General features: G+C 40.4%; 6 protein-coding genes across 8 annotated transcripts; 4 read left to right on the top strand and 2 right to left on the bottom strand.

Moving 5' to 3' along the window:
* Positions 1–1,170: 1,170 nt before the first annotated feature.
* cgnl1 (cingulin-like 1) lies at positions 1,171–56,317 on the top strand. Of its 3 annotated transcripts, none has more exons than XM_042344066.1 (19): positions 1,171–1,270; positions 11,048–12,776; positions 13,555–13,634; positions 16,644–16,752; positions 20,525–20,647; positions 21,267–21,415; positions 23,914–24,055; positions 24,785–24,997; positions 37,487–37,693; positions 39,851–39,955; positions 40,470–40,622; positions 41,232–41,402; positions 45,481–45,642; positions 46,347–46,436; positions 50,885–50,968; positions 52,119–52,243; positions 54,174–54,282; positions 54,457–54,620; positions 55,067–56,317. In XM_042344066.1, the coding sequence occupies exons 2-19, from the start codon at positions 11,118–11,120 to the stop codon at positions 55,188–55,190; spliced, it is 3,969 nt and encodes a 1,322-aa protein (XP_042200000.1). In that variant the 5' UTR covers positions 1,171–1,270; positions 11,048–11,117; the 3' UTR covers positions 55,191–56,317. The 3 variants fall into 3 exon arrangements, with proteins under 3 accessions (XP_042200000.1, XP_007904674.2, XP_007904681.2); XM_007906483.2 differs by lacking the exon at positions 1,171–1,270 and adding an exon at positions 3,967–4,049; XM_007906490.2 differs by lacking the exons at positions 1,171–1,270; positions 45,481–45,642 and adding an exon at positions 3,991–4,049.
* A 6,714-nt stretch (positions 56,318–63,031) lies between these two features.
* On the top strand, positions 63,032–92,643 carry LOC103189380 (myocardial zonula adherens protein). Its single transcript, XM_042344022.1, has 18 exons — positions 63,032–63,399; positions 63,631–63,717; positions 71,237–71,356; positions 72,331–72,471; positions 73,107–73,199; positions 74,912–75,025; positions 75,928–76,080; positions 76,704–76,829; positions 78,335–78,463; positions 79,568–79,668; positions 80,569–80,674; positions 81,599–81,682; positions 81,840–81,940; positions 82,707–82,777; positions 86,605–86,749; positions 87,775–88,551; positions 89,284–89,491; positions 90,909–92,643. Exons 1-18 carry the CDS (start codon positions 63,337–63,339, stop codon positions 91,050–91,052), a joined length of 2,763 nt encoding a protein of 920 aa, XP_042199956.1. The 5' UTR covers positions 63,032–63,336; the 3' UTR covers positions 91,053–92,643.
* A 26,159-nt stretch (positions 92,644–118,802) lies between these two features.
* On the bottom strand, positions 118,803–156,839 carry LOC103187113 (retinal dehydrogenase 2). The gene is made up of 13 exons (XM_007906469.2): positions 156,466–156,839; positions 136,302–136,406; positions 135,666–135,806; positions 134,542–134,671; positions 130,698–130,759; positions 130,172–130,300; positions 129,930–130,043; positions 124,074–124,176; positions 122,648–122,832; positions 121,839–122,003; positions 121,559–121,716; positions 120,898–120,972; positions 118,803–120,463 (listed from the first exon to the last, which is right to left on the bottom strand). The coding sequence occupies exons 1-13, from the start codon at positions 156,745–156,747 to the stop codon at positions 120,391–120,393; spliced, it is 1,722 nt and encodes a 573-aa protein (XP_007904660.1). The 5' UTR covers positions 156,748–156,839; the 3' UTR covers positions 118,803–120,390.
* Positions 156,840–162,913: 6,074 nt separating this feature from the next.
* Positions 162,914–174,192, top strand: LOC103187108 (aquaporin-9). Its single transcript, XM_007906461.2, has 6 exons — positions 162,914–163,561; positions 164,994–165,120; positions 168,975–169,112; positions 169,201–169,319; positions 171,102–171,319; positions 172,660–174,192. Exons 1-6 carry the CDS (start codon positions 163,463–163,465, stop codon positions 172,844–172,846), a joined length of 888 nt encoding a protein of 295 aa, XP_007904652.1. The 5' UTR covers positions 162,914–163,462; the 3' UTR covers positions 172,847–174,192.
* A 7,768-nt stretch (positions 174,193–181,960) lies between these two features.
* lipca (lipase, hepatic a) lies at positions 181,961–196,658 on the top strand. The gene is made up of 9 exons (XM_007906457.2): positions 181,961–182,175; positions 187,369–187,553; positions 188,115–188,294; positions 189,082–189,199; positions 189,331–189,564; positions 190,225–190,467; positions 191,317–191,437; positions 194,713–194,931; positions 195,726–196,658. Exons 1-9 carry the CDS (start codon positions 181,989–181,991, stop codon positions 195,853–195,855), a joined length of 1,617 nt encoding a protein of 538 aa, XP_007904648.1. The 5' UTR covers positions 181,961–181,988; the 3' UTR covers positions 195,856–196,658.
* Positions 196,659–197,574: 916 nt separating this feature from the next.
* Positions 197,575–249,109, bottom strand: adam10a (ADAM metallopeptidase domain 10a). The gene is made up of 16 exons (XM_042344129.1): positions 248,778–249,109; positions 237,404–237,554; positions 221,099–221,217; positions 216,687–216,845; positions 211,294–211,397; positions 210,090–210,245; positions 208,521–208,613; positions 207,966–208,149; positions 205,732–205,895; positions 205,005–205,188; positions 204,459–204,609; positions 204,123–204,306; positions 203,486–203,588; positions 202,545–202,765; positions 201,738–201,864; positions 197,575–199,595 (listed from the first exon to the last, which is right to left on the bottom strand). Exons 1-16 carry the CDS (start codon positions 248,881–248,883, stop codon positions 199,498–199,500), a joined length of 2,304 nt encoding a protein of 767 aa, XP_042200063.1. The 5' UTR covers positions 248,884–249,109; the 3' UTR covers positions 197,575–199,497.
* Positions 249,110–249,568: the final 459 nt, after the last annotated feature.

The raw sequence follows: 249,568 nt of genomic DNA, 5'->3' as shown, positions 1-249,568 counted from the left end.
ACCGGGCCGACCCCAAAATATTCATTCGCTTCGCATAGGAACATAAGAATTTGCTGGACGACAGGAGATCAAAGTCCATCCAGTTCACCTTCCACCATCCTGGCAGTCGCACACACACGTTACAACCCAAAACTTTTTATACTGTATCCCGAGATATTAGCTCTTTCCCTTTCTGTCTCTGTGTGCATGTGTGTGTCGGTGTGTGTTGTAGTGTGTATGTGTTACAGTGTGTGTGTGCGTTACTGCGTGTGTGTTACTGTGTGTGCGTTGGTGTGTGTGTGCGTTACTGTATGTGTTACAGTGTGTGTGTGTGCATTACTGTGTGTGAGTCGCTGTGTGTGTGTGTGTTACTGTGTGTGTGTGTTGGTGTGTGTTACAGTGTGTGTTGGTGTGTGTTACAGTGTGTGTTGTTGTGTGTTACAGTGTGTGTTAGTGTGTGTTGGTGTGCGTTACAGTGTGTGTTGGTGTGTTACAGTGTGTGTTGGTGTGTGTTGGTGTGTGTTACAGTGTGTGTTGGTGTGTTACAGTGTGTGTTGGTGTGTGTTACAGTGTGTGTTGGTGTGTTACAGTGTGTGTTGGTGTGTTACAGTGTGTGTTGGTGTGTGTTACAGTGTGTGTTGGTGTGTGTTGGTGTGTTACAGTGTGTGTTGGTGTGTGTTACAGTGCGTGTTGGTGTGTGTTGGTGTGTTACAGTGTGTGTTGGTGTGTTACAGTGTGTGTTGGTGTGTGTTACAGTGTGTGTTGGTGTGTGTTACACTGTGTGTTGGTGTGTTACAGTGTGTGTTGGTGTGTGTTACAGTGTGTGTTGGTGTGTTACAGTGTGTGTTGGTGTGTGTTACAGTGTGTGTTGGTGTGTGTTGGTGTGTTACAGTGTGTGTTGGTGTGTGTTACAGTGCGTGTTGGTGTGTGTTGGTGTGTTACAGTGTGTGTGTGTGGTAGTGTGTGTTGGTGTGTGTTACAGTGTGTGTTGGTGTGTGTTGGTCCACTCACACTCTCTCTCACTCTGTGTGTGTGTGTGTGTGTGTGTGTGCGCTCCCTGTTGGCCACACAGCCCGTCAGGGGGGGGACGAAAACCCCCACAGCGTATAACTTGCACAACCCCCACACCCCCCCACCCCACACACACACCCCCCCACATATACCCCTCCCCCCACCCCCCCCTACACACACACACACTCACGGAGCGCCTCCGCTCTGCGCGGCTCCGACTCTTCGGCGTCCGGAACAGTATGGAAACAGCCGCAGGACCGTGAGAACGGCCAAGAGCTCAGTAAGTCACCCCCACACCCCCTCCCTCACCCCCTCCCTCACCCTCACCCCCCCCCCCCCCTCCCTCACCCCACCCCCTCCCTCACCCCCACACCCCTCCCCTCCACCCACACCCCCTCCCCTCCACCCCACACCCCCTCCCCTCCACCCCACACCCCTCCCTCCACCTCCACACCCTCACCCCCACCCCCCCACCCTCCCTCCCTCACCCCCCACACCCCCTCCCCTCCACCTCCACACCCCCACATCCCCTCCCCCTCCATCCTCACCCCTCACCCCCTCACCCCCCCACCCCGGACTCTCCGGTGGGCTTCTCAGCGGGTTTTTGGAAGGGTAGATAGGGGGGTGGGGGGGGAGAGAGGGGGGAAAGAGAGAGAGAGAGGGGGGGGGGGGGAAAGGGAGAGGGGGGAAAGAGAGAGAGAGAGAGAGGGGGGAGGGAGAGGGGGGAAAGGGAGAGAGGGGGAAAGAGAGAGAGGGGGGAAAGAGAGAGAGGGGGGGAAAGAGAGAGAGAGAGAGAGGGGGAAAGAGAGAGGGAGAAGAGGGGCAGAGACTGTAACCTACTCCTGTGCTTCCCATTGACCGTAACTTTCCCGACACAATCTGCAATACATTAGAGCGCAAGTCTCCAGCCTTCAGGTTAGGAGCAGCTATGTACCCCCCAACCCCCCTCCCCACTGCCCCCCCTCCCCCCACTGTCCCCCTCCCCACTGCCCCCCCTCCCCCCCCCACTGCCCCCCCCCCCACTGTCCCCCCTCCCCCTCCCCACTGCCCCCCCCACTGTCCCCCTGCCCTCCCCACTGTCCCCCCCTCCCCCCCACTGTCCCCCCTCCCCCCACTGTCCCCTCCCACTGCCCCCCTCCCCACTGTCCCCCCTCCCCCCCCACTGCCCCCCTCCCCACTGCCCCCCCCCACTGCCCCCTCCCCACTGCCCCCCCCCCCCACTGTCCCCCCCCACTGTCCCCCCTCCCCCCCCACTGCCCCCCTCCCCACTGCCCCCCTCCCCCCCACTGTCCCACTCCCCACTGTCCCCCCCGTCCCCCCCCTCCCCCCCCCCACTGTCCCCCTCCCCACTGTCCCCCCTCTCCCCACTGTCACCCCCCCCTCCACTGTCGCTTATTTATCTATTGGTTTTCTCTCCCTTTACCCTATTTTTTTTGGGGGGGGGGTTATAAACAGGGGATAAAATAGCAAAAGAGTTAAGGCGAATTAATTTGTTCTGCTGAGTGGGAGTTGGTCACACATGTACTTTACTTACTTACTGCTTTGCAATGTTTCTCCAGTTTAACGTGCGTTTGGTTCGAAACTTTTTGACTCTTATGTGCCACAAAAAAATCAGGTGATTTTTCTCCTTTTCTTAAGAGGGAGTTGTTAATAATATTCATAATAATAATGATAATAATAGTCCTTGCATTTGCTCGGTCAGCGGATCAATCAAGTTGGTGTAAATCTCGTCCTCTTTTTTTTGGCACCTTCTTCCCCTGCCTTAAATACCGCAGCTCTGAATGGCGGAGACTTGCTTTCGGTTTTTTTCCATTAAAAAAAAAGATAACTGGAAGGAATTCCACCAAGGTCAAGGTTTACCCCGGCATTTGAGATTGTCCAGGGTTTGGCAAACTGTTGATACGTGGCATTAAGTTTTGCGGCTGTGTCCCTCTGCGAGTTCTTTGAAGAAACTTCGGAAAGCCGACTTCAAAGTTGAGACCGGGTTTGCCGATTTGCCAAATTCTGGACGCTCGAACGTTCGGCGTAAATAGAATAAACCTAGATCTGGGTGGAATTTCACCCCCTATGTACTGAACTGAATGCATCTAATAACCGTGGACTGAGAGATTCGACAGTGGTTCATTCCATTTGACAATTCAACAGTTTTGTCTTTTGACTGCATTCACTCACTGTGTAATTCTCCCCAAGAAGGAGAAAATGATTTTAAAAATATTGGCTTCCGCCGTCAAATGTTTTGTTCGGACGTGTTAAACGGTAGGTACGTTTAAAAATAATGCGTTTTGAGGAAGAAAAATAGTGCGCAAGTGGTTTAATTGTAACACAGTCTGGTTGCGAGCACTCCCAACAAGCGGTGCTGATGATCGCGGGCGTGGAATGGGAAGGGGTGGGGGGTTGAACAAAAAAAAAACTTCACATTCTTGACGCTTAGTGTCTCAACAAAAAAAGTTTCTGCAGAGCGCCAAAATAACGAGAGCTGTCAGCTTTAGAGACGAGTTAGTTACTTGTTTAATCCTGGAATTAGGTGAAACAGTAGAGAATTTTGCAAGCTTTGATGTTAAGTGAAATTGGAAGGAGAATTGGTTCTCTTGTTTCAGTGACTAGTGAAGAAACGTCAAACAAAAGCAGTGTCTTACTAACCTGCTACCTTGACCTTGGGATTTAAGCATTTTAATGCTTAGTATTTAAAATAGAGTGTTACAAGGTTGTAACACTATGTGCCACACAGTGTTCCTGTACGCAACAGGGAAGTTTATAAACGTCATCAGAATGTCCCAAGTGTTTTTTTTTATATTCAGTAAAACTCACATAAGTCTTATCTTTATAAATAGTACAAACGCCAAAGCTGTACATGCATCCGAGTCCCATTCAGTTTCCTATCAAAACCACTTAAATTCTTTGAACTAGTAACATTTATCATCTCCTCTAACGCGTTACACCGCACTCCTATCCTCCCCTTACTCCCGCACTTACCAGGTACGTTGAATCGGGGGAAATGACGTCCTGACCCATCGAGACGTGCGCAGAAGAACTTCATTTCACCAATCCAATCGTGGCTGGTAAGTAAGTGCGCGAGTGCGGCGAAGGGTTGAAGATGCATTGAATCGCAAAGAAACGTGGTCTTGACCTGTCCCCGCCTGCACACTTACCTGCTGCGGTGACAAAGTACCTACCGCGTGTGCATATGCCGGCGGCATTGAATTACGCAGGCGAAGCATAGTTTATTGATCGCATCGGATTTTCTATGACTTATACAGGGTTTGCCTTCAACTTATGGTCTTGACTGATATGACTTATGTGGGTCTTACAGTATATCGGGTCCCCTTTCACCCAGGGTCAGACATGCCCTGGGGTTGACCTGTATCCAATCTGGTGCTGGAGTGAGACATTTGATGACCCCCCCCCCCCCCATAGGGCAGGATGGGGCCTGGGGGGGGAAGGGGTGTAACGATTACATCCGATAGAAACATTATACTCCTGTTGCAGTCGGGTGTGCTCCTCCCGGGTTGGGGTTTGAAGAGGTTATCAGGTCAGTGTAAGAAGGAATAAGGAATTTTACCTGGGGCGATACCTGACCCACACCTGACAGGGAATGATTGTGATGCTGAGTGGCTGAAATGGGGAAGTGTTGCATTCCCAAGCACTGACATCAATTTAACACAAAAAAACCCCTATGTGGATAAATCATCTTAAAACATCACCATCCAGCGAAGGTTTGTACGGAAAAAATTACGACAAAAATGACATGCGCCCTCCAGCTACTAGCGAATAATGTGTTGCTTTAGCTGCAACTGAATAAACCTCTTTACACTGTTTGTTTCTTTTAAGAATTTTGTTTTAGAAATCTAGCAAGGAATCAGCAGCAACATTGCCCAAAGGGTTGTACCTCCTTCGGGTGGTCTCGACTCATTCCCCTGCTGAAATTTGAATCAGCTTCGGATCAGCTATGTCAAAGCCAGAGTTGTAAAGCAGTTTCTGCGTTGCTGTGATCCGGAAACCACAGTACAACGCAGCACTATTAGTCTATTCAGAGTTTTGAGCTGTTTTGTGCCAGCCACTTGCACTGGAAGAGCAGACATTGTGATGTGGAATTGTGCCCAACAGAAATTGGTTTGAGGTTACCCAAGTTCATTGGATTTTTGAGCCACTTTCAAAGAATATTTTATGAAACACTTTTTGAGTGTTACGAAACATTTTCTTTGATTATTATGTTAAACATGTTGGTTTTGGTGCAGCTATTTCTATTTTGTTTTCAATTGCATATATTAAACCTAATTATGTTTTCATAAACGTATTCTAGTTGCAATTTATTAAATGCATGCTTTTACACATTTATATCTAATAAACCCTGATAGACCATTCATTCAGCTCATTTATCTCATCAATCACTGGGTCCTGGTTATAGCAGATTGACTTTAGGAGTTGGAACCACTGTTTAGTAACTATGATGAAAGACTGTAATTTCAGAAAAGATATATATATTTTAAAAATCAAACAAATCTGAGAATAAACATTTTTACATTACAATCTGTTTAATTTAAAATGAAAATGATTAAATAGATTGGATATAGAAGACCTTATCACCAAATATCAAATGCAAATGTCAAGGCAAGAGGGAGTCTGCATGGGTTAGAGGACATTAAAGGGCATTAGTCCAGTTAAGTGATTGATTTGATGTGATAAATCCAAATCACAAAGGTGTAGCTTGAGCAGTTTTTCAATTGAAACCTCAGGACCAAATTGCTGGCTGCAATCCCCTGTGACACTCGCCTATTTATAGAGGATTGTAAGCTTGGCTGTTGCTTTGACCCAGCACTCGTTGGGTAATGAGGCAGAACAGTGTAGAATTTTGAGTTTGTGATAAAAATGTCCACAGATGTCAGACCGTCCAGTGGCTTTCAGACAGGGACTTGCAAAGAAATTGACTGTCCACTGCAGTAGGTGAAAGCAAAATGTATTTTTCCAATTAATATATATATATCAATTACTTAACTTGTGTGATTATATAAAAATATATATAAGGAAATTGTAAACTAACAACTAGTACATTGCACCCAACATGATAACGCCTACGAGTGTTAATTTCCTCAGATAGTCTTGAAACAGACTTTTCTTCATCTTTGTTAAGATACCCCTGTAACATGAAATTTGTTTTCTGGGAGATGGTGGTAAAAATTGTACATTATTTGGGTTAAAATAGATAAAAGCATTCAATAAAAGAAAATGAAGTGTAATTGTAACCCCTAAATTTTACAGGGGCTCAAAGCCAAACACATTTGGATTGAAAATGGCTATTGTATCTCAGTGAGCATTGTTTTTGCGAAAGATTGTTCATTACTCATTTATATTGTTCAAGTTTCCCTTTACAAGCCTAAGGAAATGACTTGCCTTTTTCAAGCATTTGGCAGGAAACCTTATTTTAGCTACCATTTCTCTTCAACCTTGTTTGAACGCACTAATTAGCTGAGACAAAATCACCTTATTGCATCTTTGGTAAATTATCTGTATTGCTTGATAATTAATTGTTGGGTAGGGAGCAAATTCGCTCAATGTGATCATCAACTGAGGAAGAAATTGGGCTTTACATTGATGGAATTTTTCTTGAGAGCGATGTGAATGGTTAACCCAATTACCACGTCTGGGTATCAGCTTTAGCATTTGTCTAGGCTGGCACTCCAGTACACTATAGACTAAAGTGCTGCTTTGTCAGGGATACTGTCCTTCGAATAAGATGTTAAAACTAAAGTCCTGTTTGCCTGTTCAGACAGACGTTAAAGACGTTAAGGATCCCAAGGCACTTTATGAAAAGAAGAGGGAGTTTCTATTAGTGTCCTGGCCAAAAATCCTCCAGCTAAATCCAGTCTGTTTGTGGGACCTTGCTATGTGCAAATTGGTTGCTGTGTTTGCCTACAAATACATAGATACTACAGCCGAAAGTAATTCCGTCAAGTGCATTGTGACATTCCGACATTATAATCTTTGCTTTTCATATACCGTTGTCAAGATAGCTCAAAGCACTTCACAGGAAAGACTGTTTTGTGGTGTGACTGTGTGCATGTGTGGGCAAACATATTATACCAAAAGAATGTATTATTATACTGAAATAACTATCCTAGTTTATACAGGCATCCAGAATCCCCAAACTATGGTATTTTTGCAAGATTTAGCCGATCACAAGATTCACTTACCTTTAACTCATCTGCCATAACTCTATGTGTTATTCGATTTTAGATTCTTTGCCTAACCTCTCAGGATTTATTTTATTTGTAGCACGAGAGAGAATGTTGAAGTTGTTGGCAATTGTTGGCCACCGCGCTGAGCGGATGAACGGAGTAGATTTGGCAAACAGTATGTGAGGAATGGCGACCTGAATAATGAGGTGCAATGCGGTTTGAGGAAATAAAAAGATTTACGAATGGTTCATTTCAACAATAACCAATAAGTTTCTCCTTCCGATGTACGTGACTGTTTAGGAGGCTCACTTTTTAAGGTGATTTTGGAGGCTAATTGGTTTGGGAATGAATTGAACGGATTAGACCAGTTTCCTTTCAGCAACCTAGCTGTTGAGGGCAGTGTTCATGGTGGTAGATGTGGGGCAACTCAATTATAACGTAATGTGTCGCTTACAAACCAATCTGACGCTGCGTTATAATGGATCTGCGGGAAAAAAAGTACTGTCAGAGCCATAGGGTCAGAATATCTCTGATGGCACTTTTTGCATGCTGTCCCCTGACTTTACTTGCTTTGTCAAGTGACAGCAGCAAGACTTTCTGTGCACAGTGTAACATAGCAATCCCTCACGATTGTAACGGAGTCACGTCAGCCAAGTTGTGAACTCAAATGTACAGTACTTTGATATAGCTTATGCTGCACCTGCCTTGGGAATTAAAAAACTCATAGGCATCTTTTGAAAAGTATTTTATGGCATGTTCCTTTTTGGGTTTTTTTGTGTAGGGTATTATTCCGTCCAAATAAATATCAGCTGTCGTATTTTTGATGTATTGATTAAGTGTGCTCCTAATGTTTGGGTATGATTAGACCTGTAAATATTACGCAGTGTTTCTCAACCGCAAGCAGTGTTTGACGGGGACCTAAGTAAACTAACAAGGCAGAGTTTACAGTTTAGTGCATGCAAATTATGAACTATAGCTTGTTCCCCATTTGGAAACAAAATCAACATGAGGAACATTGAATTGAGGGTTGAATTTCTTTCGCGATCGTTGCGCATATTGGCTGCTGCATTTCTCCTACAAAATAAACAGTCAATTCGCTTTACAGTATAATCTGCAAAACGCTTTGAATACGTCTCAACGATATGATAAGAAGCTATATCAAATGCAAGGATTATTATTATATTTCCCTTTACATGACAGCCTTGAGTTAGTTCATGGCTAGATGTTACTGTTGTGAAAATTGAAACTGAAGAGCAGTGTACAGTTTTTAAGAGGCAAGGCATGGAATATTTTTTAATTTACACACCCGAGTGTCAGATATGCCAAAGAAACCAGCTTTGGTCTCTGGAACATGATCTAACATCAGTCAGAAAATGGCTATCCTGGGATTGCTCAATTCTCATTTTCCCTGCAGTGGTGCACCACAAGACAAACTAACTCTTCAAGCCAAGACGTACATACATCTGTCCCCAGCATGATAGATATCCCTCCCTTTCTCTCACAGCAAGTCCCTCGTGCCCGGCTTGCCAATACAGCTCTAACGTTTTCATTAAACTCTAAACTGACAATACTGGCGCGTAAGACTGTGTTCAAAATTTGCAATTCAGAAAGTCTAATTTAAACGTCACTGCTTAATATTCCAAGAAGATGTTAATCGTCAACAATGTCTGGTGTTTCATAAGCAATTGGACAACAGGAAAATGGGACCCAGCCTGGGGTAGGCTTTCATTCCATTGCACGTATGTCTGTGGCCGTCCCAAATATTAGGAAGCAAATTCTGATCGCTGTGGTTTATGTTCATAGAGGTAGTTTGTAACCCCTTAGTTTGAAATGGTTTCAGCTGATCGAAAACAAACATCTTTCTCCTCCCTTCTCAGACTCTATGTGCTTTTGTGACACCCGCGAACCATGAGCAATGTGTTTGTAAACATTCAGTACCATGTTTGTCATTTCAACAACTTAACTAGTCTTGACAGGTTGTTATTAACCTTGGTAAAGGATTTTCTAAAGAAAACCTGTTGATCATCAGTGATTGTTTCCGCCTGTATACGCAAGCCAACCTTCACGTTGATTTTCTCAGCTACCTCAGGTAAATTCCTAACATTTAATGAGGAAGGTGTTTTTGCAAGTGTGCTGGTTTTACCTCAGTTCCTATCACCTCTAGGAGCTAGGTTTTAATGTGACGTAGACTGTCTTTCCACTCCTTACCAATTGTAATAACAATAATCTAGTTATCCTTCGGTGGGGATGGGGGCTTGGGGAGGAGGTAAAATGTGTCTCCTTGGAGCTGACGTGACCCCAAGGTGGCATGCTTGGCAGTGGAATGTCAGAATTAAATGAACCCTTTGTGGTCGTCTCTGTAATTTGCTTGAGGAGTCGGGCTTTTTACAAAAAGTACTCCCCTCATTGTTTTTCTCCTATTAAGGGTTGAATGTGCAAATGTTAGCTTTTGAGAGGTGGGTGGGATCAATCTGTGAATACTTTGGGATAAACAGCTTTACCAAAGTCGGAACAATTACCCCATATCTAAAGCGTTTGAACCCTCTCAATAAAGGCACTAAAAAAGACGTTAATTGCATCTTTTTTGCCGCCCCCCCCCCACCACCACCCATTCCTATAGGATCACAGTTAGTTTGGTTCAGAATAATTCTTAAATGTGATTCCTTCGGGATTTATAGAGAGCTGAGCAAGTGCAGAACTCACCACATTTAGGTCTGTCAGTGGTCTGCAGTGAGGTGTGTGTCCCTGTCCTGCCCCACACTGACCTCAGGTCTCTCTCTGACCTTCTCAACCTCATAACAGGTTGGGTCATCATCCCCTAAAGGAGCAAGGAAATATAATAATGATGTGCAATGGGTTAGAAGCCCTGAGCCATCCTCAGCAGGTTCCCAATGATAGTACAAGTTTGTCTGAGAGATGTGCTTTGCTTGTTTGATCTGATGATAGTTTTAACTCGTCGGAGATTTGCATTGTATAGTATATTTTATTTAGTTCTGAATTGAGGGCGGTTGTTGTGTGATTGAAACAAATCGCATTAGCTGTACATTCGCAACCAATAAAGTTTATAGTGCTGAAGTGGTCTTCATTGTGAGTGTTGATGGCTTAACAATGTCTCTCTGGGTTGGAATTTAAATCGTTACATCTGCACGTCACCTTCAAAAGGTTCGCCTGCAAAATATGGCCCCTGTTCTTTACGGATCCTGTGAAGCACTTTGAAAGCGCTCAGGGTCAGACTCCGCCACTGATAAGCGCTCCAGGACGCTACCCGTTGTGAAGGGAGCTATATAAATGCGAGTTGGTGTTGTTATTATTTGAGATGTCCTCCTCACATTCAAGGTGCTATATCAAATGCAAGGATTATTGTTATTAGACGCAAAGAAGCATTGTTCTGCCTTCCACAACATGGCATGTAGACCTGAAAAAGCAACCTATTTTCATTATTGAATGGTAGAACTTGCTAACTTGCAGATATTGAGTTATAAAAAATATTTTGACACAAAGAGGCTCTTCAGCTTTTGGATTAGGAATCTGGATGCTAGTACCCTTCCTCCACTCCCTCAACTCCAGTTATTTTGATTTCAGGGTCAAGAAACATCAGAGCTCATCTCTGTTCTCTCTTCACCCAAATAAAATGCCTCAGTGGCCAAGAATAATTATAATGTGGAGTATCTGTTTTGCGGCATGAGCCACCGTATTGTTTCTTTGAAAGAAATACTCTGCAATGATCCATTGGTTCCATTGAAAACACTGTCAATGTGAATTGTGCAATACAATAACAGGCGACTTGAATTATTTTGGTAACCACTTGGTTTGAGACCCACAAAACTACCCGAGTGATCCAATAATTTCTCTAACTGCTAATGACATTGTACTCTTCATTGCAGGTCAGGCGTGGATACAGAGTGACTGATTTTTTCCTTGGAGACTAATGTTGAAGCTCTCCAAGACAGGAAAATGCAGCAAAATTACGGAATTCAGATCAGGTTCATTCAAGATGCACAAGAAGAAGACACACCTAAGCCACGGAAATCTCTCTCTGCCAGCAAATCGGGGTCTTACGGGGTTAGTATTAGGGTCCAGGGAATCGATGGGCAGCCTTACGTAGTGCTGAACAGCAACAAGGAGGGGCAACTGCAGGTGTATGAGCCCCCAACTGGAAACGGCAGCGTTGATCGAACTTTAGTTCAAGATAGTTTCAAGGCGTATCCTGGTCCCTTCGGCGACTATGCAAGAGAACTGAGAACCGAGAAACTGTCTAAGGGTGGTGATTTTCCCGCTCACGAAATTCAGTGCCCCAGTCGTCATCGACCGTCTCTTCCGCCAAAGCTGCCTGCGCCACCTCCAGAGGACCCCAGAGAGGAGATCAACAAGGAGCGGATAAGAACCTCTAACTTACTGAATTTTCAGAAGCATCCTGAAATTCTAAAGCCTTATGACCCAGAGAAGAGCCTGTTTAAGCCCAATGGTCAGCCAAGTGGGACTGGTATTGGTAGCAAGATAGCGACTTCTATCCCTCCTTTTGCACAGAGGAAAGAAAGCAAGCCTTTTCACTCTTTAGCCAGGTCTGAATCCTCAACCAGGTCAGATATCGATGCAGCCAGCTCAGCAAGACCCAGTGACGATAAGAGCAATGTTGGTAAGTTTGCAATGCTCGGCAATCTCGCCAAGAAAGTTCCCGCTCCTCCCGGCAGCAAAGCCGACGTGTTCGATCCCAGTAGAAGATGCCAAAGCAACACCGGTACAGACACGGAAGACTCCAGGAGAACACGACCAGATTTGCTCCCGTTACGCCGGCAAGACTCGGCAGGAAGAGCTCTCGAGATCTCCCGGTCACGCCGATCGTCATCCTCCACCCCGACGTCTGTCTGCTCGGAGAAGCTCCTGTACAAACAGCGATCGGAGGATGCCGACGAGGAGCTCTACGCCGAGAACGTAAACCGTCACGAAAACCGAAGGTACATCCCGTTCAAAGCGGGCACCGGCCGCGATATTGACACGGGCTCCATTCCCGCGGTGGACGAGTTGATCGGGAAATTCGATGAAAAAGACGGGCAGCAGCAGCGGCGAGGGCGGTCGGTGGGCAGGAGGAACCGCATCAAACCGGAAGATCGGAAGCGTTCCCGCAGCGTAGACAGCGCTCTTCCCTTCCCGCTGCGGTGCAATTCAGCTTACCTGGACGAGCACAGCAAAAGTCGCGGGAAGTCAACCGAGCGCTTGCTCAGACCATCCCAGTTACTCCGTCAAAATGCAACATCTCAAGATCCCTCGTCACCTTCTCCTAGTGAGGAGCAGCCTGTAAGTTCTATCGGTGGTAGCCTTGATTGGCCTGATACAGGCCCTGGAGAAAAACAGTCCAACCACAGTTACGGTTGTATGAAGAATCTATCTCAGGCTGAAATGACTGGAGCAGCTAACGTGCAAAACACTGTGAAATCATCGACCCTGCCTGTGGGCACCATCAGCAAGCCTGATCCTGAAAAGAAGGAAGTGGCTTCTATCACACAGATAAAGACCAGTACAGCGACACTCTCCTTCTCTGGGAGCAGTCGGAATTCTGGTACTCACCAAAGTCCAGCAAGTACAAACCAAACCGCCTGTGATCGTGACGTGCAGGTAAGCTTCCAAGCTGTGAGTGTTGAACGTTAATTTGTCACTTCAGTAACTTTTTAATTTCTTTCCAAACGTTGAACCGGTTATTATCGCAGGAATGGTTTTGTGGCACCAGGATCCCTTCAAATGCGGAACTGATGGAGACGGCCCATTCGTTTCTCTGATGCAGGGACTGCAAATCGCATTGTTAACTCATTGCTATTCTGCACGGTCCAGAGGGGATTGAGGCAAGGCAGTGGGACCTATTTGGGGGATAATCAATACTAATATCTTAAGAGTTTAAGCAAGCTTCACCTACTGATTGGAGTGTCAGAATAGTTAACCTCTTGTTTCGCCTACAAAATACATGATACCGACACTTTACAGTATATCCTGTGAAGCGCTTTAAAATGTCCTCCAGATGTGAGATTCTTTGATTGTCAGTGAGAGTACAGGCCTTGGCACTGGTATGTTTATGATGGGGATAAACCCACAAAACCAAGTCCTGTTCACGTAGAAAACAGCAGGCAGGAACCTGATCTCGCCACAGAGATCTAAATTTATGACCCATCCCCACCTCCTAAAACAGAACAGAAAGGTTTTCAGGTTCTGTCTGGCTTCTTTCTATCGGTTAGTTGAGCTTATCCAAGGAAATGACAGAAAATCTTTGCACAGTAAATATCTTTTCATTGATTTATTATTCAGGCAGATGATGTTCATCTTAAGCTTTTCCTTCAACTTTGTAAGGATGTTTAAACTGCATGCTTGCTTATCTAATTTCTTTTATTCAATGGTTTTCTAGGTAACTCCCGACCTTTTGAAAGACCAGCAAACAAATGAAGAGACCGCAAAGCAAATCCTTTACAACTATCTTAAAGAAGGGTTGGTATCTGAAACAAAGTTATGAAAGTTGAGCGTGTTATCTCGGCAGTGATGTTGAAAAAGATTTTTGAAAAAAAATCTTAATTTGGTCACTCAATTCGCGACTGTTTGTGGGACATGGCTGTGCGCAACTGGCTGCTGCGTTTCACCCACAAGATACACAGACAATCCACTTCACAATATAGTTTATGAAGCGCTTTGAGACGTCTTAATGATGTGATAAGGCGCTCTATCAAATGCAAGGATTATTATTAATAAAATGTTACTTCACTTGTTTCTTGCAATAATTAAAATTGAGATTAAATTGCATTTAGTCATGTCAATGTAAAAGCACTTCAATTGTCTTTTCACTAAACTTAAAAGAGATATTATCAATTGTTTAAATTCCTTTTAGTATTTAGTAATCTGAAAATCATACTTGTTTATAGATTATATATCAGTAAATACAAATTTATATCAAGTCGATAACAAGCAGATTCAATACACAGGACATTTTACCTCTGTCTAGTTCCCATTATAGGTTTGCTTTGTTTATTTTTTCACTTGGGTAATATTAATGAGTTTTAAGGCAAATATTTGCACATAGCTGGCAAGTAAATGGTTTGAAGAAATCATTTGCAGGATATGGGCTACAGAAAAATGTCATTATTTTCTGTTTCTAGTTGTAATTTCTTTGACATCCAAAAGTTCTGTTCATTTCCTTTTGTCTCCCGTCAGCACCGCGCACAAAGACAGCTAACAAACGGAAGTCTCTTCTATTTAGTCGCTCACAACAAATCTTTTAATGAGATTTTTTAATAAAAAAAATGAATACTGCTTGTCTGAGACTAAAGGCCACGGTACATTCCTAATTCATGGACTGGGGTTATGATACTGCTCCACACATTCCCTTTCCCTTGAATAAGCACAGTCGAGGGTTTGAAAACAATATATTTTAATTATTTGCCCAGTTGACTTCCATTTCTAGCTCCATGACACATTGCTGCTGCAAAATGTTAAAACCAGCAACTCACGCATGATGTGTCCAGGTTATAGGCACTCAGTAGTAACATTGCATACCTTAAAGCTCATGTGCAATCGACTTAATTTTACAGTGCCAGTGAAGTGTGAGGTAAAATTTTAACATGACAAGTATTAAACTTTATGGCAGTTGGACTTCGGTCTTTGCTAACAGAACTTTCAAGGCGGCAGACTGAATAGGAGGAGAGCTTGAAACGACTTCAATTTGCATATGCTTTTTTTAAAAAAAACAGGAAGCATTGGAGTTCTTTCTCAATTACAGTCCCAATTAAGATATATAATTGATATCTTTAATCAGAGCCTCTTTATTTACCATAGCACGTGTTTCATCACCACTGTAGTGTAATTTTCCTCCTTCCACTTTTTCTGATTTTTCTTTCTCTACTTGCCTCCGTACCTAAAAAGTGCCACGAGTCGAGTTTTAATGGTTTTATTGACCTGGACCGTCACCAATGTCTGGCTATACAGTTGTAATCCTGGACAGAACATCGGTAGGTTATTTGACCTGTTGACGTGTCCTCACAGCTGAGCTGATGAAATCCTTGCACAATAACTAAATTGAGGCTTTTTTTAAAAAAAACTCAAGGGCATAGAGTGTCAGTGTTAATAAAACCATAGAAATTGATCCCACAGAAGGCAATTTTGACCCATCGGAGCAGTGCTGGCTCTTTTAGGACTTTCTCCCTCCTTCCTCCTGGTTTACTTCATGGCACAGGATATCACCAACAGAAAGTGAATAAGCATTAACATGACACGCATTGATATCTGAAATCTTGCGATGTAGTTTAAAAAGAAATCCAGGGCATTCTAGTTGGTATTGCGATTTAATTGGCTTTGTTGTTTATGTACACGAGTAGCAATTTGAAGATAAATCATCCAGACGATTTATTCGTTTCAGCCCCTTTTGTTACCACCCACCGATGGTAGGGCGGGTCGGGCGGGAAACATGGAGCAGGCCAGAGCCCGCTGAACGGAGGGAGCGGGCAGGCTGGTAGGGAGTCAGCAGGTCAGAGAGGTAGGAGGGGGCAAGGCCATGGAAGATCTTGAAAATGAGGACGAGGATCTTGAATTCGATCCTCTGAGGGATGGGGAGCCAGTGGAGTCGGGCGAAGGTGGGAGTGATGGGGTCACGGAGCCTGGTGTTTTGGATGATCTGCAGCTTGTGAAGGGAAGAGTTGGGAAAGCCAATGAGGGGGGGAGTTTCCATAATCGAGCCTTGATGTGACGAATGCGTGGGTGAGTGTGAAGATTAGGTTAAGGTATTAATTTAATAAACATCGTAAACTGCCTAAAGCTTTCGAGGATTGTAAGATAGTGTTGCCTTAAATACAGATTAGAAAACAAAGACCATTTGAAAATACTGGAGTTTTCTTTAAATGCAAATTTTTAATATCTTGACTCTACGGGGAAAGCTGTGCACAGTAGATAAGAGCATATTTACACTGTTCACAGTGTTAATCCTTCATTGTTCAGGATATGAATCATTTTATGATTCTTTGCTTTGATCAGTGTTAAAAATAACACACAATGCAGTGGGATTCCGCAGTTGGTTTGCAACAATAACATAACTGATATTTTGCTGAAGATGGTAATTTTTATGACTTGATTTTGACTGTAAGCTCTCATGGGCCAGATGTTCACAACAATGTTAAAATAAAAAATGCCACAGTCTTTTTAATATCTTTAATGGGATTGTATTGTTCTGCTGAGTGAATTTCAAGTCATGCAAAGCAATTATTTTCATCTCCATTCTATGTCACTGGAGGCAAATTTAGCTCCAACTATTTGAGTGCACCAAATGGAGCTTTCTAGATCTATTCTTACTTTATTGATGTGCGGAACTAGTACAAGAAACTTAAAGTTATTTCAAACCAAGACCGATAGAGGCACATAATCTTTCACTAGATTAGATGTCGTTGGTGTTAAAAACGACTCTGACACTGGGATGGGATTGGATTGTTAAATGTCCTTTTTTTGTGTTCTTTCCAGGAGCAATGATGATGATGCCACAAAGAAGAAAGTCAATCTGGTGTTTGAAAAAATCCAGACATTAAAATCACGGAGTGCAGTTGCTGGTGGAGAGCCAAAGGACAAAAAAGTGAGTTACTGTGATTGATGAAGTGATTTAATTTGTCGAGGTTGATTTAACAACAATTTACATTTACACAGTACCTTTCACATTGGGAGGGTGTCTCAAAATGATTCACGCAACTGACTGGAAGCCTGAGGTTTTTTTTGGCTGGGGCTGCGGGGGGGGAGAAAACAGGTGACTTTTGGGGGAAAGGAACGATAATAACAAAAATAATTTGCATTTATTTAAGCCCCTCATGCAGGGTAGCGTCCCAAAGCGCTTGACAGTGGCGGAGCACAATGACGAGCCGGGGGGGGGGGGAGGGGGAGGGGGCGGTGGCTGTAAGCATGGTCAAAGAGGAAAACGGTCAACATTGCCGAAAGCATGGTTGGAGAGACAGATCATAAAGTAAGAGAGCGAGCTGGCAAGGTAGAGCATCTCTAGGATGGAGTTCCATTCCAGAATGGCTGAAAGCTCACCCATTGATAGAAACATAGGAATCGGAGTAGGCCTTTCAGCCTCTCAAGCCTGTTCCACCATTATATTAGATCATGGCTGATCTGTACCTCAACTCCAATTATGATGGTGGAGTAAATTGGCAGGGGAGAGCAGTAAGACTGTTTTCTTGCAAAAAGCATGTATTCCTTTGCTGTCCTTTAAGCTTCTGCGTGAGGAAAGGCTAATTGGCCGAGGGACTGGGTGGTTACTGGCAACCATGCCTGAGTTTGAATCAAAGCCTTCGGGAGAAGGTGAGGAAATTGGCAATTCTCCAAAAACATTCTTGGCTATTGTTTTTAAGGACACAGAAAGAAAGTTCTGCCTGTCATCAGTGCCTTGGGATGTCTTCCCGACCTGAAAGGAGCTACACAAATGTGATTTGTTGTTGTTGCTGTTGTTGTTGTTGTCAACTCAACAACCTAAGCTGTGAATGTTAGCAGACATAAAGATAGACATGCAGCTTTCTCGTGGCCTTATATAACACTGATACTTTGCAGGAGTCATTTGAATTCTGTAGATTTGAATAGATTTCTGATGGAGTGATTGGACAACACTGTATTGTTTTGTTGCAGTTGTTTCTATGTCATGCCATAGTGTGCTTAGTAAACATTTAGTACAGTGGTTTAAAAAGATCCCATGTGTTTTGGATTGTATATTAATTATTTTGTCAGCTTTTCCCAGTTATGTACTGACTGGTCGATTCAGGTGAAATCTGGTTTTATTCCGGAGGAAGCAAGGTGGAGGAAAGACTTTGAATTCTGATTTCCCATGAGGTTACTATTCCAGTTGGCAAATCTTAATTTATTTACCTTTCTTCTGCTACTGCTCCTGTTCTGTGGAGCCAAGACAACTGATGCAGTTACCGCACTAAATTGAGACCGCTGAAATCGTGTATGGAGTCCAACAGATGTTACCGGAATAATGGACTTGAGCGCGGAGGCTCATTCGCTTCCTCTTAACTCTTGTGGTTGTTTATGTGTGTGACAGCCTGGCTAATTTGGTAGCACTCTCACCTCTGAATTCAATGGTTGTGGGTTCAAGCCTCACTGCGGAACTTGGAACTCACAAAGTCTATGCTGACACTCCGGTGCAGTATTGGGTGCACTTCATTATCATATAAGACGTTAAGCCAGGTGGTAGCCCTTCTAGTGGAATTTATTACTCATATCCCAGTTCCCTTTTCCCTTCCGTCATTCCCTTTTATACCCTTCAAATATTTGTCAAATTCCCTTTTAAATATGGTGATTGTCACCAGCACAAAAGGCACTATGGAAAAGCATTGCATATTCTGATAGCCCTGTGTGTGAAAGATTCTTCTTAGCTCCCCCTTAACCCTTCCAGTAATAATCCTCACCTTAGGCCCCTTGTTACCACGGTTTCTGAGCAGCAGGATCATCCAATGGTATTCTCAAGCATGCATTTGATTGCGTGCTTTTTGAAGGAATTGATCAATGGAGCATCACCTTGTTTATCAGTTTCACATGTATAGTATTTGTGTGTGTGTGTGTGTGTGCGTAGAGGGAAGGGGGTCTTATCTCCAGTTTTGCTTGAACTTACTCCCACGTCGAACCACACTGTTTTGCCTACAGGAAAATATTTCCACTTTGGGGAAATGTTTTCATTTGTGGAAACTATTAGACTTATCTGTTACATAACGATGATTTTACACCAACTTTACTCTGTTAGGGTTTACAGTATCCCTGCGAAAATATTCTTGGAGCTGCTTATCTGAGACCAGCAGACATATGTTACTCATTGTGTTCATTCAGTTGAGTTTGGATGCACTCATCTATAGCAGCAAATCTGTTAGCTGTGAAATGTGCCGAAAGGGTACATTAAGTTCTATTATCATATGAATACGCATGAGTGTTCATTATGTAATTATGTCTTGAGTCGTAAAGCCCAGTAGTACAGTTTTAATAATTCTATAGGACAATAATTTAGGTTTGCAATGTGAAGACCTAACCAAATGCTCTTGATATAACAAAGATATTGGTAGGATAGCATTCTCTTTCTTCCCCTCAAATGTACCTTATGTGAACAGATCCTTATGAGTGAAGAATGTCAAATTCATGCTAATTTTTCTAATAATAATAATCCTTGCATTTACCTTATCACGTTGTTGAGACATCTCAAAATGTTTCACAGAATATATTGTACAATGGATTGACTGTGTATTTTGTGGGCAAACATTATCTGTTGGTCAATAGTGAAAACCAAAAGAGTATCATATAGCAAAGTAAATTTATTGGGAGAAAAATATTTCTACAGTTGCAGATTATAATGAGACTGCTTATTGCCTCATCTGCAGTTTCTTTTCAATGTGTTTCATTAAGGAAAATCAATGATGTGCATTTAAATTACTGCTTACTGTGAAGCGAAGAGACCACATCAAAGTAACGAGGAAGTGGGAATATGAGCCTTGAGGAAGGAAAAACGAACAGAAACACTAATAAGGAGCAATTCATCCTTTAAATTGGCTGAGATGAGTTTGTTATGGTATACATAAATTTGGCTTGTGATCAAATCTTTTTGAAATATACTCAGCTTATTAGCAATGCCATATATTTGTTGACTTTATTGTTATATTGTACAAAGTATTCTCAAAAGTGATTAAATCCATTGGAATATTTGATATTCTCAGTAATACTGGTTTGCTGCACATCGTCTGCCTGAACATCAGTGGGGGATGCTTTCAGCTATTCTGCCCTCACTCTCCAGAACTCCATCCCTATACCTTGTTCTCTTCCTCTCTGCCATCAAAGCCTCATTAAGACATAGCTCTTCAATACTTCTTCCCCCCCCAACCAAGCTTGGGCTTCCAGTCAGTTTGTGAAGTTTTGTAAGATGTCCTTCCTTCGTGAAAGATATTATATAAATTGTTGTTGTTAAGGTGGGTTCATGATATCCAGTTGGTATATCTTAATCTGGGTGGATAAGTGATGTAAATGCATTGACGTACAAATTTGTGCGCTAGTTTGATTTCTATTGATAAATAAGATCTAGTTAGGGGCTGACTTGTGGGTGTCCTCAACCATTTATTATCATGGACTTTCCCCGATCTTTCAGTCAGTTCATCCTTGAATAACTAAATCGGAAAGGCTTGTCTGTGCTGAGTTATCTTGTCTAGAAGTACGGGGGCAATTAAATTTGGTGTTCCTCTTGGTTAAACAAGGGAATTCCACCCAGGGTTCCCTTACCTGATTGCTATCAACCTAGAATGAGGCCACGATTGGGGCATTTGTCAGAGATTTGTTTTGTGAAATGTACCTCATTTTAATTGTTGTGCTTTGCCTTCTAGGTTGACGAGTCTTCTACTGAATTCAAAGCGCTGCTAGAGCAGAAGAATGAGCTTGAAAAGAAAGTAGTTGAAGTGGAAAAGAAAGTAAACGAACTGAAAAAAGCCCTGGAGAAAGAAATTCTGGTACGATAATTGTTCCCATGCCTCCTTCAAGGCCCGTCTCAAGACCTTCCTCTTTGACCGGGCCTTCAGTCACCCTCCTAACCCCATCCTCCCTGGCCCCCAACCCCAGCTTGGGTGTACATTTTTGACTGTCCAGCGCTTTGAGACATTCTCCTGACATGAAAGACGCTATATAGGTGTAATTTGTTGTTGTCATTGATAATAACTTATGGAGTCCTGTAGCTCAGTGGTTAGAGCACTCGCCTTACAAGCGAGACACCTGGCTTCAATTCCAGGCAGGGCGAAACCTTGGGCAAGTTTCCTTACTCCACATGCCTAATAATAATCCCTCCAAAACAAAACAATAATAGATTGGTCATTTTCAATCCACGACTGTTTGTGGGACACTGCTGTGCGCAATTGGCTGCCGCGTTTCGTCCACAAATATACAGTCAATTCATTTTACAGTCTATTCTGTGAAGCGCTCTGAGACGTTGAGAAGACGTGAAGAGCGCTATATCAAATGCAAGGATTATATTATTATCATTTACGCGATTTTCAGCTCATTGTTTCTGAGACATATTAAATATGTATCTTTCACCAGCACAATTGGGGGATGGGGTTTGTGTTTTTTTTGTAGAATCAGCAGAGCACTAAAGAGCAGAAAGATAGGACAAAGGCCAATCTTAAAAACCTGGAGCAGGAGATGGAGGAAAGTTTAGAAGAAAACAATCGCTTGAGAGAACTGCTAGCAAAAACTGATAAAGAACTTCGAAGTCAGCTGGAGGAGTAAGTAGCAGGATTTGACTGATCGACTTTGTTCACACAGTTAACGTTGTTGTTTTAACTAAGTTTAATTAGTCAGTCATTTACAAAAGAGAGACTGGGAGTCCTGTCCCCTAGTGCCGGAGAAAATAAAGGCTAAATGATGCGCTCATTACTGAGTCCTGAGCCACTAGACCAGGGAGATCTCCTTCGATCCCTGACCTGTGTCGAGTTTGCTGACCTGAGCTGGGGCAGTGGTAAGGGATGCTATGATTAGTTAGGTGGTCTCAGTACCCCTGACTTAAGGGTGTGCAACACACAGTGGGCAATACTGTGCCAGGGTTAATGATCACCTTCCATTAATGATTGCATTAGAGTGGATGGGAGGGCAGAAAGGGAGACATTCAATGAAACAAAAACATTTCACAGTGAGACTCAACTGAAAATACATGGTTAAAAGAATTCTGTGTGTTTTATCCCAATCCCCAGTCCATCTGACTCCTTTTTCAGTCTATTGGAGTACGTTTCAGCTGCTTGCTAGTTGCCCTCCAATACACCAGCCAATTGCTCATTGTCTGAGCATGAGTCTGGAACAGTGAGTGTTGTCAGGATGATCGATTGTGGAAGATATCACACTGAGCCCGACTGTGTCCTCATCCGATGTTTGTCCACAAATGGGCACTTTACAACAGGACCTCGAGATAGCGATCAGGAGTTGAACCCCTGGCTGATCAGTTTATTGTCCACCCTCTGTCCTCTCCTTAGTCCAGGACGCACCAAGGCTAATTCTAGCAGCTCCGGCTGAGATCAAACAGGCAACCTTTTGTTCTGCGTGGCTTACTGCACCGGGCTGAGTCGTTACCCGCTAAGCCATTAGGGGAGCTCGAAATTCTTCTTAAAAAAAAGTTGCACTATTAGTTGGCATCGAATCAAAATGTGACAATGCCTGTCATAGAACACAAGAACACAGGAAGAATAGCAATGAGAACAAGCTGTTCAGCGCATTCAGGTCTATTTTTCTGGATTGCGATTGAGACAGACTCTTGTATCTGCTTCCTGTGCCAGTGCCAAGCCATCTACTCCTCGTCCACAGCTCATTCTTTCGCCTGAGCGCATAGTGTTTCATTTTACAAGTTTTAAATCGCACTTAGCTTGTGATTTCCTAAGCTTCTCGTGATCCATGCTTCTTTGCTTCTGTACAAATAAGTTATCAGCAGCCAAGTCCTATCTCTTCCTTTCTTCATCTTCCTTTTTCTGATGAGAGCAAATTCAGTTCTTTCATCATCTTTTGAAAGCTTAATGATCTAAGCCTTGGATACCAACCTAGTTATTCTTCATTGTACTATTCCCGGTGCTTCTCTGCTTCATGTTTTCAATATGGTGGCTGGAACTGAATGCAGAATCTCTCTAATATGACCACCAGTTCTCGACAAACTCTCAGTGTTACCCTGAAATTATTCTCAATGGGACGTTATCCAAAAATCTGGTGGATGTTTTTAATATCCTCTAAATAGGGCTTAGTAAGATGAAAGTAACTAATCAGCTAAATCATTTTTTTCATTTAAATGTGACTTATCACCGTTTCCAAGTATTTTTAGCGATATATCTATTGCACACTATAAAGCACTTTAGTCTCTGTTAAATAAGACAAATTGAAGTGATGCACCGATCTTTTTTTTACAATAGTTTACCTATCGAGCAAATGTATTTACTTACTTCACTTTCACTTCATTTTTCTGCAGCTCTTAAAAGAAACTTACTGCCTAACGGCTTCCTAATTAAGACTGCATTTAAGAATTTACTAAATTCTAGTCACTGTTGAATGCTACATAAGTCGAGTAAATCTTTATCCAGACAGAGTATCTACCCCAATGTATCTCACTGAATGCAGCATTTAAAGCATTTAGTCATATAGAGGCTCTGAGATTAATGTGAATGGATTACAAGACTCTAATCCAATTGAGAGGCTGTGATGACATCATTTTAACCTTGCAATTGGATTATTAACTGTAATCCTCTCCCAATGCTCCAGTATTATGGTATCTTCTCTCTCTCTCTTTCTCTATATATTTAGTTTGACATTTGGTTAAGTAACTATTGGGTAATCAAGATCAGTATTTTCCAGTTAATTATTTGTCAGGAACTTCCACAACATTTGTTTCCTTCAAAGTACATAGAAAACTATTGAAATACAGTTAAAAATAACTATTTAAAAATAGTTTTTCTTCCTTCGTCTCCCTCCTCTCCCCCCCCCCCCACCTCAGGCGTCAATGGCTGTGTCTTCGTAGGCAAACAGGGAAGCTAATATGTCCAAAGCAATGTCCAATTGTGCACGCGAATAGAATTGGGCGCTCATTTTATGGCTTTTCGTGGGACATTGCTGTGCACAAATTAGCTGCTGCATTTGCCTATTAATACACACTACAGCTGACGGCCGGGTTGGTGGGGGGAGATGAAAGGGGAAAATCTATTTTTAAGGTGGAATATTTTTTTTTAAGCTGATGGATTTATTCTCCTCTCAGGTTGATGCAAGTTAAGATGGAGAAAGAGCAGTACCAGAGCGAAATCAGAGACATGCAAGATCAACTCTCTGAGATGCATGATGAGCTGGATCATGCGAAGATTACTGTTGCCAGCGAAGAGGAAAAGGAAATATTGATCATGGTAATTGGGTGAAAATTAATCAACGCACAGCATTATTTCTGAGTTAACTGCCTCTTGTTACCTCATCCCCCTGTTTGGTTGGTAACATTGGCTGTTTTGAGGTTGATGTTAAGCCACAACACCATCAATTAGAAGTACATCATCTTGGAGAGGGAATTGAGAATTGACTGAATCTTTTGATTAGAAAATGCTGGTCTCCTCCAACAATTCCCACGCTCAAAGTAGCTGCTACATTCGCCTATTGATTCATACACACTGACTCCACTTCACAGCAAAATACTGTGTTGTGCTTTGAGACGTCTCGATGTTGTGATATAGGTGCTATATCAAATGCAAGTATTATTATCATTAAAGTAGCTTAGCTTTCAAAGCCACTGCCTGACGCTGCACTGAGCCATGACCTAGGAGGTCTCACGATTTGATTCCTGGTGTGTGCTGAATTAGCTGATCTCAGCTAGGGTTGCAGTGGTTCACGTAGAATAAAGGAGGGGGAAGGATATTTTTAAAGGGGAAAAAATGGTTATACGAGGCCCTTCATTTTAATTCAAACATTATTAACTAAGCTTCAAATTAATAAATTCTAATAATAAGTTGTAAATAATCTAAATGCAATTATTACAATAGTTTCACTGCAGATACCGTACACTTAAACTGTGAAATGCCAAACTGTGCATGTTTGATGGTGTTTCCGGCTGAGCCTTTACCCATTGAGCTGTGCTTCTGTTGCAGGATTTGATTCAGGCAAAGCAGGAGTTGAAGGATGTGCTGGCCGCCAAAGAAGATCAGGAAGAGGCGCTGAAACGGAGAGAACGTGAGCTCACAGCACTCCGAGGAGTCCTCAAGGAGGAGGTGTCGAACCACGACCAGGAGATTGAAAATCTTAAAGATAAATACGAGAAGGAGATGCAGAAACAGAAGAAGCGCCTTGAAGATGAAGTACAGGTGAGTTAATTCCGGCATTAACGGATTGCCTTTCTTGGGACGGTTTGGGTATGTTTCAGTCGTGAATTGGCAATTCATCGCTCTGTCTTGCACCCTGATGAAGAACGGATGTGAAGAAAAATACTATTGCGACACTCCCGACTTCAGGGTGACCTCGTCATAACCCGGGTATTTGAGCCTGGCCGCTCAGAGGTCGCGTTGTTATAAGAAAAGCGTGAAAGAAAAATGGATGACATCCGGGTTACTGTGTCCGCACTGACATCACTTCTTGCACGTAGGAGTCTGACTCGTCAAAGCTGGAACCCAGGTGCACTGCTGTAAACAAGCCAGCGCGATCCCAGGGGATGTTATAAATGGGGTTATCATTCTCTCCAGGAAATCAAAGATGCCATATCTTGGAATACCTTGTGCCAGAACATCCCTTGATATTTATTTGCCAACATGTTGTCAATGAGTTGCGTGAGTAACACGAGCACAGAGAGTGTCACGTGCTTCTTGGTCTACTTTGGTAACATCCATTCGTTCATTCTCTGTCACACTCAAATGAAAGCGTTTGATGTGGTGTAAAGCATATGATCGTGGAAGTGAGTAAATCCTTTCCCCTCCTTCCAACTGTGCTGATAGGCCATGCCCTTAATGAGCGATGTTCTAGGGCACTTCACTGTAACTGTAATTGTAAATGATTAGATGAAAGATATGTTTGTTATGTGCTACAATAGATAGTCAAAGAAGTGCCCTATAAGTAGGTCAACGTGGCTGAAGGATGAGGCTATTAATAGTGATTCTTTTCTCGCAGTTGACACTTTAATGCTCCTGTCTTGGCACACTACGTTTCAAGATATAATTAGTTCAAGTTATTTTACAAGCGAAGACTCACATTTTCTTTTATCCTTAGCAGACTACATTTCAAGTTTAAAACCATTTCCCTCCTGCTGTGTCATTTGAATGGGGTTTACTAATTTACTTCAGTTTGGTGTTATAATAGGAAAGAGGTCGTACCTCTGTACCATTGCTTAAATTCTGAGATTAATTGCAATTAATTGTTCCATACAATCTCAAATTTACCAGTAACCAGTAAGATGAACTAAAGTGGTTCTGTGACTCGTGTGTTCATAACAGTTTCTATTTTTTATTCTAAAACGTGTAGAATCAATCCACTTTACAGTATACTCTTTGCACTTTGAGATGTCTCGAAGACATGATAAGGCGCTATATCAAATGCAAGGATTATTATTATCAATAATGGCAATATTTTGGTGGGAGAGAAAATAAATGATTTAATTACCCCATTGGAAGTGGTGTAAGTATATGATGTCTAAACAAATCTGGGGGAAAATGTTATGCTCCATTTATACTGTTTGAAGTAGTGAGGAACAATAAAGAGCCTTTGTATTTACCATTGCAAAATCCCCAGTGTGTGCAGAGGTCAGCTGGTCTCTGACACAGAGCAATACACCACGCAAATATGTTTTGGCAGTAATTTTTAGGGAGAGGGGAAATACTGCAGCCTGTACCTACTTAAATTGATCTTGCCTTTTATCCACAAACCTGACCTTTAATGAAGACGACACTTTACAATTGGAAGTGAAGGAGCATTTGAATTTGTAAAGATTAAAAAAAAATTCAGTTCAAAAGTAAGAAATCTCTTTGAGGTGGTTAGCTTGTCTGTATATTTACCCTTCAATGTTGAAGCCTTATTTGTCTTGTAAACATGTAAATATTTGGAGTCTTCAAACATTTACTAGTTAAACTACACCCTTGTGTTGGACTGAAATTGGGTCAAACTATTGTAGATTTTATTATTGCTTCATCCTTTCTATGTTTGCTGTTGTACATGTTTAGGGCTGCACCAATCATCACTGTGGTAACTGAGTAATCTATTGATTGTAAATCACTAATGTAAAAGCTTTTACTGGCGACACTTGACTGTGAAGTTCACGTGGTGTCGTGAACAAAAATGATGGGGACAAGTATGGCAGGACAGTGTCATTTGATCAGATGTTTGTTTAAATTTGTCTTCAGTCTTCTTGTAGCAAACGTGCTAACTTTGGTTTGCTATTGCAATATAGTGGCCTGTGGAATTTACTCTGTGACGTCAAAGCAAGTTTCAGCAAGGCTGCTCCAATCAAGCAGTCTGTAAATTGGTTGTTCACTGAAAATTGAAGGGATTAATAAATTAACCAAAGACGTAGCCAGTAGGGTGTGGATTTGGCACATCTCGTTAGGAACTGCTGGTTGTGCATTGCTTGTTCACAAGGTCACACAAGAGATTCACATTGAATTCAGAAAGTTTCTTGAAAATTCACCCAGGTAGAGATTTACTCTAATTACATAGCACTTTAGAGGGTCTAGATTGTAGAATTCAGCCTCAACTTTGAAGGCTTTTTATTCTCTCGGTTCTTACAAGCACTCGAAGAAAACTGGCCACTAAACTAAGGCTCTATTTGAGAATTTGCCAAATTCTGGAGGCTGTAAAATAGAGTAAATCTAGATCCAGGTGGAATTTCTCCCAAGTTATGTTGAACAATGCCATATGGGTCAGAGTGTGTTTCAAGTCTGTGAAAGATTGTGTGTGTCCTGGTGACTATTTGTTTTAAGTTGCATAGTTATGAGCGTCCCAAAAGCTTTTGCAGTGTATAAAACATTCCTACCTTACGGTTATTGTATTTACTATAAACAACATAAAATGTTCCTGCTCTAATAATTTGTCGCTCATGGCTGCTTTTTGGTTAGTTCGGGAGTCTTATCTAGGCAAACGTTTCTTTCTTCACTAACTTACTGCTCTTTCCTGATCCGTTGCCAATAATAAGTGCACTTTTGGCAGCTATTTCTGCAAAAGTCGCTTTTTATACAAAAAATAATGTCAGACAGCTATCAAACCTTTTGAAGATCCTGCATCACATCACATGACTGAGAGGGCGATGAGGAGTTGTAGAGAGATAAGAGTGAAAGTGGGCAGGAGTATAGCACTGGGTATCAGCAAAGGCATTAACACATATTATGGAACACTTTGTGTACTGTATTGCATGACTGAATGTCCCAACTTCTTCCATTTGTTTGGGCATCTAGTTTTTATAATTGGGTCGAGTTGGTTTTCTATTCAAAATTGCAGTTCAGAAGTGTTATCTGAAGACGGTTATTAGCAGAAGAACAGCTAGGTAAATCTGCACGTTCTCTTAAAACTGCAGTGGTAATGAATAACCCGCCCTGGATTCTGCGCTCTGTCGACGATGGGGTCGAACAGCCTCACAGATTAACACTGGCATCTGTCCAGTGCTATTCAGCCATCACTTTTTAATCGGCCTGTAACTCAGTTTATCTTTTCTTTTTGAATTGCGTTCTCTACTTGCAAAATTTCTACATCCAAACAGCAGGGTGCTTGCAACGGTCACCGTTTGTACCAATTAATTCCTTTGCCGAGCAATATTGTGCTCGCGTTCCTTTCATGCCAAAGATAGTGTACAATATTTGATAATGATGAAGTTGTCATTTGTTTAAAATGTACTCTGGACAGTATTTGCCTGGGCGCTGGGAGGGATTTTGTTTTTAGTGAGTTGGGGTAATGTGGGTTGAGGGTAAAAAGCCAGGTTAGGCTGCTGACATTCCATGTAACATTCCCTTCCTGAGATAACATCCACGATTGTTGTTAAGATGCATTGCCCGGTTGAAAGTTCGTTCTGCTACATGTCTGTGGCCCTTTCAGTTGTGAAGCACCATCTTACTACTGAAGCACTGCAGAACATTCAAGATATTTGCCCTTAAAATGTTCACCCTAACGCACCTTACCTTTTGTAGTTCATTCTCAACAGGGGTGAAGTGCTGGGAAGTGGCACTTTTTTTTCCCACCCCAGAATGTAAAGCAACAAACACCTTCTGATGTCGAGAATAACATGGGTCAGACGTAACATACTGTAGTGTGTGTGTTGTGTGGGTAAGTTACCAGGGCCACAAATTCCAAACACAATGACATCCTCCGAAAGCTGGGGCATCATGTACATGCCTGTGCGTGCACCTTATTGATTTGAATCTGTGAGTGAACCAGATGAGCCCCATTGTGTGTGGCCCATATAACCCGAGCAGGGCAGTGGAGGCAGAGTTGTTTAACGTACCTCACTCATGTTGGTATGATTAGTAAAGCAGGGATATAAAACAAGCTCCATTAGGTTCAAACTGGGTGGCAGAACTGCAGAGACCGTCAGAAAGCTAATATACAAGTGACGACATTCCAGTGACCTTGGGTCAGCATCCTTTGTTGCCTCGAGGGAAACAGCGGAAGATCAAAGGTTTTCTCCAGAGGCAGCTTACCCAGGTCAGCTTGTTTGCAACATTGCTCTTACGCCAATATGCAACTGGCATTGGAAAGGGAAGAGAAAGAGGACGACTGCATAGAGATTGTTTGAGAGAACAACCCAAAGATATTTCAAATTGACTGGATCCTAATTAAAGGTAGAAACTGAATGCAACCATGTCCCTGTGGAGCCGATGACTGGGATGGCTTTTTGGTGCTCCTGATGGTTTTGCATTTTTCATTGTTCTCTCCTGATTCCTTTTGCATGAGAACCAGAAGCTTCAGCGAGTTACACCCACGTGCTTGTACACATTTTTGGTGAGAGCATAATGCCTGGTCGGGTATGAGCGATCCCTGTGGAATTGCTGTAACGTGTAAAAGGGGAAAGAACCTGTAAAACAGGCTATTTAAACAAAGGCTGCCTGCGTTAATGATTAGCTCCACAACTGGCGATGATAAACAGAACTGTTGACCTTGACAGGACAAAAGAACACATTTTATGACGGACCATTTTTTGCAACTTGAATTTATAACCAATGTTGGATTTTAAGAAATTCTTGGACGATTGCGTAACGTCTCTGGAATTCTCCATTCATGTTCATTCGCTTCTTTCTCCTGGTTGAACTTGGCGTTGGTAGGTCCTTAGGGGATCTAAGGCAAAGGGGATGCGAGACACTATCCTGCATGAAGGGCACTATAATAAATGCAAGTTGATTGTGTTGTAGTTCTGCCTACCAGTGTGGACCTCCTGTTTACTCAGCAGTTGAAAGTTTTCTCGATTCATTCATTTATTTAGAAACTAAAATATAGGTTTAAGTTGTCTGTACTTGACCACCAGCTCCCTTAATTGCATTTGTAGTTGGCACTTCATTCCATGCAGTCTCCTTTCTGTACGTTTGTACTTGACTCTGGCTTTATCTGTTTCATTCCGTCAACATCTTCCTTTTCCCACACGGAATAAATAATATGCCCCCATTACCTGAAACTATTGCTTGTTTAAGTCATTATTACTTTCTACATAAGAGGCAGTCTGTCCTCTCCCTCCCTTAACTGCTACCTCAGATCCTGCTGTAATATAGATGGTTAGTATTTATGGTACTTGTCTGAACTGTTGCTTTAGGCCACTTGACTAGACAAACATTCTGGTGCATTTCCAGGTGTAATATTTACTTGAGAACTGAAGAACTGTGGTTCTAATATCAGTAAAGCTAGTGAAAGTGCTTAGTTATCAGTGAAAGGAAGTGCTTGTGGCCTACAAAAGTTACAAATTCAAGGTCGCCCACCCTAATAAATAATCCTCATGGTGGCAGGCCTTTGAAGGCTTGGTCGTTCTGTCGGTCAATCTTTCCATCTGTCTGACATCCTCTCTATTGTTTTCTCCCCCTTTTTTAATGTCAAAGTTTGTAACTTGTGCTGAGGTAGGGTTCCGAGGATAACTTGCCAGAGTGACATTCTTCATGTGTGAGTTGGACAGTGAGTGCGGAGGATGTTGCATTTAAGATTAATTCTGTCCTCGCTGAACAACCATAAATGAGCAGTTTCAGCAGGCGGATATGCGACGCTGGGAAGCAATAATGTGCATGAACCTGGGAGATTTGGTCTCTCCTTCCAGCTGACATTGTGTAACTTGTAACAGACCAGGGATCAAAGGGCTTTAGTTTTTTTAAAAAGTGTTCACTTCTGATCCAAGTGTAACAAATCCATCATAGCCAGTGTATAACTATTGGTGACAAGCAGGTTATTGAAAGTCAATAATTCTTGCATGTTGCAGATGTACAGAAAGGAAAAGGTTACATTGATTATACAGGAAGCTTTGATTGACTTAAACATTTAGGAAGTTGATCATTTGTTTAGCAAAGACAAAAGTTCCTGACTCAATCAATCTTAAATGCCATCATAGCTATATATGGCTCAACTATATATTCAGCGCTTGGAACAAAGCCACTGCTTTAAACGGTAACAGTTTTTCTACCCCAGAATGTTGTTAATGTGCTTGCTCCTAAGGCTGATTAATCAACAGCATTGCACCTTTGTAACATGGCATTTTCCAAAGAGATGTTTCTCTCTGGAGAACCGGTGTAACCAGGCTCTCGCGATGTACACACAGTGGCTTGGTTTCGTTCTAGTAAACTCATCAGCATGTATGTCATTGTGCTGTTCTACTTGTTTTTCAATCATACAATTACTTCCTCTTGTGGATTTTATATACGAGATGTATAAGCACACTTTTTCTTACCACCGCTCCCTGCCCATTCCCTTTGCCAATTCCCCCACCCACCCACCCCCAACAATCTCCCATTATTCCCCTCTCCTAAAGGAATTTTGACTGCTTTTTCCTTCAAAAAGCTGTTTGTTCGGTGTGCAAGCCTTGTTTTCCAAATTGCCATTATTCATGCGCAAGCCTTGTTGGTGAGCCTCGGCAGGCTTGCTGACTGCAGAGGGCATGGCAGCCGAGCTTGATCCTGTCCTCGCCCGCCAAACACAGACGAGTGAGTGCTTTCCAAGAGAGATCTCTCACTACATGCTGATCAGGAAGTGAAAAGCTGGCCGAGTTTCGCTTTCCCAGCCCAGGGACGTCAACAAACTTCATTTGGATGAGTTAACTCCGGCACCGGCAATACTGTGATCCATTGGTCTGCGTGGCTTAGGCTTTTTCTTTTTAATTCCGTTTGTAGTTTTCAGGAAACTCCGCATCAAACTTTGTAAAAATAGAAAGCTTGGCTCTACGGAAAAAGAAGAAAATAATCAGCTTGCACAGCCCATACGACAACTAATTACCTGTGATCTTTCACGAGCATTAAACGATTCTACTTTGGCAACTTTGAGAGTTCATCTTCTTCCTTGTGTATAGCAAGGGTTGTAAATGGAAGCATAGCTGCTGCATAAATTGCAGTGACTGGTGAAGCTGAGCTGTGATCAGTCTGTGTGAAGGACAAACCGAGGATAGGAACTCGGATTAGGGTGCACCCATTTCACCTATTTATTTTAAAAACAAGTGAAACTTCATGACACATTAAAGATACAAAACACGTACGTAAAGCCTATCGCTAAACTACAAGAATATAGCATTCTACCCAACTGACGCTGGGGTAGCCTCAATGTTTGGTGATTTGCCCAAGGTCTGTCGGGATAGTAAGGCGAACAAAACCATGCTTTCTCCTCATTTCTAAAGCTCCTTGAACTTGTCAAACTTGTATCGACAATTTATTTTGGATTCTCGAGGGGTGTGTCCCTTTTTTCCAATTGTCAGTCAGAACATTCTAATATGCTTTTGAGTTTCAACCTTTTCAGCCACTGGGTTTATTTTCTGTGGCAAGGAGGCTGTTTAGATAGAAATTTATCTTTATTTCTACATGCCGGAACGGTACAGAATGTTCCCGTCTCCGTTGTATCCTAGAGCGATCCGATAAGAATTTTCAGGATTTCTTGTGGAGTTATTCGTCTCCGCGATCAACAGATTGACTCCCAGCTGTGTGTGTGCACAGCTAAACATCAAAGTCTCTACAGGGAGGGGAAAATAACAAAACAGAAATCAAAATACAATCTTTCTTAGCTGATGAGATTTATTTTCTCTTATTTACGCTGTATTACCAAGCTTATGTTGAAAAATCCCATAAATTTGCAAGGAAGTTCCTTCCAATGTCCTGGCCAATAATCCCCCCATTTTAAAAAAGACGGTCACTCACTCACTTCATAATTCTCTGTGGGACGTGTGTGTGCGCAAATTGGACTGCCACATTCACCTACAACATACTTCATAGTAAGATCCTGTGAAGCGCATTGAGACGTCGCAACGATGTGATACATCAAATGCAAGGATTATTATTATAGATTATTAAAATGTTCCTTATAAATAGTTGCAACACTAGTATTTATTACTTGATGCTTAACCATTTCAGATCAGTTGTTTAAATGAACAACACTTAGACATACAGTATTTGAAAACACATTTTAGATGAATAAAAAAAAGCCCTATTGATTTTCTCAGGAATATTCACTGAACTGATATACATGAGGTGGGGGGAGTGGAGGGAAATTTTTAGCAAACTACGATGACCTTTGCTTGAAACCTGATGCAAGCTGGAGTATGAGTCGTTTAAAAAATATTCACAGGCCAGGATTTTGACTGTTGAAACCGAAAACGGTTCACATGTGAACCTGACACTTGGTAGTAAGGAGAAACTCACCCTGCCTCAGAATTAAAAGACACTACTTGAGCGTCTGCCAGCTACGTGCCCGTAGAGTAAACCAAATATCTTGCTGATGAAGGGGCGTTCCAGGCATTCTTTCACATGTACAAAAGATCATTGTAACTCACTTGGACAGTTCTTGCACTCTCTTCAAAAGAACGCATCCTAGCTCGCTGTCACGGGCCAGATACAGTCTCCAGTATTTGATTGGAATATCAAAGCGTTGTCTTTGCCAGTTGCTTCTTCGGGGAGGCCTGCGTTATACAGAATTCCAGAACGTAGATGGGGGAGTAAAGCTAGCAGGAGATAGTGTGTGGGCTATGGGCAGTGGGAATGTAACATGCACTTCTGCATTCCTCAATAGGAAGTCATCCCTGTGAAATGTGTTTATTATACTGAAGCTGTAAACCTCGGTTCTTGATGTAGGGCAGTGCTGAATTTTAACAGGTTGGAATTAATCGTGCAAAGATATTACTTCAGTCTTGAGTATGGAGTAAAATTGTCAGACCTCTGGATCTAGGCTTTAAACATACTCCCACTCTTCTCCCCCCTCTCCCTCCCCCCAATAAAAAGAATCTCAATCCATCTGTTGGAAATAGTTTATGCAGATTAGAGCTCTTCCTTTAACTATTTTGTTTGCCACTGTACATGCATCATTAATTTAATACCATCTGACAAATTAGCTGCTTTAGGGAAGAAGTGTATTATAAAGGGAATAAACTAAATTGCAGTGCAGATTAGTAACGCCTGAATTATATTGGATCCCTTGTGTAAGCACACATCGAGAATACGTTTCCAAAGAACTAAAATTCTCCTTTTGCGCTACATTTAAAAAAAAAGGTCTTAAACAAAATGTTGTGTTAAAAATGTAAAATGTTTTTTTTTAAATCACTTGCAATGGTTACCTTCACTGGCTGTGTGTGACAGCCAATCCCGTATTGCACATTATTGTGAAGCCGGAAATGTTTTGTCTTGAAATCTTTGCCTTCTTCCAAACCAGAGCTGTTGGAAAAAGTGCTGTGTTGTCAGGCAGCTGAAAAGGAATGTGCACAAGGCAGATTTGAGATCTTCAAGATATTCTAAATAAACAGATGAGCACAATCTCTAAACACCATCTAACTCCCAAAGACTAGAGCTTCTTTCAAAGTACAGAAGGCATCTTGGAAGCTCTCAATGCTGCTCCCTCCGTGGTTACCTTCCCTTTATTGCTGTGAACGGTAGCGTTTTCATTGTGTGCCAGTCAGCATTGTGTCGGGAGCTACATTCTTGTGTTCAGTTGCAAAAATATTGATCTTAAGTGAAGCTTAAACACATCGAAGTTTGAGAAGAGATGGTCTTTTATAAGCCACGCCTTTTGAATTGTAACTTAAGCACGGTGTGAACGTTAACTACAACAACTTGTATTTATATATCGCCCTTCACACGGGGTAGAATCCTGGAGGATTTACTATCCTCCTGTATTATTTTATCTTCTGTACATATCATTTCCTCACATTTTACTGAGTTTAATGTAGATCTCAATTGGGAACCAGTAGGTGTTGTACAATTGGTTGCAGCATTATTGCATTGGGGAGAAGGTGGGTGGGAGAAGGGAAGGAAAAGAACCAGTTTCTCCCCACCACCCCCACTCCCCCCCTCATGCTGATACAAACAGTACACCTGTGAGTTGGCATATTCACACAGTCAGAAACCACCAAAGTGCACACTGTTGGAAACCAAAATTTTAATAATCAACCGCTCAGCTGCCTCAAGTTTTCAAACACTCTCCAGCGCGCTTTAAACATGAACCAGGTCATTTCTTTTTAAAACGGCTTTGCTGACTCTAGTGTTCTGAGCAGATGTCAACCAAGTATTTTGCCCTGTTGCAATTGGGAGCAGTACTAACATCGCATCTGCTTTTACAGATTTTAAATAGTGCATAAAATAATGGTGCAAATCATCTATTTAAAATGTATATAATTACATATTTCAACATTAAAGAGTAGTTGAATTCTCAAATGTCAAGGTGCCCAGTTTTAGTGCTTTGAGACATCCTCCTGATGTGAAAAGCGCGATGTAAATATAAGTTGCATTCTTTTTTAAAAAAACTCCACTTTCGACGACAACAACTGGTATTTATGTAACGCCCCTCCTGCAGAATAGCCTTGTTTAAAATGAGTCAAAGGCAGCTTTTTCTTAACTCTCCCACTTTGACTTTATTTACACCGAGAATCAATCTAATCGAATGATCGGGGGGTTCTAATCCCACCTATTAAATAACACCTACCACCTAATACATGTGAGGATTATTTTTTATTAAGTCTCGGAACATCACATGATAGAGAAGACAAATTGTCTCATTGGGTGTACATTATAAGATCTTCATCAAAACAGTCCTAAGAAAAGCCTGTGGATATCCTGGAAGTGATCAAACTGTTCCTCTGGCTTTATCAGTTTTCCCCTTGTTTCCTGCAGTTTCCAGGTTGCCCTTTTGGTTATGCAGAAGTACTTTGTTTTTTACAAAGAAAATCCTAAAGCCTTCTGGTTGTCCACTTCCTGCTGTTTCTGATGAGGGTCAGTACACCAGAGACGTATGTTGTTGATGAATAGCAAGCCATCATAAAGGATTTCTTGTTGTGGAAAAATGGGCATACAGGAGATTATTCCCCTTCCTTTCAGAAAGCTGAAATATGAGATGGGACCATATGCCATTTGATAACGTCTGGAGAGTGCTAATTATGGAATCAGAAGCGAGAATGGTGCATGGTAACATCTAGCAGATATTTTTCAGTTGAATTGAATTCTCTGAGATATCAGAGAATTGTAATAGAAATTCAAATGCAAGGATTATTATTATAATTGACCCTTTGGTTCACAATCCCTGTATTCTTGTGTAAACCAAAAGTTTACAGACCTCTTTATTCACAAATAAATAGCAACACAAAGCATATAATAAAAGCATGGCGGATGTATGTGTTTTATATACAATTATGAGATGTATACATATATATATGAAGTGCATAATTAATCTGTTTGCCCCTAGTAAGAACTCCTTCTGGTTAAGTTTATGAGTAACAGTGCATTGATGGAAAAGATTCTTTTTACTATGTGACAACAACCTTTCTTCTCATTTCACTCGAATCTTTGCCTTCAAGTAGGGACTGCTCATTAGAACTCTTGAGCTGTTCAGGCAGCAGCTTCTGAAAGAAACCTTTCGCCATACCAAAGCCTTTGCATTTGACCCCTTCTTTGCCAAATCCACCGCCTTGGAAACTCCTGGATCTCGCGATTCCCAGACTCACCAATAAATGCTTCCTGCGTATTATCAGCTTAACCAGGAGATGGGTGCCATCATTACCAGACAAAATCAACAATATGTGCAACATGCGTCCAATTAAAGACCGGAGACTGATAGCGCAAAATACATAAGTCAACACATTTGTTAATCTACTGATATAAGAATGATTCACACTTGGCTGTAGAATTCACAAATAGTAATCGGGTTGTTTTTAATTTAATTTTGTGTAATTTGCAATCTTTCCCTCCTTATGTACCTTTCCCATTCGGACGTTTTTCACCTTTGAGTTTAGACAGTCAGTGTTGGATGGTAGATGGAGTGAGCAGTGTCATTAATAGCTGGGTCCAATTCTGATCTTCACATAAATACACCTCCTGGAGAGCACTCACCTTGGCATCCCAGGGCTGAGGTTTAGTTTGCTGTTTACCCATCTTCCCCCACTAAACCCCCCTCTCTTACTCAGATATACTAAAGCCTCAACTTGTGTTCTGCCCTATCTGAGATCAGTTAATTCAGCACAGGCCAAGGATCGAACCTGTGACCCTTTGGTGGGTATGGATTAATTCTTCACTGAGGGAGGTCCTGTCATCTCCTGGACGATTGGTGGAGGTCAGCAGTGACCTTTCTTTAATGCACAGTTCATGACTAATGTGTTTCATCCTTCTTGTATTTGCCTGAAGTCACATGCGAATATTAAAGGCTGATGGGCTTTTTGACTCAACTTTTTCCAATAGAACCAAAGTGCACTAAAGCAGGGAAAAGATGCAGCCGAGCAAGCAAAGAGCACTGCTGAGGGTCACGCAAAGCACCTCGCGGACGAAAATGAGACCTTGAAGAGAAAAGTCGCTCAACTGCAGGCAGAAATTGCCAAACTCAATCAAATCATTTCTGACATGAGGAAAGAAGAGAGCAAGCTGAAGGATAAAGTTACACGTCTGGAGGTAACTCTACAAGAAAAACAGTGTTTGTGTTGTGTACACTCCGTCCTTTGTTTTTCTCCACCTCTGTCTCTTCCCAACTTCCCCCACCCCCAAGTCCTTATCTGCGGTTTGTGTATATTACATTTATGTAATATAAGAATTAACTAGCGTCTCGCATTGAGAAAATAACAGGGATGGGTTCATGGTACATTGGCTACAGTAATTATTCCTTGGCCTGTATCAAATCACTTTCCGTCTGAAATTTGAATAGGAATTGGAAGCTTCCCAAGGCCTCACCATTAGGTCATTTGTAGTGGTGTTCAGCCATGTGGGCCAGCCAGGCTGCAGTTGAAACTGTACTGATCTCATAGTGAGTGGTGTTAGAGCACAAGGATATCTCCAGGCTAAGGGAGGGGGAAAGTTGGCCAGGTTTTCAGTCACTGATTCCTATTCAATGACTCTTTGCTGGAAAATGTATGTTTACATTGGACAAGGCCAGTACTGAGCTCTTTTGGGATCTTAGGCCCAACCCAAACACATGCACACACCCCACTCCAAAAATCTGTTAACAATCACTATCTCAGGCTGATAAGGACAGTGGAACATATTCCAGAATGAGTCACTTTTCACTCTTGTTCTTTTTTTGGAAAAAAAAGAAAGGGCAGGAGAAACCAGTCAAACATTGCACAAAGCACTGATTTAGAAAGATGTATGAAACAAGCCAGTTTTACATCGTGTGGGAGGAGAGATTACACTAGAGCAATTTGTTTTAACACTTATTAAAGTTGCCTCCAGCGGGATGAGCCATCACAACGTTAAAAACTCACTACCGATGGTTAGTACAAGGTCCGGGAGGAATTTCCTTCTTAGCGAGTGGAGCGTGATCAGGAAGTCTGCAGGCCACCTTGAGAGCAATAGCGTGAATCTAATTAGAGGCTTGTGCTCCCAAGGCACTCTGTGTGTGACTGACTCCCTTATCTGGTGTGTGTGTGTGTGTGATGTTGCTCACTGCCCATTGAGGCGAGCTGCAAAATTGTATTCAATTTAAATGTGTTTTATTTGCTCAGTTTCATCTGTTACTGTGAAATAGTGTGACTAAGTACATAATGGATGCTATGCCACATACAGTAGTATAGCCATAAAATGCCCCGATAAATCTTAGAAGTGGGCAATGTATGTAAATGAGATGTCTGCAATGATAAACTGTGCAGTGTCTGTTTTCTGCTATGAAGTCTGTGATTTTTTTCCTCTCCAGTGATCTTATTCTTAGTTGTTCTCGCGGTGTACCCCAGGGTGGTATTCAGGTTCATCAATAGATTTATTGTCATTTTAATCTGTCTTTCACGTGAATTCTCGGCACGGGTATCGATCTAGTCTGCACATGTGGATTTTTTGTGGCTGGTTATTCCCAAATGTACAAGGGAGGTAGCCCTGCAATACAAATACAAATAAAGCAGCCAAGGTCATCGCGATTAAAGTTTAGAGGAGAAAAGTGAGCCGAGGTCAGCATTCACTTTAGGAGAACTCGTAATTGATCCATCAAGAAACCAAGCTCTGGGCCTCCCAGAGTCTCATTGCAGGACTACATTTTAGAAAAGTTTCTGCAATATAATAGCACCTATGATCAAGGACTTTAGAAGAGAAACACTTTGAAACATTAAACCTGAGTGACACAAATAGAGTGACTGAAATTATTCTGGTGTGTAACTGTTTCTTCATGAGGATATCTTGCGTGTTTTTCTTTGGAATTCCATCCCACCTTCCCTTCGCCTTGCTCCTTCCCTTATCTCCTTCAAGACTCGTATCAAGACCCCCCCCTCTTCGACCAAGCCATAGGTCACCCTCCTACCCCTACCCTCCCTACTATTCACCCCTCTTGAAAGAGCAGTTCTGTCCTGTTCAGTCCCATTTGGTTTCTTTGCATGCACTGATCTCTCTCCTTGGTTACCCGGGTTATGCAGGTTACCCACTTATTGCTCAGATTCCTTCCCTTCATGAGGTGACCCAACTAACACTGCCAATGTACTTCAAGAGAGGACGAGTGATATTCAAGAACAATTCTAACTGGTGTCACCCAGTTTAAAGCCATCACAACTGCAATGTAGCTACTGGGGACCCCTTCAATTAAGGAACTGGGTCATTAAACTCAATGCCCTAAAAACTATAACTACTTTGCAGACTGAGAAGAAGCAGTTGGAAGCTGCCTTGAGAGAAATTGGAGACCAAAAGGAAGATATGTCAATGGCCAAGCGAGTGCTGGAGAATCGTTTGGAAGATGTCCAGGTATTCAACTGAACTCAGACGCTTTATGATTTTGCATTGTTACCATTATTATGCGCACAGTTTTAAAAATGGAATATCTTAAATGTGGGTTTGCATAATTAAGAAATCCGGGAGAACAAGCAATTTACACTTATATACCATCTTTCATATCAGAAGGACGTCTCAAGATCTTTCAGTTGAAGCTGGCTAGGATCCCAAGTTGAGGAGGGTGGGGTTGGGGGAACGTGACTGAAAGTAAGGTCGAAAAGAACTTTAAAGGTGGAGAAGGAGAGGTGGGCCAGAGATACTCCAAGGTGTAGTTCCAGAGTCGGGGACAGAATGGTTGAATGCTCGCCCATTGAGGGTGGGATGGATCGAGTGGAGGGTCATGAAACAGACTGGTGTTAGCCAAATAGAGGAAGCTGTTGAGAAAATCCAGTTCCTCATCTCAAAGGAGTGGGAAATCCGCAAATATTAAAAAAAAAGCCCAAATAACTGGTTCAAAAGCATAACCTCCCTCTGATTTTCACCGCAGAGAAGCCTGAACAAGCGATCGCAGGAATATCATGACTTAATTGAAAGAATGAAGGCAGAGGCGGGTCAGAAGGATCTCTTAAAGAAAACGAAGAATGAGATGGAAGACGAGAGAAGACAATTGGAAAAGACAATCGAGAAGCTTCAGAAAGAGGTTGGGCCCCTATTATGTCAGCGCTTCACGGTTCAATGCAGGCCATTTGGCTAACATTGATGAATGTCACTCTAATGGCTCGTTGAGCTTCGGACTCTGGAATTAGCCGACCAAGGTATAAATGGTGGTTCCTCCTCTCCGTCGCTGGGTGTATGTTGGGAGTTGTGCAGGTCGTGTGCGTGAATGCGCAAGTTAGAATAGAGAAATGTGCGTAGAGCGAGCCAGTGACGTCATCACTGAGCACATTTGGTGATGTTTCGTCCTTCAAGTGTACACTTGTCCCCAGTTTGTTTGGTGGACAGAAGCTGAACCACTATGGGGATGTGGTTGATGTGGTCTACCACCACCACCACCAACTTTAGCTAAGGAATCAAACAGGCACCAACATTACATCAATGTAAGGGATTTAAATATTCGAATGAGAAACAGTAAACCGTGCATACCCAATGAAGAGATATCCATTAGCAGAGGTGGTTCTGGAAAAAAGATTTGAGTGCGCAATGAGGCATCATGGTTACTTTTCCTCCTTGATTTTACTAGCCCATTTTAAAGAAATGTCTTTTTATAATCCCCTTGCTCTTGCCCCTACGCCCACACCAATTTCCTCAGGGCTCTGAGATGACCAGAGATTTTCAGAGGTCGACCCTTGAACTGCAAAAAGAGCTCGACGACTGGAAGGAAAGGAATCGCAGGGAAGTGGTTGATCTGCAGCGGCAAATGAAAGATAAGACCCTGGAGGCAGAGAAATCTCGACAGGCAACCAAGAAACTGCAGGATGAGGTAATTCTAGATAACTCCATTTACTTAACCTTTGACCGTGGGACTTTCAAAAGAAATTTCAGTGCAGTAGAAAGTTGGGACAAACTCTCGACGTGTGTGTGTTTAACTTCCTTTTGCCAAACGCAAGACAGGCGAATGGTAATCAGCTGATAAGGATTAGGGTTAGAAATATTTGTTGCGCCTGGAAGTTGGAACCATGGCTGTTCACCGTCCGTCAAACGCATTCCTCAAACGTTCCTGTGATGTTGCTGTAAAATAATCAAAATGTCGTTTTTTTTACAGCGTGCACATATCATTTATATACGTACACGATTCCACCCTTTTGAGATAAGATTTTGAATTAGCTAGTCATAGAAAATAATAAAACAAGCATTTTGGATAGTTAATTCTCCTCCCCCACCCCATACTTCAAATACCCTCCCTCTTCCTGCTATGTAACGATTTAATATGCAAAAATGTTCTCCAAAATATGTTCGCATTGAGCTGTCATTTCCAAACCAGTGCCCTAGCTATTTGCAGTATCGAGTGGGCATTACGATATACAGTAGTTTTGTTGGGGGATAAAACAACACCCAAGATGAATGCATTAACCTTTTGAACGATAACTGAACCGCAGAGACTTCTACCTCTGGTGCCAACTGGACTTGCACGTTTTAGCTTGCATCTTGCACACAAGGAAAACTACTAACACTTCAGTACCAAAACTACTCCAAGCATCAGGAGTAGGTGTTGTACTATAATATTAACTCTAACAATCATTTTTTTTATTAACAGTACAACAGTATGACACATTTACCTGTAGTGACCCATCTTCCCGTTTTCATTCTATGTTCCCTTTCTTGTCCCATCGTTCTTCTTTCGAGTTTTACGCCTAGTTTCTAACCTTTGTTCTTTTTACAACTCTCACTGTCTGTTTTCGAGAGAATTAAAGGCAGAAGAAAAAGGGCTCATTTTTATTGCCTCAAAACCAATTTTGACAGGTTCGATTTGGAGCTCATCGATCGCTAGAAGCCTGACAATTGACATGGTCACATCAGAAAAGTTAGCCCAATTAATCCCCCAACTGGTGTTGTGAATGGTGGGGGGGGTTGGGAGGGGGGAAGGAAGCGAGACTAAAAAGCCAGGAGTTGTAGTTAAATGCTTGATCTGCGTCCACTGCACCCTAGGAAGCTGGTAACTGTACGTCGACAGAGTTGTCAGAGTTAAAGAAAAAATAAACCTCTGTACAGTCGAGAGTTAATCAGGCACAGTTAAAAACATGATTGAGTTTCGGCTCAAAGCCCACAGGCTAAACTCGTTCAAACAGCATGGGTCTTTGGCAGAGTGCCTCATTTTCCACGGTCAGTATGACTGTGCTTGTGAAACTAGTTTTCAGTGAAAGGCTTACCAGCATTCCATTTGGGAGAAACATTAGTTCCGCTTCTATATGTTGGGCCACTCTATGTGAAACGGCAAATGTTTCGGGCCACTACTTTTTTTAACGTTTTAAAAAATATTGGGTTGCAATGAAAGTTTTCTTCTCTGAAAGAAGAAACCCGTTTGCTTCCATTGGGTTGAAATGGGAAGTGCCTTCTAAGGCGTGGACGCACACATTTAAACGTTTAGCATAAGATTCAATCCGCAAAGCTGCCCAGCCGTTTACCATCGAAAACAGTATTGATTGCTGAGAGGAACTGTTAAAGGAAATGCAAAGCATTGCTTTCCAGAGCATTGCCCTTGAGTCTTGACAGATTTAAGCGCTAACATTAATTTTGCAATGTACTCATAAACAATAATGATTGCTGCGTTTGATGTGGCACATTTCATATCAGGAAGACCTAAAGTGTAGCGACTGTGTAATTTGTACGAGAACTTAGGGTTCCTAGTTTCAGTTTTTTAGCATATACACAGAATTCCCCTGGATATCTTTGGCCTTTGTGCACTTCTTTTGGGTAAAGGGACAAGGATAAAGCACTCCCGAGGTTCTATCCCATATGAAGGGCGCTATATAAATGCAAGTTGTTGTTATTTGTTTGTTTGTTTATTTGTTTGTTGAACATGACAAGAGATGATGATGCACTGAGTTCAGCAGCCATTTTCAGTGTCAGGCTCTATAGCAAGCGCTGGCCGAAGGGAAAACCCTTTTGTTTCCTTCTGTTTTTCTCGCTTCCTCTCCAGAAGCCGATGACTCGTGCAGGTCAGTGGGTGTGGGCTGCCCTCCAGTCCCTCACCCAAGCAGTCATTCTTCCTGTGTGACCCAGTTCATGGAAAGCTCGCCAGACAGTGCTCTCAATGGCAACTTACAAAGTTTTAGCTGATTAGACTCCAGCAGTTGCCCCAAATCACAGTCTGCAATCCTCAAGCCTCGGCTCTTGCCGACCTGTGCCTAATAATTTTCTGGAACTAGGGACAACAAATTACATTTACATAGAGCCTTTCACGTCAGGAGGACATCCCAAGGCATTGGAATGTGTCCCTCCCGGGAGAGAGTGCGCATTCCATTCCGACAATCTTATCTCTGGGATTGCCATGTGTAGGTGGGATGCATGGAATTCTCAGATTGGTTTGGATACTCTTAAGCGCGGAGATGGATTTCTGCATGTGACAGACACCCGACTGCCCCCAAAAAAGTGTACCAGGCTATTCAGCCGAGGTGTTCATGGTTCTAATCAACGAGATAGGAAACCATACTTTCTGATTAGGGCAAAGGGTTGTGGAGCAATGGGAGTTACTGAGCTCTAAAGAGGTCATCAGATAGTGATGTTTTGATTAGACTTTCATGTGGTCTTGCCTCTTTCTGGCCCACCAGCTGCATTGCTTGTGAGGATTTTTTAAAAAAACAGTTTGTTGCTGTGATGGGAGAACGGCAGAGTGGATGTTTCGGAGGTGGTGGTGGGGTGGGGAGAGAGAGAGAGAGAGAGCGCGATGGGATTGTGTGTGGCTAAGGGGCCTTCTTCATCCGAGCCAAGTTTATGAATTCGTCCCTTTTAATCTGGATGTTGGCTCTGATTACTCCTGCTGCCCTATCCCCTCCACCCTGCCGTGCACTGCACAGAAACGAGTGACTGTTCAGTAAACCTTCAGTGCTTAACGGCTCAAGACTTAAGGCGCACTTTGATATTTCGGTGAATGCCATTAATTTAATCAGAGAGAATTTCTGGAGGTCATGGTGCTTTTGTGCTGGGTATAGGAGTTGATCGGTATCGATGGGAATCCTAGTGTAAGTGCTTGTCGTACTGTCACCATCTATTGGTTAAAAGTGGGAACTACGTGCCGGACTGATAATGATCACCTTCGGATTCCTGTTCATTGATAACAACGCAGTAATAATCGTTGCATTTGATATAGCACCTCATCACATCATTGAAACGTCTCAGGCAACTTCATGGGTTATATGCATATTAAGAGTAAGCTATAGGGGCGTTGTGGGAAAAGCCAGGTAAATGGGAAGAAGGAAAGGATTGCTTTTCAAAAGAACCAGCACAGACACAATGGGCTAAAGGGCCACCTTCTGTGTTGTAAATCTCTATGGTTCTATTATAACGTATAGTGACTGTGTATTTTTAGGTGCAATGAGGAATATCCCACAAATAGCCATGAAGTGAATGATGAATTTTATCAATTTGGATTTTTTTTAAATTGGCTGGACCCCAAGATAGTAAATCAATGTGTTTTTCTCCCCACCCTGTAATGTCTCAGTAAATAGAGCAGAAAGATGACTTCCACACCTGTGACACAGTTTTCTTTTGGATGAGAGCACTTGTGGGTCTGTCACCTGACTGTTCTCCTTGTCATGGCAAAATACCCAGTATTCATTCCATTTTCACCTCTCAGGAATACTTAGGATATGAGGAATTTTGGATGCAAATTCGCTCCCGTTCCACTCAATGTATAGTTTGTGTGTATTCATGTTAAATATTTATATACAAAGCCCTATATATATATATCTATAATATATATGTGCAGAAATTGTTATTTTTAATTCTATTCGTGAAAAGACAGTCAAAATCTTTGAATCAGTTTCAATGAGCAAATAAGTGTACTGTGTGACTGAGCGCTCTGATACTGATGGGGTGGGAATATTGTTTTTCTGGATCAGATGCACCAGTTGGAGAATGAGTTGATGGACGTTCGCTGTGAGCGAGATGAAGTAGTTGAGAAGAGCTTAAACTTGCAACAGACAGTGAATGAACTAGAGCTTGACCTTGAAAGTAAAAAGCTTTTCAAAGAAGATCGATCACGGCAGGTCAAACAGATGGAGGTAACATTTGCAACGGCAATTAAAATTAGCTACTCTCTCTTCATCGAATTTCACTAGGCTTTCCACATCTGGAAACTAACTTTGAATGCGACATTTGGTGCTAAACTAGATTGAATCTCTGTGTACTTCACTAATCAACACAGTCCAGTTGGTCTGCATGTGTGGGCAATGACTTCTAGTATCACATGCACCATTTCTTTCATGTTAAAAATAAATCTTCTAACGTTGGTTAAATATTGGTGTTTATTGTATTTGCTAATGGCAGTTTACAAACACTGAGCATGTATTGATGTTGAAATCCTGTTGCGAAAATGTTTTTAATCATACTTCTGAGACCATTTTAACAGTTCGACTGAAGAGCACCAACAAACAGAATATAATGAAAAGCAGCAAATCTAGTCGGATGCTGCCCATGTATCTTATAGAAATTGGTGAATAAGAGAAGCTTCTATTGCCTGTTCAACACATGCTTTAATTGCTGATTTTGTTGATAAGTTAGGAATAAGCTTCTCTAATACAGTAGTTCTTCAGTTCTCCAATAGATTTATAGCGATAAAACTTTTATCTTTGCCTGTTCGTATGCTGTGAAGCGTTATTGATGAGTGAGGCGTTGTACCTGTACCTCAGCAAGGAGCGGGTTTAAGATGTTCTGGGAAGTTATTCAGAGACGTTTTCTCTCAACTCAACCTGATTAACGTTTTCAGGATAAATTGGCGGAGATGGAGATGGAGCTCGATGAGGAGAGAAGCAACTCAGACCTTCTCATTGACCGCATCAGTAAAGGCAGAGAACAGGTAACTGACCAACTACCCACCACACAATGGAATGGACACTTTGTTGAAACTGCTACTCAATGTTTGATAATTATAAGTAGTTATTGTACTGTGGTATCTTCTTCACTCCAGCGTGGTGTTGTAGCTCAGCATTTTTTGCCTTGCTCAGTTTTGCGAGTCATTGCAAGTGGAAAATCATATGAACAATTTGCTCAGGATTTAGAATTATTTGGTGGTTTATTTTTTTAATTACCATCATCTCGCTTTCATACTATACTCAAGCTCCCTTTTGCTGTTATTTGTTAACTCCCCACCCCACTAATGACTGGTTACACGTGCTTGAATAGAGACGGTCTAAAGTAATGTGAAATGATAAAGAAAGTGGTTGTCATTGCTGTCGTATCGATTTCAGCTTGCACAGTGGCCCAGCAGTTAACGGAACTTTAAGCTGAAAATTTAAGGTTATTGCATTTCACCAGCGTTCCTCACTTTCACTGGTTGCGTCGAGAGAGGCGTAAATCTGAAAATAATAATAGTGATAAATAATAATCCTTGGTTCGGTACAGTGCGTTTCACATGGCGTGTGGGTGGGGTCTGAAGCTCTTCACAGGATTTATTGTAAAGTGGAATGACTGTGCATTTTGTAGGCAACATATTGGCTCATCAATGCTACCTATAATAAAGTCGTGCTCAACCTGATGTATTAGAAATCTTTTGTGTTATGCTGAAGTCCGACAGATCGCTTTCATTCTCGTGGAATGGTCAAATTGCGACTTGTTGTTTTTAACCAAAAGTACAATTTGTATTTAATACACAGTCAGCCCCCGTTCCAGCTGATTTCACTCATCATTACAAAAAAATGTTGCATTTGGTCAGCTGCCAAACATTGGAAGGAAAACACGCTTGAGCTGCAAAATCTCACATCATGTTTCTGTCATTTGATCTTTCTGGCAAGCGATTAAGAGTCCTTTTCACCTCCAAACAACCAGAAGGTTTTAAATCTGGAGATTATCATGAGGATTTTTTTTCATAATTCGCATTTTTGGATAATTTTAATGTTTAATTTGCTCCCCTCCTGCCAAAATCTGGCATTTAAAATATCCTTTCTAATTTAATTTGTTCACAATGCACTTGTCCTGATGGGCATGCAAGTTCGTTTGTGGAGCAGTGTAGGGGTAAAGAGGCGAGTTACACTGCCCATTCTCATGGCGAGTGTGGAGGAGGGATGTTGTTGACAGGATCCTCAAAATCAGCAGAAAATAAAATGACATTACAGGAAACTACATAAGTTTTTTTTTAAATTATCTTTTGCACTGCAAGCTTATCTCTTAAGAAGTGGGTTTCATTGTGGATCATAAAATAAAGGTGAGACTGGCAACCATCCCAAAAGTCCAGTCCATAGAGTGTAAACAATCAGCCTAATTTCACCCACTGTCACAGTTGCAGTCCATCGCATAAGTGTCTGACGTGTTCTTCTATCAGTTTATTGCAAACGCATTCACGATGAAAAGGCTATTGTATTGGACTGAACAATTTGTTATTGCTTTGTGCAAAACTGAAAGTGAATTCTACCGGAACTCCACTGCATTCTTCTTTCAAAAATGTCTTGGACCTTCTGATAGCGTAATAAATGAATAGCAAGGTGAGCTCTTTCATTATCTTTCAGAGAGCTCAAATGACAAGCCAAGAACCTCGTACATTGGTAGGAAAAACTTTTTTTTTAATGATAAATAGCTTGATCAATACTGATAACATTTTGGAAAACCCTTCTTGGTTTGATCACAGCTCTGTGTTGCATTTATCGCTCTTCGTTAAAACAGTGGTACCTACGGCCTTAGCATCCCAGGACTAGGGAGGAGGGGAAGGAAAGATCAATTGGGATTCCTGCTACTGATATACAGTAATCCCTGAGCGCGCGAATGTGTGCGCTCACGCATATCAAGCTCATCCATGATGCTCCACAGTTGAATAAGCAGCTAACCCTTACTGTCCAGGCTTGCATGTGAAGCATAGTCCTTGGTTCACCTGCTTGATGCTCTTGGACATGAGCGTGATTGTCTACAGAAAGGAGAGAAGGAAAGGATTATCTCGGTCATTTTGAAGTGTTTTCTTCTATCAGCTAAATTCCATTGAAGTGTAGTTGGCTAGTGCCTGTGGTGGTTATTTTTTTAAAAAAAGATTTCTTTGAAAAAACTTTGATGAACAGAATTAACTATTTTGGGGTGATGCGACAGCCCAGCAGCGCTCCCCGAAGGAAATTAGTGGCATTGCAGAGAGTTGTGAGCACACCTTTTGCTTAAATTAGATTTACTAACATTTGAAAGCTTGTAGGTGTAATTGTAGGTGTCAGTCTGGCTCAGTTGGTAGCCCTCTTGCCCCAGTCTCTTGTGGATTCAACCTGCAAGTCGGGACTTTGAGTTCTCCGTCTCTAGACTGTCGCTCCAAGAGAATGTTGGGGGAGTGCTGCATTGGCGGAGGTGCTTTCCTTCAGGAGAACAATTTTACTTGAGGTCCCATTCAGATGGACATTAAAGATCCATGGCACTATTCAACAACAACTTGCATTTATATAGCACCCTTTACTGGGTAATGTTTTTTACCCTACGTAAATTTAACTAAAGAGCGCTTATTCAGGGAGACTAAATCTCCGTAACTGCAACAAAGTTCGAACCTTCAGATGCCCTTAACCTCTGGTACTCACCATCTGACGCTCTCTTTATCTGTCTTTAAGTTCCGCTTTGAAACATAGCTTCTTGACGGTTCCCTCTCCCCTCACTTGGCGTCCGACCTTGTTACTAAAAAGCCCTCTGAAGAGTTTATCCTGCTTGAAGTGTGCCATATAAACACAAGGTCTTGTTCTGTTGTTGGGCCTAAATCATCTCATTTGCTTTCGCCCTCACTCATGTACAGGACTGCGCCACTTGCACACACTCTCATACTCTGGTCTGCATGCTTTTCTCTAACCCCTGCACATATTCATACTCACTCCCTTGCAGTTTAGAGGAATGGAAGAAACCTTATATTCATCCTCTTCCTCCCCCTTCCCCCACCCACCTCCCGTACCCCAGTTCTAACCCTTTCATGGCACCACTGGCTCATCCCCATCTTTCGTTAACCGATGTGAGAAAAATGAAGCTACACTTTACGCTGCATTCTCAATGCTACGGGATACAAGGACGTTACCAGGGCAGTGAAGTAAATAGGAGGATGAGATTGTTTTGCAGTTGACGGTCGCTGTCCCTGGTGATCACTGTGCACCTGCTCCACTACCAGCTCCAGGTGCTCCAGGCGGCTAAATTAGAGTGTGGAAATGAGCTCCCACTTGCCCGAGCACAAGAAAAATGTCATTAGCTTTGCCTGGTTTAAGCTTGTTCCATTGTGCTGAGTCAGATCCCTGTAGCATTTACCAGCACAGTGGTTGTACAGTGGTGGAGCAGAAATAAATAAGCTCAAGAGGAGAACTAATCAGTTTATGCAAGGAAGGAAGTAATTGCGAACATTCAAATCCTAACAACTGACGTGACCTTCAGATCGTGGAACGTGTTCCATTCTTGTGGGATGAAATGGCTCAGGTGTGCACGGCTGAAAACTAGAGCGTTGGACTTTGCTTTCTTTATATTGTAATAAAGAGATAATTACAATAGCAGTTCATCTGGTGTTTGATTATTATGACAGTTTTGACACTCAATTATTTTAATTTATGATGCCCATTGACCTGTGGGTCCAATATTGCTTTGGATCGCTTTAAGGGAGTTCTCTGTGATTGATGATTTCGGTGTTGTATGTTTTTCAATGTGTTTTGTCTCAGTTAACGGCTCACGGAGGGCTTCCTGCTCAGCTTTAAAATAATAACAATAACATTCAGTGATAGATAATCCTTGCATTTGACATAGTGCCTTTCATGTTGGGTTTAGCATCTCAAAGAGTTTAGCGGGATATACTGTGTTGTGTTGTGACTGAGTTTCATACAATACAGTACAAAATTACATTTGTGAGAGGACGTCCCAAGGCACATGAACTTGGAGTATGCCTTGGGTGAGGGTTGATCTCATCAGTGCAGAGTGACAACATTACAAGGGTGTGTTATTGCATCAAGTGGAGCAGAAGGCTGTTTCTCACAGTAACATTAAAAAATGTTACTTTGCTGAACAAGCGTGAAGGCCCAAGTCAGTTCTCCACACATTGTTCACATAGGTCAGGTTTCCAGCCCAGGAAAGATTAATCATTCAACACTACCCATGTGCCTAGGTGGCCGGTCAAAGAAGAAAAGGGATGATTTCCACCACGTGTCCAGGACAGATAAAATTGGCATCTGCTTTGCACCAAACGCTCCAAGCATCATCAGAGAAACACTTTTCTTTATCCAGTTCCTCCTCGATCTTCTATATCATTGTTTCGGAATTACTTTCAGTTCCAGGACCTTAGGTAATGAGAGCGATATGTAATGATCTGACTCTTTTCAACCACAGATTGAGCAGATGCGAAATGAACTTCTCCAGGAAAGAGCTGCGAGACAAGATCTGGAGTGTGACAAGATTTCATTAGAGAGACAGGTACTGTTACAGTTCTGCCCATTGATGATTAAATTCTATGGTAGATTTTGCTCAGTGATTTAGGGTAACCTCGTTCAAATCATGCAGTTAGATGTTGCCTCTGGTTGCTTACACATGCTGTTGTCTGGCAGCAGAAACCTCATTGTTGTAACTCATTGTAATACCAAATTAATAGCTTAAGTCTCACTAAATTCATCCAGGTTCCTAAAGTAACTTTTATTTTCTCTGCTCGTGTTTGTCGCTGATTAATTGTCTCTTTCTCTCCACCCCCCTCTTAAAATCGATGATTTGTTTTGGGTCAGCTGGGTGTTTGGCACATGTGGACTCCCAACTCAGGATGCAAACCAGACTGAGTTCCACAATCGCACCAACCAACTACGCATGGAAATTTCCCAATATTTCAACCTGGAAAGTCTTTGTCAGCAGGCAGTTTAAATAAACTGGCCATCACAGCCAAGCCTGACCCAGCCCTTTCCTGGCATGCACTAATGCACATATGTGCATTCTCATCAAAGGGCAGCTAAATAGTGAACAGGCACCGATGTTAACCTTTTTAAATGAAGGCCGCTCTAATGATAACCATATTCAAAATGGGTTATTGCTCAAATGTGTGCTTAGAATGTCGATGACTGCAAGTCGTAACAATTCCCCGAAGCAAAAAGAGTACTTAAAATTATTCTTGAATGCAATAATTTCGAATAGACATTTTAAACTCGCCGGCAAAATTTATTGAAATGTTGGTTGTTAAACTTGTTTATAAACTGAGAACTGTTGTTGTAATTGCTGGCTTTTAGCAAAAATATATACAAAGCTCTGACATAGTGGTGCAGAATTATGCTCAAGTTATCAGAAAGTTTCTGATATTCTTTGGAAAACAATCTGTGAGATTGTGCATGTGTTGAAGCTTGTGAAAATTGCTGAGACATGATGAGGCGCGGTTTTCATTGAGTGTATAAGATTCAAGAGTTTGCGCTAAATGTGGCTCTTCGCAGTTGAAGAGCAATTTTTAATTCAAACGCAGAGTGAAATTTAAGGACTGTCTGGAGCTCAGGCAGATTACAATCTTTAGCTTCGGCATGAGAATTTGTCAGCGGTGGGTGTATGGCTTTTGAAATGACAATGTGGAAAAAAAAATTCTCGCACTCTTTAGAACAAGGACATAAAGAGTAGGATTTTCTATCTGGAAGGATCTCAGAAACAGAGCAAGGAGGGAATTGTAACTCAGCTGGAGGGTAGAATCCAGGAGCTGGAAGAACGTCTTGAAGATGAAGACAGGTGAGATTTTATTTTTCTTAAATATCAGGTTAGTCCAAGATCGTGTGCTGTTTCAATTAAATATACAATATTTTCAAAGTGTGCTCCCAAATCATTTTGATAAATGCAGGTGAGGTTACTTTGAGAGAACAAGATAATAAAACAATGTGCATGAAAACAAAACTCAACAGTTAGCTGGAATGCACGATTTAATTCATGAGAAGGTTGTAAAAGCTTTCTCAAGTATAATAAATTGTAGATCGTTCACTTACTCTGCTAATATAATACATTATCTATCTAGTAATGCATAAAATGTAATGGAGAATAGATTATGCAAACGTTTGTTTTGCTGTTCATTGTATGCTAAATTATGAAAATATATTTTGGACTGATCGTTCCTCAGTATTCAGTACTTCTCAATAAACTTGCAGGAGTAACAAGGCTATTTTCCAGAACAAAAAAAACTCCTGAACAACCCCCCCCCCCCACCCAAATAAAGCTGTATTTGTGTATGTCAGCGCAGGCTGTGCCCATCAGTATTAAACCCTCTAATCTATTCTCCAGTTTCAGATGACCAGTTATTAAGGCTTCAAGCCTTAATATTGTGAATCATCGTTTGAACCCCTCAATTAGATAAATTCCTTTTCTATGAAAGGAATCCATTGTTCTACATCACACATGCGTGATAACAAAAAAAAGGAATTAATTCTCAACTTGTTCTACAATGGAGAATTAGTGAATCAGATGAAGTGAAATATTGGTGAGAGAGAGAGAAAAAAAAATGTAAGCACTGGGGTCTCTTTTCCAGCTGAGTACTCAAGGGTAAAGCCGTTATAGATGCTTAATGTAGAATATTCCTTGCATGGTGTAGAATTAACGTGATGTGTAGTGTAGATTTATTCTAAACAAAACTGCTTCCGAGTACTTAAGAGGTAATTATATTTGCATAACCTATGCAGTTCTGGGAATAGTTTAAAGATTTTCAAGTTTAGTTAAATCTTCCAGAAAACCTAGCAAGACGGGTTAATACCCTTGTCCAAAGCCCATGAAGTCATTTTGAAAGAGAAAAGGGAAACCAAAGGTAACCTATTACAGAGAATTTTGAGGCTAAAATCTAGCTATCCCTTGCCGTATAATAACACCAATTCATGTGTATTAAATTGGTGTCATAATAATAGAGACCCAATTTAATGGGTAATTGAGACACAATGCATTATAACCAGTAATTTAAATATAATAACATAAATAAAGACTGATACGGTATGGATGGCTAAAGATACAAATTCTTACTGTGTGCCCAGGTGACAGTACTGACTAATTATACCATGCCTCGTGCAGCCGTTGTTTTCTTCCAGTAATAAATTGTTGATTAGGTTCAACTGTTTGCAGATTTAACTCTTTGCATGCCACGGACAAATGCATGTACGTACATGAGCGAGTGCAGCCTCCCGTGGGTCCTGAAAGAAGTCTGCTCCGGCTCGTGTACTGACAACAGCTGATGCATTTTGATTTTGGTTTTGATGCATTTGTCCATTTTGCAGCTAGACCTTGTCATGTGTTTGGCATGCCATGACCTTGCCAATCATCAGTGTATTGGTTTTCAATTGGATGTAAAGTTTGGAGTGGGTTTTCAGCCAGTTAATGCTTTTAATGGAAGGTAATCCCACCTTCAAAACGTAGGTTTAAAAAAAAAGAGAAGAGATGCGTGAGGTAGAAGTAAAGTAAAATTAATCTTAGAAACCTAAATATCGGACAGAGAGAAAGGGGGTGGTGGGAGGGGGCGGGGTGAGTGCAAGCAGGTCAGGGTTTAATTTTTAAATTGAATTTGTGTTTAGTTGTACAATATTAATAGAGTAATAAATCCTGCCACTCCTAGCATTTACTGGCTTTGTTACCGTACAATCATTTTCGCGATATCTTTCTGCAATCATCCCTCCTCCTCCCCAACCAGGGAAAGGGCAAGTCTACAATTGGCCAATCGCAAGCTTGAAAGAAAGGTCAAGGACCTAATGATGCAAATAGATGACGAACATCTTCATCTGACGGACCAAAAAGATCAGGTACTTTGGGTGGGTGGGTGAGTGGGGGGCGGGTGGTTGGGTACCGAATGCTGGAGGGGTTGTGTTACGTATCATTTTGTAATGATAGATAAAAGCCCTCACTCCGGCAGATACAGCGACTTCGTAGATTGGCAAGAAGTTGTGGCATTTTCTAATCTCTCGCTAACTTTCTAGTTGAGTCTGCGATTGAAGGCGCTGAAAAGGCAAGTGGATGAAGCAGAGGAAGAAATAGACCGCATGGAAAACACAAAGAAAAAGCTGCAGAGAGAGCTAGAGGAACAAAGAGAAGCCAACGAAGAACTTCAAGGACAAATGAATACTTTAAAGAAAGAGCTCAGGTACGGATGAGTTAAGACTATTTCAGAGCACCAGAAGCCCACCGGGTGTGGATTAACGGGAATAATTGTATTTTCTATAATAAAGAATAAGTCCCGAAAAAGGTGGTGTCTTAACCATTGGGTCATCGGGGAAGCTCACATAATTGCATTTTATTGGATTTCATGCAACCGTTTAGTTTACTCAGCAAACTAAATGTCATCGCGTTAATACTGGCAAATATTCAGACTTGTGCCAAGAGCGCAGCATTTCCAAGAGGTCCAACCCCCCAGCAAAAAGGTCATGTAGTTTGCATTAGCCCAACCAGTCTGGACCTGTGCTTGCAGTGCACGCAAGCCCACACGACTCTTGTTCCCTTCTCCCTCCCTCAGGTATATTTGCTATTTTGTCCATGCTGAAATGTTATCCATACAAAAATCATTTCTCATTCCACCCGTTTTCTCAACAGACGTAAGAATTTACCAGCAAAGGCTCAAACCTCCCTTCTAAACGATTTGGAAAATGACTACAGTACCGATGAAGAGAGTATGTTTGACAGTGGGTTGAATCAGTCAAAGGAAAGCCACCTGTAGGCTGAAACAGCTAACGGTTCTAAGATAAAGGGAAGAAGCAATGTGATGGGAGGGGTGGGGGGCGGAAACAACTAGGTGCTTTCTGAAAGAAGTCACCATTGTGTCTTTTAATGTTTTAATACCTTAATGCTGTTTCACTGCTGCCCAGAGGATATCATTCCGGGCTTTATGTATTTGGAATCCTCAAGATAATTAAACAAAGGTGATGCTTTACTACTCACTCGATTGAAGGGGGTTCCTAAGTACTTTTGCTTTTCAAAAACTAAACACGGCGAATAACAAAGCAGCTGGAAGTTAACCATGTAAAGGTTGTAAATAAATTTAAACGACAAAGACTGTTTATTATTTAAACTGCCAACAATAAATTGGCCCAGTGAGTTCAATGTCCTTTTTATATACCCGCATCCTTTTAATACAAACAATCTGGTATGGTTGAGATGTTTAACAGAAATGATTTTTCTTACACTTTTTATGCAAGTAAAATTTTGATACTTTTTACAAATCAGAACATAGTTATGAACATTTGGGCAGTTAACTTTCCTTAAAACATATCTATATTGTTCTCACTTATAGCTGTTGAATATATCTTGCTTTGATGTATAACTTGCACATTGATTGTTTCCTGCCTGGAATACTAGTCTAATCTTTTCTGACGATGTGACCTAAGGATAACTCTTGCCTTAGTGCGTTCACTAGTTACACAAAACAAATTCTACTTTCAATATTTGATTTAAATATAGAAGTTATCCAGTATTATTCTGATGCTCTTAATCTGGATGGCATAATGACTTTTATCATGTACAAAAAATATTTACTAAGATTATTTTTTATTGTTCAATAGCAATATCTAATGATGCTCAGATTAAGTGCACACAATTGAGTGACAATCAAACCTGTAATCTTGTATATCTCTGCAAATGTCTGAATGTGATTCCTTGTACCATGAAGATACAGATCTGAATAATTGTACATAGATGTCTGTACTACACCTCACTACATTTGTTTCTTTCTGTCTTGCAAAACATTGGGATGGGTGAAGATTTAATGTTTTATAAACACTGAAGCTACCTCCAGGTATACTAAGCTGTAAGATGCCATTTGCTACAAATAAAATGTTACCATCCGCATTTGCTTGTATTTGTAGTGATTATGTACCTTGTTTATGGTCGCTGGTTTGTATAAAGCATTAATATTGGTTACAAGATAAACATCAAAGCCAATAAAAAACAGATCTGTGGCTTTCCTCACAATGACTTTATTGATGTCTTAAGAGTCGAAACTCACAAAAGGTTTTGATCAAGTTACTGAGTTTGACATAAATAAAACTATTTTAACTATTTCAAAACCTTTTGTGGGTAAAGTGATACTTTTAATGTCCTGGGTCGATGTCTGATTTCTGTGTTTGGAAAACCTGCTAATCAAGAATGGGTTTCATTTGCACCTTGAAATCTGGAGCTTTTGACTTTCTATAGCAACAGGGGACCTTAAACCTTCAGTTTTCAGTCAGTTTTTAAACTACCAAGATGAAGTGTTGGCAGATACATAAAACTGTCGAAAAGTCACTCAACACTGCCAGAGGATGCCAGTATTGTGTCTTTGGCCTGGAAAGTTTTGCATAGTTGGCGTGACAATAGTTTTCCAATTATTCTTTGCTTAGCTCCATTTTCCATTGCAGAAAAGTTTAAATAAACCACCCTGAAGGCCTTCTGTCTGGAATTAACTTAGTGAATTAATCCACTCCTAATGTTACCAATTTTTTTAACTTACTTTAGAAGCAATAAATATTGGGCCTGAAAATTATTTTGCACCTCTTTGCATTTTCCAAATTCAACATAGAAACATCGGAAAACAACACTCAATATAATATATAAAATCCATACTAATATTTCCAACAGAGGCAATAGTTTTTACATATATTTAGAGGCTTTATTCAAAAAGAGATATCAAGGAAAGGAAAGACAAGAAACCAAACCAGTGGTTGAAACCAAAATATCCAGCACCAGACAGTTTCACTGTTCCAATTTTGCAAAGCAAAGCACTTTACGCTGCCTTGAAGTTCTTTGGGAGCAGAACATGACAAATTGAGACTGGCCTCATATTGGCTGATTACTCTAATGGTTTCACACACCAGAGGGCAGCAGAAGCAAAACTTTGGTGCAATAGCAAATCGTGTTTCCTTGCCGATCAGCATTACCAGTGACCTCTATTTGTGTTAACTCGATGGATCATTGAACACTCAATAAGGCACATTCTGGAGGGTCTATGTATAAGTAGCTAATTCTAAAACTCCATTAATATGGTCACACTTTTAAGTACATTTCAATGAATCACAGAATGTGAACTCACTTTCCAAACTAGAGGTATAAGTGGTTGGTAATTTGGTTAAAATGCTCATGTCATCAATGTGCTCTTTCAACTACCCGCTGTGTAACTAAAGTAAGTGCATTGTTGGTCAATGAATAAAATGTGATTGCATTTATTTATTGCTACTAAATGTTAGTTAATACTTAAGATTGACTTTGCCGTTACGCAATTAAACGTGAGACCATATTCTCTAGGAAGGTTTCTGCCGCCCGAATTTCACTTCTATTCAATCCCTATATAGAACATACGAGGCATTGTTACAACAGTTTAAAAAGACCCACATCAGGGTCCTGTCCCTGATGGCCCACCCTGTCCTGGCCAACAATCCCCAGATAAAATTGGTCATCTGTTTCATCTGCTGTTTGTGTGACATGGCTGTGCAATTGGCTGATGGGTTCACTTACTAATGCACAGTCACTATACTTCAAAGAAAAACATTTTCTGTAAAGTGCTTTTAATGCTTCGGTGCTCTATCAAATGCAAGGATGAAAACTCAACCCAGTGCAAAGATTGAACCTGGGTCCTTGGATGACTCAACAGCTCATCAGGCAGTGCATACATAGCTTGCCAAACCTTTCTATGTTGCGATTGCTTAATTAATTGCGTGATGGAAAACATTATTACGTTGTAACTTCTAGTAATTAGACAGAATGGGTAAGATAAACCAGCCTGTTTGCTTTATCAAATATTTATTTGGATAGTATCTGTGATAATTCTGTATCTACACTGCTTGGAATTTGAGTGCCTCCTCTTTCATAACTGGGATTGACTCCGTGTTGGAATGTAAACTCGCCCTGTTCATAATTGTTACAAGTTTTCTATCTCTGTAGAAAAACACACCCTTATAACTGCAGATTGGATTCAAACGCAATGCCACTAAATGTGATATTGAACTCTGTGTCCTGGCCAACAATTTCCCCAGATAAAATTTGTCAATCACTTGATTGCTGTACGCAAGTTGGCTGCCATGTTTGCCTACAAATACACAGTGTTTTGAGACATCTCGATGTCGTGATAAGGTGCCATATCAAATGCAAGGATTATTATAACAATAGTAGGTTTAATCAGAAATCTGTTTAAACAACAACAACTTGCATTTACGTAGCATGGAGATAAACAGTTTATTTGTGGTGCTTTGATAAGGAAAGATTGTCAGGCTTTTACAGACTAGTTTTTCTACCCATTTCTCTAGTCACACAAAGCAGGCGAAAGATACCATTGCTACAGTTTTCATATCACACAGAAAGTTGCAGAATTAAAAAAAAAATGGGTTGGCATTCCAGGCCAGAAAGAAAAGTGTTTTTGATGAGTGTTACCCTGTCCTGTCAATAAGGCATGTCAGAATGCGTTTGAGACATTCTTCAGTATAAGGTCGGAGAGGTTGTTAGATGTGTTCAGAGGAACCCCAGTCCTGAAAACCCAGTTCCTCATTCACTCCAAGAGGTGTCACCACACCTTACAGTTGTCAGTAGCCAACGTGCTTCGGCAAAAACATTCAAATGTGATAACAAAGAAGCGTTTCGATTAAAGATGTGCTGGGTGGAGTATCAGTCAAGGTTTAACAAAGATGAATGGAGAGTGCGGGCGGTTTGTTCCTGCACCTGCAAGTATAGAGAAACTGGTGCTGATTGAGGTGTATCAGTGCCAGCAGCAAGGCGGGTGTCATTGGAAATCATGACGAAAGGTTGTGTGTTCCAGGTCACTCAGACCGATAACAGCTCAGAACAGGACGATCACACTTAGAGTTATAATGCATAACAATAATCCTTGCATTTGATAAAGCGCCTTAACACGTCTTTGAGACAAAGTGAATTGACTGTATATTTTGTGGGCGAAACGCGGCAGCCAATTGCGCACAGGAGTGTCCGACCAACAGTCGCGGATTGAGTGAGCAATTTATTATTTATGTTATTTTATTTATTTAATTTAAGTTTCATTATTGCTGTACTACCTCTCCCCTTGGGCAGCCAAGACCCTCATCCACATCCGCTCTGCTTGCTGGATTCCCCAACTCGGGTGCAGACCGCGAGGAAAGAAAATTGTACAAGAAAGAACAAAATAATGAAACATTATACTGTATGCCTTTCAACATATAATAATTAAGCCTTGCATTTGACAACACGCCTTTCACGCCGGGATATGCTTCACCGGATATAGTGTAGAGTGTAGTGACTGTACTTTGCATGTCATTGACTCACTGTTGTTTCTCTGGGAGACTATTGCAGCAATAAACTTGTGCGCTTCAAATTTCCTTGCCTTTTGCTCTGCTGGAATTTTCAACAAAAAGAGAGTAGATTTTTGCTATGGAATCCACGGCTATCATTGACTGCTCTTTGAATCACACTCCCTGGAAGGAAAGTGACACTTCATTTAAACACTTTAAATCTGCTGAACAAAGACAAAGCAAAGACATACAGAGTAAGGCATTGGAAGCCGTGCAGAACAGTGGTGCTTTAAGTCAGTGTTACGGTTCAGTTTATTATTCACTGCTAATGGAATTAAGCTTTTATTCTATACAGCATTAGAGTGCAGTGGATTTCCAAGGTTTGACCGAATCGAATGCCACTGAGAACTTCAATGTGCCTCAGCATAAACTGTATTGGAATCATTCTCCCATTTCTTCAGTGTGTTGTGGATAACATAGTTATAATAGCAAAAAAAATGTTCTGTGAAGCTCTTTGAGATGTCTCAACAACGTGTGATAAGACGCTATATCAATTGCAAGAATTATTATCATTGTCCTCATTGCGGATTTTGTGTGTGGTTTTGGTTGGAAAATGAGACTTGTTGATGCCTAGTGTGATAGTACAAGATGAAGAGTATCTGTGTCTTCTGTATGGTTTTTATGGGATATTTTAATCACATTTCTTAAAAAAGGTTCTCGTGATGAAATATGTGTTTATCGCAGAACCTTCTTGACAATGTTCCCCTACTGTCCCACAAATTTGTTTTTCCTTCCTGGGAGCATTAAGGCCATTTGTATCGTTCCTAACTATGGCTTTGAGGGAAAACAAGAAGAACCACAACAGCTTGCATTTATATAAAAGCCTTTCACATGGGGTAGAGTCCCAGAGCGCTTCACCGTGGTGGAGAATAGAATAGAGGGCTATGAGCGAGGGGCTTCAGAGAGGTGGAAGGCTCAAGTGGAGTATACAACAACAACAATAAATTATACTTGTATAGCGCCCTTCACGTCGGAAACACGTCCCAAGGTGCTGGACAATCGGGGATTTCGGACCAGAGCTGGTAGTTGGAGTCAGAAGGGGAGGAGGACAATAAACACTGACACGGACAAATTGGACACAATGGCCAGTTTCCAGGCTATACAGTTCTATGTAACTTTATGCAACTTCTGCCTGTCTGAAAGTTGCTTACAGCAAAGATTGGCAATCAAACCTGAACCCGTCTGCTCTGTTTCTGAAGTTGCCTACAAAATGACCAGTCAGCACACTTTGCAGTAAATAGTATGAAGCGCTTTGAAGCACCCATAAAATGCAACTTTTTATTATTATTATAAAACAGACAAAATGCGTTCTTCCACCCAATTTGTTCACCTGACGGTGAAGCAGGCAATCCAGTAAAATCTGGCAAAGGTGAACATGCGGAATGCTTGCATGAGAGAAGTGCAAACTCCAATAACGTTTACCACTCAATATTATTGCTTGTGCGTCAGAGATGAAGCATTGAGCAATTGAGTTACAGAGAGAGTGAGGTTTGGACATTGAATTGCAGAAACTGGGAACGCATTAATTCAGGACAGTCTTCCTTTCCCTACCTGGCTGAATGAGATTTGTCACTTTGCTGTAGATGTTAGCAAGACATTCCAGTGGAGGGGCGGGGGAGGAAGGAGAGATGGGAGATGGAAAGGGAATCTGACCTGCCCATCACATTCTATCACCTTTGAACCCTTCAGAAAATGGCAGCGAAGGTATTTAAGGGAGGCTGATTTACAAGAGTCTTGAGTGCAGATCACTCTTAGTGGTTTGGAGGAAGGAGATGAAATAACTCGCAAGAGTTTCTGTCAATAGTAAACTTGTGTTGAACTGCTTTCTTAAAAAAAAACTAGTTAAACTGTGAACAACGTTTATTGAAACTATTTGAAGAATTCCTTGCTTTTTTTTGTGGAGGTGGAATTCCATATCCTTTACTTTGGGAAGAGCCTTATATCGTGATGCGATCTGGCAACAATGGAATAATCTTTCCACAACAGGAATGTGGAATAATGGTTGCATCTAGGAACATAGGAATTGCTAGGTGAAAAAAAAACCAAGAACCATCTAGTTCCCCTTCTACAAGACTGGTTGTCACATGCAATAAGCATGAACATGTAGCCATCGATCTGAGGGAGAAACAACTAATGTGGTCAGAGTTTGTTACCCAGGCCTGTGCCAAAAGCAGAACAAGGCTGGCGAGGTTCTATATAAGTTGTCTGGTGAGATGCTGCAGAATATGCAAATTCTCATGTTGTTTCATGACGTGAAAGGCGCGATACAAATGCAATCTTGTTGTTGTTTTCTAGGGGCCTCCCTCTGCCTGTTGGAAAATGATGGTGAATAAAGAACATCAGCATCTAAATGAGTGAAAGGCCTTTGCTCATTTATTTACAATAGTTCTATTCAAAAAGAGAAGGGAGTTTCGCCCCGTGACCAGGCCAAAAAATCCCCCAGACAATATTGGCCACTTGCTTCATAGCCGTTTTGGGGACATTGGCTGCCACGTTTGCCTACAAATACAGTCACGTTGCAGTGATTCCTTTGAAGGGCTTTGGGATGGTCTCCATGACGTGATTAGGCGCTGTACAAAATACAAGGATTATCATTAATAATTAATAGTAGGGTGTGGAGGGATGAGATTGGAGAGCCTTCTTCATCCAGACCAATCTTGTGACTACCTGATTGTATCTACATCATCTTCCTCCGCACCCTTTCCCTGTCATCCTTCCTCGTCTCTGCAGCACAAGACCTGTTTGTTTCCCACAGAACTATCACTTTATTTTACTCTATCTGTTTCAAAGTTCTCGAAGAGTTAACAGACATTCGAGGAGAGATACAGACTTTTGCACTACCAAGCGATTGGTATCGCTGCACACTTTGGACCTCAAGTAAAAAGCAACATCTCTTCAAAGGTTTTAATCTAGTTTTTATATGGCGTATGTGTTTTTTTTAAAAAAAGGAAAACATTGGGAGAGGAGGGGATGAGAGGTTGTGGAAAAGAAATGTGCTCGATTTCCGGCAGAGCGTTAGATATGGTCAAAGTTGGACACAAATGGTTTGCGTTCTTTCTGTTGAAGGAAAGCACCCAAAGCAATATTGAGTGATAATAAGTGTGGAATGAGCCAACGCCCATGCAAAGCATTGTAAAGAGGAAGTCTGTAACAGGTGAAATGCTGTTTGACAGGTTGTTTAAGTCCGTAACCCCAGATGTGTCATAATAGGCGTGTTGCTAAGAAGCGAATAATTCGCCATCGTTCTGGGCTGGCATGAAAACAGATGAAGTGTTCGGAGATGACATCTTGCCTTGCCTCACCCTGGAACTAACTTAACTGAGCGCTGACCGAGTGGCTTTATAACTTGCTGCCAACTCTGGTCCTGTCGCAACTCACAGCCTCTAATTTTTACCAAAGTTCAAACTACCAGAAGCAAGAGAAGCTCGGCAGGAGTCACGAGTGTAAAAATCTGGGACTGACCGGCAAGTCGGGAGAAGGAACGGGTGCTGTGTAGTTGCTGTGGCTGTGGCAGGACAACACACAGACAAGCGGAATTGCGCATCAAACTACATCACGATGCTCCATTCTAACTCGAACACGACATACACTACCACTGAGTCACCAGAGAGCTCAACGAGGGTACGTAACTGGAACAATCGTACACAAACTGTTTCCTAACTGTAAACATTTAATGCCGATCAGCCCGCTGCGTTGTTTTCTACTCTGTATAAAAGCCGCCTGGTAAAAGCGCAGGAAACGTTTCTGTTTGTGGTGGCGGGGCTGCGTGCTAGCCCTGCCGTTAATCCTGCTCCTTTCGTAAATACTTGTGCCCCAGGAATTGATCAAACGCACGGTTTTCCTTCGCTTTAGGTCAGGAGACTCCGGTTGACTCTCCGCCCTGAAGGGAGCTCAGCTTCTGCACCGCACGAACCCAAAAGGAACGGGACAACTGAAACGGTCAGTAATGTCACATCTTCTGTCACTGTTCAACCATAACCGCATGTTACTAACCCAGGAGAGAGGGAGAGAGAGTTTCGAATCTTCGCTTTAAGACCAACGTTCGGTTTAAAGGCCACACGTAAAAAAAGGCTGTACGTTTGCTTTTGAAGGTTGAACCCTAGAACTGTTTGACTCACAAAATAATTATGTTCGGTGTTAAAGGCAACAAATGCATAGCTCATGATTGGCAGGTAGGGAGTTAAAAGAGTGTCTTCCTTTCTTTGGGTAAGATATTTTTTCACCAGTTTTTCTCCTTCAGTCCTTTCCCTTGCCTGTCTCTCTCCGAGACAATCCGCTCGACACACTTTACAGCAGGGATCTTCACAATAGTTGGTTGTTTTGTGTTATCACTATCCAGTGTTTGCTCTGCGCACTGACTCTGTGATTATCAGGGAGAAAGAGCAGAAGTCAGTGGCTCAAGGACGCATAAAAACTTGAATCGAGGGAGTTAAACAACTGAATCATTTCCAAACAGGTCGTGTGAGGGATACCTGATTTAATTCCTTGACAAACCAAAAGTGTGCATGAAATTGAACAAAATGCAATCGGGTGGTTGTCTTACAATACACAATACAAATTTACATTCATATCCGACTTTCATGTCAGGAGGACGTCCCAAGATTCTTGTCCATTAACGTAGAATAGGAGAGATTGTGGCATTTGCCGGGGTTACATTACATTGATAATTGCAGGGGTGAAGATCATTCTTTTAATATATCCACAGATAGTACCCACCTGCCATAGCAAAACTGCTGCTAGTGACTTAGCAGGTCGGTGAATGGGTTCATATTAGTTTTAAAAGGTTTACTGTGCTGTTGTCTTTACTTAACTTTGAACCTTTGACCCGTAATGAAAGAATTCAGTGAAAATGCTCTAAAACTAACATGTTCTGCAGCAACTACTTGTGACCTCGGCATTTTTTTCAGCTGTGCTTAGATATTTTGATGAGGTTTGCACTGTACATTAGTGACAACGCTTACTATAAACAGTGTCTTGTTAGAGGTGCTTTACTGAGGCAGGTCTGTACCTACTGCTTATTCCTTCAAAACAGCCATGCAAATATGAAGCTTAGGGATTCACCGACTTGGCCTTTAGGCACTCGGTGACAGTGGGTGGTGATGTGTTACTGGTAACTGTCTGTACAGAAGATAATACCAGTTGTACGTCTTTCTCAAAGGTCAGACAAATGTTTACTAGCTCGCCTCTGAACAAAAGAGAGCACACATCGCAAAAAACAACCCCTCCTTCTCAGTGGAGGTTATACAGCAGGTATAGAGGCATTTTAATACAATAGTTAGCAAGTTTATAGCCTGTGTGTACAGGAGATACACATACCACACACACAGAACACAGGCTTCCAGGAGTGGTTAAAGTGCCAACTGATAACAACAGCAACGTGCATTCGAACTACAGATAAACGGCAACTGGACTGTGGATTTCAGTAACTAAATAATATAAATTGTATTGTGTTTTGGAGTCATCACAATGAAGGCAGCAAAGGTGAAAAGGAAGTTAAATTGGGCATGATTATTGATAAAAATTTCCCGTCAATATTGCGCAGAATTATATTGACCGTACAACAATAACAACTTACATTTATAACGCTCCTCTCAAGTAGGGTAGAGTCCCAGAGCACCCTGTACAGTACAGTTGCATTGGAAGGAAAAAAAATTCCATTACAGATTGCTGGATAATGTCTTCGAGACGTTCCTAGCGCTTCACAGAATAGACTGTGAAGTGAATTGACAGTTTATTTTGTGGGCGAAATCTCAGATAGACTCCCAAAAAGAACTACGGAAAACTGGTTTCTAGATTGAGACTGATTTTAAGAATTCTTTCCCAAGTTCTTACATTTGAAAACATTGGCCTTAAAGGTTAAGAGCATGCGAAATGTCAGGCTTGTGAAGTGGTTGAATATGTCCCTCTTGTCTAGTGATCGTGCTTATATCTATATATATATAAAGCACTTGCTTGCTACAGTTTTGCTTATTTGTAAGCGAGCCATTCGGATGCAAAAATCTCATTGTTTCCCATCTCAGTGCGTTACCTGGAAAATTAAATACACATCAGCTTGATTGCATGCTTGTTCATTTCTTTACAACTGCATGGTATTTTACATCCTACGTACATCCTTTCTACATTTTAAGTTTGCTTTCTCAGCACATAAAAGCTGAAGGAAGAAAGATAATGCCTGATTATTGACAAATTTTCTGCATGTTAGTCTCTATAAGTTTCGCCCACAAAAATGCAGTCCATTCACTTTACAGTCTATTCTGTGAAGCGCTTTGAGACGTCGAGAAGACGTGAAAAGCGCTATATCAAATGCAAGGATTATTATTTTTTATTATTATAAGGCTGACAGTGACATAAGGCATTATTTACTCAGTGTGGAATTAGGTCACAGGAACTTGCTATCTTGTTGTGTGGGTGTGTGAGAGGCAGAGAAACAAACAAACAAAATAAAACTAGCTCCTGTAAACCTCACCTTTGTATATCCTGTACATTAAGCAGAGGTTGGGTGTGTTTCAAAAATTACAAAATCTCAGGAATGAGATGCTACAGATAATAATGTTCTCGGGTTTCATTCTACTGGTTTCAACCACAGTTTCTTTTACCTCTTTGGACTATAGTGTGTCCTCTCTCATATTTACTGTGCATTATGGAATCATGGAAGATCTACAGCACAGAAAGAGGCCATTTGGCCCATTGCATTGATGCTGGCTCCTCCATTGGAACTACTTACTCTAATCCCAAACCAGCCAGAACAGAACTGTTCAAAAATGATGGCCGGCCAGACATCATTTGGAATATTGTATTTGTTTTTGAGGAGCCCGACTTAGTAATGATCTGTAGCTCCATGGAGTATATACACAACGATTTACCACATTAACACCTTCAATAAAGAGGTTTAACTGCAATGAGGAGCAGAGGAAGTTAAGAGTTAATCTGATTGAGGTGTTTAAAGTAATGATGGGAGCTGACAACTAGTCAGAGGATAATTCTTCCCTCTTGTTGAACGATCCAAAACAAGAGGACAAATCTTACAATTAGAGAAGAAATGAATTGGTAAAACATTGTGACAATGTGGAAAGCACTGCCCCTGAAGGTGATGGATTCAAAATTAAACAGGATTAAAAGATCTAGCACAGTCTCACAAAACAGCAGAAGAGTTTAGAAAAAAAATAAAACAAGAGTATAGGTGTTCAACACAATAACTGCAAATCTGGTAACATTGACCTAGCAGCTTGCTGGCATTTCCTATATATTGATCAAAACTAGTGGTTACATATAAATTGATGGATTGATGTTGTTTAGCCAAATGTAGGGCTCTCCATTTTAATACACCTACTCCATCAATCAGAATATCAGGAAAGCTTAAAATTCTTGCCCGGGCAAACATTTCCTTTCACCACTAATGAGGTCTGGCCTTTGCAGGAAGCTTTAATGAGAGGAGAAGGAATTGCAAATGGGTGAATGAGAACACTGAGGCACTGAGAGGACTTTGGAGCATATAAAACTCACGTGAAGGAAGTTGAGACCTGTTTTTGAGATAACAGCGTAATTGTTGGCATTTAGAAAGGTTTATATGATTGTTGAGTTAAGGTTGATAGTTTTTTTTGACATAACGGTGCCTGCTTGTTTGTGATTGGAAATGGGTTTCATTATCACACAACATGGAATCAATGACTCCCAAGTGGTTTCCGTTCTGGAATTCTATGATAATACCTGGTTTTAGGGTTTGGGAAATTTTAGGATGAGGAATGTGGGTTACGTTGTAAGAGACATTCCAATCAGTCATATCAGATGTACCGGCGCTGACCGTAGTTAGTCTGGATAGCGACGATTTAATCAATTGTTTTATTCCTGTTATATGATTCAATAAATGTCTCTCTGGACTATATTTCTGAAGACAGCATCTTGTACTTTATATTGTGCCCTCTCTTCCTGTTTGTTGAGTATTATAGAGCATCATGTTTATTTGTAAAATTAAACTGCTATCATTCATCCTGTTGGGTTAGACTGCAAACCTGCAGCAAACCAAATCTACATCACAGTTTATTGATAGAATTCATTTAAAAATCATTGACAGAGGTGCCATCCTTTGGATGAGATGTTAAACTGGCATCCCATCTGTCTGTCCGGGTTGACATTAAAGATCTCATGTTACTATTCAAAGAAAGTTTCTCCCTGGCCAATGATCTCAAAAATGAAATTGGTCATTCAAATACAAAGCCATTACACTTGTCAAAACGTCTTAAAGTGCTTCACAGGTGATTGCTGTCAAATGTAGTGAATGTATTTCGCAGCCAATTTAAATGTTTTAGGACCAACACAATGCATTTCACCTGATTTCTTTCTCCAGACTCCGCTCAGTCAGATCCTAGAATAAAACTAATAGCAATCCTTATGTTTGATACAGCTCCTTATCAGTCATTGAGATGTCTTCACGGAATATATTGTAAAGAGGATTGGCTGTGTGTTTGTGGGCGAAATAAATTAAATAATAATTAAAGGCTCAGTACAATGCAGAGGTGGTGGGAAAACTTAATCCTCCGGCAGGCAACATGAGATAGAGGGTGATGTGCTTATTAAGATTTAATCAAGTCTTTGTATCATCCTTGGTGCAACACTGTCAGATGATCATTAATTAAACACTAGCGTGCCTGTGCTGCAGCAAAACATTCTTGGATAGGGAAAGGAAGTATTGTTTGCTGTTGCAAGGTACTATGTATTGTGTGTGGAAGCTGCTGTGTGTGTGCACACATTGCAACAGCCTGCTATAGGCTGTATTGTTTATTAGATTGCTCTTGGGACAATAGCCACTCTATCACAGTCCTGTAAACTCCCCAGCACACACACATACATACACACAAACACATATAATGCTCCTTTCAAGCACTCCATTCAAATTCCAGTCTTTCCCTCTGGGCATCCTCTCCGGCAGCTGTTCATCCAATATTTGTATAGATTTCCTGTTTAAAAGCAAATAATAACACGGCTGATTCTCAGAAGCACGATACAGAGTTTAGCAGTTTGACTTTACCATAGAAGATCCCCTCACATGCTCACACCTCAGAGATCCACCAGTTTGCCTACTTTGTGGAATCGGTACTTATATGTTTTCCCAGGTAAACAATTACGGTGATGTGATTTGCTAGAATAATGAATGTCCGGGGATGGGTATATGGGGAGGATAGAGGGTGGAATATTATATTTTCTGTGTTTTGGGCATAAATTTAAAGTTGTTTTCCCCCTCCCCTCCCTTTCCCTCGTCCATTTTTCTTTCCTTCTTTCCTTTGCTGACACACTGGTTTCACTTGCCTGGTTTCTGCTATCTTGCCCAGGTGCCCATTCTTCAAGTGTAAACCTTGACAGTAAATAATAATAATAATCCTTGCATTTGATATAGCGCCTTATCATGTCTTCGAGATGTCTCAAAGCGCTTCACAGAATATACTGTAAAGTGAATTGACTGTATATTTTGTGGGTGAAACGTGGCAGCCAATTTCGCACAGCAGTATCCCACAGACAATTGTGGATTGAGTGACCAATTTATTATTCTTTTTTGAAACAATTATTACCTCTGGAAAAGCGATCCACCAATTGACTAACAAACAGGTTCCTACTTACTGCTAGGTAAACAGAGGCGTGTGGAGTAAGAAAGCTTGCCCAACGTTTTGCTCTGCCGGGAATGGAACCCAGGTTTCTCGTTTGCGAGGCGAGTGCTCTATTCACTGGACATGCTACATGCCTAGCAGGACAAATTACGGCTGGCTTCAATCCCGATCCCATCTGATACCCAACTACCCACCTACACACACACACACACATAGCTCCCAACAAAGGGTCACTGAACAGCGACCAGGAGCCAATATCCTGATTGTCTCCTCCCTAGTTCAGGAATATTAAAGACAATTGTAGCAAACCTACTGCCTCCCAAGCTCAGAACAGACCGGGAATCAAACCTGGGACCTTCCTGGTCCTTATGGCTCAATTCCACAATGACAGCAATAACAACAACAAATGACATTTGTCTATCGCCTTTCACGTCGGGAAGACGTCCCAAGGCGCTGATAACAAAGTGTTGATAATAATTTAGAAAACGTGGAATTGCTATTGATTTATTTAAGAGTTCTTTTATTATTAATGATTCCATTTTATACAAACGCTTGATATGCTGAGAAACTCTTGGGCGGGTGTTCTGAAAGCACGCAATCATATCGGCCGAAGGATCCTTTTTCATCTCAACATCTCCTGTGAATTTTTTCTCATTACTGTTCCAGCCTATGTTTTCGGGTCCAATATTCAGTCTTTCCCTCTTCCATTTGTGGGTGCAAATTAATTTATTTTCACATTATTTCATTCATCGTTGCAATTCCAACACTGCCAACCCCAAAGTTAATTGAAGTACCTGTATTTGTAAGTTAGATGTTAGGGTTATTAGTAATAAGTCCTTGAACTCAGCATTAAATCACAATTTTTATCACTACTGCAGGGCTCTCTTGCTGTAATAAATGTCCTGGTTTGGAGAATGGATTCAATTTAGCAATTAATTCCATAGAGTTCGGAGATGATTCAGACAATTCAATTGACTCTTGGAAGCTCTTGACTAAGATTAATGCACTTGGTGTACATTCACAACCTGTCATGCTGAGTTTGTGTTTTTAAGTTAAACTGCTGATGACCTTCAAGTGTCACTCATATGATTCCCATCTGTTCCATTAATTTTTTTTCCACTTGTGCTCCTTGTCATATTCTGTTGTTTCTCTGACAGCATGGATTTTAACTCCCCCATCCAAATCCACTGGCCACAACTCTTTTAAATTGTATCTAATGCAAGTCTCTTTTGAGAATCAGAGAAAACCCATATCAAACTTAAGACTGAATTTAATTCAACACTTTGCCAAATTCTGGATGCTCTAAAATGGTACGGGAATCTGGAATCCCGGTGGAATTTCTCTCCAGATGGGATATGGGCTCATAAAAGAGGCCTGTCATCTTGACAATGTGTTTGTCAAATCTCTCTTCATTTGTTGCTTTCCCAGGTACATTATAATGGATGACTCGGAACCCTGTGTGTCACTTGTGTGTTGGTTTACTTTGTTAGTAAACTTTAGCAAATCCTTGACAGTCCAGAGCTTTGGGATGTCTTCTCGACTTGAAAGGCGCTATACAAATGTAATTTGTTGTTGTTATATTTGGTATCTAATTTGCGGTATTCCTTAATGTGATTGAGTAATACAATACAAAAGTACATTTATGTAGTGCCTTTCACATCAGGAGGATGTCCCAAAGTGCTTAATCCTGCCATTCAGACCGATTCATTTCTGGGAAAGCAACGCACAGCGTTCTAACAGACGCGACTTGGTTTGAAAGGCGCAAAAGAGCAATTGGTGTCTAAAGAGTTAATTTGCCTGTTTTCAGTCCAAAGTGCATGCTTGCCAATGGATGTCTTTTTTTTTCTTCTTCTGTGCAGGGAGAGTGCAGAATTGCGGGAAATGAAAGAAGACATAATGTATATTTCAGTTCGGAACAAAACAGTGCAGAACGTGCAGAACAACCCCGACTACTGGTATGGTGCCTGCAACATACGAGGGTCACAACACACACTTCTGTTCAAAAGCAACACCAGTGTTAAGCATGCACTCTGATAAACCGTATATATTGCAGGAGTGCTGAAGCTGCCTGTCTCTCAGCTCTTCCTTTCACTCACATGGCTTAGAATCCTAGGTACTCTATCCATACAGGCCTCTACATATGCTTCTATCGCAGAAAATGCAAATGATGTCAGATAATTATATCGCACTATGTTATTTTACCTGGTCAGTATTCTCAGAACTATAACACCTTTTTTGCATTCTTTCTCCACTCAAAGAAAAACCTTTGGAAGGCATTCAGTGCCATGAGTAGATATCTTAACTATGATCTACAGCATCCACCAAGTCTCCCTGCTTGAGAGGAGATCTTCTCTTGCTCCCTGTGCTATTTGTTTGATCTCTGCCTTCATTACTGCTGTGGGTTAAACCCAACCAATGTTTAATATCTCTGATGAGCTTCATGGCTTGGAGAATAATTTGCCCGTTGTCAGTTCCTCAGACAGATTGTTAGGAAGTCATGCTTAAGTAGCTGTCTCAGGGGACATCAGTAAAGGAGGCATACAGTTGTGGAGGAGTGTGGGAGAAGGGGAATTTAAATTTGATATCACTGCCCAGATTAGATTAGCTAACTCAGCACAGATTAGGAACTTTCTCATCTGTGCCTTATTTGCAGACTTGGACTTGGGACAAGGGGAAGCCTTCAAATGACTTCCTATTGTGATGAAAGAATCCCTTGACACGTTCACTGTTAGCTGAGGGTTGCACCAGTACATTTTAACTATAGATACGTCCAGGAGACTGGATATACAATTCTGATCTACCAGACTGGGGCACTTTATCTCTCTCAGTCAGGAAAAGATAACAACATCTTGCTTTTATATAGTACCCTTCACTCCGAATAGTGTCTCAGAGAGCTTGAGATGTTCAGTAACAACACTGTACATTGAAATACTGATATGGTTCTTTCTCACAGCACCTTTCCAATGGTTTGGCTGCATCACCTCGCGGTAAGGTGTATGGGCTGGTAAAGCGGACTGACCCCAATAACTCGGAAGTGCTTGTTTATGAGTGGTCGGTCAATCAGCTGAAAGAGGAAATGAAGTACATTAAGGAGGTAAGGCAATGTTTCCTTGTGGCACTCATTTTTCCTAAGCATTTTTATTTCAACTTATTAAAAACTAACATTTAAGGAGGCATTGAGTGAGGAGGCATTTCTAACCATGAGTTAGATAGTCAGTAACATTGATCTGCTCTAACTGAATCAGTTCAAGGCCAGGCCAATTATCTAGTACCCTTCTATATAGAGTAACGCTTTGGAGCGCTATGTACAGAGCCACATGACAGAAGAACTCTTGATCTCAATGGTACGGTTCTTGTTGGCTCATCACAAGGTGACATTGCTGGCAGAAGACATGGAGACATCTGTAGCCTTGATTTTCCCACTTTACCCTCCTCCACAATTCTGACACAGGATTCACATCAGTGGAAATGGAGCGTAGCTCCTGAAGAAGTAGGATCTTACATAATGTAATATTTGTGTTGTGGTGTGGAGAGCGTTATTGCTGATGTCCACATGGGGAATATTATAGTCCTGTGTTTAAAAGTGACTCTTTATGTTTACTCAAAATTATCGAGTGGAGCAATGTAATTGACTATCGGAATCCCAGAGACACGAAAAAAGAGAGAATGGAAATTTAAAGCTAGTTTTGTCTGCCCTGTTTGACGTGTTGTTTGCTTGCTCAACCTCAGGTGAGAACTTCACTGGAGACCGTCCGACAGAAAATCTTCAGTGACTCTAATGAAATGAACCATAGAATAAAATACCTCACAAAAGAAATGAAGGTAAGTCGTTATGCTTCCTTCAAGCCACATGAATTCTGTGATCATTGCAAGTGTGCTAGCATCTCAGTGAGACCTTAATAGCGTTACTGGGCTATGAAGGGAAAAATAAGCCAGAGATTCTGATCCCGATAAAAATGCAGTGACCAACTGCTGCTGAAAGTGTGTGTGTGTGTTTCTGTATGGATGTTGGGTGAGAACAAGATTAAGCTTTGGCTTTGATGCACGGCCCCCCCCACACTCCCAATTCAATAGGCTGCCAATGCTCACTCTTCATGAAAATCAGGCAAGTATCAGAGACTGGGGGTGTCTACAGAACCATATTCCCAGTGAGAAGCAGCATCAACGGGAGAGGAGGAAGGCAGAAAATTGGCACAAAAATGCAAACAGATTGATTCGATGTACAATCAAGAAACATAATCATGAGGAAAATGCACATGAAGAGGGGCGGGAGGTGAATTAGCTGATTTTTTTGACATTTCCATTTAATTGACCTTCACGGAGAAATAGGTCACATTACAAAAATGGTGATTGTTGAGACTCAGACGTACAAAGCATTTAGATTTGGGAATCTCATTATTTTTCGGATATGATGTGGTATGAAATTGTTTTTTTTGTAAATTGGATTCCTGTCACATTACATTTCCTATCAGTAGGGTAAACATTAATGGTTTGGCAGATGAAAGGGATGCCAGCCTGGTGGGTGGGTAAAGTGGGTTACACACAAAAGTGTGTTTGCCCCAAGTGAAATATCCCATCACGCTAGAGTACTTGCTGAGTATTGTTGAGGCAAGCTGAGTTCCATTGCTGCCAATTTGGATCCAAGCCTGCAAACAAAGAGGTGTGAGATGAGCAATAAATGTCTGAGCTCTGGAGCACCTTCTATAACCTTATTACTGACTGTATAATGGTGATTGCAACTAATTGACCGACTGATTAGGCTTCAACGAGGGATAACAGAGTACGGCTTTATAAAAAACAAATGGCAGCTGCTCAATTTGTATTGGCATTTTAAGTTTTTTGGGAGAATGATTCACTTCCTATTCTCTAATCTAGTTTCCTCCCTCTGTTCTGTCTACCCTAGTCTCAGAGGTCCCGCCCCCCTCATCCCCCTTTTCTGATTCGTATCATAATATAATCATGTTAATAATAATCCTTGCATTTGGACATCATTGAGACATCTCAAAGCACTTCAAGCTAATATAACTTGTCCTGTGCTAAGGGAAACTTGTACCCATTGGGTAACTTGGTTGAGACTGATCAAAACCGACCCTTAGAATCCCTATAGCAAACAAGGTAATTGAGACTTACCACATCAGTCTGCACAGCAATCGGAGGTTGAAAGAGTGATGTATTTATGCACGACATCATCTAACTATTTCCTTTCTTTTTTTTCACAAAAAAATAAAGTTAATCTCTCTGACATATTGCATTAAGCCAACTTTTTTTAATCACCGAACTGAGTGCATTTGACATGCGTTTCGTAACCAAATAAATGTTAATTTGCATGGAGCCAAAACATGGTTGTATTTCCATGGCGCAGTTGATCTCAGTTACCAAGTATTGTAGAAAAATGAAAATTATTTTGTAGAAAATTGCCTTTTTAAACCAAAACAATTACAGACATATCACATGGCTGTAAAACCATTTAAAATGTTCCTGCCAGAATAAAGTTTGATTGGAGTATAATTACAGTCGAGTCTGAACTGCTTTAGGTTTCAAAGGCACACAAGCAGGCTCTGGAGGGTGAACTACGGAACCAATCTGCAGTACTCGACCAGTACACCCAGGTGAACAGCACTCTGGCAACCAAGACACTTGATTTACAGGTAGACAATTAATCATTGCTCCATTCACCACAGGGAACCACAGAGCAACTTGTGCTGGACAGAATAATAAATGCTTTGTAATGCTTGAAATGTCTTGTGGAGGGGGTAGGTGGGTGAATGGTGAGGAAGGATGTCCAGAAACTGTGATGATGAAACCAGACCCTTTATCTTTGTTCCCCAAATCCCGAGATGCACTATTACAATAAAACCCAATCCTGGATGCTTTCAATTGTTTTCAATACTTTCAAAATACTTTCTCAGGACGAGATTTGGGATGGCGGTAATGATACGCAACTAAATTGGTGCAGTGGACTGCAAACCTAACTAAAAAGTTGTGATGTTTGTGTGTTTAACTCTTCAAAGTAGAAAGTAACTGGATTGAACAGATGTCTTGTTTGGAGTCGCATCACAACTAAGAAATGTATATTAAGAAAAAAAGCATCTACACTGGTTCCGGCGACTCAGGTTGCACTCAACAGTTGTCACCTTCTTTGGAAGGAGGAAGGAAATAGCAGAAGGTGCACAGATGGAGGTTTCATCTCTTTCCACATGCACTGTCACCAGAACCTAGACCAACAATGAACACCCTTTTGGGGGGATCACAGCTGAGCCAGTGAGAAATCTGCCAATCATACAGCTAGAAGTAAAGCATTACAGGGAATGTGAAGAAGTATGGAGAACACTGAGTTTTCCTGCATTTATCACATTGAAAAGAGCAATAAAACCAACATTTATACCATCGGAATTTAGGTAATGTAGCGGTAAGGGGAACTATTTCCTAATGATCAATATTCAATGTTAGCCATCAATTAGATTACTGTATTATAGCCTTGGCGAGTGCTTTGTGTCCACAGCAGTCATACCACAGGAGAAGAAGTGACTGCATGCTTTGTTTTGGTTAGAAATCCCTGTTGAGTGCAACCCTCGAAGGCAACAAGAGCAGAGAGGAAATAGAAAATCTCAGAGCATCGTACCGCCAGTCACTGGACCAAATCAAAGAGAAGGACCAGTACTTACAAGAAGCCCAAGCTGAAAATCAGATCCTGCAACTCAAGGTAAACAATGGTTTGAACGTGGCCTTTTGAACGCCCTGTGTGTTAGCTGATCTCAGCCAAAATAGCAGCCGGAGATGCTAAAATTAGCCTCACCCCTCCCATGCAAAAGATGGGGAGAAACCTGCACGGAATTCAACTCCTGATTGCTTTCCAGCTGAAATTGGATGGGTGTGACCGTTGGGTGTGATCATTGAGCTCAGCTGTGATGCCTTCACCCACATTCAAAAATGTCAAAAATGCACTCATTTTTGTCACTCGTATAGCATAGTAGTGGCATTCATTGGCCATTATTTTGCTAATGTTTAGGTTTATCGAGGTGCTAAATGTTTAACGTGATGCCGTAAAAATATTTGCCATTCACACAATTTTGTGCCGAATTCCTGATGTGTACAATGTTACAGTGCTTTAGAAACACTCCCCAACGTGGGGGGAAAAGCAGTTCAGCGGATTATTAGACGTGCACATGAAATTCTCAGTTTGATTTGGATACTCTTAAGCATGGCGATGGGTTTCCGCGTGCGTCAGACACCTGGCTGGCGGTAAAAAAAAGTGTAAACGTAGCAGTAATTTACATTAAGCTAGAGATTGTATTTTCACGTTCGTTTGTTGTTTACAATTCGTAGGTAGAATCTTCCCAGGAAGCCAATGCCAGCGTGATGAGAGACATGACGAGGAAGCTTTACGACCAGTATGAAGCTAAGATGAAGGAAGTTGAGCAGAAACACCAGGCTGAAAAGGAAACTATCCAAGTATGAATTTTTGGTTCTGTTCTTGTTTTCTAATACACGCAACTCACTGTCAATCTGAAGAGATGGTCTCAGATTTACATCCAAGTTCTTTTTTTTTTGCTTGTTCTCAATTTTGGCTCTCCCTGTTTTAAAGTCATGGTCACTTCTTGGCTCGGAATCATCGTGTGCTCTAAGGTGGAGTAGGAGATACAATGTTGATGGTGGTAACTCTATGAGAGTAAAAAGCATCAAGGTATTCAAGGGAAAACATGCATACATGAAGAAGAGAATAGAGGGGTATGGGTAAGGGGAGTATGAGGGACAGAGTATAAACACTGGCACGGACTAGCTAGGCTGACTGTCCCATGTTCCTTTGTTTGAGGCAGAAAGGTTACGGTGGCTGCCCAAGGCTGCATTGCCCCACTTGTTGGAGGAGAACAGTATGGCTCATGCAATCTGGCCTTGAACCTTTGCCATTGAGTGTTTCAGACTGTCCTGCCCTCTCTGGATCGAGATGGACATACGCTGAAAACTGATCCCAATTCCCCTGGTTGCAGAAGGTCTCCCTTTGTGCTGCACCTGTCTGTCTACCTTTTATTGTTGAACATTTGTATATACAGTAGAATATTTATATATAATTTCTATCTCTCTCGGCTGGAGCCGGACGAGACAGTGAATAATGTTTCACTTACTGATTTATTGCAATATGCTAGAGACGTGCTCTTTACTTGGCAACCGATGCCTATTTTCCTTTTATTTTCTCACTTATTTTCCTGACGGCACTGGCAACTGTTGTTCTCCAGGCCTTGGCTTCCCTCCAGTGCCTCACCCAAAGTGTGAGCTTGTGACAGTGAGTGTTTGCAGGCCAGGCAACTGCAGGAAGCATCACAGCTGAGCTGATTCCTTCCACACATGTGTGCTTTACAATAGGGGCCAATGGATAGTGATCAGGAGACGGAACCCTGACTGATTTATCCCTTCCCTGGTCCACGGACCATTGAGACTAATTCCATCACTCCTATCACAGATCGTTAAACTAAAGCCCAAACTGGTAATTGAACCTGGGATCTTCCCGGTGATTAAGGCTCTGTTTATAACCGAGATGTGCTTTTACCATCTGAGTCATGGAGCGAAACAGTAATGCCTATTTACTCAATGTTAGTTTTTAAGCTGTCAGATGCCTGGCATATGAAATATGTCATCTTTTATTCCTTTCGGGATGTTAAAGTTTCGGCTATTAATGCACGAGCCAGATTTTAATTTCCTGACTAAGCTAGGTTGGCATTAATGTTGGAGCTAATAGCGATTCTAAGCAACGTCGAATGCTTCACCGAGCAGCAGCCCTGCAAATTGCAATGAGCAAGAATTTGCTTTGGTCTGTCATATCCTTGGTGCTGCCCCCTGCTGACCACTTTCAAGGGGTGTCCCAGCAAATGGAGGCATCAACTGTTTTAACCCTTTGAGCCCTGTATTGATGTTGATGGATCAAACTGAATGTGCATTCATTCTTTGCTTGGTCAAACAAGGCCAGGATAAACCAAACTTTGCAAAAACTGGAAGATGTCACCAAGAGGGCTGAGGAAGCAGAGATGATGCTCAAAGAGAGGGACCAGAAGATTGAGGAAATGGACCAGTTTATTGTCCGAATGGAGAAGGTAGAGTGAATTTTGTTTCATGCTTTTTGATGAATTTTATACTAATAATAGTAACAATGATCCTTCCAATTGAAATAGTGTCTTATCACATAGTTGAAACTCTCAAAACGCTTCACAGAATATACTGTAAAGTGAATTTTGATGTGCGATATTGGTGGTTGCTGCTGTGTGTGGCTACTTCTAATATATTAAGTATATTAAAAAGACTATTGTAGAACCTGCAGTAAAATCCCAGGTAATGCAAGTTTGGCTAGTTAGTTTTTACTTATTACTATTAATAACAATATAACGCCTATCATGTTGTTGAGTTGTCTCAAAGCACTACTTTCGAATTTGGTCTTATTAAAACAAATAGAGTAAAAGGAATTGCCAGACCACTGCTGTGACCAACAGATTATCTTTAGATAGAAACCCTAGTGCCTTGTACAGGCCATTGTAAATAAGCAACAAAAAGATTGCTTGTTTTAGCAATTAACGTATGAGGGATCCCAATAACACCAGTGAGGAAACTATCTATAGCGTTTATTGTGACTTGTGTAAAGTTTTTATTGAAGCGATCATGGAAAATAACAACACAGTATTAAATTACTTTGGATTCTTTCTCTGGAGCAGGAAATGGTGCCTTTTTGGCTCATTTGGCTCATTAAATAAGTTCATTAGGGCTGGGTTTTAGACCAGCTCATGTTTCTTGATTATTTTTTGTTAACGTTGGTTAAATATACCACAGCTACCGAGATGCCTGCTCGCTTCGGCCGAAGGGCTGACATGACAGGTGGTCTCGGTGAAACTAGCTTCACGTCACCCTCGCTCCCTTTCGCTTCTCCTCTCCATTTTTAACCTCTGCTCACGGTCTCCTCCTCCCTCCATTGAAATTGGGAAAACACTAGATGAAGGACCACTGACTCCAATCCGTGTCTCGTCTCAGCCGCCCCACCCACACCATTACAATCAGTCAAGTGCCTATAGAAGTAATCAAAATTAAATTGACTTCCGCTAACAATTTGCTACGTATTGTATTGTGTGGCTCTAACTCTATTGATTGTGTTCACTGTGGAAACTGATATAATGCACCAAAGTGACCGACTGTAATGTGTTTGTTTTCAGGAGCGGCACTTCTTACGGCAGAGGTTGCAGGAACAAGAACAGCAACTTCATGACCAGCAACTTCAACAAAGAGATGAACTCGATTCTAAGCTCAGTGAAAGGTGCACTTCTATAAAGCCTGCAAATCGCCTACAAAATACACCGACACCGTATTTCACAGTAAAACCGTGCCAAGCTCTTTGAGACGTCCTCCCCATGTTCAACACACTATAATCAAATACAATAATTATTGTTATTGCTTTATATCTCAATGAGTTCCCCGTGCAACACTATTAATACTAACTGGCAGTGAACCTACTCACTGCGCCAAGGAGGATCTTTTTTATAAAAGGTCTTAAAGGACCGTTAATAAGTGGGCATGTGATGGAGCGGAGGCTGCATTGGAGCAAGGAGTTTTCCTTGCTCCAATGCATACTCCATACTATTATAAGAAGTTTTCCTTGTAAGCAAATAGAGTAACAAAACCAAGGCTATTTATTTTCAGCAATGGGTGTAGGATAACCCCAGTATTTGAACTACTTGAAATGTATTGGGCCACATAGAGGAGGATATGGCTTTAGAGATCTCTGCAAGGCACGGGGTATTTCCACAACTAATGATTGGGACATGGTTTATGGATATCCAAGGGCAACCCCCCACACACATACACACACAAAATAAATGTGGAAAATGCTTGGCATTTCACACAAAGTAAATCGTTTTTTCTTTAAATGGGTGAAGCGATGTAGGGATGGACAGCAGGAATGTAGGGAAGGCAGGCCCTGCAGGATCCTTGCATGTTGTTCCAATTATTTAATAGGAATCCTGTCCATCAGGTTTGCCCATTAGTGATCACTCATATTCCACTTGGTGGTGGTGCTGCTTCAGTGACTGCCAGGAATGTGGAGGAGGAGTGAGTGGGGAGGGGATACGTCCATCTGTGAGGCCAGATTGATGGGCTTCTTGAAAATCCTCTGCTCCAGTTTACACAAAGCCGTGTTAACTGCTGCCTGTGTCATCAGGTCTCAGAGATTGGAGGAGGAAACTGCCAGTCTGCGGGAAAGAATTCGACACCTGGACAATATGGTGCATTGTCAGCAGAAGAAAGTCAAGCACATGATTGAAGAGGTGAGCTAAAGTCAACGGCGGGTGGGTGCGGAGGACCGATTGGTTTGAACAACTACTTCATTGCTTCTGTTTTTCTTTAATCAAAAAAAATCTCCTGTCAATAGATTCATCTTTAAACCAAAAACTAATTCTATTGAACAAAAAGTTTTGGCATCAACCGTAATGTTTGCCGCACTTTACGCCAGTATTAAGGGAGTATCAGGAGGAGACTGTAACCGTGGTAGTGGGACTGATGGGAGCTGAGCTTTGGGGAGATTGTGAGGCTCATTTTTATCATAAGTAGCTGAGGGGGAGCTCAATTAGTTGGTACAATGCAACTTTAGGTCACTGGTAGATATAGTTGTTATGCCTGATGTCTGCGATACTTAAAACCATAATATTTTCTTTTGAGACCGCACCTCAATTAGATGAGATAATTGTGAAAATCAGAGTATGATTTAACTCTGTTGCGTGTCTTCCTGTAACATAGGCTTTAGATTTCCATTTGGCCACATTTCTGCAATGGAACCTTTCTCCTTAATGGACTCGGATTGTGGGGATTTGTTTTTTTTCACTTATTGCATTTCTCTTATCCTTAAAGATTCGGGCTCAGGTCCAAGCCAATTGCTTGTGTTTACTCTGTGACTAACCATAATGGTTTGGGTGGATAAAGTATTCAGTCTTTATAAACAGTACTGACTGCTTTTGGCATGAATTGGTGGATGAGTTTGAACTCTCGTTTCCCTCTTATATTCATTGATGATGCCGAGAGTATGTTCCACACTACAGCAATTGACCACCTTCTTTGCAAATAGCGCGAGTAACACTTCAGTGCATATCCGTTTAAACATCCCAAATAATCCTATTTGTTTAACGGTAATGTGGCAAATGTTTTAAATTCCATTGTTCTCAGACTCTCATTTTTATACTATTTAATTTTTACAGTCTCAATCTCTGAAGAAACAAATTCGAGAGAAAGATGTGTTGATTGATGAATTAATGGACAGGATTTCATTGTTGGAGGCTGAGGTAAGATTGATTTGTTTAGGTAAATAAGTAAAAAAAAATCTACAATTTACAATTGCACTGGGAAGTGTTATCATACTGCTTTTTTTTAATAAAACATCTGAATGCATAATTTCCTGAGATATTACTTGTGATAATGCATTTGCCATTTCATGTCTAGAATAATGAACTGCAGGACAACTTGGCCTATCTGAAGTCACTCAGTCAACAGCAAGCAGAGAAAATCAGGGAACAAGCAGTGTCCTATGATTTCCCAACCAGGTACCTGATGGACATTTTCTCATTGCATTCTCTAATCATTTAAAATCCACCTTTGTTCTGCAGGTTAGGCTTAAAGTAGATGAATGTATCTCAACGTGTCTCTGATAAGCAAGGAATGGAAGAAACTGCGGATTCAGTAAACTTGACATGAATTTCTGAAAGATAATAGTGTTTCTGCCATTGTTTAAAAAAAAGGCACTCTGCAAATATGCAAAATATAAAAAAGTACATTATTGTGTAGAGTGTCAGTATCATTTTCTTTACACTTTTCTCCTTTATAAGTCTCTTTGGGAGCCCCATGATGCCTGGTCCCAACTTCTTTTCTTCAGGGACAAGGCCTCGATAATCTGTGCGAAGACCTTCTGCAAAACTACAGAAGATTGAAAATATCTTTAAGAAATAATTTTTTGTACTGATATTGGGACTCACAATGAAACGATAATTAGATTGCTGGGATTTCCATTTATAAATTTACTATTTGAGATATGCTTTGTGTTGATTGCAACTTGCAGTTTTGCGAAATTCACTGTTGAAGCGCAAATTAGCAAAGACTGTATAAAGGCCAGTGAGCAAGATGACTCTTACTATTGATACTCTCAATACTATCTCATCGCATGTCAGTGAGGTGAGTAGGTAACTGCTCTTGCTGTGTTTATCTTTTCTATGCCCATTCTTGTGAGTATATTTTGATCCTTCTGATTTTGATCCTTTTGTTTGTGCTTTTCAAGGCCAACAAACCTCTTCTTTGCTCTTTGTTGTTATACAGCCAGACTTCAGAAACAAGACGGATAAAGATAACCAGCCCCTACCTGAAACTGATGGAACTATCCATGCACAGATGAATATTCTCAGTGACCTGCCTCTTACAAACATTAATTTGCAGCTGAGTGGATGATAACAACAGATTCCCGATGCTTACAATAAAGCCTTTGCTGCACACAGCTGGTTTGGTGCAAAGTGCAGAAATAGGTTCTTTATTGTACAAGTGCAATAACTAAACAGGAAGGAGCAAACTGCCCTGATGGCCGAGCAGGTAAAAGCAATAGGTTATGTAGATAAGAAAGCGAATTGCCTGGGCCAACAGTTGAGATGTTACAATTGCTCCTAGATCAACAACAACTTGCATTTATATAGCGCCCTTCATGTGGGGTAGCGTCCCAGAGCGCTTCACAGTGGTGGAGTCTGACAACAAGCCAAGGGGAGAGGGAGTGGGGAGGTGACCTTAAGCACAATCAAAAGGGGAGAAGAAACCACACGGGAAAATACATTTTCTGGTTCCTATCCAGAGACTCCACCTTCCCCTTCAAGAACGTGTGAGGAGGATTGGATCATACTGGCCTGTGATGCCGTTTGCAGTCTAATACCCACCAATACTGATCATTAGAGATACTTGCCATCGAGGGGAGGGGGTGTGTGGGAAAGTGGGGGGAGAAAACAAGATGAAAAATTGGTGGGAAAAGAACTGATGAAGAAGAAAATCCACTTTGCATTAACAAGCTTATGTTTCTATTAACAATGTTTGGTCTAAAATCTAAGTTAAAAGACAATATAGTATTTATTATTATTGCTACTCTGTACATTAAATTGTTGTATGAACATAACTCTTGTCTAGCATTAATCAGAATGATTTAAAAATGACTGATTCTTTACCTTTTTTTAACTGTCTTGCATTTATAATTTGCTGGGATTGTAGGGGACAATTCTACTCGTTGTGATTGATGTAAAGTATTCAAGGAAAGGTATTTGTGCCTGTGCATTTTTTTAATGTTTTCTACAATACTAATTGTATATGTTAACAACAATATAGAAAATATAAGGACAAAATGTCATCTGACTAATAAAGTGCTGCCAGAATTTAAATTATTTCATTTATAGTTATTTGTACTTCGGACCTTATCACACAATGCATCTGCCTTCACTGCCTTTCAACACTAAAAAAGACTTAACATCTGGGCCACCATCAATGTCACTGCCGGTATGAGCGCAGGAGGGACCTACTGGTGGGATTCCCCTGACACTGGGCAGCTCTGTGGTTTTGCAGCATTTCCAATGGTCCTGGCACTGTGTTTGGAGATTTCACATCTGAAGGACTGCACCTCTGAAAATACAATACTCTGCCAACACTGCACTGGACTGTAAAGCCTGGACCACATGCTCAAAGACCCTGAAATAGGATTTGAACCCAAAGCCATCTGGCCCAGAGGCAATAGCCCTACTAACTAAGTCAGGCAAACACCATGGTATCACAATTGAAATTTAACGTTTACATCTGCCAAACAGCGAGAAACAATTAGAAATATATGAGTGAAGATATAAAATACATTGAAGAAATAAAACAATCACTCTAATAGCTCTGCTACACATGACAAAGATGACAAAGACCAGAAACCTTCATAGTAATGCAGAACAGTCCTATGATGTACCAAAGAGCCACAATGACTGTATATTAATTGGAAAGTAATATTAGGGACTTGAAACTGTTTACTTGAAATCTTTCACTGCAATAAATAGAAGGATTTTTACAACTCTTATTTTGAGAAACAAAAAGGGTGAGAGAACTCGAACAGTGAACAATGGGAACAGAAATTCCTGCATGAAGGGCGTTGATAGAGGAGCCTGTGGACAACATTACATAAGCCATGAAACTGTCATGATAAGAAAATACATGTGGATGTGATTAGAAACCAAAGGGGCTGATTTCCAAGTATTTTGTAACAGTGAAAATGTGTTTCATTACTTTTGGCACACAAAGTATGTATGTGCAATTTTAACATCTGCACACATTTTGCGCTGGTGTTATGGGATCGGGCATTTTTGGAATGGTGCAAATTTAGTGAGGCGTTTAGGGGGCTTATGGAGCTGAACATCGTTTAGTTCATGGACACATGTAACCAGCTCATACCAGTCTTGTCCAGACTGTGGGCATGAGGATAGTGACAATGTTCACACACATTTCATGCTGAGGTGTGCTGATCATCGAGTGGCTCACAAGTTGTTCCTGCTACCTGTTAGTCAACATGCACCTAATACTTTCTGGAATTAGGTAAACAGAGTGCAGCCATCTGGGGAGAAAATCCACACTACTCCAAACAAAGGGAAATCTCCATGCGTTGGTTGCATTCATATGGGGAAATTTCAGTCTGTTTTGGATACTCTTAAGCATAATGATGGGTTTCCGCATTTGTCAGACACGCCAGCTGACCAAAAAAAACATTCAGCTTGCTTCAAAAGCAAGACTAACTTATTGCATATGCATGTGCTACCAATTGTGAAAACATGTGTTAAGCATGAGATTCTCAGCAGGCAGCAATCAGCAGAAGGCTATCACGTTGTAACGCTGCATCTATTCCTTCAGAATAGAACTGTTTTAAAGTTCAATCAATTCCAATGTCAAGAAATCTTCGACACTGTCAGGATCAACTGTGGAAGGTGTAGGAGACAGAGTGAGCTGCTCTCTGAAGTCTGCAAGTCTTGATTGAAATACATCAATCGCAGACTTCACCCCTTTTGCGTCTCTCTTGCACATTTCAGGTGTGGCAGACTCTGACTTATTGTAAGCTATGAAAACACACACTGTTTTACATTCATTGGCTTCCCAGGGAGTTCTTGCTTTGACATCAAAAGCTGTGACCAAGTCAAGCAAATGAGCGACAGTCTTGCCTTTTCCCAAAGCTTGATATTTGAGTTTACTGTTCAGTTGTGTTCGGTGCATTGTGGTGAAACATAGCCAGGCACACAAGCCTGATGTTGATCAAATATGAATAATGTTTTCAACAAGGGAACAAATACTCGATTTATAGCACCAAGTAGGGGCTGAATAACTCTATTAATTCCCGGGTTTTCCAGTTTGTAAGACGGTGGCGCGCGCAAACCGGCTGCTGCTGTCCGTCTATTGAAATACGCGGGCACTAACATCCCGCAGGGGAGAAGGTAACCGTAAGGATGGTCGAAGAGGAAGCTCGTCGGTTGTGACTTAAGAGGGGAAGGAGGGAGCAAGGCGGAGGAATTCGGGGAAGCGAGTTCCAAAGCTCCGGGGCCTAGCGGCTGAAAGCGCGGCTGCCAATGCCCGAGCAGGTGGGACCGGGGACGAGCAAGAAGCCAGGGCCGGCCGAACGAGCGAAGGGAAGCGGGAAGCGGAGCGCACAGACAGAGAGAGAGAGAGAGAGAGAGAGGAGGGCAGAAAGGTTCGGGGGTCGCCAGCGGCCTGAGGGGGGGTTTGTAGACGAGTGAGAGGATCTCGAAACGGATAGAAATCATTATAATTATGATACATATATCTATATATAATAATAATAATATATATATTATATATATTATATTATATATATAACCATGTTGATTTATATATATATATGTGTATAAATCATGATATATCTTAATTAACCGTGTTGAGATGTACACATATATATATATAGAAATAAATAAGCCATGTTATATATGTTGATATATATATATATAAACATAAATAACATAGTGAAAGCTAAGGATGAAAGGTGGTACTGATGGAGCTGTGACTGACAGCCTGAGGGGGGGGGAGGGGCTGGTCTGGGGCTGGAGGAGTGCGCCTGCGCGGAGCCGCAGTGACGCAACAGTACAGTGGCGGATGTTTCAACACGCAGCTTCCGGTGTCATGGCGGCGCCCAGCTCCCCGCTCGGCCCGCGCTGACCGTCCCGTCGGCGGCTTCGTGCGGCTCTCACCCGGGAGACCATGTCCTCGGAGCGGCAGGGCTTCCTCGGAGACCTGCACAGGAAAGACAAGGCCGAGCTGCTGGAGCTTCTGCGGCGCCAGAACAAACTTCTGGAGAATAAGTAGGTCGGCGAAGGCCGGGGCCGGGCTCCTCTGCTCGTTCCCGCCTTCACAACTCCCCCCCCCCCCCACCTGTGTCTGACGTTACACTATACGCTCACTCCAGAAGTCGCGGCAGGTCAGGCAGCATCGATGGGGAGAGGAAAGCGAGTTAACGTTTCAGGACTGTGATCTTTCAGCCACTGCGTCCCGAAGCTTTCGAACTCTCTCTTTCCCACCCCCCCATCCCTCCGCCTTTACCCCCCCATCCCTCCGCCTTTACCCCCCATCCCTCCGCCTTTACCCCCCCATCCCTCCGCCTTTACCCCCCCATCCCTCCGCCTTTACCCCCCATCCCTCCGCCTTTACCCCCCATCCCTCCGCCTTTACCCCCCCCCCCCCCCCCATCCCTCCGCCTTTACCCCCCCATCCCTCCGCCTTTACCCCCCCATCCCTCCGCCTTTACCCCCCATCCCTCCGCCTTTACCCCCCCATCCCTCCGCCTTTACCCCCCCATCCCTCCGCCTTTACCCCCCATCCCTCCGCCTTTACCCCCCATCCCTCCGCCTTGCCCCCCCATCCCTCCGCCTTGCCCCTCTTTTTCCCCTCTCTTCAACCATAACTGAAAAGCTTCCTCTTCGACCACGCTTATGGTTACCTCCTGACGAAAGGTCATAGCCCTGAAAAGTTAATTCGTTTCCCTCTCTCTATAGATGCTGCCTGACCTGCTGAGTGTTCCCAACGACTTCTGTTTCTATTTCGGATTTCCAGCGTCTGTAGTATTTCGCCTTTTGCTCACTGTATAAGTAGTATATACAGCGGACTTTGAGAGGACTTTTAAAGTGTTTAAACCTTTGAGAGGTATTGAAAGAAATTATTGTTCTGGATTCTAACCTTGAGTCCAAGTGAACTGAAGAAGAGTCAAGGAATTCAAATATTAGAATGTCCAAATTAAATTGTTGATTCTTTATAATCCTTTAGAATCTAATTTGATTAGGAGTAACTCTCCGTAACATGACACTATTGCGTTTTACTTTTGTTTGTTCAGGTCATTAATCCAGACTCTTCCAGACAAGGGTAAACGAATCATTGAATCGGCAGAAAAATTGGAGTCCTTAATTGCTCGTCATGAAGAACTAGAGAGAAAACGAGAGCTGCTTTCAGCAGTTAAAGTGGAGTTCCAGAAGAGAAGTGAGGAGAGAAGCTCTGACAGGGAAGATGTTCTCAGTAATAAGAATGTTATTTTTGAGTTTCAAAACAATGCAGCTTCAATTCCAACAAAAGGAAAAGACATTGGAAAACAATGTGAGGTTTCTGATGAACCCATAGAGGATCAGCCGGTTTTGTCAATGATTTATTGTGATGAAGGAGAAAGCTCACAATGCAGCTTCCAGGATAGAGAACTGAGCTCTGAAACAAAAGAAGAACAAGCAAATTGTTCAGGGATCTCTGTACCAAAGAGTACTTCAAAAGCTGAGAACTCCATCCATCCTGTGGTGGATAATCAACATGCAGGTACAAAGCAGGATCAAACCTATGAGACCTTGCAGAACAGTAAAGCGGATGATCCAGAAGTGATTCTGACCAGCAAGTCTGATGACTTGCTTAGTGATAAACTTGGCAGGGTCACTCTCTCAGATACTGAGCTAGAGAGCTTTGATTCAAAAATACACAAGGAACCAGCTGTAAGCGGTGATTCAATGTTAGAAGACAATCCCTTCAAAACTCTGCATAACCAATCAAAAATAAATCCTCACTATATCAATGTACTGGAGGAAAGAGCCAAGAACCCAGTGGCTAAACGATCACCCTTTAAACCTAATCGGTAAGTATCAGACAGTAGTTCAAAGTCACTATTACATGTGATTGAATATAGTTATGTGCTAGCTGAATTTTCGGCCTTTTGAGCCCTGTTTACATTCATAAGACTCAGTTAGTATCTTTTTATTGCCAACTAAGATGAAGAACCATATTCAATAAAGTGAGAGAAGTCGAGAGGAAATTTAAGATTTATAGTCTATGTTGTAGGATAGAGCGAGGTAATGAGTTCCACAGGCTTGTGGAAGAATCAGTTACAGTGGATTTTGATGGATCAAATGTGGTGAAGGAGGAAGACTGTGTAGGATATATTTAGAAAGTTTAAAAAAAATACGATGATAAGGGAGAAAAAAGGATAAAGCCGAGAGTGAAGGAACAGTCATATTTTCTAGTAATCTAGGAGTGCAAGGCACAGAGCTTCCTCAAGTGTGCAACTATATTTGTTTTAACCAAACTTGGGTTTCATTATCTTATTCAGAAGGCAAATATTTTAGTTCTCTTAGAAATGAATTACCTATGCAGGAAGTGATAAGAAACCTATTTGAATAGACATAGAGATAAATTATGGATAGATGAGGAAGGATTGAGTGGAGCCACAGTAAGAAGTTTATTAGATTTGCAAAAGACAAAGAAATTGACTTTAGTGAACTGGAGCATACCCATTATACTGTGAGAGAAGTGAAGATTGTGCTAATGGGCCTTCAATATTCTACATGTGTGTCTACTACTTTTACCTCAGGCTATCTGAATCACCTGGCTCATCTCCAAGCCAGTCACCTGGAAGACCCGAGTCAAATCTCTCTCCATCCGAGCGAAGGCTAAGAGATCAGAAACACCTTGATTATATCACAGCTGCTCGGCTGCCTCCACTTCACTATTCTTCAGCTCAGTTGTTGTCCTTGGAGGAATCGAGAGAACTGCAAATATCACAACAAAAAATCTATGAGGTATGAGTGATCAAACGACAATGTTTTTTCACCCATCTTAAGGGTATGGATGATAGTTGTAGCATCTGTACTCCTGTCACCGCTGATATCTGCTAACTTGGAATTTGAACTTGCAAAACTTTCTTTTCTGCCTTTCTGCATGGTTCAACCACTCGTTGGATAAATCTACCACTGGCTTTACACTTTGTTTTATCTCCAAAAAAAATTACAGATCTATAGGAACCAGTGCCAGGAATAATGAATCATTTAAGCTTCCTGTGCATGAACTGAATCTGTTAGCATTTTGGAATAAATTGATTCCAGTTCAGGGGTCTGTGATGAATGCATGGTTTCATATCATATCCCTGCGCTGATATTAACAGCTAATTCAGTGCATGACACCATGACCCTGAGACTGTTAAAATTGGGCTGAGCGGCTTGGTAAAACAAGGTATTGTTCTGGTTATACATTGTTCGGTCCCTAAGGTTCCATGTTTGAAACTTACTCAAGTGATCAAATAGACAGAGACGCCACCGAGGATTAAGCAATACAGACTTAATAAATTTTGCACGTTCGATTCCCAGTCTTTGCTGTTAGTTTATCTTAGCCAGGGTAATAGATGAGCAACATAATTGACCTCAGTGCATTTGGGCTGGGGAGGAGGGAAACCCATAATTGAAAGTTCTGCACCTGTAATCTCTGTTGCAATGTGCGGCCATATTGATAATAATAATAATAATCCTTGCATTTAATATAGCGCTTTTCACGTCGGAAGGACATCCCAAAGCGCTTCACAGAACACACTGTAAAGTGAATTGACTGTATATTTGTGGACGGACGCGGCAGCCAATTGCGCACAGCAATGTCCCACAAACAGTCGTGGATTGAAAATGACCAATTTATTATTGTTTTTGGTTTTGGAGGGATTATTATTAGACTCTGTGTGGAGTACGGAAACTTGCCCAAGGTTTCGCCCTGCCTGGAATTGAACTCAGGTCTCTCACTTGCAAAGCGAGTGCTCTAACCACTGAGCTACAGGACTCCACCTTCACAGGCTTCACTGTGGTTTACCTGCCAATTTGTGGCCATTTGTGTGAGGCATTCATTCCACATCCTTCTGTACAAAAACAAATTTCCTAATCTCTTTTGCTCCTTTGGGAATTATCTTACCACTGACTAGTGGAAATAATTTCTCCCCATCCACTGTCATAAACACCCCTCTTAATTTTAAACCCCTCTCTTGGATTTCCCTCGACTTTTCTGTATTCTAGATAGATCAAAACACTCATCTTTGGTATCATCCCAGTAAATCTTCTCTGTGCCCCGACAACCTTCCTAAAGTGGGATGACCAAAACTGAACACAATACTCTAAATTGTCCAATAACTATTTATAAAATCATTATAAAATCAACCTAAACACAACTTCTCTTTTGCAGGCATTACAAGCCAAACTGGCAGCAGAGAAACTGGCAGAAAAAGTAGGAGTCAAAGCAGTGAGCTTTAACCTAGAAGGCAAATCTGCTGTAACATTTCGAGAATACAGAGATCAGGGAGACAGCAGTTCTTCAGAGGAAGATTGATTTGAGATTTGTCCATCCACTTGGGGAGAAATTGACAACTTATTTGCCATAATAAGACATCAACTTGGAAAACATGTTTACCTTTGTACCAGATGAACCTATCTATGCAATAGCTGTTTTAGCAGCAGTTATTCCAATTGATTTGATCAAGGTTTTCATATTGCACCACTTTAGAGCAGCTGTTGTTCATTTTTCTTTTTTTTATTGTTTTCATTGAATTGTGTGTTAAATGCATTTCTTTTTGTAAGAGGTGACTGATCATGTAACTCAAATGGATTCATCAGCATGAACTACTATTCAAAACATGTGGTAAAAGGTATTAAGTATGTTTTCATGCAAATGGAAGATGGTCTCAGCTAGCTCCTTTTTGCTGCTGCTGCACATTTTGTTGAAAGGTTTTTTTTCCCTCTGAATGTTCCAACAGGGTAAGGTTTAAAAATACAGTTGTTGAAACCAGGGATCAGTTTTATACAGCTTATGTCTGGAACTCGAGATTTTTTAACTTAAATTATATGAGAGATCTGTGTTTGAATATTAAACAATGAAGTAACAAAAGCTAAGGCAATTATTATTAATGACTGAATGGTGAAACCACCCAAAACCTGTGCTATCTTGTCCTTCTGCTTTGATGAAACAAGTTTTTTTTCCCCTGGGTTTACTTCATTCACTCTATTTAGAATCTAGTGTACATCTAATATCGCTTCTTCAAGGATGAAGAGTTCGGTCTTATCCAGCTATTGCTTGTAGTTTATATCTCTAACATATACCCTACATTCATCTTAATCGCTCTACACTGGTTTTAGAACTGGAGTAGCCTTTTTATATGTTGTGGCAACCAAGCTGCACATACAGCCTGATCAGAGTTTGATCATGACTTCTGGAATTTGAACTCAGTTGATTTGGCAATTTAGCCCAGCACCTCGGTAACTTGGAGCACAGCCTGAAAGATTAATCATTCAATTATTTGCCGCTATGACCCGATTTATCAGAGTAATGACAAAGCAACTCTGATTATGAGGTATCTAGGAGAATACATCTTGTGACATTCAGTTATAAATACAACTCCGTTACACAGAGACATTTCCTAAGTTGTTGAATACGGCACGGCAGGGATGCAGGAGGAATCCAAACCCCAGTATGTATCCTACGTTTTTGTTTTAATTAAATACACCCTTAATAGTAATAACCTTTCAAATGTAATAATTCAAAATATATATATTTAACTCAACTTATAATATATGCGTTGAGCATTTTTGCTGGAACTCAATCTCTGGATAACTCGAGTGCCAGAAAGGAACAAATAGTGAACACATCTGTTTTCCATGTGCGCAGCAATATTTATGAACCCTTTAAATATCTTTGTAGGTACAGTTCATTAAATGAAAAGATTATCAATCCACTGTGACAGTTATGTGGTTCTGTTTTTTCAGAGCTGTTCCCTGCCCCATGATTAGCATATTTCAATACTCTCACCCTTATTCACTGACTTCCTTTCAGCTTTCATTTCGACATTGGTTAGGAAAAATGTCATTCAAACTAGTTGTTGCAGTTGAATCCCCATAAACTGATAACCAACTTGCCAAAGAATTTTAAACTTGGATCGGCACTTCTAGCAACTGGTTCTGTAAGTCACAATATTATTACTCAACCATGTGTTCTCCATTGCGGGCATCGTGGCTGAGTTGTGTGAGAAGCTAGAAAGGGAGTGTCTCGCAGTGACTGCTATCGGAACGATGTAGCCATTACCACCCAATTGTAATTTAAATGGTGGCTAGTGAGCCTTTGTAGAAAACTACACTTCTGAGTGATCTCAGGAAATAATGAAAAGCTTATGACTTGCCATCCTCGTTTTATGTTTAAAGATCATAACAACAACAAATTGCATTTATATGGCGCCTTTCACGTCGGGATGACGTCCCAGGGTGCTTGAATATGCATTGGGACCTTGCAATATTTTTCATTTATAACACACGTTCTAGTCTGCTGTGTCTGAATGTGTTTTTTGTAAAGGAATATTTGGGACTTCCCGGGTGTGTTTGTGTTGTATACAGGCCATTTACTTCGCTCCTGTTGTAAATGAGTACATATTGTATTCTGTAATTGATAAATACCTGCAAACATTCTGAAACCTGTACACAAATGTGGTAAATAAGGTATAGCTAATCTTTTAGGGAGCATTAGAATTAGGCTGAAAAGACCCTGCCTCCCAACAAGAATCCCATCCCACCACCTCCCCCCTCCAGAATGTCATCGTTGGGAAGGACATACGAGTTCAAAGCTTTTGAGTTATAAACTGCCATGAATATTTGTTGTGACTGCTTGAGAGGGTCTCTCTGGATTTTGTCAGTGAAGATGCCTAAGCATGATGTCCAGATGTCGATGTAGGCAGCTCCCACATAGCTTCAAGGTAATTTATTAGCAGGTTATCAAAGACCATCGCTGTCTATCTTCACCAAGGAATACCCGGAGCCTTTGAACCTTTGATTTTTTTTTCTTTGTTAAAATTCCAGATCATACTCCATTATCGCCGCGCTACATTTCAAAACATTTTAAATCTGGTATTCATTCTTCAGCATGGCATCTCTCTGCAAACGTAGCATTTTTTCTCAACAGCAATTTCAAAAAGAATTATGAATCAATGGGTACCTTAAGAAGAAGTCAATTTTGATGGTTGCACAGATTATAAAAGAAATGCACATTTTCCTTATGATAATCCTTGCATTTGATATAGCAATATATATATTACATAAAATATATATATACATAAAAGTTCAGTGCAATTGGTTATGAGTTACTTGCTGCGTTTATCTTCAAGTTCTTTTTTATTGCTAGAATCCAGCATTTATTTATGTTTGGTGAAGGTGGGATGTTTGCTTATGAATGGTCTCTTGCCAAACACACAATTTACTGTATTTTTTACATTCTTTAATGTTTAAACATCCGTCTGGAAATTCTTCCCCACTTCCTTCTGTGAAGAGTGAAAATTAATGTGTCCACAATGAAAACCTCCATTACTCAATTGTTATGAATTAAGAAGTCTTTTAGGTTCTGCAAATGTGTAGTTCATCTTTGTAATATTTCTCATTGGAAACTTGCAGGGAAATGATAATTTTGCAGACAGATGGCAATGCTCAAGGGGAATTAATTACATGTAAGTTAAAACATTAGTTTAAATACAATCGTCATGAGAGTAAATTCCTCCATTATTTAAACCAGTTTAGATCTATAGGGAAAATACATTCCAGTACACATTGCAATAATCTCCGTTTTCAGATTCTTTTTCATTAAGGTCTAATCCAGATCAGGCTTAACTCTCAAAAAAAATCAATGCGCATCCTTAAGTGAACTTTGTTGCAATGTTTTTTTTTACATTCACTTAAGACAAAGGATAACTCAGGAGCCCGCCAGTGGCTCATGTTTCATTGAGGGTTGAGGATTGTGGAATCCCCCCTACCCCAGACAAATTTACTGGGCTTTTGAACTTGCATGTTAACAATATATATTTTTATTGCAACAGGTACAACATCAATTGCAGCAATTTACATTTATATAGTGCCTTTCACCTTAGGAAGATGTTTTAAAGTGCTTTCACATAGCTGGTAGTATACAAGCAATGAAAATACGTAAGCAATCAATAGCAGAACACGGGCACGCAGCTATTCGTTAGTCAACTAATGCCGTGTGCCACCTCTTTCCAATGTTAAGACTGAGGAGGATTTTATTTGCTGTCATAAATAAGCAAATGGAAATTCAATCTGCACTTGGGAGCAGTCTTTAATGCCACTGCAAAGTCTCTGGAATCTATTATATTTTCAGATAATCTGCCAATTTAAAAGCTCAGCTGCAATGATAGCTCAACAACAACAACAGATTACACTTGTATAGCTCTTTTCACTCTAGGAAGACGTTCCAAGGCTCAAGTGTGAACTAAACAGCTCTCAAAGGTGGGCGGTAAATACATCTCCCAACAGTCCATTTGAGCAATGGTAATGAAAACAATATGGGTATGCGGGTCTATTTCTGCAGACGTTTTGGAAGAGTCTCCCTTGATAACAAATTGTGGCATTCAAAGTAATGAAGCCCAAATAGAGATTCAGGGGAAGTAAATGTTAATGATCTTCAATACATGAAGGAAGCAGCTTGAAGACTTTTTAAAGTGCATGTGCCAGGAGGGATGTGCCAGGAATACATGGTCTCTCCTAAACAGCGAAAATACACTTCTCACTGGAGGGATCTGTCTGCAGAGATTTGGGAAGACAATGAGCGAGAGCAAGGCAAAGAGATTTTGGAAGAGGGCCTTAAAAGCAATGAAAGCCTTTGACTGCCAATGAAATCTTTCAAAATAATTCCTTCCAAAAATAATAATAGTAAATTGATCACTTCAATCCACGATTCTGGGTCACTGCTGTGTGCAATTGGCTTATTGGATTATTATTATGATAGAGACCGCTTGATGGGGTCATGATTTCGAAACTATAAAGGCAGCATAAGAGGACACCTGAAGCTTTTTAAACTTAACATTAGCCTCGTACCTGCAATCAGTTACTTACAATGACACAAGGTCACCTTTGCTCAAGTCTAGCTGTCAATACCACAGGTTTGCTCTGCTTTGGCTCATGTGTATTTCAAAATGTTGCTCCAGAGCGGCCTTGAGATCAGCTGATCACATAAAAAGGTGGCTTCTGAGGTCAGCTAAATATCTCTTAACACGAGCAAACTTTTATGTTTAACCTGAACTCACTCCAAACAGAAGTATGTCTGTATCAGTTGCCAGTTTACCAAAACACAAGAATTTAAGGGCAAAATTAAATGTCGCACTATTGTGATTTGCGGTTTGTCAAGTTTGACTCCCAAGTTTCGGTGACTGATCCTCAGCTAAAGTGGTTGTTCTTTCCAGGAGGTGGCAGCAAACCTCAACAGAATTTGAAATCGAGTTGGAGAAGTTTTTACATGAGGTGTGTTTTTTTAAAACAAATAGAAGGACGATTTTAATCAAACTACTTCATAGCGATTAAAACGGCCTGAGTGAAGAATTTGTGTTCTAACTGTGTAGCGGTTTCGCTGGGCTTTTCAAGGAGATTTTGTGCTGCATTTTATCAGCGCCTCCAACTTACTGGGATGTAATGCAGAAGCAACTTGTCTCTGGATTTCATGTTGTGGTTCAGTAACAGGAAAGATAATTTTGACAGAAAGGTAACTTCCTGATGGCACGATAAAGCTTGGTTCTCTAGTTTCCTCTAGAATGTAAATGTTTACGTACACCTTCATTACAGCACTATTTAAGTGCAAATCAGCTTAATCTGTGACACATTGTATACGTTGCTTACGAGTACAACATGTTGCATTGAGTTTATCTGTGTCGCACCTCACACTAATCAATTTCAGATACACTGAGAAGAACAATTAAAGATTTACATGGTCTATGAATCCAAAAGCAGCCTTTTTTATACATGACCCCATAATGTGTAATTTGATGAGTCAGAAATCAGCATTGTTGCACTGTAGACCATTATTTCTGGTTACAATTAATAAAACATTGGAAAGAGTGTTGTTACCACAGGCATGTCCCCATATGCTAAACTGACCAATAAAAATGTGCCCTGGAAGTGTCTCTCAGCTGTCAAAATACACAGTCACTCCACTTTGCGGTGTATCCTGTTGAGAGTTTTAAGATGCCTCGGCAATGTGAGGTGCTTTATCAAATGCAAGGATTATTATTATTAAGAAGTTATTCACTGGAACGTGCTTTACTGGAGAAGAAGTTTAACCCCAGAAGAAATTAAACTCCTTAGCAGAGCTCGAATAAGTCAGCCGGACTTTGAAGCAGCAAATTCCACTGGCTTCTCACTTGCTGCCTCAACCATTTCCCCGATCCATTTACCACATTCCACTGAGTGCCCTGTGAAACATTCTTCCTTGATTTTCATGCGAGCGAAAATTAAAATCTACCTCGGGCTTTGGGCAGGGATAGGGGCAGCTGGGGGAGGGAGAGGGGGAGGGGGGAAATTACCTCTATTTTGTTTACAAATTGACTAAACAGGTTTACATTTAATTGGTTTAAAATGAGGCATCGAATCCCCAGAGCGTTCATTTCCCACCTTAGCTGCTACATTTGGCTTTCTGAGGTCCACCTTTTCAGAGTTAAAGCCCCCGAAGGGGCTGTTGGGTGACTTGCTTGTCCGTGTGAATAAGAGACAGGAAAGGCAACGCTGTGGGGCTTTATCGCTGGACTATTTTGAGGATAATAAAATTGGAAAGGCAAGACTGTAAATTCTACACATATGGTGTATCAGTTTCAGATATTTAACACATCAGCTCAGCCCATTGTTTCGATTTACTTTCGAGTGCCTCAGAGACTGTTTTCATCTCCCCTCCTGGTATCCTGCCAAGTCCATGTTACATCGAATTTTCAGAACCACAACAGGCATTTCAGCCCAACTAGTTCTCATTGCTGTTCACACTACAACAAGAACAACTTGCAGTTATATAGCGCCCTTCATGTGTGGTAGCGTCCCGGAGCGCTAAAACTACACATGAGCCTCTCCCAATCCTGCCTTCCTTAGACCTCCAACCCTCGAATTCCTGCTCCCTCAAGTTTCTTGATGTATACATTTCTTCCTAAATGCATTGAGTTCGATATTCTCACCACCCTCTGTATGAAGTTCGTTCTAAACTCTTTTTTTAGATCTGCTGGTAGCTCACCAATCACATGAACTCCTTGTTGAAACCAGATCTCTCTATTTTATGAACGTTTCAACTAGGTGGCAGTCTACTCCCTAGATAAACAGCTGCCGGTGTGAAGGAGTTACTTTGGTGGGTCCTTTGATTAGAATCAAGTGCTCTGGCTCTGTTCGCCTGGAATACACTTTCCCTCATGTTCAGATAATCTTTGTTCCGATGCTCTATAACATAAGTGAAATAATTTAACCTGTCTTAGAAGCTCACTGATTGCAAAAGACTCTAATTCTGACTCCCAACTGTTTTTACTATGCATCATTCCACCTGTATAACTCGACGCTGCTATTCCAGTCTCCTTGTTAAATCAGCAGACTTCTCTGATCTCTTGGATCAATTTATCTGCCGGTGTCTTGTTACAGGATTTTTTTGTTAACGTTTAGTGGAAGAGACTCGCCAAATCTTTAATGATTCCTACCTTTTTAAGTATATGCCTCCCATGTATTTGTTTCTCTTTAGTTTTACCGCCATGCATTTTTTGGGGTTTCTCAAAGTTAAGGGGATAGCTAAGCAACTGTAAATCCCTTTGAACACAAGGATTCACAGCGAGATATCACGCAACTTAATGCCCTCTGAAAACTTAAATCTATAAAGGTGCTTTGCTTACAATCACATTGCCTATGTCTTGGGCAATGGCAGAGTGACTAGGTTTGAACTGTAAAAATATTCCCATTAGCAGCTTTACTACTTCCTACATTTTAGTCCATCACCAATTTAATGAACAACTCATCTCGATCCCAACAAATCCAAGCGAAGGAATGTTTTCTGAAAGTTAAAATATCAACAATATTTGCTGCCTTCTGCACTCGCTGCATTTCCTCCTCAAAAGAACTCTATAAGAGCATGTTTGCCCTGATCTGCTTTTAAGATTCACGTTCCCTTTATAACATTTTTTCAGTATATTCCGCAGTGTAAAGGTTACGCTGCCAGGCCTCTAATTTCCCTCTGATCTTTCTTGGTGTCTTTCAATCCACTGTGCCAGCTGCATACCACAAGCCTCTCAGTGTTGTGGAACCACACTCCCCACTTCCACCTCTGTTTACATTCGTGCTCTTGGATGCATTCCATTTGGACCTGGTGATTTATGAACCAACAAGTGCTCCAGCTTCTTGATGCTCGTGCCTTTGCCAATAGTGCCACCGCTTTACAACATCCCATGTAAATCACATAACTCAGTTACCTGCTTCGGAATAATGCCTGAACAAACCAAATACTGTCATCAGCTCATGACCATGTCATTTATTCCAATGGGCGGAAGTCATCCTGTCCTCCTCAACTTGCCATTCCTGATGCAAAGATTGTTGCTGGAGTCAGATAAAGGAGATTTTGCCGTTTCAGATGATAAACTGTGCAATGCTGGGAGCAAATGGTTGACTTTAACATAGACACGTTAACACAGTACTTGCCAGTTAGGAGCTTACTGCCATCGAGGTGTTTGGCTCATTGGGACAAGGGCATCTCTGTGTATCAGTCCCATCAGTGAGCGAAATTAGGTGGTCAGTTGTCAAGACCATTTTATTTTAATATTATTTCAAACAAAAGCTTCATAGCTTTTTCACTGGAAGAACTAAACGTTTGGCTGTCGTTACTCTGGTTTGAATTCTTTGCGATGAGTTATTTACAGCGCTAGTTATTGGCATGCTCACTGCAACATAGATTGTATTCACAGAAACTGCTTGAAAGTGACAGACTGATTTTTCAACAGCTTATTGTGGTGGGGGTCGTTATGTCAGACTTCACAATAGAAAAAGAGGAGGGAAGGGAAGAGAGTACTTATAACATCAGTCCTGCTTTCTCAGCAAAAAACATAGAGGCCTGTATTTCATTTTATCCTGCAGTCTTGCAATGCATGGTCGCTCATACTCTTTGAGGGAGTGGTGTTCTCTGGCTGAAATCGATACACTATAAAAACTAAAATTGAGAGAAAATGAGTGATTCTCAAAGGGTGCAACATTTAGTAGCGCCAGCTGGGATCTGGAGTCAGAATTGGAGTCTTCTGCAAGGAAATGGACTACTACAGATAGTCCATTAGTTAATGCAGCACAACGTATATTTTACACTCTTGTCAGCTTTATTGTTTCGTTAATGATTGTCGATTGTAGGTTTTGCCTTCTCTTTTAAAAGTGCTTCTTATAAACTCTCCCCTTGGGTCTATTCCAGGGTTTTGTTTTCTTGGTTGTTGTCGGCTGTAACTATGGGCTGCTGATGTCAGTTTAGGTTAATGTGTTTACTTAAAATGACACGGTAAAGCAGCTCACCTCACACGATTCTGTGGCAGTTTAATACCGAAGAATGGTGGCAGAGGAAACTGAGCCATTACCTGTAATTTCAATAGTTGGCAATAAGAGGTCCGATCAAAAAACATAATAGCTTTGGGACATGATATCGCTTGTCTAAACAGTTCTGCGGCCCACTTTCTCCGGTAATGGAATAACCTTTGACTCAAAGTTTTGTGTAGCATTGTCACAGTATAAACACATGGAGAAGAAAAGGCTAAATGTTTGTTGTTACACTGTCGCCCTCTTGCACTGCATATCCATACAGTCATATCTGGGGCCCCTGAAACAACAGATCTGTGTTGAAGAGCAGCTCTGAATTTGCGAATCCTTGAAAACACTTAAAAGGACATGAAAGCTACAGTGCCTGAAGGGGTGAGACACTCTAGTGTACGGCAGGATGATTCTCCCACTGGTAGTCAGGGTTCTGTTCAGGTACGGGCCTGAGGAGGGTGCAGGGGAAGGAAGGTGTTGAACGGATGTAAATTTAGGGGGTGAGATCAATGTCAGCACTCCCTTGCACTGTTCCCCTGGTTATTCAAGAGCAACATTGGCGGAGGCTTGGCATTGGGTGGAACCTGGAGGACAGTCACACGTTCGGCCAGAAAATCAAAGTAAAACGAGTTGGAGCTTCCATATGGCCAATAACTCAATGAAAGGAGACGGTTGGTCAGACTGATGTTCAAGCAGTTGTCCACAATTTGCAAGCGAACCATTGCATCCCGGATTCAAGTTCCGAAGGCCAGGGCTCCCTGTCACTCAGAATCACGTGGATGGGTGCTGTCAGTTCTTGGCTATAGTGCAGGAAGGAGTCCCGAGGCATAATGGTTAGCACAGAAAAAGGAGAATAAACTGCATTGTTTGGTTGTCTCAAATGCAATTTCTAACACTTGCGATTATAGTTGAGTACCTACATTTCACTCAGTTTTCCATTTAGCTATTTAGGTGAATGTATGTGAGTGTCCTGGTCAACAATCCCCCAGACAAACCTGGTAACTCACTTCACGGCTGTTTGCAGGACACTGCTTGTTGTAAAGTGGCTGCTGCCTTGTTCGCCCACAAATACCAAGTCACTAGACTACACAGTAAAATGCTGTGAAGCACTTTGAGATGTCTTGATGAAAGGATAAGGTGCTATAGCAAATGCAAGGATTACAACAACAACAACTTGCACTTATATAGTACCCTCCACGCAGGATAGCATCTCAGAGCGCTTCAATTAATCATATTATAAAGTGACCTGCAGGGGTTTACTGCAGACTTTTCTTAACAAAAGGGTTTGCTTGCTTTAGCAAGTACTATTTCATACAGGAAAGCATTCCGAATCTAATATGATCTTTACCTGAGTATCAGTGGGGTTTAACTGGAAACTAATACTGTATCTGAGAACATGTACAGAAGCAGGTTTGATCAGTCTGTGCAAGTAAACCGGACGCAGAGGAGTAAATTATACTAATCTAGATGTTCACAGAGCCAAAAGTTTTCTCTTTGTTAAAATACAAAACTTTTTCTATTCCCTTCTCTTCAATACAGCTTCTGTGTTACTAATTCTTATCAACATTCCCCGCAATTAGACCTGTTTAAGTTTCGTTTGCCACACGGGTATAGTGACCATCCCCAATAACCCCCCTTCGCGCGCGCGCACACACACACACACACACACAAACAGAGCTAATTTCTATGATGGAGAAAATGTCAAAATAACAGCGTGGACAATAGCCAAAAATCGCTAAAATAATATGCAAACCATCTCGGATTAATGCTTCCGCTGGGCACAGTTAATCTTAGATTTACATCTGTTCATGATATAATCCTGAAATGGAAAACATTCGAGAAAGGAAAATGTGAACAGCATCACTATCTCCTTTGCACATGCTTTGAAACTGCGGATTTCCTCTGCAAAGCCTCAACAAACCACTCTTCAGCTGATCGTTATTCAGCCAGGCTCCAACGATACCCTGGAGGTTTCTTAGATTTCAGTGACACTGTCCGTCATTCCACTGAACAATGCGACCATTTGCTTAAAAACTATTGGAAGGACAGAACTTCCATCCTTCTGAAATTCTGCTATGATCTCCACGTTTTTGTGTGTAAACTTTGCATGCAATATGACGCGGAATCTTTTCTATGTTATTTTAAAAGTCTTTTGCTCTGTTGCGTTACTCCAGCTGTAGGTACCAGACTTCCCATGTAACAAGGGCCTCTCAAAACTGTCAAGATTGTTATCAATTTCTGATGTCTTTACAACCATTGCCTCAAAGGTTAAATACTACAGAATGCAAAAAATGGTCAAAAGTGGAGAGAAGATAAATTAAAAAAGCAGATATATCAAATCTGGAATAAAACACTGTCAGCTGTTTTGATTCTCATCCTCCCTGATGCTTAACTGAATCGAAGCCCAAATTTCACGTGTGCTCAACATTTTACATGTGTGGTAACTGCAACTGGCAAACAGTGATCACAGCTGCTATACTGTCTGTTCTCTGAGAGAATGCACTTTAATTCTGGCACCTGCAAACTATCCAGTCGGGTCTACTACAGAACAAGAGAGAAGCTGGGTCTAAACTCTTTAATTAAATTATAAAAATATCTTTCTAATCCCATTCCCCACCACTCCTCCACCATTCTGAAATTCAGTCTTAATTTGTAAGCCGACTTTACACAATTCCCAAAAATAATCGATTTCCAAATGAAGTACTGTATTCTGCACGGATTTGAATTTTTAGACAAAAACAGTCTTACAGACGGAGACTATGTGGCATATCAGGCCTCTAGAACCTAGATATACTCTCCCTCAATCCCTCTGGCTTGCCCCCTCTCTCCCCTTTTTTAAGTCTCACCTGAAAACCTTCCTCTTCAACCATGCTTACAGCCACCTCCCCCCCTCCTCCACCCCCCCCCCCCCCCAGGCTTGGAGTCAGGCTCCGTCACTGTTAAGCCCTCTGAGAGGCTGTTCATCTCTAAGGAGCTGAGACTCGGAAGTTACATTGTGGCAGGTTAAATTGATCTGGACCCATGCCCAATATTGCCCAATGCAACCAGTCACTGACAAGCTACTGGGGAAACAGCTGTCTTGTTCATTTTCTCTTATGCACGCTAGAATTCATCAATGGACAAATGGGATGGATAAATAACTCTTGTTTATCCCCGTTCCAAAGCGCAAGCCCTGCAGGTCATCTCTGTGTTCTAACTCACAGCAACGAGATCCCGCTGCCTGTCCAGTTACATCATTCTCAGAGAAACAGGACACAATGTATAGTAGATGATTGTAACACCAACAACTTGCATTTATATAGGGCCCTTCACGTGGGGTAGCGTCCCAGAGCGCTAGCAAGTCTTGTGGCTCAATGGATTGGGAGCTCCATCCTAGCCAGATTTTGTGCAAGTCGTACCACTGTGCACGTGGGTTCACGGCAGCCAAGCAATGGTTAAAGGAAAACTTTGGATGGAAATCTGAGAAGATGCACCCGGAACAGATGGAAGCAGCTCCATTCACTGAGTGTAGCTGTTGTGTTTTTTTTCACGCCATTGTCTTCTTTGCAATGCAAAGCTAGTGAGGTGAAGCATCGGGAGGATTGGTAATGGTCAAGTTCAAATTAACATGTCATTTGTCTGTGTCTTTCATGTACCTAATCCCTCAGGGAACTTGAAGGTAAAACCCAGGGGAGAGTTTATCCAATGGCACTGTGAAGCTGCATGTGCCCACTTGAATTATCACCTTGCAGTTCTTCACAGTTAGTTAAGAAAGCAAATGGCTTGGACTTATCTGCATGTGCTGGAACTGGAAATGTCTTTACAACTGTTATTCGTTAAACTGTTCAGCGATCAGGCAGGGTGGAGGGTTCAATAATCTTTGCTTTTGTTGTAGCGGCTTATCGAGTCACTGACACGCTCCAAAGCGCTTTGGCAGGATTTCACCATCAAGTGCACTGTGCATTCTGCAGTGGAAACTTTGTGGTGGTTGTTGAAAGCCGCCAGATTTGTGGGGAGATTTCTCAGGCGTGTGAGCTGTGAATGGAGGTGTGCTGATTTATATAGTGTTGCAGCTCTGCAGCCCCACACATGAAAATGAAATGCATTTATTTCCACGTCCGAGGTGTCGCTGTAATGCCTAAAACAGCTACAACACTTCATATAAGACCCCCACAGTGCCCCCAACAAGTTATTGTGGGTTAACGGCCCATTCGTACTGAGAAAACACTTCCTGAGGTGGCTCCAGTGCTGCTCCCTGGCCTCCTGTTTAAGTAGCACAGAAGCCCGCTCCGTTCTGAAATGACTGTGGCTTTGTTGTCATTTGTGGTATTTATTTGTTACTGTCCATACAGGATAATGGCAGCAAAAGCATGATACAGAGGCTCAGCCCATACGGATGTGTTTTAGCTGCAATTTCTACTATTATAATAGATACACACTTTGGAAGAGACAATAAACTGAGGTCCCATCTCCCTTTCTAAGGTAACACTTCAGTGCAGCACTGGGGTGGGGGTGGGTGGGGGGGGGAGTTCTGCATGGTTGAGGTGCCACGGAATGAGGTTTGGAATAATCGCTAACTTCCTCCCTATATTTCTAAGATTCTGTTTGGTGACGTGATGGCATTAATGCCAGACAAGGACGAAAAAATAAGCCTTGAACCACATGCGGCAATTGACATTCTGGGAGCTCTGTAGTTGATAAGTAACGGTTAATTTCCTCTGTAACATTGCAGTCACTTTCAAGTGCTTTTACATCAAGCAGTGCCACACAGATTTAGGAAGTAAGCAGAAAGCTGTTGGAACATGTGCTCACTGCTGCCCCGGCACCAGCTGGTTATGCTTGAGTCAGACCCTACCTGACACATCCCGAGACACATTCATTGGGTCACAAGTCAATGCAGAAATTCCTGTCAGTGGGTAGCGCAGATTACCATCTTTTTATTTCATCTAGATGTTTTTTTTCCCTGCGTCACGCTAATGAATTTGCTGCATTTTTCTTCACAATACCCTTCAGCCGGGGAAGATCCGAGTGGAATTTTCGCTTCCAGCGCGAATTGAAGACTGGCTGAAGGGGTAACATTAAACCTGCTCCTGACGGAAGCTTCAGGATATTTTGATCAACAGCTCGTGGTTTATTTTCGCTGTTTTTAATGCATTAAGCAGCGATGTCTGACCTGAGGGATTAAGTGATTTTATAAGATCTGTTAGTGCATTTAAGATTTAAATAGGACCTGTGCATTCTCCAACAGCAGCTTCGCCCACAAAATATACAGTCAATTCACTTGACAGTATATCCTGTGAAGCGCTTTGAGATGTCTCGAAGACGTGATAAGGCACTGTATCAAATGCAAGGATTATTATTATTATAACAGCAATTTACCTTTCGTGTCAGGAGGACATCTCAAAGCACTTCACACGACTTCCTGGAAGTCAGAGCTGCAGGACCTGAGGGGAATGTGGAGGAAAGATGACCGAAGCACTATCAGGAAAATAGGTGTTTTAAGCGGGCCTTAAAGGTGCGAAGGCAGGGGTGAGATGTGACGGGATGCCAGGATGGAGTTCCGGGGAGCAGAGGCAGAAGATCTGAAAGGTCGCCCACCCACGGTGGGGCAGATTGTGGAGGAGGGAGAATATGTCGTTCAGGGAGACTGTCTGTTGTTCCAGCTCCCACGTTGCCCTCATTACATACTTCCTGGGACTGTAGGAGCTCAACCTGAAGGGGTGACATTTGCGGTGACAATTATCACCAGGGACCATTATGAAACTCTGCAAATTTCAGCCCGTAAAACATTACTGTAGCACGGAAGGAGGTTACTCTGCATTGTGGGGTTTTTTCTCCACACGAGCCAATCTAATCTTACTCTCTAATCTCCTGCTCACTCATTGTATCCTTTAATATTCCTCTTTTTTTNGAAACGTCTGTTTAATTTCCACCTCTTTGAAAGAATTTGTGATTTTGTGCATCAAAAGAGGTAGGTGGCAGAGAGAGCCTCATTCCAACTGCCCCTCTAGCTTTCAGGGTTAGAGGTTGCACCAACGCTAAATGCATCTCCCTCTCATCCCCTCCCCTGCCAGGACTGCTTCCTAAGCAAGTGTCCCAAGCAAGGAAACGTCCATCAATCAGTACATTTTTGAAATAAAAATATCAATAACCCTTACATTTGATGTAGCGTTGTTCATGTCAGACGTCTGGCTCAAAGCGCTTCACAGCGAAGACTGTAATACACGGAAATGGCAGTGTATTTTGTAGGCAAGTGCCTGCCAAACACACAAAGCTACAATTTCCATATTGAAGGTACTGCTTTTTTTTTTAACAAGGGTGCCTTTGAGTTTCGAACCCGTCGGGTTTGGTTTCACTAGTAATAAATGCAAGTCGAATCAATTAAGTTTATTACGTTTAATGAAACATCTGAAAATGAAGTTATTTACTTCAAGATGTCTATTACTCCGAGCTATGATTTTCAAAAATGCTCAATTTCTAATCAAGAAATTATGGTCATTTTTGAATTTTCCACTGGGGCTTCAGGGCAATCATTAAGATTCCCAATGCTCCATCCAACACATAAAAGTTCATGTGGATCATATGTTAAATACTGATATTTATTGGTCTGATCCTGACAATGGGAAATAGTTCCTTTTCCCCCCCACCACCCTACCCCCTGCCCCCATCCCATTCCATCTAATAGCAGATGTTCTGTACTGGTCCAGTCCTGTCATCATCTGTATTCCCTTAATCAACAGCCATCTGTTTCCTATTTCACCTCATGTAAGGTGCAAGCACTTTCCACTTCACCATTGTTGTAATAGATGCAACTTTGTCAGATTCATTTTGGACAGACTTACTTACGTAAAGTCACTTTCCTCAGCGAGGATTATTCTGCTATTCCATTCAAACTGCTCACCATTATATTGTCAAAAGCGTTTTAGCCAAAATTCAGTTCTCACCCTGACCCCTCCCTCGTGAAATGTCATGGCCGGACATCAAGTCTGATAGTGTATTCTGCCTGTGTGCACTTTGAAAAATAATACAATTTACTGAAGATAACTTTACTGTTTTAACTGATACGAGTCATTGATACGCTCAGTGTTGGGGGAATTCAATGACTGTAAGTGACTCTGCCTCTCAGCTACTTCCAAAGAACCTGGCTTCCATCTCACTGAATTTTGCATTTTCTCAACCACTTTGTTGTTCTCCAAATAATTCAGCCCTTTCATTGATGACTTCCTGTAATGCAACTCCTGATTATCCAGACTAATTTACTATCTCTGGAGCTTTTTTGGATAACCAGGACTGGACTGGGTCTGTTAATTTACCACTGAGAATGTTCCATTTGTTCTTTCGCCTTTTCAGTCATCGGGTGTCAAATGACCTTGAAAGGTCAAGCGCTCCGAGACGCTACCTCGCGTGAAGGGCGCTTTATCAATGCATGTTGTTGTTGAAAGAGTTAAGTATTCAATGTTAAACACCAATGAGAGAAGGCATGCCTTCGATCTTGTTAATAATAATGATAATAATTCTTGCATTTGATATAGAGCCTTTTCACCTTGTTGAGACATTTCAAAGCGCTTCACAGGATATATTGTAAAGTGCAGTGACTGTGTAATTTTGTGGGTAAAACGTGGCAGCCAGTTGCGAACAGGAGTGTCCGACAAACTTCAATCATCTCTTCCTTATGAAAATACAGCAGGAGGTTTTTGAAAGTGAAATGAATGAAATTCGGTGTGTTCCTGCCTGGCCTTTTTAAGGGAGCCAACTGAGTACGACTGTAATGTGCAACTTGCATTGATCCAAATCAGTCGATTGACATTTAAAACCCTCTAGAAGAAATGTTCCTGAAGCGGTTCAGAAATAAACTGGTGAATTCACAGGTTTAAGAAACTTGTGGAATAAGATGTAAATTTTTGAATCCGCAGCTTTCTCCTGTCCCACAAACAAACTCTGAGTTGATTCGTGGGACCAGTGGCCTTGTATGAATGGTCAACAAGTTCTTTAGTGCCTTCAGAAGAGAATCAAAGGGGGATTGAAGGGTTAATGGTTTGCAGCACCCAGTTCAGCTGCGTCTGAACTCCCCCCTGGCCCCCAAAGGGTCACAAGGGCAGTTAAAGGAATAGGGGTCATAAGCAATGCCTCTGTAAGTAAGTGCTGCATTTTGTAGCTCAGTAATGATTTTGTAAATGGGCTCATCATCTCAGATAGTTGTTGGTGTTGTATTGGCCTTCAAAAACAATTCAGTTACTTTTATGTTGCCCAACCCATAAAATACACAGTCCAATTCACTTTAAAATATATATATTCTGTGAAGCGCTTTGGGACATCTCAAAGCCTTGATAAAACGTTATTTCAAATTCAAGGATTATTAGGAGTTAATCCAAGAGTTATTAGTTATTAGGCGTTCTGCCCAAAAATATACAGACAATTTCAGTTTACGTGAAAAGCGCTATATCAAATGCAAGGATTATTAATATTATGTAAAGGCGTTTATTTGTGCCCTTCTTAAATTTCTGACATAAAGTGATTTTTATGAAATGCAATGCTGTTCTAATGAAAGCGGGGTAACATTTAGCTGGGGTGCGCGAAAGTCAGCAACAAGTTACAGATTTATGATTATATTAAAACCTGTAAGAATGATGCTTGGGTGGTTTATTTAAAAAAACTGGTTGGGAAGAGGGATTGATATAGATTCAGTCACAACCTACAGAGTTGTTGTATTGGGGCTCCAGTCAACAACCCAGTGAAAGTAACGATCGTTAGGTCTTCATTTGATGAAAACAATGATGCATTCAGCAAGGTTAACAGACTTTCGAATCTTTTGTAATGATGGTTTATATGGATAAAGTATTATTCCTGTAATAATTTCCATGTGTAGGTGGCCTGCAAGGAACTCTCAGTCTGGTTTGATTATTCCGCATGTGTCAGACACCTAACTGACCAAAAAGAAGCCATACAATAATAATAATAATCCTTGCATTTGATATAACCCCTTATCATGTCCTGAAAACTTTCAATGTGCTTCACTAGATTTAGATTATGGTGGAGTATCTGTCTATCTGCAGATCAATGCAGCAGCCAATTTGTACACAGCAGTGTCCCATTAACAGCCATGAAGTAAAATGATGAATTTTATCCAGGGAAATTGTTGGCCAAAAAACTGGGAGAAAGTCCCTTCTCTTTTGGAATAGTGACATCTTTAACATCCACCTGAATGGGCAGTTTAACATCTTACCCAAAGGACATCACACTCCCCCAGCATTGCACTGGAGTATTAGCTTAGACTACAAATTCAAGTCCTGATTTGTAGCTTGAATTAACTCAGCTTCTGCCTCAGAGGTAAGAGTGCTACTAACTGAACCAGGCTCATACCTGTATGGTACTCCCCTTTTCTCCCTTAAGCTTATCTCAGCCACAGATTGAGTTAGCGCAGTTTATCAAAGTCTGTGTGTGTTATTCTCCAACATGAAAACACCTCTGATTCTCTTTAACATTATTGCGGTGGATTTGAGAGACAAGACAAAACTAAACCTTTCTGGGTTAGGTAAACAAGTTGTGTTCCTCAGGGGAGAGTACCCACTCCAGTGCATACAAAAGGAAATTTCCATACATATGTAGGACTCTCAATCTGGTATTGATACTCTTAAGCATGGTGATGGGTTACCGTGACTGTCAGGCGCCTCGCCTGACCCAAAAAAAAATCCACAAGGCTAAGAACACACTCGGAATAGTTTTCGCATGGTTCAGTTTCGTCACTTTAGTGTTGCAGATATTATGCTAAATCCTGGATTCCATTACCTGACAGAATGGGCTGCAACAGACATTTCCAAATGTGATACCATTGCAATTATTGTGAAACACGATTGGATTTCTGGTATAATTGGTACGAGGCACTGATATAATTGTCCCTTTGATATGCATGTATGAATGAAATTGAAACCAAGAGGACAAGCCTTTACTTACCATATGAGGCAAAACATTACAGAAACTGAAAGCTTTTTGCCATAAGACCATTTCGCACCTTGCTTCGATTTGTTTTATGAAATTAAGTAACAGCCAGTGACCGGCATCAAGGGGGAGGGCGGGGGGAATGTTGGATTTTAAAAAGGCAAATTAATATTACAAAGGGGAATAAGTTAATACTTCTCTTAGAAAATTAAAAACAGATCTCTAATTGCGCTTTCCATTGAAAATGCATCTCATTAAAGAAAATGAAAACTATTTGAAGGGATCTTATTTATCAATACTGCAAAAATGCTGAATATATCTTAGCTAAATCAGACCTAGTAATCAGATCTAGAACTGTATTGCCTTGCACTGATTTGGATCTTTCCTGCCCAGGCTATAACAATAATAGTGATGATAATATTTGCATTTGATGTACAGTAGTGTCTTATCATATCGTTGAACATCTCAAAGCGCTTCATAATATCTACTGTAAAAATGTGACTGTGACCATGTATTTGTAAGCAAACTTTGGTGTCTCTTGCATTGTGCATTGGCTCCCTCTGCTTTCGGGGCTAATGTTTGAGAGAATGGATCCTTTCCAACCTCTGAGCATCCTTTTACTGCTGCAGGCACTTTGGATAGCTTATAGCAGAAGAGCGCAAGATTGGTTTGGATGAAGAAAGCCCTTCAGCGTTCTTAATGGAAATCTAGGGAGTGAGTGTTGCCAGGCCATTTTGATCAATGTGGGTATCACGGCTTAGACCATCTCTTAATAGTTCTTTGCGGGATAATCTTGGAAGCGGGTCACTTACACCCAGGCTCTCAGCCAGGAATGCTGTGCGACACAGTAGGACTGAGTCAGGAGGAAAATAACTTACCAAAGGGGGTAAAGCTGAAATAAGTACCATCGATAAAAAGTCATTAGTCCCGTCAAATTCTTCCCTTTGATAAACTCAACTTGAGTCCTTGCCTTTCCTCGGCGCCTCCACTTTATCTTTTCATGCCGCGGCGGTGGTATTCCTCACATGAAAATATTCCTAATGAGAAAAACTAATATCAAGGCCGTTTCCTGGTGGGATTTTATTGCCTCTTGTCACGGTCGAGTGAAGACTTTGAAGCAATGTGCGTGGTGGTGCAAGTAAAGGCTTTGATGGGACTTGGGCACAGTATCTCCAGTGTACACAGATGCACCATTAGCGCTCTGAATGAGCTGCTTGTTCGAGTTCTGCTTCATCTGGTCAAGCTGTGCCTGATCTGGAAGTGCTCGATGATGACACAAGGTGCCAACGTGGAAAAATGTTCCATTTCCCAGGACTGACCTCCCTCACCTTGACGCACGCAACACTTCACACTTACATTAGAAGCTTCCCACGCTGAAGGTTAGTTACCTGATCTGCAGGATGTTTTTTTTATATAGAATTAAAATTGATCGCTCACTCCAATCACTGTTTGTGGGACATTGCTGGGCGCAAATGGCCCCCATGTTTCGCCAACAAAATACACGGTCACTGCACTTTCCAGTCCTGTGAAGCGCTTTGATACGTCTTGAAGATGTGATAAGGCGCTAAATCAAATACAGGATTGTTATTATTATTATAATCATTCCTGCCTTTTGCTTTAGGGATACTGGTAAAGCAATTTTATCTTCTTCCCTTTCTATTCTTTATTGTGTGCATGTGAATGCTAGTCCTCCTGCACTAGCTATTTGCATTATCTCTGAAAAAACAGTATAACTTACAGCGTATTTTTAGTGCCTTCTCCCCTCGCTTTTACACATCGTCCAAGGATGAGACACTGGGAAGCTGGTACATTGGGAGGCTGCAACTGTGCCACATCTTTTTGTTTTCCTCGAGGCCCCGGGGGACATCTCAGAGGGAACAGGAAGCAGGAATGGTCCCAGCATCAGACCACAGGCCAAGTGAACATTGGCCCATACCCAACTCAACTGGTGTTGTTTTTCTTCTGAGCTCATTATCTGCGCCTGCTTACATCTGTGGAAAAATCTGCCATTGTTTCCCTGCTGGGGAGCGAAAACAAACTTTTACTCTATCAGTAAATTGACCTGCTTGGGGCCAACCTTCCCACATGCATTGGCTCTTTGCATCCAAACCAATTTGAGCAAGTCTCTAAATCAAACTCTTTATTAGCTAGTCATTGCTTACTGATGTTCGACTCTTGATCGCTACAAGGTGACGATGTACTTAACAGCCTGGCTAGCGACTGATGGAGGTTGTCATTGTTATGGTTGGGCAGATTCAATTACCAGTCAGTGGACTGCTTTGAAACCGCAACTGTGCTAGTGTGAAGCGAATGGCCGGCCATTAATTTGCTGAATCTCTCTCTTTCTCTCTCCTCCTCCTTTCCAGTTATGTTATGAGATTGCGTCTGTTTAAATGGCGTTTTACGTTGCTCTTGAGTAATGATTAACAGATTGAAGAAATTAGTAAAAACAAGGTTACATTTCAGTCCTGCTCAGAAATGATTTAATAAAACTCTCTGTGCCTTGGCACACAGCAGTAATTCTGCAACTCTGCTCTAATTTTCTACAGAATTCCTTTCTCGCAGATGGGTGATGCAAACACAGGCTTTACGTGGAATGAAATGAAACTCAGTGTTTCTAGGGCCAGCAGGCATTCGGGAAAATTGATTCCAGTTGGAATGTTTGTTCCTTTCTCCACCCTTTCCCTGACGGTATTACATATTTGTTTGCTTACTCCATTTAATATTTAGATTCTTTTTTGTTTGGCAATTAACCAGTTGAGTGATGAATTTCCTTTACAGTTACTTACTGCATCTGAGGCCTGGATTTCCACCTAATCCTTAGCTGTGAGGCTATTTTCACCTTCAAGTTTAACACCATGCAGAATTCTTAAATTAAATCGCAATTTGGAAGCCGGATTTCCACCGTTGGTGAAAAGAACCATCTTCCAAAACCGGATTGAAGAACTTTCCCTAATTCTGTAGTCTTATGTTTTGAAACACGCCTTCTATTTTGAGGTAATTGCTGTTTTCCCATGCTGTCTTCCTAATAATAATAGAATAATCCTTGCATTTGTCACATTGTTGAGACGTCTCAAAGCACTTCACAGAATATATATTGTAAAGTGGATTGATTGTGTATTTTGTGGGCAATACAACATACACAGTTATTCCCAACCTGATGCTAGGCAAAAACCTGGTTGCTGAGGGCAGACAGATATCTTGGTCCTTAAAATCTGCCAACGTTGCTCAGGAGCTGACCATCGTAGACAATCTTCTCACTCCCAAATTTGGACAAAAAACTCATTGAAAACCTTTATCATTAGTAAGACATGTCTAATTGTTATTTGGTTTTATCGATGTGGATTTCATAGAAAACTATTCGAAAAAGAAAAGAAATTTTAAGAAAAAATAGATTTTGTTCCCATCATATTGATAAACTTGCCTTGACACTTGTTAGCAATATCAACAAATAAATAACAAATAAAGACATCATGGACTCCATTTCTTGAAGAAAGATCAGAGTCTTTGTTACTGTTCAATCCACTGAGAATTAGGTAGACTGTCTTCTGGGGCAAGCTACTCTGGTTTGTCAAGATGAGATGCCCAGAGACACCTATTGAGCAAGAAGGAAGAGTCAGATCATTGTCCACTTTCAGGATGAGCTCATGTTTCACTGGTTTACACTGTTTGAAGCTTCGGACAGTTGTTTGTTTAAGAGTATGTTTTACACTTTTGGCACAGCATTATTCGGAGTTTTATATGATTCAATCAGGAAGCATTCCTGGAACAGAAAGATCAAAAGAAAATAAATAGATTGAGCAAAACCCACAAAAGTAGACATTTGTAAAGCCAAATATTACAATAACAGACAAAATCAAGCACAGATGTAAGACAAGAATGCCTGTGTACATCTTTGGGATACTTTCCACAATATTTAAATGAAAAAAATAATCACAGTCCCCAATGGCTCAGTCGGGAAAGCCAGTGTAAAGCTGAGCTTTAAGGAGCCAAAAAGGTCCCAGCATCTAGACATTTGCTTCCATCTATGCAAAGAAACACTTCCTGTGTAGGTGGCACTTATAGAACTCTCAGTCTGCTTTGGATACCCTTAAAAATGGTGATGCGTTCCTGTCTGACCAAAACAAAATTTCACACAGCACTCCATTATATAGCCTCACCAGTAATCAAACCAGTTCTAATAACTTTTGGGGTGGACTATAGTCAAATGTCTTTAAGATACTCCTGGTATTAGATGAGCTTTATCGACAATAATTTCACATTGACTTTCAATAAATCACACTTGACCCTTTTGTCTCCATCTACACACGTCATGTTTCCCATCCCAACAGCGTCTACTATTTATATCTTGCACGCTCATCTGTAGTTGGTATCATCATTATATTATATTTCATATTACAGGAAGTAATCTCTCCAAGTTCATTCATGAATGGCGGAAAGAGTAAGAGAACCAGAACAGATTTCCCGCAGAGTCCTTGACACCCCTGCTACCTCTCCTCCTATCCAGCCAGAGCTGGGTTTTTTTCGTTTCTCATCACCTTCTGCTACTTGGCAAAGTGTTTGGAGAGGGAGACGAGGCAGGGAGCCTGGTGTTATTTTTGTCACAATTGCATTGCGCACAAGTGACACAATGGTGCATTTTACGTCCTTGTGTCGAATTTTTTGTCAGGAATCAATTAAAGGTTCTTCATAAGGACAGAGGACCACCCCCCAACACTCCCATCCCCACCTTTTGAATTTGAATAGCTTCGCGTAGCCATGAACATTTCTAAGAAGAACTTGCACTCTTTTTTGCAAGCTTTGAAATTCTGCCTCCTCCCCAACCCTCACCGCCACCTCGATCCCTGTCTAAGTGAAAGTAATGCAGCGGTAATGTTCTGCTTACGTTGGCACATGGAGTCGTTGAGTTAACATTTGCTTCAGGTGCTGCTGAGATAAGCGGGACAGTCTGATGCTCTACACCACAGTCACAGCAGGGCCTTTTACATCACAAGCAAAGTTCTGTTCAAGTGCAAATCATTTTGTACTCCAGCCCCTTCTGAGCGATCAGGAGCCGCACAACAAAAGCTTCAGACAGTTATGTTAGCTGGCGGCTTGTCGTGGAAAGTGGGAAGACTGTTTTGATGCATATTCTTGTACCAGCAGCAGCCCAGACTGTCCTTGAGAGAGGTAGCAAGATACGATAGGTCGAATGGCTTTTTGGGCGCTGTCCATTTCTACGGTCAGAGTGAGATCCCTAGACATTTACAGCACAGAAGGAGGCCATTCGGCCTGTTAAGCCTGTGCTGCCTTTCTGGAACAGCTATCTCTTTCATCAGATTCTCCTGGCTTTTCCCCATACCCTTTTTATACTTCTCTGATATTTATCTTAATTCCCCCTTAATGGCTAATATGGATTCATGCCTCAGCCAGGGTTGCTGGCTATCTGTGTGTCGCTCTTACCAGCACTTTTATTGTACTTTCAATAATGGGATGGGATGAAGGAAACTGTGAAAGTTGGTTTGAAAAAGGATTTATAAAATGCGAAATTTTGTGAGAAAAGACAAAGCGCACGCCATTAAACTAATTCCGAGGATTGAGAAAGGATGAACTAGATTTGAATGCATGTATATTTTGGCAGCGCTGTAACAGATCAGTTCACGTATAAACAACAGCTGAATCTGAAGTAGTTGTAGATTAAATAAATGAAATTTGTTCTCTGAGGTATATACATGGTCACTGAGACCACTTCTCATTTTTGAGTGGAGCAGAAATGCTTCCATAAGAAAAATGATCTCTGCTATTTACACTTCAAAGGTGCAATTCAATCATTACAGAGCTTCCTGTGTTGCAAATCTGGCACATCCCCAGCTGAATCTGTGAAAATGCTGTACAGGGCGAGTGAGAGGGACACATGGAGTTTAGACAGGCCGTTCCCATGCTCTCTGTGACTAGCCTTCATTTGATGTGCAGATCACTGATGTGTTGTTAATACCCCCATCTCATAACACTGGAGACGTGAGCCTTATAGATTTTTCTTTTTAGAGAGAAAAAAAATCAACTATATCAACAGTGAGCAGTCATTCCCAAATGTTTTTTAAAATAAACAAAATATCCTCCTTGGTAATTAATGAGGAGGCGCCCATCTTAATCTTTTGAAGGTCAGTTTGGAAGATGGAATGCCTTGTTGAATGTATAAAACCTGGAACTGAACCGTAAAGGCCACAGAACAGTGGTCTGGCTTCTCTTGTGCTCCCAGATCACTGGCATCTATGGCCTGTCAGAATCTCCCAACACATTTTTCTATCGCTTCTGTTGATCCAACCTTTTCTCCCCCATTAATAAATTAAGGGCATTTAAGGGAAAACTGGATTTGATTTGTGTTATTACTCCTCGAGTGACTGATTTGGCTGAGAAGTCGTTACAGTTCACTGACTTGGACGAAATGGGAATTTTGGTTTGAAACATATTTATCACCAACCAATGCCTCATTGAATTCAACTCCAAATGGAGACAGAGTGGTGATCATTATCACACTGTACATTGCATTGTTCCAATTTCTAAATATTTGCCCTGTTCATGTATTTGCAGTTTTTTTCCTTGGGTGATAATATATAATAATCCTTCCATTTGATATAGCGCTTTTCACGTCCTCTCGACATCTCAAGCGTTTCACAGAATAGACTGTAAAGTGAATTGACTGTATATTTGTGGGTCTGAAGGAATCTGTAGGGATGGGGAACAGTGGGAGACATGAGGATTTGGTTGTGATGGAGGCAAGGCCCTGGCATGAAATGGTTACTGAATATCTATCAGCGTAAGACAACAATATAACAAACAGTTGTTACTGACTCATCCCTGGAATTGTAATCATCTCCATCATTGTTAATTCTATTTCCAAACAATCAGCCTCAGTAATTCCTTTATGACTGAGTATTGTGATGGTGCCTTCAGCACTCACTGCTTAAATAAATAATATCCAATACTCTCGACTCTTCACTCAGGAGGTTGTGGCTTCAAACTCCACTTCAGGACCTTGAACCCATAGTCCATCTGACAATCCAACACAGAGCTGACGGAGTCCTGTATTGTTAGAAGTACGGTGTTGTTAGATGAGGTGTTAAGTTGAGGTCCCATCTGCTTGACTTGGTGGACGTTAACGATCCCATGGCACTCGGTGAAAAGGGAAGGGGGATTGCGCCGTGACCAACAATCCCCCAAATAAAATTGGCCATTCACTTCATGTCTGTTTATGAGAAATTGTGGGGGATAATTGGCTGCCACGTTTGCTTACAAATACACAGTCACCACACCACACTTTACAGTAAATCCTGTGAAAAGCTTTGAGACATTTTGATGATGTGGTAAGTTATATTCAAATGGAAGGATTATTATTGTTATAAATTCCCAGAAAGTGACTGAGCGTAAAAGGGTATAATCATTAATTAGAATGAATCAGAGGGATCACGTGGTGAGAATGCTGCTTTAACGTTTAAAGGCCAAACATTTGAACGGGTTACTCGTTTGGAAACCATATTATCTTCACTTGATTCTCATAATGATTCAAATAGGTCCATTAGCACTCGACTTTGAACATTGTAAAACGTGTTGTTTGCGAGCCAAATCTAAAACCGCAAAATACTTATCCGATAGATACAAGTCTTGATAAGTACAATATGTTGACAGCACACACACACTAATGAATTGCAAACAATGGACTAGGTACAACGATATTTAATTCAAACTAGGTTAAATATGCCTGGACTTTGTTTTGCAAATTGTTTATAGACTTTCCTTCAGATGTTTTATTAAACCTTCCAGTTGTCACTGCTTCCCCATTATATTTGGGGGAACCTTAAAACCCAGATTGACTATCTGTGTCTTGGAATGATTTGGCAGGTCCAGGTTAAAGCTGCTGATTGCCCTTCTTAGTAGTATTTAGGCAAAGGACAATAGTTAGGTTGAAATATGGTGTAAAATGTTGTGATAGGAAGGTGCCAGCGATGAAAGATAGTTTATTAAAACAATGATAGAGGAAAGTTATATATCATTGGAATACTTGATTTATTTGCTTGATAAGCACTTGCAGTTGATGCCCAGTGAGTATTTTAACTGTTATTCCCATTTATTGGCTGAAAGTGAATTAAGAGGAACATTGTTGGATGCTTTCAGTTTCAATCGGCTGATAAAGGTACAAGTAGATGGGCAAAAGCTGGACGTGTATCAGTGCACTGCAAAGCTCCACTGCTTCCATTTAATGTTTCTGTGAGGGATTAAAAATTGTTTGTTTACTTGTCCACCTTCACCTCTCTCCTTCATGTTTCCTATCCTGTTGGGATTTTTTTTAAAAAATTGTATGTAGAACGCACAGCTTTGGGTGGATGTTAAAGATCCCACGGCACTATTCGAAAGAGAGAAGGGAGTTTTTCTTGGTGTCCTGGCCAACAGGTAAAATTGATCATTCACTTAATGGTTGTTCGTGAAACATTGCTCCGTGAAAATTGGCTGTCATGTTCTTTCTGGTCACTGTGACTTAAGGGGCTTCTTGGGCCCTAGAGACAGGGAAAGGAGAGGAGAGCAATGAGGATGATCCCCATTGTTAGAGGAATGAGCTGTGAGCAACAATTAGACAAGCTGGGGATGCTTCAGAGGGGACCAAGCAGAAGGGATCTCAGTTTAACATCTCATCCGAAGGATAGGATATTGGATAAAAGAGAGGAAATATGACCAGAAATGACATTTTTGTAGCCCCGTTCATGTAGAGAGGACATCCCAAAGCACTGGATAGTCAAGTGTGTGCATCTGAGCTGACAAAAACAATAGTAAGAATTTACAACTCGAGACTATGATGCCAAATGTATTTTGTTTCTTTAATGAAAAAAAGTATAGAAAATATCTTTATATCTTCATAGTACATAAATGTATATACATGATTTAAAAACTGCAATACATTTAACAAGAACAACCTGCAGTGGTTTGATTGGTGTACAGGAATCCCATGATTTATACATTATTGCCTTTTTGTGACATCAACCACAGGTGATTTAAAATAGACAAGCTGTTAAGTATCTGACAGCAGGAATGGTAAGAGTTTAATCAAATTAATGTACATGTTTCATACAAAATGGGTTAAAAAAGATAGCATGGAAGAAAATAATAAAGTTTGAGTGTGTATTATTGTCACAGTAAAACCAAAATCTTTTCTGCATATTCGGAACTGAAACTCACAATCATATTTCTGATTCCTTTTGGTATCTTTATTTCACATCTTACATTCTTTCAGTTTATAGCCAGCGGATCCTCTCATTCCAGATTCCAGAGCGTAATTGTTTCTACAATGTGTTTTCTTTTTTACTGTACTTGCTGCCTTGTTTTACTGGCAAATTGTTAAATAGATCATAGTTGCCATTTATTGGCCTGGACTGTTAAAAAAAATTGCATGTGAAGGGTTACAAATATTTATATTCACATCAGTAAATAATGGCTACAGTATTCCAAATGATAATTTTGGTACAAGAGCTCACTTCCTTGTCTAGAACAAGTCATACTATATTAATGGGACATTTTTTTTCAAAACAGAGAAAAAGCTCATCAGTGAATCCATGCAACAATAAAACCTAACATGCATCACTGCACTGGTGGGAAGCAGTAACTGGGCTTGTCAAGCATAATCACCAAACTGTGGCGAATTCCCTGCCAATGTAGAGGTAGCTATAAAGAAGTGGTAGATTTAAGGGCGCAAGGTTCTTAATAGACAAACGTATTAGGCGAGGGAGCAGAATGGGAGATCCAAAGCCACATTTCGTCATAGCAATGGGATGATGTGTTTCATTGCAATTACCTTCTCCTGTCAGTCCCAGTTGGAGTCTAACCCCCAGTGGGGTATATATTTGTGATAAAAATATTTTTAGTCGGGCAGGGGAGGGGGAACAGCATGCATCCGATCTCCTGAATCATTTCACAGGTGATGCTCTCGGAGTAGAGAGAGGTGAGGAACATCCACAAAGATAGTGTCACTGCAGTCACCCTCTCACCTCTGCTCAGGGATGGCCACAGGCTTAGTTTTGAAGACCAACCTTTGGGACCAGTTCACGAATCGTCAATAATCATTGCATCGGCTGCAACAAGATAGTAAAAGGGATTCTTTGATGCCATTGATCTTTAAACAGAGTCATTCCATAGGTTGCAAATTAAACAAAAAAAAACATGAACGCTTGCAGGGAACAATGGAATAAGTGTGCACGAGAAATCTGTTGATGCTACTGTATTTTTCCAAATACACAGTATTTGTGGCACATATACAATTTCTAGTATATTTTTACATTCTACAAGATAAAGCTTTGACCATATACTGCACCATAACTGTCCGACAGGTTTGTCCTGCTGAGAATAAGTGAATTCATTGCATCCGTGAGTAAATTATTGGTCTGCCAGCACGTTTAGGAATTCTTCTGTTGAATTTTTACTGTCACAGTTTTGATTTCAGTGTATTCCCTCAATCCATATTCTCCCCTGGAAACAACACATACACACACACACACACATTACTCTATTGACTAATATAGCATGCACAGTTAAGAGATTTGTCAACAATTCCCTGGGAAGCCCTTCAAAACATTTTGACATTATAGGCAATGTATCAAATGCAAGGATTATTAGAGCACTTTTCTGTGACTTTGGGATAGATCTGAGCATTAACTGTAAATTCCTCTATAAAAAACTACAGTCACTGTACTTTACAATAAATCCTGAGAAGCACTTCCTCCTGACATGAAAGCTTGGCGCTATATCAAATGTAAGAATTATTATTATAAATTCTGTGTGATTTACATCTTTGCAAGAGACATACTACCATTTGCATCAAGGTATGAGTCTATTGAAATACGACTGCTTGATTCAATTTAGAAGTTAGAAATTCTGAAGGCTGCATCAATAAATCTACTTACATTTCTCTCCCATTGCCAGACATTTTAAACCCTCCAAAAGGGCTCTGGACATTTAGGGCGTTATAACAATTAATCCTGCAATAAAGGAAAAACGGTCTTTAAATCTGCATGTTATTTACGGGAGAACTTTCTCCGCAGCATATTAAAGCGCCTTTGATTGTTGTAACTATTGTCATTACTCTGACAGTCGGCAACGTTTCAAATGGAAAGAGGGTGAACAATTCCAAAGGTCGAACTCATTGTAAGCAGGCGAGTCCTAACAGACACCGATCCAGCCCTGGCGTCCTCTCATCCTTCAGCAATCTTCCAATACGCAATGACAAGTTATTCTGCTGAAATGATTAAACATCACAATTGTGCAAAGACTCTGGGGAGCTCGATATGTGGAGTAATTCCTGCTGTTCGTTGTCACTGCCAGAGCTGCGCCCAGGATCACAAATTACAAGTCAATTTGAAACAGACACTACTCAAAGAGAAGTTCTTGTTTTTATCCATTGGACACTGCTGTGCGGAATTGGCTGCCACATTTCGCCTACAAGTATACAGTAAATTCACTTTACAGTATCTTCTGTGAAGTGCATTGAAACATCTTGAAAACGTGATAAGGCGCTATATGAAATGCAAGGATTATTATTTTTAATAATATTATTATTATCATTACCAGACTGTGCCAGCCTGCATAGCAGCAGAAACTGCTAAAGCTTTGTCAATGTCTTTGGTGAAGACTGCAGCTACCAGGCCAAACTGAGAATTGTTTGCCCTCTCTACCACCTCCTCCATGGTTTTAAACTTAATTATTGGTTGAACTGGTCCAAAAATCTGAAATAAACAGTAAAAAGAAAACCGTTCAGAACAAAACAGTGAAATCAACATTTTTCCAACGGTAGATTATAGTTGCTTGTTAACTTGGTTGGTTATTCCAGTAATCTCAATGCCTGTACCTCCTCCTTTGCTATCCTCATGTCGTCCGTGACATTGGAAAATACTGTAGGTTCGATGAAGAATCCTTTCTTCCCCAGTGCTTTGCCACCACATTCCAGCTTTGCTCCCTCAGCGATGCCACTTTGTACGAGTTCAAGGATTTTATCACATTGCCCTTTGTCAATCTGAAGACAGAATAAAAGCCATTACACCAGGGGATACAACAATCATCGAGTGCTGACCATCTTATCGTTGTTGCAAAATAACCAGCCTGTTACGTAATGCAAGAATATCCTATAATACCTATTGTAATACAGTAACATTTCCATGATTATTTGTCTAGAAGTTTTTAATATCCTGCTAACGTTAACAGCACATAAAGGGAACTGGATGAATACTTGAACAAAAATAATATTGAGGGCAATGGGAAAGAGAAGGGGATGATTATTGGAGTTGAGAGTAGGGGTGAGCGATGAAGCACAAACATGATGGACTCCCACTCAGCTATACGTATTCATGATCCTTCAGCAATTAAATGCTCCTGTTTGTGGGCTTCACTAAACACTGACAGTAATTACTGTCCAAAAAAAAAAGCTTAGAGTCATTTTGACGTGACAAGACACTATAAAAATACAAGTTTTTTTTTAAATTTAATCGCACGCTTGACTGCAACCGTTATGAATGCCGGATGCGATTGCTGTTACAGCTTTAACATTGTTCTTGTGTTGCCTTTTGCATGAGACGTGAAACAAAGCATTCTTTATAATAGAAGTAAGAGTGAACGCTGATATAACCGTTCTGCTGTTTGTTTTGCCTCAGTGAGCCTTACTTGTGGGCCCTGCTCAGTGGCAGGATCAAAGGGGTTTCCCACTGTTCTCCTCTGCGCGCGCTCTGTACTCTTCCTGACAAATTCTTCGTAGATTGGCTCCTCCACGTAGATCCGAGATCCTGCTGTGCAACATTGGCCTTGGTTGAAGAACACTCCCTGATGAGCCTGTTCCACGGCATAGTCCACTGCGAGAGCAAGATCACTACAGGTTACCTTTACTGTATCGGTAAACATCAGTGGACAATTCATGTGCCCACAAAATACACAGTCAATCCACTTTACAATATATTCTTTGAGATGACTCAATGACGTGATAAGGCGTTCTATCGAATGCAAGGATTATTATTTCATCAAAATTACTTTAAAATTAATTATTATTACGTCCAAACAAAATTAGTCATTGACTTCATGGCTGTTTGTGGGATATTGCTATATGAAAATTGGCTGCCGTGTTTGCCTAAAAATATAGTCACTTCACAGTAAATCCTGTGAAGCGCTTTGGGACATCCTCCCAATGTAAAAGGCGCTACACCAAATGCAAGGATATTATTACGATTACTGTCTCCCTCCCTATTCCAAGTACACCTACTGCTGGAACTGCACATTTCTATTGTAAATAGAGAAAAGATGTTGAAGCTCAGCGCAGTTCTTACAGCAGTAACATCTGTGATCTTGATAAATTTATAGTTTGGTGCGAAAAGGATTATTTTTCCCAAAGAAAGTCAGGATCAGGGCTCTTGATACAACTCAAATTGAAATACTGGGCTTCAGGAAATAACACAATTACTCTGTAATTAAATCCCTGGAACATATTTTTTTTTGCATTTATTTCCTTCTCCCACTCGTTTTCCTGGCCTCTTGTCATCGTACATCCTTCTCCAGCTGGGAAGGCGGATCAATGTGAACCGCAGTCTGTTCAGGACTGGCATTCTTCCCACTCTGTGGTCAGTCAGGCAGTAGGGGAAGGAGTCAAGTGGGCTGAGGGAGCCAATAGCACTTATTCCAAACCCCCCCCCCCGCGATGGACTGCATCATGGACATATGTTGCTGTGCATACTACAGACAAACCTCACGCAAAAAAAGCAACATAGCCCAAATGACAGCAAATGACAGCAAACAATCGTGTCTGTGTATATGTTGGGTTAGGCTGTCTACGTCACCATGTCAGTGAATGTGGGTGTGCATATGTGTGTTAGCATAATAATAACAATAATAATAATAACAATAATGAGTTTCACCTCGGTAGGGCACCTCAAAAGCTTCACGGGATTTATTGTAAAGGGTAGGGACTGTGTATTTGGTAGTTAAGTATGTGTTTAGTCAGGTAGATGTTTACGTGCACGAGTCAGTCATGGTGTGTGGTCATGGCAAGACTTTGTGTCCATGTTGCCCTACCCGATGTTTAATATTTGTAAGTTAAACTTACGATCAGCATCTGCGAAAATAATGTTGGGGCTCTTTCCTCCCAGCTCCAGTGTTACTCTCTTCAGATTGCTCTTCCCAGCTGCTTCCTGGATTAGTTTTCCAACCTAATATCAAACACAGAATATAAACCTTAATATACAGAAAAACCCAAACAGTCTGAGACTCAAATCCAAATAAGGCAAAGCGATAAATCAGATCAATGGAAAGCTGGCTTTTACATAAGATTGAGAAACATTTGACTGGTTAATGCTAAAGCAGGGTCAACAGAGTCAACTTAACCCTGTTCTGGGCACATTTCAAGAGCAGCTGCTGACATGTGACAAGCCGCGAGTCACATCTTATTGCCGTGTTAGGAATTGTGAAAGGTCTCATGGCCTATCCACACTGCAGCAGAACATCCACGCTATCTATTCAGTAGGTTACCCAAACTTCTTATTGCTCTTCCTATTAAATATAAATTGGTTGGTGAGACAAAGCACAATAAAGGGGAATAGGAAATCCTGGTGGGTGAGTTGTGATCTCTACAGTAAAATATGCATCTGTTAACTCTGAAATTTGGTTGGGTATGAATTAGGTCTACTTTGAAGGTTCCTGTGCCTCCAGTTAGCTACTGTTACAAAAGTAATGTCATATTTCAAACATAACGCTTCTGATCGGTTCACACTTGGGAGCAGGTTTCTCCGCCAGCTGAGCTAAAGCTAATGTTGGGAGTGTCCGAGCGATAGCCAAGAGTGTGCCAAGTGGCGGAGTCTGAATGACCATAGACTCTGGAGGAAAGCTTTTAGTTCAGGGTTACATCTGACTTTGTGTAACTGGTCTGGATGCGTCACTGAATCACTGCGGAGTCTGAATGCTTTATAAACAGCCATAGCTCTGGTAATCTGTACTCAAGAAATTGAAGCAAATCCAACAGCAACACATGAGAAACTCTGGAGATCTGTCCTCTACAAAGCTGCTCAGGCTCTCGAAGTTTGTAAGCTAGAAGAAAAGCTCTCTAAAGGCCTCTGCTTCATCACGTATACCGCATTTCTTAACCTGCAGCGTTTTACACCTCATTTCTTGGGAAATTCAAAAGAAAATTCCATCAATATTTTCCTCTCCATTTTACCAAAAAATCCACGAAAATGAATACTAGTCCTTAAATAATGTATATGAGTCTGTAATCACTAAATAGAGGCTGAGCTATATTGACCAATTAAGTTTAAATGCCCAGAAGCGAACACCACAGCCAATTTGCGGCCAGCAATGTATCACAAACAGCCGTGAATCGAGTGATCAATTTTATCTGAGAGAAACTCCCTTCACTTATCGAATAGCGCCAAGTGAACTTTAACGTCCACCTGAACCAGCAGATGGGACCTTGGTTTAACATCTCATCTGAAAGACGTCACCTTTGACAATGCAGCATCTCTCTAGCTCTGCATCGGCCCAGACTGTGAGCTCAAAAATTCTTCATGTAAGACTTGACCCCAAAACCACAGAGACGAGACAGTGACCAACAGAGTCAGGCTGACACCTGGAAACGTAAGGATTACAATTACAGTATTCTCAGAAGTTACGTCAGAGTTCAACAAATTATTGTTTATTTCCTGTTGTTTTATGCCTTTTAAAAATAAAGAAAACAATCCTAAATTCTGAAATTGCAACATTCTACAGTCAGTGCTCTCACAGATTACTCTAATGAGAGCTTTGGTCAAAAGGAGACCTCAAACTTCCCTTGTTCTTCACTGTTTTTTTCCCCTCTTTAAATGTCATGGGAAATTACTGCTGAGTTCATAAACAGTGGCTTCGGGGAAATTCATGTGGGCTGCTCCAGCTTTTCATCGTCACTTTTATATGAGATAAGCAAAGAGAAATGTGGCTGTTTCTTCACGGCTGTCTTGTGGGTGCTGTGCAAAAACCTGGCTGCCACATTCACACACAAAAATACAGCATTTCTATCCTGTGTAGCACTTTCAGTAGTTGTCCTGACGTGAAAGGCACTCTACCAAATGCAAGGATTATTATTATTAGACAAAAATCCATGCAATTGGCAATGTCTGAGACAATCTCAATCTAGGCTGATGCTCCACTGCTGGGGGGAGCACTACATTGTTGGTGGTGCTGTCCTTTGATTGAAACATTAAAATGAGGTCTTGTCTGTCCATTCAGATGGACATTAAAGAACCCAGCTGGCGAAAATGGACCTTGATGGGAGTCCAACTAAGCTGCCTATTGGTGTACAGCCACTTGCAAAATCAACCAAGCATGACATATAACAAGGCAATGCAATACTCAGTGTGGCTATGGCACTATAAATCCCTGCAATGTGAACACTTGCGAAACGAAGAACGCAATGTTCTCACTGGTTGTTAAATATGCTGAAACGAACAGATCTGAGAGGATTTGTCATTAAGACAGTTGATTTGCAGAGATCTAAATCTCCTCAACATCATTCCCCGCATTCCCCCCCCCCACCCCATCTCCCCACAAAACAGCAGGTTTCTGACTTCAGAAATATTTAAGTCCCACTGCCATTGTTTAACTCACACATCACACATCGGAGATTGAATGCAGCATTTGCACTATATCTGTTAACTTATACCATGTGTTTTAAAAAAAGATTTTTTTAAAAAAAAGGAATTTTAAAAGTCGTGAGAGTTGGCTTAACATGACGTAACAACACAAGGAGGATTTTCAACAATATCGTATACTGATGCCTTTTTTCAGGGTTTCTGCAGGAACAGGTGTGATGAAAGCTGTGGCTGTTTCCATCCCACTCCTTGACGTCCCTGTCCCGAACCATTCATTATCCTTAACCCGTTGAATTTAACCAGCTCAAGTTATCCACAGCGGATCAATCCAGCTCTCAGGTGCAAAGACAGTCTCCCAAAACAATATCACCTGCCTGAACCATATTTGGACAAAAATCAACATTTTCGCCCACAAAATGCACAGTTACTCCGCGTCCTGTGAAGCACTTTGAGGCATCCTCTCAACGTGTATCAAATGTAGGGATCAGGATTATGATTACAAAAGAAACAGTCACTACACTTGACAATAATTAATAGTAAAGGCACTTTGAGATGTTTGGATGTGGTAGGTGCTATAAAAACTTCTTTGTTTTGTCCCTCTCGATACTCACGTACCTGTAAAATTTCCTTTTAAATGTCCTGATTTGAATGGGTCTAACTTATGCCTAAATAAGAGCTGGTGAAAGAGTTCCCCTACGCAGGTGTTTATATCAGTAGAAACAGTTTTTCCTTCTCCTGCACAGCCCCATTCACTCAAGCATTAAAGAGTAATTTTCTCACTTCTTTCACGTCATATAGTTTCAAATGGAACCTGATTAACTAAATAGTGTTTAGATATGCAAAAAGCTCACTAGATTTACATTACATCAACCAATGTCTACAGACTCGCATGTGTCATTTCTTCTATGTCAACAAAGTCCATTTGAAATAACATTTTTAAAAACCTGTGCATTTTTGGCATGAAACCCCCCCCCACTATTTACTGCAATGTAATGTAAGCAACCGTGCTGGCAAGGAATGTCAAAACACTAAGGTAAACACAGTCGTCTTTCATTTAAACATTGTTTGGTCTGAATACTAGTAAAGTGAATGGAAATAAATCTTCAAGCCCGGCTTCAAACCATGCAGATGGTGCCTTGCAGCTGGCAGGGCTAAAGAGTGCAGAGCAGTAACCAGTAATGGTAGTGAGCGGTAATGTAATGCTTAACACAGGAGACGGCACATCACACTGCTTCCCATCAGTGTAAATCACTCTGAGCAAGTGAGGAATCACATTTCTCAACCAGAATGCACAGGTAGATTACTCCCACTTTGTGGCTGTGATTTGATCTCCTCTTTTTTCTTTTGAGTATTTGCCCACGTTGCCTCCATTCAGTTCTTCTCACAAGTGGGCTGTTTCCCCCCCCCCCCCCCTCCCACAGAACGTTGCTGAACCATCAAAAACATTTCTTTCACAAAAGTTCCTTGAAATGCAAACTTCAAAAGAGTCAATTGAAAAAATGTGGGATACAAAACTTTGAATCAGATGCGACTTGTTTTGCCATGTATATTGTTGCACAGTGGTTTAATGCTTTTAACATTATTGCTCACTTATCAGCAGATTTGGAAGCTATTTGTCACCAAACATGATGATAATAATAATAATCCTTGCATTTGACATAGTGTCTTATCACGTCATCGAGATGTCTCAAAGGACTTCACAGGATACCCTCTGAAGTGGATTGATTGTACATTTTGTGGGTGAAACATTAATTTTATGAGAAAATTGACTTACAGGCTAAACCTTGGTGCAGTTTCAGGCCTCATCTATCAGGAGACCATCAGAAAGAAGGAAGAGGCAAGTGAAATACTGACTGAGACAGAGTCTGCAGAATCGGACTCATGAAGGAGCAGATAGCTCCATTAAACGGGCAGCTCGGTTATTAGGCTAGGTCTAACGGTGCATGTCGTATTGGAAAATTGATGTGCTGTTTTGTAACATACGTATCAAAGCAAAGCATTAACCTCTATTCGGCACAGCTGCTTTTAGACACTCAGGAAATCAAAACCCTCCCGAAAAATGACCGTTTTGCAATGGCTACGAGTCATACCACCCATCTGGTTTCTGTTTTTGCTGCGTGAGAAAAAGCTTGGGACTTCCAGTGATTTTTTCTTCTCGTTTCTGGAGACGAGGGCCTTTTAAAACGCACAGGTAATGAAAAACAAAAATTCATGTGAACCATTCCGTGTAACTCTTTATGAAAGTGTCGCTTTTTCTGGAGTCACGGGAGAAATCTTCTCGGATCAAGAGGCCACCTCGTGTAGGGCTGATCTCAGCTTTGAAACGGTTTGAATCTAGCTTTTTAAAACAGCCCGACAGTAAAAACAGGGAAAAATCTGTCTGGCTCATTGCTTGTGGAATGACCAGGTCAGTTGATTGCGCGTTTTACAATGCAACCTGCAGCTTTGTCGACACGCTGCGTGTGCTAGAGGCAATAAATCAGTTACCGCAGCACTCATTTCACTGCATAATGTGTGGCATGTCCAGACAGACCTTCTGACCCGAAGGCTTACCCAGTGTCCCATCCCCTCAGCCACCCAGATTGGGCTGGATTAAGTTTTATGACGATCTTTATTAGATTCTTCCAGCCTCCTCATTCTTTCTTATAGGGAGTTAAAGACTGGCCACCTTTTCTTCAGATGTGTAACCGTTTCAGCTTTGATAGCGCCCGGATTCAATTTGAAAGACACATTTCAAAGGCTATAACGTGAATTTTAATTTCTGTCCCAGAGCAATGCGAAGTTTGAGGTCCATCACAAACCTTGCCGATCCTTTTGCCTTTTCAGCTCCTAAATTGTTTCAGTGTCTCATAACTCATAATAATAATAATCCTTGCATTTGATATACGCCTTATCACATCTTCGAGACATCCCGAAGCACTACAGAGAATATACTGTAAAGTGAATTGACTCCATTTTTGTGAGCGAAAGGCAGAGGCCAACAGTCGGAGATTGAAGGGACCAATTCATTATTTTTTTTTGAAGGAATTATTACCCCTGGAAAAGCTCTCCGCCATTCAACTAACAGCCGGGTTCCTGCTTACTGCTAGGTAAACAGAGGTGTGCGGAGTAAGCAAACTTGCCCAAAATTTCGCCCTGCCGGGAATTGAACCCAGGTCTCTCGCTTGCGAGGTGAGCGCTCTAACTACTGAGCTACAGGACTCCTTGTGCGGAGGATTAACACTGGCACGGAACGGTTGGGCGAATGTTTCCTTTTTGTACACTCTAATATTATTATGCTGCCTCCAGTGCAACTTGCTTCTGATGGTAACTAAGCCAGAAAAGGGATGAGTGGCTCAACATACCTCGGTTGATCCAGTAAACGCTATCTTGTCGACGTCCATATGAGAGGCGATGGCTGCTCCGGCTGTCGTGCCATATCCAGCCAAAATATTGACCACGCCCGGAGGAAACCCGGCCTGTTAAAGCAAACATGTTCAGTCTGTCAGAATAATCCGAGGAAGGGAACACAAACTCTGCCAAATTTTCCTGCTGATGTGAGTGGTAAAAGGCAAACTAAATATTTAGATAAAAGGCACACACACACCTCTTTGATGAGGGTCCCCATGTAGAGAGCAGTCAGTGGGGTTTGTTCCGCTGGTTTGATGATCACTGTGTTTCCACAGCACAGAGCTGGAACTACCTTCCACGCAAACATTAACAGAGGAAAGTTCCACTGCAGAGAGAAAAAGCAGACATTAATAATAATCTCTTTCATTTGATATAGCGCCTCATCACATCAATGAGATGTCTCAAAGCATATCGATTCAATTTTCCTTCCGTCCCATCAATGGATCCTGGACACCTAGTGATACCTGACCAAAATAACCATCCTTATTTCCCAACTACCCAGCTCTTGAAATACCCTAAGTGGTTTGCATTTTCTTCATCTATGTCTTGCTGGGGGTGGGGTGGGGAAGAATAATAATCCCCTATGAATTTCTGATGTTTTTCTTCAGAGGTTGATGTGTTTATTCCAATAATAACAAGACAATTGCAAATTCCCCCTTTTGAGTTGCGGACAGTTGCACATTCAAGAAAACTAACAGTTATTGCTGATGAATAATACTCACAGGGATGATTTGTCCACAAACTCCTATGGGTTCATGTCTTGTAAATGTGAAATAATCTCCATCTGAAATCAGAGGTCTGTTATTGCTCATTTTTCCTGTTTCATTTGGTCACACAAATAATCATTAAATACTTCTGGGCACATTAATAAAAATCCGTGGGAAGGAGAAACATGCAGACCAGCTTTTACTGTCAGCTCTAATATTGACAAATGAACGAACTTTAATAATATAACTTGACAAAGTATTTACAACTCTGTTCAATGAAAATCCGCGTTTCATCGTGAGCCAATTGTAAACTGAGGCTAGTCGATTTAAAATGTTCCGCTTAGGACAAATACTTTGTGGGCGCGATGGTTTCTGTCTGCTGGGGTGGGGGAGGAGGAGAGGAAAGGGAGGGGAGGGGAGGGAAAATATGAACTGTGAAGGGAAGGATGGTTAAATAGTAAAGATGTGGAATTGCTTGTTGAGCTTTGGGGTGCAGAAAACACCCACTGAGATCTTTCCCCTGAAGTGTCAATAATATAGTAATAATCTTTGCATGTCACGTAGCGCCTTATCACGTTGTTGAGATGTCTCAAAGTGCTTCACGGAATATAGTGTGAAGTATAGTGGTTGCTGCGTATCTTGTGGTGGAAAGAGGGAGTGGGATGGACTTCCTAGCATAGCAATGGCTTAGTCTGTGGAAGAGTGGGCTTGATGAGCCAAATAACCTTTTTGTGATCTATGTTTCTTCTAATGTTCTTAAGACTCTCAACTTCATAATGCAGTGCAATTGCATTCTTATTTTCATAGAATCGTAGAATATTACAGCACAGAAGGAGGCCATTCGGCCCATCGTGTCTGTGCCGGTTCTTTGGAAGAGCTACGCAACCAGTCCCATTCCCCCGCTCTCTTCTCATATCCTTGCAAATGTTTCCCTTTTCAAGTACCTGTCTAATTCCATTCTGAAAGTTGTTATTGAATGTGTTACCACCACCACCTTTTTAGGCAGTGCATTCCAGACCGTAACAACTCTTTGGGTAACAAAAGAAAATTCTATCTTTTCTTTTTTTCCCCCCCTGCAGCCCTTCCTACAGCCTCGTAATCCATGTTTTCTCTCTTCCATCTGGGAGTGTGGCAACAAGGTGAATTCTAACCCCCATTCCCAGCCTGTGACCTGGTCGCCAAGACTCTATATTAATGGGTTACCAGCAACAAGGGTCTGTTTTCCTTACGATAAGAAACAGCCATCCACTTGAGCAAGGGAGGACACTTGTTAATGTATGATTTATGCCAAATCCATTGACTTGTGGCTTGAACTTGCCATTGGAGAGGTGTGAAGAAAATGCGTGACCATTCGTTTTTTTAAAATAAACACAAATTGTGTGTGTGCAGTTTTGTGCCCAGATGTTTTTCCTCCTGCCAAACAGACATTTGGAATTATATATAGTTGGAAACGGCCTGACATCTGCAATAGAGACCAATTAAAGCTTAGGGAATATGTATCATATACTTAAGATTCATCCAAACTCCAATGAACCAGATTTTGTTTACCAGTTACACTGATGAACAGAGCTGCAGACTGAAATGCAATTTTCGGTGCCTCTCCTGCCTGGCCTGTGTCTGGGAGATATCAGCAGGAGTCTGTTTTAAGTGAAGGTTTGCACATTTGACACCAGCGTTAAGGTGGCTGAAAAAGCTCCTTCTGAGGCTCTGCATGATGCTCCACACTTTAATCTCTACAGCACCTGAACCTCTCCCTACAAGTGCTTGAAACTCACAAGCTCTTCTTGTGACTTGAGAGCCGACAACGCATCTAAGATAAAGGCAGCTCCAGCGGGTTAATACAAAACAAATCACCATCATGGGCCGCTCCCAGTTGAAGGACAGGCTTTGTCCCTGAGAAATTCTCGTACAGACAAATTGATTGCAAAAACAAGGGCCTTATGTTGGCGACCGCCATTTTACCTCAATCGGAATTAAGCAAATCACACCAAAGCGATCTCATGCAATGACAATGTTTCCCCAATGTCCAACTATTTTAGAATTTTTAGTTCCCCCCCACCACTCACCCACCCACCCACCCTACAGTCGTTCACCTAAAATTTCATAAGAAACGAGCAAGGAGGTCGAGCGATGCAAATTAGAAAAGATAGTGATGGAAAGATTCACCTTCAGATGCATTTGTATTATCAAAAGTGTAAAGAGATTTACGCCATCAATAAACACCAAATAGTGTGGACCTGCATTTACCACTATGATAGCATTAACATCGTTCTCCTGGTTCACTTCAGTTGATTTTTTTTAAAGGCAGTTTTAAATGTTGAGCGTCGATAACACTGTATCTTGGAAGAGTTGCTTAAGTCTCAGCAGTCAGAGTGAGTTGAAATAATACGTTTCAGCGATGATGCGTTTTGTGCAAACGATTGTACATGTTAAGATTAATTTCGCTCTCACATGCGCAGCAGCTCTTCCAAGGCCAGTTTCCCTGATGATGTCCTTAGTTCTCGCCATCCAAATATTATTTTATTTAAAAAAACACAAGACAAATAGACAGCGAATAAATTAAAGCAACGGTTAAGGTTCATCATCACTCTTCCGAGCCGTGTCACTTTATAAAAGGTGGTGTGACTCTTCCTTTAAACATTTCAATAAACAAAGCTCATTCTCACGCTCACAATGTCAAGCCTCAAGCAGGAAAGTGGCACAGTTGTGAGGACATAAATCACAGCCTCAAAAAGGACTGCTAAAACACTGACGGAACATCACCAATGAATTTCACTTTTGTAGAAGGAAAAGTCAGCAACGCTTTATAGCGCGGATTTAAATGTAAATCATTTTAGCAACAATGGACGTTTTTTTCCACTGAAATTAGACTGGAGTTTTAGATGCAATTCTGCTAAATTATTTGTAAGTTAATGAACAAACCACCAAACTAACTCGGATGACAGAGATTTGCATGTGAACAATAGGTCAGAGTTTTAACACGAGTTACTAAATGTGTTACACATCCATATTTATTTCATAGGAACATGGGAAATAGCCCTTCAAACCCGGTCCACCAGTTTATTGTAATAAAAATAATCCTTACATCGATAGAGTGCCTTATCACGTAGTTGAGAAGTCTCTAAGCGCTTCACAGAAAATACTTTAAAGTGAATTGACTGTATGTTTTGTGGACGAAACGCGGCAGCCAATTGCGCACAGCAGTGTCCCACAAACAGTTGTGGTATGAGTGACCAAATTTCTTATTTTTTTTAATTAAAGAATAAATATTATTAGACTTGGCCAGATCTTTTAATTCTAATGCTCCGCTTTTTGACCTTAATACCTCAACTACCCAAGCATCTGTCTTTTTCTCTTTTAAACAACCCTATTGATTCCGTCTCTCCAGCTTCCTGGGGTGGAGTGTTCTACATCTTCACATTCCTCTCTGTGGAGAAATGTGGCCTGGCCTGATTTCTAACTGTTACCGTAATCAAGAAGATAGTTTCACAATGACTGCAACTTTAGTCACTTTTTTAAAAATAATTCAGAGAACGTCTCTTTGTTCAAACACCCACTATTGCATAGTCTTTGAACGTTTGGACTCCTTTCAATTGGACACCAACCATTAAATGATTTATCATCATCTCAAAAAATGTGGAAAATTAGTCCTCGAGAAGTGCAACTTAGTCAATGCATGAAGCAGCTAAAGGTTGTCGGTTTGTATCCTCCAGCAAAGAGAATTGTTTAAATTTGAGTTTAATCACAGGGTGAGCTGCAGCATTCATTAGTGTTCATTTCAATCTTTTTGGTTAGAAACCTGCCATCCTCCAGTTTCAATGAAATGTCCTGGGCAGGTTGCTTTCCGTTGTCAACTCACCTACTGGAATTGTCTTGCCGTGGATCTTGTCAGTCCATCCTGCAAAATATCTCAGAGTTTTCAAGACTCCCTGCATATCAACGTAGTAGGCCTGGAGAAATGGCTTTCCACTATCCAGAGATTCAAGTGTCTGGAAAGAGCACAAAACAATTCATTAAAAGGAGAATCAACCAGGAGAATAAAAATGAGACCTCAGCATACTATTTAATAATAATAATCCTTGCATTGGATATAGCGCCTTATCACGTCGCTGAGTGCTTTTACAATATGCTATAAAATGTACTGTGGATTCTGTGGGTGAACTGCAGCAACCAATTGCTAATTTAAGCCAATTTTTACAAGCGAGATAGTGGAAAGAGCAGCCTGTTATTGAGGGTGAACAGAACATGACAGCTGTATGGTTTTGATGGGATGGAGGTTAAGGTTGTGGGTTTAAACCTTTGTGGATCTCCTGCTTAATAAACACATGTTGTGTTGAAAAATCATCTTACTGAGGGGAAGGGAGGTCTAACTGTGACTGGATTCACCGTGTGGAGAATCACCTGGCAAAGCCAGCGAAGCCCAGAGTAATCCAACAACATCTCCAACAGCAACAACTTGCATTTATATAGTTCCCTTCACGTGGAGTAGTGTCCCGGAGCGCTTAAATCCAACCCAAGGAAGACTTGGAGATTTAGACATGTCCTCAGTTATTAAGAGCCAAAGCCCTGACTGACTTCACCCTCTGAAAATCTGTCCAGTGCAGAATATGCCAGTGAGACAGGTTGATATTCAATCAGCATTTGTTTCTTAGGACATAGAACTTGAGTAACGTTAAAATAACCAACACTGTAAATGTTTAATTTAATTTCCTGCTGGTGAATTAATAATCATTTTCAACATCTGAACTGTCCCAATTAATGTCAGAATCTGCGAATTGAGAATACTACACATTAAATGAATTCACGTGACTCATTAAAAACGCTTAATACGGGTTTGTTACTCTTATTAACATTTCTACGTATCTTTGTAATTTTGCTGTGACTATTGCTCAAAAAGCCATAGAAAAGGCTGCCCCCTTGCCCAGTCCCTTCCGCACTTGACTGACGGACCCTATGTGGATAAATAGCTCAGAGGATCCTCACCGCCAGCTGTGCCCGGTCCCGTTCCACGAGATCGGCCAACCTGTCGAGGAGCCTGCCTCGCTCCGAGGCGTCCATCCGTCTCCAAACTGAGCCCGGAGAGAAGGCAAGTCGCCCTGCCCTCACTGCCTTGTCCACATCCGCCTGTTAAATGTAAGGCACCAACACCATAAAGGTGAATAAAGAGAACAGATCGAGAACCTCTGCGTATCATTTTTGACAGCTATTGAATTCTGTGCACTTAATTCAGGCAATAATTATTATAATAAGCCTTAATAATAATCCTTGCCTTTGATATAGCGCCTTATCACATCATTCAGACATCTCAAAGCACTTCCAGGAATATACTGTAAAGCAAATTGACTGTATATTTTGTGGGTGAAATGTGATAGCCAATTGAGCATAGCAGTGTCCCACAAGCAGATGTGGATTAAGTGACCAAATTATTATTATTTTTCTTTGGAAGGGATTATTACCCCCAGAAAGCAATCTGCCAATCGACTAACAACCTGGTTCCTACTTACTGCTAAGTAAACAGAGTTTAAATGTACCAACAGGGTAACTTAATAAGCTGATGAAAGCTAACAATTTAGAGCACTAGTTCTCTCCTCTCTACTGGGTTCACTCGTCAATTTTTACCTGATCAGCTTCTTGAATGTCGCAGAGTTTCTCTCCAGTGGACGGGTTGTAAGTTGGGAAGGTCTTGCCGCTGACTGAGTGGTGCCACTCATTATTAATAAAAAGCTGTGGAAACAGGAGAGCAAACATGAACAGATGCCCTGGAGGTTATGTGGCCTGAGTCTTTGGTCGGTTATCTCACACGGTCTTTAAAATGTGTGGGAGAGACAATCCAATCCCAATTTGTGCGAAGGTTTGATGTCCAGCGCTCTCTTTTGCATCATTGAATTAGTGCAATGTTTCATTTGACGCTTAAGAAATATAGTAAATGAAAGAATTGTCTTTATTATTATAGTTTGTGATTGATATAGTAGTTTCGATCCACCTGATAATTTTCCTGCTCAGCATATTTCCCTCTCAGATTCCTTTAGACCTCCGCGACATCAAATGTAAAGATCCTTATTATTTGTTAATTTTACAACATTAAATTACTCCAACTTTCCCTCTCAAGAAAAAAGTTGAAGTACAGCTGGTATAGATAGAGACTAATAGGGTTCATAGGGATATAAATTGTAGTATGTGTGAAATCTGATCCAAGTTAAAATCCATCCTAACATATTCATATTATTCAACACTAAATAAGAGACAATTTATTAATTCCAGAGCCTGTCTTTGTGAATTATTTTGTGCGGGTAATTTGTGTGCGATATAATAATAATAATAATAATAATCCTTGCATTTGATATAGCGCTTTTCACGTCGGGAGGACGTCCCAAAGCGCTTCACAGATCACACTGTAAAGTGAATTGACTGTATATTTGTGGGCGAACGCGGCAGCCAATTGCGCACAGCAATGTCCCACAAACAGTCGTAGATTGAAAATGACCAATTTGTTATTGTGTTTGGTTTTGGAGGGATTATTATTAGGCGTGTGGAGTAAGGAAACTTGCCCAAGGTTTTGCCCTGCAGACTATACTGTCAAGTGAATTGACTGTATATTTTGTGGACGAAATGCGGCAGCCAATTGCACACAGCAGTGTCCCACAGACAGTGGTGGATTGAAGGACTCAAGAGAGAGAAAGAGGCAGAGAGAGAAAGAATGGAGCAGAAGGAAAGCAAGAGAACAAGAATATGAAGCACTGAAAAACAGAAGAGAAAAGAAAGATAGGGCACCATCAGAGATAAAGTATAATGTCTCATAAAACAATCACATTTTTACCAGTCCCAACCTTGACATTTCTCATTCGACTTAACACCGGATAAGATCTTCTTTTTGTGGTGGGGGTGGGGGGGGTGGGGGAGGGTGTGAGTGGAGCCTTACTTGCTCTTAGTGCTTAATTGTATTTAATAACTTAACCTGACATTTCACAAAAAGGCTGTAACTGAGAAAGGTCAAAAACACCATAAGCTACAACAGACCGGCTGCCGTTTGCCAAAATCCAAGTAAAAAACCCTTAGCAGAGCAACCGCAATGAGTCCATTTAAAAGGCTGGAATGTGGTAAACTGATACTGGGTATACTTTTTACTTTTTACAGCTTATCGAAGTCAGTAAAATACTCTATTAAGTCTGCAAAAAGAACAGTATTTATAGAGCTCTCCCATTTCCCCGGAGATTTACGCAGAACAGTTTCTAAATATTTATATAACCAGAACGCTGATTTATCGAAGCGAACCAAGCAGGTACGTAAATTCAATTTGACGGTAAGATGGGAATTAGCTGCTTCCAAGGAGTTATAAAATAGGACCAACCCTTCTGGAACTGCTTCTTGGATGAATGAATGAATCGTTCCAGCTGGCACACATCTCACAGTTTTACAAGAAGAGCCTTAAACTTCCATAACTCACGGTTGACGGTTTAAGACATTTTGTATCAAGCGGTACCACTCTGGAGATATCTACACCAACAGCACCCAGCCACCTCCCTCCCTCCCCCACCTATTCCAATCGTCAAGGCCTAAAACTCTGCAATGCATTTATCATCAAAACAGCCTCCCCCAGTCTCTCTCTGTCTGGTTACAGATTCTCTGCACCCAACAGTGCGCTCACTCAGAGGCTTGAAAGGGCAGGTAAGAGGGCTGACACTGACTTTAAATCACTAAAGCCCCAGCCCTGAATTCCGGCCTAACACCGTCCTTGTTTCTTAACCTCGGTCTCTTAACCCTTCTTTACGTTTGATAGACAAGAAGGAAAAAGGAGAAAGTGTTCAAACCCTTCCTGACTTTTGCACGACAATCGCACTACACTGCACTGCTTGCGATCTGCCAAGTTCCTAAAACGCACGAGGGTAAAAGTTGCAGTTTTTCATTGACCCTTTGCTAATGTTAATTGACTGGAAGGAATCTTTGCAAGCTTTGCCGCCATAGTAATTACAGGTTTGTCTCGCTTATTTTGAGCATGCCTGGAACAGGCCCTTATGATGATGATAAGAATAATCCATTTAGTATGGCACCTTATCACATTGGAAGGACATCTCAAAGCACTTCACAGGATCTACTGTGAAGTGAAGTGAAGTGGAGTGACTGTGCATTTGTTGGCGAGCGTGGCAGCACGATTTCACACCGTGATGTCTCACAAGCAGCCATGAAACAAGTGACCAATTTTACTTGAGGAATTGTTGGCCAGGACACCAGGAGAAACTCTCTTCTTGAAATAGTGCCATGGGATTTTGAATGTCATTGCAAAACCCTCCATGAAATTCATATAAAGGCTGTTACAATTGGTTTTCCTATTTGTTCCCTTTCATTTTTCAATTGCTTTTAAGTTTTGCACACTGTGTGGCGGTCGCTGTTTTTCTTCCCTGGCAAAATCATCCAACCTAGTACTCAATGGCCTGTAATCATTGCTCTTCAGAGATCGGTGTGAAAACTGACAACTAAGTGAATGCGGATCATTAAGTAGAATTACCGGCTCCTAAAGTTTTGTGTTTGAAGCATTAAAGTCAATAAATAATATCCCGTCGTTTAAATCAATTCTGTTATACCCAGGGATAGATCCAGCAGAGAATTTCAGTTCCAGATGCCAGTTATTGTAGATTCTTATAAACTCCTGTGAATTAAGTCATAGTGTATGCTCCAGAGACTACATCAAAATAACCTCTGGTAGCCTTCATTCAATGTACTTTCAGATCTACTTTTAAGTGACTTAAGCATTCTTTTAATTGTATTGGGACTTTACATTGTTTATGGATTACAGACTGCAGAGAGCTTTTATGTCTTATGATACCATCTGCCCTTCTCAATTAAATACAGATTTACTGTTCAGTCACGACCCTCCATAATTCTATTCTGTGTTTTTTTTTCAATGTTCGCTGAAGGTAATTATTGAACGCTGCAATTTCATTAAAACTCTTTCTGCCAATTTGTGGTGGTGTCATCAGGTTCATGCGAAGGCCAAAATCTAATCGGCCATTCACTTCACAGTTGTTTGTGCACAAACTGGCTGTTACGTTTTGCCTACAATACAAAGACACTTTACAGTAAATCCCGCGAAGCACTTTGAGACATTTCAACAACGTGATAAGGCTCTTCATCAAATGCAATAACATTGTTGTTTAAGGTGTGGAATAGGAAGTGATTTGTCCGGGATGATTTCCTTTTACACAGCATGTTTCATTTAGGATTGTAAAAACTTTATGTGTATGAAAACCTTAGATGCATCACTTCCTTGAAACTGTATAAAGTTTCAGTTTCATAATGTTATTGATGGTGGACAGGTGGTGGACTGGGTTGGGTTACTGTCCTTACACCTTTGGAACATGACTAGCCTAGACTGATGAGACAAGAGTTTCCTTTTTCTCTTTCGTCTATAAAAAATAGCTGTAAGGGCTCTGAGTGAAATGACAGGACCACAATAATCTCAGTCTGCGTCCCAGTAGTAGAGAAAGCACAGCACAGACATTCACCAATTCAGCAGTAATGTACTATTTAATTGCCAATCTCAGAAAAACCATGAACATGTCTGAAGTTGTAGACACAATACATTAATACCACACAAGAGGAATATTATCATAGGAAGATACCATTGTCTGATTTAACTGAGACTAAAACTACTTTCTCTCGAGACTAAAAATGGGTCTATAAAAATAACTGTTTGTGGGACTGTGCTTAAAAGTTGATCTGAAGTTGGCATTTTACAGTAAGATTAATTTAGTTTGCATAGTTCATTGTGGTAGCAGCATAAACAACATTTATTTTTAAAAGAGTAGTTTAAATGGATCTATTGAATTACTATGTGAAAATCACGGATTATTTAAAAGTTTGATTCTCAAGGTGTGGGATATCAGATATAAAACCAGAAAACCTGAATACTATATAAAGTTCGTTTTTTGTATCTTCATTTGAATACAAACTTTACATTAAACTGTGACATAACAGATCCTGATTGCTCGCAACGTTCTAAATATTGTCACAAAACATATTTGATGAATTCAGAATAAAGCAAATTCACAGTAGTTTACATTCCAACCTCTATATTTTCTGTTGAATTCTCTCCTTTCGGGGCGGTTTTTAGGGCTATATGGGTGTTTATCTGACAAGCGCAATCAACATCACTTTGGTAGACCCACTGGCTGCTACATAACTCTTCCTTCCATCTAATATTCCATTGGACTAATCAGTTACAAATAAACGCAAAATCACCCAGTTAAATCGTGACATCCAGTAACAGCCAAGTCCACCATTTAATCTAAGATGCATTTGGCTGTGTATTCAGTGGCTAGATTTGACCAGAAATAACAAATCGTTTCTCAATAATCCATGTCCAATATGTTGCATTCCTTCAGGAGTGCAAACCTCCCCCATACCTTATGAGCAATCAGGTGTGAGTGAGTTATGGCAACCTTTTTCGTGCGTGAATGAACACTCAGAATGCCTTGTCTGAGGAGCAATGCTCAATTTATTTCATTGTTTAATTCTACAGGTATTAGCTTTTCAACACTTTCTAGAATTTGTCAAGCAAATCATATCACTAAATAGGAATCCACCATTTTAGTCCTGGTCAATGAACAAAAGATTTACACTCATTGGATAAACAATATTAATGGCCCATTTTACATTTCACACCAGCTTTTCCAGGAATTTAATGTTAAGTCCACAAATGTCAACAATTAATCACTGTACATATCAACGCTTAGAGCAACTCTGATTGATGTTAAAAATTAGTTTGCACCTCTCTGCATTGCACGATAGCTGCATATTTTAAATCTTAGGGACCTCGTGGATTGTCGTGAGATGTTTTTGCATTTGCAACCTCACACATGTTTTGGTGGAGGGAATAGTTTTCACATCCCAAATAATGGGCTTGCCACATGAGGATTCGCTTTAGGTGAATGGAGGATTGAAATGAATGGGAATTTAATTCTTAATTGATGTAGTAGCTGGTTGCAACTTCATTTCACAGAAAATAATTTCTTTCTCATATGTGGCTTCCTGCTTTGAGAGTTTTTGACTCCCATGCTCAGAGATGCAGGGCATCAAATGCCAAACTATTTTTTTTTGAAGCATTAACAGCTGTTTGGCTCCCAGTGTCTTCCAAGTCATGGAATGACACAGTTTTGTAAATATTCCATAACCTCATACATATTGGGCACCTGGGCCTAAGACAGCTCAGGAAATTTCATATCCTGTTCCAGCTTCGGAACTTCATTTCCGGCCCTTTGGAACGTTCAGGACTTACAATTATCATAGTAATGGAAGAGGCATGGATAAGTGAAACACGAGTGCAGTCTGAGAAGTACTACACGTTACTACATAAATGTGGCATGAGTTTAATACTCCAAATGCTGAACAGGCACCACAACTGAGATCATTTAATAATTGCTGTCGAATAGTGGCCGCACAACAGTCTGCCTCTCGTACGAGTATAATCACCAAGCTTATTCCTCGACACCGCAAGCACGGGATCAAATTCTGAACATCGGGAACAAACACTTAAGTAGAATTCATTCTGAAATGGGAGTATCTGTATCTTAACGGTAACCGGGTGTAATAAATGTCATGGCTTTCAAATCTAGTCCCAAGATTAATCAAATGCACTATTGGCTTCTCAATAAAGTTATATTTTACCGCACCCCAAAAGACCTCAAGTAAGGGATACATTTTAAAATGACTGTATAAATAATCTCCGCCATAAAATATTTTAAGTAAATGGGTCTGTGCAAAACCTGTATGACCAAAATAATCATATCCAGTAGTTTAGATGGGAAACGGGATGATATCAAGAAGGCAAACAAGTTGCTCTCATCATTATGAAGCTAACTGAGTTACTTTAGTTCCCTTTAGTAATAATAAAAGAAAAATAATCCTTGTATTTGATGTCGAGAGGAAGCGCTTCACAGGATTTACTCTAACGTATAGCGACTGTGGATTTTGTAAGCGAACACAGCAGACAATTCTTTGCACAGCAGTTTCCCGCAAATCGCCTGTGAAGTGAATGACTACATTTATTGGTGGAATAGTAATTATTAGTAAATAAGTTATTACATTTTACTTGCACCATTTGCACAAATCTCTTCCAACTACTCCTGCAAAATATCCAGTTTCACTGGCAACAAGCCACCCCCAATAACCACCACCGCCACTCCTGCCAACTCAGCAAAAGAATGGTGTTGGGCTAAAGATTAACAATCTGCAGATAAATCTTCTATTTAAAAAAAAATCTAGGCAGAACAAAAAATCTCGAATGATTTGAAATCAGTTCTCCATCCTAGGGCAGATATTCATGCAGACTGGATTGTAGCCTCTGTAAATAAGATTAAATGAGCACAGCTTGTAATCAGATAAGATTTACATATGATAAGATTTATGTACGAATCTGACTCCGAAATGAGTAAGCAGCAGCTTCTGGCACCCATGTGTTTCACTATGAGCTTTGCCAGATTCTTCTCATGATGAGCATTTAATTCTAGAACTATTTCACTTTGCCCCAGCCAATAATTCCCCAGATTAAATTGGCTGTTTCACTTCCTGGCTGTTCTTAGGACATTGATGTGCACAAATTCGCTTCCGCTTTTTGCCTACCAATAGTAGTAGACACTCAACGCTACCAACACTCCACGGTAAAATCCTGTGAGGTGCTTTGGGATGTCTCAGTGACATGATAAGGCGCTGTATCAAATGCAACAATTGGTATTATTGTTAGCACAAGAAACACAAGACGCTGTGGTGGAGAATGGTCTTTCCACTCGATAGCCTCACGTTCTCTATTTGGAAATAGTTCTTAGTGTCAGTCAGTGGTGCTCCTCTCCTCACAAACAAAATCGAATTACAAAATACAATACAAAATTACATTTGTAAAGTGCCTTTCACTTTGGGAGGACGTCTCAAGGTCCTGAACAGTCAGGGATTGTTGCACTCTCCACCTCATATTATAGCTACCCTACAGCTTCTCCATTTTTTCCTGTGCAGGAAATTTATCAGCTACTCTTTTGAAAATTACGATTGTATGTGTTTCTTTTTGGTCGTGCAGGTTTTGCCCAGCCCATTTACCAAAAATATTTTATGGCTGAGATTATTTATATAGTCATTGCAATGCACCCCATTGCAACATTGCTGTGTGTGTTGCAAATTCATTCTTAACTCTTTTTTTCTCTTTAATTGTGAACTCCTGGTCTCCAGCAGTTAATGTTATCAAAACAGCCAATCAGTTTAAAGAGGCAAATCATATCTCAATCCTTTTTTGTTCTCCGACATGTGCAAACTGAATTTCCCACATTTATCTTCATTATACAGATTGGGTGTAATGTGAGCAGAATTGAATGCAGGTTTCAAAGTGTGGCTTCACAAGGGGCTTTGGTGAGCTCACTAACCTACAACAAAAACAACAACAACAACCACAGATTGCATTTATATAGCCCCTTCCACGTCAGGAGGACGTCCCAAGGCACTGGACAGTTAAGGGTTTGCAACCAAACTGGACCTGGCTCGGTAGCTGCCCCCAACTGATTGAGACGCAGGAAGAACTTTTAGGACAGGAAAAGGCTAACAAAATAATCCTGAAAATTTCTGTCTGATGTCTTAAAGGATATGGAGAAAGGCAGGGAAATGGGATTAAAAGATTTTCTATGATTTAATAAAATGATGGAACATACTCAATGGATCAAATAGTCTGCTCCTGTTCATATATTCCTAAGAAGCAGAGACATAATTAAAATCCCTAAAGAATTCTGCCAATAATTCATGGCTAGCACAAAGCCTGCACATCTGAACTCCAATCCGATTGCCTACATCACCTTTGAGTGATTTACAGCCCGTGTATATAAAATCATGGGCACCTGCAGAATATCGACTGTTCATTAAATTGTGCTATTCTGGTTTGAATGAATCTGTTGGATCTATCCGCCTTCCACTTGACGCAAGTTTGCATGATCCATTGCTGTTGCAATGTTGCGAAACTGGGCAGCTGCACGGAATGCTCTCTCTGGGAAAATTATCCAATACTACTTGCATGGAAGCCACCTCGACAATGGGATAATGTCACATATGGTGATGACATTATATTAGAGTACTTTGTAAAAAATGGTAGGATTGTTTCCTCAATAGGCTCAAGATGTAACTATGAGTCACGCAAAATAATGGTAGCTGCTGGGAAATATTATCCTATTATTATTGTTGTGAATGACATGATTCGCAGGATGGCTTTTTACGGTCTCAACGACTCACAGATGTTTTCTTTTTTTCTTTGTTGTTGCATAAAACTGCTATTTTCGGTATCTCCAAGAATCAGCAGGAAGTACAAAAATTATACACTAATAACAGGACAGCACTCCTTGTAACCTATTATGCTAAGTATTAGTTGCAGATCATCTTAATTCTGTATAACATTAGATTTTGTTTTTATCATTCCCAACAATCTTAAGCGATCAATACATGTCACTCTGTAGTATTTAGCAGTTTGGATCAGTTTCCTATAGGCTAATGTAACCTAACCAGTACACATCTTTTTCAAGGATCAGTTTACTAAGAAAATTAAATAATCCTTTTACAAGGTTTTACATGGAATCCAAGGACAGCTCGCCCTATGCCTTAGTGGGTTTATTCGCAACAAAAATAACTTGGATTTCTATAGTTCCCTTTATAGAGGATAATGTCTCTGAGTGCTTTGTAAAAACAAGGTCAGACACTGACCTTGAAGTGTGAAGGGGCAGGGAAGGGGGGATGATGTGCTGCAGTCTCGACTTAACCAAGTAGAGAGCGCGAGCGGGATAAAGGGTTAAGGTGCTCGTGTGTGAAGGGATTTACTGGTGACGACCTTGAAGTTGATCTGTTGGGAGACAGGGAGGCAGTGGAGCCTGCTGAGGACTGGGCTGGTGGGCATGCGGAGTTGGAGGGGGTGAGGATGTGGGCGACACAACTTTGTATCAAGACTGTAACTGAACTACACATTCGCCAGGTTTAATTCCAGAGTTGTGATGAGTTAGTCTATTTCACCTGGATCTCGCCTGGAGGGTCCACAGCAGTCAGCCTTTAGCAGGCAGAAGAAGGGTAAATCAGGTAGACTTACCACCTCTAAATCATTATCCAGATATCCTCCCTGGTTCCCCTTGCAATCTTATCTATTACCTAAAAATGCACCATGCCCTACTATGGCATAATCTGCGAAGCGCTTTGAGGCATCCTCCTTACATTAAAGGCGCAATATCAAATGCACATTGAATCCATAGACTGGATGAGAGAGCACACTGCTGTAGGCACAGGACAGCCTAGAGTTCTACTGCAGCTACACGGGACCTTTAGCAGAAACAAGTTCAGAGCTTTTAAGAAATAACAGACTGATTATAATAATCTTTGGAAATCAGACTTTGCTGGGAATGGGAGCTGCCTCAGGGCCCAAGCAACAGAGTACATGAGGTGTTAGAAACTGCCAACCCACACTTCCACCCCTCGGCAAAATCCAGCTTCGCTAACTCTTTAATCTCCTCATAAAGTTTATTCACGCTGCTAAGCTCTTATAGTTTTAACTTTAATTTTAATGTCTAATCTTGATAATAAACATATGTCTGTGCCCCAGTGTTGCTATAGTCAAAACAACTGCCAAAATGAGTGAAGCTCTACCTACAACTGAAGCAAAAAACATGTTGAATTTATATTGCTGTGTAATTCTTGTACATATAACCTCCAGGGACACCATCAGTTCAACCACAGGGAAGCATATATGGAATGACGTGAAGTGCAGAAAAACCACCCGCCCCACCACCAGCCTTTTCATTCCATCCTTCAAATACCCTGCAAGAATCAATGAAATTGTCTCACCCTCTATGGACAAAGCCAAATGGAGATGTCAATAGGACCTGGTGATCAAACAGGGATCTTCCAGTTGAAAGTTTAATATTTTCATGCAATTCTCACCAAAGCCATGACATTTTTTCAGGTTATTCCAAATGCAGGGATTTTGTATGTAAGAAAGCATGTCTATTTTCCAGGCTACTTTACAATGCACACATGAATATGACACCATAATGGTACTAGACATTCCTTATCTTAGTAATAATAATAATCTTTGCATTTGATATAGCACTTTTCACGTCTTCTAAACGTCTCATAGCGATTCACAGAATATACTGTGAAGTGAATTGACTGAATATTTATGGGCGAAACACGGCAGCCAATTGCGCTCAGCAGTTGTTCCACAAACAATTGTGGATTGAATGATCAAATTATTATTTTTTTTCTTGCAGGATTATTATCAGTTGTGTGGAGTAAGGAAACTTGCCCCAAGTTTCCCTGCCAGGAATCGAAACCAGGTCTCTCACTTGCAGGGCAAGTGCTCTAACCACTGAGCTACAGGAGTCCACAATCTTGAGTCATTTATACAAGAAATTATTAATTGCCAAATTGCATCCTTCCACTTGAACAGTGAGTGTTGCAGACTAGTTCTGTGAGTGCCAATGCTAACTTGTGATCAAGATAGGTACTTCTGGTTGAAGGGAGGGGAGGAGAATATAAACTTTAATAGTACACTTTGTAGCCATTTATTTAAGTATGAAATCTAGAGGCCAGTAGAAAATGGAGACTTATCTATAGGGCTTCGCTTGACGAGACACTGGGTAGACTGGGGTTACATTCCTTAGAGCATTCCTTAGGTTAAGGCATGATTTGATTGAGGTATTTAAAATAATGAAAGTAAATGAAAGGTTAGATAGCGGACGACCCAAGGGGCAGAGTCTTAAAATCAGACCCAAGACAGTTAGAACTGAGATCAGGAAGTTCTTCTTCACAGAGACAGATGTGCAAATGTGGGACACTCCATCTGAGAAAGCTGTAGAAGCACAATCAATAGGTATGCTTAAAAGAGAGATAGACAAATAGTAGAGTTAATAAGGGGCACAGTGAAAGGGTATTTTGGGATTAAAAAACCTGACAAGATATAATTAACTGGTGGAACAGGCTCAATGGGCTGAATGGACTCCTCCTGATCCTGTTTTCCTGCTAGATGTCCTTAAAGAGTTTTGTGTGTTTCTAGTTATGTTTTATCTACTGTAATATTAATGTTCTTTATGAACTGAGTGATTGAGTCGAGTCTGCGTTTTTTTCATGATTAGACCTTTACATTCCAAAGTCACTCAAAAGAGAGTTTCTGATACGAGTCTCTCAGTAAAGACACAGTAAATTCAAACAGTGTAGGAGATGGCTTCATCACTGCTAATCAGGTCCAACGAGGATTAGAAGCATCAGGAATGTTAAAGCAGTTGTGTCTTGGTGAGAATACTCAGTGGGAGGCCTGTCTCACATTGATGGAAAGGGAGGAGAGAATGCTGAATGTCTTTTACCATCGCCCATCAATCTGTTATGAAACTGCGAATGTAACTTGACATTTTGTTATGGAACAGAAGACTTGGGCCAAATGTTTGCACTATCTATTTCCTTGTCTCTTCAAGTAGTTGTGAAATTTGCATATGGCAACAGAGCAAGCATAGGGCAGTAAAGTGTTTATTTTCTTTCTTCGGACAACATATCTGCTCAATTCCAAATGCTCACTGGTCTTTATTCTGTAAAGCGCTTTTGAGACATCTCAACAATGCAATAAGGCGCATTAGCAAATGACAAGGATTACTAGTATTAAATATATGCTGACTGGCAGTAATGTATACTTTATATGATTTAAATAATACAATGGGCATGGGCATTGCGAGATTTAATTTCAATATATAAAACGCAACTTTATTTGGCATTTATAACCTTGTTATCCTGTGTAAAAGCTATTCATAAGGGTACACAAGGGAAATAGATAGTTATCATTTTGCCACTCGTTTTTATCTATCGATTGTACATCCCGATGTTTAAAGGATTTGGTCAGATTATTTTTTTTAGAATAATGATCTTTTAAAAATTGCCTGTATATAGAGCCTTGTTTCATTCCAGACACATTCATGTGGTGTTAATGGCATTAGCATATGCAATGGATCTGTATGTATGTATACAAGTGCATACATGTATATTGGGGGGGGTATAATATATATATATGTATATATATATGTGTATGTGTATTTGGCTGCGTATGTTACCAGCATGTACATGTGTTTTTGTGTATAAAGATGTATTTATGTATCCATAACTTAGTGTGTGTGTGTACATATATGTGTGTGTGTGTGTGTGTAAGTACAGGAGGTTCCATCACTGGATGAAAATTAATGCTACGAAGTGAATGATCGATCCTGGGATCAAACGCGAGAAATTGCAGGAATGTCAACTTCATTTGCAACGGCTCCGTTTGGGTCCGATCGCCCCACTTTGGAGTGATGAATCACCGGCACTGCCCCTACCTCAGGCCGTTTGATCTCAGCTCAGCAAGACTTAGTTTTGATCTGAAGGACTCCAGATCACTTGGGTCAGAGACAAATAGCAGAGCCCCACTGACCTGCACAGTGGTGGAATCTACCATTCAGACCAAAGTGATTGAGGTACTCCTTTTGGAAATGTTCTCTCCACTCAACGCCTGGTCAGTCCACTCGGTGCTACAAAAGCAGCCTCGTCACTCGAGCTCTGGGGTTTTGCAGGACACGAGTTGGTTTGGAGTATTGCTAACACTTGGGAGTCAAAACCAGGTCTGGTTGCAAATAAAGAGAAGGCGTGGAACGTCCCCCCGACGTGAAATGTACAAAATATAGCTGTGCATTGAATTGCAATGGGGATCGTTTGACATCTCTGCTGGAGCGAAGAGCATGTGCATCATCAGCATGAACTTGTGCAATCCACACACACACACACACACACAGAGAGAAAAAAAATTGTTTTATAAAGTAGGTGTCGTTGATGTAATTAAAGCAGAATCACTGACTCACGTCAAGTGAAATAGATGGTGATGAAAGTTGCATCTCAACACAGCTGAACGTTATCATTCTCAGCCCCAGATATAAGTGGGCACTGGAATGCTATCAGCCCCATCAGTGTTTAAAGGAGCGCACACACACACACACACACACACAGAAAGAAAAAAAAATCCCCCTTGACAGCTCAAAGTGATTAACCTTTACATGAAACGAGGCATGACATCCGAGGTACAAATTTCAAACAAAACCTCTGCGTTTGCAAGATTAAGGTGTGGAGTAACGAACCACAGCGTTTAGAGAGCCAACCCTTATGTCTCACGAATATATATACACACACACACAAAAAAAATAAAACACTCCTCTCTCCCTCTCTCCCTCTCTCCATCCCTCCCTCCATCCCTCCTCTGCTGGAAATCCTTTTTCTTGGGATTTTTGATGTAACGTTACCGAAATGTGGAGAAAAGCTCATTACTGCTCCCGCTGTTTACAAGGCAGGATTTATGCCCAATGCACTGAACTTTGTGACACAAAATCGCTAAATGATTTGGAACCACCGGCAATGCTTTAATTTGTGACATTTATCACCCCAGACAGTGCAAATACCTATCACTGTGTCGGAGGTGTGGAGGACCGTATTAATTACAAGCCACACATGTAAGCCTGGTCACCAGCCTCCTTTTTTAAAGAGGGTTGGGGGGTTGGGGGTGGGGTGGTGGGGTGGTGGGAGGGGGGCAAATGCACTCGAGAAACCCTTTGGTGATCATGTGCTGTGCAATATTACCACCGATTCGATTCATTTTAAACAAGGTCTAAACTCTCCAGAGAGAGGTTCTCCTGAAGACTGATGTTGTTGTTATTCCAGATTCTACTCCCCTTAAGATCTGCTCACAGGCAAACTAAACAGCTGGGGGAGTCAACTACAAAGACCCTTCCTCTCTCTCTCTCTCTCTCTCACACCCCCCCCCACCACCCACCCCACACACACACACACAACCACTTTGTGCAGAAATTTAAAGGGCTTCTTTTTTTTAACGCGAGAATAAGCAAATTATCAAGGGCTTGTTTGTCTCCTGGGACCTTCGTGCTCGAGTAGAAAAGAAACACTGACTCAAAGAAAAATATGTAGGAAAATTAGGTCCAATTTGTACTCTCTCGAAGTGTGAGCCCATTACATGCTTAGAGTCAGGTTTCACCCAAACCAGGGTACTAGTTAGCAGTGAAATGTTTTGATTCGTATCCGCTGTCCCATTTAGACCCTAAATGGTATCGAACTCACTGCTGAAACCCAAATGGGTTCTGTCATGTCAAATTGAAGCGTCACCGTGTCGTTTCGAACAAGTTAATGAATGTAACGAGGTCGCTTTAGAATTACGCATGGAAATACAAGTTTGGAACTATTAAAACTTTTGTTTGATAAAACATTTCTTGCCCTCAGCTCTCCTTCTGTTCATGTTATCATTCGAGTTGCTTTTCCCCCAAAACATTTGGGCCCAATTGGGACATACTCAATGACTGATGTCAACAGTGCCACCAGCGTTGGCACACAATGTACCCCAAGTTCTTATGGCTCTTCGCAATATTGCTGGCCTGCTGTGTTACATGATGGCACTCTGGCCAGTCCAGAAGCAAACTGCCCTGTAGTAAAGCGACTCAAACCAACGACCAGCCAGGTAGAGAGGCAAACATTCTTTACAGCCTGTGCTACACTTCCAAGAATGCACAGAATAGATGTATAATTTAAATCTTAATATTTTCTATCTTTAAACGATATGAGAAGATGAGACATTCTCCTGTTTCAATCTGTCGCACAGATCTCTTATCACCGCTTGTCAAATCGTGTGATTAGTTTGACAAGCCCTACCAGCTGTTGCTGGGTTCAGCCACTAGCAAATTACATGAAAAAAAAGTAAAACAAGTTTGAATATAATGCTGAATAATACACCCTGGTGTGTTTTTTGATTAAATACATCTTGGGATTAATGTGGAATCAATCAATCACTCAAGGTGCAACTGACTGAGGATTTACAATTAGTAAACGCTGAAAGTAAAATAATAACTTCCCATTTAAATACACGCAAGAACATTCTCCCGGTTTCAAATATTAGTGAAAGATAGGTTAGCAGATTGCGGGGGAAAAAATTAAGGTTGTCATCTGTATTTGCAGGAATTGCAAAACAAAACACTTGGGAAAATTGAGCAAGCAAATTGATTTGTATGAAGAGAAAGGTTTGTGGATTAATGGGTTGAAATGTCACTCTGCCTCCACTTCATGTCCTATTCCATCCTGTTGTCACTTGGTGGTTTATTTCCAGTTCACTATCACTCATCTTGGTTTTATTATTAAGAGCTTGTTTAAGATATACATACAAAGTCCGAAGCCAATTTCAATGTGTAAACAGTCTTGGTTCTTTCTCTAGTTATTGTGTCCTGTTATGACAAAAAATCTGCAACATTATTATTAAAAGGGACGAGATTAACACGCAAAATGGAACAATAAAACCCTTACATTTTCGCTGTACTGAAACCAAGACTGACTACATTACCCCCTGCGATCAATTTATTTTTCTTGAGACTTCTTTCCTTTCCTCTTATAATCTTCTGGCATGTAAAAGCCAAGATTGGCTTCATCTCACCATTAATTTGTGACTTATCCCATTTTTCTCCCATTAACCCGTGTCCTTGCACTCGGTCTTTCAGATTGAAAAGTTTCTCAGTTAAAAATGCTGTGGGTTTTTTTTTAAATTTCACTGGAAGAATTTAGGTACAAGCTTCTAAACGCTTGGATGAAATCTACACAGTCTTTCGAAATGAGTCAGAAAGAGTGACTGCAACATGTAGATCTATACTGCAGATGGTTCCGCCGGTTGAGAGAGAAAGAGAAATAAATGCATGTCTTTCCTGAACAGATCTTGAATCTCTATTCCTGTACCCACACAAAATATTTGCAACTCCCTTTCAAATGTGTGGCGCATTTTTAAATACATAGTATAAACAAAATTTGCCTTGCAGTGGGCAGCTACCAACCCCAGCCATTCCTCCAAGACACAAAAAGCCACAGAGGGGTGAGTTCAGTGTTTAATGACTGAGCTGGGCCCAGCAAAGCCACTTTGCCTTGTTTTAATGGCAATTGAACCTGCATATTTATAGATATTTATAGATCACAGCTGATAAATAGATTTTTTTAAAAAAAATACTTGTGCTAACTATGCACACCTGGCATCTTCCTTTACACTCTGCATTTTATTATTCTCACTTTGCTCTGGACGTTTTTATTTTTGCATAAGCTCATAACCAGGTAGTTTAGGGGGTGAAAATGTCAAAGTGCTGTGTGGCGAGACTTGACTTCAGTTGAATTAAAATGCTTAACTGGCTTTTTAATCGTTTCTAAGACATGCAATGCTGATGTGAGGGGAAAAAAAGGGAAATGAGGTTATTCACTGACAGCTTTGGAAACGTTAAGGTGATTGCAGACTTTGAGTGTAGTTAATCCAACAATGAAAACGATCATTGGAACTCTCCATATTATTTCTCTCTCTCTCTTTGATGCCCAATGTCCTCTCGGATTAAAACTGCGAGGCGTGGGAATGATATAAAGGAAGAGAAATTCCAACCAACATCGATTTAAAAAGGCCCGAGTCTAAATAAGACGTTCAATAAATCTTATTTTGTTGGCATAACAAGAAAAAAAAACCCCACTCTCTCTTTCTCTCACACACTCAATCTCTCTCTCTCTCTCTCTCTCTCTGGTCATTGTTTTTTCTCCCCAGGTTAGGTGGAAATCATTAAATGCAGAATGTGGGAAGGGAGGCTTTAATTTTTTTGTCCTTTTATTAATTAATTTTACAGTGTGTGTGTGGGGGGGGGGTTTTTTTTGGGGGGAGGGTGTGTTATGTAACCTTTTAACTATTTTTTTCCTTCCACAAGAATCCTGAAAGAGGATATTGGAGGGTGTGAGGAGTGGGGAAGGGGTGAAATAACTCTCTATATATAAAAAAAAATCACTGGAGATATTACCTCCTCCCAACTCCCCACTACCCCCCCAAAAAAAAATTAAGACACCCACTTTTTAGCTGACTTTTTTTTGTGTGTGACTGGGGGTCTGGTGTTATGTAGGTGAGTTACCATATGGTGAAAGGACACAGATTCATTACCAATTAGATCTTGGGGGGGGGAAAAAAAATCGAAGGATCATTTTACAAATCTCTCCCCAGTTCATCTGTTTGTTTTCTCTTTATAATAAATGGGGAAAGTGGATACTGCATTAAAGGGCTCGACGGGACCGAGTTTCTCTCCCTCCAACCCACAAAAATACCTATAAATCTCCCCCCCCCACCCCCCCCCCCCCTTTTGCTCCCCCGCCGAGGTCCCGCTTGTAATGCGTTGAACAAGAACACTTTGCAACATGTTTTGAGGTGCATTTATTCTTCTGACAGATTTGGAGGTGGGGAGGGGAGGGGAGGGTGGGTGGGGGGGTGGTGTTTGCTCTTGTTACATCCAACCCCCCCTCACCCCCAAAAAAAATCACCTTTTCTGCATATAAAAAATAATCATAACTGTGCAGGTCGAGTTCAAAAAAAGAAAGAAAAGAAGGCAACAAATGATTTAACGCAGAGGCTCCCAGGGCGAGATCCACTGAGTGATTTGCAATAATTCCACAAATCGTGGTGTCCTGAGGTCCAGAAAGCTGTATCAATCCCTCTCTCCCGTTGCACCAAAGGGAGAAGATGCACAAGGCGAAGCGTGACTTTTAAGTCGGGGTTTTTCTTTTTGAAAAAAAAAGGTTAATCGACGTTGCAACTGATGTGTGGAGAATGGTGAAGCCTTCAACTTACAACTACATTCGCAGATGCCTGTCTATTTATGGTGACAGCACCACGAGAGCTGAAAGGTATTTGAGCAGATCTTGATTGCACCCCTCAATGATTCCTCGATAGAAATATCCCCCCCCCCCTAACCCCACCCTAACCCTATGCTCAAAAGAAAAATACACCCAACTCTTTTCAGCAAAGTTGGATTATATCAACGTCAAATCCCCTACGATCTGACTGACTTGGGGGCTAAATGCTGGCTGCCCAGGGTCTGTGAAGTGATCCTTCGGGAGACCACGGGTAATCAGAGCAATTACTGACTACAGAGGAGCTGCCAATAGCCCTTCAACAAGCCCTCTGAGAGCCTGAGGGGAGTACAGCCTCCAATCCAGACTGCCATCAACACGTCGCAGACAGATCCAACCCCGCCGCTGTTGAGGGGAAATGCCATCAGGTTGTTGTTACTGACATACTGCCAGGCTTTCCACACAGCAGCTCCACAACACACTCATACCTGTACCCTGCACACTCATGTCTGTACACTGCACACTCATGTCTGTACACTGCACACTCATGTCTGTACACTGCACACTCATGTCTGTACACTGCACACTCATAACTGTACACTGCACACTCATAACTGTACACTGCACACTCATGTCTGTACACTGCACACTCATACCTTACACTGCACACTCATAACTGTACACTGCACACTCATACCTTACACTGCACACTCATACCTTACACTGCACACTCATACCTTACACTGCACACTCATAACTGTACACTGCACACTCATGTCTGTACACTGCACACTCATGTCTGTACACTGCACACTCATACCTTACACTGCACACTCATAACTGTACACTGCACACTCATACCTTACACTGCACACTCATAACTGTACACTGCACTCTCATACCCGTACACTGCGCACCTGTACCACAATACACACATACCTGTATGCACTGGAGCAGCTGTAACTGTACACTCATAGCTGTACACCACACGCCCATCATTGCGCGCCTCACACCCAAACCTGTACACTACAGCATCTATCACCGTACACAGCACATCCATAGTCCACCACAGAGGACCTGGAAGTGCATCAATAATCCCTGATTGAGATGGAGCCACATGACTGTACACAACAGCAACAGCACTCTCACAGCTGTACATCCACAAGCCTTTTTTTTATTAAAAAAAAACACAAAACTGCAAACGTCGGGCTTTGCTTTGCTTTGCTTTGCTTTGCTCGGAGCCAAAGCGTTTTGAGTGCAATTTTCAAGCCGGTAAATTCAACGGGGACTTTGTCGTTGCTGCTGTGGTTATTGCACGAGTCCTCTCTGGGAATGCTGTACTGTACTGTCAGTGTGGACCCCTGAGCCGGGCTGATGCTGGGAGGAGGAGGAAACGGCTCCACACTGCTATTTGTCAGTTTTATTTGCCTCTCAAGATGAGATGTACCTCGAGGAGAAACCACCTGTTCTCATAACAAGTTAAAAGATGAGCGCAGGCACTACACTGTAGTGGTCTGATGTGTACATCGTGTATGTACAAAGCAGTTTTTTTTTAAAAAAAGACTGATTCAATGAAAGTTGTTGGCTTTTCCTGTTTGGGACAGTTTTATCTGTGTGATAAAATGAATGGAAGTGCTTCCTGATAGCCAGAAACAGGAGCAAATACACCCTATCTCTTTAGTGGACTTTTTCAACAGAAAACACTGACAACTGAGGTTCCACGTTAAAAAAAAAAAGTACAGTATTTGCCTATACACTGATCATTTTAGGTCAATAACAGGACTTAGTTCTAACAAGGTTGCAGACACAGTGTGTGTTTGTGGTGTGTGTGTGTGTCTTGTGTGTGTGTGTCTTGTGTGTCTTTTCTGTTTCTCTGTCTGTGTGTCTGTGTGTGTGTTCGATTTCTGACTTAATTATTTGATTTAATTATAAATTATTGATTTGTTTCTGTGTGTGTGTGTGTGTGTGTCTTTCTCTTTCTCTCTCTTTAAGACGTTTAACAACTTTCCTCAGTGCTAACTCAAAGCCCCTTCTAAAGCACACACCTCTGACTCACTAACCACAACAACAAAAATGCTGCACAGACCTTCTTGTATTTGATCTCCAGGTTCGGTGTTGGCGACGGCAGAAGCTGCAGAGATGCCATCAGAGAAGTCGGATCTGCCTTCAGTTCACTGGGGAACTCGATTTCACTCGAAGTCATATCGATTGGTTCAGATCGCCAAAAGTGGAAGGGGATCGAGAATTCTGATTGTATTTTTTTTTGACTGCTTTGGCTTTGCTCAGGACTGACTTTCTCTCTGGCTGCTGTGTGGCCTTGTAATATATATAAGCAGGTGTCACTCTGAGTCTCTCTCTTATTGGGCATCAGGATGAGAAGGGGCTGGACGAGCCTTGTAGAATCTTTTAAGTTTTTGAAAAGAAATAAGATGAAAACAAACTAATTCTGCCTCTGCATCCCCCCCCCCTTTTTTTTTTTGCTCCCCCCCCCAATGCACGGTTTTGCACAGGGTCCGATTCGTGTTGTACAGTGGTGCAGGAGTTGCCTTTTGCATTTTGAACACTTCATTCATTCCTATCACCTGCACTGACCGACCTGGAATAAACGTGTTGATGACATTTATTAAGTGGGTGGTGGTGGTGGGGGGGGGGGGGGGGGGGGGATATCACCCACAGCTCTACCTGGCTGCCTCCTGTAGGTGTGTGGAGCACAAGAATTAAAGTAGCCCTCGACCATATAGAATTACAACAGAAAAGGCATGTGATATTGTATTCAAAAACTGGATACAGGAATAATACGACATGTCCATCCTTACTCTGGTGTCATCTCACTGACTGACCTTTTTAATCATAAGACCTCAAGGCAAACAGCAGCCTAAAGGGATTTAATTTGTTTTGATTCGATTGCCCATCAAACCCCAAACGACGACGACAACAACAACAACAACAATAAAAGCACGTCGGTGCCATTTCAACCAGTTTCAAAAAAAAAAATACAATAAAGATGGACATTTCTGGCTCATCAATCCATTGCAGCAAATGGGCCAAGCAAATAATTCTGCAGTTATGTCGGTGTAAATCATGCCTCTCAGTAGAGACTCTATAAGCTCAGTCATTTGAACCAACGCCTTTCACATCACACTCCATCAACTGGATCCATGTCAAGTCAGACAGATTGCTCCTGTGACTCTCTCCCCTCCCTCCCTCCCTCCCTCCCTCCATCTCTCTCTCTCTCTCGCTCTCTACTTGTATCCCATTTACTGAATGAAATTGATGTGGAATCACTATCTGCCTAATCTGCCCTCCTCTTAAAGGGACTCACATTTTGTTTCTGTGTGGACCACATTCGCAGCTGCGTGTGGAGGCAATCTCTCTTGCCTGATCTACTGGAGTGAATCGTTTATATAAACTACACCGATAGGAGCCGACGTGGGAATGAAGGTACTATAAAATTGGTCACTTGCCCACGTGTCTAATTGAAACATCAGGCACAAGAAAGCCAATTGTGGTTTCACCTACAAAATACAACAGTCAATTCACTTTACAGTATATTTAGTGACGCGCTTCGAGACGTCCCAAAGACGTGATAAGGCGCTATATCAAATGCAAGGATTATTATTATTGTAGCGATACCTTCGCCCATCATTGAATAATGTTTGAGTTTCTGCCCTCTGTTCCCCATGACACTTTTGTGTTACTTAATCTAAATTGAAGTCTTCCTGGGGCAATGGCGAAGACAATAGAGGCATCATCAAATCTCAGGGATCGCCGGAGACTGACGAGTGACTGACTGTTCCCATAGCCCTTCAGACAGCACAGTATTGACCGCATTTCCACAGCTGGGATTTCTCTTTGCCAATAAAAATGAAATCTAGAAGTACACACACATACACAAGAATAAAAAACTTTTGCCAAACTGAGCCGGCGAAACCGAATTCGTCCAAAATAAACGCTAATTTAACAGAGCACACAGCGGGCTCCAAGCCAATGTCCTGTAAAGTTACAAGACTGGCTTCAGAACAAGCCTATTCTTTTGATCAATTAAACACAGTATCTTCGTTTTGCTTGGCTGCTTTTTGGAAACACCTTAAATAATCCGGTCGACAATTCCTCCCCTTTCTTGTGTATTGCTCGTTTGTTTAAAAAGAGAACAATTTATTTTACTGATGTAAAGTAAGCACGCTTCTCAACTCCTTTCCAAGCCTGTTTTTGCAATCACACAGGCAAGGTTCCTTACTCCACACCTAGCAGTAAGTCGGAACCCGGTTGTCAGTCGGTAGGTGGATCGCTTTTTTGGGGGTAATACTAAATTAAAAAATACTCATAATCTGGTCACTCAATCACAACTGTTTGTGGGACACGTAAAGTACACAGTCAATTCACTTTACAGTATATTCTGTGAAGCGCTTTGAGACGTCTCTATGATGATAAGGTGCTGTATCAAATGCAAGGATTATTATAATTATTATTATTAATATACTGTCATTTATGTCTTTCCCCATTGGTCTCTGATGTTCCAACCCCAGGCTGCATGGCTGATGTCACCTCATATCATCTGGGATGAATGATGTTGTCAATTTGCTGCTGCTGAATCAATACACTGCATTATCCACCATCCCAAGACATTGAGGTTTCCAGGAAATAACACGTCTTCTAACGTTTGCATAAAACAATAGAACTAGTTAGAAGTAAAAACAAACACAGTAATTAGTTTCCCTGACGGTTGCACCACGACACTTGGTGCAATAAGTGCTTTGTCAGACCATAACAATTTTTCGTCCAAACTGACAAGCTTGTATTCCCAGCATGTGTGTATCCAGTTAGCTTCTCCTGTTTTCCTGCAGCAAAAGTTTACATCAAAGAAGCTAATTCCTGAAGAGGCTGACAGTGATTAATGTAATCAAAACATCTTACTCTGAAGTCATTACTTTAAACACAGACAACAAGAACCCCACATACAGTTAACAAAGCAAAGCAGGGGAAACCATACCAGGCAATGGGGGAAGGGGGTGTAGATGTGGGTATGGATGCTCAAATGTAGTGTGTGAACGAGGCAACTTGGTTCCCTCTGGTGGTATAAACTTGTCACATACTCTGTCTGCCATCCCCTTATCTTTTGATTGTATATTCCACATGAGTCTAACCCAATCATCAAATAGATAATGTATTCTAAGGGAAAAATACACATGCAGCAGTTGGAATTCTTTCATATGCAATAAATTCGGAGGAACAAAGTATTTGCTGTTGATTTATATGATCTGGGCACTACTTTACTTTATATAGTACGTGACAAAGCCGAGACACAGGAACAATTTGTGTGTACAGTCAGTTCTTGTTAACATTTAATTTCATCACAAAGAAATTTGTTTATGTAAAGAATTGCTCTTATCGGAAATTTACTTTTCCACCACAATCAGTTGACCATACAAGTGATTCATGGAGATAACTGGCTTCTAAGACATGTGCTTTTACTGGAAAAAAGCCAACTGAGATACTGTAATTCAATACTATCATTCAGGGAGCTAAGATTTCACCCACACACTCTTGCTTTTGATGACATCCCAGCCTGTGTTAAGGGATCGAAACTCAGGGGCTGAGCAAACTCGTTCTTTGGATGAGATGTTAAACCCAGGTCCGTCTGCATTTTCATGTGGACATTTCTCCTGGTGTCCTGACCAACAATCCCTCAAGATAAAAGTGATCATTCACCTCATAGGTCTTTGTGGGACATTGCTGTGTGCAAATTTGCTGCCATCTTTGCCTACAAAATATACAGTCACTACCCTTTCCAGCATAGCCTTTGAAGCACTTTGGGACAGCCTCCCAACTTGAAAAGGTGCTACACCAAATGTAAGAATTATTATTATTTGTTAATAAGTCTTTTGAACCCCTTTGAGATGCTAACTGCAAAATCAAAGGCACCTACAAATCCCTTTTCACGCACGTGGGTGCACAGGTTAACCCAATGCACAAATTAGACTCCATTTAATAGGAAATGGCATTTCTTCAGAAACAGAAATGGTAATATTGGGGGAAAAGCCACAATGCGGTGATTGTGGATAAGCAAACGGCAGAATACGGTGGCAATAAAGGCAGCAAAGAGAGAGGTGAAAACTTTGGAAATAATGGCAGTAGGAAGACGCGATTTATTATGAATGAAGAGTGCAGCTGTCTTAGATATGAAAATGTCAACACAAGGACATGCCAATAGCTCTGGTGAGAAAAGAGTTAGTACTGGAACTGAAGTAGCAATGGTCCCAAGACAGAATGCGAGCAATGGGAAGCAAATGATTATCGTTCAGGAAAGGGAGGAAAGTGACAACAATGAGAATGATTCGAGACAGGAATTTGGCAAATCAAGTTGGGGAGGATTGTCAAGGAATCCTGGAGAACGGGAAATTGGACTGGATATGAAGGAGTTTATCAACTCTTACTCAGATAAACTGTTTCTCCAATTTATTTTTTCTCCCCGTTCTGTTATATTTTATGCACTGAGAGCATCACGTTAACTCCAGTAGTAACTGTCTTTCATCAAATCGACTGAGTTCTACTGTACTGAAGTCTAACTCTTCTTTCCGCTGCCAATTTTGCTGTTAAAGCTTATATCCTCCATTGTCCCCACACTCCCACCACTTTTACACATAAAAACATCTGCAGAAAGGTTACAGCTGTTGAATGTTGCCCTGCAGGATCACATTGCATGACAGAAAGTGGGGAGTTTTACAATAACCTGACAAAGTTACTCTGTTGTGAAACCCAAACATTTGACAGGAAATTTTACAGCAAACTAAGATTTGATTTGTAAATGGGAATTTATATTGTTTTGTATCAAGACACTCCAAGTAAACTAAGTGTCTTTTTCATACAACATGAAGGCTCATAACAGGCAAAGGTTGGGACATATTGCCAGATAACAGGTATTCCTCAACATGTTTTGCACGTACAATTAGTCCAAAGTCCAAGGTATGTTAAAGCACAAGAACTCTGCAATTTTTAATGATATACACCCAATGGCTTATATCTCCATTGAGTTACCACCTACAAATACACAGTCACTGCACCTTACAGTCAATCCTATGAAATGCTTTCAGACATTGACGTGATGAGGTGCTATATCAAATAGAAGGATTATTATTAATTAAATCAAATGCTGAAGTGGCATTAGTCCGGGTGGACACTCGGAGGAGTGATGGAGGAGCACGACATTGTCAGAGGTGCCAGATAATAAGCCAAGGTCCCACCTGACTGATTAGTCACTGCTGGATAAATGGATTTACACAAACCTCACATAGGAAACTTGCTCTACCCAATAAAGATCAACGTTGTGTTCATAAAAGTATAATTGAAAACGACATCCTGTTATACTACTAAACACATGGAACACCAAGACTATGAGGAAAAAGATTGGGACAGACAGAGTTGACCATTCTATGATAAGGATAAATGAATTTGCACAAACCTCACATAGGAAAATTGCTCTGCTCAATAAGATCAACATCATGTTCATAAAAGTATGATTGAAACAATGTCCTGTTATATTACGAAGCACATGTAACACCATTAATATAAGGTAAAACATTGGGACAGACTAATTTGATCACTCTATGATAAGTGTTTAAAAATATAAGCTCATGTACCCATAAAAATGTTTTTTAAAAAAAGAACTTGCATTTCGCAACACTTTACCAACATTTCAAAGTGCTTTACATGTAATTTACAGTCATATGTAGCGACTGTTTCTTGTTTCATGAGATGAATTATTAATTGGGATTGTTGGGCAGAACAGGAAAAGGTACAAGAACCATAGCTACAGCGTGAATTTGCTGCTCACACATTAAAAAAGAGAGGGCGAGAGAGAGAGAAAGAGAGATTGAAGGGCAGAGCTGAAGGACAGATTCATCCTCAGATAAAGCAGTGGGCAAGCATACACAACATCTATTCAACAGAGTGGGAATGGAAAATAAATGCAAGAGAAACAATAAACAGAAATATAGCATGTTCAACATTTGATGTGTACAGCAGGATGTGTAAGATTCAGCATGTGCCTTGGAAGGACAGATACATAGAGAATGAAAGTTCATTCACATTACAGTATATTCTGTGAAGCGCTTTGAGACATCTCAATGATGTAATAAGGCATTTTATGAGATGCAAAGATTATTAATATATATGGTATTATATTGTGTTCTGATCAATCGCTGATTCATTGGAAGTTCCAAGAAGGAAGCCTTGTTTCAGATACCGAGTAAAAATTGTACTTTGTACTATGACATTCTACCTTTGTACTGTGATTAGTAAAACATTATCTGGACATGAGCACTTTCTTATCGATTATGTGCTGGAATCTTCTGCTTGCTGATACTAAACAACAGATTGTCTTCTGTAATATTCACTAGTTGTTTCCACAACCTCCCAGTCAATGTTGAAATTTCCAAACTGGTAGCCAGTTTACCTGGACTCCCGCAAGCAAAGTTCTGCTACTGTACACAACTTGTATCACAGCTCTGACCTTTTTGATGAGCTCACTTGTTTGCAGTACATGGCCGGACAGAACATTGCAATCCTTAAAGCAAAATAGCCCAGGTTAATTCCAGTTAAACACATCACATTTAATGCACTTCTGTTTTGTTCAGCCGTTTGCACTTCCAAATCTAATTCCCACCTTGTCGTGAGTAAGCTGGTGCTCTCTCTATCTCTCGAGCATCTTTCGTTATATCTTCCAAAAAGTGGTAATGATTAACTGGACTTTTGGAGTTTCAGTAAGACAGGGACTATCTGTTCATTTGGGAAAACAATATTTGGGGGGATATTTCCCACTTGGTTGCATTTTGTAAATCACCAAAGTTGAAAATCCAAGAGTAGAGCAATCTCCAGTCTTCCCAAGCAACTAAAACTGGGTTTGCATTTGTGCAAATAACCAATATTGATGTAATCCCTGGAAGGACTGATGATGGGACAATGTTATCAGCAAGTGCCCAATGTTTGCTGCCTGCGTTGAAGTTCAGGGCAGCATTGTTTAAAGAGCCAAACAAGCCAGGAGCAAACTCTCTGTCAAAGCTCACAGTCTCATCCCAAGAGGAACAATGGAGAAACAAAAGACAAGTTGGAAAGAGAAATGTAAATTAAAGAACGGTTTGTTAAAAGAAGGGCTTGCAGAGTGCTTCGGGACATTCATACTAATTGTAAGTATTGGATTTAATACATTCTCCTTTTTGTATGAGGGAAATATACTGTTATCTTTTCAGCTGAAAACATGTTGTATTGCAGCAAGACTACAGAACTTTTATCCTCCTTTTTAAAAAAAAACTTTTGTAAAGCTAGTTGTTGCAGTCACATTGATTTGCAAACAATTTTGTAAGTTGATTTATAAACAAGTGCAAAATCGGGCCAAAATATTTAGGTATTAATTCTTTAAATCCTTTTTAAAAAATAAATGTAACTAAAGTAATTAATGTAACCAATATTGTATGCACTTTTGGGTAACCTGTTTTTTTTCACGTTTTATTGAATTGCTTGAGTCATGAAGAAATATTAATTTCTCGTGCATAACTTCCATGGCAGGGCAAAACCTTAGGCAAATTTCCTTGCTCCACATGCCTCTGTGGAGGTAAGAAGGAACCCAGTTGTTAGTCGATTAGCAGATCCCTTTCCGGGGGTAATAATCCCTCCGAAAGTGGTCACTCAATCCACGTCTTTTTGTGGGACACTGCTGTGCGCAATTGGCTGCCACATTTTGCCCAGAAAATACACAGGTATCTCAACGAGGTGATAAGGCACGATATTATATGCCTGGATTATTATTGTTACCTTTTAGTTGGAATGAAGGTGGCATCGTTTTTGACTACACTGTAATTTGTGATCAGGGAACTACCTAAGGCTTTGCAATCAAGCGCTGTGTCTGACTGGCACGTAATGTGATCTGGCAATAAATGCATTCATCTAAGAGGAGCTGGGATAATTCGGCAGGAATGACTGCAGAATCCACTTAAGAGTGAGTAGGCATTTAAACAGAGTAAAGCAGTATCGAATTATAACTGCTCCATCGTTGGAGTAAAAATTTACAATATAAAGGTGACATTGCAATTTAAGAAGAAAGATCAGGTCTAGCATCAAGCAATGTGGCAGACTTTGAGCTGAGATATGGAATTGCATGATTTTTGCCCCCAAAACTCGGCAGACTCTCCAAGCGAGAGACCTGAGCTCAATTCCAGGCAGAGGGCGAAACCTTGGGCAAGTTTCCTTACTCCACACAGAGCCTAATAATAATCCCTCCAAAAAAACAAAACAATAATAAATTGGTCATTTTCAATCTACGACTGTTTGTGGGACACTGCTGTGCGCAATTGGCTGCCGCGTTCACCCACAAATATACAGTCAATTCACTTTACAGTATATTCTGTGAAGCGCTTTGAGACGTGGTGAAGACGTGAAAAGCGCTATATCAAATGCAAGGATTATTATTATTATTATTATTATGGAGGCGATGTCCCAGTGATCACTGCATTTTCAGAGTTTGTGCTTCAGAATCCTGACCACGTGAATGACTCTATCATGTTTCAGTAAGTAGCATGTGTAAAACATGTTTTTTTATTTTAAAAAAAATCTGTGTTTCAGCTCTTTGGTTGTAGCTCAAATGCCCAAACAGTGCTGAGCAGAGGAGTGAATGGTAACATAATTACCTCTTCCGTTGGCTTTTCATTTGGAATAACCATTGCTGCTTATGCAACAATAGGAGTATCAGGTAAGAGACAAGCATGATTATGTGTAAAATAAACAAGCTCGCTGCCAGGTCCTATAATACGTGTAGTTAGGAAGCAAAGGAAATATTTAACAATCTCCAGTTTGAAGGCCTTGAAGTTATTTTGATTGTGTTTCCAAGTACTCAGGGTTATTTAGTCAATGCTGCATTTGCTTTACGGTGATCGCTGTACCTTCACACTTGGCAAAGAGAAAACTTTTGGCAAAGGTGAGTGTTCATGCTCCCATGACCTGTTCATGTCCCTAAGTCCTTCTTAGCTGTCCCTTGTATTCTTGGCAGAGCATATTTCCTTTTATGGGCTCAGATTGATATTTTCATTCACGACAGCCGCTCAACTCTGCTCGGATTAGGGCTGATAATTTTAAGAAGCATCAGCCAAATAGGCATTGTATCAGCTCGGTTGAATTGGTGGCACTCTCGACCTCTGCGTTTGAAGATTCCGGGTTCAAACTTCACTTGGGGACTTTGAGACTTTACTGAGGTGCTATCTTTAGGAGATGAGACTTTAAATCAAGCCTGCCTGGTTTAAAATCTCTTGACGCTATTCAAAAGAGAGTAGGGATTTTACTCCCACCCCAGGGTCCTGACCAACAATCATCCAGATAAAATTAATCATTTGCTTCATGGCTGTTTGTTGGGCATTGCTGTTTATGAATTGTCTGCTGCATTTGCACACAATACACAGCGCTAGACTTCACATTAATTACACAGGAAGTGCCTTTTGATGTTATATGTTCAATATCAAAGGTAAGGATTATTTTTAGGGAGCAGTTCTGCACTATGGCCTTTGGTAAATCATTTGAGTTTTCAATCACAAACGCAGAACATTTATTGAATAAACTGGTTAATTGAATAAACTGGTTAATTGGATAAATCAAAGTGTTAATTGGATAAATCAAAGAGGCTTGTGGATTAGACGTTAGCTACAGTATTTTATTTACCTATTAGATAAATTGCACTGTGAAGCACATTGTGTTCTAAACTAATAGAGTTGCAATGGTTAACTGTTGTGCTCAACCATGCTCTGAGTTAGAGTGACCCAGGTCTGAAGTGGATTAATCTTTCATGAACTTAAATGTACTTGTTTTTAAACATGTTCTTCTAAAGACGCAAAGCCTACTGATATGCTAACTCCAAAAGATAACAAGATTTGCAAATCAAACAAACTGATAAAGTTCTAAACCAATAGAGCAAAATTTTTACATTTTTGTTTTTTCTGCGCAATCCCCACTCCCAACCTTCTCGCCCCACAAACAAATGGATGTTAGCGATGTGAATGTGTTCAATACACTCTATAGCCATTCCACAGTATTTGAGTCATAAAAAATCTACTTTGGGATGTTCCGCCTGCTAACACATCAAGCATAATGGGGAGGACAAATTTGCAGGGCTATGGGGAAAGAGCGGGGGTGGGACTGATTTGGATAGCTCTTTCAAAGAGCCATCACGGACATGATGGGCCAAATGACCTCCTTCTGTGCTGTATAATTCTATGATTCTATGATAATGTCCCAGTGACAGGCAGACGATTTACTCCCGTATTATTGATGCGGTTCCTATCAATTCTCTGTCCCTCCGTGCAATTAATTGCTGCTCATTATTAAGCTTCTTCACCGCAGCCAATAACAACAGTAACAACTTACATTTGTATAGCGCTCTTGCACATGGGGTAGAATATCGGAGCGCTGAAGTCTCAACCTTTTTTTTCTTACCCTACACTTTTGCAAGTCTTGTATATTTTCTATGCAGGGACTCGGTACAGCAGTGTATTTCAAGGCTGCAACACTACCAAACAAATGACAGTCATAAATTGGCGGAGGTTGGGTTTCACGATTATGGTAGCCTCATAACATTTCGAAAATTTGTAACATGGACAATAACGTAGCCTTTTACATCCAAATTTACTAACATTGCTTTTTAGAAGTGTCTCGCTAGAGTCATGAAACATCTCAAATATGCATGTGTTTCTGTTATACTTTGGAAATTGTTACAAGTGACATGTGTCTTGTTAAATTCCACTGTGCATAACTCTCAAACAAATGGGAGAAATTCCACCTGCGCCTAGATTTACAAGCCCCGTTTATGCAGAATTTTGGAGCCTCCAGAATTTAGCAAAATTTTGAATTCAGCCTCAACTCTGAATCCGATAAAAGAACTTACAGAAAACCGCCTTCCAAATGAAAAATTAAGATTGTGCCAGATTCTGCACGCTCTGAAATGCTAAGAACTTGGATAAGTATAGACTCAGGTTAAATGTGACAATTCCCACTCTATCCTCCACCCCGACCCCTTTTCTACTCTTGTTTCGCCCACAAAATATACAGTCAATTCACTTTACTGTATATTCTGTGAAGCGCTTTGAGACATCTCGAAACGTGATAAGACACTCCATCAAAATGCAAGGATTATTATTGCTATTATTGTCTGCTTCCCCAACTATGTCCATAGAACCATGACTTATAAAACACACGAAGCAGGCCTATTTGTTCATGTCAGCTAAGCAAAACTAGCTCAAGCAAACCCAACTGGATAAGCATTCAATTCCACATACAGAAAAATAAAATTGTACTTAAAAAAAACATAAAATAAGGATCTTATTTACAAAAGTTAAGTAAACTGATGCCCCACATTTCACTTCCTTTGAAATTCTTCCATTGTCAAATTGTTAATGATATGTTTATTTGATAAGGATATGCAGTATTGTGGATAGTTTAACTTCCAAATGATACATTAACCCTTTTCCTGCAAAGCACAAATGTGCTTTCAGATTGTTGTTGCGATATGGTACATAAAGGTTAGTGTAACTAGTCTTAGATATAAACTTTATGGTCGAGAGATAACGTAAAACTTGAACATAAAACCATTCATTTCAGCTGCTGTCAGAAGGTTGCACTGATAAGAGCATTTATAAAATAATTAAACATTATTGCAAACTAGCAATATAAACTACAAATTTAATCCAAAAATGCATATTTGTAAAGCACACTAAAATGAAAGGTCACTAAAGATAAATATGCTTATTTAAGAGATTTCTTTTTAAAATAATATTAAAACAGGAGTTCTAAACAAATAAACAATTAGCTAAGAACAGCAAATCTGAAAGTTTGAGCTGATTTGCTATTTTTATAAGATATTTTCTCTACGTATGGCAAAGAGTCCTAACTTGAATAATTCCCTTAAATAACTTATATTTGAAGCAACTAAAAGTAACTTTTCAGGTTATGATGCTAAAATGCCCATCTCTATTTGTGAGCATCTTTGAGGAAAGTGCCTATAAAATCTCATTTAAAAATATTTCTAAATGAATAAAAACTTTAAAAATGCAGAATTGTTGAGTTAACAGCGCAGTCACAAGTGTCAGCTCAACTCTAATAAACGTGTAGTTTCAGCAGAGATCAGGGAACAGCCTGCAACAAGATAATGAAAGTTATGATGTGTAAAGTTCATGCGTTAGTGTGAGTTTGCAGATGTTTTCAGTGTTGGCTTTGGGTTCTGCTGCATGGAGTAACCGAGGAAGCATCCCCTTCAGGTTAGGGCACTTCAGAGCCAGGTGTGTGTGTGTGTGTGTGTGTGTGTCTGTGTGTGCGAACCAGCTCTATAATATGTAAACATATTACTGTACAATGTTATAGATCATCATTAAAATATGCTGAATTTAACAAAATTACAGTCGCCCATATGAAAAATGCCAGCAGTTCTAAAAAGTTAATCCATATCCAGGTGAAGAGATGACGCTGCCATATGTTCGGTGCTATGAAATATTGTGAGTAACATTTATAATGTAAATGGGAGAATATTTGTGTCCGTCACCCAAACCCTGTCTTTTATCGACTTAGGGGCACACCTGAATCCTGCTATTTCTCTTTCTATGTGTGTGCTGGGTCAGCTTCAATGGTTGAAGTTTCCAATTTACTGCATTGCTCAGTTTGTCGGAGCCTTTGTGGGTTCAGCAGCTGTCTTTGGGCTCTATTATGGTAAGACTATCAGATTTATATTGGCTTTTGAGAAAATTCAATGGGATTGGCAGACTGTTCAGTAACCTGTGGTCTGTACATTTACTAGACGCTTTCATGGCATTCGATGGTGGAAACCTGACAATTACCGGTGAAAATGCGACAGCACAAATCTTCTCTTCTTACCCGTCTCCGCATTTGTCCTTCGTGAATGGCTTTGCAGACCAGGTAAACAAAAAAACAAGCTTTCAAATTGATTTTGTAGGGAAGTGACCGGTTCTGAGATATCAGCGCCTTGGGACATCCTCCCAACGCTATAGAAATGTAATTTTGTTGCTGTTAATGCCCTGTGGAATACTGTCACAAGAGCACCAGAGAAGCACAATTTTTAAGGCCCTTCAGCCTATTTGATCCTGTCCTGTCACAGTATCCAGCCTGGCATCTTTCTATTAAAGCATCAAATTAGTCCAGTGTCCTGGCCTCCACCAACAATCCCAGTAACCCTCATCCAACAACAACAATTTGGATTTATACAATACCCTTCACGCAGGGCAGTGTCCCAGAGCGCTTATTCAGCCAGTGATGATCTCCTCTGTAAAATTCTGCAAACACATAGAAAAATACTTCTTACTGATTGTCCTCAAATTACACCACAAGAACACCACACAGAAAAATGAGCTGCCATTATCCTTTGTATGCCTGAACCTGTGCCTTCTTGTTCTGCTGTCAAAGTATTGTTCTGGGTTTACTTTCTCAATCCCATTTAGAATCTTATATTCCTCTATAAAAGTCCCCTCTAAGACGTCCCTTTTCAATGTTGAAGAGCCCAATCTTATCTAATCATTGTTCGTAGCTCATCCCCGAAAGACTGGGGACCACCCTCGTTGTTCTCCTCTGCACCGCCTCTAATTGTCTGTAACACCTGGGGCTGAAAAATACGATATTCCATGTGATAATGATCACTCGTAATCAGTATTCCCCCTTCTCAGCACGCTACCCCATGGTAAGGGCGCTATATAAATGCAAGTTGTTGTTGTTGTTGTTGTCGTCGTCGTCCCCCCCACCGCCCCCCACTTTCCCCTGTTTCTGCAAAACGGTCAGGCCCAAAGCCAGCCCAAAGATTTTTCCGATTTCCGATTGCTGTTTCGACATTGTTGTCACTTCACAGGATGCCAGTCTCACTTGAACCTGGTAACTTTCAATAAATATACGATCAAGAAATTGTTTACCATGAAAGATTGAATGGGATAAAGCTCATTGTCCTGTGTCTTTTATCTCCCTCGTCCTGATTATTTGTCCTGATTTCCGATGTGAATGGAGCTATACAAGTATCATTTGTTGTTGTTGATTATGCGTCCTTCACATTTAATAGTAGTCAGATGTGAGCTGCAGGGTGGTGGTGTAACCTGCCATGCGATTACTGGATCCATACGTACTTAGATGGTCTGGCCAACTGCTCATTGGATCTGTTCCACCCTAACAATAATTGCCTGAACATTTGGATTAAGCAGACATTTTCAGCCAAATAGACACGAGGTGAATGATTCAGACTGGCAGAATATCAGTTAAAACCCCAGTTTTCTGACCAGCCTGTAATCTTTAGACCACAATAGTCAACAAGCCTCGAAATTGTGAGAACAAAAAGTTCGCAAAATGTACAGCAGATGTTTTGCCTTCATAGCGTGCAGACCAATGTTTACTTTCAGTTGCTTATTTTGTAATCACCAAGCCACTTTAATGAAATCATACAATCCTGGATTCTGCCGAGGTGGGCATACTTATTACCACTCACATATATATTATATATATGTGTGTATATATATTCAGTAAATGGTATTTTTCAAACAGAGAAATGGAAAAAGGGAAAATGTACTGTGGAAATCATAGAAATTTACAAGGTAGATGGAAGTCATTCAGCCCATTGAGTCTGTACTGGCTCTCAGAGCTAATAGAGCTATTAAACTGACCGCCCGTGTGATTTATGGAGCTTGTCTTTACCTCTTTCCTCAGATAGTTGGCACAGCTGCACTGCTCTTCTCCGTGCTAGCCATTCTGGACTCCAAAAACGACAGGGTGCCGAAAGGCTTGGAGCCGGTGGTGATTGGAATCATCATTTTGGTCCTCGGCTGTTCAATGAGCTTCAACTGCGGTGGCTCCATCAATCCAGCTCGCGACCTTGGGCCACGCCTCTTCACGGCAGTGGCAGGATGGGGGCTGGAGGTGTTCAGGTATGTACTCAACAGACATGAGAGTACATGCGCTGCAGAGTTTTGGATGATCTGCAGCTTGCGAAGGGAAGAGTTGGGAAGGCCGATGAGGAGGGAATTTCCATAATCGAGCCTTGATGTGACGAAAGGGTAGGTGAGGGTTTGCTTGGGCAGCCTGAGGGGTGAGGCAGTGGCGGAGTCGGGCAATGTTGCAGAGGTGGTGGTAGGCAGTGCCGGTCATGGCGCGGATGTGGGGGAGAAAGGACAGTTCAGGGTCAAACAAGACACCCAGGTTCCTGACTGGCTTAATGAGGTTGAGTGTGCAGCCGTGGAGGCTGATGCTGCCAGAGCCCGTGCCCGCGCCACAGAGGAGGGCAGACTTCCATAGGCTTGTGTTGCTTAGTTTGCAGGTACATTGTGCGCTGACCTTCAGGTGATGCATTTTGTATTTCGGCTGCTATTTGTTTGCTTTTGGGTCCAGCAAACATTTGCAGAGCATTTAACAAGAAGATTGGATTTGATTGGAAAAACACAATGACCATTGGAACCAGCTAGGACTTCAGAGAGAATGTTTTACAAGGCAATCAGGCAAGATAGGTCATAACTCTTCCTGATGAATCTCTGCCAAACCAGAGCATATTTTACCAAAATTACCAGATCCAACCAACAACAACAACAACAACAACAACAAGATTCATTATAGAGCTTCATCAAAGTAACTGCAATTTCATACCAGCAAAATCAGAAAAAAAAAAAATAAAAAAGGAGAAAAAAGTCAAAGGACCTCAAAGAGAAATTTGAACCCAAGAAAAGAAGCCAAGCACTATGGAGTTCCAGAGCCTCGGGGCTGAGAGGCTGAAGGCCGACACCGATAGTAGGCGGTTGGGCGGGGACGTGGAGCAGACCGGAGCCAGAGGAACGGAGGTTACGGCAGGTAGGGGGATAGTAGGTTGGAGAGGTAGGAGGAGCAAGGCCGTGAATGGCCTTGTAGGTGAGGATGAGGATCTTGAAATCAACACACCAAGTGTTAATTTGGTGTATTCCATCAGAGAGAATCGGATCTATCTTGCCCTGATTGCCAACACTAGCAAAGCATTTGTCACTAAGAAGGAATTTCCCATTAGAAAATATAACCGTATAATGGAAAGATTTGTAGTGTTGGCAGTCTGTGTCTGCCAGTGGGTTTTAAGTTCCAAGTGGTCAAACAAAAAACAAACAAAAAACATGCTTTTAAAAATAAAGCTAAGCAGACTGTGTCAATGCTTGCAGGCAAGGATTATTATTATTATTATTATTATTATTATTATTATTATTATTATTAATGACACTGTATCTAACACTTGTCTGTTTTTCCCAAACAGCTTTAGAGATGGCTGGTGGTGGGTTCCTGTCTTGGCACCGATGATTGGTGGAGTTGTCGGCACTTCATTTTACCTTCTCATCATTGAACTCCACCACAAGGAATCAGTCACTGAGCAGTGTGCTATAGAACCACAACAATCCCCGAAGAAAAACTACGAACTGGTTGCCATAAAGGGCAACATTTAGTTTCAAAGCATCATTTGAGCAGAGTGGCATCTGATTTGATCAGCACTCAGAATTTTATTGTATTTAATTAAAAGCAAAGCCTCTTGCATTTTATTACACTCGTCACGGATGGGGTTTTGGGAAGATCTTCACGATTTTATTTTGGAGATGGAAAACCAAATTATCAATTATGTGAATTGTTAACTGTTGTAATATTTTGCAGTCATATTTTAAGAGGCCGTTTGGCACATGCACAGCAACAATACAGCTATGCATAGCTGAGCAGAGCATACCCAATGCATACAAGCGAGGAAATCCTGACCACTAAGAAGTGACAAAGTCAAAGTACACATCCCTTGACATGCTGGAAAATAGACCAGGCCTCCATGACTTATGAGCGCAGTATATGAAAGCAATTTATGTTAGCTGCTTCCTCAGGGATTTCAAGGATAGTAAGACATGTGGGAAAAACTGAAATGTGGGATTAGTAAAAAAAACTTAGAAAAACAGATAGCAGTGGCAAAAACACCGTGTATCAAATGGCCCTATTTCAGCATTTATAATTTCTATGATGCTATCTAACTCCTTACATATTATGCTTATATGATACGCATATTTATTTATACTGGTGAAAAATATCCTCAACAGCTCTGGCATAAAGCTGTATTCGATGAACCTGGTTACAGACGATTCTGAAATAGAAAGATATAAAATTGCATAGCACGTTACAGAATGGAAACTAGTCCGTGTCAGTGTTTTTACCCATATGAGCCTCCACTCTTCTTAGTCTCTCTTCTATGCACTTCTAAATCCCGTCTCCCTTGTGTGAGCATCAAATTTCCGCTTAAATACATTGATGCTTTTTTGCTTTAACCACAGCTTTTGGCAATGAGTTCCATCTTCTCACCACTCTCTGCGTGAAGAAGTTCATCCTAAACTCCGTTTTAGATCTGCAACTCGCTATCTTATATTTATGCCCCCTTGTTTTGGACTCACCAATAAGTAAACAGCCTATTAAAATTCATCATATCAAATCCTTTCATAATCTTCAGCCCCTCCAGCAGGTCCCCTCTCATGTAATCTCATCTCGAGAGAGGAAATCTCCAATCTGTCTATTCATTCTTGATAGTTCTATCCACTCATCCCTGACAACACCTAGTAAGTCTACACTGCACTCTCTCCAATGCTACAATATCCTTCCTGTAAGTATGGTAACCAAACTAGTAAAAACATTTATTTCCATTTGTACCTTGAAGGATGTGTTTACAATTGGTCGCGGATGTTGAAGGGGGTTTGCTGAATCAGTGTAATTCTATTCTTGTATTTATCCATTTGCCAAAATAAACCTATTTGTGTTGGAAGTTTCACACACCCAGACTGAGGTGTTACTTTGATACACGTTTCATATAGAACAATTGAAAGAGACCGGGTGTCTGACACATGGAGAAACCCATCAACGTGAGGGGCGACACAGCTGAGATTGTTCCTGTTCTCAGCTTTACACACTCACACATGTTTCAGTGAGATGTGTGTGTGTGTGTGGTGGGGGGGGCGGGGGGTTATAATACTGAAGGAGCTAAAACTTTGGCTGATTGTTTCCTCTCTAGTCCTTAGGAATGCTGAGGTCAACTGTAACATCTTTCCCTCCATCCTGGTTCAGACTGGGGATCTCTGAGATGTTCCTACTCTGTGAGGATTAGTTCCACAGCGTACAACAGCTTTGCCAGCTGAGTAATAACAATAATAATAATAATCCTTGCATTTGATATAGTGCTTTTCACATCTTCGAGATGTCTCAAAGCACTTCATAGAATATACTGTAGAGTGAATTGACTGTATATTTTTGGGCGAAACGAGGCAGCCAATTGCACACAGCAGCATCCCACAAACAGTCGTGGATTGAGTGACCAAATTCTTATTGATTTCTTTTCTTAAGGATTATTATCAGGCATGTAGAGTAAGGAAACTTGCCCAAATTTTCGCCCTGCCGGGAATCGAACCCAGGTCTCTCGCTTGCGAGGCGAGTGCTCTAACCGCTGAGCTACAGGACTCCACAATCAGGGTTTATAGACTTTACACATAGATACCAAGTACTGATATTTCCATTGGAGTATTAATTCAAGAATGAGTCAAAGATGAAAAAATGTCACAAAGTTCCGCTACTGCACCCTGAATGACACATTAGGCCGTTACTTGGACTTTTCCAATGGATGGCATTGCCAGGTTCTGCTGGTTGTTTGCCAAGATCCCCATTGTCTTGATGTCCTGCCACCAGCATAGTTCCACTTAAACCCTCTTATGTAACTGACTGTTTATCTCTCTTGCTAATCACGTGTAGTATCCTAGTAACTGGCTGAATCTAATGTGTAACCAGGGTAACATATAGTCATACAAAAGCCTGTTTACCTTACATTTTAACATATTGCTAAAGGACCACACACACACACACATACACACACACACATACTCACACACCAGCCGTGGAATATTGACTTGTGTATTATTATCAATCCCACTTCATATGCGTCCACATTCGAAAGAACTGTATAGTTGTGTGAGTGCTGCTGTTATCCTGATGATGGTGTGGTGAGGTATTTACACAGCTAGGACCATTAGCTTGATATTGAACACTGGGATTTTGTGAGGAAGAATCTGAAAGATTTCATTTCCTTCCTTCGAATCCTACTTCGCCTTTCGATCAGACTCTCCAGAGATTAACATGAGGCACGCCAGAGACTGTTTGCTCCTGGACCACACACAGAAGAGTAAAAACAGTCAGTGTACATCCAAGACGGTAAGAGGAAAATATTCTAAGTATGGACAGCGGTTAGGCAGTGCAGGTGCATTGAAAAATGCTACTAGCTAGGGCTGCCCTACCCATTAGAGCTTTGGATTGAGGTCGTGTGTCTCTACCTCCTAGTCTGTTTTGCGTTACTGTGGACTTGTCTGCCTGTCTCCTAAGAGCCCAGTCAATCCCAGGAAAATACCACTCACTGCAATGGAGGTGGATCTGCTTTCTGTCATTCCGGGCAGTCAGTGGGTGACATTGCCCTGATTGTGTCAGTGTGGCTCAGTGGTAGCACTCTCGCCTCTAAGTCAGAAGGTTGTGGGTCGACACTTGGAATCACATTGTCTAAGATGACACTCCAATGCAGTGCTGGGGTGTTTTGAGAGCTTTTACTCATTTTTGCTGACCTCAGAAAGTTTAAAGGATGAGTGGACTTGCTGGAATTTGGACCAAGAACCTTTCTATTCCAAATCCACTGCCAATAATCTCAATGCCAATGACCTAGTGAGTCAAGCAGTCTAAACTAAACAACCTACATTACCAACTAATATCTCTGTCAAATACCCTGTTATTTATTCATTTACGTCTTTGTAGTTGCTGATTCCAACAAATCACTGATTCCAACCACTGAAGGCACCCAGGGTCAATCTGCCCTCCGACTGAGAGCGCAAAACATTACTGCTATTAAGGCTATTGAGTAGGTGCATTCAGAGCACGTTCGAGGTATTTTTACAAATGATATGCAAGTTCTATTATGAACAAATCCTTATCATCAGTCATGCATTTTATCTCTCTCATTGCTCTTTCAAAGAAACCATACGTGAATGTCCATTGGGAAAAATTCGAGATGTTTTGACATCGTAAAACAATTTCAGAAATGCAAGTATTATTTAGAAATGTTAGCTTGGCTCAGTTAGTAGTCTCTCGGTCACAAGGTTGTGGGTTCAAACACCAAATCAGGATTTTACACGAGCAAACCTAGTCTATAGACCTTTACGTGAGATGTTAAACCAGGGTCCCATCTATCTGTTCAAGTGGACAATAAAGATCCCATGGCACGATTTGTAAGAGAAGGGAGTTCCTCGCTGGCCAACAATCTTCCAGATAAAACTGTTCATTTGCTTCATGGTTGTGTACGGAGGACATTGTTGTGTGCAAATTGCCTGTTGCTTATACTTACAAATACAGTCACCAAAATGTTGCGGAAATTTTAAGAAGCCCTTATGGATTTTGTAAGTTTATTAATAATAATAATAATCCTTGCATCGGATATAACGCCTTAACACGTCGTTGAGACTTCTCAACACGATTCACAGAGTATACTGTAGAGTGAATCGACTGTACATTCTGTGGGCGACGGAGGGTTTAATTGAAGGAGTATAATTTCGAGTCGTGTATATGCTTCCAATTGTTTTTTGTTAGGACGTCGAAGAAACCATGGGGTAAGATCACAGCTGCCTCGCGTCCCCTTGGTTACCAGAACAAGCCAGAATGTGAGAGGCAGCGAACAGTGGAGAGGCTGCATGGCGGTAGAGGAGTTAGAGCACCATCCTGTGGATGCCATCAGCGCAGCAGCCTGATCACCGCAGAGTCGGTCAAAACGCCACTCAGCCCCGAGAGGCTCCAGCAGCTTTCGCACAGACCGAGTCACGAAGCAGCAGAGAGAGCAAGCGACTAGCGACGGGTGCCCCAGGGAACACTCAGAGACATGGGCATCCTCGGCTCATATGCTTGGAAAGGATGGAGCGAGAACTGTTTGCACAAGGGGGGATTATTTGATAATTACCCATGGATCATCCCTCTGCTTTAGATGGCATTGTGCTTGTAAAGTTAATAATAATCCTTTGGTATAGCTCGCGCCTTATCACATCTTCGAGGCTCCTCAAAGCACTTCACAGAATATACTGTAAAGTGAAATGTTGTGGGCGTAATGGACGGTCTAAAGGAAGCAAACATTTATAACTTACCGATATTGGTTAACTTTTATTGCTAATTTATTTATTATTCATAAATAATTTATTGACTCCGGTCGATTCACATTGCAATACTGCACTGTATATTCTGTGAAGCGCTTTGAGACGCCTTAACGGCGTGATAAGGTGCTATATCAAATGCAAGGGTTATTATTATAAGGAGTTCCGTACAGTATTTCCAGCTGAAAAGCAGAAATTTGCTGCTGTTTTGGTCCAGAATTTGCTTGTGTATTTTTCTTAGATGCCTTCCAGAAAACAGAATTACATATAAAATCTATGCGAGCTGGTGTTCGGTGATAATTCTTTCCATTTTATGTTTCTATTGTCAAACGTTGACGACCATGGTAAATTCATGCAGCTATAATCCAGCCTGATGATGAGAACCCATGTCACAACGACAACAACAAAATTATATTTGTAGAGCGGGTCAGGAGGACATCCCAAGACGGTGAACAGTGGGGGAACAGGACATTAGCATGGGTCACTGCGTGAAACGACGCTGGTTGTATTCACTAACAGCTTTTCACACAGTTGCACAGCTTTCCAATATCCGTTCATGTTCTGATATCTCATAAGAGGAATGTGAGTGTTGAATGGACTGCAGCCATTCTGAAAAGATTCACTGATGGCAATGTACAGCCACGTAGTTCCAATTAACTGGCGTGAATGCAGCTCATCGAGACGATGGGGGTCGAACGTGCAACCATTTCTGATGGGATTCTTCAATAAAGAACTCGAGTTGGCACTGCTTCTGTATTTGTTTCTATAGCGCACACATTAGACTGAAATGAGATTGTGCCTGTGAGCGGAAGTGATGTACTGCACTTCCAGTTCCCTTGTTAAGGAATTCTGCAAGAAGTATTATATCCCGTTATACACGTTAGGTTAATTGATTCATCTGCCGACGCTCAAGAACATCCCTCTTCACAAGTCGGTTCGGAGGCTATTGTCAGCAATGTCCTTAACTTGATCAACATTTCCACCTCCTCTTTTCATCCAAGTGATTGCTTTCAATATCCCGACACGAGCCCAGCAATATCTTCCAAACAAGCAGGAACCGGCTTTTGGTAGGCAAGTTAACAGTGAGTGTTTGGTAACAAATTCTTCATTAGTAGTTTGGCTGCCTACCTATTCTCTGTTAGCCAACTTTTTGACAACAGTGATAAGAGTAATAACAATGTAAACAAATAACTCTGATTATTTTCCGATCAGCCTTTATCAGTTCCCAAAATTTATAAGCAAAGATTCACCTGTTCTAGGGTCATTATCCAGTGTCAACAGAATCATTCCATTTCCCCACCCATCAGATCGACAATGTTACCTGTTACAGGTTGTGACTGAGATGTTGTAACAGCTTATCGTTCAACACGATTTCCATTAGCTCTCGCACATGATGGCATTAGGAAAATCGCGTTGTTCTCAGGCCTGGCTTTAAACCCTTCTTCTGTTTAGGCACCAATGTTTTCTAGAAGAAAGCACAGTAACTAACATCAGCGAAAAAAGCTGAGCAATTGCTAAAACAAATGTAGTGACTGTGTATTTGTAGCTGAATACAACTGTTCCTACATTTTACAGTAATTCCTGTGAAGCGCTTTGAGACATTTTAACAACGTGAGAAAGCTCTATATCAAATGCACGGATTATTACCATTAATTATCGTGAAAAGTTTTGAGATGGTTTGACGTTTCAGAGGGGGTATGAAATGCAAGTTTTTTTTTAATATTATTAACTTAACAGAAGCCACTGAGGATGGATGGTCTGGTTATGATCTTCTTGTCACCATTAATGCTGGAATCCCAACAGCAATGAGTTTTGGATGTGTAGTGCCAATAGAGCATAATCTGATAGAGTATTTCACTCCTGACAATGAAAATGTGTAGTTCTGTAACGTATTGGTTAGAGCGCTCATCTCGCACTTGAGAGGACCTGGGTTCAATCCCTGAGTGGGCCGAAACCTTAGGCAAGTTTCCTTTCTCCACATACCTCCATTTACCTAGAAGAAAGTAGGAACCCGGTTATTAGTTGATTGGTGGATGGCTGCTGTGTTTTGCGCACAGAATACACAATCAAATCACTTTGCAGTATATTCTGTGAAGCGCTTTGACATGTCTCAGCGACGTGATAAAGGGCAATATCAAATGCAAGCATTATTATTATTATTATTATGATAATCAGGCTTCACTTTCTGTTTTGCTGTTGTGCACTAGTGCTAAATGCTGGGTCTCTTTCTATATGTTGTTTGTTCAGTTTAACCAGGCATATAGAGTACTTCACGGTGTCGCAACCAATATTTAGTAGGCTAACAAATGGGCCATACTGTGCTCACTTTATCCGTGATTTATTTAACCCAGCAGCAGTTACTTCAGTAAAGCAAATTGGTGCAATAATCATGAGTCTCACCAGAATACTTAAAGCACCAAGCAAGAAGTCGTAAAGGTTTATGTAAAGAATTTAAATAATAAATTCTCTAATAAAGTTAAATTTCAAAAGGTTTTCATTCGCCAGGCCCGGTTTGCACAGAACGATACATGGATGTCATAGAATTAATGCTTGTACCATGTTTCATTCAACCCTTCGGTGATAAATATTGGCTGATGTTTTGACTAATTAGAGAATTTGTTTTATGTTAAAAAGGTATTTTACGGTCACACGTTTTTTTCATTCTACTCTTTGCAGAAACATGATTCCTTGATCAGAAGCCAAAGACCCAAACCGGTTTCAAAGATCAATCAGTGTTTATTTTTTGATAAAGGAAACTATTTGAAATATTGTTTAGCCAAAATGTAATTTTTTACACGTAACTATCTACATTGCCACCAGAACATAGTTTCACTGTCTTAATATGACAAAGTTGCCAATTTGTGTTATAACCACAAACTATCCCTTATTTTACAACACATGAACTTCAATAGGAATTTTCCCAAAGAAATAATAATCCTTTGAAGCAAGCACAATAACATTAGCAGGTGCCATACCTAATAGCACTCTTGTGGGTTAGTATACAGTACATAGTAATCTTATATAGTGAATCCACTTTACAGTATATTCTGTGAAGCGCTTTGAGACGTCTCAACGACGTAATAAGATGTTACATCAAATGCAAGGATTATTATTTTATATTGACCGAGTCATATTTTCCCGTATTGTTCTAAAGGTCATTGTTTTAGACATCAAAAAAATTGAGGAAATGAGAATAAACCTCAAAGACTTCTTTGTATATTGTTTTTTTGTCAAACACTGCTAAGCGCTGGATGCAGGCCGACAGAATATTTATGAGCAGGTTTTCAAACCGCTTCCTAATGTAACAGGGTGATTTGCACCTTCCCTTTCATGACAATCTCAGTCTCGCCACAATTTTCTAGCTGGATGCAGTTCTGGCTGCAGTATCACAAAAGGCACAACAAATGTATAACTTTTTCCAGAATGAGTCTGCGGTCACGTTCGATTCTATAAATGCTGAGATTGTACATCGATGGCATTTCTAAGGTCGCAATAAAGTAGTGGTTCAATTCTCTGGTTAAATTCTCCCATTTCCAGATTGAATAAGCAGCCAACAGCACTAATTAAATATATAAAACAAGTGTTATCAACAGAATGCCTGTGATTGCTTTGTCGCTCGTCACATTATTGATCGCTCTGTCATAGCTGCGTTGCTTGTTAAACGGTTGTTGCACTTGCTGAATGTTATACAGGCAGTATCTCTGCATCAACACTTCCCAGTGGAGGTGGACAGCCATGTGGTATTAATATTAAATTATTATTAATGACATCAGATTTTTTCGTAAAAAANTCTAAGTTGGCTAAGTACTATGCAGTAAAACTACATCTTGTTATTCAGATGATAACATCCATTTGTTGTTCGTACATCTGTCCGAGCACAACAAAAACAGCAGAATTGGCCATGCGGTTTACACACACACACACACACACACTGGGATGAAATGGTTGAGGCTTTAAAAGATAGGGAGCAACATAAAAGTCTGCATCCCTCAGAAAAGGGACTAGGGGATCAAAAAGAGAATTTAGGAGGGACTACTTCACGCAGCGGGTAGCGAGATGGTGGAACTCACTGCCTGAATCGGTGGTTTAAGTAGAGAGTTTAAATGCATTCAAGAAGAAACTGGGGATTGACATGAGGGAGAGGGGAATAGGAGGATATGGGAGGAAGTAATCAATGGATGAAGTCTCGTGGTGGAGTATAAACACCTTCCAAAGACTTCGCCTAACATCATTAACAGCACAATTATTTTGGATTGACTTTATTTGGTGAGACGTGGAGTCGAGTTTCAGCCTTGTCGCCCTCCTTGATAAGTTTTGTGTGTGTTGTCCTTTCGCAACCTTTGCGTTTCACTGCTGTTATCAGTACTAAGGGCAGCCCAGTCCTTCTACTGCTGGGCAGTTCATGACCTTCAGGAATAAATGGGAGAGAAAAACTCGTCTAACTCCCAGTCCCCTGAGGTCTCTCCGCCGAGGTTCATGCACAGCCCATCAAGCAACGAGCCTGGATATGAATCACTTAGGGAAAGTGCGTCTCCTTCTGCTCATCTGTGTCTCTCTGAACATCCAAACTGCACGGCCACAGACAACAGGTAAAGGAATGGGGACGTGCGTTTTAACTCATTAACGTCTCATAAAGATCTACATCAGGAAAACGATTCGATTCATTTAGATTATTACCAAAATGTTATTGAGCATAAGACGCGCACAGTGTATTACATGTTTGTTGTTGACAGGATCCGCTTGTATTCTGATACCACCTTATCGTGTCAAACGTTGCCTCGTGGGTAATTGCTGTCAAGTATAGTGACTCTTCTTTTAAAAAAANCTAGCTATTTGTGCCAGCAAAGATGATATAGCATCTCCAAAGTGCAGCCCGGGATATATTGTAAAGTGGGGTGACTGTATGTTTTGTGAACGGTATATTATTTAACCAGACCAGCCGCAAGTGAGGTTTCAGATCTGTCTGTTCCAAAACTGCATCTGTCGTGCAATCTCCAGAACCTCAACAATGAGCCTTTTAAATGATTCACAACAGCATCTCGGCAATATATCTTCAAGCGCACCAAGAACTGTTTGGTGACGCAAGTCAATGATGGAGATTCTATCTCGGTAATTGCTCTGCGGAGCTTTCTGTTAGCGGGCTCATGTGGATGAATTATTTCTTTTGCTCATTTTATTCATCCGGAGGTCTCTTTTGATATTTGCTGTTTCTCATTACGTTTAGAATGTGTGCTCTGCCTTAAAACCGTAGATGTTCAAAAGCGCGGAAGGTGGCCATTTGACTCATCGAGTCTGCACCAAACCTCAGAGCGAGCTGTTCGATTCCATCCCCCCCCCCATTTATTTGCTGCTGTTTTTGTTCCTCAATTTATCCCGTATCTTCACTCTAATTGGAAATGAGCCATGATATAATAGAATGGTGGAACAGGCTCGACAGGATGTTCCTATGGTCCCAGCCTGCTGCCTCTGTGGCTGAGCGGGCAAAACATCCTGGTCCCAGATTGCCACCAGCGCTCGCTGACCACTGCCACGTACCAGAGAGTGTGAATCTTTCCAATTTCCCATTGTTTCTCTACGTTATGAACAGACTGTATCTGGGTGAGCCTGGATTTGTCCCAACTTCTAACGCACTAGGAATTAGCGAGTGCTCCGAAGCTCAGCGCTGCTTTGCCATGTTTGGATTGCAATGCCCTGAAAATAATGTATGCTTGTGGTCAATGCTTCCAAACCACTATAAGTTTATGCTCAATAAACGAGGGGATTTGTAATGCTCGCAGACCGAGTGCCCTTATGGTCAGTAACCTGTTATTCTCATGTTAGACCAAAAACAGTATATTTATAGACGTGGCAACACATTGATTGCACAGTATAAACACCTTGAATTTAACACTCCAAACTTGCACTGACATGAAAGCTATCCCTTGAGAGGCTACTGAACACTTGCTTGCAGTGTAAATATATGAGTAGAAACCTTGCGCCCCAAATTTCTCATGATTTCAGCCTTAAAACCATTATCCAAGGCATTATCCTACGTGATGCAAGTTGTTGTTATCTTAAAATTTAAGATTGTGCAGAATTCAGAAAAATTCTTGAAGTTCAGTTTTAATTTGGGAAAGCTTACTGGACTCTGATGCCTCCCATTGTAAGCTGCGTACCGAAATGCTCACCATCAGCGTCCGATCCCACTGGGGTGAAAGAGCAAACCATTTCACCATTGCCAACGTCAGAACAGCATTAATCCTGGATTCAAGAGGCAAAGAGTTGGGTGTCATCTGCAAACGTGATGGAAATAGACCCCACGCCTGCAGATAGTGTCACCAAATGGGACCACATCGATTGTGATGTTCAGGGCTTTTCGTTCCCACACTTGAGATGTCATATAAAAAAATAGTTTGAGAATTCTATTCGAGTCACACGGAACGAATAAAATATGTCCTGGCCAGTAAGTACAAAATGATGAATCTCTCACCTTGTGAGGTTGAAAATAATTAATTCTCAACTTTGTCATTTGTGAGCCAAACTTGCTACCCCACTTGTGGAGTTATTTATTATATTTCAAGGCTGATTGTGACATCTCCGCTATTTATCACCTTTTTCTCATTAACACGTTATGAGAGGATTGAGTGCGGGACTGGGAGTCTCGAGGGTGGCAGGAAAGTAATAAAGTCTGATTTATAAAAGTTATCACCGGCACACATTAGGATGCTGGAAGACTACCGAAGATTAGCAGTTAATAAGGGATTAAAGTGAATGTAAATAGTTGGCAGACACAGGATTTGAGGACAAATTAAATATGACCAAGATTTGATTAAGAGGAAGGTTCTATTATCTCCCCATTTCATTTCTGTGCTCTACGTGTCTGACGCTCAACAAAAGAGATGCCTAGTTACATTCATATAATAGCACCTTACACACAGGGAAATGTTTCAAACGTGCTCTGCAGAGATGGAAGGGGAGCCTGGGAGATGGTGAAATTAGGGGGTAGCCCAAAGTGAGGTCTATGATTGGTTTTTAAATGGGATTCAAAAGCAGGGAGGAAGAGTGCCAAGTGGAAACATTTAGGCAGAGAATTGGAGATGGGGTTGGGGGGGCGTAGAGGCAATGTGGCTGAAAGTTCGCCTGCTGGGGTCGGGAGGGGGATGAGACAAGACATGGTGCACCAATAATTCAACATTCAAAGAACTATGTTGTGTTCTATTAAAGAAAAGCTTAAGATCAAATTTCTGCCATGTATAAAACGATCATGTATGGATCAGTTCTAAATATTGAATAAGTAACTGCGTCTTTTGAGCAGGGGGCTCCATGTGATCACAGTACATCATAGAATCTTACAGCACAGAAGGAGGCCATTCAGCCCATCGTGCCTGTGCCTGCTCTTTGAAAGAGCTACCCAACCAGTTCCCACTCCCCGCTCTTACCCCATAGCCTTGCACATTTTCCCTTTTTAAGTACTATGCTGAAGCGATTGTTCATGATAGAGCAGAGCAACTCGTCTGTCATATGAGAATATTTCTCTTTATTGAGAAACAAGGTGAAGAGTCATGGCCCGTTGTGAGCCAAAATGCTTCACAATCAAAAACACAAGAGGGAGGGGAAAGGTTACAGAACCAGCAGGGAAACTGTTTGAAGTCTTGTCAGCTGGGCTGTTTGGAAGAAGTAGCCCTTAATTGCGGTTTTAATATAGCTCATTGGTTGGAAGCAAATTTCCGATGGCAGAATATATTTGCAGCTATTGAATTGTGAGTCAATGAGGAGGTTTCCCAGGTTCATTGGTTTTGTTAGGGTTGGAGAAAGAATGGGCAAAATAGGCAACTTCACAATAAATGTACAGCCTTAATATCCCTATGAGACACTAATTGGAAAATGACCGGTTTGGAAACTTTTATTGACTTGAGCTTTTTATTGTATCTGACTTCAGGCATTTGACAGTCAGTCATGTTCAGTGTTACATCAGTCACTCATTTCCATCTGACTGCCCTATGCCTTGTCGACCTTTGATACAGTAAACAGTGTGGTTTCTCACTGTCACGCCATTTTGTTTGCAGATAGCTTCACATGGCAACTACTGCAGAACTCAAATTAAGTAAAACTGACATTCCCTTCTGCAGATCAAAGCATGTCCTTCACCCAGATCTGCTGCTGTGATATGAATTCTACTTTTAACCCAACGATAAAGTATTAGCACTTAGGCCAAGGGTAAAACGGCTTATGGTTTAATTGATATCAAACTGACACTGCACTTTCCAGTCCCAGTTTCCCAAGGAGGTGATTTATAATTTCTATGTCTCAGTGCTCACATTTACCACAAATGTGACATCTATAACAAGATATCTCAACACCCTCTCCACAATTACAGGATGTTGTAGATGCATGGAATATTCATGATAGGAAATGTGAAAATGGAGCAGGATTGTGCTAAGGCACATCTGAACATGTTCATACTGTTATTTAGAGATTTAATCACAGGAATGTGGTTTGGCACCAGGGATAAAATATTTTAAGGTGTACAACAACATTTTGGCAGTGATATATTAGTCAACAGTGCAGACAGATGGCAGAACAAGCTACAGATCCCTGCTCATACCTTTGGCTCTTCCAAATATTTCATTCAGCTACTCGCACTCCTAGTATTTAAATGATGCAGAAGTCAGAGCTTTATGTGCTTCTTTACATATGTCGGGGTAAAAAATGCCTTGTTTCATAACCCATTTGATGTGACAAACATCAGATTTAACCAGTTATGAAGCATCACATTTTTCACCCGCTGTAAGAAAAACAACAACAACTTGAAGTTATAAAAGTGTCCTTCACACATGTAGCATCTTGGGGCACTTCATGGTGATGAGGTTGGACACTGAGCAAGGGGGAAGTGGGAAGGAGAGGTGACCCTACGCACACTTGAAGAGATAGGTTGGTCAATGCCAATGGAGCACCCTTATGGAGGTTGAACCTATGCCTTTGGAAACGTCCCCATGATCCAGACGTACAAAACTAAGGTGATGAACAAATAATAATATAATAATAAATACATCATATATAATAATAATCCTTGCATTTGGTATAGCGCTTTTCACGTCTTCTAGATGTCTCAAAGCGCTTCACAAAATATGCTGTAAAGTGAATTGACCATACATTTGTGGGCGAAACACAGCAGCCAATTGCGCACAGCAGCGTCCCACAAACAGTCGTGGATTGAAAATGAGCAATTTATTATTGTTTTGTTTTGGAGGGATTATTATTAGGCATGTGGAGTAAGGAAACTTGCCCAAGGTTTCGCCCTGCCTGGAATTGAACCCGGGTATCTTGTTTGCAAGGTGAGTGTTCTAACCACTGAGCTATAGGACTCCATAATAATAATATTCATAAAGTCCATCCCAGTAACAGTATAGTATTCTGTGCTCTGCTCTAAATCATGATCACTTAATAATTGGTTTGAGCAAATTCAGCTTAGTTGATTATACTTTTCACACAAAAAATACTCAACAAAAAAAAAGGACTGAAATCGGCACAAAACATAGAAATGCAAATAAAAACCATATGGAGAAAAAAGTACAAAGGATGTTTCATTTTTTTTTGAAGGTCTGAAGTGTTGGATGCTTTGATTGACTCTTTGAGAACAAACAATCCAAGGTTAAATTGGCTGTGACATTTGTAAGCCTGGGCTGCGGAGAACACTCACAAATAAAATCCCAAACCTTGCAGAAACAATATGCAAGCAATACATGTTGCATTGTCTTTCACTTGGGTTTCGGATGAATCAGCAATGTGCTCAATCTTCCTAGATATTGCAACGGAACAACCTCCTTTGAAAAGAACACCACATGATCCAATCACTAAGTTCCAGCTTTACAAGGGGCACACATTTATTGGTGAGATGTGTCGTATTCTCCCTCAGCAGTCAAAGACACTTGAAGCGTGCAACTTCAACACCTCCTCTCCTGTAGTGATGATCATTCATGGCTGGACGGTACGATTTATGTCCTTCCTTATATTGCACGAAAGATTTTCATTTTATAGAGCCGTAATCCACCCACCAGTCTGCACACACGCACTTAAGAAATCACCAGCACCAGCACAGATGCAACGAGCTGAATGGCTCTTGTCTGGGCTGTGAAAACTGATTTCTATGCTATAACTGAAAAGGGAGGAATTTGTGTTAACAGGATACGTCCCTCCAGGGAGAAAGTGTAATTATCGCTGGGATTTCCATGTGTAGGTGGAATGCATGGAATTCTTAAGCATAGTGATGGGTTTCCACATGGGTCAGACACCCACCCGGCTGACACCCAAAAAATTGGGTGTTTTCATTCCTCAGTACTGAGAACCCTCAGCGTGATGAGCCTTAAAGGAAAACGTGGGACATTTTAAGTTTTCTAAATTGTTTCCCGGCTAATGGACCACTTTGAGAAAGGATCATTAGTGGAGCTTATTGAGGATAGTGCGCACATTGGCGCTGGTGCGTTTAACATTTAGAGGCAGCAGTGGCAGAGCCGAGGAAAATCTCTGTCTGTGTGCTTTGCTTCTTCAGCTTGATGGGATGTTAGAAAACTGGATTTGGAAGATGGCAGCGGCCCTGAAGATAAGACAAAGAGATGTCAATGTGATTATAGTCGATTGGCTTTTGCTGGCACATCAGCATTACCCAGTAGCAGTAAAAAATACACAGAGAGTTGGCCAGGCGATCGCAAACTTCTTAGACTGGCTGGAGGTAAGCGTGCTTCAACTTTGGCTCTCAGCACCATGTTTCTTTGCATACATGTGTTTTGTGACCAGCTCGCTCGACTCGTATGATAAACAGTTCAATGCTATAGTGGGAAGATGGTAAAGTGGGGGTGTTCTGGAAGGATGAGATTAAACAGGCCAAAGGGCCTTCTTCATCTGAACCTCTCTTTCGCCCACAAAATATACAGTCAATTCACTTTACGGTATATTCTGTGAAGCGCTTTGAGACGTGTCAAAGACGTGATAAGGTACTATATTAAATGCGAGGGTTATTACTGTGATCTTGTAATTTCATGTTCCACAGCCCAAACACAAGATTGCCTGGGGATTGAGGGATCTGCTTGAAATTCCAGCAGAGTAACACTCAACCCTCTCTGACTGGTGTGATTCAATCCTAGACAACAATACAATATAAAACCAAAACAATACAAATTAACATAGCGCCTTTCACATGGACAGAATGTGCCAAGGTGTTAAACATCCCCTCTTCAGCTTTTTCCTATGTTCGAGGAGAGGAAAATAACAAAGCACATCATGATGGTACTAGATCATCCTGATTACATTAACCTGAGGTAAACAGACACATCGCTTGCTGGTAGAGGCTAGAACTCGCGCCCAATTTAGGAAAAACGTTCCTCTTATCCTGCCGTTAGTCTGATCCAGGCATTTAAGGCCTCAACTGCTTCCAATTACCTCCCACTGTATAGAATATCTGTTCCCATTTTAACTTTCAATAAAGTGTGTGGACCTGTCCTATTCTTTCACATTCCCAGGAATTTCATCAGCTTTCAAAGGGAAAAGTACATCTGATCGGATACAGCTTAGGCGCTCATGTTTCTGGATTCGCGGGAAATTATATCAGTGGATCCACCAAAATCTCAAGGATAACAGGTGGGATTCAAGGAATACCAAATACCCGTAAAACAGATGAAATCACCTTCGCGTCCTGTGGACAATGGCTCAAAGACCAACCCACTTAGACTGTGCAAGTTTGAATCTGTTACTTGGTTTTAAATCTACAGGTCTCGACCCAGCTGGGCCACTGTTCGAAGGTGTACCTTCAAACCACCGTCTGTCTCCCGATGATGCAGATTTTGTTGACGCGCTTCACACCTTTACACATGGACACATGGGGCTGAGTGTCGGAATCCAGCAGACTGTAGCCCATTACGATTTCTACCCCAACGGAGGCACCTTCCAGCCTGGCTGCTACTTCAAACACATGTACAAACATATCGCTGAGTATGGAATTCTAGGTATGATTTGGCATCTGAGAAACCTTCTCAAACATTTGCCTATTGATGGACATAAACAGCAGAAAAGCTAACCCAGAAATTACAGCACAGAAAGAGCCCAATCAGTCCATCAGTGGAATCTAAGTTGCCATTTCGCAAACGGGATTCAAAGAGTTTCCATTTGAGAATATTCAATGGGCATTAATTTATGTTCATTTTATAATTTCAACAACAGTTGCTTGTGATTTCTGAAAAAAGGCAACAAACAACATGTGCAAATACACAATGTTCACATGGGGTAATATCTCAAAGCGATTTACAAAAGGCGTAATTCATTACCTAATTATTGCAGACCCTGTCTGTAAGCATTTCCTTTTGATGTTTAAACTTCCCTTATGATGTGGGCTAGTAAATAATGTAAGGAAGATACCTAGCATTCAGGAAGATTTGCATCAATTAAACAGATGGGCTGAGGAATGGCAGATGGATATTAATGTAGGTGGATGTAAGATGATGAATATTGGAACATGGGTAGCTTCCCATTTCTGAGTTAATCTACATTATGGTTCTGTCATCCATCTTCCCAGGTTCAACACATGTTACCCACCTCAAATATTTCCAGACATGCAACTGTACATCATGTTATTAAATCAATCACCAACTTCCTTTCCTGTCACGCAGGTATCACACAGACTGTGAAGTGTGCTCACGAGAGGTCTGTACACTTGTTCATTGATTCTCTGCTGAACGAAGACAAGCAAAGTGTTGCATACTGGTGCAACGACTTGAACACATTTAATAAGGGAGTATGTCTGAGCTGCAGAAAGAATCGATGCAACACATTGGGTTACAATATTAAAAAAGTCCGCACTCAAAGGAGTAAGAAAATGTACCTGAAGACTCGTGCCAACATGCCTTTTAAAGGTATTCAGTCAAATTGTATCCCGTTCCACAAAGAAACCATTCCTGGTTCAAATTCAGATTACCGACCATATCCATTTCCTTTATACATTCCTCAATTTATTTTTTCTCTCACCGTACGCATTTGTTTCTCTTTTGTCTCTCTTCTAATGTTTGGTTTATTTGGGGTACAGTTTCTGGATTATGATTTATAATGGCTCACTCTGAAAATCTAAAAGAAAATTCACACATACATGCACATAGAAATGCTAAAATGCATTTAATTCAACAGCTAGGGGTCCTAACATTCTACCTAGACTTAGCTGCAAGACCATTCCTGTCTTAAATTTTAAGATCGCACAGAAATATCACGTCGTTGAAACATCTCAAAGTGCTTTGCGGAATATATGCAAAAGTGGATTGATTTTTGCCCCCAAAACTCGGCAGACTCTCCAAGCGAGAGACCTGAGTTCAATTCCAGGTCAGGACGAAACCTTGGGCAAGTTTCCTCACTCCACACGCCTAATAATAATCCCTCCAAAACCAAAAAACAATAATATATAAATTGGTCATTTTCAATCTACGACTGCTTGTGGGACATTGCTGTGCGCAATTGGCTGCCGCGTTCGCCCACAAATATGTAGTCAATTCACCTTACAGTATATTCTGTGAAGCGCTTTGGGACGTCCTCCCGACGTGAAGAACGCTATATCAAATGCATGGATTATTATTATTATTATTATTATTATCATCTGACAAAATAGTTTTACTGATAAGGACAGGTGGAATTTTAGGAATGAGAAGGAGTTAGAGCTATGGTTTTAGATAAACTGTATTGAGCTTTAAAATTAAATTCTGTCTCTTTTCTCGCAGTTTATCACTATCAATTCAAGATTCGCTTCATCAACCAGATAGAACACAGGAAACTGGAGCCTTCTCTGACCGTTTCCCTCTATGGAACCAAAGGCGATAGTGAAAACCTACCAGTCAGATTGTGAGTACTACAGTTTTACACCAGTAAATAAATTGATATCCAAAAATCCTATGACCCATTTAATATAAAGCCGGTTTTACTGTTAAGGCATCAACGCGTTTCTGGCATCTAAAATTAAATGAATCTCATCGATTGCTTCCAAAGGCAAATCATATTTTCTGAATTGAACATAACATTTATATGCTTCCTTGGCTTTTTGTACAAAAAAAAAAGAACTTTGTAAATTACACTTCACACGGGACACACAGATTCTGATATTGAGGAGCTTCAAAGTGTTATGTGCTTTAAAACTGCTTTTTCCCAATGGCAAAGTAAGTCGATAGTCATGGCATGCTGGTATATACAGAAGCGTACGAAGGTTTTTCCATAATCTTGGTTGCGCAGCACATAGTAATTGTACCCCAGTAGAATTCATCCAAATCCACCTGTTTCCAAGATCAAATTCAGGAGATGTCTATCCTGACTATCTTGTTGCCTCTGGCTAAACCCTGTTGTTATGCCACCCACTATACAAAAAGCATAAACGATTGACTGAAGAGGCACCGGTCAGATCAGATGGCATGATTTGAATTATCTTGTGATATGATCCCCTGGGGCTCCAACAGAGTGCACAGTTGTCACTGTGTATTAGTATACGGGCCAGTCTCTCTGTCAGACAGCTCTAAAGGGAAAAGAAACTGGGATACCAAGCGAGAATCCATATGGGTATAATGAGACGCATTGAGAAATCAAGAGGGCATTTGAAAGAGAGTAGAGATGATAGATTTGTTTTAAGGTGAGAGAGAAGGTATTTGGTGCAACAAGATTCTAAAAAGTGAATTGAAGGGAAGATACAGCAGAATCAAAGCTCATTATAAGTTGAACTGTAATATAAATGGGGACAGAGGAGTAAATGTTTTAAAGTGATTTCTGCACTGACACCCATGAACTACTGGTGTGAACCCAGCATGTACAGTTGGAATTACATTTGCAATAGCTCACGAGTGTTAAGCTGCCACCTGCTTCACGCTGCTCTTTGGCAGAAGCTCAGCAAATGATGGCATTGTGAATAAAGGCTGAGACAATCTGCCCTGAAACCCTAAGGTTGAGGAATGCAAGCGCACAAATGAATCCAACCACTGCAACACTTTATTTAAATGTGTTTCTGTAGGGTTTCACATAACAAGGGCAAATTCGCAGCATAAGATAGTAATAGATATTTTCTCAATCATCTACCTCACTTTTGTTGCTAGTCTGCGGCAAGCCAGGGCCTGACAAAAAGCTCACACGTGTCACCAAATTGGAAAAATATACTATTTAAAATGGAAAGGTATTAACAGAATAAATTACACAGTTTATTTCTAGCACATTACTCACGTGTTCATAAGCAAAACAAATGAAAAAAAGATATCCTCGTGATGTGAAAGGCACGACATAAATGCACAATACAAATTTACATTTGTATTAATGCCTTTCGCATTGGGAGGATGTTCCATCGCGCTTGACAATCATGGTTTGGCACCCGAGCTGGGGCTGAGAAGCCATTTTCAGTTCTCCCAATGCAGGTGGTAACACATCCTTTGCAAAATAGCCAATTTTAAGACATGGGAGGACAGCCTCTAGATTGCCTCAACCTCTCTAAAATAACAGGTGCCAATTAAATGTGATTGTGTTTATAAACAGGTAAAACATCAAGCTGCTTACAGTGGTAAAGATGAACATTAAATCAACTTTTAAAAATTGTAGCCCTGGTGATGATTCACCTGCTGAGTGAATCCAGATTAATTAGCACAGTTACAGCATCTGAAGAGAATGTAAAACAGAAGGCACATGCAGTGGGAAGAAAATTCACAGCTTTGTCAGTCGGCAGTGTCACTTCACTGCAGAGGGGAAAAAAATGGGCAGAAGATTAACTTAATCCGGTCTAATTTTCAACTACATGGGTTTTGTAGGTTGTTAACAGGAACCTGTTTTTAGCAGCAGTGTCTCTACAGACACCAGAAATGTACATATTTGTTCAATCTTTCCATGGTCAATAAGGGTGAGGGTTTTATTGATTGTTTGATTTTTCCTTTTGTGCTTCGCAATGCTTTACCTTCATCAAATAAAGATATTAGTCGGTGATTTGTGCATCTCAAAATTACCCCTCAAAAAGCTTTTTGTTGGGCCCATTTGGCTGCCACGTTTGGCCCACAAATTATACAGTCAATTCACTTTACAGTATATTCTGTGAAGCGCTTTGAGATGTCTCAAAGATATAAGGCACTATACCAAAAATCCAAGGATTATCGTGATTATTAATATTTTATGGCTGCCTCACCATATACCCATTGACAGTGCTTCAGTTTCAATCTGTATAGGCATGAATATTGCAGATAGCAGAGCCACACAGAAAACACCTCCAGGAAACTACTACATGGTTCAAAACTACATTTGTCAACCTTGTAGCAACAAGAGTTTGTTAACTCCTGAACAGCAGATATTTTACACCATCGGCTAACCAAACTGCTATGTTTCTATACCAAACAAAACCCCACATACAGCAAGGTGTGAATCCAAACCCAATTTGTGTTGATATTACCAGTGAGGAAGAGAGCAAGCCATAGGAACAATCGTCACCTAACCCTGAATGTTTCATCTTGGGTGAGAAATAGGAGGGAATCCAATCCATGCCTCCCAGTGTTCTTTGTAGCTTTGTTTGGTGAGGAAAGAAACTTGTGGTAAGAGCAAGGAGAAGCAAACCAATTGTAATGCCCCCTCCCTCCTCCTCCATTTTGTATGTCTCTTATGATTAGGGAGGATGTGGTGAACATGAGCTACATTTCCTGAATATTACTCAGAATTTCTACCTTCTTGGGCAAGGCACTGGTCACAATTCACCACACTGCCAGAAGGGAAACAGCAAGCACTCAACAAGCCTAATCTTAGTCTCTAACCAGATAAATACCATCAATATTCATTACTGAATGTACTGGGTGGGGTGGTGGGGAAGAGGGGAAAGCCTTTCCTCATATTATTCCACCAATGCTGCTGTACACTTTGCCTCACGACATGCAGAACACTTAGATCCATAGAGTGGGGCAAATGTAATTTAAAAAAAAGTAATTTAAAATCAACATAGGTGAGTAGTTATTATAGGCGTTGTTTATCCATAGACAAACCAGCCCGAAGGAACATCGAGACACTTTCCTCATTGCCTGTTCTTACAGAATATTTCAGAACCTAGCCTTTTGGGAGCCAACAAAAAATAACTGTGTACAAAGATACAAACTGATATAATTCCGATCCCGTTTCAGGTTTGAAAGCATCACTCCGAACAAAACCTACACCTTTCTGATTTATACCGACATCAATATTGGGGATTTGATGATGCTCAAGTTCAAGTGGGAAAATTCCGCTGCTTGGACCAACCTTTGGAACACTGTTAAAACGTACTTTCCTTGGAGACAGGGAGATATAAACCCAGAGCTTATTGTGAGAAAAATACGAGTCAAAGCAGGAGAAACACAACATAAGTAAGTGCCGGATTTTGAAAAACTTACATCATTAACGTGCCGTGGTTTAAGGAAAATGAGCCTTTTTTTTTTGCCCAAGGCATTTTTCTGTGTTTTCCTTCGACTAAGACAGTTCCACATACTGGTTACCATTGATCATTAACTAACATTTAGCATCGATGGGGACATTGCAGAAATCTTATCTTTTTCTCACCTGATATTCACATGTTACCTCCAGGAGGGATAGCAATTCAAGATTGAGAACAGTCTTGATTTTCCTCTCCCGAATCTGAGGCATTGAAGCCAATTGTATTGCTTAGTGCTGCCACTAAACTTGCTCACAAACTCAGAACAATACTTAAGACCTCAGTATCTTTAACTCAGATACGACACAGCATAATAGAGGCTGGCTGATCAAATTTTACCTTGAAACTGAAGCCTTTATTAAATTGTAGATATGTTTGTTATTTCCTTTCATAGTTTTGATTAACATTTAATTTATGTTTTGGCTTTTTTAAAAAAATTCTTAAAATTTCCCAGATTGTACCTCCTAGGATGCTTTGTTTGGCAAGGATGAATATTGTGAGGATAATCCAAACTCTTCGTTATAACAACAAGCTTGTCACATTATTTAGCAGCATTAATCAAATGAAACACAGGAGATTCACAATTAAAAATGCAATTGAACAATTAAAGTTTACAAAATAATCAAATTAAAATGATAGTGACTAAAAATCCCATAGCCTCATTAATACCCGTGAATAGTTATGGATGGAATTGGCCCACATTAACTTTGCTTTCTAATTTTGCTACAGAGTTACATTCTGCTCCCTAAACACCGCCAATATGAATCTTCAACCAGCCATGGAGAAAATATTCATCAAGTGCAAAGGAGACCGAGGCAGCAGGCAAAACAGAAGGTTGAGGAATGGAACAAAAATTTAGACTAAAGTGATTTGAAACATTTGTGTTTTTTTAAAAAAAAACTACAAAGGGCTGACAATTTAATCAAATTAGACTGAAGAGGTTGGCTATGCAGTATTAACCAAAGCTATAAATGCTGGAGAAATATCTTAAAAAGTTTACCTAAATGGATTTAAAATGTTTTGCACAATAGTAGTTCACTATTATGGAAACAGCTGGCAAGAGATTCCGAAGATTAAGAACAAATGGGTGGTATCAGTTTGTTGCTTTGTCAAAAGATGTTCATTATATGTGTGAAAGCACATTTCACTTTGTAATAAATCAAATAAGATTAATTATTAAAATAATGCAAAATAAGAATAACTATTTCCAAATAAATAGGATAAAGTCTAAGAGCACTTCACATTAGTAGGGACAGTGATCAGGGGGAGGAGAAAGGTGAGTTTATGGGATTTAAAGATAGAGTAGTGGGACAGAGGGAGTTCCAAAGGATGGGAGTATAGTTGCTGAAGGCTCGGCCATCGATGATGAGGCCTAGAGTCCAAAGATGCACAGCAGATCAGTTTGTGAGCGAAAGCATTATCACATTTATACGCTGCTGGCAATGAGCAGTTATCATCAGCAAATCCGAATGAACATGAAGCAAGCAATAAAAAGTTTGCCCATTTGAAATTCTGTTCACATTGAATTGTATCTCCTAAAATGACAACACATTATATATTCTGTGGATCATCTTTATCAAAATATGATGCAACAAAGTTTCGAGAGTGACCAACTTGGTTTGTAATAATATCCAATAAAGAAAACACTGTGATTCAACAGAACAGCATTGCATTTAATGCACACTCAATAATTATTTGACTCCATGCTCCCAGGAAAGCTACATTTTCTGCTGCTCAAGCTGGAAGAGATTTCGGTTTTAAAAACTTTCACTAATGCAATGGACTCTGATTGCAGCGATGTTGAATAGATATCAATTTCCCCAGTTTCTTTCTGCTCTACCAGCCGTGAGAATTGATGGAATAAGTTCATTTTCAAAAATTGTTTTTATTTGCCCAGGCCAACGACAACAAATGTCTATTTTCATCTTTGCACTGTTCCTTTACTGGGTTGGAATAAATTGCCAGGTACTTGAATGCAAAAGATGAACTGGTGAGCTTTTTGAAAGCTTTTGACGGAAAAGTTTAATTGTTTTAAAAGTTAAGCTGATTCAGTCCAGCTCTCTGGATTTCAACCACAAGGCTATGCCTGGTGGCAGGTTATGTAATATTTCTGCTGTCAGGAGCCAAACCTGCCTTGACGTACTTGTAGGGGTCAGTTCAGGCCAATTAAATGCCAGTGCAATGGAAACAGCTTCATTCCACCCACACGAACTATATAAAATAACAACATCTGTGGTTCGGGTGCAATGTTTAATATAAAGTTTTTTTTGTGAATGTGGCACAAAATGAACACATCCTTGATCAGAACATGCATGGATAAAGCTAGCTATACCAAGCCTAAATCAGGTATGAAGGTATCTGAAGACAAAATAAAATCACTGGCAGATAAGGCGTTCCAGTTTTAAGTTATTCGAGTAGCAATCATAAAAAAACTGGAACACACGAGACTGATTCAAATAAACAGAATTCTTAAAACTTCACATAAAATCTCCCATTAACATTCCATTTTCAACACTGTAGCGCACAACCCATGAAATTCTTGGTTGATATCATCAACATTAATAAGATAAGACGTTTAGTTGGTCGATCAAGTCTATTCTTTATTAATGCATTTCAAGTACTTCAAAAGAAAAAAAACTTACATATCTTCGCACAATACTTTTTGCAACTTTTAGTAAAAATTCTTCCAAGTGAACAAAAAAAAACTGTATAAAACACAGTGGACATTTAACGTGACAGTAGTATTAGACTTTTCTTTTTTGGAGGATCCCTCATCTCTACCACAACTATTCTGGAAACATATGGTTCAGTGGACATCTCTTGTTGACGTTATTAAAATTTTAAATAAAAAAAGGGCCAGGTAGTGGAGTACTACCTGTGCCCTAACCACAGGATAAGAATACAAGCAAAATATTACCATATGAAATGTCAAACACTCTTAGATTTGTTTTTATTAAATGACCCTTGTGAAAAGCACTGAAGCACTGTCGTTGCTTGAAACGCAAACCCACTTGGACTGCACAATGTAAAAACAGAAGAATAATGATTCAAAAGTAAAAAGAAACTTTTATTTCCAATTGTTAAGATCATTCAGAATTTCGTAGAATCGCACACAATTATCTTTTGGGTTTGCAATACAAAATTCACTCTAAATAATGTACAAAAAGTTGTATTTTGAAAAATGTTCCTGACTACTGTACAAGTTTTTTTTAAACTATTTAAAAGAGGAAAATAGATCATGCTTTTGTTAGTGTTTTTGGCCCATCTGCCTACCAACCAATTTTGTATTTTGTTTCCCCAATATGTCCAAGTAAACATTTTTTTTTATTTTATTGTATTTAAAATCAGCAGTTCAGCAGTTTCAGCTCTTAGTAAATAGAAATATTCAAAGTCCTCCTACAGAAGCATTTGCTTCTTCAACGCTGAGCAACTGCTCTTTCAGTGGTTGCCCTTTATAATCATTAGAATATCACGCAAGTCTGCTTAAAAAAAATATAACCCCAAATCTCAAACCTAAAATCCAAAATATAAAAAACGATTTGTCACATTTCTTTCCCACGACATAAAAAAGCTGAGAATGTTAACCAGCCACGCCCACACCAATTTCCGGCAAAATTGAGGAAACAGTAGCTGACCACATTCCTTATAATGAAAACAAATAGCCAATTTTTTATTACACTAAATTTGAAACAATCATAATTTATTAATCTTGTATGCACTATATCTTACCATATTCCCAAACCAGAGCATCGAGTCTAAATAGCTGTACACTTCAGCAGCCGTTCATTACTGGTATCGATTGAAGAAACGGTGCCAATTCAGAATTCAAATTGAAAAGATGAATTTCATAATTTTAACCATCTCACAGCTGCTGCAACTGCAATGTTCAGAGTTCTTTAAATTATTCACTTCTTACATTATCCTGAGTGTGTCAATTAAACAGCAATTTCTTAAAACAGCAGAAATGTATGCATCAAAGCTAACTCCATATTAAGTTACTTTGTATACAATCGCAGAAGGATGTAAGGAGCAGAATTAGAAAAACAGGCCAATATTTGGAAAAAAAAGTTAAGTTGGCAAACAAGATTCTAATTGCTGAGGTTATCATACATAAAAGCTTCAAATTGGCAGCAATAATAGCTTTATCTACAGGAACACACCTCTGTGCAATGAGGAAAAAAAAACACACAAAATGGACAAGAGCAGAATTCTGTCACATGACTTTGTGACACCTCATCAACAAAAACGTTCCTTCTTTCCAAACATGATTTAATGAAATCCAAACATGATCTGATAATTAAGACAGATTAGAAGGGACACTGATGATTTGTTTTCTCCATTTTGAGTTGGAGACTGCATCCATTACAAGTAATCCAATTCCCTCTAATGTTAGGACCTAAAAGCTTTTCTATCAGATTTGAGACAATGACAGGAACAGGTTTTCTTTGGAGCGAAATTTCCTGCTGTAGGCACTAGGAAGATCCAAGGCGAATGCTGCAGTTTAACGTCTCATAAGTCCCATCTGATAGTTCTCTCTGGGTCTCTGGCGTGATGGTTGACTTGCCTGCTGTGGCTGTGATCGTCTTCGCTTTAACGTGCCTGCAGAAAGAGAGCAGTTTAGAGGCACTTGCACATCTTCTGTGCTATTGGCTTTGTCCACTGGGTTCAGAAGCTATAGCATTACTGAACATATACACTGCACGTGGAATCACTCTAATCAATGGCAAATATTCCAGTAAGCCTGCAGGAATGCCCTCCAAAAACATTTTCCCCTAACTCTCAAATGTTCTTCAAAAATCACAGGAAATGCAAACTCTCAATAACTAACTTTCAAATGTCAAATTCCACACAGTATACACAATATAAAATAATAAATCAGGGAGCAAGGTTATTATGTATATATAGCGGAGGTCAAAGGATGAGACCAGTTTTAGTTAAAGCCTTGTAAATCACTCCCAGGTATTCATTATTCTATATGCATTTCCGTTAATCTTTTTGCAATGAAGCACAAATCTAGCCAATCTGCAGACTAAAGGATTCATTCTAAACTACCACTTAACTAGTCATGTTAAAATACAACAACTTGCCTTTAATTTGATGATGCCAACAAAATACTTAAGTGTGGTGAAAGGAAGGAATAGCTGAGCAAATAATTCTGAACGCCCTCAATAATCTTAACTCGAGCATTACATTGTTTATTGAAGATTTTAAAAATCTTTTTTTAATTATAAGATCACCTTAGAGGTGAGCATTTTAACATTCATTACTAGAAACCAAAGTCAGTTGCATTAGTATATTTGAACACAAATGGAGTTGCTATGATCTTAGGGTACAACAGCTTAATTCAATAGATTTTTTTTAATACAAGGACGCTGTACAGCGAGATGCAAAAACCTATTTTGTGTTAAAGCTGTATAGAATTAAAGAGGACAAGTACAGTGAGGTATTAGAAGCACAGAGAAAACCTGGTCAAATGCAGTGCAATGAAGTAAAATTCAATTTCTATTGCGCAGAGGAATTGCAATACAGAACCACCTCAAAATGATGCAGAATAAAAATGAATATCTGACTGAAACTGAACCGTATGAGCTCAGTAAAGTGGCAAATTAAAAAAAACTAAGCGAAAACTGAGCAGTAATGCATTGGAGTTCCAACTAGATATTATGTCACGGAGAATAGGATTGTCAAAATACTTTACATAAAAATGAGTCGTACAAACAAATGACTTGGTGATTTCTCTTTAACCCAATAAAGAAATACGTGAATATGAACACCTTCTGACACTAAGAGATACACAATTGCTGGTAAAGCAGGAACTATTGGATGGCAAGTTGTAGGCTAAGTGAAAACGACTAAGCGAAGATGCATTGGAGTTTCATTCAGAGGGTGAGAGTTAAAAGTCCAATTTTGAGTGATATTTGAACTCAATTCCCCTTCATGAAAGAGTTCAGATAGCTCTCAGCCAGACTACTAGATTGAGTACTTTATGGCAGATTGCTCCATGTCACTGGAAGGAAAAGCTAGCAAGAGCAATCCCCCCAATCATAAAGCACAACTCCTGTAGGCCATTCACATACCAGTAATCAAGGCAGCAATGAAGAAGCCGGTAAGGATCTAATTGAGCAAGAGAGGCAAGAGGAGGGAAATCGGGTAAAGAAAAATAAAAATTAACTAGTCAATCTTTTTAGCTCTTGCCCTGTTGAATGATGTTCAAATGCCCGAATAACATAGAAAAATTCTGAAAATATACACGCAAATCATAAGCTACACCACAGGTGAAGGATGAATCAGTGGTTAACATTGTGTCTAAGAGTCTGGGATCACAACAACTCATTAGTTCTCAGCCCCAAACCAATATCTGGGCTCCAGCTATCCCTATGCTACAAGCTTTGCTAGGTCAGCCGTTGGAAGGGAAACATTAGGAGTCCACTCATTTGCCACTTAACTCAAGTGCAACATCAACAGTGCTTGGAGCAATACTCACATGTGGGCATACATCCCTTTTACTACAAAGTGCGAGACAACTTGGGGGTAATATGGGATACAATACATGGATGCTTGTCAATAATCCTAGATACTGCTAAGAAATAGCTTTTTTGAGTCCTACTGATAACAGATTTAGGTTACATGAATTATTCTTACTGTGCTGAGCATGAAACTTATTTAAACCATACACATTGTAGTTTAAAAAAAAGTATGGTGTACTTGCAGACCAATGCAATGCATTTATATGGTACTCACCTGGGAGTGGTTTTGGAGGTGGCAGTTTGGGGTTACTGCTTGGGGTATGCACACTACAGATTTTAATAAATCCAGCCATCAACATTATCAAAGCAATTCCCATGAGAAGTACGGCCCACCAGTGAGCCTGGAAAAAAAGAAAAGACAGCAGGATTACGCACACTGCCGCAATTTCAGGTAAGCTTAGCAAAAATTTTTAGTTGGATAAAGCAAATCCATACAGAAATCTGGCCCAGAGGCAAGGGCATCATTAAATCAAATCAACACCTCGAGCAAAGATTGAACCAAGACAGTTGCTTAGGTCACCTAAGACTTTCCTGTGTGTATCTTAACAATTCAAAATGTTCCCTCTGATTAAGAGATTCTCCAAATAGATGTGAGAATGAATGTTTGCACAAACTCAGGAAACAAACTCAAGGATTTCCTGATACCTGCTATCTACCTTGTGAGGGCTCAAACCTGCACTTTGGATATCTGATGAACCAAGGTCCCATCTACCTATTCAGGTATCCATTAAAAATCCCATGGCACGATTTGAAAAGAGAAGGTAGTTTCTCCCAATGTCCTGGCCAACAATCCCTCAAATAAAATTGGTCATTCCAACCACGGCTGATTGTGGGACATTGCTGGGCGCAACTGGCTGCCGTATTCGCCCACAAAATACAGTCAAACTACTTTACAGTATGTCCTGTAAAGCGCTTTGAGAAGTCTCCACAATGTGATAAGGTGCTATATTAAAGGCTTGCTAATTATTTTTTAATGGCATGATGTGAAACTGTTGCATCGATGTCAACCAAAATTACTTACCACAATCCATTCAGCAATATTTTCATAAAGCTCTGGATTAAAAATTGCTTTCTTTAGCCTGGCCAAAGGACCATCAGCATCAACTAGTCTGCATCGATTAAAAACATCACAGTAGCCTTTAAAGTCATTGCAGGGTGAGCCAGGCTGTAGAGTGATGGTGGTATTATTGAAGAAATGCTGCCATTTTTCCGAACCAGTACTGGAACATGTTCCTAGTGGTTCTGCAAAGATGCATTGGGAAAAGATAAATTGTTGCACAATATGTGGTTAGAAGCACATATACATTTATTGTGTTGTCCCAAACTGCACGCTAGAATACATTTGGGGTTTTGTATTAGCAGAAGGACGACATCAGACAAGCAAAGTTTGTGCCGAGGTAAATCTGTCACAGTATGACCTGATGCAGACTACACCAGGTCCATCCGCAAGTGTTCGTCAATCAAGCAATTGGTAACACATTTTCCAGGTGCAAAACAGCTTTATACCTTTATAACCCGGTCATTTCAGTTCAAAATCTCAGCCCAAGATCTCAGCCCAAACACGATAAACTGTCTGACTTCCATGTCGTCACTTCCTGGTCCTGCCTGATGACCCAGAAAGTTGGGACTTAAATTTGCAAAGACAGGATTTGGAATGGTGCCACTCTGACTTTCTGGTACGAGAAAAATTGGGATCCACAATCCGATCACTTTACAACTAAACTCATAATACAGCAAGGCATGATGTAACAGAGTTATCTTGTATTACGATGCCCTAGATTGGGATCTCAGAGATGTGGGCATTGCAGTTACAAAATGCGTGTCCTCAAAATGCACGTACAGGTACTCCAATATATACTGTGACAAAATGATACAGTTTAGCTACTCGAATCAGACTAAAGCAGTGTAAGGTGGTATCAATCACAACTTAGAATTGATTTCCAAATGGCACATGTAACTTACGTCTCTCCATACAACAGACGTGACAGAGCTCCTTCTCATCTTCAGTGCTTGTACAAGTACACTCAGTAAGATGGTACTTTTCACAGATAGATCCAGAGCATTGCTTTAAAGGGGAAGAAAGGCATTTCACTAGTATGAAAAGCAATTTCTAGGCAGTCAAAAATCCAAGTACAGAGGGAGGATCAATAATGATGCAAAAACTCAATAGAATAGGAGCCTTCGAGCTACATGCCTCAAAATGCAATATGACGGCTGGTTTTAGAACAGGAACATTTGGCTTGTTGTATTAACTGTTTAAAATGCAACAATAATGTAAAAATAAAAAGTACAATTTACAGCACATTGTTTTCAATAAAGTCATTCAGATTGAGGTTCTATATCTGACTCTGTCGTTCGGCCCCTCCGCTGCATCATCGGCGGCCGCGCTTTCAGCCACTACCCCCTTGAAGCTTTGGAACTCTCTCCCCCAAACCCTCTTTTAGATTGCAGACCTTCCTCTTCGACTGTGCTTAGTCACCTCCTCCCTCCCACTGGCTCGATGTCAGTCCGTCACTGTTAAGCACTCCGAGACGCTACACCGGGTGAACTGTGCCATATAAATGCAAGTTGTTGCTGTTGTATCAAATGGATGCCTTACCCCTTTGATGCACACTTGAGTTCCCCTATTACAGAGAGTAAAGTTCTGTTTAGGATCAGATGTCGGACATGTTGCAGTTGCACCATTACATTTGCCTTCCATTGCGCAATCCGAGTCATTGCGACATTTCTCAGCGATGGGCTTGAACACGCACTGTTTAGTACAGCAAGGTCCTTGACTTGGACTGGAATCAAAGCATAATTGAAGGCAATAAATTTTCAATCAAATTTTTTTTAAAAAAGAGCAGTAATGTTGTGAGATCAAAAGGAGAAATGAACTAAACACAAACATCTTAAATATTACAGCAAAAATCTCCAGACAAGGTGTTGTGCTTACCTGCACTTTTTGCCTGGTTTTAGCTTGCACTTCCTATCATCCGACTCATTTGCATTGTAACAGCATTCATCCTTGCATTGATCATTGTAACCACAATCGCATTGCTCCCCCTCTTCCACCAAACCATTGCCACAGATGGGTTTGCCAGACTCTGCATTTAAAATAATTCTAAATTAACAACAAACTCTTGACCATGAATTCTGGCCTTATGGACAATTGAACTGCAGCCCATTTTTGATTTTAAAAAAGCAAACATTATCAATCAGATCTATATAGATACCAGAACTAGTCAATACCTGCTCCTATATTTCCGCAATGTGGTAAGTTGGAACTGAAAATTAAGTTAACACGAGTGCACCATTAGAATAGTCGATGAATATCAAATTCAAACATGAATTTTAAAATCACCAAGTTATCTGCACAGCACAATGGTATTACTGAGGGAAATCTATAACCATTTCTGGTAGTGAATTACATCACATACCAAAGACTTAAAAGAAATGCTTTTGGATCAATTTTACCAATTCTGCAAAGTCCTGTACTTACCAACGAAACAGGAGTTTCTTTTCTTCTCAAGGACCTGGCTGATGTTTCGAACACTACAGAGAGAAAATTTATTGTTGTTCTGCTTGTCACCAGACGTAGCTCGTGCATACATAATAAAATTGCCCCTTTCTTTCAGTTCTCCAGTTTTCGATTCTCCTGGGGTGCATTCAAAGCCAGAGTCATGCTGAGAAGACAAAATAGCATCAATAGTATACTGGAAGCATTCACAGCTTGCAAAATAGTCAGAGAGAATCTATTCCTTGTTCACTGTGATAAGTACAAAAGGTGGTTAAAGCTCAATGCAGGAACATTAAATACAATTCTTCTACACTGCAGACAATGTAAAAATCAAGCAAATAAAAACAGTCAAATCCTAGTGTACTATTTTCTAATTCTAATGCTACATTCTTATTAGTTTGCATAGCATCATAGTTTAAAGTACTGAGTGAGCCACGTTTAAAGGGCACCCAACCTCTGGAACTCCATCCCTCAGTCCCTCCGCCTCCTTCAAGACACACCTCTTCGACCGTGCTTTTGATCTCCCTGCTTTCTCCTGCCCTTCACCCTCCCTGAAGCAGACCCCCAGCTCGGTTCCGAAACTCTGTCTGTCCAGCGCCTTGGGACGTCCTCCCAAAGTGAAAGGCGCTATACAATGTAATTTTGTTGTTGTTATTTACTCCAGTATCTGAATTCTGTTTGGAATGGACTACACTGGTTGAATACTTACAGGAGAGCCAAAGTTGTGACCCACTTCATGAGCAAATGTGATGTGGGAAACTTTGGGAGGCACGTGGGAACCATAGTTCTGAACAGTGATAATTCCAGTGTTGAGCGACTTCTTCTTTCCATCAGAATAAAGCTTGCTCTTCTCACATATTCCTCCAGAGCTGCCTAGGTTCGGGAAACAGAATCTGTGCTTTCAATAAGTGAGCTACAGAAATTGTTAACATAACATTCACCTGTAATTCTCACCGAATGTAAAAACGGCATTCAGGAAAAAAAAATCTCTCAGCTTTAATCTTTTTTAATCTAATAAAAATGTTAAAAGACAAACAGAATGAATAAACGACATCAATTTAAACTAAAACCAAACTTAAGGGAACACACCTCAACAGAATAATTATACATGCATTGTAATCATTATTTCTCCAGTTGAATAATGTATGGTACAGGATGTTAGTAAACCAACATCTTCCCTGCCTGTCTGTAAACATATTAAGTAGGAAGCAGGGAGCTTTTCAGCATGAATTGAGGCAAAATGGTTGTCTCACTACTGAAATGAACTGAGGATTAAAACGCCTTCGCATATTTCATTACAAGCATATCTACTGTCCTTTAGGAATTAGAGCTTGTTCTTGCATATTGCTAATGCATGTGAGAAAAAAGTACAGATCCTTGAACATTTCACAGCTCATTGCATTGTTTAAACAAGATCATAATCCAGTTAAAATTCTTGTTGGAACAGAAGTGTTTCATAATACTTTCTCAGGCACTTTCTCAACGACCTCAATAAATGTCGAATGCCTGATGGCTCATGCAACAAGAGGATGGGAGAATTGGAAAGTTTTTTTTAAAAAAGTTATTTTTTCCAAAGTGCAAAGATACCAAGAAATAACAGTCAGAGGAAACAATTGTGCTTTGCACTGTATATAAGCACCAAAATATTACAAGCTATTAATATGGAGTAATTTTATTCAAGTGCCAAAAAAACATATTGATCACAAAGTATTACTGTAGTTGAATTATCACTTAGATTTTGTTTTGTACTTTACACCTTTTTTAAAAAAAATTGAGGAACACTTACTGGATAGCCATAGAAAAAACAATTTTTCCAGTTTCAATAATGCCAAATGCCCTAAAAATCACCCATGTAAATTAAGACCATTTCCATGGGGCTGTAATTATCCATTTCTCTCCCTCATTAGGTACATTTACAGTAAACTTTGTAAAATTGGAATACGTTTCCTATTGTCTAGATAGGTTCAGTAAATGTATTTTCTTTCCTTTTTTGCTAAGTGTCAAAGTGAATTGCTTCTACAATACCTCAGTAGTTCTGGTTTTCTTTCCTGTTATATTTTCCAGAACTTCAGTTGCCTGGTTCTTTTACGATCTTTAATTAAAGTTAAATGTTCTTAAAATGTGACCCTGTTGTCGTCTAGTCTCTTTCCTTCTGGCACATCATCTAACAAAGGCTGTTGGCTCCTTTCTGTTGTTTCAGGCATTCCAGCCACTTCCACTATGGGAGCTTGCTGCTCTGTAGCAGTTTGCAAAGCATTTAATGCTTTTATTTTGTATTAGGAGAACAAGCTGAATTGATTCATTGAGGAAAAACGAGAAAATATGGTCAAGAATGTATGACTGATATTTTTTAAAAACTGATTTTCATCTGACATCACTAATTTTTAAAAGTAAAATGAGATATTATAGGGAGGGCTTGTTTTTCAGGGTTTAAAAAAATATTAATTTTAAAAATTAAATTATTAATTTTTAAAAAACTTTTGAATTTTAATTAAATGCAATTAAAAAAAATTTGGGCTTTCACTTTGAGACGTCTCAAAGACGTGATAAGGCGCTATATCAAATGCAAGCATTATTATTATTACCACTTGCAATAAGACAATTCAGATATACCCGAGCACATGGACGAACAGAGAAAGAGTAACACATACGCAGCTGACACCAGGACAGGTAACCATTTACAGTGTTTTCCAGGATTTATTGGATAAACACTGATTTCTTTTGTTTTTTATGGATATGACATCTATGTTGATACATTTTCTGAGGTTAAATGTCACAGCATAAAGACATTAGCCTACTGAATGATCGAATTTCAAGCTATAAAACTTTGATCAGCTAAACAGTTGAAAGAGAAAATATAGTAGAGGCAACTGAGGACATGATTTTACCAATCAATTCTACAACCCTCAAATGGTGAGACTAGCGTGGCCTGTAGACAGTTACCTGCTGGTGCACCAACCCAAGCCAGTCCCAGGACACCATCATCAAAATCACGATCTGTAAACACGTAGGCTAGGCAATAATCATCGTGATTCTGTTCTGAATTGAGCTCCAGGAATTTCTCTACACCGATGTTTGCAAACCTAAATGGATTGCTTCCATCTTTCTCGTCAGTTGTGGTATTGATCTGAAAAGAATAACCTGATGTCAGAGAACACCACACAGGAGATTTCTACACATTTACTCGGGTACATTTCACATCATTTGGTCATTGTGGAAAGCCATTTCCAGGTGGAATACTTCAGCTGGTTTGTAAAATAATTGAATTTCAAAGCACCAACATGCCATGGACAAACCTTGCACGTGCCAGTGCATTTGACATTTGTTCACCGAATCAGAAAGAAGAACAAATGGTGTTACATACAAGTAAACAATAACTATACTGACACAGAGACTAAAAAANGCAATGGCAAATTTTCCTGAAACAGCCAGATACAAAATTAGTAACTAGAGTGTCTTCTAAGTTAGATCTGCGAGAAAATGCAAAACAGTACTTACTCGTACTCTTTTCACCATAAAACTAATATTTCTGATTCCTATAAAATCTGTTGTCTGGTATATCGTGTCGATTGCTTTCACGTGACTGGAGATCTGAAGATGAAACGTGCGAGAATTTATTTCACTCAAGTATTGCAGTTCTATTTCCAGCTCTTAAACATCCAACCATAATCATAAAGCGGCCAGATATTTTGAAAGCCCTTAATGGACTGTGCAAAAGCAAAACGTTGCCAAAGCATTAACATTTATAACAGGGAACTTGTTACCCATTAAAATTTAGTCTCACAAGGCCTTTGACGTCAAACTACACCATTGTTAAGCAAACTGAGACACTACCCTGCATGTACGCCACTCTATAAATACAAGTAGTTGTTCCGCTGGAGAGTAAGATGGCACAAGTTTTTATTATCATCTGTCAAATTATGATTAACTCACCAAAGAAATAGAATTTAGATAATCTAATTTCCTTTATTAGGAAGTGCCAAAATATTTTTAAAAATCCCCAAGCTTCTCTAAATTGTATCAGCAACACCTTATGGCCATTTGGTAGGAGTCATCGACAAAGCTAGAAGTAAAACTTCAGATGCTAGATTTGCAAATAAAATCATTCCTTCCCAAATTGACGGTTTAGACACTAAAGTCACTCAGTCTCTTAGACCTTGATTCAGCATTGGAACTTTTACTGCGGATAAGTGATGCATTCGCAACCAGATAATGTAAACAAATTACAGAGATCTTTTATCGTGCTTACGGTCAGTCATTCCAGATATACAAGTGTAGTGACAGATCGGAAGTGTTCCCACAGAACTCGGGAGGATAGTGTTTTAGTCATAATGTTGCTTCAATTTATGCCAGGAAGGCTATCCGAAAATGACAGGCAGATAAATAAGGGATGGTCTGCACTGAACACACACTTACAAAAATTGAACAAGCCCTTCAACAAATGTGACAAGCGGGGAACCCAGCGGAGTATTTAATAGAGTGCACTTGTAGTAGAAACAGCAAAGAATTGTTCGGGGCCAGGGAACAAAATAATTAAAAACTCAAAGAAATGCACCTCTAATCATTTTAACTTGGAAATAGAACTGAACAGTTATCGACTTTATTAATAAGTGCTTTGACCGGATCTTAGCCAGCATTTCTAAAAATGGTCTCCAGAAGCCAATTATTATAAAACTGCCAGAGACCACAACATTGGTATTGAAACCGGGAAATATCCGATAGGGAAGCGATGAGATTATTAAACCACCCCAATTGTTTCTCCTATCAGTTTGACAAATGCGATCGAGTTGGGAGTCAATACCCACACTTCTAAATACATCTCCAATTCCAAGCCTCAAGTACAGGAGAACCCGTTATAAACTGCTAACTTATATCATAGGCTTGCTTACAAGGTGGGTGCCCTTATGACCTGCAGTTGATTTCGACTACTTCCTAAATGCTAAGAAAAAAAGCCACATTTCAGGTCATCAAGTTGCTGCCGGCACTTCCCAGTGCAGAGCACGTGCACAGAGGCCTTGAATTATTGAACAGTTCCCAATTGGAATAATTTGATTTTCCGATTCATACCTGGGCAATAACAGCTTCTCTTGAACCATAGTGCTGAAAGAACAGGTGATCCGTTTGAATAAAGAGCTGACACGTATTTTTCTCCTCTTGAGCCGCACGGCGTTTTCGTAAAATAACAGGCTCAGCGATCTCTTCATGCTCTACATCCACAAGTTTCTACAAGTATAAGAAATGATGTCGAAACTCAATGCAACTCTTTGCAAGGACAGTAAGGTATCCAAAGTGCCAAGGCACAGAGAACAGTCAGATAAAGGTGTGGGCATTCGCCTTAGGAAAAAGTGAACATAGTAAAACTTCTTAAACAAAACAAGCATTTGGTAGAACTATGTGTGTGCTCTTGAAGATGAAGTTAATAACAAAGCCTAGAAAAGCTGCTGTAGGTTTTTAAACACAAACAGGAAGTAGCCAAAATCAAATACATTTTTAATAAACTAATTCATGAGTGCCGTTAATTAGAGTAGCATTTCTTAAAATATATTTTACCAGTTACCATAAGGGACGCCACTATAATGTATAGTACCATCAGCTTTTGTTCCGGTCAACAGCTTAGTACCGGGAAACATGCCAACTATTTTATCATTTTGCTTACTGGCAATGCAAGTAGTTCATCCCTCCCAGAGTTTATGTGGGCCTGTGCATAAAAATACTGATTTGAAAAATTGTACAAAAAGGACGCTTTGCATTAACCACACTATCAAGAAAGCGGAGGTGCATTTGCAGTGCAACACCTCAAGTATGCATGTAAACCTACACATTTCCATGCAGAGTGGCAACCCCCCCAATTCTTCTGGCAACGTACACCTCAGCTCTAGTTCAGGTCTTGCCGCAGAGCTGTGTGGTCCTTGCAACTGTTTCCAGACCACACAAGAGAGGTCTCCTCCCCACCTCCCTCTCATTCCAACTCCAAAAAAAAGACTTCAACAACACACAACCAAAAAGAAACACTGGATTGCATGAGGAGCCATGTTTTATCAGATGTGCCTCAGCCACAATGGAAACATTTAATTCCATTTCCAGGTACAAGGGCTTGTGTTATCGTAAACATCCTCTCTGCTGAAAGTAAAAACCACACTTGATCAGATATTAAATGTGCGCACGCAAACTATCAGCTTCAACTATAGCTTTGTTTAGAATAGACAATTAAGACATTATAATATGGGCTCCCATAGAAGATCCAGATGCTGATATTGTTTAGACTGCACACCTGTTGCGTTGGCTCCTCCACAGCAGACATCTGATACTTCTTCATTCTTTCAAACACAGAATGGTCCGCACATCCTCCTTCTGGTCCATACTTGTGAGGATATTCTAGAAAAACAATACAGTTACATCACCAAAATGTGCTTGTACTGTAACCTACAGAAAGAGCAGACAGTTGTATTTCACCCAACAAAAAAAATAACATTTCAGATTTAATTATCATTTTCAAGCCAAGTTGATTTTCACACATCATTTGACTCCAGCCACCAAACAATAGACATCAATGACTGGCAGTGTGTTTAGGAGACTTTTTTTGGCAGCTCTTTGGCACTTTTACCCTTCATTTAACTTGTGTGTCTTGCATATAAACAGACATTAGCTTATGAATACTCATCAATTCTGGTTGCTCCTCCTGTTTGTATTTGGAATTAGCACATGCAGAATTGCATTGAAAGATGCTCTCCAGCCAAACGGCACATGAGAGCTCGCGTGAAAGCTATGCAACCCACCAACATGAAAGTTGTCTAGGGTCCGGAATCAAATAAATAAGGAGTCGATCCAATTCCCTACAATTTCACAAAGAAAACAATCTCCTCTCTCAGGAAGGCTAATTCCATATGAGATGCTCTTGGAACTGAGTACCTATCCTGTGAAACACCTGACCAACACCACTGAATGGAAAGACTTAAGCTGTGCATCAAGAGAACTAGAATCTTAGTCCAATCTTTAGTGTTATCCAATTGTTTAAAACTTGCACAAAAGTTACTGTATTGCATCTGTAAGCACCAAAATAAGAAAATAACTAACCTTTACAGAGTGAACTGAAACAATCAATCACTGGATAAGATAGGATGATAAGTTACCACAGTATAAAACTAAACTGGGACCACTCTCAACCATTCACTTCTTTTTTATTAAATTCGCCCACAAATATAAATTCGCCCACAAATATACGGTCAATTCACTTTACACTCTATTCTGTGAAGCGCTTTGAGACGTCGAGAAGATGTGAAAAGCACTTTATCAAATGCAAGGATTATTATTATTATTATTTTCAACATATTAACATGAGTTACAAATGCAGCTTTAAGTCGCCAGTAACGGTTTACTTTGCCACTGAAGATAGCCTCAAAAATCAGGAACAAACCAAATGGGATGGTGCGTGTGCTCTCAAAGACAATTTGCACCACTAAAAAGTTGGTTTTAGTCAGTTTTCCTGTCAATGGCACCGTCTCTCACAGCAATATCAAGTTTGCTACTGTAGGGGACCATGTGTTTTTGATTAAGCGGTTGAAGAGTTCATGGATGCCCTATATTATATAGATATTCCCAAACAATGCGCAAAGCGGTGAGTTTAGGATGTTTTAAAAACATTTTGAAGTTAATCTTCCACAACAATGACCTTGACATTTTAATATCAATCTAACAGTTGCCCTGGAAACAGGTCATCAAGAGCAACTGCCGGTAGTGAATCATTTCAAGTAGTTCTCAAAAAAAGTGCCCACAGTACATCATGTTGAGCATCACGTAAGGACACAATAGTTTTACCACAATAAATACTGGCTTCCATTCAGTCATAAATACTATGTTTTGTGCTGGTTGAATGACCGAACTTGGTGCACCTGACTATACATTTGCAAATTTATTTGAAACGGGTCCCAACCACACCTTTAGCTCACAGCTCTATCCATTCGCAAAATAAACAGGTTTTGAACTTTGTCCTTAGTAACGATTACACTTTCAGGCAGTTTGCTTACATTGCACAATAATACAAGGTGCAGTTATGAAACCAAACTTTTTAAAAAAAAAATCAGATCCAACAACTAAATCAACTGACCAAACAAAACCAAAACGTTTGATGCCCCACATACTGTGCCTTTATAGTTCATCTCCCACAATCAGAGTTTTAACTTTATACTAATGAGGCTATTTGTGCACACTTTATACACAGCGAGATGTCGGACTTTCATTCAGAAATTATAGTAGCTCATGTGACAAGCAACCAAATGGTACTCTCACTAACTGAAGGGTATAAATCTATCTCCCCCTCCCCCCAAAAATTCAAAAGGCCATCGTCCATAGTTTTCAGCCTCATTACAGACTAAACGTATTCTTTTCACCAACAATCTAACCCCACACTAGTTTAGAATGTAGCCCTTGTTTCACAAGTGAATGTCAGCTCATTGCAATGCAAATGATAGTTGGCTGTTGTAGCGAGACTAACTGTAAGTTCCGTCTCAAATATGTGAGTGTGGGCGTATGCAGAATTAGCCATAAATACACAGATGCTGAACCAACCGATTAGAGATTTAAGACTTGACATATATTGAAACAAGGAAGTGTCAGCTAGTATTCCCATGCACGCAATTTAAAATTTTCCTTTGAATATGAATAAGATTCATTGGCCGGTGCACACCACTCTTTTCTCAGGAATTCCTACAACATAAATAAAGTATATTTTAAAAGACAGGAAAAATTCTAAGTGATTATACATGGAACATCAGCATCGCATGCTGTACTTGGCTCTGTTGAGGCACGCCTAGCTGGCTCCTGCCAGGCTGAGCAGTCAGACAGCCACAACAAATAACTGATTTTGAACCGTCAGCCATAGACCAGTGCAGAGCCCACCTCCAGGAATTTAAAGCTACTGCTTGAAAATTAATACAATAGTCCAGACATTTAATGCTTCTTTTGCAATTCTACACTTAGAAAACAGATTACAGGCAATCTTTTTTTAAAAAACATAAGAAAATATAATTTAACTGCTATCTATTTGTATAAGTGGATGCAATTTCCAGTGATCAATGAAATCTACTCTTAACCTCGCTCAATTTCCAGTTCGGTGCCAGGAGTAATTTCGTTTTAACAATTTTCTTTTAACAATAGTCTTAGAGGTTTATTAGAATGGATAGGATTCCTGTGCAAATTCCGAATCGAAGCACCCAAACAGCCTACACCAGGGAACATTCAAAATGTAAGATACGGCAAGGCATTCAGTTAACATCACGTTTGAGCAAATGGATCTTAAAACCTCAGCCTGCCAATGGACCCAACCTTGGAATGCATAACAACAACAACTTACATTTATATAGCACCCCTCACACGGACAGCACCCCAGAGTACTTGATAATAACAAAGAAATGAGGAATTACTATGATTTTTATTAAAAAAATACAATTTAATTCTTAGGATCATCAAGTGCTTACACCCAGAATGAAATAAGTCACTATTACTATTTATTAAATTCCTTTACTCATAGCAACTTTTACATTCTGTAGTAGATAACCAGACTTCTGACATTAAATCAAAAGGGGATTTACAGGGTTGAAGAGCTAATTCTTTGGTTTCCCCCAAGGATCCATTGCTAATACAGTACGATAAGTGAAAGAAGGAAATCCCATCAACCTTTGTTCAAACTATATTGATCACGACTTCTAGCACGTCATTGCTCTAATGGATATAAACCATTTAGTGAGACCACCAGGTCTCTCAGGTAAGCTGCTCCTCAACACTAATATAATGGTCCATGATTTTCCAACTTTTGAGGCCGGGGGTGGGGGAGAGAGAGAGAGAGGAAATTATGACATGAAATTAGCTCAACTTTTTTTTACAATTTGCTATTACAGCTATTGTGTCAACTTGACAAAAACATTTGCAAAGCTTTTTTCAACATAACGTTTACCTTCTTTCCTTTGTGCCTTTCATTTCTACTAGGATAGGCCAAATGGCTCAAACCTACAGACTTATTATCAGACAGAGACCATGTCACTGAATGACTGGTGATTATGAGAGAGAGAAAAAAAAATGTTAGGTTAGTTCTCAGTTTATTTAAGGTGTTCTCCAATTTGAAAAGGCAGTTTAACCTTGGCTTCATCTATAAACACTGGGCCAACAAACTTTTAAATCCCATCGATACTTTTAAACCCAAATTATTTTTCTGAATTTGAACATTTGTTTAAAACCTTAGAGGAACAGCGAACAGTTACAAAACACCGATCAGCAGCAGGCGAGACAAATTCCCTTTAGAAGAATCCAAGAACGTTCAGCTTTGCCTGACGTTTAAAAAAAAGCGGTAGATTGATATGTTTGAACAAAACTGGGTTGACACTTTTAAAACAAAGGATACAGAAAAGGCCGTACTGCTGACCAAAGCAAGAGCCAAAATAATTTATCTACTTGAGAGTTCAGGGTGACCTAGTTGTTAGGTGCCTCATTCAGAATGCGAGTTTGCTTCTACCACAGCTCTACTGTATAACTGGGGCTACGGGATGTACGGCTTTATCGTACTAGCAACGCTTGCCACAGTGGTCGTGGTTGACCATCCCACACTGCATGTATGTGTAGGGTGGAAGCCATATCCCAGGAGAACCAGATGCCATTTTTTATAGATGGGACTGTCATGTGCTGCTCTTCTAATTTTGGGGGGATATGAATTTACCCCCATATTCTAATACTCATGCCATCCTGTATCTGGCCAGATGTTAGCTCAGTGGAATACGAAATGTTCATTTGTACTAGTTGATAATTCAAATCATCCACCTAAAAAGTGTAAAATGGATCACTGACTCGATACACAATGGTTTTGGTGCACATGTCGACAGTGCCATGAGCCATTGGCATGGATTAACTTTTAAGACATGAGACCACAGATCGTATAACAAACTCATTCAAGCAGAACAATTCCCAACAAAAAACACTATCTTAGTTCTTTAGAAAAATATCTTTTAAGCTAAAAATGTGACCGCAAAAACACAAGCAGTTTTGTCCACAACCCTTGCAGACACACAGCACTCTCCTTCAATTCAATGGACTCCAAGTCATATGATCCATAGTGCTCTGAGAGTTCGATGTCAGACAAAGCGTGCTGTTGTTTGCATGTAAAGGTCCAAAATTAGAGAGGTCATACTAAGCTCATGTGGGCCTCATCGTCTAAGCTTATGAAGTCTATCCAACATTTGCAGTCTTTGAAATATTAATTTCTTTCACTTAAAGTACATTGGCATCCATTTTTAATTCAGCCCTCCATTAAAAAGCAGATATTCCCTTACCCACTTTGAATTCATTCAGTGTATAAAATAAAGTGCAGATTGAATCAATGATCAGTTTGGTTACCCTTGTATAATCAAAAATCTCCGGTTCTTAAAAAAAAACACTTGTCTGAAGTGTAGAAGATCGTTTTTCTGTAACATTCACACACACAAAAAATCCCCTGAAAAATCGATCATTCTGAACTTGAGTCAATGTTACTTAAACCTATTTTACCAGTTCTTATACTGAATTGAACACTTCAAGATAACTTACGAATGTCAGTACTACCTGCAAGGGTTGTATAGCCATAACATGTACATCTGTTTTTGACAGGATCAAAGACTCTTGAATAAAAAGAGAAACACTTACTAATATCATTTTCATGGTAGATTACAGAGTGGAAAGGCAGCTTTCTATCTTTTATGTATCGTTCCGCTGGTTCCACGTAGAAAGTGCCTTGGTGGGTTTGGACAAATCCCTCAAATCGCCCATCTAATATAGATCCATGGCTGAGCGATCCCTTCTCACCTAAAAAACAGAATTGCATTGCAAGGATTAGTTTTCATCTTAAAGCTTTGAAACCAATGGAGATGTTGAAAGTTTACGTGAAGTCGTATTTAAGCAATCCCATTGAAATAGGATTAACATTTATACACCACAGAATTCAGAGAAATTTATAAGTAGATTTCTGTGCTGGGCCAGATGTATTCATGTCCTTGTGGTACAAGACAAAGTATATTATTGGCATGCTTAAGTTTCCAGTCATCTTCTGATCTTATTTGCAGTACACATCTCAGATTATTATTTTCCACCAAGGATATTCTATTAAAGCATTTCATCCCATAACTGTTTTCTTGTTGGGTTGAAATGCCAAGAAGCTTTGCACAAGTAAGAAGCTAATGGGAACATTTAATGCACAAAATGGAATAAACATGAATAATTTAAGAAACTAAACAAGAAGTCGCTGGGAACACTCAGCAGGTCAGGCAGCATCCATGGAGGGAGTTAAACGAGTCAACGGTTCGGATCCAAGACCCTTTGTTGGAACTGGGGCATGTTTGGAGGGAGCGGTTTTTAAGAAGCAACAAAAAAGGGCAAGGAATGAGTGTTCCCAGCAACTTCTGTTTTTGTTCCAGATTTCCAGCATCTGCACTATTTTACGTTATGAATAATTTAAGAGTTGATTATACTTTACCAGGTATAGTTCACAAGTTAATGTGCATGATGTCGTTCTGAGGGAATACTGCAGCTCCTCAGTCATGGAACTGATAAAATCCTTCATTCTTGGCCAAATGGTGCCATAAAAGCCTAGTTTTCCTATAGTTCCACAACTTGATCACAGTAAAACAATCACTTGATATCATGACTAATATAACAATTTGCTTGCATGTAAAAGACGATGCACTCTCTCTTCGGCACCCTTCCCTCCACCCACCTTATCCAAAAATCACAAGATCAATGTGTTCCATTAACTCGTAATCTTGACATTTTAATCCAATCCCACTCTTGGCTATCAAATCCATATCCACTGAACAGTTCAAAGACTTGGCTATCAAATCCATATCCGCTGAACAGTTCAAAGACTCAATTATTGACAGAAGCAATTAAATCCTAAAGCAAACAGAAAATTGAAATCCAGATAATATGGCGAATGTAAATGACAACCTAGATTACTAGGTTCTACTAAAACAAAACTTTACAATAAGAAATAATAAATAAAGTGTGCACGAAATTCACAAATTCAGAATTATGTAGGCTGAGTCTTAAAGAAAATGCTATAACTGTTACTATTAGTATATTTCTGTAGTCAGGTATAAAGTATGCACACATGCTGAATTCACCTAGGAATGAACAGTCAAGCTCTATTCTTGAGCAAACACCTTTATTGGACTGTGGAACTTCCTGCATAAGGAGTGGAGGTTGGGTTTACTGACAGGAGACTTAGCGAGGAGATTAATGCGAGGTTATAAACGGCAAAGTGAAAATGCATTAAAACAAATCAATAAGTAGTGATGATTTTTTCAGACCTGAAGTACGTGGTAAAGCATTTGCCAATGCAATGCATTTTACTAATGTACCATTACAGCACACAACAGCTTTCACATTTGCCCATTTCATTAAGGATGAATGAGGGGAGGAAAGAAAGCATCACAAATTGGATTTGGGATTGCTGAGCTATGGGTGAAGTCGTTACGAAGCCAGGCCGGTACATTTTAATTCATAAGAACCACCACCTCATGGTCTGCATAAAATTAAATAGTTGCCAAAATATATTGTTGTGCATTTGGATTGCTAGGTGAAAATTTGGAGACATTTTGATGGGAACAAAAATTAAAGAAAGTGATAAGAAAAGGACTTCCGGGACAAAAATAGAGCTGTGCTTTCATTGTTTCAAATCATTTATTAGCAATTCCCTTTGAAAAATTGCTGCAAGCAAAATGAAGAATGCACCATCATTGCCCAACCCAAAATAAAGTTATCAGCTGCGTTCCCTAATTAATGAAAGTTCAAACAGAGGTTTTACAACAATGCAAGGACAATTTCCTGGGCAATTCACAGCTATTATACAGCATGCAAGCCCTATAATCGTAAAAGGATAACCTTGTGACCAAAGATTGAAACCCATTGGAAACAAACTGTAAGACCATACAACAAAGCTTTATAAAATGGAAGATGCAATACTAGGAATATTAAGAGCAACTCAATAGTCACCCACCTTAACAGAGCTTTTTATAATTCACTTTCTACACGATTGGAAACGACTAAATGGTCATTCATCTGCTTGGGTCTTAAAAACATTGGGCTTCTAGGTGTGTGAAGCAGGAAATTGTTTTTGTAATAAGACTATTTACATTTAAATTAGCTTCATGGTGTTCCTGGCAATTACAAAAATGCAATCAACTACTTGTATTAGATCTGGTTTTAGTCCACAAACAAATTAGTTTCATATTCTGGAAATATGTATTTAAATCATCCAAGTATGTAGTCATTCTCTTATTTAAAGACTACCACTTTGTCTGGTGCCAGAAATTGTAGGAATATAATCCCACAACAAGGTAATACACAGCATGTAGAGTTGAAAACATTGGAGTTGATGCTTTTGTACATCAATGCATTGTTCCAGATCAACTCAGACGCTCCTTTCCGTCCAGTAACGCAAAACTCAGGTCAGGCAAACTGCCCAACTATCAAACCTTTTCCCGAACTATACTCTGCTCCACTGGCCAACACCATTGATATAAAGTTATCGAACTACTGACTTGCCCGATTTAGCACCTTAACTCGAAAGCAAGCAGGTGTCGATCAGATCACATGGGCTCCAGTTGAGACACTGGATTTGATGAGATACGAAAGCAAACGCGTACTCTCTTATAATAATCCTTGCATTTGATATAGCGCTTTTCACGTCTTCTCAACATCTCAAAGCGCTTCACAGACTAGACTGTAAAGTGAATTGAATGTATATTTGTGGGCGAAATTCTCACACTCTTTATTGATATTCTAGAAGGTTAAGTCACAATCTGCTTTACAACCGTGTAGAGTGGGGAGTCGTGGTGCCTTGCCCAGCCTTTGGTACAGTTCAGTTTCACGTTACAAGTGATAACTACTGCAGGTTGTTCAATGTGGAAGGCAAATGCTTTGAAGTTACTGAAGTGGCATGATATAGCTCATTAAAAAAAGACCGTAGCAAAATCATCCACCATGGCTTTTGGGGAAGCTTGCAAAATACTGGGAGAAAAAGTTATTCCATTCTTGACCGAACACATTTCATAAGAAAATGGAAAAAGATACAGTATTCGGTGTACACAAAGTAAGAACTTGCAATGCAAGGGGTTTTCAGAATGGAATTTGGAAATTAAGCAGTTTAGCTTTAGGAGAGATGTAACTTTGCAATATTTTATTAAACAAATGTTTCAGATGTGTTTTTTTTTAAAAAATACATCCCTTTCACAGAATGCACAAGGTTTATTTCACATATTTTTCAGGAAACAATGGTACTTAGATTGAACAAATCCAATTTTTTGAATAGTTTTCAATATTAAAATACAGAACAAATTCCATGATAGAAAGGCGAAGATGGCGAAAACTACCACAATAACACCTACTTACAAGCCTTTGTGATCGCAAAGCCCTCGGGGAACAGCATACGTGAGAAGCATACATAAGTCTAATTTTAAACCAATGAGTAAAATTGCTTCCAGCCCAAGCCCTTCAGTAGCTGAAAAGAGCCAATAACCATTTGTTGTATTTCTGAGCAAGTTAATATTACAGTATCTGGAATAGAACTGTTAATTAGTTAATGTAACCATCCTAAATTAGATTATATAAAATGTTCTTTTAATTTGTTCTCCCCCTCACAGTTCCCAAGATAATAGTACACTTCGGGCAGGCTTTTATGATACTACATAGTTAGCTGCATTTCCTTCATTTTTTTTTCGCCTTTTCAAACCTCTGATCTGTACTATTATTAATGGTCAGCTGGGGGCCAGAGGGAGGAGAACGGCAGGAAACAGTACAAAACAACATGTGTGGCTACACAAAACAATTGAAAGCCTATCTTGTGAAAAGTTCAGATTCAGGACAATAATAATTTTTAAATTCACAACAAAAGCCAAAATCCCACAAAAGTTAATAGGCTTGAGGCAAGGCGAATATACATTGATTAGAGAGGCTTTTGTAAAGATTAGAGTAGTTTACTTTTCCTTTGACAATTCTAACCTCCCCTCTTTGAAATGCATGTTAACTCCTTTTTCCTCAAATTCACAAGTAGACAATCTTACCATAGATTTCACCAGTGTAGATATGAGAGGTATCATAGTTAATCTTTTCACCCGACTCTTCCAATATAAAATCATCTGTGAATAAGGAGGTATCTCGTTTCATCTTCAGGTTGAAATACCTAATAAAAACAAATACAAATTTTAAAAAAAGTTAATATTCATTTGCAACCTAAGTTATCTGTATGGTATCCCGCAGTGTTATGAAAAAAAAATCAGAACACATTACTCTGCTTTTCCAGATGAATGGTGACAGTTTGTCTGGTGAATGCACCACAGGTAGCTTTTCCAGTAATAGACTGTCCCAAGTGAACGCTTGCACTGCAGAAAGCTAATTCATCATAGGGATGCATTTGGCAGTCAAGCAATTACAATAACGTGCTGTTCACACCTGGGACCAGTTTTATTAAGCAATCTGATCACTGAGAAAACAGAGCAAAATCTCCCCGCCCATATGGAGAAACAAAGTATAATCTTTCTCCACAATTTAGAAACACTGTATTTTAGGTTACGACTGGTTTTTTAGGTTAATGACTCATTTTGAGACCAGAATAGTGATCTTGAATTCGACCATTCGCCCCACCTGATACTTAAATAAATGTCTGAGGATTTGGCAGTGAATTTTCATTGTTCAAATTTAAAAAATCAAATTACTATACTTCCAAAATATCTGGGAAGAGGAACTTTTAGCACAGCTACTCATCTGATTATCTTAAAATTATACAAAATTGAACAATCTACAGGAATTATTATAACAACCCTTGCAATTGATATAGCGCTTTTCACGTCTTCTCGACATCTCAAAGTGCTTCACAGAATATGCTGTAAAGCAAATTGACTGTATATTTGTGGGAGAAACTCGGCAGCCAATTGCGCACAGCAGTGTCCCACAAACAGTCATGGATTGAAAATGACCAATTTATTATTGTTTTGTTTTGGAGGGATTATTATTAGGCTCTGTGTGGAGTAAGGAAACTTGCCCAAGGTTTCGCCCTCTGCCTGGAATTGAGCACAGGTGTCTCACTTGCAAGCGAGTGCTCTAACCACTGAGCTACAGGACTCCACAATTACAGCTATAGCTTGTAGGATTAAAGACATATCCATAATGCAGCTACAAGGTTTAATTATAATGGATTGCTTCTTTACTGTATTCCCAATCTCCCTTCTGTGTACCAATAATCCATGGTGCACAATCCAATTTTTTTCACAAAATGTTAAGTAACCAGTTTTAACAGTTGGAATAATGAATAATGAATAAAATAATAAATTTTTGCAAAAAAAATCAGTTTTCTTAGCTTAATGCACAAAAGGGACTTGGCCTTTCAGATTACAGCCCCACCATCATTTCCTTTTCCTATATAAAAACAATTTAAGTTTAGTTGGGTTTAGTATTAATAATTGGTTATTATCTGAAATGATCTGAAAATAATTAGCATTAATAATTTACTCAAAAGCCAGCAATGAGCAAAGAGCATTGGTAAAAGTTTGAAAGTACAAATTTGCAAATGGTCACTAGACATTCACCCAATTGCAATGGAAGACTGCTCAGGGCGGGGTGAGGACCAATAAGTAAACCATCTATACAGCCAACCAATGTTCACAGAAGAAGCATCAGCATAATTGCCAACTCACAAAATCCAGATGGATCTAAAATGCAGGATTTCTAATGCATTTTCTAATCTCACTAACATGCAATTTCTGCTCCAAAAGGACACAAAAGTCTCTACTTCAAAAGGAACTTCACTCTTAAGAGAGGTGTTCTCACTGGTCACAGCAACCTCTCACTAGAAACTCTCCATTCGAGTGAATGAATGCTTATTTAGAAACCCCATTTGAAAACCCTATTTTAAACTCCAGTGTTTCTGTGCAATTAAAATGAGCAGTACTACCATCCAGTTTATTGCTGGTAGCAAAGCTGAATTTAAACACACCATCAATTACAATTGATAGTCTATTCTGAAGCTTCATGTAACTAACCAGCCTCTGGTTTTCACAATCACTCTACAGCTCATGCGCCTTGGAGAGATGTGTAATCATGCATGCCGATTTTTTTTCCCCCTTTAACGGCTGCTATACACTATTTTTTTCTAGGCCATGAAAATCGGCCCATTCTACATTTCTGATATTCACTCCTCATTCCCGCAGGGGAGGTGCAGTATCCAAACACAGGATTGCACAGTATTCACTTGGCTGAACACTGCTGCAATCTCAATTTTCGTATTCTGACATAATCTGTCTAAAAAGACGAAAATCAGCTAAAAAGCAGTATTCCAATTAACAATATGCTGAAATTACAATACAGCCACTTTAGTGCTGCAAGTGTAGTTTGGCCATCTATATAATGGTTATGCTGAGTTCATACTTATACGAGCTGAGCAACCCAAGCATTTTAATATTTATTGTACAAATGTGCCAAGAATTACTTCCTCTTCACAACTTGAATTTTCTCCATTTTGTCTGAAAATACTACTTGCTGATACAAGCACTGGCTTCTGTGCAGCTACAAAGTAACTTGCAGGTACATTTTTCAGATCCGTGAATCTGTCCGGTCGACCTCTGTGACAGACATCTTTGTGCCAATGAAAACTAGCAAAAATATTCAGGGCTACAGTGATGAACAGTTGACAAGAAGTTTGGTTAAAAAGCTACAAGAGAGTAATTCTTCACCTACAAATTAGCATTTTATTCTCTATCAAAGAAAATTCAGTCAGCAGCTCAAAACATTTCCCTCTATTCTATTAAATCCAAACCAAAAGAATTCTCTCTAAGTTAAGGAATTCTGACAAAAAAAACTGCAAGCTGAAACATGCAGGAGTATCTGATTCTTAGCACTGAGGAACATCAATAGGCAAAAGAAACAACTTAGAACACAGTTTTTTTTTAAAAAAATGAATTGTAATGTGCAATCTGTACGTTAAAAGATTTTAACTTCACAAATCAAATTGCATCTGCATGCTTTCCGTATGATGACTTTATTCCTCATGAAAGAGGTGTTAAGATTTTCCTTTTGAAGTTCAAAGTGGAGAGAGTGAAATCTTGAAACAGAACTTCTCATAGGCAGGAAATGAGATCAAACAATTAACTGATGATAAAGTAGAACTTTACTTAATTCTGCTTGGTCGAGTTATCTTGCCCGGTTTAGTGAAGATTCAGAAAAGAAATCCAGAGATTTTAAATGGCCCCAAATTACATTTAGCACCCCTACCACTTACATCCCTCGTGGCTGAAGAACTCAACTTTTTTTTTATTTCTAAGCTGGCTTGCTTACATGCCCACTTTTAAATTTGCAACATCAGCAAAGTAGTACATCTGATTGAAACATAAGTGCAAAATGCTTAAACCTCACAACTGCACCTGAAGATTGTATCTAATGTATATTGCATTGGTGCAATTTCAAAACAGCATCAAGACAATACCAGCAGTCAGTAACCACCAGTTAAATTGAAAAAAGGCTGACAATTGAAAACACACACATTATATGTATAAATGTTCACTGAATGATTTTTTTTTAAAAAAATGCCTGTACTGCAAATTTCCTGCCTGTGATGCCATTCAAACTGGATGCCGAGGATCACCAAATAAGATGTAGATAAATGTTTTGGATTCACTCTATCATATCACTATACCAAAGTTCATTTATGAAAGTATTGTTTTTCTACATGCTTACATTTTCAAAAGTCTTCTCCCAATTGCTCCCCATTCCTCAGACTTTAATGGTCAGAAAATGAGTTACCTAACCTATACCGGATCAGAACTTGAATAGCTTGGTTAGGAATCTAAGCATCTACCAGTTAATTTTCTAATCATAAATATGTCTACTGTAGTCAAATAGTAATGAAACAAAACAGAATATGTATTAACTGAGCAAGTACATTGTTGCATAAGAGATGAAGACTTATCCATGAGTATTAGCAAGCAGGTTTTGAACACCTCACGGGTTGCAAACTCCTTATTAACTGTTAACTGTGCATTCTGCTTTCATTCCAAGGAAAAATTCAATTTATGGTATTGAATTAATCTTGAACTAAAAGCAGTTAAGCTTCTTTCCAATAGCATAAGGAAGTTTCTACAATAAAGAAGTCACTGCACATATCCTGGTAATCTGTTGATATAGTTATATATCTACCTACAGGTTATATCTATCTCAGTGTAGTATAACTGAAGGAAGCAGTATTGAACCTGTACAGAGCAAATGACCAACATATCTGGAATGCTGTTTAGAATCCTGGTCACTGTATTATCTTTTGGCATTAAAAAGAGAGCAGCAAAGTACTGATGATTAAGGTTAAAAACTTGAGTTGCAAGGAGAAACTATTACAGCTGTGAATTCTCATTGCAGAAAAGACTTGGCAGAGATTTTTATTTGAAATGTGCAGTTGTTAAAAGGCAGATAATACTATTGCCATCTCTCACCTAAGACATGCAACAACTGCTGTCTGTGCTATCTTATGAAACCAGGGAGCAAAGAATCTAGTTACACTTTTGAAACATTAAAACTGCATGGATTTGTTGATAGCAATTCAACAAATCAAATGTTAAGTTAATTCTCAGACTGCCAGATCTTTGGACTTATGGAACCGTACCCCAGAAGAAGAAGAAGAAGAAGAAGAAACAGTCAAAAATGACATTAGGTGAAGAGAGGAAAAAATTGGCAAGGAAGAATTGGCAAGAGGAACAAAAAAAGTATTTGCTGCCAAAATGCTTGCCAGTCCTAACAGTGCCATCATCAATTAGAGAAGCAGAACAGTCCCACTCACATCCTCTCCATTATAGATTTGGTTAGTGCTGCCAGAAAGATCACTTCAGAAATACATAAAGGAGCTGATGTGTAGCCAGATTCCCCTCACTCTTTTCTCCTGCACAATGCAGTCAAGCCTGGAATGTGCACAAGTGTAAAAGCTGGCAATCAAGCCCTACTCTTCATCAAGTCTCCAGCACACGTCTGTGTACCAAATGGGACCTTGTGCTTTTGAGTTGGATTATTCAGATATATTGTTGCCTCAGGTGACAAGTCAGAAAGCAATACAGCTTAAATACTGCTGAGAATCCAAATACTGTCATAAATTGTCAGCCATGGGCAGAATGCCCTGCAGTTTAAATAGAACCAATTCCAGATATTAGCAAATATGTCAGATTTGTTGGCTGACAAGTTTACATTTCTCTTTCTTACTGAAAGCCAACTGGTGACAGGAGAATACAAAATAATCTTGTCCTGTGTGACTTGAAGGCTTAATTTATTGCAATTTGTGGTCAATAAATTTGATGAATGTTATTTTACATAAATTGAGCCTCAGTGACACAGAAAAATGTGATATCAGTTCCAAAATGAACATTTTGCCGATTTGAGCCCAGGCAGCAGATGAATCAGAAATTTGCAATGGAAATTAAAAAACTGGCGCTTAATATATTTAAATGCTTACATTTGCTGGCCTGTAAATTGCTAAAAATGTTTAATATACTAATGACTGGAAAATACAGAAGTTGTATGAATCAACTTTTAAATGTTATATTTTCCACATTCACACGATCCAATCCTTGAAATCTGTACATGCATCACAATTTAATAACGAGTAAAATGTACAAACTTACTGCATTCACAGGTGCAGAACAGGTTGCATGTGGCTTCTGAAGTCAGCAAGCTCCTGAGCATTAAAGTGTTCAGATTTAAAGCAAAGAAACTAAATCACAGCTTTTACTGTGGGTCAAGTGTTACTTCATGTACCCTATCCAACACATATGGAATTTTACACTGTTGAGTTGCTGGTGTGAGCCTCTACATATGGTTCACTTATGTTCAGAAGAAATGTCAGATTTAACACTTTTCAAATACATTTTGCTGAAGATTTAAAGCAACTTTACAAAATGATCTTGCACCATCCGTTCACAATCTTTTATCATAATAAAATAAAATAGAAAGCACCTAGTTTTTCCAATCTTCACACACTGGATCCCTTACCATATAACAAACTCGCCATCACTAGTAATTCTTCTTTAGAAATGCTGTGTCTCTTAACCGCTTTTGGTTTAATTTGTGCCTCTACTCTAGGGGTGTGGGGGAGAAAGAGAAAGGGCAGCAATCCCTAGATCAGTTCCAGAAGTACTCTGTGGATAATGTGTTTTCTCACATTGTTAAGGCCATAAGGGAAGTTTGTGGAATTTGACTTGGTCAAAAAAAACAACCATGGTTACAGAACTGGATTAAATCCAGACATTTTGCTTGCTTAACCTGAATAATAAAGTACTAGAATTACTAAAGATTTCCCCCTCTGCTGATCTGATCAGATTATGGTTTCAAAAAACCTTAAAATAACCCAGAGCAATCAATCAAGACAACTTTCTTTCCACCCGTCTCCCAGAATTACAACGACTTGGATTTAACATCGGTAAAGATTTTCCGAATCCACAGAGCCGAAGCCAAATGTATGGCTCCCCTGTGCACTCAGATAAAACTGTGGCTAAATCACTGGGAAGCCTTAGGCCACACATATCAGATACTGAAAGGAGTGCTTTCTCTCTCTCTCTCTCACTCCTTCAGTCACATTTTTAACTCCACAAAATGTGCTCATTGGGATGATTTTATTTCCATCAGTTGAGTTCAGTGTTAGAATGCACATTACATTGCATATTAGGACAACCATTTGAACAGAAGTCATTACATAGCAAAACACAGGCCAACATTATAATACTTTGAGCAGTAATGCTTTGAGCTGATCAGTGGCTAAGCTTGCTATAAATAACTCCAGGACTTCAGATATACAAGAAGAAACTGGACAGTGTGATACAGTTGTCAAAGTGCTGGCCAGGATTTACAGCTTCCACTGGTGAATCAAAATGGCAGCACTATTAATTGCAGTGTGCCAGCTAGGTTAGTTAGGTGGCTATAGTGTGCCAGACACAATATTGATACAGGAGTTAAAACTAAAACTAACTTAAACAATAATTTGCGACTCCTCGGTCAGTCTTCCAGATAAAAATGTTAAAATAATGTTTACTAGACTGACCGTCGCAGTGTTTTGTTAATGCATTAAGCCAATCACAAGAGATTAATTCAACACAAAGTGCCACATGTAATAGAGTTAAGACTTCATTGTAAAATTAGTCAGTCCAGGGGTTTAGTGTTTAAGTGAACAGGAGGCGTGGAACTGTGACTAGAATTTTATGGGTAGGGGAGAGAGGGAAAGACGAGTAAAGAAAGCAAAACATTTGATCAAATTGTTACTTATAGTAATTTGAATGAGTCTATGCATGTTGATACACTATTAGCACATAGTGCGGCAATGTCATGCATCACTACTGCCAATAAAATTCACTTTGCGGCAGGACCATATCCATAATAACCAGCCATACAGAAGTTACAACATTTCTTTCAAATCAATAACCAGCAATTTCCTTCAAACCAATAATAGCCAGAGATGGTCAATTTTGTACAGTGGTACAGAACCATTAAATTCACTCCTTCGCTATTATATTGGAATGGGAGGTAGGAAAGCAATTTTGCACATTAAAAGTAAAAGCATAACACAGTGACAATCTTGTTTTTTCTAACTTTCTCTTTTACCTGAAATACATTGGTAGCAAAGCAAGTGTGCATCAACTGACCTACGTGTTTGCCGTTTGGGGAAAGAGTGTGTGCACTCCGCTTCCTCCTCAACTTGAGCCATTTGCCGTAATACATGGAGGAAGATGGAAAGAATCACCTACGAATGATATTCCTTTAAGAATTCCATGCCCGACATTGCCCCTAGCCCTTTCCTCCCCAGTGTGTAGAAGACTCTTGCAGTAGAGACAATGACCGCACAAGCACTGCAACACAGGATAATATTTACTAGGTCAAAAAGCAAAGGTTAATTAAGCAGGTTCTTTATGTATGATCAATGACCTGTTTTCAGAATACAATGACTTTCATATGTGTCACCAATCTGACATTCTTCCTCTTTTATTCAGGCTCTAAAGCAGATTGCTAAAAGAACTGAAAAACAAGTCTGCACATTGCCTCAAACTGGTTACTCACACCAAAGCCAAGTTGAATCATTAGGCTTCAGAATGAGAAACCTTTAGGTTATTAATAATAATGCTTGGATCTGATATAGCACCTTACGGCTTTGAGAAGTCTCAAAGCGCCTCACAGAATATAACGGTAAAGAGAATATGACTGTATTTTGTGGGCGAAACTCAGCAACCAATTATGTGCAGTAGTGTCCCACAAATAGTCGTGGATTGAGCAACCAAATTATTATTATTATATCGGAAGGATTATTAAGCCCCAAAAAGCGATCCGCCAATTGACTTAACAACCATGTTCCTACTTACTGCTAGGTAAACAGAGGCGTGCACAGTAAGGAAACTTGCCCAACATTTCACCCTGCCGGGAATCAAACCCAAGTCTCTTGCTTGCAAGGCAAATGCTCTAACCACCAAGCTACAGGAATCTACAGGATGTTCTTTTAGGACATACACCAACACTATTTTTATCATAGACTTGTATAGACTTGTTAATATTCTGTAGTTTCATTGCTGAAGAGATTGGGTAAATAATCTCTCAGAGGCATTCTGAAAATGATTGAGCAAGGGATATTTAAACCACAGTATGACTGAACAAATCCTTAATGACTTCTCAGTTTTTAATACCAACATTCTAACAGCTCACAATAGGGACTTCATATTAGCTACTGGAACCCTGTCTCATTTTGATGCATATACAAATCTCAACTAACATACAATGTTCAACAATAAATAAGAATACCTCTACTGGAAATTACACAAAATCTCTGGTTACAAAGAAAGCAGAAGTATTCACTAGCAAGCCCAGCAATAGACCATCTAACATATAGCACGACAAAACTTCTCTCAGTCAATACTAAATAATGTGAGGGGTGCCTTTGAAGCTTATCCTGTTTTTCATAAAATCTTTTCTTCTCATCAGATGAGATAAATCAACCTCTGTTACATTGAAATCCAACAAAAACTGCGTTAAAACACGCTATTATTTCCAAGATCAACACCTAGTTTCAAAATCCACAGGACCCTGCATATACCTTCCAACATGAAAACTGCAGAAAATAGAACCACACTTAAAATAGATCCTTGGTTTGCTGCACTCAGTTGTTGGGTGTCTCTGGGGAAATAGCTTACACAGGATTTGATGCTGTTTTTTCTTTTGTCAATACTTTTTATGAAGCAAGATATTACATGAGGTGTTTGTTGGAAGTCAAGCCAATACCTTGCAATATTAACATTGCTTCGCCTAGCAGAATATTAGTTTGCTCCAAAACTCTCTCCTTACATCTACCATTGGAGAAGATGCCAAGAACAGGCAGAAAGATTCTTGTCTATAGTGCATAACATCATTTCTGGGGAAGGGTGAAAGATTTCTGGAGAGGCAGCAACCTAGAAGCAAGTCATTTGGAAACACAAGGGACAGTGCTTAGATTTTGTACATCGTCTCTCCATTGAAATTTCCTTTTATTTTCGCGTGACCATCAGGGCGAGGGAAGGTAGCAGCATGGAACCTCAACTTATGTACCACTAGGTATACAATAGAGATGAACAATAAGGCAGTAATCCCAGAAGAAAAACTTTGAAATCCAATCCTTTCGCCATATAAAATCAATCGAATTATAATGTACCACCTGCTACCACTTGTGATGCCTTCATTCATTTGATGTGCTCAAGCAACTAACCAAAGTACCCTTCACTCCCAATTATAATTTCATTTTTAGAAGCAGAAAATTGTCGCGCGGAGTCTCCACGAGGTTACACTCTGTGTCCATTGGCAGTTATCGGTTAAATTTAAAGGTTATGATAGGGTAATTTACTTCTGGTTGCGAAAGGCTGTTGCTTTTTCAGCAGTAAGTATACTTCAAGTTCATGACATTATGTGGCTTCATTCTCTTCCCTATCTGTACAATATTTCCTGCAACTGTTTTGTTTACCCCATAATCTATTCTAAGGCTCAATTCTAAACTAGTTGCTGTCAGCTAAACACGGCTTCTAGGGAAATAGTTTCACAGGGCCGTTATGCTGCAGAATGTGTCAATTTGACATGAAAATTACAATTATTTGACACACATTCTCCAGTACAACTCAAATTTAAGCACAGTAATTTGTTTTTAATAGAAGCCATTTGATAGGACCTCCGATAGCACTGAAGTCACAATGTGAAGCAAATGTTGCAAACTTCACTTCCAAAGTTTGAGGCTCCTGGACAGAAGGTTAGACCACTTAAGGGCCATCAACTCTTAACTAACAAAAATTCCATCACTGAATGTCAAAATGCCAATTTCAAATATAACTGGAGCACCTGAGTTGTTTAGTTTGAACAATTTCCATTCGGGGTTTCATTTTATTGAACCTTCAGACCAAAAAAGATGCAGTTTGAATGACCACAAGATATGTGCAATACTTCATACATTTCATCAGAGAGGATTTATGATTTTGAAAGTTAGTACTGTATTTTCCTGGTTTAATTCGATTTGCGGACAAATCTTTTGTATGTACACTTCCACCTTCAATTGTCTCTCCTGCCCCTCATCCCACTTGCAACCCTCCTGAAGACATTTGACTTTTTACTTCTGTTTAGTTACCGTTCCTCAGTGACGTCCCACAGTGCCAGCTGGCCTCCTGGATCTCAGCCAAGCGACCAATTAGTCAAGCGCAAGTCTTGACAGTGTGCATCAGCAGGCGATTTGACCGCGGGTGTATCACAGCTGAACCATATACCGCTTTCACCTGATTTCCACAAACGAGCATCTCCACAAGTGGGTTACTGTATAGCCATCAGCATTGGGAACCCAGATGGATTCTCCTCTCTCTAACCCAAGGGTACTGAAGTCAAACGTAGCCCCAATCACTGCCATGGATAAGTCTCCAACATATTATATCCTGTAGCTTTACAGAGTAGAGGAGATGCACTCACATCACTCTCTAGATAGGCACAGTCATCACATTCCTGGAGAAAATTGCATAGCAGTGACACAAAAAAGTTACTTTAAGAAAATTTATGTTTCTGTCAGAAAGTCTTACTGGAATGAAGTCTTGTAATCATAACTTTTAGTGACAATTGGAGAACTTCACCATAGTAATTCTGACTGCAGAAACGACAGCAATTTACACCTTCACGTATCGTCGCGTTCAGATTACTTATAGCCAAAGAACAATTTTTTTATATACAGCTGTCGCAATATTGTCCTGCTGCAACAATATCCGGCCCTTAAGTAACCAATCTCCAAGTACTTGCTCACACGAGGACTCCTAAGACTTGGGGATTCACACGGACCGAAGATTTAAAATAAAGTGGACAAGCAAGATAGTGATTTTTTTTTCCAATAGTCACTGAAGGCATTAAATGCCTCACATTCATGCAGATTTAATCCACTTTCCTTTGGACCGAAACTGCCAATATTTCAGTATAAATAGCTTTGTCTGACATAGAAAGAATCAACAGATGCCTTGTGCGGAAAGTCAAAGAGTCATGTCAGTACAGTAAAAGGGTGAAGGTGAAGAAAACTGAGGCAGGAGATTACTTAGCCTATGCGCCCTTATAATTTTCCATCTCTTGCCCACAAACGTACATTTCGAAGTCGATGCCAAAAGCTGAAAAGGCAATTTTTTTTTATTTCTTGCTCCAGCAATGTGCAAGAGATTGTCTTGCAATAATATCTCATTTTTGCTGTAATTCACACATCATAAAACTATCCATTAAAACTGGAAATCTAAAATTCCATCTAAAAGCTTATTTGGTGACAAAGTAGTCCTAGCTCTGAAAATCCATTAAAGTAGACATTAGATGCGCAAAAAAAATGAAAACGCATCTAACATTCTGCAATACATTGACAGAATTTTTAAAACTCTGTTTCATTGACAAAGAACCATTATTCAAGAGAACAGTCAACAAGGTCAATGAATAAAATGGAAATTTACAATTAAGGAGTCTTTTCTGTTCATTCATAGGTACCTTCTTTTTGGTGAATTGGGATTTTGGTCAAAACTAATTCCAGTCTGAACTTTTCACCTGAAAAATTGGCATAAACAGTGGTTTAATTTGTTAATTTCTCACCCCCCCCCCCCCCGATTACTAAGAAGCCCACAAGACGAGCTTCTAATATACTGTCGATACCCACAATACTGCAATTTGACAAACTGGATTCCAAAATGGCACCTTTAAGTTTTGTTTAAAAGGGGGTGAAAATCTGGTGCGAGTTGGACTTAATGCCAGTTATTTGCTCTGGTGTCTAATATCTGATAGTCCTGTGTCTCAAATAAGCATACTAGCAAATATTTATTGGACTAAGATGTGCAATAGGGTATTGCAGGTTAAAATAAGTGTGATCACTAAAGTAACTTCAAGAGAACCTGATGCTGTTTAAGCATATATGGTGCCCAACACTTAGGTAATGTGAGTTTAGATAATAGACATAGATAATGTGAGTTTAACTGCAATACAGCACTAATTGTTTTGCAACACAATAAGAGTACATTGTTACTTATTCCTTTTAAAATAATTCCATTAATGCAGTCCATCACTCCTTCACACCTCCACTCGCAGAAAGTTATCCTTTGATCCTTTACTACATTTACAATTATATTTAATAATGGCAAGAAGTTGGTGTGCAAGTTGTAGGTTTATTGTTCAGGACGAAATAATTTACAATAAAATTTCCAATCTGCAGGTGGAAGGCCATACTTTTAGTTTTCATAAACAATCAAATCATTTAAGAGACTGAAGTCACAGAATATTGCACAGTTGATGCCTTCTAGGCAAACACATGCCTCAAAACATTTTGCAGTGTCCACCAAGAAACTGGAAACAGATATCCAACACTTAAATTTTTGCGGCTCTGGAAATTTTTTTTGTGGGCTCTGGAAATTTCAGACAGAAATTAGAAACTCTTCAATCCTAGTAAAATGTTGGATAGTAATCAGGAGTAACTTCATAATATAATTTCCAATATACCCAAGCCTCCAATAAGAACATTTATATCAACTGCCTAACAACTATAGAGAGAGTGCAGTTGAGATGAGATTAAAAAAAAGACCTGGAGATGCCATCTTTAAAAACATTAACTTTCAATGCTGAAGTACTGCCTACAGAATACGGAGGATGACATCTGAGACACAGGCTGCCATCTGCAGAATCAGATTACTATACAGTAAAACATGATCAGGCTCCCTGCCATGCTTATATTTAGGATAAAGCTAGCCTTGGTGATTTGTGGGATTTGATATTTGAATTCTCTCCAATGCCCAAGGTATAATTGTAACAGAAACTGAGTAGTATCTATGTACGAGCACATCCATTTGAGCAAGCGTAAAGCAATACGGCTTAAACATCTTTTCAGGTTCAGAACTTACAAGACAAAGTGTCCAGATCGTTGCACACAGTCACTCAAGCTCCTTTAGCAGTCAGATTTGGTAACCAAATATATATGCTAACTGCTCTAGCTTTCCTGCTCAGGGTTACAACTCAAAGGGTTGAGGACATATCTAAACTTACACTTCTGCCTAAGATTGCGGCTGTCCAAGCTTCTAGTTTAGCCCCAGGGAGTTGCCACTTATCACTCCCGCCCAGAAATTTATTTTTAGACATAGTAGTCATTGTAATTGATCTTGAAATGGCAAAGCGTGAGTGGACCCACCGGGATTTGAACCCAGAAAATTGCAATCCCAAGTCAAACTCAAATGATTGAGTTGATAGCACTCTGACCAATTATATGAGGCAATTATAAATACCACAGAGTACAGAGTCATCTAGTGTGTAAAAAAAACAAGTCTTAACTAGCGGTAAAAAGAGGGGATGTCGTCTTCACATCTTGAATCATCCAGTAGAAAGACTTGGCTCACAGAATGAAAAAGGGAGGGACTTTGGTTCAATAAGTGCACCTCAACAGTAAGCCGAAGTGTAAATATAAAAAACACAAGACTGGTCTAGCGAAAAAAAAAAGAAATTCTGGGGCAACAATAGCGTCAGCTTGATCGTATACCCAGAATAATTGTTAAACTACTGCTGGCAACCCAAACACATAGAAATGAAATCAGTAGGTGTAATACATACAGAAGGACATCACTCAATATCTTGTGTGTTCTCAGCCCACCGAACATATTGGTCTCAATCAATAGTGTTAAGACCCCCCACCCCCTCGCCCCCTGACAGCTCAAACAAAGTGGAAGCAACCTTTTAACGAACACAAGAGGATGACACTAAAGATCACTGGATAAAGTCTCCACAAACAACACGTTCTTCAATACTGCTTGGAGAATGTTATTCAACCTTATCAAAAACATTTTTTTTTTAAATTGCAATTGTTAACAAACCCCTTTGACATGCCTAGACAATCTGTGAGCCAGCAGCAGTTTGAACAGTTTCTGAGGTGCAACATTTTCTATAATATTGAAATGTTGTCAAAAGAAAAGGAGCCAATTCAGGAAAAAGGTTCTTGTTAAAAAAAATTAGCTGGGGAGCCATTGAGGCCTGGAGCCTTGCCAGCAACAGGAAAGCAAACACATGAATCGGAACTCATCCACTGTTAAGGGGGATGTCAAATAAGGCAGAATCTTCTTCACTCAGGCAAGGCTCACCACCCTATCCTTCAAGCAAAATGCCAGCATTGACCTTATTGCGATGAGTGACCTTCGAATGTGCCCCAAGTTCGACTAAAGGGATGGAATGAGAGAGCCTCGCCCCTGTGAACTGTGCTGGCCCAAAAGAACATTCTTTCTGCAACCATGATTGAAAACCCATGAAAGTCACTCCTCAGAGATTAGAGCATCTGTAATCAGTCCTTGAACAGGAATCTGTTGTGGGCCAGCGAACAACAGAATGTGAGAAGAGCAGAATAGGTTTCTGGCAAGTATCTAATTTGAGAATGTTGTCCTCAAAAATGAGAAGATCGCTGAATGCCACCTGCCTTAAAACACATGGTTAAGGATTTTTCCCCACTACAAAAATGTTGATTGGAGAGAGCAATTACAGACTATTGCTGCGCAAGTTACTCTTCAAACCATAACAGGAGCTCGCAAGAAGCTTGATGTAGACTCCACCAGTGTATATGTACAAGACTCCAGGGATAATAATGCTCACTTTCAATTCCAGAAGCACCATTATACTTGAAGTATAGGCATTAACACTTCAGTTTTTCAGTAGAACAAACTAAAGCTACACCAGATCGTGTTAAACATGCAACATAAATTCAGCAATATAACTCACAATATAATATACACACACGCACACAATATAGCAATCAATTACTAAGAACAGCTTTTAATCATTGAGATCTTTATGAAAACCAGCACATGTGGGTTATGATTAAACTGTTAGCAGTACCTTGTTTCTGTGTGAAGACTTTTGGAATACATTTGCAGGCATGGCTTAGTCTCCAAACAATACAAGGCATGGAATTAATTTGCATTAGTCACTACCATCAAAAGAACTTCCAAAATCTGAATTGTCAGAATTACAGGTTTAGAGGCAGGTTTTTTTTGATTAATTAAAACTTCCAAACAGACAGAGTTGTAACTAAACAATTGTGTTAATATAAATTTTAGAAATGACCCAAGGGCTTTTTAAAAAAAATTTCCCTTCACTCCCAAAAACAAGTCTGGTTATCAAAAATGGCATACTTTCAAAACACGATCCAAGTTAAATACAAAGGTAATATAAATACAGCTGAGGGTGGTGCAATTTCCTCTGCATCCACATCTAATTTTCCAACAAAATCTCCTGTGACTGCTCAACAGATAAAGTTTTCAAATCCCCCTCCCATCATTCACTCGACTTCTAGTTCAGACCAAAAGCATTGCTAAGTAAAGAAGGTGAAATAGAACATTAGAGCAGCATAATTCTCAGTGAGGAATAAACTGGCTTATTCTTCAGGTCTTCAAGTGATTGGGCTGCACTAAGTTGAGACTGCAGCACAGCACCACTTAGCAACAAGGGAGGTGCCCTTTTTGTTGCTGCAGTCTAACTGCTAAGACTCACACATGAATAATGGATGCTCGGACAAGGTTCTGGAGGGTGATGAGTGCCGGTACAAAGAAAAGGAATGAAAAAGGAGAGAAGAGTAGAATTGGAGGAAAAAATTACGTGGAAAGTAAGTGAAGAAATGTGAAATTTTAGTCCAGTTCTTTATGACGGATTTATTTTTAAACATCTAAAAAACATGATCACAACTGACATCGCTCATCAATGCTTGCAATTCTTTTTTCAAATGCATTCAGTGTGACTAATGAAATAATATCTACACTAACCTTTTAGGCAAGTGTGTAACATAAAAGACAAGCAAAACAGGAAATTTTAAAACATTTGACACATACCTGCCATGTGCGTGAAAATCCATATGAACAAATTGGTCATCATGGGAAATGGACCTCTTGGCACGTTGGTGTTTCTGATGCAGGACATCAGTATCGTATGTTAAACCTTCATAATGCCGGATGTATTTGTTCAGAGGGTTTCCATATTGTCCTGAAAATAGAATTAAATATCAGATACACCGTTCACAAGGTGACATGATTGGTTTGGATGAAGACAGCCCTTCAGGCCATTCGATCTCATCCTTCCAGAATATCCACTCTACCATCTTCCCGTCAGAGCATCGACCTTTTTATATATAAGATATATAAAAATGAGGCCAGCGAGACATTATGACAATGAGATACTAGCTTACTTACACTTAAAACTCTTGGTGCAAGAGCAAAATGAACACAAAACGAATCCAAATTTGAGTCCAAAACATGTTGCTACTGGTTTAAAACAATTGAATTGCAGTGATACTCCAATAGTAAGTCTTTGCGAGTTGAGGTCCAGATGTGAAATTTGAACCCATAATATCCTGACTCAGAACTGAGAGTACGACACTGATCCAAGCTGACAAAAGTGAAGTTACTCCGCTTTGCTGATGACAATGTTGCTGAGAACAGTAACTCCCGCATGGCCTACACAAGGATCTGTGTCCTTCAAACAGAAACTTTCAAGTTATTCCTTATTCATCCTTAGAGATCTTGGATGAGTCAATTTCTTGTTAGAAATGATCAACGGACATTGATGCTACCAATCATTTGACAAATATCCAGCTTGTATCTCTTTCAGGGAAGAGAATTGCAATCTCCAAATAATCAAACCCATCCATTCAATTCTGGTTTTGTTTTTCTATCACTAGGCTTCTGCCTCATTTGCCTGCCTGGTTCTCAAAACACTCTGCCAGATGCTCTGCGTAACTATATTTTTCTCGTCCTGACCCCATCACATCTGATTGATCATCAGTCTCACTGTAAATTAAGTTCATAAATGGTTAGCGCCTGCAATGACTGGGGAATCTCAGTTGGGAAGGGAGAGATTAATAGGGAATCAAAAGTACAAAATCTCAAAGAAAATAAAGGATCATTTAAAAATGTTTTAATAATAATAATAATCCTTGCATTTGATATAGCGCTTTTCATGTTGGGAGGACGTCCCAAAGCGCTTCACAGAACACACTGTAAAGTGAATTGACTGTATATTTGTGGGCGAACGCGGCAGCCAATTGCACACAGCAATGTCCCACAAACAGTCGTAGATTGAAAATGACCAATTTATTATTGTTTTGGGTTTTTTGGAGGGATTATTATTAGGCTTCTGGAGTAAGGAAACTTGCCCAAGGTTTCTCCCTGCCTGGAATTGAACTCAGGTCTCTTGCTTGCAAAGCGAGTGCTCTAACCACTGAGCAACAGGACTCCACGACTTTAAGTTTATTTAGGGACAAAACTGTAGTTAAGATTCATGTGAATATTTATTGATTGGGAATATTTCTTCAGATGAAAGAAACAATAATTTGATTATTCCAATTAATCTATTGAAACTGATGAAATGGAAAATCTGATAGAGGTAAGAATATCTCAGCACCTCACTGCTTAGGACATTTATATATTGAACTCCATGGCACTTTATCATGTGATGAATTTGGAATATTATACTTCAACAACTCTTTACTAAACAGTTTATGGGAGTAGTCCAATTTGTTCAAACCTTCAGTATATAACCAAACTAGTTATCTTAATTTGCCTAATAAGCCATCAGATACTTTTTTTTATATACCTAGTTTTATGTTAATCGCAAGTACAGGAATTTTACCCGTCCGCTTTGCATTTGCGGAGAAATCAATTAAACTGTGACAACAAAAAGCAATTTCGGAGCTTTTCATGGTCGAAAATGCTCCAAGATTTAGCAAAAGATGTTAGTTCTGCATTTGAACTACTGCACCCAAGGCATATTGTAATTGTAAAATCTATACATAAGGCACTAATGGAACTGCAACAGAAAAGGCACGATTCCATCCCTGTAACCAATATGTGAAACAGCTAGATCTTATAAAAAATTTAAACCTCCATACCACTGGCTACTACTACAGCTATATATACTATTAAAGGGGACATCAAAGTAACTGTCCTCTTGTCCGATAGCTCTGAGACTACACCATTTTTTTTAAAAAAGCCAACTTCCAAATTATAAGATCGCCACCGACAATTTCCTGTGCACAACTTCTGATCATATCATTCCCCATTAACCCTGCAAGACAAAGTCCTGAACAGATAGTGGTCTTAGGCTGGACACGCAGCTGGAAAGCTTGCCGGACAGTGCTTTCAATGGCAAGCTTTTTAGCAGTAACACATTCTAAGGTCCCCAAGCCTCGTCTCTTGTCAGCGTGTGCCTAGTACTCTCTAGGATTAAGTAAGCAGGAAGCATCTCTCCAGGGAGAAAGTGCGCATTCCATTCAAATCCACAGGAATTTCAATGTATAGGTGGGATGTATGGAACTCTATTTGGTTTGGATACTCTTAAGCACAGTGATGGTCACGCCTTAATGATCCCCGCTGGACAGATATCAGATGGAGGATTGAGTTTCGACGTATCAAATTCGCTTTCTCACTCCTCAGTCAAATGGAAAACCAACACTCACTCTCTCAGTTTACATATAAACGCACTTCAGATAACATGCCATTGAGATAACACAATATCCTGTGTAGAGCGAAGAATACACACGCACTAAGTTGAATATAGTCTGTGTGCACCATGAAAGTTATAGCTTTTTTTAAAAAATCGCAGGAATGGATTGTGGTTTGTTACAAAATGATGTTTCATGAATTCTAAAAATTGTCATACAAACATCTCAAGGGAACTTACACAAATTGCAACATATCTGATGAATGTCACAGGAAGGACACACCTTATTCTAAATGTATGCAACGTTGAACTCATGTCACAAGAACTGACTACAACCAACAGAGGGTTTTTTTTCCGCACAACTTGCTTCAGTCTCTAGATTCACTGTTAGATTATGGGAAACCATGAATGTAGTGCTGGTGCTCTGCATTGTCAGAGATCCTTGACATTTGGTATCCAATGGCACTATTCAAAAGAGAAGGAATTTTCTCCCAGTGTCCTGGCCAGAAATTCCCCCGATAAAATTGATCATGCATTACATGGCTATTTTGGGGACATTAATATGAATTCCTATGAAGAAGCACTTTGAAACCACCTCACAACTTGAAAGCCGCTAATTACAATGCGAGGATTATTTATTATTATAATATTCGACTTTGTTTACAGTGCCCCGAAGTAACTCTTCGACTTATGAAAAATCGGTTAATTGTGGAATTCTTTAAAGGACCAATTCTTATCATTAACAGAACATAAACTAAATATTAATTGTTATCGATTATTATACAGTTACATTTAACTTCTTGAAATTCACTCGAACATATGAAGCACAGATTAATGTAAGTCACTGGGGAGTGGGCAGGAAAAGTTTGCACTGCATTACAAGAAATGAAAGAAATCTACTCATTTGAGTTCTCCACTAGATTACATGGCCTAGCGAAGATTCATTTTATATTGCACAAGATTTCATTTCCACTAAATGGTTTTCAGATAAGATATCATGATTAAAAACAGCAGCGGTTCAACAACACCATAACCAATGTGCAACCTTAAAGCAATATAGTTTGTATTAAAATCTACTGTAAGCTGTGGTATAATAAATAGCTATGGGACACAGTTTCTTACAATTTCATTATGTATCCATCATACATTCCATCTCATGTTTTAGTAGAAATCCTAAATAAAATCCTTTTCAGAGTTATTTCAATATAGGTCCAGAAAATGACAACAATTAGTATTTTCAAAAAAAAGCATTACATTGTAAATTTGCAAAGCATTAAAACAACCTACTTTTTAAAAATTGTACACCAATTAAACAATTAATGCTCTTTTCCAGATCCAATGAATGGCAGTGGAATATATCATATTACAGCTGGTTTGATTCTCAGCAGAATGAGTACAAAATTAGCCTTGGGCAGGAAAACAGCCCCAAATGGAGTTCCACATGTTTCCAAATATTGAGTCAGCTTGCATGTAGATGCTGGTCAATGACAGGTTCGATGTCTACTGCAATGACTCCACATCCTTTTGCACCCAATGCCCAGACAAACAATCATGAAATGATGACTATGTAGGCATCGGTTTCCCAACTTCTGAAAATGTCATTGCAGAATGTGTTCTGTAAGTAGCAATGGAAAGGTTTTTACCCCCAAAATCAAACAAAACAAATCCAGATTTACCAAGTGAGCGTTCACCGTGTACAAGATCCAGCTCCTGGCAAAAGTAACAGATGGGCATTCCACATCTAACTGCTGAGCACAGCTTAGCTAGGTCTCCAGCTGTTAGGGAGCAGGACAGGCAGTGTTTTTTGTGATGTCACATTTGCAGAGATTGATGGCTAAATCTATTGCTTGAACAATGATACAGCCTCATTATATCCGTGGAATGTCACTTAACAACCTACAAAAGGCCTTATTAATACTCTCCAAGCGGAATTGTGCTATCATCAAAAATAAACAATTTATTTTAAAAAAATACCAGCTGACTATTGTAATTCGCAAAAAAAGGAAGCTGAATTGCCGTACACCAAAAATTAATAGCTGCAAAACGCTCATTTACATATTCAAAACCCACCATGCACACAAAATCTGACACTTCACAGCAAGTCATCACTCTCAATATCCCTTTCAAAAAGGGTTATGAAGAACTATTAACTTTGAGATGAAAGCCAGAAGTGCTCTCTGATAGGAGCCTGGCATGCTTTTCTAATCCACTCTAAAGTCAGCATTGACGTCAATTAGGAAAAAGCAATTATATATAATTTCTACCTTAAAGCACTGCCCCATTCTGGCCATTCTTCACATGCGAAAGCAAGGGTCAGTAAACCATGCAATTGTAGGGGGCATAAATAGCTGAGCCTAATCCTTCAATACACAGCGAACTTCTTACCCAAGCATTCCTAAAGATGACGTCAAGGCAGGATAACCTGCAAACCCACTATCTGCTCCTCCATATTCCCTAACCGACTAATTTTGAAGCAAAATAATTTATAGATGGAAGCATCTGAACCTATAAATATAGTTTAGCCCAGGCAACATTACAATATTCTGTTACTTACTTTCCGCGTTAAAGCCAGATCGTTTTTTCCAATATAATTCAGTAACTAAATCCACTGAAGCCAATGTACCCATCCAATGGGAGTACAATGGAACAGATACTAGAGTGAATGAAGTTTGTTTTGGTAGTGGTAGAAGCTATCAAATTCAAAAGTGCACTTCTTGCAATGAATGTCTAAAAAAAAACTTATGCTCATAATTGCTCAAAACAAAGATCATGAAAACCATAACTAGACGTACAAAATATGGCATATTGCATTCTGGATATGCCACGTGTGTTTTTTTTAAAAAAGCAATGATCTGTATCTGGAAGCATGCAATTTCCTATATTCGTGAGCTCTGCTCTCCACCCCCAATTTCTGGAGTCACTCATTGGTGTGAAGGATAGTTCCACCATATAATCTATATTTTAACCCAGGTTGATAGGTTTTTAAAATTGTCACTTTAAAAATAAATCCTCCATTGCCATCTAGTGAATTTAAACACAGACACTCTGGCTCTAACATCAAATGAGATAAATCCAGCACTCATGAAGCAGTCTTCAGAAGGACTTTCAATCTTAAACTGCTCACTGATGGAAATCCATTTCCACACCTGCAAAAGTCAACATTTAAAAAGGACTGCATGAAAAAGGCAAATAAGCCTGACCCAGTTCTCTTCTGGCCCAAGTGGCCACTCACAAGAAATGTGGGAAATGGGTGTGGTGGGAGAAGAAAGATTACATGTGGAAAACCAAAGTCTGGAGAGGTGGGCACTGTACAGAAAGCTCCAGCAGTCAAACCCAAGTAGAGAGCTAGCTGGCTAGGTTATCTTTGAAATAACAATTCTACACATGGCGTTTAGAAACCCTGCTGTATGAGATTAATTCCATTTACTGTAGGCTTGTCTGAATGCCAAACAATTCTGCGCACTCATTTCCAACCTGGATTGACTTTTCATACCACCAAACCATCACCTGGGGCTAAGTCAAAAAACTGCATTATTTGACAAAGAGTTATTAATTCTATTGAAGATCATTTGTATGAGAGTTACTAATGGGGTTGGCATCATGCCGTCTATGATGGCTCATGGAAGCCTGGGAAAAGCTCATCGGCCCTCTCAGCTCCAACGGTACAGTTCCCCTGAACATCCTGTAAAAGGGAGTCTAGAGTCACCTGAACAAAACTAGACATTCACATTCCAGAGTTGTAATCAAATCCTAAACCTTGATAAACACGGAACATATTAAATGTACTAATTGTTAGTGACCGAACTATCACAGTGAAAAGAAATTAGCTGTTGGCATGTGACTGCCCACAATCTAAGAGGAGAAATAACTCTTCCTTCAATCACTTGAAACTTCCAAGATTAATCTTAAATAAATCTATTGTAAACTAAAAAGAAAGTTGATATTATGAGTTGGCATCCTATTGTTGAATACTGTATGTTATATTGCAGTTTTGCAGTAATTTATTGGCTTTTCAGTTAAATGCAATATGTCCTGATAGCCCTTTCTGAATTTTACCCCATACACTGAAACTATTTCAAACAGGAATCAACTGTATAAATAGATCATTTCCAACATGACAAAAACACAGGTAGTAAGATAAAGATTTCAGGTTGTAAAGTTCTAGTGATCCTCCACACTATCAACTTGCACCAACTGCCACTGAAACCTTCATTTATGCCTTTGTAACCTCCCGACTCGACTTCTCAAACAGTCCTCGTCAGTCTACCAGTTCTACCATCCATAAACTCCAGCTGATACAAATGTCCACCAGGGTTCTCACCTGCACCAAACTCCTTTGCAACACAAGTAAAATCATTGTAAAAAAATAGCAAAAAGATAGGATTCAACAGTGCTCTACAGTGCTCAAATTAGCAAATGACCACAACAAATTATTTTCCAGAACAGCTTTGCGCAAAACGGTTACACCCTTTTCTCTCTACTCTCCCTCCTTATCAGTTGTCTCATTATGAATAATTAGTCCAAATAACACTGAGGTCAGAAAAACACGTTTTCCGAGTACGATTTCTCAGAAAGGACAGTCAGGATGCAACACATCCTGGGATAAATCACAAAGAATTATCACCTGTTTCCAATTCAGTCACCAATCAAACACACTGGTTAAAGTCAATGTTTTTTCTCATGCAATGAAACATTTCTCCCCATGGAATCTCACATTCAATTCATTCCCTCTCCCAGATGAAAAGGCATTCAGAAGCCTTATTACAAACTCAGCCTGGTGCTAAAAAGTCATAATTGACTTAATTTTTAGAGCACAATATCTAAATGTGGATATTTGAGCAAATATGTACATTGCAAAAACAAACTTAAACAGCAAATCCAAAAGATCCAATCAGGTAGCAAAAGATATGACTTGCCCTCTACACAGTCATACTTTCACAAATAAGCAGTAACTTGAATTCTGTATTTCCAAAAGCAGTTAACAATAGAGCAACCTTTTCAACTGAATATAAGTCTATAACAGTATGAAATGCCGACTCAATTTGGGTTAAGATGACTGGGAAAGAAAGGGTTAGAAAAGAAAACGTAAAGGAGTTTAGAACAGAAGCAAATTAGATAAGAATTACTTTAGGAAATAATGTTGGGATACATACGATTGGCAGGATGGTGGAAGGCGAACTGAATGGACCTTGGTCTTTTTTCATCTAGCAATTCTTATGTTCTTAAGCATACAAATCATAAGAAAACTATTAGCTATTAAAAAGGATTTCAGTCTATGTAGATCAATAAAGTTCATTTGACAAAATCAAGCCAACTTTCTATCAAACCAGTTAGTGTGAACATGGCACAGTAATGGCAGGATTGATTGGAAGAACTATATCAGTTTCTACAGAGGACTGTAGAAGTTCTCACAAAATAGATCTGCAGTCTTTAAATCAGCAGGCTAACATGTATTGGCTGAAAAACAGATAAACTGGAGACTTATTCACCACACAACTGCAATCTCACACCTCAACAGTCGCATTTGAATTTATGATCAATTATTTTTAATCCATGTTAATCTATGGAGGAATTCTTTTTGGTCATATGAGTGACTGATATGCAGAACCCCATCATCATGCTTCAGCATATCACAATCTGATAAGAGTTCAATGCATGTTATCTACACAATAATATCCATCCTGATCTACGTTGTAACACAAGTTAAGAGTGGCTAAAGGCCACGTCACCTATGTATTATGCCTTTTTCTAGTGAAATGAAACAAACAAAAACTCTGTGAGAACCGAAACAAATCAACCGTATTTCCCACCCTCCTCTGCAACACAATAGTAAGCACTATTCTGGAGATTTGGGTTATCTGCTATTTCGAGCGATCCTTGGTACTGTCTACTTAAGTGTAGATGTGAACTCTGTTTACAAAACAAGTCCCACAAACATCCTTTTAAAGGAAAAGCAGGAATCGTTATACCGCGCAGCAGTTCCTAAAGATTTGCTAGAAAATATTTTCACATTCACCTGGATCCCTTTGGGAGCAAGGCAGAAAAATACAAAGGAGTGGGAACTCAGATAGGAAACTTTACACGGTGAAAACAAAACAGTGTGACATTTCTATAGAAGGAAGGGGAAGTTCAGTGAACCATGAGCACTACTTTTGGCTTAAACTCTATTTATTTGCCATTTTCACAGCAAGATTGGAAACTTTACTTGTAGTATGGATGCAGCATAACTTTTTAACCGACTGGTTAGTTTCCCCTTACATGCAATTAGCATCACAAACTACTGTAAGACCTTTGCTTCTTTTCCTCATAAAATGGGGCTGATAAAATTGGCATTTTCTTCATGACTGTTTGCAAGACACCGCTATACACAAATTAGTTGCCAATAAAAAGTCACTGCATTTTATAGTAAAATCTTGTGAGGCGCTTTGAGACATCTCGACAACATATGGTACTTTATCAAATGTGAGGATTATTATTATATTATTTCTCATCTATCTCCAGGTTTTGTGCCAGCAGTCTATAGACCTGTGCTGTCAAGGGTTATTTATTATAGGGAAATATGGTTAATGAGAAGGGTGTGTGTGTGTGCATGACGTGGGGGAGAAGGAAGCGGAAGGTTGCATTCACAAAGAAAACTGCCAGGAAAAAGTCAGCCATAATTAGATCACACCACGCATACGCAACGAAAATTTGCTTTGTACAAAATTGGAAGTCATCCCATTAAAAAGCAGTCCCTTAGAACCATTGCTCCATCACACCCACAGTGGTGAAAAAGTAATTTTAGAATCAGACCATTAAAATGCATATTCTGTCAGTTTGGTAGAAAAAAAATCACTTTGGTAAAAATATAGCTAGCTTTTCGTTTTTTTGTTTTAATCCCTAACCAAAATTTCTGATGAAGGTGCCAAATCACACATAGGTATGGCTCAAAAGATTGCAGCAATAACCCTCTCTGGTAACTGGCCTAAAATATCAAACACTAGCTGAAATGGCCCAGACCTTGAAAGTCTGGGAGCTATTTGGTTGTAGAGTCCATCACATCTGAACCCAAACCTGACTTGACATCCAGACTTTAAGGAGGGGGTTACTGGATGGGATCAGGAAGCTTTATCCTTCACATGCCTGATCCAACACTAAACACAGAACTGCAACTTAGAGTGCAAACAAAAAGCAAGGAATCAGACTTGAATCCTTCCTGGGGTCGCTCAGTTTGCTCATTGCTTGGCTTCTAACAGACTGTTGGGCATCGCAATTTTAAATGTCTGCTGTTGTGCTGAGCCTTTCATTTCAGAAACGGGCAACGATCAAGCTGAAATCTGTAGCAATAATACACCTTAATTGTAAATGTGGTCATCCAGTCATGCAGTATGTTATATAAAAAANTTGCCACTGATGAAACTGCAGTCCATCACGCTCCTGCCCTAATTTTTTACATTAAAGAATTAAATAGCACAATAAATCATGAAGAAGTTGGTTTCATATTATTACTATTGTTAGAGGCTTTTCGATTTGTAAACGAAAAACACAACAAAAGATAATAAAACAAACTAGGCCTCTTGAGTCAGGGTTTAGCCAGATATCACAGAGGGATGAAACAAGGCTGACAATTCCAGAGGTCCAAACCCTTTGTAAAATGGGGGAGGGCAAGAAAGAAAACACGAAAAACTCCTGGGACAAGGAGTTAATGAACTGAAATACAGCACTAAGGTGCAGTCGGTGATCAATACAATGGAACAGGAAGGAGAGGAATAATACTCATATTTGTGGGGTTAAGAAGAATAAATGCAATATGGGGTGGTGGGTGGGGTGGTAGAAATCAAGGATAATACTGTTATACTATGGGAGATAAATGTTATACTTGAGAAGGTGGGTGTCAAAGAGGGTTTTCTTGGTGATACAAGTGCCATAAGGCTGGTGGAGTCAGTACAGTGTACTACGGTACAGTGTAATACTGAAGGGATTGTGTATAATACTGAGGCTGGGAGACAGCATTACAGTACAGTAATAACTGATGTGTGTGTGTGAGGGGGAGGGGGGGGGAGGGAGGACAATAACCACTATAACACTAAAAAGATTGTTCATAATGAATGATCCCTTACTCCGGTGGTGGTGGAGAGAGGGAGGGGGGGAGAGGGAGGGAGTGAGAGAGGGAGGGGGGCAGAGGGAGGGAGGGGAGAGAGGGAGGGGGGGGGGGAGAGAGGGAGGGAGAGAGAGAGAGGGAGAGAGAGAGGGGGAGGGGGGAGAGAGAGGGAGGGGGGCAGAGGGAGGGGGGGGGAGAGAGGGGGGGGGAGAGAGGGGAGGGGAGAGGCAAAAGGGAGAAATATTGTACATGATAAGAAATGGGATGAGCACAAGCGACCCGGGGAGAGGGAGGGAGTTACTGCCCGCCGGCTGCTGCTCGACACCGGGACCCCGGAGAGAGTGAGGGAGGGGGGGAGTGAGGGAGGGGAGGGGGGAGAAGGTGAGAAAGACTAAAGGGAGAGAAAGAGAGAGACTAAAGGGAGAAAGACTAGAGAGGGGGAGCAAAGGGAGGGAGGGAGGGAGAGACTAGAGGGGGAGAGAGAGAGAGACTAAAAGGAAGGAGGGAGGAAGAGAGGAAGGAAGGAAGAGAGAGAGGGAGGGTGAGATAAGATAGATAGATAGAGGGAGGGAGAGGGGGAAGAGAGAGAGAGAGAGAGAGAGGGAGAGAGAGCGAGGGAGAGGAGGAGGAGGAGGGGGGGAGAGGCGGACATTACCGGGTGGGGGAGAGGCCGGGGCCCTCTCGCTTACCTCGCATACTCGACGCCAAGAGAAGCAGCAGCAGGGCTCGGAGGGGCAACATGGTGAGCGGCCGAGGCCTGGAGCCCGTCACTGCCGCCGCCGCCGCCATCATCATCACCGCCGCCACTACAGCCCCAGTCACCTTCTTCTTCTTTCGTCTCTTTCTATTTTCCCCCTTTCTTTCTTTTCTTTCTGAGGCGTTTCGTCGAGTGGGGACGCCGGGCGGGCGGGCGGGAGGGCGGGCGGGTTTCCTGTCGATGGCTCTAACCGTCCGACGTCAACCGCCGCCGTTCAACCTGTTCCTGGAAACGCCGCGATTCCCCTCCTCCCCACACCGGCCCCGCCCCCACACACCGGCCCCGCCCCCTCCCCCCCAACACACACACCGGCCCCGCCCCCTCCCCCCAACACACACACCGGCCCCGCCCCCTCCCCCCCAACACACACACCGGCCCCGCCCCCACACACCGGCCCCGCCCCCTCCCCCCCAACACACACACCGGCCCCGCCCCCACACACCGGCCCCGCCCCCTCCCCCCCAACACACACACCGGCCCCGCCCCCACACACCGGCCCCGCCCCCTCCCCCCCAACACACACACCGGCCCCGCCCCCTCCCCCCAACACACACACCGGCCCCGCCCCCTCCCCCCAACACACACACCGGCCCCGCCCCCACACATCGGCCCCGCCCCCTCCCCCCCAACACACACACCGGCCCCGCCCCCACACACCGGCCCCGCCCCCTCCCCCCCAACACACACACCGGCCCCGCCCCCACACACCGGCCCCGCCCCCTC

The sequence above is a fragment of the Callorhinchus milii genome, unplaced genomic scaffold (assembly GCF_018977255.1).
Source record: "Callorhinchus milii isolate IMCB2004 unplaced genomic scaffold, IMCB_Cmil_1.0 Scaffold26, whole genome shotgun sequence".
In the NCBI taxonomy this organism is placed as follows: Eukaryota; Metazoa; Chordata; class Chondrichthyes; order Chimaeriformes; family Callorhinchidae; genus Callorhinchus; species Callorhinchus milii.
This window is presented reverse-complemented; position numbering and strand designations above follow the sequence as displayed.

Coding starts and splice junctions, on each gene's coding strand:
- adam10a (XM_042344129.1), bottom strand. CDS start 248,883: ATGATGATGGCGGCGGCGGCGGCAGTGACGGGCTCCAGGCCTCGGCCG. Junction 216,846..221,098: donor CTACACTGGTGAAATCTATG/GTAAGATTGTCT, acceptor TCTGTTTTTTAG/GTGAGAAGGGATCGCTCAGC. Junction 199,596..201,737: donor ACCTCCAAAACCACTCCCAG/GTGAGTACCATA, acceptor CTCTTTCTGCAG/GCACGTTAAAGCGAAGACGA.
- LOC103187113 (XM_007906469.2), bottom strand. CDS start 156,747: ATGCCCAATAAGAGAGAGACTCAGAGTGACACCTGCTTATATATATTA. Junction 130,301..130,697: donor TTTGTGGACAAATCATCCCT/GTGAGTATTATT, acceptor TTCTCTCTGCAG/TGGAACTTTCCTCTGTTAAT. Junction 121,717..121,838: donor TGAGGATAGCAAAGGAGGAG/GTACAGGCATTG, acceptor TGTTTATTTCAG/ATTTTTGGACCAGTTCAACC.
- lipca (XM_007906457.2), top strand. CDS start 181,989: ATGACCTTCAGGAATAAATGGGAGAGAAAAACTCGTCTAACTCCCAGT. Junction 190,468..191,316: donor TGCCAACATGCCTTTTAAAG/GTATTCAGTCAA, acceptor CTTTTCTCGCAG/TTTATCACTATCAATTCAAG. Junction 191,438..194,712: donor GAAAACCTACCAGTCAGATT/GTGAGTACTACA, acceptor ATCCCGTTTCAG/GTTTGAAAGCATCACTCCGA.
- LOC103189380 (XM_042344022.1), top strand. CDS start 63,337: ATGCTCCATTCTAACTCGAACACGACATACACTACCACTGAGTCACCA. Junction 82,778..86,604: donor GATGGAACTATCCATGCACA/GATGAATATTCT, acceptor TCGGCCCGCGCT/GACCGTCCCGTCGGCGGCTT. Junction 88,552..89,283: donor TCACCCTTTAAACCTAATCG/GTAAGTATCAGA, acceptor CTTTTACCTCAG/GCTATCTGAATCACCTGGCT.
- cgnl1 (XM_042344066.1), top strand. CDS start 11,118: ATGCAGCAAAATTACGGAATTCAGATCAGGTTCATTCAAGATGCACAA. Junction 41,403..45,480: donor CCAAGAAACTGCAGGATGAG/GTAATTCTAGAT, acceptor TTTCTGGATCAG/ATGCACCAGTTGGAGAATGA. Junction 50,969..52,118: donor AGATTTCATTAGAGAGACAG/GTACTGTTACAG, acceptor CGCACTCTTTAG/AACAAGGACATAAAGAGTAG.
- LOC103187108 (XM_007906461.2), top strand. CDS start 163,463: ATGGAGAAACAAAAGACAAGTTGGAAAGAGAAATGTAAATTAAAGAAC. Junction 169,113..169,200: donor TGTCTTTGGGCTCTATTATG/GTAAGACTATCA, acceptor TACATTTACTAG/ACGCTTTCATGGCATTCGAT. Junction 171,320..172,659: donor TGGGGGCTGGAGGTGTTCAG/GTATGTACTCAA, acceptor TTTCCCAAACAG/CTTTAGAGATGGCTGGTGGT.